The sequence below is a fragment of the Drosophila biarmipes genome, chromosome 3R (assembly GCF_025231255.1).
Source record: "Drosophila biarmipes strain raj3 chromosome 3R, RU_DBia_V1.1, whole genome shotgun sequence".
NCBI lineage: Eukaryota > Metazoa > Arthropoda > Insecta > Diptera > Drosophilidae > Drosophila > Drosophila biarmipes.
Genome location: NC_066616.1, coordinates 19,942,469 through 20,216,827, shown reverse-complemented (window position 1 = coordinate 20,216,827; position 274,359 = coordinate 19,942,469). Strand labels below are relative to the sequence as shown.

Here is a 274,359-nt window from a genome sequence, read left to right as displayed (position 1 = left end):
CGACTGTTTTGAAACGTGTGCTAAAAATGCTAACGATCCTCGTCACTTTGGGGACAATTCATTTTTTGAAGAATTTTCGAGTTTTTTGTAAGGGTGGGGGTCGTCATTTTTTTAAACTCAGATTTTGTCAAAAAATTATTATTTTTTAGTGGTTTTTTGTTTTTAGTTTAGTCAAATGAAGTCGTACAGCTAAAAGAACGACTGTTTTGAAATGTGTGCTGAAAATGCTAACGATCCTCGTCACTTTGAAGACAATTTATTTTTTGAAGAATTTTCGCATTTTTTGTAAGGGTGGGGGTCGTCATTTTTTTAAACTCAGATTTTGTCAAAAAATTATTATTTTTTAGTGGTTTTTTGTTTTTAGTTTAGTCAAATGAAGTCGTACAGCTAAAAGACCGACTGTTTTGAAATGTGTGCTGAAAATGCTAACGATCCTCGTCACTTTGAAGACAATTTATTTTTTGAAGAATTTTCGCATTTTTTGTAAGGGTGGGGGTCGTCATTTTTTTAAACTCAGATTTTGTCAAAAAATTCTAATTTTTTAGTGGTTTTTTGTTTGCAGTTTAGTCAAATGTAGTCGTACAGCTAAAAGACCGACTGTTTTGAAACGTGTGCTAAAAATGCTAACGATCCTCGTCACTTTGGGGACAATTCATTTTTTGAAGAATTTTCGAGTTTTTTGTAAGGGTGGGGGTCGTCATTTTTTTAAACTCAGATTTTGTCAAAAAATTATTATTTTTTAGTGGTTTTTTGTTTTTAGTTTAGTCAAATGAAGTCGTACAGCTAAAAGAACGACTGTTTTGAAATGTGTGCTGAAAATGCTAACGATCCTCGTCACTTTGAAGACAATTTATTTTTTGAAGAATTTTCGCATTTTTTGTAAGGGTGGGGGTCGTCATTTTTTTAAACTCAGATTTTGTCAAAAAATTATTATTTTTTAGTGGTTTTTTGTTTTTAGTTTAGTCAAATGAAGTCGTACAGCTAAAAGACCGACTGTTTTGAAATGTGTGCTGAAAATGCTAACGATCCTCGTCACTTTGAAGACAATTTATTTTTTGAAGAATTTTCGCATTTTTTGTAAGGGTGGGGGTCGTCATTTTTTTAAACTCAGATTTTGTCAAAAAATTCTAATTTTTTTGTGGTTTTTTGTTTGCAGTTTAGTCAAATGTAGTCGTACAGCTAAAAGACCGACTGTTTTGAAATGTGTGCTAAAAATGCTAACGATCCTCGTCACTTTGGGGACAATTCATTTTTTGAAGAATTTTCGAGTTTTTTGTAAGGGTGGGGGTCGTCATTTTTTTAAACTCAGATTTTGTCAAAAAATTATTTATTTTAGTGGTTTTTTGTTTTTAGTTTAGTCAAATGAAGTCGTACAGCTAAAAGAACGACTGTTTTGAAATGTGTGCTGAAAATGCTAACGATCCTCGTCACTTTGAAGACAATTTATTTTTTGAAGAATTTTCGCATTTTTTGTAAGGGTGGGGGTCGTCATTTTTTTAAACTCAGATTTTGTCAAAAAATTATTATTTTTTAGTGGTTTTTTGTTTGCAGTTTAGTCAAATGTAGTCGTACAGCTAAAAGACCGACTGTTTTGAAACGTGTGCTAAAAATGCTAACGATCCTCGTCACTTTGGGGACAGTTTATTTTTTGAAGAATTTTCGCATTTTTAGTAAGGGTGGGGGTCGTTATTTTTTTAAACTCAGATTTTGTAAAAAAATTATCATTTTTTAGTGGTTTTTTGTTTGCAGTTTAGTTAAATGAAGCCGTACAGCTAAAAGACCGACTGTTTTGAAACGTGTGCTAAAAATGCTAACGATCCTCGTCACTTTGGGGACAATTCATTTTTTGAAGAATTTTCGCATTTTTAGTAAGGGTGGGGGTCGTCATTTTTTTAAACTCAGATTTTGTAAAAAAATTATTATTTTTTAGTGGTTTTTTGTTTGCAGTTTAGTTAAATGAAGTCGTACAGATAAAAGAACGACTGTTTTGAAACGTGTGCTAAAAATGCTAACGATCCTCGTCACTTTGGAGACAATTTATTTTTTGAAGAATTTTCGCATTTTTAGTAAGGGTGGGCGTCGTCATTTTTTTAAACTCAGATTTTGTCAAAAAATTATTATTTTTTAGTGGTTTTCTGTTTTTAGTTTAGTCAAATGAAGTCGTACAGCTAAAAGACCGACTGTTTTGAAATGTGTGCTGATAATGCTAACGATCCTCGTCACTTTGGAGACAATTTATTTTTTGAAGAATTTTCGCATTTTTAGTAAGGGTGTGGGTCGTCATTTTTTTAAACTCAGATTTTGTCAAAAAATTCTAATTTTTTAGTGGTTTTTTGTTTGCAGTTTAGTCAAATGTAGTCGTACAGCTAAAAGACCGACCGTTTTGAAACGTGTGCTAAAAATGCTAACGATCCTCGTCGCTTTGGGGACAGTTTATTTTTTGAAGAATTTTCGCATTTTTAGTAAGGGTGGGGGTCGTCATTTTTTTAAACTCAGATTTTGTCAAAAAATTATTATTTTTTAGTGGTTTTTTGTTTGCAGTTTAGTTAAATGAAGTCGTACAGATAAAAGAACGACTGTTTTGAAATGTCTGCTGGAAATGCTAACGATCCTCGTCACTTTGAGGACAATTTATTTTTTGAAGAATTTTCGCTTTTTTTGTAAGGGTGGGGGTCGTCATTTTTTTAAACTCAGATTTTGTCAAAAAATTCTAATTTTTTAGTGGTTTTTGGTTTGCAGTTTAGTTAAATGAAGTCGTACAGCTAAAAGAACGACTGCTTTGAAATGTGTGCTGAAAATGCTAACGATCCTCGTCACTTTGAGGACAATTTATTTTTTGAAGAATTTTCGCATTTTTTGTAAGGGTGCGGGTCGTCATTTTTTTAAAGTCAGATTTTGTCAAAAAATTCTAATTTTTTAGTGGTTTTTGGTTTGCAGTTTAGTTAAATGAAGTCGTACAGCTAAAAGACCGACTGTTTTGAAATGTGTGCTAAAAATGCTAACGATACGCGTCACTTTGGGGCCATTTTTTTTTTTGAAGAATTTTCGCATTTTTAGTAAGGGTGGGGGTCGTTATTTTTTTAAACTCAGATTTTGTAAAAAAATTATTATTTTTTAGTGGTTTTTTGTTTGCAGTTTAGTTAAATGAAGTCGTACAGCTAAAAGACCGACTGTTTTGAAACGTGTGCTAAAAATGTTAACGATCCTCGTCACTTTGGAGACAATTTATTTTTTGAAGAATTTTCGCATTTTTAGTAAGGGTGGGGGTCGTCATTTTTTTAAACTCAGATTTTGTCAAAAAATTATTATTTTTTAGTGGTTTTTTGTTTGCAGTTTAGTCAAATGTAGTCGTACAGCTAAAAGACCGACTGTTTTGAAACGTGTGCTAAAAATGCTAACGATCCTCGTCACTTTGGGGACAATTCATTTTTTGAAGAATTTTCGAGTTTTTTGTAAGGGTGGGGGTCGTCATTTTTTTAAACTCAGATTTTGTCAAAAAATTCTAATTTTTTAGTGGTTTTTTGTTTGCAGTTTAGTCAAATGTAGTCGTACAGCTTAAAGACCGACTGTTTTGAAACGTGTGCTAAAAATGCTAACGATCCTCGTCACTTTGGGGACAGTTTATTTTTTGAAGAATTTTCGCATTTTTAGTGGGGGTCGTCATTTTTTTAAACTCAGATTTTGTCAAAAAATTATTATTTTTTAGTGGTTTTTTGTTTTTAGTTTAGTCAAATGTAGTCGTACAGCTAAAAGACCGACTGTTTTGAAACGTGTGCTAAAAATGCTAACGATCCTCGTCACTTTGGAGACAATTTATTTTTTGAAGAATTTTCGCATTTTTAGTAAGGGTGGGGGTCGTCATTTTTTTAAACTCAGATTTTGTCAAAAAATTATTATTTTTTAGTGGTTTTTTGTTTGCAGTTTAGTCAAATGTAGTCGTACAGCTAAAAGACCGACTGTTTTGAAACGTGTGCTAAAAATGCTAACGATCCTCGTCACTTTGGGGACAATTTATTTTTTGAAGAATTTTCGCATTTTTAGTAAGGGTGTGGGTCGTCATTTTTTTAAACTCAGATTTTGTCAAAAATTCTAATTTTTTAGTGGTTTTTTGTTTGCAGTTTAGTCAAATGTAGTCGTACAGCTAAAAGAACGACTGTTTTGAAATGTGTGCTGAAAATGCTAACGATCCTCGTCACTTTGAAGACAATTTATTTTTTGAAGAATTTTCGCATTTTTGGTAAGGGTGGGGGTCGTCATTTTTTTAAACTCAGATTTTGTCAAAAAATTATTATTTTTTAGTGGTTTTTTGTTTGCAGTTTAGTCAAATGTAGTCGTACAGCTAAAAGACCGACTGTTTTGAAACGTGTGCTAAAAATGCTAACGATCCTCGTCACTTTGGGGACAATTCATTTTTTGAAGAATTTTCGAGTTTTTTGTAAGGGTGGGGGTCGTCATTTTTTTAAACTCAGATTTTGTCAAAAAATTCTAATTTTTTAGTGGTTTTTTGTTTGCAGTTTAGTCAAATGTAGTCGTACAGCTAAAAGACCGACTGTTTTGAAATGTGTGCTAAAAATGCTAACGATCCTCGTCACTTTGGGGACAATTCATTTTTTGAAGAATTTTCGAGTTTTTTGAAAGGGTGGGGGTCGTCATTTTTTTAAACTCAGATTTTGTCAAAAAATTATTATTTTTTAGTGGTTTTTTGTTTTTTGTTTAGTCAAATGAAGTCGTACAGCTAAAAGACCGACTGTTTTGAAATGTGTGCTGAAAATGCTAACGATCCTCGTCACATTGAAGACAATTTATTTTTTGAAGAATTTTCGCATTTTTTGTAAGGGTGGGGGTCGTCATTTTTTTAAACTCAGATTTTGTCAAAAAATTATTATTTTTTAGTGGTTTTTTGTTTTTAGTTTAGTCAAATGAAGTCGTACAGCTAAAAGACCGACTGTTTTGAAATGTGTGCTGAAAATGCTAACGATCCTCGTCACTTTGAAGACAATTTATTTTTTGAAGAATTTTCGCATTTTTTGTAAGGGTGGGGGTCGTCATTTTTTTAAACTCAGATTTTGTCAAAAAATTCTAATTTTTTAGTGGTTTTTTGTTTGCAGTTCAGTCAAATGTAGTCGTACAGCTAAAAGACCGACTGTTTTGAAATGTGTGCTAAAAATGCTAACGATCCTCGTCACTTTGGGGACAATTCATTTTTTGAAGAATTTTCGAGTTTTTTGTAAGTGTGGGGGTCGTCATTTTTTTAAACTCAGATTTTGTCAAAAAATTATTATTTTTTAGTGGTAGTTTGTTTTTAGTTTAGTCAAATGAAGTCGTACAGCTAAAAGAACGACTGTTTTGAAATGTGTGCTGAAAATGCTAACGATCCGCGTCACTTTGGTGACAATTTATTTTTTGAAGAATTTTCGAGTTTTTTGTAAGGGTGGGGGTCGTCATTTTTTTAAACTCAGATTTTGTCAAAAAATTTTATTTTTTAGTGGTTTTTCGTTTACAGTTCAGTAAAATGAAGTCGTACAGCTAAAAGACCGACTGTTTTGAAACGTGTGCTAAAAATGCTAACGATCCTCGTCACTTTGGAGACAATTTATTTTTTGAAGAATTTTCGCATTTTTAGTAAGGGTGGGGGTCGTTATTTTTTTAAACTCAGATTTTGTCAAAAAATTATTATTTTTTAGTGGTTTTTTGTTTGCAGTTTAGTCAAATGTAGTCGTACAGCTAAAAGACCGACTGTTTTGAAACGTGTGCTAAAAATGCTAACGATCCTCGTCACTTTGGGGACAGTTTATTTTTTGAAGAATTTTCGCATTTTTAGTAAAGGTGGGGGTCGTTATTTTTTTAAACTCAGATTTTGTAAAAAAAATTATCATTTTTTAGTGGTTTTTTGTTTGCAGTTTAGTTAAATGAAGCCGTACAGCTAAAAGACCGACTGTTTTGAAATGTGTGCTAAAAATGGTAACGATCCTCGTCACTTTGGGGACAATTCATTTTTTGAAGAATTTTCGCATTTTTTGTAAGGGTGGGGGTCGTCATTTTTTTAAACTCAGATTTTGTAAAAAAATTATTATTTTTTAGTGGGTTTTTGTTTGCAGTTTAGTTAAATGAAGTCGTACAGATAAAAGAACGACTGTTTTGAAATGTGTGCTGAAAATGCTAACGATCCTCGTCACTTTGAGGACAATTTATTTTTTGAAGAATTTTCGAGTTTTTTGTAAGGGTGCGGGTCGTCATTTTTTTAAACTCAGATTTTGTAAAAAAATTATTATTTTTTAGTGGTTTTTTGTTTGCAGTTTAGTTAAATGAAGTCGTACAGATAAAAGAACGACTGTTTTGAAATGTGTGCTGAAAATGCTAACGATCCTCGTCACTTTGAGGACAATTTATTTTTTGAAGAATTTTCGCATTTTGTGTAAGGGTGGGGGTCGTCATTTTTTTAAACTCAGATTTTGTCAAAAAATTCTAATTTTTTAGTGGTTTTTTGTTTGCAGTTTAGTCAAATGTAGTCGTACAGCTAAAAGACCGACTGTTTTGAAACGTGTGCTAAAAATGCTAACGATCCTCGTCACTTTGGGGACAATTCATTTTTTGAAGAATTTTCGAGTTTTTTGTAAGGGTGGGGGTCGTCATTTTTTTAAACTCAGATTTTGTCAAAAAATTATTATTTTTTAGTGGTTTTTTGTTTTTAGTTTAGTCAAATGAAGTCGTACAGCTAAAAGAACGACTGTTTTGAAATGTGTGCTGAAAATGCTAACGATCCTCGTCACTTTGAAGACAATTTATTTTTTGAAGAATTTTCGCATTTTTTGTAAGGGTGGGGGTCGTCATTTTTTTAAACTCAGATTTTGTCAAAAAATTATTATTTTTTAGTGGTTTTTTGTTTTTAGTTTAGTCAAATGAAGTCGTACAGCTAAAAGACCGACTGTTTTGAAATGTGTGCTGAAAATGCTAACGATCCTCGTCACTTTGAGGACAATTTATTTTTTGAAGAATTTTCGCATTTTGTGTAAGGGTGGGGGTCGTCATTTTTTTAAACTCAGATTTTTTCAAAACATTCTAATTTTTTAGTGGTTTTTTGTTTGCAGTTTAGTCAAATGTAGTCGTACAGCTAAAAGACCGACTGTTTTGAAACGTGTGCTAAAAATGCTAACGATCCTCGTCACTTTGGGGACAATTCATTTTTTGAAGAATTTTCGCATTTTTTGTAAGGGTGGGGGTCGTCATTTTTTTAAACTCAGATTTTGTCAAAAAATTCTAATTTTTTAGTGGTTTTTTGTTTGCAGTTTAGTCAAATGTAGTCGTACAGCTAAAAGAACGACTGCTTTGAAATGTGTGCTAAAAATGCTAACGATACGCGTCACTTTGGGGCCATTTTTTTTTTTGAAGAATTTTCGAGTTTTTTGTAAGGGTGCGGGTCGTCATTTTTTTAAACTCAGATTTTGTAAAAAAATTATTATTTTTTAGTGGTTTTTTGTTTGCAGTTTAGTTAAATGAAGTCGTACAGATAAAAGAACGACTGTTTTGAAATGTGTGCTGAAAATGCTAACGATCCTCGTCACTTTGAGGACAATTTATTTTTTGAAGAATTTTCGCATTTTGTGTAAGGGTGGGGGTCGTCATTTTTTTAAACTCAGATTTTTTCAAAAAATTCTAATTTTTTAGTGGTTTTTTGTTTGCAGTTTAGTCAAATGTAGTCGTACAGCTAAAAGACCGACTGTTTTGAAACGTGTGCTAAAAATGCTAACGATCCTCGTCACTTTGGGGACAATTCATTTTTTGAAGAATTTTCGAGTTTTTTGTAAGGGTGGGGGTCGTCATTTTTTTAAACTCAGATTTTGTCAAAAAATTATTATTTTTTAGTGGTTTTTTGTTTTTAGTTTAGTCAAATGAAGTCGTACAGCTAAAAGAACGACTGTTTTGAAATGTGTGCTGAAAATGCTAACGATCCTCGTCACTTTGAAGACAATTTATTTTTTGAAGAATTTTCGCATTTTTTGTAAGGGTGGGGGTCGTCATTTTTTTAAACTCAGATTTTGTCAAAAAATTATTATTTTTTAGTGGTTTTTTGTTTTTAGTTTAGTCAAATGAAGTCGTACAGCTAAAAGACCGACTGTTTTGAAATGTGTGCTGAAAATGCTAACGATCCTCGTCACTTTGAAGACAATTTATTTTTTGAAGAATTTTCGCATTTTTTGTAAGGGTGGGGGTCGTCATTTTTTTAAACTCAGATTTTGTCAAAAAATTCTAATTTTTTAGTGGTTTTTTGTTTGCAGTTTAGTCAAATGTAGTCGTACAGCTAAAAGACCGACTGTTTTGAAATGTGTGCTAAAAATGCTAACGATCCTCGTCACTTTGGGGACAATTCATTTTTTGAAGAATTTTCGAGTTTTTTGAAAGGGTGGGGGTCGTCATTTTTTTAAACTCAGATTTTGTCAAAAAATTATTATTTTTTAGTGGTTTTTTGTTTTTTGTTTAGTCAAATGAAGTCGTACAGCTAAAAGAACGACTGTTTTGAAATGTGTGCTGAAAATGCTAACGATCCTCGTCACATTGAAGACAATTTATTTTTTGAAGAATTTTCGCATTTTTTGTAAGGGTGGGGGTCGTCATTTTTTTAAACTCAGATTTTGTCAAAAAATTATTATTTTTTAGTGGTTTTTTGTTTTTAGTTTAGTCAAATGAAGTCGTACAGCTAAAAGACCGACTGTTTTGAAATGTGTGCTGAAAATGCTAACGATCCTCGTCACTTTGAAGACAATTTATTTTTTGAAGAATTTTCGCATTTTTTGTAAGGGTGGGGGTCGTCATTTTTTTAAACTCAGATTTTGTCAAAAAATTCTAATTTTTTAGTGGTTTTTTGTTTGCAGTTCAGTCAAATGTAGTCGTACAGCTAAAAGACCGACTGTTTTGAAATGTGTGCTAAAAATGCTAACGATCCTCGTCACTTTGGGGACAATTCATTTTTTGAAGAATTTTCGAGTTTTTTGTAAGGGTGGGGGTCGTCATTTTTTTAAACTCAGATTTTGTCAAAAAATTATTATTTTTAGTGGTAGTTTGTTTTTAGTTTAGTCAAATGAAGTCGTACAGCTAAAAGAACGACTGTTTTGAAATGTGTGCTGAAAATGCTAACGATCCGCGTCACTTTGGTGACAATTTATTTTTTGAAGAATTTTCGCATTTTTTGTAAGGGTGGGGGTCGTCATTTTTTTAAACTCAGATTTTGTCAAAAAATTTTATTTTTTAGTGGTTTTTCGTTTACAGTTCAGTAAAATGAAGTCGTACAGCTAAAAGACCGACTGTTTTGAAACGTGTGCTAAAAATGCTAACGATACGCGTCACTTTGGGGCCATTTTTTTTTTGAAGAATTTTCGAGTTTTTTGTAAGGGTGCGGGTCGTCATTTTTTTAAACTCAGATTTTGTAAAAAAATTATTATTTTTTAGTGGTTTTTTGTTTGCAGTTTAGTTAAATGAAGTCGTACAGATAAAAGAACGACTGTTTTGAAATGTGTGCTGAAAATGCAAACGATCCTCGTCACTTTGAGGACAATTTATTTTTTGAAGAATTTTCGCATTTTGTGTAAGGGTGGGGGTCGTCATTTTTTTAAACTCAGATTTTTTCAAAAAATTCTAATTTTTTAGTGGTTTTTTGTTTGCAGTTTAGTCAAATGTAGTCGTACAGCTAAAAGACCGACTGTTTTGAAACGTGTGCTAAAAATGCTAACGATCCTCGTCACTTTGGGGACAATTCATTTTTTGAAGAATTTTCGAGTTTTTTGTAAGGGTGGGGGTCGTCATTTTTTTAAACTCAGATTTTGTCAAAAAATTATTATTTTTTAGTGGTTTTTTGTTTTTAGTTTAGTCAAATGAAGTCGTACAGCTAAAAGAACGACTGTTTTGAAATGTGTGCTGAAAATGCTAACGATCCTCGTCACTTTGAAGACAATTTATTTTTTGAAGAATTTTCGCATTTTTAGTAAGGGTGGGGGTCGTCATTTTTTAAACTCAGATTTTGTCAAAAAATTATTATTTTTTAGTGGTTTTTTGTTTTTAGTTTAGTCAAATGAAGTCGTACAGCTAAAAGACCGACTGTTTTGAAATGTGTGCTGAAAATGCTAACGATCCTCGTCACTTTGAGGACAATTTATTTTTTGAAGAATTTTCGCATTTTGTGTAAGGGTGGGGGTCGTCATTTTTTTAAACTCAGATTTTTTCAAAACATTCTAATTTTTTAGTGGTTTTTTGTTTGCAGTTTAGTCAAATGTAGTCGTACAGCTAAAAGACCGACTGTTTTGAAACGTGTGCTAAAAATGCTAACGATCCTCGTCACTTTGGGGACAATTCATTTTTTGAAGAATTTTCGAGTTTTTTGTAAGGGTGGGGGTCGTCATTTTTTTAAACTCAGATTTTGTCAAAAAATTATTATTTTTTAGTGGTTTTTTGTTTTTAGTTTAGTCAAATGAAGTCGTACAGCTAAAAGAACGACTGTTTTGAAATGTGTGCTGAAAATGCTAACGATCCTCGTCACTTTGAAGACAATTTATTTTTTGAAGAATTTTCGCATTTTTTGTAAGGGTGGGGGTCGTCATTTTTTTAAACTCAGATTTTGTCAAAAAATTATTATTTTTTAGTGGTTTTTTGTTTTTAGTTTAGTCAAATAAAGTCGTACAGCTAAAAGACCGACTGTTTTGAAATGTGTGCTGAAAATGCTAACGATCCTCGTCACTTTGAAGACAATTTATTTTTGGAAGAATTTTCGCATTTTTTGTAAGGGTGCGGGTCGTCATTTTTTTAAACTCAGATTTTGTCAAAAAATTCTAATTTTTTAGTGGTTTTTGGTTTGCAGTTTAGTTAAATGATGTCGTACAGCTAAAAGAACGACTGCTTTGAAATGTGTGCTAAAAATGCTAACGATACGCGTCACTTTGGGGCCATTTTTTTTTTTTGAAGAATTTTCGAGTTTTTTGTAAGGGTGCGGGTCGTTATTTTTTTAAACTCAGATTTTGTAAAAAAATTATTATTTTTTAGTGGTTTTTTGTTTGCAGTTTAGTTAACTGAAGTCGTACAGATAAAAGAACGACTGTTTTGAAATGTGTGCTGAAAATGCTAACGATCCTCGTCACTTTGAGGACAATTTATTTTTTGAAGAATTTTCGCATTTTGTGTAAGGGTGGGGGTCGTCATTTTTTTAAACTCAGATTTTTTCAAAAAATTCTAATTTTTTAGCGTTTTTTTGTTTGCAGTTTAGTCAAATGTAGTCGTACAGCTAAAAGACCGACTGTTTTGAAACGTGTGCTAAAAATGCTAACGATCCTCGTCACTTTGGGGACAATTCATTTTTTGAAGAATTTTCGAGTTTTTTGTAAGGGTGGGGGTCGTCATTTTTTTAAACTCAGATTTTGTCAAAAAATTATTATTTTTTAGTGGTTTTTTGTTTTTAGTTTAGTCAAATGAAGTCGTACAGCTAAAGAACGACTGTTTTGAAATGTGTGCTGAAAATGCAAACGATCCTCGTCACTTTGAAGACAATTTATTTTTTGAAGAATTTTCGCATTTTTTGTAAGGGTGGGGGTCGTCATTTTTTTAAACTCAGATTTTGTCAAAAAATTATTATTTTTTAGTGGTTTTTTGTTTTTAGTTTAGTCAAATGAAGTCGTACAGCTAAAAGACCGACTGTTTTGAAATGTGTGCTGAAAATGCTAACGATCCTCGTCACTTTGAAGACAATTTATTTTTGGAAGAATTTTCGCATTTTTTGTAAGGGTGCGGGTCGTCATTTTTTTAAAGTCAGATTTTGTCAAAAAATTCTAATTTTTTAGTGGTTTTTGGTTTGCAGTTTAGTTAAATGAAGTCGTACAGCTAAAAGACCGACTGTTTTGAAATGTGTGCTGAAAATGCTAACGATCCTCGTCACTTTGAGGACAATTTATTTTTTGAAGAATTTTCGCATTTTTTGTAAGGGTGGGGGTCGTCATTTTTTTAAACTCAGATTTTGTCAAAAAATTCTAATTTTTTAGTGGTTTTTGGTTTGCAGTTTAGTTAAATGATGTCGTACAGCTAAAAGAACGACTGCTTTGAAATGTGTGCTAAAAATGCTAACGATACGCGTCACTTTGGGGCCATTTTTTTTTTTGAAGAATTTTCGAGTTTTTTGTAAGGGTGCGGGTCGTTATTTTTTTAAACTCAGATTTTGTAAAAAAATTATTATTTTTTAGTGGTTTTTTGTTTGCAGTTTAGTTAACTGAAGTCGTACAGATAAAAGAACGACTGTTTTGAAATGTGTGCTGAAAATGCTAACGATCCTCGTCACTTTGAGGACAATTTATTTTTTGAAGAATTTTCGCATTTTGTGTAAGGGTGGGGGTCGTCATTTTTTTAAACTCAGATTTTTTCAAAAAATTCTAATTTTTTAGCGTTTTTTTGTTTGCAGTTTAGTCAAATGTAGTCGTACAGCTAAAAGACCGACTGTTTTGAAACGTGTGCTAAAAATGCTAACGATCCTCGTCACTTTGGGGACAATTCATTTTTTGAAGAATTTTCGAGTTTTTTGTAAGGGTGGGGGTCGTCATTTTTTTAAACTCAGATTTTGTCAAAAAATTATTATTTTTTAGTGGTTTTTTGTTTTTAGTTTAGTCAAATGAAGTCGTACAGCTAAAGAACGACTGTTTTGAAATGTGTGCTGAAAATGCAAACGATCCTCGTCACTTTGAAGACAATTTATTTTTTGAAGAATTTTCGCATTTTTTGTAAGGGTGGGGGTCGTCATTTTTTTAAACTCAGATTTTGTCAAAAAATTATTATTTTTTAGTGGTTTTTTGTTTTTAGTTTAGTCAAATGAAGTCGTACAGCTAAAAGACCGACTGTTTTGAAATGTGTGCTGAAAATGCTAACGATCCTCGTCACTTTGAAGACAATTTATTTTTGGAAGAATTTTCGCATTTTTTGTAAGGGTGCGGGTCGTCATTTTTTTAAAGTCAGATTTTGTCAAAAAATTCTAATTTTTTAGTGGTTTTTGGTTTGCAGTTTAGTTAAATGAAGTCGTACAGCTAAAAGACCGACTGTTTTGAAATGTGTGCTGAAAATGCTAACGATCCTCGTCACTTTGAGGACAATTTATTTTTTGAAGAATTTTCGCATTTTTTGTAAGGGTGGGGGTCGTCATTTTTTTAAACTCAGATTTTGTCAAAAAATTCTAATTTGTTAGTGGTTTTTTGTTTGCAGTTTAGTCAAATGTAGTCGTACAGCTAAAAGACCGACTGTTTTGAAACGTGTGCTAAAAATGCTAACGATCCTCGTCACTTTGGGGACAATTCATTTTTTGAAGAATTTTCGAGTTTTTTGTAAGGGTGGGGGTCGTCATTTTTTTAAACTCAGATTTTGTCAAAAAATTCTAATTTTTTAGTGGTTTTTTGTTTGCAGTTTAGTCAAATGAAGTCGTACAGCTAAAAGACCGACTGTTTTGAAATGTGTGCTGAAAATGCTAACGATCCTCGTCACTTTGGGGACAATTTATTTTTTGAAGAATTTTCGCATTTTTAGTAAGGGTGGGGGTCGTCATTTTTTTAAACTCAGATTTTGTCAAAAAATTATTATTTTTTAGTGGTTTTTTGTTTTTAGTTTAGTCAAATGAAGTCGTACAGCTAAAGAACGACTGTTTTGAAATGTGTGCTGAAAATGCAAACGATCCTCGTCACTTTGAAGACAATTTATTTTTTGAAGAATTTTCGCATTTTTTGTAAGGGTGGGGGTCGTCATTTTTTTAAACTCAGATTTTGTCAAAAAATTATTATTTTTTAGTGGTTTTTTGTTTTTAGTTTAGTCAAATGAAGTCGTACAGCTAAAAGACCGACTGTTTTGAAATGTGTGCTGAAAATGCTAACGATCCTCGTCACTTTGAAGACAATTTATTTTTGGAAGAATTTTCGCATTTTTTGTAAGGGTGCGGGTCGTCATTTTTTTAAAGTCAGATTTTGTCAAAAAATTCTAATTTTTTAGTGGTTTTTGGTTTGCAGTTTAGTTAAATGAAGTCGTACAGCTAAAAGACCGACTGTTTTGAAATGTGTGCTGAAAATGCTAACGATCCTCGTCACTTTGAGGACAATTTATTTTTTGAAGAATTTTCGCATTTTTTGTAAGGGTGGGGGTCGTCATTTTTTTAAACTCAGATTTTGTCAAAAAATTCTAATTTGTTAGTGGTTTTTTGTTTGCAGTTTAGTCAAATGTAGTCGTACAGCTAAAAGACCGACTGTTTTGAAACGTGTGCTAAAAATGCTAACGATCCTCGTCACTTTGGGGACAATTCATTTTTTGAAGAATTTTCGAGTTTTTTGTAAGGGTGGGGGTCGTCATTTTTTTAAACTCAGATTTTGTCAAAAAATTCTAATTTTTTAGTGGTTTTTTGTTTGCAGTTTAGTCAAATGAAGTCGTACAGCTAAAAGACCGACTGTTTTGAAATGTGTGCTGAAAATGCTAACGATCCTCGTCACTTTGGGGACAATTTATTTTTTGAAGAATTTTCGCATTTTTAGTAAGGGTGTGGGTCGTCATTTTTTTAAACTCAGATTTTGTCAAAAAATTCTAATTTTTTAGTGGTTTTTTGTTTGCAGTTTAGTCAAATGTAGTCGTACAGCTAAAAGACCGACTGTTTTGAAATGTGTGCTGAAAATGCTAACGATCCTCGTCACTTTGGGGACAATTTATTTTTTGAAGAATTTTCGCATTTTTAGTAAGGGTGTGGGTCGTCATTTTTTTAAACTCAGATTTTGTCAAAAAATTCTAATTTTTTAGTGGTTTTTTGTTTGCAGTTTAGTCAAATGTAGTCGTACAGCTAAAAGACCGACTGTTTTGAAACGTGTGCTAAAAATGCTAACGATCCTCGTCACTTTGGAGACAATTTATTTTTTGAAGAATTTTCGCATTTTTTGTAAGGGTGGGGGTCGTCATTTTTTTAAACTCCGATTTTGTCAAAAAATTCTAATTTTTTAGTGGTTTTTTGTTTGCAGTTTAGTCAAATGTAGTCGTACAGCTAAAAGAACGACTGTTTTGAAATGTGTGCTGAAAATGCTAACGATCCTCGTCACTTTGAAGACAATTTATTTTTTGAAGAATTTTCGCATTTTTTGTAAGGGTGGGGGTCGTCATTTTTTTAAACTCAGATTTTGTCAAAAAATTCTAATTTGTTAGTGGTTTTTTGTTTGCAGTTTAGTCAAATGTAGTCGTACAGCTAAAAGACCGACTGTTTTGAAACGTGTGCTAAAAATGCTAACGATCCTCGTCACTTTGGGGACAATTCATTTTTTGAAGAATTTTCGAGTTTTTTGTAAGGGTGGGGGTCGTCATTTTTTTAAACTCAGATTTTGTCAAAAAATTCTAATTTTTTAGTGGTTTTTTGTTTTTAGTTTAGTCAAATGAAGTCGTACAGCTAAAAGACCGACTGTTTTGAAATGTGTGCTGAAAATGCTAACGATCCTCGTCACTTTGGGGACAATTTATTTTTTGAAGAATTTTCGCATTTTTAGTCATTTTTTTAAACTCAGATTTTGTCAAAAAATCATTTTTTAGTGGTTTTTTGTTTACGATCCACGTCACTTTGGTGACAATAAGGTTTTTGAAAACTTAAACGATTATCGATTATTACACAGCGATTTCCACTCATGTGGTCTGGCAACTCTGCGTCGCGCCGTCACAGTTTATTCGCGGCCCGTGACCCCGCGACGCCGCAAACAAAATGGCTCTGATTTTTGCAGACTAGAAAAAGTTGTATTTTTTGCCATATTGCCGATGCCCCAGTAAGCCAAAAGCCGATGCAAACGGACCAAGTGAAGAGTGCGCGACTGCAGCGGCGGTGAAGATGGAAGCTGGTGTCCGGAATACCCGAGAAGAGACCCGCACAGTGAAAAACCAGCCAGTTGTCTTTTGGCCAATTGTGGCATAGGATACGAAAACTAGTTCTCACGCACACGCACTCACACTCTTAAGACGCGGTTGCAGACGCAAGCTGTCGCACAACAACCTCTTCGCTGGCCAAAAATGGAGGGCATGGATCTGTGGACGTCGATGTTCTCCACCGACTTCGAGGAGGGAGAGCCGGAGGCGGAACTGACGGACGGCGAGCAATTCAATGGCAATGATGATTTTCCTGGCGATTCGGAGATCCTAGCAGGCGATGCCATTGATGACCTGCTGGATGGCGAGGATGACGAACGGGAGGAGGAGGAGGAGCACTACGGGGATGCCGGCTCCAAGGGGCCTAAGCCACCCGATCCCGACGACGATGCCCTCTTTGACTTCGAAATGGCACCCAATGTGAGCCTGGCAGAGCCACAGCATCCGGTTTTGGCTCCAGCTGGACCAATGGCCCATCCATTGCGTCCCCCCATGCAGCGCCACTCGTTTCCCGGCCAAGTGGGTCGTCCCAGACTGGGTCCTGGACTCTCTGTGCGGCCCACGACCTCGCAGATTAATGCCACCGATGAGAACGGTGTACTCATCAACTACGAGCTGGGCGTGGTCTATATATGCCCCGCCTGCGGCGGTGAGTTTCGGCAACAGGACCACTGGAAGCGGCACATGAACCACATCCACAAGTACAACACCCTGCGCGGTCTGAACTTCACGCCGCTGGACAAGCTCTATCAGCGCTGCAGGGAGTGTAACAAGCGTATCGCCATGCACAGCCGGGAGAACCTGCTGAAGCACAAGTTCACGCACCTGCCCTTCAGGTGCACCAAGTGCTACCTCTGCAAGCGGGAGTACAAGTACAGGTAATGCTCAGAATCAGTCCAATTCAGGCAATCCTTTTAAATGTGATTCTCCATTAAAGGCAAGACCTAATGGTGCACCTGCGCATGGTTCATTGCGACGAAGTGGTGGCCATGATGCGGGAGGGCTACAATGCTGCGGGACGCAAGACACGGGTTCGCGAATCACGCACCGAGCAGTTGCAGCGGGAGAAGAGTTTCCGAGAGAATAATGACTTCGAGGAGGACCTAGATCACATCGAGGTGCGGAATGAGCTGCTCGAGCCGGATGGCGATGAGGTTGTGCCCCTGGAGCAGCCTTTGCCCGGGGAGGTTGCCAAGAAAAAATCGACTAGCAGTCGAGGAGCAGCCGAACTCTGCGAGGACTACATACACTACATGTGCCCTGACTGCGGCACCGAGTGCGACACCCACGCCCAGTGGAGCCAGCACATCGAGTTCGTTCACGACTATGTCAGCCGGCGGGGACTCAATTTCCGGAGCGTGGACATGCAGATGCAGTGCCTGGAGTGCAAAAAGGTAAGCTACCTTTTCCTTTTCTAACCCTATTATTAAACTAAACCTATTTTGATTCTTTTTACTCATCCCTTCTCTCATCTTGAAGATCGTGACCCCCAACACCATTAAATCGTTGCGCGCCCACAAATTCAGCCATTTGTCGCAGCCCCAGTGGGTGCGCTGTAAACTGTGCTACAAGGGCTACACGGATCATCAGGAAGTGATCAGACATCTGCTTTTGCATCATCATATGAACACGCTGATGACCGAGGATTCTGAGGAAGACGCTGAAGCTCCGTTGACCATAATGGCGGAGGACGAATGCGGCGAGGATGGAGGAAACGGCGAGGGAAATGGCGCTCTCTTGGACGAAGACTCACCCTACTTTGAGGACGCTCCCAGACGCGGCGGTCGCATCAGCAGCGACGACATTTTCGAGCCCCACATCGATTATCTCTGTCCGCAGTGCGGCAAGGAGTTCATTGAGAAGAAGCATTGGCGCGCCCATGTGGTTATGGCCCACAACATGAACGATCTGACCAAGCTGAATTTCGAGATGATCAACGAACGGCAGCTGAAGTGCACTGAGTGCGACAAAATCATTACCAATGCTTACGGCATCCAGAATGCCCAGCAGCACAGGATCACGCATCTTCCATTCAAGGCGTACGCTAGGTGTCGCAAGTGTCACAAGTCATACACAGACAGAAAGGGTCTCGTGAAGCATCTGGCCACCTATCATCGCGTTGGGTGCCCACAAAAGCCGGGAGGACCTGGACCACCAGCTCCGATTTTGACGCCCGCCAAGCAGCCGCGCAAGCAGATCGTGACTGTAGCCAATGAAACGTACGAGATAATCTACCTGGACGATGTTGAGCAAGGAAGCATGGAGGAGGAAAACGACTTTGGCGAACAGATGCAGGCGGAGGAGGAAGATTTTCCAATTGCTCAGCCTTCATCGCCACCATCACCAGCCCCACATAAAAATAAACATCGCTACAAGTGCATACACTGCTCCGCACTCTTTCCCACAACGGCAGCCGTCCGGAATCACCTCATCGATACCCGGTGCAGGAAGGCGGATCTGAAAAGGCGTCGACAGAAACTGCTGAACGCGCGAGCAACGGACCCAACTTCTTGTCCTACCGTGGAGCAAAGCTACATCTTCCTGTGCCCCTCTTGCGGCATGGAGTACAAGACCCAGTACGAGTGGCGTCGTCACATCAACGAGGTGCATAACTTTGACAAGCGACATTACCTAAACATGCGGCAGTTGGATAAGTTTAGATACCAGTGTACCCAGTGCAATGATATTGTGGCCAACTCCAAGCTGAAGGGCTTGCAGGACCATCACTTCCGCCACCTACCCTACCGGCTGTATCTAAAGTGCCTGATCTGCGGCACCTGCTACAATCACAAGCCGAACATAGCTGCACATTTGAGGGCCCGTCACGGCGTCTACGACAGGGAGACGCTGCCGATGATCACCAAACCGAAAAAGGAATATGGCCGCTACAGTCGGGAGAAGCCCAGACTGCCCACCCCACCACCGGCAGCGCCCTCTCCACCGGGTTGCTCCTCCTCTGTTGCGACCTTGGGGAGCAGTCGTTCCTTGAAACCACAGCCTGGTGGCTTGCCAACCCGACCGGCTGGTCTCAACACGCTGGAGGACAGCATCTCGTACCACAACGCCGTGGATTTGGACTTCATCACATACTTCTGTCCCAAGTGTAATCAGAACTTTGACTCCCATGCCTTCTGGCGCAAACACATCGTAGAGCAGCACAACTTTAACAGCCGCGAGGGCCTTAATTTCCGGCAGATCGATAACCATCACTACCTGTGCCTGGAGTGCTACAAGCGGGTGACTGTGACCCACACCAAGGGCGCCATTGGGCAGCTGCAGTCGCACAAGTTCCGCCACTTGCCGCACCGATCCTTCAAGTGCTTGACTTGCGACGGCGAGTTTGTGCGAAAGCAAATGTTCTTCAAGCACCTGAATCGTGACACCAATCGATGTGACAATCGACCGCACCGCGAATTGGATGACGATGACACGGAGCAGGAGCAGGAGACGCAGCTGCGGTCCATATACCACCTGGCGTGTCCGCAGTGCGGAGACAACTTTTCAACCACCAGCAAAAAGCTGTGGCGCGAACACATCAACGATTTCCACGGCCTCGGCAAGCTGGACATTTTGCACATGGACAAGGTGGGCAAGAACCTTTATCGATGCCAGGACTGTGACGAGGAGCTGCAGACAAACCGACCGTGGGTGCTGCAGTTCCATCGATTCCAGCACCTGCCCCACCCGGCCTACATCCGTTGCAAGCTGTGCAAAGAGAGCAGTGAGGCGGGTGCTGCAGCGGCGGGAGAGTTTCACAGCCTTCGTGAGCTGCAGCAGCACCTCCGTAAGCACCATCCTGTGGTGGGCGAAAACGAGATGATATTACTCCGTGAGCAAATAGCCATGGAAGAGAAAGAACAGGAGGGGGCCACGGAACTGGCCACGGGCGGGGAGAACCAAGCTACTCAAGATTCAGGACCGTATATGCCGTTGCCGCCGCATTTATTAGACGACGGAGACGACGTGGAATTCGAGGACCAGTATCTGCTGGGCTAGGATCACCTCATAAGAATGTTTCGATTTATTCGACGAAAGATCCTAAGGGCAGAATGTAATCTTTCGACGGTAGCAAGCAATTTCGTCTTTATTATTAACATTCAAAACAATCGTATTGGAAAAACTTCTACCGATTCTGTCAATTGTTCTAAACATTTTTGTTAATTTCTTAATAAGAGTACCCTACGCGTCATTTTTTTACCGTGTAATATTTCTGAATATTTTTATATTATTTTAAATCAAAATTCTAATTCTATGTCAGCAGTTAGGGCATGTTTGTAAATTTTAAATTAGTTTCCCGAATTCGATTAGAAATATTCAAAGTAGTCATAAGGCATTAATAAGTAAAGATACAAAATTATCACATTTGTCTACCGTTTTCCAGAAAAAAGTGCCAAAACTCAAATCGAATTCTGTTAAAATTTTGAAAATGACTTCCTAATGGTCTTGTCTTATTGCACTTCTGCCAAATCGTATACTGCATAATTTTGAATTGAATATTCAATATTTTAAAAAGTCCTTCAATATATCTCTTGATTCGTAAGTCGATAATTCTGCAAAATTGACAGATTACGTATTGCCCTTAGATAAGCCCATTTTTTTATAATACAAATCGAAATAACACCTGTACTTCCAATGGTAGACCGAGACAGATAGTCCCTCCTAAGGACTTCCCTTTCATGAGATTAAGAAAAGTATTCTTAAAATTTACCATAGCCACAGCCTATTTCCTTAATTACACTTTAGCTATAATTTATCCGTAGGCTATCGTTTTAATTACTAGCCGTAAGTACTCAAGCTATTTATTTAACAGCCTAATATTGATTAAATTTAACTGATATTATCAAAATTATAATAAAAAATTATAAATTTATTTGTATGATTGCAGTTGGAGTTAGTTTTTTTTTACCATCTTTGGGCTAATCAGGAATTAGTCATTAAAAGAGTTCGTTTCTGCACATGAGCAGCTACGCCTATGATTATTTAATGTTAATAAATAAGACATTTAATTCTTAAACAAATTCCAATATGTTTTCTTGGGCTGAGTTTTTGTGTATGCAAATGTTTAAAAGTATACTTTGAACTTGCAAAAGTCAAATGTGGTGAAAAAATAATGAAAACAATTGGAGAGGAATTTTTAAAAGTGTAATTATACCGTTATCCTCTTAAAATTTTTTTCTTATACCCGTTTTGGGCCGATAACTTTTTATCGGTCCGGAACGTTAGCGCGCGTGCTTATCGATTGGCAAATCGGTGTGACCAGTCGGCTTGTAGGTGGGCGCGCGTTTAAATGTGGATACAGATTGCCGAAAATTAATAAATAATAAAAATAAATTAATTTGATGTACTTGAAAATTTTTGAAAGAAAGTTTTCCTAGTTCAGATTGTCAAGGAACATTTAGTTGATTTATGTTCGGAAAAGAATTTCGAAAAACGTAGAAAATTAATGGTTGAGACTAGGATATGACCTATGTCCGGAAAGGGGGAGATCATTCAGATTCACATCGGTCAGGCCGGTGTGCAGATAGCCAACGCCTGTTGGGAGCTCTATTGCTTGGAGCATGGAATTCTGGCCAATGGAAGGCTTACGCAAACGCCCATGGACGATTCATTCCTGACATTCTTTGAGCTCACCAGCAATCAGCCATGCGTGCAGCCTCGACTTGTGATGATTGACACGGAACCCACCGTGATAGGTCTGTTTCTGTTACCCCTCGAATTATTAAAATAATGTACATATATCCCTTTCTACAGATGAAATCCGCACGGGCTCCTACCGCAATCTCTTTCATCCGGACACCTTGATCTCGGGCAAGGACGATAGTGGCAGTAACTTTGCCCGGGGCTATAATCTGATGGCCAGCGAGCTGCTGGATCGCTCCATGAATGCCATTCGTCGCGTGGCCGATCGCTGCAGGAACCTGAGGGGTTTTCTGGTCTTCCGGGCGATTGGCGGGGGTTCTGGTTCCGGGTTGGGTACTCGCATCATGGAAAGACTCGTGGACGACTTTGGCAAGAAGATGACCGTTGTAGAATTTCTGGTCTATCCCTCGCCTTCGTAAGTGGGGGAGCTCTTATTAGCTTTGGGGGATGGGGGAAATATTATGAAAACATTGAAACTAGAATGGTATTTTTCTAACAAGTGGGACCTTTCTTATCCCCAGGATCTCACCGGTTATTGTGGAGCCCTATAATGCCCTGCTGGCCGCCCATTTCTCAATGGACTGCACTGATGTCTCCTTTATTGTGGACAACGAGGCCCTATACGACATTTGTGCCAATACGCTGAATGTCCCGGCACCCACCTACACGAATCTGAATAGAATCATTGGACAGGTGGTTTCCAGCTTCACAGCCTCACAGCGTTTTGGCGGCGGATCCACCGTGAGTTTCCAGGAGCTGCAGACGAACCTTGTCCCCTATCCGCGCATCCACTATCCGCTGATCAACTACGCGCCCTTGGTTCCCATTACGCACTCGCAGTTTGTCAATATGTCGACGGCCCAGCTGACGGGTCAGTGCTTCCAGATGAGCAACCAAATGGTCAGGTGTAATCCCGGCCACGGCAAGTACATGGCCAGTGTACTGCTCTACCGCGGGGACATAGCCCCCAATGAGATCAATACGGCGCTGGAGAACATCAAGAGGAACAGGTCGTTCCGATTCGTCGACTGGTCGCCCACGGGCTTCAAGATCGGCGTGAGCCCCATGCCGCCGTACTATGTGCCTGGCGGGGATCTGGCGCCCACCAATCGCGCCTGCGTGGCCATCTCGAACAACACGAACATCCGGATCGCCTGGTGCCGCCTGGTCAATAAGTTCGACAAGCTGTACCAGCGGCGGGCCTTCGTCTATCACTATGTGGGCGAAGGGCTGGAGGAGGGCAACTTCAACGAGGCCTCCGAGAACATCTGCCAGCTGGTGCACGACTACCTGGAGGTGGATGCATCGGCTCCCACATCGCGGCGCGATTCCGATCCGGAAGAGGAGTGAAGGTCATTAGCAAAACTTACTACCTCCCATTTCTTGTATTCTGCTTTTTTAACCAAAATTATATTTGAGTAAATTCTGTGTGTGAAATTTGGTTCTTCCTTTTCTTGTATATTTCTCAGATGAAGATCCAGAAAAGTATAGTGAATGAAAATAAATAAAATTTTAACAAAACAGAAAAGAATCTGTTGCCAGAGAAAATAAAATTTACAAGTAAGGTATCATGCAGAAATCTTTTATAAAACCCCTGTTTTTTTTACGAATAAATAATAATTTTTAAAAAAATAATTAGCGAAATGTTTTAAAAAGTTGAAAAATATTAAATAAAGTTAAATTAGGATTTCTCTACCACTTAAAAATATATTTAGATTTCCTCAGAGTATGTTTCGATTCGTTCTTCAAGTCCACTCAGCCCATTCCCCTTACTTCCTTTCTTTTTTGAGCCTTTCGTCAGCTCGAAACCGTTGGCCAAATTAAGTATTTATGGTTGGCTTAAACAAACATTGACCCAGCCTGTAATTTGCGTTGCTTGACCCCAGCCCTAAAAGGAGGGGAGGGGGCTGTACCGGGCTGAGGGGCGTGGCCAGGCAAGCCGATATGGGGTATAATTAAAATGATCGCAGCCCAAAGGGTTTAGCACGTACCGAGGCAAAAGTCGCGCTTATCGCGATCGCACCCAGGGCAAGGTCTTTCCGATCCGGCATCTTGGATCATCTCGGGCCCGGGATGCGATGCCTGGAGGTGCCCCCAGCCCCTGGATAAGGGGCACCCAGCGATCTCAGTGTGACGTGACATACGCACGCTTAATGCGCGATTATCGATGAGGAGGGATCTCGGCCAGCACGCAGACCGCTCTTTTGGCCATCTTATCAGCGGGCTGGCCGGCTGACTGGCTGACTGGCTGACTTTTGGTGTGGTCCTTTCGCAGGATGACCGCTGTTATTAAAGGCATTATCATTATGAGATCCCGGTGCCCGTCCGCCAATTCCTTTGTGTGTTAACTGTTGCTAATCTTAAATTGAAGTCGAGCCCGTTGCTTTTGTCTTGCAGCGTGAGAACCGCTGCGTGTGGCTTCGCTCGAGAGGATGCCTTTCTTCCTTTACTTTTCGGGGGGTGTTAATGAGCTAAAGGAAATGCCACAGGACCACCTTGGCTCCGAATTGAGCTGTTATTTCGATCGACATGGGCTAATAAAGCAATTTGGTCAAATTGCCAAAAGGAAAGATGGTTGGGATGCCCAGAAAGGGGGTAGAAATAAAAGGGGGACTAGGAATGGCGGCGGACGGGGGCGATGACGACCCCTGTGCCACAACATTTGAAATATCTAGTTAACTCTGGGGCCGCTCTGACCTCCTTTATTTATGCACTAATCCGTGGGAAATGCTCGTCGAGACACCTGGGGCCGATTTATGCCACAAACGCAGCGAACAAAAGGAACAACAACCATTGCAGGCCCGCACCCGCAACAAAAAAGGAGACAGCAATAAAATAAATTGCAATTAAAGTCGATCAACTAATGCTCTATATGGTAATCAAAGAGATGCTATAGGTTACGTTTATTAAATAAATGTGAAATACATTTATGGCTCATTTATTTGAAATATTTACTCTGAGAATAAAAACCTCTCAAGAAGGACTTGTTCTTAATATTTTCAAACATTTAAATATATAAATTAAAAGTAGCCCAATCAAAAAAGGGGTACTGCTAAAATAACTAATTTTTCATTCATAGAATTTTCAAATCAATCAAATCAAGCTAAAGAACCGACTGTTCTGGGAAGCTTGCCTCTTATTCTTACGAACGCAATCATTTATAAGAAAATATATGTTCAATTTGTCTTAAAAATGCCAACAAAAGGTTTTCAAGTTTGAATGCCAATGAATAGGGAATTAAGCAATATCTTTTTAAGCGGGGTTTCACTGACTGCAGTGGTCATCATAGCCCCCTGAAATAGAGTATCTCGGAGAGGTAGAAATATTAAACAACCGTCGAGTGAATTAATAAAGCGCCTGGCGAGGCGGCCACGCATTAAACGACACACACCGCAGAAAACATTGCCACGAATCCAGGCAGGCCAAGGAGGCAGGAAGAGCTCTATTCCGAGGACCCAGGCCACATGTGTGCGGATTCGAATGGATGCCACATGACTGACCACTCCAATGCACTGCACTCCACTTTTGTTGTTGTGCGATTCTTTTATTTTCCTCATAGCCGAGGGCAAACATTTTGGAATTGCAATTTTCGACTTCATTTCCAGGCTTTGAACGCCTCGGCTGCATTTGTTTTTTTCCTCTGCGCCTGGCAAGGAGACTTTGAGTTCGAGGCACAAGGCAACACCTACCAAAGGCACCAAGCGCACCAAATGGGCAGAAAAACACAACAGCCTGCTGAGCCAACGGTGGGCGGTTGAATCTGAGGCAGGGAGCATAGGGGAGGGGACTTCACGCTAAAAAAAAACTATATATAATTTTAAAAAATATTTTAAAATAATTATTTTATTATATGGGTCTATATATATATATATGATTTTTTATACGTATAATGTGCTCCTAAAGGTTCGACAAAAATGTGAAGCGAAAATATATAAGTAGAACATGGATATTTAAAAAATTATGTATAATAATAATATATATGGATATAAATAAAAAACAGTACATTTTTAAGGCATGTTTCTAAGGCACATTTCCGCTCAGTGTGCGCCACGCAGCAAGTGTTTCGATTTATGTTTTTGCGCCTCGGCCGCCACAGCTAGCTACATGCCACATGCTCTGGCCGAGTCCACTGCGACTGCGGCATTTTCATTCAAAATGTTTAACCAGCCCGCCGCAAGACCACTTGTTGCTCTTTTATTCATTCAATTTGTCAGTTTTGCACTAGCACAAAACGAAGCCCAGTCCGAAGGAAACGATACGAACGATCTCGCACCCCCTTTCGGCCGCGGATCGGAGTCAAAAGGTTATCGCCACACTTGCCGCATTTATGCGGCCTCATCATGTGGCATGATCATCACGACGATGATAATGATGCCGATCGCGGTTGTGGGCATGCCGCCCATCCTCCTCCGCCGCTCCATGTTTACATGGCAAAATTATTAGTGGTAATATTTGTGAAATATTTGTTTTCTAATCTGTAAACACCAATCATATTAGCAATTTGAATATGACAGCGCCAGCTCCAAACAGTAACAGGCCTTGTTGTTGCTGTTAGTACGCTATAAGGGGGGTATACAGATCTTTAAATGGTATTTTACTCTCTGATATTTTAGAATTTCCAACTATTGATAGAATCTAGGATACAAAATACGGAACATTGATTTTAGGGATAATAAAAATGATTAGGAAAATGTATTTTTTATTGATATAGTATGGACAATGTCCCTCGGACATATATTATATTAGATATAACCCCTTTTCCAATTTCAGAAAGATGGTAAAATTCATTTAGTTATGAAATACGTAGAGTAAATCTGGAATAAAGTACATTACTTTTTTATAATATTTAAATATTAGCTTATAGGTTATAATAAACCTCCTGTTAGCTTATAGTTTTAGATATAGGAAATCACTAGATAGTAATAATAGAGCATTTAAATATTCGGAACCCAATACCCATCCCGTTTTTATAGGCGCTCTTTGTGGTCAACGGTCAGTGGCTTTCGGCTAGTATTTTGGTTATTACGTTGCTTTGCCCAGTTGGCTTCGATGGGTGGGTGGGTAGGTGGGGCGTGAGTTATTATCTATTCAATTGTTGCACTTTGCTGCTTCCTATTGCCCTGGGCCCTGGCCATGGACACCTCCCACCCCATCACTCCTCCCTTGGAAATTTGTGGCTGTGCAGTTATGAGGCGACTGCCATGAAATTTATGATAAATGCCAAGATCTCCGCGGCTTTGAATCCGACTCGGCTCGTTAGCCGTCGCCCGAGCATCGTTTACAACACTTTAAGAGGATTTTACTGCAGACTCCTCCATTGGCAGCCATTAGCAAGCCAATTGACATACTCCTTGACAGACAGTCTGAGGAGAGCTCTAAGTGCATGGAATTTATCATGGACGATGGATCGGCGGCGCAGAAGGGGGCGTTTGCCAAAAATGGCACAAATAACGACATAATTTGGCCACAGATCTGGCCAACATCGCAGATCAGCAGCAGGCCGAGTTTAAAGGCAAATGGCAGGCAACTTGCAACTTGCAACGTGCCACATGCAGCAAGCAACTTGCAACGACAATCGACATATGCAAATTGACTGTGAAACGCAGACGACGCACGCGGGATGGCAGCCAAAAATGGTGTGCAAATCGTTAGGCCACTTTGCAAATGCACTTAGCGAAAAAAATTTCAGAAAAAAATCAAATACTAAATTAGTTTTTACGATATTAATAGTCGCCTTATAGTCACTAAATTGTTTTAAAAATTTACATATTTTCTCTTTCTGCACAATATACTTAATGAAGACTATTCATTTGTTAGGCATATAAAAGAACGACTTTATAGTTTTAAAATTAAACATATATAATGTAAATTGTTTGAATTCTTTTTTAGATATATTGAAGAACTCGGAGATACCAACGAAATATCTTTGAAAAATCCTAAAAAAATACTATTCTAAATAAAAGTTTTGCATATTTTTTGTGATCTACTATTCAACTCTTTTAAAAAAATAAAAATTTTCAATGTTTTATTTTATAAAAAATTGTGGTATAAGAACCACAAATTTTAAGACATCTTCAATCTAAGGACCAACAAAATATTATTTTCTCCCAAAACTGATCCTTTTCCCACTCAAAACATATTAATTTCCCTGACTTTGATCCCCCACAATTTTTCCCCAGTGCCTTTCCAGTCGTGCCTGGCATAGCTCGCACATAAATAATTCAATTAGTTAAAGTAGAAATTAGCGGACAACAAAACATTTTGTGAAAAGATTTGCCAATCTGACAGTCTTTGATCTCTCGGGGGCCATTTGAGAGCCGGCAGATGACATCATTCGCCATCATTCAAGTCGACTGGAAAACGGCCAGATCAAATGGATTTTTGAGCGGCCTGGCTAAAAGGCTAAATGCTTTGGTGGCTATCGGCTAGCATGCGAAAAGCCTAGGCCATGTTTGAACTTGAAATTCCATATTAAGTGCATTTTGAAATAGAATCGAATGGGTGAAACCGAGTCGGAGTCTATTGTGGTTTTCGGTTTTCGTTTTTTTTTTTTGTGCTGGCATGGTAATTACTCTGGCTAAAAAGCCAGAGCAACGGGCTGAGCCCGCCGCAGCCTTGCAATTTGAGCAACAAAAAAGTCAAATTCTGCACTGAGCGCAATTAATCAAGCGCCTTGGGTCGTGCCTGGCCAAATGTTTTCCACTCCTAATGATGCCGTGGTCATATACTCCACACCAGCTGCCCCGCTCCTTTCCACAAATTGCTCAAATATGGCCTGGGTCGGAGTTCAAGCCGACTGCAAACTGTGCTTAATGTCTCACTTATGGCCAAAAGACCAGGCGACCAAGCCTCTCCAGTTGCCGTTGCGTGAGAATGTTTTTTTGGGGCCAAAAGCGTTTGTCAAGCTCTAATTTTCCGCGACTCGCAGTCACGTGTCTCGGAGCCAATATCTTGATGGATCGGCCAGCCGGATATCTCGATTGGGGAGCCGGGCATTATATGGCCTGATAATTTGGCTTAAATGCGTGGCCAACTCCACTCAACGGCCGTCAGTAATCACAGGGTAAATTAAAGTAATTGCAACTTGGTTGGCGATTTTTTGATACCCGATGTTCAGATATTTGAACTGAAAATATACAAAAATTCTTAAGTCCCATTTTAGATTAACATTTCTAACAGGCTTATGTTCAGATGGTATATACAAAATATTAAAGCTTTACTCACTAGTTTTAATGTTACCCTCAAAATTATTTTAAGTTTAAATATTTTTTTATATTAGAAATTGAATGGATATTGATGGAGAATATATATTTTTATTGGTATTAGATGAAAACCTAAATATAAAAATGTTTGTATATTTCAGCCAAACAATTATATCTTCATAAGGAGAGAACTTGTTAATTAGATTATATAAGATAATGTGTTATTATATTGAAATTATGGAAAAACCAAGTTAATATCCCAACTTCCGTAGCAAATGCATGGAAATACCCCGTATACCCATCGAGATCCATGCCTGCCTGGTTTAATAACCGTCCGGGGAAGTCGCTCCTAATCCTAATCAATTTTGAACGCCTCGCGAGGCGTCATAAATACGCTCATTCCCCAGATAAAGACCGAGGGGCTGGGAAAAGCGTTCGAGCTCCATCGCAAAAAGAGGTTGTAATTTTGCATTTTTAAAAATACATTGCCAAAGTGTTACAATTTCCATTAGTTACAGTTATTTGGCCGAAACAGAGAGTGAGGCAACCGGGCTCGGCCGGCACAATTATCAACTTTTTGCGTTGATTACGATGATGGATTATAACACTTTGTGGTGCAGTGGTCCAACCAGTGGCGGCTAGAAAAACTGGACCGGCCGACGGCGAAATTGGCTGGGCACTTGGGGGCAGGGCAGCAGCCGATTGCCTTTTTGTACATACATAACACATATGTATATGGTGCATGTGGTTAGTTAGGTACTAACGTCTGGTGTCCTGCACTCGGGGGCACAGAAATTAATTTAACAGCTTGACAGGATTACGCGAGAACAGGGTCAGCAAGGCAGAAGAAGCCCGCTGACAGGCGGCACGAAAACTGATTGGTCACAAGTCAAAATCGGGAGACAGCGCGGATCTCGAGGCCCTCGGGGCCATGGCGAATGCGGCCAGCAGTTGGAAACTGTGGCCAATTAGCGGATCACTTAACACGTGCTCCGCCAAGCTCCTCTGCCCTGGCCAAAGCCGGGGCGACTGACCCGCCGGAGCTGCGGCACAGGTGCATGCCACTCCATCTCGCTGTCTCCGGGTGTGCTAATTGAGCCGCGATCTATGACAAACACAAATGTATTCGGGGAGGTTCCAAAACATGCAGCAGTTTGGGCTATTAAACCGGGAAACCGATCAGGGGTATGCTCTAAAACAAAATTCTATAAACAATGGTTTTCAATTATGATCTGACAGACACTGAATCTCTTTCATACATCATCTTTATAATCTAATTTATATATTCTCCCCTTATAAATAGGATTATTGTTTAGCTGAAGTATTCAAAATTTGAGGCATTGCTTTTACAGCTGTGGATTTCCGGAGAAATAAGTAATAAAATATTAGAGAGCCTAAATAAATATAAATATTGATGAATTGATTTGGTGGTTTTATTTTCTTAATTTCGAATTTGATTGATTGGAAAAACAAACATTTGCAAATTATTCGTATTTCTTAGGTATCATAAAAATAATATTTAAAATGTTTTAAAAATTATTTAATCCTTTGATTCATATGAAAGCACCCCTTCAAAGGGTATAGCTAGTCAGAAGTCGGCTTAACGATCATTGACTAGGCCATTTGCTATATAAAGTGACATATGCAAATATGCCGACGATTAGGACTGGACTGCGACTGGTTACTGGATCGGACTCACTTCTGACTACTGGCTACTGGCATCTCCGACTGCCGACTGCCGACTACCGACCGCCGCCGGCCGATTAATCAATGATAAATCCGAAATAGATAAATGACCAGGCACATGGCAAATGTTGTGTGGTCCCCGGTGCAGAACTGATCACCTGCTGCTGCTCCTGTTGGCCAAACCCATTGGGCCACTCGATCCCTGCTCCGGCCTCCGCTCCTCCGACTTCAGTAGCGGGTGCAAGATAAATGCTGCGCTGATGATGCTGACAGAGGCCTGGAATCCAGAGCCAGCTCCCCTGGCATCATCTTGGCCTTCCCCATCAGCATCATCTGCATGGACTCTTTATGGGCATTGTCAATGTCCCGCGACGCATTTGCATCGTACGGTTAATTGTGACCGCTATTTGTTGACCAATTGTGGGTGGCAACCGCACCACAAAAGTACTGCACCACCACTGAACCACCGAACCACCGAACCACCGAATTCGGAAACTCGTGGCATTCTGCATGTGCCGAAAAAACAGGTTTAGGTTTCCATTCTTGTCTTCGACATTCCCTAGCTGAGGGTATTATAATTTCATCTAAAGTTTTAATGATTGGACATTTATACACTCTCTATTTTGAAAATATAATAAAATATTCCCTTGGAAACTGAATCACTTTATTTTAAATGTCTGAATCATGGTGCTATACAATACGAGTATTGAGTATTTTCTTCAAACGGCACGTATAATGGCAGAATTTTTGAGCTTATCAATGGCTCAAGTGCTGAAAAATGTTTCCGCTTGCATCATATTCAATGAATTGAAATATACTTATCATTGGGTATATTATATACTATAAAATAAAGCAAATAAAACTTTAATAATATAGAAGGAAACGTTAAACTGAGATCAAAGCTAAACATTGATTTGCACTATATATCATTGCATTTAATATATTGTTTATCTCTATATACGATTATAATTATCTCATATGGAAGACCATATACCTTTTGTATTTCCCTTCCTTTAAAAGGGTATTAGGATCTTCGATCCCCCATTCTAATGCCTCCCCTTTGGCATTTGCATGGATACCTTGAGCTCTCTGGCACTCTGGCCCGCTGATCCCGGTTCGCACAGGTGGCACTTGGAGTGGCGACACCGGAGCGCTCTCCAGTGGTACGAGTACACCTCCAAAGTGGCCGTGTCCTCCTGCGAGCTTTGCCCTCGTTAGCTCGGCACGTCGCCGCTGCAGCTAGCCGGATATCTATATATAGCCAACTGGTGTGATTTTGATTCATGGCGCGATTATATGTGCGCACGCAGTTTATCTTCTTTTCTTATTCCTCTGCAGCTTGCTTTTTGTTTTTCCCTGGGCAGCCACACAGTAGCCTGGGCCCAGCGTGAAGGCTCGAAATCCGAACACTTTCTGGAGGAGCGCCTCGCCGGGTCTCCGCTCCCCAGCAGCCGATCCGTCCCTGCCGCTTCCTTGTGGCACTTAACATTTTATTGTTAATAAAATATATTACAAGGCGCAATACAAAGGGCCAAGCAGGCTCTGTGGCTCGCATTTTAGGCCCAAATGCGTTAACGAAATCATCTACCACATCCTCCTCCGGCCCCTTGGCGATCTGCTCCAGGTGCAAGCGGACCCCCATCCCCGCCGCCCCTGGGAATGTCGCGTGAGTTCGTGTCGTACATTTAACGCGTGACTCCTTTTGAAAATTGTTCATAAATTTTGCGTTTAACAGTAGCAGAAAGGCAACGGCGAAAAAAGAAGGCCCAGACCCACAAAAGTCGGTCGTACAAGATCGTTGAAGGCTGCGGCCAGGGAATTGGGTAACTGAAATTATCGCAAGTCGGAAATTGAGTCTGCAGGTTGGCTTGGATGCTCTGCAAAGGATAGGAAATAAGATCACTTTATGAAGATTGGGTCAGTTAATAAAAATGGGATAAGCTGATAAAGATAAGATCAGTTGATAAAGATAAAATCAGTTAATAAAGAATGGATCAGTTTATAAAGATTGTATCACATACGCTAGGTATATCTTGGGGATCCAGTAGATAGACGTACATTATTATTTGTATTCCCAAGATATACAACTATCAAATGCACTCAAAAATCTGCGAAGGGTATTACCTTTTCGCCACGCACTGTTTGGGTCGTAATTTTGTGCAACTCAAGGAAAATGATTTCACAAATCCGACAGATGCAGCGGCCACGGACCATGGCGACAAATAAAATCAGGTATACCTTTCCATAGAGAGCTGAGAATATGAATTACTGGATCCCAACTCATCGTATCGCCTTGCCTCCGCCTTTCGCTCATTATAATGCAAATGCACAATATACGGACTCATAAATTTAAGCGAGCATTCGAGTATTTCTAATTAATAACACACAAAATGTAATCAGCAATGTTAATTAGGCACATCCGCTGCCCGGATCGGCTCATTCGGCGTTGTCACCTCCAATCCCATCCAAGCCACTCCACTCCACGCTCGCTTTCATTCATAAAAATCCGACAGAGACTCTGTCACAGTTTTCGACTCGGTTTCGACTGCTGCCCACATGGCAAAATGCTGGCTGGATTTGCATAGTTCGTAAGCCAAGTCAAGTGATCATGGCTGCTGCTGTAGTAAAAAGGCACAAAATCGTTAAAGATTTTGTGTGCTTGTTTTCGATCATTCAAAGTTTTGGCCGGAGAATTGCCGAACCGGTTTGCCGGTTATGAAACTGTTTCAGCTTTATCGTTTCTGTGAGTTTTGGTAAAGTTTTATGAATGAAAGAGCGTAAAATTTGCATTTGAAACACGTGAAGTACCACTCGAGATTACTCATACGCCCCGGTGAACCTAGGCAAAGAAATAGCAAATCAGTTCCTAGGGAAAAAGCTGATTCCAGTGTGAATCAACAGTCTGCTGACAGGTGCGCCAAACTGATTCATCTTCTGGCTTGCTATTCAAATAAACAAATTGAATTATTATTAATTTATTATTTCCGGTGCCGCTGAGATTAAATTGCTGCTTGAGGCTGCGAAAGATAAATAATGTGTCTATAGAAATGCTAAAACACCTAGTGCTTTGAGCACTTGTCAAACTTTGCCCTCTGTTTGTTCCGTACCGCCGAGGTTTACCCACAAAGGCGCCAATTATGTCGGTGGCGAAATGATACCTCAACTCGCCTGATCACCCTGATCTGCCTTCGGTCCGCCTTTCCAAACAAAAGCCCCAAGACGAGGTCAAACCCAAGCTGTGCAATCGACCAACTGACTGACTGACTTACTGACGGCCACGATCTGGACGATCGACGTTAGACAGGCAATTTGTAGACTTTTAAAATAGTTTCAAATGGAACCCGGCCAGTCCTCCAGTCCAGCAGCAGGCACTCGAATGGACAACCTGTGCGCTGTCCGATCGCCAAAAGCGATTGACCACAGCAAACACAACAATGAGGAGTCTGGTCTAGGCAGGTCGAGGTTTTTCATGCCCTATAAAAAGGATGCCTTCAATAAATAATATTTAAGACCGTTTTTCTTCATGCCAAAAAGATTAATACATCATTTGATCATATATAAGATATAAAAAATTACATTATATCTTCTTTTGATTGATTTTTTTATATTATATATGTATATTCCTATAAGGATTTAAGATCCTATATATTATAAAAAGAAACTCAAATTTAGGAAGGAGTACATACATATTATAAAATCTAGATAAAAAAGATTTTTAAACGAAATATTTTTGCTAAGCTGTACCTATAGTAATAAATTCTTATAAGGATCATGGATCCTTAAAAAAATATTGTGGATAGAAATCGTTTTTTCAGCAATACTATACTTAATACTAATAGCTCTTAGTAAAGATTATTATCATATTTTTTATGGATCGCATAACCTGATTCCCCCCTTGAAAGGGTATAAAAAGCGCATGCAAATTAATAGCCAACTTTGGCCAAAAATTAATTGATCACTCGGGACAGGCAACAGCGGCCACATTGCAGAGATTGCAGACCAGACTTATAGACCAGATTCACGGGCCAGACTTATAGACCCGACGACGATCGATCGATGGCCGGCTGATCGCCACGAATTATGTTGCCACTAGCAGCTAAGTGCCCGCATACTGGAGCTGATCATAGACTTCCTGAGGTAGCCGGCTCGATAAAGTTGGTGAAATGTTTTTCATGGCTCCACGAACAAAATTCAATTAACATATTCACGCAATAATTGCAGGGGTCTCCGCGGCCCACGTCGCTTGTGGTCAGTAAAAAAGCAGGCAACCCACGCCGCAATCCCCACCAGACACGTGTCAAACTTCCGATCATTAGGAGGAGACAGCCGCTCATCGCACCACGCCCACTCGCCCAGCTGGAGGGGCCCTAATTAATAAACAGACAAAACAATTTTAGGGCCCCTCGAAAGCCAGGAGAAAGACACATTCGAATTGATAAATTATCGAAAATGCAGTTTAGCGTGTGCCTCAGACAAAAAGATATTGAGATTAATCATTGGATCATAATATCAGATGCGTTGGCGATCCTCTACGGGTAATGCCGCCTAATTAATGATGGCCACGCTTGGAAAGCGATGAAAATGTCGTCGTCTAAGCCAGTGGGTCACTGGAAAATACAAAGTTGTAAAAACAAAAGGCAGCCCATGATGGAATAGGCGATGGAAAATATTTGACAATTTGATACGCTGGTGTTAGCTTCCAGAATTTATTAGGTGTCAGAACAATGAGCTCGCAGAATGCCCCTTTCAAAGCCTTTCAGAGTGGTTCATTACCAAGAGTGATGAAAATGTGTTGAGGAGATGATATCACAAGTGAGAAATAATAAAAATAAAAAATAATAATTTGAGTTTTATTTAACCGGAAAATGTATATAAAATATATAAGATTATCTATGCCCCCCCAACAGATAAATAAAAATATTATCAAAAAAAATGTGATATCACATATAAGAAAGAAATAACTACTAAATATTATGTTCATAAGGAGATTGTCTTAAAATACACGCATCTTAATGTCAAGTAGTTAAAAAATATTAAAAATTAAACATACATATGCTTGTTCGTGCCCCACAACAGGTTAGGCGATGAATAAGTACGCCAGCCAGTATCAATTTGGACTTCTGTTGGCTTCCACACCCACATTAAGTCATGGCAATTACCGCTGATCCCTGGCTTAGACCGGCTCATAATCAAGACACAAGTTTTAATTTAAATTTGCCCCAGTGCTCATATATCTCGCGAGTATCACACACAATGTTGCAAGATCGCTGGGACCACGACGGCCCACAGATCTAAGTGGGCCAGCATTTGGCCCCTGGCCGGACTCCGAATACCCCTGGAACCCCCCCAAAAATCGGACACTCCACAAATCTCCCGCAATTACAATACTTTATAAACTTATTTTTCTTCTCCCAACGCGGGCCTTGTACTATCGTCTAATTGCATCGCCGACGCTCTTGGCATTTAGCGCGTCAACAAACGAGCCGCCAACGCCGCCGCGACCCCAACCCCACCTTAATCCCCTCACACCTCGCCGGCGGTTCGGTAAAATAAAAAATCGAGAAAAACATAGGAATACCTATGTTTAAGAGGAAGAAAAAACAACAGAGTGGACCGCAGGCCGTTCCATTCATCATTTTTCGTTTAGTGACGCGCGTGCCTCGTGCGCCTCAAATCGAGTGTTATTTTTTTCACAGATTTTCAAATTGAGACGTCATGATCTCTCGTCGTCGTCGTCGGCGGCGACTCTCTTCGTATCTACCCATGGTTATGGCTATGTTTACGATTGCATTTTCGAATACAAGTTGGGGGTACAACATTTATTGTTTCATAAGGCACTGCGGGCATGCAACTAACGCTAGGATAGAACATTGTTGTGCTTAGGGGCTACGAGTATAATTTAGCGAGTATAAAACTGCGAATACTACAAAGATCAGTACAATCAGAAATACAACAGAAATACAACCGACTCTTAACCATAGCTTATTAGTAGTCTTACTTCTTTCTAATGTATCTCCTATAGTATATCTAAAGTAACAGCTAAAGTGGGTTTAAATTCGAGCTGCTGCTAGTTTTTGGTTTACGCCTTTGGTGCAATTTTGGTGAAGTGTTCAGAAGATGTACAGACTTATATCAGAGCTATATACATAAATTCGAAAGTAGATAGTTTTTTCGAAGGACAATTCCTGGGATTTTACGATACTTTTTCGTAGTAAACTTAGATCTTTTAAAGATTATTAGGATTCCTCCTATATAGGCAAGTAGACACTTGAACCCTTTTCAAATAATCTCCTATTGACAATTTGATCTCTTTCCGGTATTCCTTGGTAAGTTTCGCTTAGTAATTACACCACTTCTGCAGGTTGTCCGTCTCCTCCTCCTCCTCGTCACTCGTCGAGGGCGGCGTGTCCAGATTGGCTATGTCCACGTCCAGATAGTCCTCCTTGGTCTGCAGCAGCTTGTCCATATACTCGACGATCTCCGTGAAGGGGGGCCGATCGTCGGCGTTGAAGTGCCAGCACTGTCGCATCAGTATGTAGATGTTCATGGAGCACTTGGCCGGCTTCTCCATCCGCTGCCCCGACATCAGGTAGGTGTAGAGCTCCTCCGCGGACATGATGGTGGGATACGGCTGCTGGCCGTAGGTCATGATCTCCCACAGCAGAATGCCGTAGGACCAGACATCGCTCTTCGAATCGTAGAACTTCTCCTGCAGCGATTCGGGGGCCATCCATTTAATGGGTAGCCTGCCATTGGTGTTCTTCCTGTAGTACTCCGTGCTCTGGATATCCCTGGCCAGGCCAAAGTCAGCTATCTTCAGCACATAATCATCGCTGACCAGGACATTGCGGGCTGCCAAGTCCCGATGGATGCATCGTCGCGACGCCAGGTAATCCATGCCCCTGGCAATTTGGTGGGCAAATTTGATCAGATCCTTCTCGGTGATCACATGGGCCGGCGGCGATGGAGGCGGCTGAGAACCATCCCTGTCCATGTCCCTGCCAAAGGGTCGGTTCTTGTAGAGGAAGTCCTTCAGATTGCCATGGGGAGCATACTCCACGATCACATAGAGAGGTCCACTCTGACTGCAGCAGCCCAAGAGGTTGATGATATTGATGTGGCGTCCTATGATCTTCATCACCTCCATTTCCCGCACCAAACTGGCAATGTCGTCGTCCGTGTGCCCCTCCTTCACCATTTTCACCGCCACAATGGCATTGTTGACCTCCGCCATGACCACTCGTCCAAATGCTCCCTCGCCCAAGGTGGCGCCCAGAACGAGTTGATTCCTGGGCAGCTCCCAGTTCGAGTCCAGTGGGAACTCGTACTCATTGAAGGGAGCCGGTTCGTTGCCACTCTGAAGAACTGTGGTGCGCTGCTTCTGTATTCTCACCACCGGCATGATCATGGTGTCCATGGAACCGCTGGAATCTCCTCCCCCCTCCGGCTTAAAGATGATCACCTTTTTGGTCCACTGATGCACAGTCTCTATGCGCTGTTTCAGCACCTTTTCATGCTTCATTTTTCGTATGGCATAGTAGATGAAGAGGACGGTCATCAAGATGACAGTGCATATGCAAAAGGCCAGGACTATGAAGTTGGTCGAGTTCAGAGTGGCACTGACCACGCCGGTCTCCATGTCCGTGCGACTGCGCACCACCTGCAGATAGGCAGTGCTATTGGATTGGCCCAGACTGTTGCTCTCCACGCACGTGTACCAGCCCTCATCCTCCATGGTCACATTCTCGAACCTCAGCCTATCCAGATCCTCGCCCACAATAGATCGATTGTTGGAACAGTTGTTCACGCCCTTGCAGGGCACGAAGATCCAGGCCTTCTTGCTGGTCAGATCCGAGAGATACTTGCAGTCCATGCCGCCGCTCTCGTTGATTTCCAGCGTGAGATTCACGGGACCGGTTATCAGGATGGGTTTGTGATTCACCCGATCGCTGACTATCAGCTGGGAGGTGTACCGAATGCAGTTCAGGGAATTGCACACCTTGCACGTGTAGTTGCCCCCGTCGCCCGGCACCAGATCCTCCATGGTCAGGGTCCAGCGATTCCGCTTGATGGTGCCGTAGGCGCGGGTGAAGGGCTCCACGGTGCCGTTGCGATACCAGGTGATGTTGGGCTCCGGACTGCCCAGCGCATGGCAGTTGAAGGTGACCAGGGAGCCGGAGGGTCGCAGGTGCAGCTTGCTCATCTTCTTGGGATTGCGCCAGTAGGGCATCGAAGTGCCACTTTCCGGGAGATCCGCCTTGACATCATCGTCGTCCGCATTGCCATCGTCCAGATCCGTTACGGTTTGATTGGTTATATTATTGGTAATACCATTCGGTAGAGTTCTGTTCTGCCTGGCTGCCAAGCTATCCTTGGGCAGCTCCTGACTGCTGGCCACATGACGACGACCTTCTACTTGCCACGAAGGCTGCAAAATTAGAGGCACCAGCAGCAGTATTCCCAGCGAACCGCTCTTCATTGTGACTCTCGACGGACTGACTCGCCAACTCCAGGCAGCATCCATTTTTAGGATATTTATTTTTGTAACTCTTGCCGGAGGAAAGGAAAAAAGGGCAGGCAGCACCCTCAAAAGTGAAACGGCAACTGCAACTGCAACTGCAACTCCCTTGCCGGAGTTTGTCGCATGTGCTGCTGGTTTTTTATTCACCGGAAATCCACTTTAGAGTACTCCGCTCTGTGCGGACCGCTCGCCCTTGTTCGCCTGCGCCGGAAGAAGATCGCTGATCTTCTAGTTTCTAATTTATAATGGAAACAACTACAGTTGCCTCTTCAGTGCAACATGTGTGCGCCTTTGAAGTGATCCACTCCGCCACTCCGCCACTCCTCCACTTCTCCAACGATTGCAATCGGATGCCGATGATGATGATGATCCCCTGATGATCACTATATCTTGTGGGTGTAACGGAAATACTTTCCCCCAAAAACAATGCCGCCGGTGGGGCTGTGGTGTGCGCGATATACTCAGTGAGTTGATGGATTTATGGCAGCCATCTTGTCACCAGAAGAGCTCCACTCGTGGGCGAGGATGATCGCGGATTCCATAGATCATTCGGCAGCTTGGATGGGGTGCGGACTGTCTGGAGCGTGTTTGATGTGACTGCAACACCTGGAAGAATGCATACGATTAGATTTATGATCACATCCGTGGGGTGTATTAATCGAAGGCGATCCTAAATCTTAAAAACAAGTGCGAAAACTAATTTTGCTATGGGAAGTATACACGATGCATCCGTTTCTTTGACTCCACGAATTTCCTTTCCACTTTGTTTATAGGCACTCTTGGGGTATAAACTTTCCAGACATTTTGCAGAGATTCTTTTTGGTCTTGACTCGATTAAAGGCCATTTCCATTTGGCGAGCTCAATTAAAATGTCGCGCACATTTCCGGTAACTTCTTCAACATTTCTCGTATACCCGGTTTGTGATTTTTGTCCAGCGCGTGCCATAAATTAAAAATGGTCCAGAGGAATGAGCTCAGAATGTGTTTTGTTGCGGCGAACACAGCGAGAAACACTGAGGTTTTTCATCTTTTACGCGTTGCATGTTTTATCGGTTTTGAAAATAGCTTTATGGCCGTGGGCACATAAAGATTTTTCGGCTGGCACTCTTTTAAGATCGCCATAAAATTACGACCTGTCCTGACGTTTACCTTTTTGGCCAGAGGCAACTCTTTTCAACTTGTTGTCGGGTTGTGTATATGCTGCATAAGAAGAGCGCCCTCAAATGTCGTTCTGTTTAGTGTTCCATTCTATTTTTTGCACAACTCTTTCACGTTTCTCCGTTTCCCTAGAGGGGTCGAGAAAATACCTCCCGACTTTTAGCGATTTGTGAATTTTCACGGAGCTGAACGAAAAGTGTTCCTAGTGGGTCTGGGTAGTCCGGTGTACTGAATGTGCCCAATGCCAATTCCGATTCCCAGTGATCGCAATGATCTCCCTCTCTCTTATTTCTCCGGCACTCTCTCTGTCTCTCCCCCGATCGCCCTTCTCTCGGACTATCTCAATTCTCCCACATAAAAGTCCTACCCAATGCGCCGGCGTCGGGGAAGAACGACTCAATTTAGTAGACCCTCGAGTCGCTTCCACTTTGCCGTTATACTTCCAATGTCTAATACCCTGTACTTGTAGCAGAGAAAGGTATGCTTGGTCAACTATAGAAGGGGAAAGAGTCCTATGAAGAGTATGAAATATTAAGTCATAGTCGTCCAGTCCTAACAGTTTTTGTCTCTTTATTTTTTCTATCCTAAATATTTAGAAGAAAATTATTACTTGTCACATTAATTTTCCTGTCTTAAATATTTAAGAAAAAAAGAGTAAATATTAAAAATTAAATAATATTTTTAAAAATGGCGGATATTTTGTTTATATTTTTAAACAAATATTTTTCTTTTGGAAAAAGTATTATCAATTTTGCATAGTTCAAAAACTGTAGGAATGATTATGCTATAGTCGTGCTATGTGAAAGTCGCATTTCCATTCTCAGTGTGGTTCTGTTTTGTTGGTCGTTGCCTTTAGCGTCCCGCATCTTTTCGCTTTCAACGGCAGCCTTAATTTTTCACATATGCTCGCCCCATCGCCCGCTGTATCTTTGTATCTCTGCGCTTCTGTAGCTCTCGTTTTCCCCGAGCATTTCTCTCATCTTCAATTAAAACAGACACAGTTTCTCTCGCCGTTCTGCTGATCTTTCCAGTCACATTCAGCCCACATCTGGCGGACAAAAAATTAAAGGAATTAAAAGACTACTGAGCTGTGTTGTCTCTGTTCTCCCGCCCCCGGGCCACGCCTCCAGCCAGAGTCGCGGAGACAAGGGCAAATATTGTTTCGGTTTGCATTGGCTGCTCTATTGTTGACTGCAACATGTGGGCACACCATCAGCCGCAGCCATATACACATCTACCTAAGATCGTGTGCCACATGTGTTGCACAGACATTGTCGTCGGCCCTCGAGGGGAAGTCGAGCCGACGAAGGGTTATCCAAAATTCTGACTTCCAGGAAGCCATCCGCCAAATCGGAAACTGCCAAAAATAAAATGGAATAGATTTTCCTATCCCCCACGGCGAGCTGACCTTCACCTCCATCGAAAACGACCGCCCATTCTAGTATATTTCCTGTGCAGTCCGAAATTCGTGGCGAAAATAAACAAACAGGGTGCGGAAAAGTGTTTGCAAAGTACACAAACAGCACACACCTCCTGTCGAACTGAATCGCCGGCCACTCGGGCTCCATTACACTCGCACGGGTTCACCCCAAGTGACGCACTTGGTGACCCCGCCACCTCGCGGTACCGCCTATTCTTCGACGCCAAGTGGAGACCGGCACGAGTCTGTTATTTCGCACGGCTCGTCGGCAGGTTCCAGCCACCCAATCCATCCATCCATCCATCCGTTCATCCATCTATCCACCAGATGCCTCTCAGTACGTGACAGCGAGAAGGTTGCATCGCTTGGGGGAAGCGAGAAGAAGCAGACGGAGCAGAGGTCGGGTGTACGGAACCGACTTTGTCGAAAGGCAAAGCCAAAGATTATCCAATTTCAGAAGAAAATGTTTCTAAGGCACAATCACGACTCCTTATCTGTCTTTCCAATCCAATTTAAATGAGTTGGAATACCCAAATCGACATTTAAAATTTTGAAACTCCAAAGAACCGATCAAAAACTATAGTCATTTTTGAGTCATGTCTCCCAAGTTAAGGAAGTGTCATTTCCTTTTTCGAACTCCAATGAGTAACTCCAGAACTGTCGATTTGTGTGTATTTCACAAATATTGAATCATTCTTAATAAGTAAAAGTGTTATATAGTAAAAAAATTCGATTTTCATTAATAAAGTTTATGCCTCGAAGAAAATAAATTAAAGCAAAGATTCCACCACTTGTGATCAATCCTTAAAAAATGTACTCTTTGTTTACTCTATAGTAATGAAGACAAACATTTGGAATGACTTAAGAGCTAAACCATTCAATTAGAAACCGATAAACAAAAATTGTATAATCGAATCTTAAGAAAACGGAAATAATAATAATAAAATGGAAGCGTTTTAATGGTAAACAAAAGTTATAAATTCCCATCTTATAGAAACTGAGAATATTGCAAACCATTAAACTGCAGCAAAGTGTTCTTAGAATTTTGTTTAATTCCATGTTTTTGGCAATATTTCACTTGATTATCACTAGAGATCAAAAGGCCATTCCGATGCTGTTGGATTCCCCCACCTGGCACGAGATAATAGCAGGAAAGCTAAACAAACCTAGTCCTAATTATCATTCATAAATAAGATTACCAGAGAGCAGAAAAGTAGGGACCGAAGATCGTCAGGGAGCAAGTTGAGTGATGGCCAAAGGCGGCGGAACCGAACCCGAGACACTGAGAAGAGGGCAGCGTAAAGCTCCCCGACCGACAGAACAGATACCCGATAAATATATACAAATAGCTATAGCCTTATACACACCGATGGGGAGCAAGTCGGACAAAGAGCAGACAAGTTGAAATGTTTGTTTACGCGGCTAGAAAATATTGCATGTTCCCCCGAGAGTCTAGATGCTGCTGGTTAATAAACAAAATCAAGCTGGGAACAAAAAAAAAAAAAAATAAAGGCATAACAGAAAACTAAATTATGAATTTGAAATATTTTCTCAGCTCTGCCGCATCGGCTGGGCTGTAAAAGCAAATAAATAAATATAAATTAGAATGGGAACCCAGTGGAAAAGTGCTTTCAATTTGAGCATGAACCATGGCAGAGCCGAACCAAATAAAAAACGTATTCTATGGGGCTGTCGAGCACCGAACTGGCCATATTCAGTGTGTTAGGGGGTGGTCAGAGAACAGATAATTGAACGATTGACCACATACACAGCGAGATAAACGACACAAATTGCTCTGGGGACCACGGCACTCTTTACACATTTTGGCCTTTGGGTGAAAAGTCAAATTGCTGCTCATGCGGTCAATCAAAAAGTAGACCAAACAAGTGATTTGCGCAATTACGCAAAAAGCGAAAAAACAACCTCTAGTAAACCAAAGCGAGGCGAAGGCATATATATTTTTAAAGACTTACCTCACAATGTGCGTTGCTCCAAGACAAAAAGCTTCCTGCCAAATATCCAAAGTGTCTCTGCCTCTGCGTTGGAATTTCTCTCGCCTTCGACCAAATTGTAAATGTTTCACCAAAAACACAATTGAGAAAGTTCACGGAATTCGAGAGTGTTTCCACTTAAAATTCTTGAAATGTTTTAGTACGTATTTAGATGGCACTTGGGCACTTAAACAGAAGTAGAAACTGTTGCACACTTGACTCTGCCGTCGTTCTCCGTTCCCAATGTGTTTCTACAGCCCACTGCACGGCTGCATTAATTATTAAACACAATTATTGATGATATATTCGATCGATCGCTGTCGATTTTCCTCCGATTTTCCAACTGTAACGGCACGCAGTCCGATCGCAACTGAACAGAACGCCGAGCAGAAGCGCGCCAGCTCTGCAAAATAAATCTCTTCAATTAAATGAGGGAACAAATGAAACGAATTCATGTTCCCCCATCACAACATTCGGCCTGGAGAACACATCGCCGCAATGTATTTTCGCGGCGGCCGCATAAACAAATACAGAAAACACACAAAATTGTACGGAACGCCAGCCACACATTGTATAATCCCGGGCGGAAAAGGAGAGGAAGGGTCGAGGAACGGGGATTCGTGTGGATGGTATGGATGGATTGGGCACGGCATAGGGGCTAGGGGACTCACATGTGTGTATCTGAGTGGCGGTGCCGGTGGCGGCCTTCCCTTGGAAAGTGAAATGTAATTGAGTGCGGCGACCGCGCTCGTTCTAAATTCGTTCAATTGAGTCGAAAAAGTATCTCAACGAGGGTCGACCGCCAGAAAGTGTTGCATATTTTCCAGCGCCATGAATAATTTCATGAATATCATTATGAGGGTTCAGAACACTCCGGAACTATTCCAACGATACCTTATAAAATTATTAACGATCAGTGAGAAATCTTATATGAGAGCTTGTCCTAATGAAAATATCTTAAAAAAGCTATAGTAATGAGAACATTGAAATCTAATTTTAAAAGAAATCATAGGTTAATTATAATTATAAAAAAATGTTTATTAACTTAATTTACTAAAAACATTTTAAGAATCGTTAGTATTTATCAAACATCAACAAATAGTTATCAATTTAAAACCAATCTCTAGCCACCTTAGGCATTTCTTCACGCTTCGCCAGAGGTGGAAAATCCGGAATGGGATTCATTAGGCGGGACAATAGCGCGCTAAGTAAGTTAGCAGTTATTAATTATGGGCTACTTATGGCGAATACCGAAAGGCCAGGGGCCCAACCAGTAGCCGCGATGGAAGAAAGCCCCTCTAATGAATGACACTCGAGTAGAAAAAGCCATCAAAGAACACATGCTGTGCGCTGCAAAGACAATGGGGCATCGTTTAGCGTTTGTCTCTATGGCGACCCCGAAAAGGGTTAGCCAAACAATGGACATCGAGGGGATTTTGGCCGAAAATCGAAAACAATTAACGATTATTGACCATCAATTGCGGCCGAGGGAGACCCGCTCTGTGCCAAATGGCGTTGCGCCTGACTGATTAATTGATGTTGCTGCCCGGAATGGGAGGATCCCCATGAGTGGTTAGCATAGTTTCAGCAGTTAACAACCTCGTAAAGCCGGGGACCAGGGAAGCTCGGGTTTAAGACGGCCTCGGCCACCGCCAGGCAGTGTATGGTCATAATACTTAAATTTTATGCACTCCTGGGCAATCCTCCTGGCCACCGAGTGCCAAACTCCTCGGGCCGCCGATTCTCAGCTTCCGTATGGCTTTTCAATTTGGCCAGAACGGAACGCAAGTTGTTAGCGTTTCGAACATAGAAATAAATATTGGAAAATTGGCTCAAAGTCTGGAGCTCTCGCAACTCGCGACTCGCATCTCGGAGCCTTCGGGGCCATTGGCTCTGGGAATCTGGGAAATGGGAAATGGGGACCGGCTCTTGGAGACACGATCTGGCGGGCCGAGCTGGGCGACACGATCTGCAACCATCTCGCAGAGATCTCGTGCAGAGCAGCCAAACAGCATAAAGTTAATTGCTAATATGATTAATTGCACATTAACATGAATTTTTATAGCCAATTATAAGCGAAATATGCCAATGAGAAACTTTTTCGACCAGCAAATTAAACAACCAAAAAAAGGAGAGATAACTGAAGTGCAATTGTGGCTGACATTGGAAAATGGATTAGTTGATATTTATTGAATGCAGAAAAATATTATTAAAAAATAAAAAATAACAAATAATTAAAATACATATTTTATTTGGATTTTTTAGTCAATGTTTTTTATTTTGGGAAGGAACTACTTGGCACGAGGATTGGAGAAGAGTTGGCACAAATGTATTTGATCTGGAGGGGATTATTTTAAAGGATATGGAATCAATTGAGAAGAATAAACAAATTCGCCTTACTTTTTGGCCCACAATAGTATTTCTTAATCAGATATTTCAGTCAAGGCAACTATATATTTCTTATGTAGCCATATGATCCAAATCTAGCCTGCTCTTGGCGCACACCAAATGGCTTCACCTCTGCCAATAGATCCGAAAACCCGCTTCCAAACCAGACCAATTCCATAGATGAAGTCGATAATTTATGCATAAACTATGCGTGGCAAGTCGGCATCATCCCATTGCGAGTGGGCTGCTGCCAGGCGAAATTATGCGGGTGTGTTTGCATTTGCCACAAGAGCGGGCGAATGGCAAAAATAAATAAATGAATGAGAATGCAATAACCCTCGAGACAGATGGAAAACAGAGAGCCGAAAGCGCAGACCCCGAATCACATTTCCAATCACTCAAAAACTATTGGAGATTCGAATTTGAATTATTGGCTCCACCTTGCCTGCACGTCATTTCCGGCCTTAAATCTCTAAGCGCGTGAGCTAATCATAACTTACAATGTGGTCCGGCAATTTGACAGGCGGTTGCTGGTCCCTGGTCCCTGGTCTCTGGCTGTTGGCTTTTTCTCTTTTCTGGTTGGCCAGTCGGCCTGCCAAGCCGAGGATCATGGATCATGTGGGGCTGGAAATTGTTACCAACGGGACAGCGGAGCTGGGCTTGGGGCACGGCAAGCTGTGCGAGCTGTCAATGAACTTGTAGGCTCTTGATTGATTTATATTGTGCCGGGCGGATGATGTATCTTTGTATCTATGGTGGATCAGCTTAGGCTTCGAGGCCGTTGATATCTTGCTTTTAACACGGGGCCCCAAAACGAAACAACCCGATTCGAGTCGGCGAATCTAATGAAAGGTGTATTAATTGTATTAGATATCCCTCCTATGCCGGGCAACACGATCTTCGCTGTTCTCTGGCTACTGTTCACAAAGCTGGCCCTAAAGTGGTTTTATCTGCCAGTTTTTTTCTTACCAAAGGCCCTTAGCCTCCGTCGCGGTCTAGGCCATAATTTAAAGCTGGCTTTTTGGCGAGGAGGATGGCAAAATGGGTTGAGGCGGCTAAAACTGGCGCTTAAAAGTGCGTTTAAACAGACCTTTCGGCCGGATTGGGCTTGGCGTGCGGGCGTGTCCTCTTTATATATTCCCTGGTTTTATTTTTCCATCTTAGCCCAGCCTGGTCCCCATAATCCCTAATAATAATCATGTGCTGTAATTGACGATTTATGCTAAGCCCGATATAATTTACGCCGTTGGAAACACTGGGGCCTCACCTCAAAGCGCTGAGCAGTTGGCCAGGAGGCGGAGAAGGAGTATCGCATAAATCATAACTGCACCTGGGATAGCTGAAGGGGCAGCTGGAGGAGCTGGGACCCTGGGACTCAGAATCGGAGGTGCCTGCTGCTACTGGCCATGGGCCGATGGACCGATGGCTCGATGGCTCGATGGTTCAACAAATATTTCCCACACACGCCGGCGTCGCTTACATGGACCAAAAGCATGGCAGTACACGGACATACAAGTATGTCGGGCAGGTTACACACAATGCAAATGCGTTCGCATAAGTCAGTTAAGGTAATGGCCAGCCAATTGGGATGCGAAGAGTCCATACTCTTAAAGAGACATTTATAGGGGAATATGACAAAAAATGTATTTACATTTTCACCCAGTTTTATTACTGATATTATTAAATATTTTGATTACTGAAACCAATCTAAACCAATCACTAGGTTGAGATAAGGCATCTTACTTTTGCATAAATTCTTCCAAAATACCAGATCATATTCATGATCTTTAAATACTTTAGAATAAACTTAGATTATTTATTTTCCCCCATTACTAGATATCTTTAACAAGTGGTATAGTACATATATTAGTATGTTCTTATATTCTCTCCTCAAATTCAAGATCTCCCTGATCGCAAATCTTTTATGCCCCTCTCGACACAAAGTGTACTCAAAAGTGTTGGCACGCAAATTTATTGTTGTCGGTTGTCGGTCGAACCGCCGATTTGCGATCCATTCCGCAAAAGGCTACCGTATTTGATCTTGGCCTCCCTGACTCCCCTGACTCTCCTGACCCCTTGTCTGCCGTGGACCCCCTCGAAACCCCGCAATTACCCGCCTCTGTCAAAAAGGAAAATAAACTGCCGGGGTAGAAACTGGGAAATCTTTTGGAGCTGGAGCTGGGGCTGGGGCTGCGTGCCAGTGCCAGTTTGTCTGGCATTTGGGCAGGCCTTCCAAAAACGTCGCTGACATAACTGTACCAACCGCCGAGCGGTGGTTGCGTGGTGTGTGGCTGGTGGCTTTGGTGGTTTTCGCGGTGGTATTCAAGAACCACCGCTCCGGCAGCCCCAGATTTCGGCGAACGTCGCTGTTTTTGGCATCAAACACATGTCGAGGCACATGAAAGGATCGCTGGCTGGCTGGCTGGCTGGCGGGGACCTGGAATCCGAATCTGAATCGGAATCTGGCGGCTATATGGTCGTGGTGGTGCCGGTGGATCGAGATCGGGTCTTAGGCCTTGCATGTTTGGCGTTTCAATGCGCATTAATTTTGCATAGCCGGCCGTTGTTGTCGACACGAATGGCTATGAAAGGTTAATAAATCAAATGCATATGCATGAGACAGCCTCTGCACCTGAGATCCTGGCATGCGACTCCTTTTTTCTCTTTTTCTGGATTTTTCCGCGCCGGTTTATGCGTTTATAATTTCCTCAATGCCCCTTTATGGCCATTCCATTCCAGGGGCAATCAAAATCAGCGCCTTTTGTGACCGAGCCGCATTAACACCAAATTAAGTTTGATTTTATGGCCCAGCCAAAGGAAATTGGGTCATCTTCATGGGCCGCAGGAGGAATATGGTTTACGATTCCCCTGGATTCTGGCGTCTTGAATGAGTTAAAAGCCGCGCCACTTGGCTGCACTTAATCTGCGTTTTACGACCCAGTTGCCCAGTTTGCCCGGGCTGCCGGCTTTGTTACGCCGATCACGTACTGGGATTAATCACTAAATTAATTGAAACAATTTTCCAGCATGGCCGTAAACAAGAGGCAGGGGCCAGCCGGGACAGCTGAGACAGCCGGGCCAGCGCCACAAATTAATCAGGCGATCTGCGATCTGTGGGAGATGCTGATCAAGTCGATCATGATCGGCGATTACCGATCATCGTTCTCCACGGTGTTGATCGCCATGTTCGAGGCGCGTACGTGTCTGGCATTTGCAATGGCCCAAACGGCCAAATGAGTTGTCCAACCATCTAACACATGTCGCTCAGCTCATCAGCCGGCGATCGGCTGGTGATCAATAAGGTCCGCCGATCATGGCAGCGCCAATTACCCCCGAAAAAGTGGTGATCGCAAGAGGCCTTGCCACATATCTATGGCCTATTGCCAGCCACTAAAGCGATCATTAATGGTCGTTTGGCGGGGGACAAAGGCACCCCTCTTCGAGAAAACCCCACTGGCTGCCTGCTAATAACTTTTAATTAAATTAAAACTCCGCCTATTTGCGTTCAGCACCCCCGGGATCGTGATCATTTCGGTATCATCATCATTAACATCATCATCGGCGTTAGCGGCGGCCGCGCAACAAATGCCTTTTCACACCACCGATCTGCGATCCCCGATCCCCGATCTCCGATCAGCGATCAGTGATCATAAGGCGACCCTCACCGAAAGGCAGCCAAGGTGCAACAGGTGCAGGCACGATCTTGGACCGCTTCTAGCCTTATTTCCCGATCCCGCGGTGGTGCTTGTTTTGGCATTAACCGTTGGCTTTCGGGTCTAGCCAGACGGAGACTGCGGCTACACCCACTTCACGGCCCCACACACTGGAAAAAATGTGTTGAAATGGGGTAAATGTTGTAGAAATTGGAATATAAACTGATCTTCATATTTGTGATATATTTACAATTAATTAAATTCGTTTTGAGTTGCTCTAAATTGAAATATTTAATATAATATTTTTATAGATACAATCTAAAGATGTATTACTTTCTGAATCATTTAAAAACAGAATTTCACATTCACTTTATTATTAAAAATAGAATAAATCATCACAAAAGTGGTACCTTGGGGTTTTTATAAAAAGTAACCTTCATAAAACCTAATACCTTAAGGTATTTTAAAAATTGTAGATCCCAAGAGTGAATGATACAGAGTGAAATTTTTAATGACACATATTACTCTTTTCAATTTTAAGAAACAAGGTCCAAAGAGTGGTACTTCCTAGATCTAAGAGGACGTTTTTTCTCCCAGTGCGCCGCACTCCACCCCAATCCGCAATCCGCGAGTCTGGAATGGCAATCACTTAAATCGTTGCGATTATGATCAGCAACAGGCATCGTTCGGCGCTATGTTTTCCTTGAGCTGTACCACTTTGGCCCACAGTTGCTGGTTGTATGTTGCTGCGGTTTCCTACTACTGCCGCGGTTATTACTGCTTATTGGCGGCTGCACTTGTTGTTGTTACCGCAAAACATAATTGATCAATTAAAAATTAATACCAACTCTGTTTAGCTTTGGGGTGATCGAAATAAGCTTCCTCATCGAGCCGGCGAGTTTGTCGTACGAAATTAAAATAAAGATCTGCCAAGATAACGAGGAATTCGATCAATATCCATTGGTAGTCGCAATTTTGTCATCAAATCGTAATTAATCACTGTGGAGTTTAACGAATCTATTTTATTTGTGCGCAAGGCAGCAGGTAGTTTTGCCAACAAGTTAAAGTTAATAATGTAAGTAAGGATTTCAAATATCATATATTTAAAAATAGATTTATGCCATAAAATGTATACCAAAAGTTTTTAGATATTTGTAGAACAAAACCCGAAACGGAACCTTTTGATGCTCAAATGTCTCTATTGTAAGCCAACCGTCAAAGCCCTGGAAATTTCACCTCTTTGGGTGGTCCCTGGGACCCCACACGTCTGGAGCGACTAAAGTATTGTCATAACACCGCTATGGCCGGCTACTTAAATCAAATGAGTTAATGCCACCAAAACGTCTGTGGCGCACAATGTGTAAACAATGGAGCGGAGCTTTCGGCTCTTTGATTTATATAGTAGATCGGGCGAGAGAACGAGCCCCAGCCGTCTATATAGACCCTAATCCTCCCGTCGTCATGCACCGACTTTGTTGTGCTAATCAGCGTTCAAGTTTATGTGACATTTTAAAGTATGCCACACACATGGCCGGCGATCTGATCTGATCCGCCGGTGGATCCCACCGCCAGTGATTGGATGTGGTTCCATGGTGGTGCGGCGCTGTCGAGGTGTCGCTGCCAACGGTCGTTACAACCTGGAGGCCAGGCGACCACTTTCCTTGTCGCATTGATAATTCAATTTCTTCTAACGTTTCCCTCTGTTTATTATCTTGACTTAATTTTCCCGGGGACCACCGGCGATCTGTTACTCGGATTGGCCCGGGGGACAGCAGCCGATCATAACAATCGTCACCGAATGCTGCGGGCTGCGTGTGGCCTTTGTCCGCTTTATGATTCAATTTTATTGTTAATTGAATCTCAACTAGTTTAGTGTGTCGCCATCGATCGTTGGTGATCTCTGGGTGCGGTCCCAGCCTCTTTTTTCTCCGTTTGTTTTGACCCCTTGGCTTGTTTTGGTTTTGTTTTGATCACTGTTAACTGTCAGCCCAATTGACCTGGTGTCCCCCACCCCCAACTGCGATTCGATCATAGGGCGGTGATCCTGATTTATGATCATCACCATCATTGCTGCTTTATTGCTGCTCGGGGTGGGCGTTGTTCGAAACAGTAGTCTGGCCATAAATCCGATAATGGGCTTATGACTCCTTTTACATCTCTCGACTTTCACTGCGGCGTCAATTGAAAAGTAGCTCCCTCTAGTCGCCGGTAATCAAGCGGCTAATGCCGCGCAGAGCAGACGCCATTATAAGGGTCCGAGACTGTCCAAGTTAATAGAGAGTCCAAGGCGGAATCTGGGGTCCCAGGAGGAGGAGGAGCTCGGCACGGAGTACATGCAACGATTTCCTGATTAACACTTTGAGCATAATTCTACCGCCGGCGACAGAGTGCACATAACAAACAGCCGGCCCAGCTGAATGGATGTGGCTGCCAGCATCTCATGCAATGCACTTTGGGAATGGGAGCAAGTTGGATGGCGTGCTAGAGGTAATCGACTGCGAAAGTACCCGGTACTTATATTTGAGTTTAGCACTTAGAGGAACTGGAATAATATTGGGAATACTACTATTGGGTTTGTAAGATCTCCAAGGTATTCTTATACGTGAATTACGAGTAATATGTAAAAATATAGGAACCTTTTTTAAGATTTTAAGACGAAGCACTTTTTACATCTATATATTTACATCAATATATTTATATATAATAAGAAAAAAGTATTTTCCAAATATATTAAACTCTTTTGAATGGTTTGTATAAAATATTCTTAAAAGACAAAGTCAAGTTTTCTTTAAAGGGCTTAAAAAACCCTTAAACACTACTTTTAATACAAAAACTATATACTTTATTAGAATATTTGATTACATAAATAACTTTTTTAATAAATAACTCTATTGCCTCTAGTTGTTGATACATTAAATAATATATCACTTATTTTGTTGCAAAAAAAATCATAAAAAATAGAAAAAAGCCGTACATTTTTTTTCCAATCCCATACACTCCCTTACGTTCAAACTACCCATTAGATTTTGCCATTCCCGCTTCAGTTTCAGTTACAGTTCCCGATCCCAAACCCAATCCGCGACCATGGCGCGTGCGCAAAGCCGCCGGCAGCCGCAGAGACAAATTCTAATGCTGGATAACAGCGGAGGAATTATGGCTGCTGCCGGGACTCGGGAACTGGGGATCTCGGGGTCTCCGGCCTCGTGCTGATTGTCTGTAAGTAGCTGAGGGCAAAACTTCTTCAAAAACCAAAGACTGCACATTAAACAAAGTGAATTGCAGTCGCCGCTGCTGCTGCAGTTGCATTCACGTTTCGTATTTACCACTTGAAACTAGTTGCTGGTCGCTGACTCTCCGGACTCGGACTTGGATTTTCCGCATTCCTTGGCTAATTTAATGGCGTGAAAATACATGTTCTACGCTAGGGTTAGTCACTGATTAGGCTTGATTATCCGCGATCATATTTCGCAGACAGATCCATTGACAAACGGCGCCGGCGCCGTTGCGAGTTGCTTTAAATGAAAGTGAATTGCTGACTCGGGGACATTACTCACTGAATTTGCGAAGAAAAGGGTCAATGATTTACTACTTATTATCATAAAATAATATTTCATTGAGGAACGTATAAATAATATAAAATAAATATAATGGACTTATAAAATATACTCATAAAGATCTGTTTTGTTTTCGTAGTAAGTTCACATATACCTTATATCTTAAAGATTTAATAATTTTTTTATTATATACGATCATATCAGTTGAATTATCTATAAAACTGAATATTCTGTAGAATGAACCAATTTGATTAATCCCCAACGAATACAATTTGATGAATTCCCAACCAGAATCCCATTGAAACTGGGTTTCGAGTAGGATTCGAGTTCGACTTGCGATCAGCCAATTGTTCGATCGGTGCTCTTCACCACGCCAGCTTGAGAACTCCCCACACCATCTGGAGCGCTCTCTCTGCGGGGACTTTCCCCTACTTTTCCAGACTATCTTTCGAATTTCGAAGTGCAACTCGTTTGCCGCTCCGACTTTCTGGGTTTCCCCTGACAAACCGGAGATGTGAGATACTCTTGCTCGTGAGCCCAAGCCCTCCAGTCAGTCATCTGCGAGCGGTGACTTTTGACTGGCAGTGGATGGATGTTTTGAGTGACCAAGCACCACCAGTAGCCATAAAAGTCAGAGAGCTCCGAACGGCCGCTTTTGTCTAAGCCATAAACTGGGAAAAGACCAAAAAGGCTAGGAAACAATTTATTTACGAGGCGGGCTCTTTCGCTCGCAGCAGGCGGAACAGACAACTATTGATTTTGGCCCCAAACGCGGACAACAATTAAACGGAGCTCCCAGCTGTAAAGCACTGTTAATGGCTCACTCACTAGCCGGGGTCTTTACCCGTGCTCCGTGGCGATCTGTGGGTCTGCGGCTCTGCAGCTCTGCACCACTGGTAGCATGCAAATGATGTCATTTGGTGGAAGGCTCTACCCCCAAAAGATCCCGGCCCGAGTTGACAGCTTGCGGAGATCGGTCTTGGACGGCATTTGGCAGCTCGGCGAGACATTTATGGTCGGCCAGTCAGGTTTGAACGTTTGCTTGGGGTGTACGCTGTTATAAAGTTGTAAAATTGCCTCCATCAATCGCGTTTATGATGGCGTTTTCGTTTTCGACTCGGTCTCGGGACTCGGACTCGGAGGAAGCTTTCCGATGCTCCGTGGAGCCAGGTTAAGCTGTCCAGCTTAACCTTTGGCTGCTCTCTGCGCGTGCCAAAAGGCAACAAACGAGCTTTTTACGAGACGCGGACCTCCTGCCTCCAACTCTCCTCGTGGGCCACACCAACAAACCCAGCATGGATCCCCCGGACCATGTTGAACTCGGCTCACAGATTTATAACAAAGATATCGGCCCGCAAAAGCCGACACGCTGCGTCGTCTCCTCGGAGTCTCAGGGTACTGGAAAAAACTTGGCTCTCTGGGGAATAGGATTCTAAAAATCTATATATTATAGGTATACCTATAGGTACCTTAGAAAACATTTTTAGGATGGTGTATACATTTGTGTTTTTAATGGTCATTTATTATTATCCCTTGGAGGTTATAAAATCATTATAAATAAAATTCTTTTAAAATACGATCATAACATTATGATATCATAAGATATTCCTTTTTTCCATTTAGCAATAAGTTTATTTTTTAATGAATAGTAGAATTTGGAGTTGAGATTTCAATAGGAAAGAACAGTAGGTCAGATTAGAAATATTATATGAAGAATCCCTCATTATAAATAGTAAATTTTTCCAGTGCAGGGACTCCATCTAGCTTTACCTCATGCTATGAGCTATTAGAGTTCAGCGAAACCAAGTCAGGGCCCGAAGAACCCAAACCAAAACCCAAACCCAAACCCGAACCCGCTGCAGTCCAGGCAATCCATTAGCAACTGCGTTGTTTTCTTGGCTGCTTTTCTTTGAGGTTTTCTCGGTGCGTTTTCTGATTTTTCTTTTTTTTGCATCGTCGGCATCTAACAAATCGTTCTGTAATTTGATAGCTCAGATGTTTATGACTTTGGCCAGGCAGTTTTTAATGTGCCGGCTTACGGTCCTACAGAGCAACTCACTCGGGAATCGCGATTTGCAAATCGGGACCTGGTACTATGTTGCCCAAAAAAAGAGGAGAAAAAATAACAAAATCAATGCGACTAAGACAACAACTCTTTTACGCCCCGGAAAAACTGGACCTCAAACGACTCGATGGCTTGGGCCATGGTAATGGGGCTGCCGGTGCGTTGATCGCCTGCCAAATCGCACAAAATATGCTAAAAGGTTTCGCTAGATCAATTTAAAGATTTTTTGTTTAGATAAGGCCTCGTTTATTGGCTAACCAAATGGTTTAGAGCCGGTGCCTCTCTCGCGGACGGACCCCGAAACATGTTACTTAATCTCGAATGGCGCTGGCCCCGTCGATACGGATACCCTCCCGAAAATCAAGAGGGGCAGCCGCCGGACTGGGGGCCAACATATGTTTCTGCCTCGTATCAGATCCGAGCCAACGGCAATGACAAAGCAAAGCCTGGCCAAGCCGCGCCGAGATGGAGGCCCAGATGGAGCTGCAGATTTCGATGCAGCTCGAGATGGAGACGGAGATGGAGTGGCCAACTCCGAGACTCAGGTGCAGCAGGAGGCCCAGACTTCCGGAGGCCACTATCAAACCACTGAGAAAAGTTTAACAGACATTTTCTAATTTAATAATTTATTTACCAATATGCAATTATATATTTTTTCTTTCGATACAATTGTTCTTTGAAAAATCATCATACAGCGTTTTGTGTTTTGTTGTTCCTAAAAATGTGTTAGATATATATTTGTGCGCTTTTAAATTCCTCATCTAAGCTACTACATTTTGTAAGAATGGCATTCCAAAGGCATAAAACACGTTGTTATGATTTATGACCCAACAGTTGCCAAATTTGGTAGCTGTTCCGTACTTTTCTCCGCGTGGAGGTGTGTGTCAGTGCCTTATGACTGGATGAAATTGACATAAAAGGCCAAACCCATTGCAGATTGCATAACCAGTTGACCAGAGGTGCCACCGCCCACCCCTTGACCGCATCAGCAACCCATTTCCATGTTGATTAATGAGCGGGTTGTGTTTTAGCCGCCAGACTTTTGCCATGTTGCGACAGGGGCACGTCAGTTTAAGCTGGAAGAGATCTCGCGCTCTCCTCGAGCAGCGAGGATGATGATGATGATGTGGTGTCAGGTCAGCATCAAGAGCTGTCCGTCGCCCTGAAACGCCGGATAACTGGATATACGGACAGGCGGACAGCCGGACGCAGGGGCAGCAGTTTAAATGTTTACATTTCCCCGTCGCCAGTCGGTGTCACAAAAGATGAAAACGAGAAGGAAAAGGAAAAACTAGGTGCGAAAAACGAAGGCTAGAGTTCCCTAACAAGGGTTCATAGCCCAGGGATCTGGAAACTTTATTGAAACATGTTTTATAAAACAAAGTTAAAGGGTCAAAGGGATCATGAAACTTTTTTTAAACAAATATTTGAACGAACAATTTTTGGAAATATAAAACACATTTTAAGTCTGTCTCTATATCTTTGTTGATGAACTATATTATGTACATACAATTTTATGGGACTTAAGAAATAAAATGATTTTACCCCTTATGATTATAACTATTTTATATCAATCGTCAAAACTCTCCCAAACGAAGTGCCCCCATCTAGGGTATAAAAAAAGAGAGTCGCACTTGGAAATAAAATCACAAAAAATTGCCAACTTAATTAAATGAAAATGTATACTTTTCCGCGGCGATCTTGTTGTGGTCCTCGCCTCATGTCGCATCATCCCCACCCCGCCACTGCCTCCTCCTTCTGCTCCTGTCGCCTTGCGTGTCAAGTGAACATCATGCGTAGCGCAGTGTCCCCCCTTTTGGGGGATTCCCCTCCCCTGACAGCCACAAAAAAATTAAAAGGTATAAAATAAAACCCAACCCCTTCTCGGACACAGCCTCCTCCGCCGGCAACCGCTTACATGTTACACCAATTTCAGTCTGGAAATCCTTGTCTGGTCTTAATATGATTTAGTAGCCGCATGCATGGCTTGACAAGTGTCCATTTGAATACTCATTGGCTCAACAAGCAGCTAGTCCGCAGACTGGCTCCTGGGATCTAAGTCGCCCCCCCCTCGAGACGGACGCCACTGGCCCCTGGCCCCAGCCCCATTGATTTGTGTGTAATTTAATGAAATTTACATAATATTTTGTTTTTAATGAGGCCTAAGGTGATGTTTAAATGCTTTGACTTGGCTTGGTCGGTAGTCTTGGTCGGTAGCTGGTAGCAGGAGAGTCCGGTTGGTGGTGCATGTGGCAAGTGGTGCCGAGTGGTGCTCGCTGGACTACCAGTTTTGCATTATTTTTGGACTTTGTGCCCCGACCTGCCGCAAGAAAGGAGCTAAAAGCACACAAATCTCTCAAACCAAAGCCAGAAAAATCCCTTAATTGTCTGACAAATTGGCCGCAACTTAATTAAGGGGCGATAAGTGGTGGCCCAATCCGCTCGGCTTTCCCCAGCTAATTAAGTCACTTTGGCACCGCTATCTGCGGCTGCTGGCACACACATATTTCATGACGAATCGCAGTCAGAATCGGAGTCGCAGTCGCAGTCGGAGTCGGAGTCGGAGTCATCCTGTACAGGTTGCACTCCCTGTTGCCACTCGGGAGCGTGTCGTCGCCAGGGGCCAATCAAAACAGACAAACACCTTTGCAAAATGCACTCGAGCACTGATAACTCGCTTCCCGTTCCCTTTGGGACCCCGTTAATAAGCGTAGATTATTTATGTTTATTAACCCTTAACATGTTTACATTTTGTAAAACGAGACTCTTAATGTGAACTTTATCAGACCGGGCGCTTGCAATTGCCCTGGGTTGGGCTCTACCACTTGGCCAAGTGCGGTACGCCACAGGAGTCGGGAAAGTATTAGGGATATAATGCAACTCAAAAATATATTAATAAGAGAAAGCCCATTCAAAACAGGTACCAAAAATCCGAAATATTATTATAAATACTTAATACTTACTTTTTCTGGCACAGATATGGTATGATATGATATAATATGATTTGATATGATATTATGTAATATGATATAATATAATATGATATATTATGATATAATGTGATATAATGATACGATACAATATGCTATAATATATGATTTGATATGATATGATAGGACTAGGATGGTTAGTTTTAAATATGGTACTACTACTGCTAGATCCAGCTTTTCAATAGAGTCATAACATTGTTAGCTTTTTCCTGCAGGGCATTTGGGGACCGGAAGAACCCAACCCTAGCCCGGCGATAAGTGGCAATCGCAGCGCTGCCTTTTCCTGTCAACCACTGGCGAACCGCTCCTCCAACCCAAATACTATATGGGTATACCGAGAAGAACCTAACCCGATGCCATTGATTTGACGGCGGCGCTCCTCTGCAGATTTTTTTAATGACGCTCGTCTCCGAGGGGGAATCTTCGGGGCTGGGACTGGGGATTGGGATGCTCCGCTGGCGCCCGATTCGAGGATGGTCGGTTAATGCACTTTTTTTACATGATCATACGCGTTTATCTTTTTGTCCCTCGATGGCGGCCGGTTATCGGCCGGCTTTTGGTGCTTTGGCACTCATTTAATAAGTTTGTTCTGGCTAAGAGATTACATGAACCTGCAGTGTTCAATCGCAATCATATTTTTACCAGGACGGTGCAGGTTGCCATGTCGCTCCGCCCAGCTCCTCAGGAGTCCCAATCTCAGGTATGCCGCGGTCCTTCCTTCTGCCATATCTGTCGCAGGGCTTTCCCCCTCCCATTTTCCAGTTCTGAACTTTTGAGTTGGGTTGAGTTTCGCGGTTTCGTGTTTTGCGTTCTTCACTCGGAGTCGTGGCGTAGAGTGTCGGCCGGCGAGTATCGTGTGACATATCGAGTGTGAAGTGTCAATTTGAATTTATTGATAACGCTCTGAGGTCATCTCGCACGGCTGCCCCAACTGCAGCCACATTTTATTCGCGGTCTAAGGAGGCAGCCCAATTACAGGCGCATAAATTGCGGGGCCAAGTGCTTGGTCATTTGCGGCCGGAATTTATGAAACGCTGATTTGGCCATCGCCATTGCAATCAGCTCTGAAGAGCAGAAAAGCAGCAGGCTCCGGGGGAGAGATATCCGAGCGGACTTGGCCATAAAAGTGTCCTCGTCCGCTCATCATCAGCGCTCTTTTCCTGCCCGCAAATTGTTATTTATCACGGGGGGCTCTATAAATTGCCGCATGCAGCCATTTCATATTTCGCTCGGTGGGTGGGGGCTGGCCTCGCATCTAATCAATTTTCGTATGTCTAAATCAATGATTAAGAATGTCCGAGTTCTTGAAATGGCGAAATCTCGAAGGAATAAGAGGGGGACCTTGTGTCTCTGCTGAGGCTTGTCTTTGCTGGGCTTTATTTCTACCATTCGGTATGCACTGGGGAAAATTTATAATCCTATACAGGTAAGATTTATCGGAATCTAACTAAATCTAACTATTTTAAAATAATAAAAAGTGCCGTATAAATCATATAATATAAATTATCCTGTTACTAATTATCCTAGTACTTTCATGAGGTTATTTATGTTTTAATATATATTTTTATCATTTACTAAGCCATATATTGTAACGAAAAGTATTAGTATTTGCAATATAATAAGGTAAATATTTAAATTTTAATTTATTTTATGTTTAGATAGAGTTGTAGGAGAAGATGGACTTTTGGAGCATACTGAATACTTTTCCTACCTTTGCTCCCATCCTTTTCCCAGTGCATATTGACAACAATTCGATGCGGCTGCGACGACAGGAAACATCTTGTAAAACTAGCTAAAGGTACATGTTGTGAACATGAAAGGGCTCGGTCTGGGCCTGAGTCTGATCTGGCCCGAACCTCGGCGCTGCGGACATGGCTCTTATCGTCGCGCCAACAATGAGAGCAACAACATTATAATGGACAGGCCAAAACCGATCCAAAAGCGAGCCAAAACCAAAACCAAAACTAAATCCAAAAACAAAAACGCCACACGCGCGACGATCGCGCGATCGATGATCCCTTTTCGCAGCTCCATCTCCATCTCCAGCTCCATCTGCAGCTCCATCTCCGGCTCCTGCGACCTCCACTTTGGACACGCCGGTGCACCGGCCCCGATAAATAAAAGCCGGCGCTGACTCGGAGCCCCAGAGCCCAGGGACCAGAAGATCAGGCCCAGATGCCCGCGTCGGGTCCAACTTAAGCTACGGCTCCGAGTGCCAGGCGACAATGAAACGTCTATTTTCCCCACATATCCAGACCGGGCGACTGGGCGACTGGGGGACGGACCGCCGCGCGACGGGCTAATGTACACACGAATGTGTTGCAATTGTCACGCCAAGTGAAGTTACAAATTTATGAATGCCAAAAAGGCGGCGGCCCTCCTCCCTTTTTCCCATTCCATCCGCGAGACTCGCTGGGCGTCTGTGGCTGAATCTTTGTTTTCCTCTTTTTTTTGCCATCTCTCGCATGCACGAGTATCTGTGAGGTTGACTTGGCATACGGCACGAGGCAATACCAAAACCCATAAATATGTTAAGAGTCAAAGTCAAAAGTTGCTGGTGCTGTGCGGTCTGGAGCAGAAAAAAAGACGTATCCAACTTTCTCATTAAGGAGAAGAGTTCAATTCGATTCGATGGGCAGGTCAGGGTCCTCATGATGTGGAGGTAAGCCCATGGAGGTGAACCCGTTCAGTGTGTAAGGGAACTGATATTCACGGTTCCTAGATTATAAAATATGGTATTATATACTTAAACACATTTAAAATGTTTAAAATATATTAGGATCATCAAATAGTATCATCATACTATTTCAGTTACATTTTTTAATATCCATAGTGTATGTATCTTATCTTGGTAATCCTCAAACCTTTCACTTTATTTACGCATCTTCATTTTCTACCGTCTTCTAAGAACCTTCTAAGCCATAATTTAGATCAAGCTTCCCCCTCCACCCAACTTAATAGCCAATTTAAATGAGATAATGTCCCGGGCAAAGGCTCATCGAAGCGAATGCCCCCCAACTGTAATTAAATGGCAGTAAGCCACATGGCAGGCAACCTTTTTATCCCGCTCCAGAGCCAAAGACCAACTCCCAGATTAAGGTATCCAATCCTCTGGCTCTGTCGAAAGCACACTCACACTCCCAAGAGAACCAAGAGGCCTTTTTAACCCATCAATGGGTCGCAGCTCGGCTGGGACAGCGCTTGCAATGATTTATTGAATTTAAATCACTTGTATTGGCAAAAGTCCCGCTGTGAATTTGTGACATTTTCGTAAACGAAAAATGTCAGTTACGATTTTTTATTGACTCCAAGCCCAGTCAAACCTTTCAAGAGGCCCACAGACGCAGGGCCTAGGATCGCGATGATCCCCAACGACTCTATGGTAATCTCGGTAATGGCGTTACGGTACACGGCGACCATAAAACCAGCTTAAACTACTGTAAAATATAGTTCAGACTCATTTGGAGTTATAAATTCCAGCGCGGCCATTAAGCTGCAGCACGCAACACGACCAAAAAGGCATCAACGGAGCCTTGGCCGCTAATAAAGTTATTAACTGGCATCAAACTTTGGCTTGTTAAACTCCCATAAAAATTCAAAATATATCAGCAGACGCGGCAAGAGAGCAAATCAATAAAGGCGTATAAATGCAGTACATGTGATGGGCCAGAAGACGATGACGACAACCTCGTTCATTAATTAGAAAGCTGGCCTGGAGACCAGAGCTCCTAATTAGAAATCGACCAGAATGACTTCATTAGAAAACTATAACAGCCTTGTTAACATTGTCCCCAAAACATGCGGGTTGCAGCTCTAAACTCACGAAAAACCCAGAGCCCTAATGATCCAAAAGCCTCGGTCGTGTTTTGAGTAGTATTTAATTATTTTATGGAAGGTACAATTTTGGGTCTGTCATAAAGTTTTACCTCCCGGCCGCTCTGTGCCTCATTATCGGAGCTAAGCATTCGATGGACATTCCCAAAAGAGACCTCATAAATTTCCGAGACTCGGGAAATCAAACATATTTATATGACAAGCAAATCACTTAGCCATCGGCTGCATTCGAGGCCCCGGGGAGTTTCAAACCAACACCTTCTAGCCGGGCGATCTAACCACCAGGCAATTGAATTCAATTGGCTTCGTCGCCGGAGCACGACTTGAGCTAAGAGAAAATCAATTTTTATGATCAATCTCACTTGGCGTGCCTCGAAATTGGCAAATTAGCCCGCAAAATTGCCGCAAACAATCTCCAAAGGTTTTCATTTTTCGCCGATTGCTCCTCACCCCCCACACACACACACACCCATAATATATTAGATGGCAATTTATTTTAGTTTAAGCCGCTTGCCCTGCTTTGGCCAAAAATGCAAATTGGAATAAAAATTAAAAGCTGGGGAAAAAATGCTGGGGGAACTGCTGCTTTTCGATCAGATTTTATCGCATTTTTATTTGGGCCTTTATCTCTTTATCTCGATCGCAGTGTCGGCATCTGCGGGCGACAAAGTGAAAAATTTCTACCAAAACAGAAAAAACAGAGGCATACGAATACCTAATTAATTGAACCAGAGTTCCAGTTCCCCGAAAAACTTCGACCTAATGACTTGCTTTGACACTTTGGCTTTGTCTTAGAGAAGAAACCCTTATAACTAGCACGGCAGCCATAAATTCACCGGCAATTATGTCAGTTTATTTGGAGCAAAGCGTATGTTAATTTATGTCTGGCCAGAGATACATATGGTGTATTGTATCCAAGGGATGGATGCAAGAGGCGGAATATGGGCAGTTCACAATTAGATGCTGATTTCGGTATGTAAACAGCAGGTGTTAACAGAGCCAAACAAGAGCCGGCCCCAAGTTGCTTCATAAATGTTTTGTTAATAATGCATAGACACATCCATTTTACAAGAGCGCTGCAACTATTTAAGATGCGTGCATTTAAATGGGACACAGCATGTTCCCAAGCACAACCTGGTTAGGATGGAAGAAAGTAGCTGATTGGGAGAAAGAATTCGGGAGGACGGAGCCAAGTTACCAGTGATATCTATAAGTTGAAATGTAGTACGATACCCTTTCTAAAAATACGAAATACCAACCCTAAACTATGCGAGTTATGGCGAGTATTTCTTTGAGAGGGGGTCTCCAGGCTCCGAACCGCCTCCTATGCTTAATTTCAGTGCTCATTAATTCACCCTAGGCCTGCTAATGATGTACCCTCAATCATTTACACGATTTACAAGCCATAAACATGCGCGAAATTGTGGGGGACCACCCTTGCCCCGTGGCATGTGCCTTTGTTGCCACCCAGGCACTTGTCAGCAATGGCGCCAAGTGGCACATGATGGGGATTGGTTGGCGAAGAGTCACCCTCAATGACGAGTGCCACAAGCGGGTGACTTATTAGCAATCTAATTAAGTTGTTCCAAATGAAATGTGACGTATGTACAACATGTCACTTGTTTGCCACGATTAAATGGGATTTAAGTGGGGTTTTTTTAAAATACAAACATTTTATTGGTTAAGCTTCTTTTTTATTTAATTGTGGAACAAATTCAATTAATTTTTCCCCACTTTTTCTGTATTCTGTCGACAGGTTTGCCAGAGTTGTCTCGCTCGTCCTTCGCACTCGGCCATCATAAATTATCCTCGTAATGAGACTGAGCAGGCGCCGCCGATGCCCCTTGCTACCCATTGCCGCATTCGAATTGCATTTAAAATACATTTAAAAAAGCACTGGCCCATTTATCATTTTGGTTTATTTATTGCAAGCCAATCCGTTCGGGCCGATGAATAATTGCCAGCACCTAGGCGGAATGTTATCAGCGGCATAATTAAATAACGCCAGGAGGGCTACGGGACCCCTCGAAAAAAAGAACCCCACATAACACCTCCGGTCAACTGTGATCGCCGATCGTGTTCTTCTAATTGCCATGAACAGGCAATTTCCATACTTACTACACTTTTCGACAAGTCATGGCACCTATCCGTATGAATAACCAAATTCATAGGCGAGTCAAAACAAAAATCAATTAAATCGAACGCAACAATCGATCAATTGCAGTTGCCGGAGCGGGAGAGAGTGGCTCGGAGCTGAGATAGCGATCGCCGGGCCAAGATCGTTCCGTTTTGGCCCCCTGAGCACCTGATCTCGCAGGGAGTGAAAAACGAGTCGAGTCGGGCGAAAGATCGAGCAACTTCCAATTAAACGTCACGCTAAATGAAGCGTAAAATTGCCCGCTGCTGCCGGTCTTGAGTGCGGTTTCCTTAAAACACACACACACGATCCACAGGGGGAGCCAGAGCCGCAGATCGAGAGGAATGTGCGATCGTCTTCTGCAAATGTGACAGTGTAATAAAAAATCAATTTCACAATAAATATCTCCTCTTTCCGCAGCGATCGGCGATCGCATCGGCGAAGGAGCGAAGAAACCAGAATATCTTATCACGGCCAGGCATCGCGGAGCGCGAAGTGGTACTTAGGTTGGGGATCGGGGAATCGGGAATTGGGAATCGGGAATCTCGAGATTGGGGGGACAACTGAAAAGTGTGGTAGCCCAACTGTCAGCGATTGATGTAGCAACCCTTTATCATTATCACATCTGGCCCGAGGGCAGGTACCAGACATTGACAGAGCCAGGAGGAGGGAGCAGGGTTTCAGGAGTCGCCGCGTGTCCCGCTCAGGACAAATGCCTAAGCAGCCCGTCAGCGTCGGGGAGTCTGGCCCAGATCCGTAATGCGGATTCGCCGTACACTTGGAGAAATTCCACCCAACCTTTACCTGGTACTCTAGCATTCTTCTTACCCAAGTACATGGGTTTTCTCTTAAAAACATATATACCTTGGTATTTTATAAAATTCCTATAAATATTTGTATCCAATTTCGAACATTATATGTTTTATAACATGTTATTACCCATAAAACTTTCATTTTATCCCTATTATCAGGAATGTATCTCAAATAACCATGAATGTATCATAACAACCATACTATAGGTTGTCTAGTTTTAGCTTTAGCTTGAATTGGATCTATAACTAACTCGACCTTCTTGAAGTATAAGTATATCAGTATTTTACAAATATCCTTGTAGATTATATCCTTTCGGTATTTGATCTTTTTTCTGTTTAAGGTTTTCTTAAGGACTGATAGTAGTTAAACTAAAACAAAGATATTTTCCCAGTGTTCGCATACCGAAAATAAATACCCTGTAGCATGTCGTTGTCTCTGCCTGCTGTCTGTTATCTTAAAAACCTTGTTGTCGTCTTAATTATTGCGTTAATGAGTTTTCTGTTTGCTCTCCTTCCCTGCAGCCAACCCGTTCTGGCGTACTGTGGCCATCCAGCATCAGCATCTCGTGCTATTATCAATCAATCGGCGATTGGTCGATCGTCGATCGTCCGTCGATCGTGGCCCGGATCGGATCGAGAGTCCGCGGCAGGGATATGGATACTCGGCTGATCATATGCGCCGATAAGCGGCCAATCTACAATATGTTTGTATAATAAATAGTGTGAGTGCTATCGCCTTGCACTGATATTTATTAAGAACCGGCGATAAGCGATCTTACGTAGCATGCCGCTTACAAAGGAAAAGGAGAGGGAATGCGATCTTAAGGACCGACAGGATACGAGCCTCCAGTAGTGGGGGTCACCTGCAGCTCACGGACTTCCCTGACGAAAGATTCCCCTCCAGAGGTCCCACATTTAATTAGCATGTTCAATTATTCCCGAATATATACCAACAACTCAACACAACGGATCAATAAACAAATTATCTGGGTGTGCGTGTTCCATTTCATTGCCTTTGCCTCAGCTCCGAATTCAACTTTGATTAATTGTGGGAGCCAAGATTTCCCACTGCGAAAGGTTCTCATTTCTCCCCCTGTCGCTGTGGTTTTCCAGCTCGGACAGAAAGAAATTGTTTAGGTACTCAGGCGTGTAGTTTCCACGGAGGAGTGAAAAATTAATGATTTGTTGATTTATGAATTGGATCGGGGGGTCAAGTCAAGTGTACAATGATAAACGAGGGCGAGATCGTAGAAGAACCAGAGTGAGTGGGACAGGGGGTTGTCCGCTGTCTGTGGGGTCTCTAGGGAAACTCCTGAGTGAGTAATTGAAACCGATCTTCCAGAACTGTAGGGGAATAGCACATGGATTGTGTGTGATAGGGAATGGTCAGAAATATAAGAAATACTTCAATAAACTTAGTATATTCCCTATCTTTTCCATTTCCAACTTTTAAGATCGAGCCCCAAAATAAGTGACCAAATGAACGCCGCGACTTGAAAAGACCACTTAAGAAGCTGTCTATATAACGAGCCGAAATGGATCCCATAGTTAAGACATTCAGAAGCGAAAACAATCAAAGCGGCATAGAATTGATATCCCAGATCGATAGTTTGGACATTCAGAAGCAAAACAATTTGCAGTAAAAGAGCAGTAAAATAAACTTCATCTCATCGCTGGATCGCTCCAAAAAGCAGACAATAGATATCCGCTCTTTGGAGACAACAACACAATACTCCTCATCTGGGGACAACATCAAGTGTTGGAGATATAATTTCGGTTGCATTTCCCCCGGTCTAAGGGGACGGCACTACTCCACTCTTTATGACCGAGGAGCATTTGTGACTAAATGCAGGTGAAAAAGTGGAGCTACCAGCGCAGGTTGGTTGCATTCATATGCAAATCGCCTCTGGTCGTGGAGTGAGGTGCCAACAAAAGGAGACCATGATCATAGGCCGAGTTTGTGATTGTTAGCCGCTTATTGTTCGGCCGGTTTATGGATCGCCAATTTACGACTGCTGAGAAGGAAGCGTGTGTCGAATGACACAAAGTGCTACCAAACATTAAGGTATTCCAAGGTATAAACCTTAAATCCACAGCTGAGAACATGTTAATTTCTCGATTGTTTGGCCCCTGCCCCTGCCACTGCGCCATTCCCCTCAATTAGTTTTCACTTTTATGCAGAATGCCACGGCGACAGGCCGAACATAATTGCAACAACTTAAGAAATCACAACAAACAGGCAGCAAAACAAACTCGAGACTCGAATTCAGCCAAAGAAAAGCCCCAAGGCATTCAAATTGATTACAACACATGTGTATGCAGTATAGTGTACTCTCTGAGCCCCGAGGATGAGTCCTGTCCGGAGTTCTTCTGATAAACATGACTGGCGAAAAGTTCTGTTCAGTTTGTTTGGACTGATGCTTGTTTTTATTGTTTAGCTCGTTATCAAGTCAAAATAATCAGCAGCCGGCCGAGGAGGCTGTGGCCTGTGGACTGTGGCACTAACAATTGTCATTGTTAAGGGCGAGCCGAGCTCACGGGAGCCAAGTTCAAGTCCGCATCATGGCAAATGTGCCCCATCATGCCGCGGCCATCCAGGTTGCCGGCTTCCAGGGGCTGGGTCTCCCAGCTACCAGCTACCAGGGGCCCCATAAAAGTGAAGCTCCTCATCATCGCCACCGAAACAGAAACAGAATCACCCAGAGGCTGAAGCTCCACCAGACGCCCGAACAATGCAACATGATTCGCGAATTATAAACACCACGCGCTGATACAAATGGAAAAGGGGGTTTTATCAACGAACTTTCTATACTCTTGGATCATATTTCTAATTCAAATTCAAATATGAAAGTGTACGATCTATATTTTAGACTATAACAGACAATTCATTTGGTATATTATTATTAAAAGAAAAGTGGGTGTTTTACAGTTCCTTATGATATAACTATAAATATCTTAATATAATGTATCACATACATATGTTATGCTATGTAAATACATAAATATTGTATAAGATATGACATATTTTTTTGTTTAGAACTTGACAAAACAACTATTTAATATTTCTAAAAAATAAACTAGATTTATTATAGAATATAATTATCTTTCTTTTTCTGAGAGAAATTCTTAACCAAAGCCTTTCCAAACCGTATTAAATATTATAATAGATTCTGTTATTTTAGGACATATTGCTATTTCCCTATACCCCTTCGAAAGCGTAACTCAACCATCATTTTCGTATATTTCTAGAGCAATATAATCGCAGGCTGTCTGGAAATTAAGCAGCCGCCGCAGACAGACCCCGGCGAATCGCTGCAGCTCCCGTCCCGGTAATTGTGGCAAGTGGTGCGCCTCTTGTGGCTGCCGTTGCAGCTACTGCTTTCCATTGCCACCGCGGCAAACTAACAACACAGAAGCCAAAACGTGTCGTCCTTTTGAGCCACTTGAAGTGTTGCCCCTTCAGCTGAAGAGTGTGTCTTGATGTTGCAGTTGCCAGTGTTGCAGTTGCTGCCGCAGTTGTTGTCATCATCGTGGTACGTGTTGCAACTTCCCCAGCAGCAACAGCAGCAGCAGCGGCAGCAACAACAGCCTCGTTTTTAATTAAACAATGTAAGCAGATGGCGAAAAAAGTAAAAAATAAAGGCAGCCAAGTTCAAGTTGGCCTGTGTGAGTTATGAGTTGCGCAATCACGACTTCTTGTCTCTGCCCAAAAACGCAGTCTTCCTCTTTTCGCGGCGGCTGATTAAGTTTTAGAACAAATGAATTAAAAAACGTGCACTTACCTTTTTTCGCTGGCGGCTACCGATCGTGTTGGCTTGTCGGCTCGGAGGTGTGAAGTAATTTGGCCAAAAGGCTTTACCTGATTTACCACCGGCAGCTGCTGTTTTCGCGCCTGATCCTTTTGTGTTTGCCCGGTTTTTATGGCCATTGGAATTTCAGGCAGCTGCTTGGAAAGTTCCTTTACCTGTAAGTAACCTGGGAGAGAGAGAGTCAACATTTTAAGCTCCAACGATCTCTGTGTAAAGATAAAATATTGTAATTCATTTAAATGAACAAATCAGGCGGAGATCGAGATCGAGGCTAAAAGAACTGTCCACTTGGGAGCCAGAGCCATACAAAGTCAAAAGGCCAAGAGACTCCAAGTCCACGGTAGATTGTTGTGATGTGATTACGTCAAAATTATTAAAACAGTCTCGAGTCCCTCCCCAAAGACATACTCATACTCCGTATGTCATGTTTCACAATTCGTCTGCTGCCTTGATCGACACTGATCTCAGATAAGACAGTCAAATAACAACCAAAAAAATATTATAGCCGAAAAAACGGAGACAAGTGCATTTGCATCAGAGATACATATGCCCCGAACCCCAACTCGTTTTTCCCTCAAGTCTCGTGTGAAGCAACGTTTTCCCAAATCAAAGAGGCTGAGAATTTATGAATATACAAGGCTTTGAGGTGTACCAAACAACTTGTTGAAAAATATGAACAAACGAAAATATTTTCACCAGCCAGGCCAAAACATAAATGTGCATTATATAAACATTAAGTTGCCTTTGCCGCCCCGGTCAAGATTGTCAGCATTGTGAGTTCCTGGGTTTAATGCTTTGACAGGCCATAGGCACACACAGGGCTGACAACAATGCCATTAGTCCCTGACAATGGGCATCGCCACGACAATTGACAACAACGGGGTATCCGAGAGTTATCAATGAGAAGCGGAGGAAACTGTACGAGTTTGGCCAAGAAACGGTGTGAACCTTCTGGGGCACTCAAAGAAATTACTTAGGAGCTTTGCTTGAAAGCTTAAAAATTCCGTTGAAATGTGGGGTATATGTATCTTACAATTCGTTTCTAAAGTTACAGTGGAGGAGACATTGATTCACGTTATAAGAAAATTGTTAAATGTGATAATATTTAAAGTCCTCATTAGATTATATGTTTTTGAAATCTTTTACAAATACACCCTCGTATATCTAGTTATCCCACCTAGATATTATATTTTCCAGTGTATTCCCCATCGCTCTGAACCCAATTGTGATGCCTCTAATCGCTCGCTAAGCTGCCAGACAAAAACACACTGCTTTGATTATTAGATCGTTGAAGCTCACAGAACCCAGCGGAGTCCCCAAGAATCCATGGGACTGTTCTTTTCTACTATTGCTGTGCGAGAGTTGTGTTAGCATTTCCTAGAAGCCGAGACGAGCCAAATGCTCGCCACGTTTTGTCCAACGCATCCGGCAAAGATTCGCCACCGGAGGCAGGGAGTCGAGGAGGTGGCTTGGGGAACACGTCTGTGCTCGTGTAATATGCAAACTAGCGACTCGCTCTGCGATAACTGTACAGATAGGGTTTTCCTGCAACACAGGCTTACAAATTGCAGTCGCTATACATACGAGGGGCGATTTATGAGGACCGGCAAATCACGGCACGATCCTCCAGATCAGGTACTACTAACTACAGGTAACCACCAACGAAAGCTGAGGTCGCAGCTGCTGCAAAGGATTAGCCTGCGGTGGAAACCGTTTCGCAACTATCGGTGGGCCAGAGATAAGGATAAGCACAGGTAATCCCGCTGCACTACCTATCACTCCTTAATCAACTACCTAAATTTGCATAAAAACCTAGGTGCTTCACACCAAGAGCACATTCAACCAAAGGCAGCCTTCAAGGAAGCATCACATCTTAAAGAGCTAAAAATTATTAACCAAATACAAGCATGTCTCAAATGCATAATACCGAGTTCTACAAGGAGGCTTTGGAACAAAAGCAGCAAGATACCTGTCAGCCCATGGAGGAATTGGAGCCCAACTACATAGACAACCTGCACATCATATTCTTCGAGCAGATCTTCGAGGAGATCGAGAACCTGAGCGATCAGGTTAGGATGGCCCGGGCCTATCCGCAGTTCATGCCCCAGATCCTCAAGTTCTGGCAGCGACGACTGCACCTTGTAGTGGGACCTAACACCCCCTTCCTGGGACTCCTAGACATCGAGGACTATGTGTTCTTCATGGAACACATGGCCGGCAGCTTCACCGATCTGCATGTGCACGATGGCGTTGGCCCCTTTTCCGAATTCTACGATTACATCACGCATCTGTGCGACATCAACATCACCAGGTTTCCCAAGGTGGACACTTGCATTCTGGCGGGGAATCCCAATACAGTGGTCGATGAGGATATTCGGGATTTGACAGTGATGCTGCCCAATCTCAAGCGACTGATGACCTGCATGAACCTATCTGGCTTGTACATGCGTGGCTTCAGGAAGCTGGAGGAGCTGATCTTCAACTCGCTGTACCACTCGGTGCCCCTGGATAGCCGCTGGATGCAGGAGATCTGCCTGAATATGACCCAACTAAGGGTCCTGGACATCACCGATCAGTTTGACAGTTGCGTCAGGCTGACAGAGATTAAATTGCCCAATCTGGAAGTGCTGAAAATCAACCTGAGCACCGTGGAGGGCATGTTATCGGAGGTTCTGCAGCTGCCCAAGCTGCAGAAACTATCCGTGCGATTCGACGACTCGCGGCAATTGAATGCCGATAAGGAGACCATCTTCCAGCAGATTGTGGTGGCCAAGAGCGACAGGATCACCCGGATAGCCCTCAACAATGAGGTGGTGCAACTGCCAGCCCGTTGGCAGCATAGTCTGCTCCTGGAGCTGCCCAAGCTGAGGAAGGTGATCTGCGAGAACTGGTGCCACAACGACTTCTTCCTGGATCGCCAGCACTTGCCCTGCCGCCAGATGGAGGTGCTCAGCTTCAGTGGCTGGGAGATTGTGAGGGAGAATCAGCTCTTGGAACTGGTCACCGAGTGTGTGAATCTCGAGCACTTGGCCCTGAACAGCTACCACAGCAACTGGGAGAAGCTGAACAAGCTGGTGAACATTCGAAATCAGGAGCGGAACCCCAGACCCCTGCAGGTCTTCAGCGATATGATGTGGGGCAACTTCACACCCGAGGAGTACTACCACTGGCAGTGCAACAAGTACGTCCAGGTCACCTGCGACAGCACTGAATACGAGTACCAGGAGGATGGCTTCGAGTTCGATTTCGAGTAGAGCACTGCTGGAATATCAAATTGTATATATAAAACATTTTTTTAATATTTTTTTTATATTGTAAATAAACAAGACGCACTGAAGCCCAACGCAAATTTTCATTCTCAAACACTCCCCGTTCGCAGGCAATTTTCCAAGAGGCCTCCTCTACGCCAAACATTTATTTATTTCGCATTGCAGCGCTTTAGGGTCTGGCAAATGGAAAAATCAACACACTTTATGGCCGGCCAAGAGATTTAACTGTGCTCTGGGCCCCGAGACTCCGACTTCTTGGTCTCTCCTCACATGTGGCATGACCTCCACTCACTTGGCCAGTTAATTTCGCGAGGCATAAATTATTTGATTTGATTGAGTCGGAAAATGAGTTCGCAAAGTGCCCAAAGCTCTTTGCCGACGAGTGCCCAGCTCAGGTCCCCCGATCTCCGATCGCCGAACTTCCTAACTATTGGCAAACTGGCAGAAAACGTGCTGAAGTTTGACTGTGGCTCATGATTTGGCTTGGGTTTTGGCCATCTGACTTCAGGGCTGGCACGTTAAAAGTGCTTTTGGGTATGTTAAATAAAAAATATAAAACATTTCAAGAGCTAAGTGGGATTGTTACATTCATCTCCATCTTATATCCACCTCTAATTCATTTTCTTCCCCGAATTTCTGTTTTGTTTATTTTCTCATTCTAATATTCTTTAAAATTCGGGTCCTTTAAAATTCTTAATTAAAATAATGTAAAACGTGAATCTTATGGATACATAAATATATATCTGCTCCGTCCACATCCTTATATTCTTCTACTCTCTTCTTTTTTTATTCTATTATATATATATTCAGTCTTCTTTATAAAGCCATTCCAATGTCCTTTATATCTCGTAGACTAGCCATCCCTCGATTTTCTGGCCCATGCGTACTTGCACGCGAAGGAAATTAAGCAATTTTGAAAAATGTGCAGCCATGCGCATGATTCACATAACTTTTCTCCCCGAAAAAATATATGGCTGGGTGGAAAAAAGGCGTACTTTTGCTTTCGTTTTCCGAGCATTACGTGAGCCGATCGCTTCGGTCGCTCTAAATTATTGGCCGCACTGGCAAGTCAACACAAAGTCGGGTCTGGACTAATTTGTGGCCCCCATCGCCTCATCGGGAGATTAAAATGCAAACGAGGGCAGTCGGTTGGCTCTGGGCGACTCGGCGACGACAGTTTGAAGTGGACAAAAATTTAGAAATAATGGACTATTAATTTATGGCCAGCGGAGACCAGAGATCGACCAGCTGACCAACTGACCGTTGCAGTTGCCATTTCGGACCTTTTTTCTTTTGGCTATCGACGAATGTTGGCCGCATATTTATGGGTTTTTCATTAATTGACTAATTGCAGGGGCCGCCGCACACGGGGGCATCTCAGCCCCGCTGACAAATGCACCACTTAAGGCCCCAAACTAATGCGACCCAATTAAGAGGCGGCTCCGCACTCCAAGACACACCAGCTTTTTGCCTAATTTCTCTATCAATTTTATTTAACATGACACTGGGCCAAACAATTCGTCATGCTATCCAAAAGAGCTCTACAACCTGTGCCAAGTGTATCGAATTTCCCGGTGAAATTGGAACACGATCCGTAGGATTTTTCGACTTTTAGACCCAATTCGTTCGGAGCCATAACTATGTGGATTTGCGGAGTTACGTGGAGAACAGGCGTTGTTAATGAAATCGAATCGAATCAAATTAAACGAAAGGCAGCGGACGGTCACCCAATGATTTTACCATAATTAAATTAAACATAAAAGGTCCCAAAACGCCGTGGACCCTTAAGTGGTGTACTGTGTCGGATAAGTCGGATCGCCCGGAACATAAATACGGCGATAAGACGGTGCGGCCTGCGTTTGATATGGTCTTTGGCTGGTTAAAATGCAGTGGCTGTTGCTCCACGGTTAAGGTGAAATTAGAGCTTGTAATGATCGGTGATCAATTATGGGATCTACTATGAAAATTAATTAAAAGGTTAAGCTCTCTTAAATAATATAGATTTTTGAAGAATATATATTGATAAAAAAGTATCATAACTAGTAAGTATTTTATTCATGTCAATATCAACCACTTTTAGCTTTATTAACAAAGACCATTAAGTGTTGACATTATTTCTAGTAAATTTATTATTTCCTGCCATAGAATACCCAATCGATTGCTATTCTTCCACGAAGCTCCAGCCATGAACTGGCTTTCCAGGTGGTCTGCCCAGTTGATTTGCATCGCCAGCGAGCCAAGAAAAAATACAAACGAAAATAACACAAAACATTAACACGAGTGTCAACAAATCTTAACGAGCTAACAAAATGTTTGGATCCGGTGCCAGTGTCTCCCCTTTGGCGCATAACTAGCTAAACGTTGACAAATCGTTCGGTAACTCTATACTTTTGTAATGCAAAAAGAGAAAAGTAAGTCCCTATTTTGGGTCTACGCACAATACAAAGACCCCGGAGACACTGGCGAACAACGACGCCAACGAACTACAAGATAAATGCTTACAATTTTATTGCCAAACCGAAAACTTGACATCTTGTCGGCTGGTTCGTTGAATGCTTGTTCGAACCTGTCATTTGTTTTCAGCCAAAAAATGGTCACAAAAAAGAAGGTAACGAAACTAGAAACATATATATAGTAAAATTGCATCCTCGTGTTGCAGTTGAATTGACATCTCATTGATTAATGCCAGGCGGACCGGACCCAGACGGTCATTGCGGCAATTGCCGCGGTTCGATTAATTTGTCACTTGGCAAAAACTTAATTACCCCGAAGATTGTCATAGCTGGCTCAGTTGGAGGCCACTCTGATGGCTGGTGTCTTTCGAAAATCGCGTGACGTATCATAAATTCCAAATGATTTAATAATGTGAGCGACTCAACCCCAAGCCAACGTCTCTCCCATGAAAGCAGCATTTGCACGAAACAAAAATATTAGCAATAGGAATATCATAAAAAAAAGATTATTTAAAAATAACAAGCAATTAGACTTATTACACGAGTTTTAAGGTATAAAAATGGACCATTCTATGCTCGTAAAAGTATATTGATATTGTTATCATAAGCAAATGTATTATTTTTAAGTTTTAAAAATTGTTAAAAAAATCTTTGAACTAAACTATTGAATACATAAAAACACACTTCATTGGAAATGTCATCTATTTAAATTTTCCAGAGTGTAATGAAGCAGCTGAACGGCGGATCGATCGACAAATGATCGCCTGCTTTATGATGTGCTATCAATGGCCTATCAATGGCGGCGATTTTTGTTCTGTCCGCTCATTTGTAGAGCCATCAAAATGCTAATTGAAATCGCTTTTCCCTGCCGCTTTTCCCCCGGCAGGCCGCCTTTCATCTGCTGCCGTCGCTGCACCAGAAAATCAAACACGCGGCTGATAATGCTCCAAATCGAAGTAATTTAGTAGCCGCGGCGGTCCGGCATCAAAGCCATCGCCAACTGTAAACTGTCAAATTTAATAACTGCGTCTAACAATGCTTAAGAAGCAGCAAAGTGCCCAAATTGAATATCTTCAGGGGACCAAACGATCCGATGCACTCACAGGCAGCTCAGATTTGCATTTAAATCGCCTGGCTACCGCCGATGAGTTTCTGTGACAAAAGGCTTTGCCTCTGCCACTCAATTAATTAAAAGCCTTCGCCCGGGTTATTAAAAACAAATTCCAGCATTAAACACGCTTATCGCTGGACGTCGCTAATGAAGACATCAACGCAGGCGCTGCGAAACAAAAGACTTAGGTGACGAACTTGACGAACTCTCCTCGAGGCTCGAATGAGCCGCCGTTTCTAATCAGGCATAGGAAATTTTATATATTTAAAGTCTTCTACTTAAAAAGAAAGTTAAATAAGGCTTTTAACAATCGTATAGATATTCGATATAAAACTATATATTTTTTTACAATTATTTCTGAAGTATAGATCAGATCTATGCTATAAGCTCAACTCCTAAGCAAAAATCTCTGGCATACAATTTTCCGATTTCAATTCCACCAAAGTTCTTCATCTGCACAGACTTCGGCAGCCAAAACGGCGAAGAGTGCAACATTTTATAGCTCGAGGGCACGTGCATGCAATTTTCATTCATACATTATTCATTCATAATGCGCTTGGGCTTTTCACGGGGCTGAAGGCAAAGTCAGAGGCTCAAAGGGGGCGCACATGTGGACGTTTGTCTGGGGCCTCTCTATTTACCATTTAACTTTTTGCCTGTCTCCGAAACAGACAAAAAATAATTGCCAATTTCAAGTCAATTGCCTATTTACCCTGGTTATGGCTAATAGAGAAATCGTAGGGGCAATCATCCATACAAAGACATGGGATAACCGCAGAACTATGGCATAAATGCCGGGGGAATAGCCATTTGCATAGAACCAACAATTGAGGTAATGGTGAAATTTTCGTAATTGGCCCCCAACTGGCAATTACTTTTACACCACAGACCAAAAGCCAGGCTCAACTTGTTGACAAGCGCATTTCGAGGTGGTAACTCAATTTATTTATTTAAATTTTCGCATTTTTTTCGAGATTTTTTGTGGTCCACAGGAAGTGAGCTGAGCAAGTTGACGCCAGGCGCAAAGACTGAGATCCGTGTTGGTTATGATTTATGTGGCATAGTTCCCTAGCGAAGCTGGAATGATATTAAGGGCGTTGCACTAATTGAAATTGCAAATTTTGGTTGCCCTGAAAAATTGATAGAAATTTTTTACAGCTCTCGACTCTGTCAGCTTGGAGATTTATGTGGCCAAGGCACGGCAGTGTCACATTTATTAATTGAAGAATTATAAGCTGTTAATCCAAGATGCCTGGCTTATGATTATTATGAGAGATGCTCGACGATGGCAGAGATATAGGCCGCCGGGTTAGAAGAGGTAACCCTAGACACTCAACCTGTGTGGCGGGCCCAATAAAACAATATAAATTCAGAAAATGCCCAGAAAATATGACCACCAAAGAAACGAAACATATTTCTAATAAATTTTCAACCAATGAAATTTGCATAAAATGAATGGAACGCGTTATCGTAAATCAACATGAATGCAAGCAAATCCGATCGAAATAAAAGTGTCACCTTATATATCCACTTATTGGATGCATACGTATCTAGACCCAAAAGATGTTGACGATATTGATGATGATGAAAACAAATGCCGCAGAGCCACACACAGACCGCAGTCCAATTGAAATGTTTTTCGAAAATTTACGACTTGGAAAAGGAAATTTTCTGGGCTATTAAATTATCGGGGACCACCAGCATGATTTGGTAAGTGGATACCACGAATGCAGATGAGACTTTTGGGAGTGACTTTGCTTTTACCCAAGAAAAATATAATTATAAGGCTTCCAAATTTATTTTGGCAGAAGAAAACTTAGTACTAAATATTTAAATATTAGTACGTTCTTTTAAGACCCCAGCAAAATTATTATTATTACCTTTCCAAATTCATTTTGGTAAGATTTTTTCCAAATTCCAAGCAAATTATGGTTGAAAGGCCCTTACAAGTATAGAAAAAGCAAGGAAAGCACATCCGTGGGCGTTTGTGACTAATTTTAAACGCAATTCAATTAAAACTAAACACTTTGTTAACAGCGCCTGGTCAAAACTAACTAAATACAAGTGAGAAATGCAGTCAAAGGAGTTGTCCAGGGTAGCCATCAGGTAAGCAACAGCTACGACTACAACTGCGAATGCTAATGAATGGAACGCGTTTTGTAAATTGTCTGCCAGGCGAATGAATGAATGAATAAGTGAATGACTGAATGAGTGACTGACAGCCAAATGGCAGAGGAGTTGCCTTTTAATGAGCAGCCCCTTCTCAGCCATCCAATCCAGTCGACAACGGCAGTCACAGACGGCGATGTCGTTGTCTGCATGGCCCTAAGGTATTCCTTCAATTCGCGGGGTCTGTGGATCTGAAGAGTCTGTCATTAATTCATTAAATGGTGTTAAAAACGGAAGCCAGCGTCAGTTGCTGCGAAGGACTTAACATGGTCAATCAAGCGCCAATGAAGATGATGTTGATGGGAATTCAAGAAGTTATTAAATGATAATCAATCAATTAAACTTGAAGAAAATTATTAAGACAGTAAAAGCTTAAACTTCAGTTATGTAAGTCTGTTTACAAGTCTCTTTGAAGTTAAGATGTATTTTGGGATTACTTTTATTTCTTTCTTTTTAAAATATAAACGTTAAGGGATTTTAGCCAGATCTTATTACTGTAATATTGGTCTTAAAAGTATTAACCAGCAATATTTCGTTCTAATACAAATTTTTTTGGTAATCTCCTTATGCCATTTTGGTATTTTGGCAGTATTTGGGTCACCATTGTTCTCCTCATATAATGCTATTTCTTAAATTTATTTCCCCTGACAAAGTATAAGCTCTATAAGGTGCCAGCTAATTGTGCTGGCTTTGTTATTGCCGTTCTGTGTGTCTCGTTCTGAATGAGCAATAACAGTTAATAAGAGTACAAATGTCAAATGGCCATGTGGGCGAATCGGCTAAGTATAATTAATTTGACGGGGGGGCTTGGGTTTCGCTCAGTGTAAGACACTTGAACTAATTGCCAAGTTTCCATATATAAACATTTTGTGAATGAATGAAGTCGGGTTTCGAATGGGGCCGGGGGTAAAATATGAATATGATTAGAAGTCAAAGTATTCAAATGTGATTGTGTGAGTGGAGCTTAGTGGGCGTTTTCAACTGGGTGCTCTGTCTCTTTCGCGGCGCGATTCGCTGTCTCTTTTTGGGCTTTCATTCACAATCTAATGCCGAGCTTGATCCACACCCACATCATTTAAAGTGGAGCAGTGCAAAGAGGCGCTGTCCCCGTCTCTTTCTCGCCCCCTAGCTCCGTCTCTCTCTCGTACCCTTTCTCCACCTGCACACCCTTTCTATGCTGCTGTCTCTGTCTGCTCGCACAGCTGCAGTGTTTTGCAATTCAATTTGCAGTCAGCCGCAAGAGCGAGAGGTGAAGACACGAATTTATCAATGAAACCACCCACGCGACCCCCCGGTGCTGGCATCTGTGTGGGTGTGTATCTATGTGGGTGCCCTGTATTGGCAGAGCTTTTCCTAAGGGGAGCCAAGCTTTTTTTCGGCAGGCTAGCTTTCGTTGGCGTTATTTTTAGCCGCCCAGCTTTCCAGCACAAGCTTTCAGGACTGATAACTAAATTTTGATAGCCCCCGATTCCGGGAAAACCCTCGCAAATCACTGCATCTGCAGAAATGCGTGACGAAATGATGTTTGCACAAGTGCAACGAATGACGCAAGTGCCACAAGTATCCTGCAGAAAGGGTTTTTCGCAGGAAAAGGCTGCGAGGTGTCGCCATCTCCGGAGAGGGTTGAGATCAGCAGTCTTGCTCTTAACTGGGTGTGTGGGCTTTTCGACTGAGGAAAAGCCCACACAACCACTCACACTACTAGAACTTGGCACGCTCTCATACACACAGAAAAATTTTAGGTTTTTGGTGTATAATATTCCAATATGGAAATTTTACATTACAAAGTATGAGTTCATCAGTATATTCAAATAAAGTATTTTAGAATGAAAGTGCCACAAGTGTAACAAGGGTACAATGTACATATTGCAGTAAAAAGGGATTATTTTTTAAATACAGCTTTTTAAACATCAACTAAATAAACTCATCATAAAACCCTTCAGGGAAACGAAAATTACTAGGAAAAACGTACAGCATTGCAGCATTTTTTGGCTATGAAAATTCTCAAGAAATCATAAAATGACGCAAATGTCCAGGGATTTCTATTGAAAGGCAAAAAACTGGTAAGGGTAAACTGCATTTTAAAAACTGTTGACTAACTACATTTATAACCAGATATTAAACTCAACATCTTTGAGTGTTGGTGTTTGTTCTTGATGTTTCCAGCCTTACAATCCAAGGACTTTAGTTGCCAAATTTCTTTCAAGTGTAGGAAAACGGCTTAAGAGCAGTCCAAAGGTGTTAGAGCCTTATGGGCGATAGAAGCTCGGCGAGAGCGAAAAGCACTTTGTGAGGCGTTGCGGGGGTTGCGTGTGTGGCTTGTGGTGTTTGCTGTTTGTTGTTCGGTGTTGGTTGTTCGTTGTTCGTTGTGCGCTGTTTGTTGCTGGCTTGCCCCACCGGCAATCCTCCGGCCGTGTGTGCGACGGGGACGGCTATCTTTGCCCGCTCGCATGTACAGTTCTGCCCACACACGGCAGTGACAACAACAGCACTAAGACGAGGCGTCTCGACTGGGCGACAGATCTCTAAGTAAGGCGATGATCGGCCCACGACTGCCGCACTCACACTCTGCAGTGCCAAAGATACATTCACGGATACAGATACATCATACGGATACAGTGGAGCCGAGGCAAGACAGTCAAGGCAGCGCTGCAAAGCGAAGCAAACCGTATTTTTCCACACCGCTGACAGTCGGACGACGAGTGGAATCGCAAAGAACGGATCGCAACCGGAAGGAAATTATCGTCTAATAAGTTGGCACAGTAAATCCGAAACCGAAAGGGAGAGGGCATCGAGTGGCACCGATTTACGCGCCCTGTGCATGAGATCGTTAAGCGAATTAAGCCGAAAGATAGCCCATAGCCGGGCCAATATCTTGGCCAGCCCATCAAATTGCGTGTTTCAAATCAAAATTGCATAATCTGCGCAGAAGAAGCCGGGAACGAGTTTCGCCAGAGCCCGAAAAGATCGCGATTACACCGCCAGTGGATATATCTTTCGCGTAATCGCAGTAGCTCGGTCGCTTTCTTTGACTTGGCCACGTTCTCTAGCCGGATCTTATCGCTCCTCGGCCATCTGAAGTTGCAGTTGCAGTTGCAGTTTGCAGTGCTGCTGGTTGCAAGTCGCGCGTGCGTTCGCCTTTTGGCCCGCCTCGTAATTAATTACAAACGCAGTCGCGATACCCGCCTCCCCCCGGCTACCCTTTTCCGACCGGCAAACTCCTGAGGAAAGAGCAGATCCAGCGATCCAGCGATCCTGCCTATTTACGCGCCCAAATCTTGATTCCTTGGACTAGCTTTGTGACTGGCTTGCGTGCTCTGTTGTCGCCGGCTCGGTTCTGAATCGACGACATCTGATTGCCTTTTTATGGCTGGTAAGTAGCCGGGCTTCCACCATCGACATCTAAACAAGTATATTAATGGTCACGGATGGGCGGGGAGTGCTCCGCTCGAAGAAGCTCGTTGGTTATGGCCTCTAATGGCCTTTAATTGGGGCGAAAATTAAGCTTTCTCGTATACGAATGCCGGGGAAATTGGACCCCGCTCAAATTTATAGCTACCATATTGTCTTTATTTCTTATATATCTATAAATTCCTGGTGCTGATATTTGTAAAACATAATAATTTTATTGGTATACCAGTAAAGACCATATAATGTCTTAAAAGCGAATTGTTAATTCTTGGTATTTGGTATTTTCTCCGTTGAATCTTTATCAAAAGAATGAGATCACTTAGGAGGAAAAACATCCACTCAACCTTTAAAATCTTTATAGCACTTCTTGCCAAAAACCATTCGCAGATATACTCCATTTGGAATTCGGAACAAACCGGGTTTTTTTTCAGCGAAACCATAGAATCTTCCAGATAAAAAATTTAACTTTTTTCAAACTAAGAGAAAATTAAATAAAATAGATTAAGACAATTTTTAAACAACAGAGTGTGTTGAATATGAATGAAAAACAAAGCAGACATATCTTTTTATTTCCTTATGAACGTAGAACCTTTCTTGCTTATTGCCATTATTTAGCTGAAAGATATATGTTTCCTGGAACAACCTCATAACATATCCTTTGTTAAGGCCTTTTGACTTGATTGATATTCCTGTTTGGTTACTTTTGAAAGTTAGAAACAAAAGACTTTAGCATGCGAGACCCACGCGATGTGGCTCCTCTCTCCTGGAGCGCGACACGTGCCTGAAACAAATCAATTAGCGCTGCCACATTAAAAGGTTAAAAGCCGCGCACACATGCTCCTGCAAATGGGCGAAAACATATGTGCGGGCGGGGGTCATGTTTGCTTAAGGTCAACCGGCAATAGGCAGCCGCAAATTTGCTGCAACAAGTTAAAACTGCCTGGCTAATTAAACACTGCGACTTAACGGTTCCAGCCAAAGCTCCCAGCGAAATGGTGCGGGCGAAATGGAAACGCAGCTGACATTTGGAGTGAACCCGAAAAGTGGGAGCCAAGGGAAGCAGGACGACTCCTCAAATACCAAGGTTCAATCGGATAACTAGGGAGCTTCCATAGTTGCTCCTTCCTGTTCCTGTGGCAGAACTCGGGAAGTTTCATGAATGAATTTCGAGCTGAGACCCCGCGGCACGGGAGCTTTTTTCATTGATAAGCTCAATTCGTTTTCCACTCATTCATATAATATCCGAATATGGCCGGGAACTTTTCGTCGGAGGCAACAAGGAGCAAAAGGAGCAACAGGAGCAACAGCAACAGGACAACCCACACACGAGGCAGGCATTTGGCAAAAGGGCAAAGTACCAGCATCCTGTAGCTACGCTCCCGATGCTCTTGTCAGGTGGAAAGTTCGAGTGGCTTCTAGCTTTCCATGCACAGTGGGGCGAATTAGTAAAATCCTGTAAATGGAAAATATAATCGCCTTCTATGTATTCCAAATTTATGAGTATTATTAATTATCTAAATAATTTAGATACACCTAAAAATAGCCACCAAAACAACCCTTTTCTATAATTAAGGGACTTGTTAAAAATATTTGAAATGAAGCTTAGAATTAGAATTTAGATTTTATTTTTTTTTATCTTTATACATATATTGGGAAATATTTTTTTTATAAATTTCCATGATTAATATTTTCAAGGATTGACAGAAGGCTAAAGGTTCTATAGAAAGTCTTGCTAATCACAGCCCAATGTATTTGGATATTTTTTCTCTAATATATAAAACTTATAAACGTGGCCCACAGTGCCGCTACTGCTCTTTAGCTAGGCTCCTGCCCTCCGCTTCATCATCATCTCCCAGTCAATAGTATCTGACAATGTGGGCGTTTAATCGCATCTATTAGCATCCTGGTCGAGCATTTTCTTACACGCCCACGCCAGAAATTATTTCCACTAGGAAATTGAAGTACAAGTGGAGCATTTTGACGAAATAAAGGCGGGCAATCAACAGGTCCGGCTTGGATAACCTTAATGTGCTAAGCCCCCCAGCCTCCTGTTTTCCACCTGCCACTCGCTGCTGTCCTCTCATTGTGATTATTAATATTATTGCTCTTTTCCTTTTGTTTCCACCTAGAGCAAACGGAGTGGGAAGGACCCCTTGTTTTCGTAGCTGCTTTTTTGATTGATGCTAGCCACCTTTAACCTTTAAATGTCATCGCAGGGACGAAGCTTCCCCTGTGCAACTCTAATTGCCATTTTGCGGGGATACGGGGGCGTTTTAGCATTTTGCATGTTGTCTGTTTTTTTGGCCTTCCAAAGTTTTCGGGTGTTTTGGCCCTTCGAGTGTTTGGATTTCAGGGAATTCCACAGCATTTTGGCCAAATGTCAGTTGGTAAGTGATAGGTTGCTAGCGGAGGCTTGCTTTTCGGTAAACAAATGAAGTTCACTAAGTTAAAGAGCCATCTGATAAGTTCACATGCTTCAGATTTATTTCTAGGAAGGAAAACGATTAGGTAATGCTCAGAGCAATAATTCTTAATTTGATGGTGAGTTGCTATAGAATATTTTGATTTATTAGATACTAATAATTGATGATAAGTAAACATTTTGATTTAAACGTAGTATCCCAAATTAAATTTTCTTAGCAATTAAAATAAACTTTCTTGAATAAGACGTGTTCTGACTGTTTTGAATTCATTATATAACACTGTTAAGTTATTTAAATCATCTTATCAATCTGGGCATATTGGCTTATACAATAAATTTTGATCTTGAAACAATTTCTAATACTATTTTTAAAGAACAAACATAGTAAAGGGTCCACATATAATCTCCATTGAAGCGGCAGAGACAACTAGGCGTATGAATAATTACCATAAATTACTCATACGCCCTGTGATGACGTTAATGGCCATGGAAAGTGAAAGCCGAAAATCGAATCGCTTATCACCGCCGATAAGCGAATTACGTTTGCGAAATACACACATGCAATGATGCACAACTATTACGTAGATTTTGGCAAGTTCAGTGGCACATTTTCCTGCCTCCTCCCCCGCGATTGCTTGGGCATTTTCATTTTCCCCACTTCCCAAACCATCTCTTCGACGCTCAGTGTTGCTCGCACTCGCTCCCAGCCACTCGCCACCCACAATTGTTGACATTTGCTCCGCTCGGAATCGGAAATGCCGCTTTCCACTCTCGCACAGCTACCCACACACACACTCGTAGCCGGGGAAATTGGGCGAGAAAATGAGAGAGAGAAAAGCGTGTGGGGGCCAGGAGAGTGCGGCCAACAGATGCTTCAGCGCAAATAGGAATCAAAGTTACACGCAGACAGAGGCACAACAGCGTTCGGGCGGCAAATAGATGATGGCCAAAAGCTAAACACACATTTTCAGGCATTTTCCGATGCTTCCGACGCCGACGCAGCCGATTTGCCGCCGTTTTCATGATTTCTTTCACCGCTGGCCCGAGTTTCCCATTTTCATTTTCAATTTTCACCGCTCGCGCCAGTAGCGTTTCGACGGCTCAACGGCTCGTCTCGCAAACTTTTTGGCAAAAATAAATCGAACACAAAAAGGGAAAACGACGCCGAAATAACTACAACGCGCGCGTCTGGCCAAAACAAATTAATCAAAATCATTTTCGAAATCAAAAATAATTATTAAAATTAAGCAAAAACCCAAAAAGCAGTGTGAAAAATGACTTTGTAAAGCCAACAAAAATAAAAGCATCGAATATTAAATAATTAAATTGCCGACGGCAAAGTGAAAATATATGGGGCATATTTTTGGTCAACATTTATCAGATCTATATAAATGTGTATTTTTGACGGTCAATTTTGACTAAATATTGATATCTTTTTAAATTATTGATCTGAGTGTCATATTGTGATTATTAAAATCTGAGTGTTTATCTACTGTAGTGCATATTTACTCTAAACATTTTTATGAATGTTTTTTGGTGTAAAACTTATACAAATAGAATTAAGCAAAAAGGGTGAAACAAAGATTTACAAAGCCAACTAAATACATTTAAATAAGGTAAAATAAAGTTTTATATTTAACAATAAGTTTATCTCTTTAATGATACCCAAAATAATTCAAATATTTTTACTTACATTACAGCTTTTGCGAAACTTCAATCAACTGAAAATACAATCAAAGTGAATTGGCAAAGACTGATTTGATCTTTTTAAAGAAAACACAGTGCAAATCAATCAAGCTAACCGCAGCAAAAACGTGAACAAAGTACGACAAAATGTGTCAATAAATTGAAAATTAACCAAAAAGTGATTGCTTACCAAACAAATGGAGTCTCGGTTAATAAGCTTGTGTTTCAACTTTTTGTTTTCCAAATATTTTGTTTTATTTTCGAATCGATCGACGTGCTCAGCGCTAAACCACAAAAATGTTGCTGACAATGCGGCGTCAGAATGAACTGATTGTAGGCAGCCAACAACAGCATCCATCGGCGAGTTCCGCAGCATCATCGGTAGCAGCAGGTGCCACAAACGCATCTGGAGGATTACCTGGCCAAAATCTCAGTCTAGTGCCTCCGTCGACGGCAAATTCCACGGCAGCAGCATCGCAGGACTCCCTGAATACGCCCACAACACCTCTACTGGGTCTTAGCAGGAATCCCCTGCAGTTTGCCCCTCCACCCGCACCACCCATTGCGGTGCCAAGTGCTCAGGCCTCTGGGCCCACATTCGGCTATTATCAGACTGCTGCAAGTGCTGCGCCACCGGCAGCAACCACTGAGGCAACCACTTCGGCGCAACAGCAACAACCCTCCGTGGAATTGGATGAGTACGTAGACATACTGCAGGTTCAACAATTGCTACTGGATTCATCGGCAGCAGCAGCCGCGGCTGCAAATAATCCCCCGCCAACTGAACAACCCATACAACAAGTTCCACAGCAAAATTCTGGGGTGCCACCGCAGCAGCAGCAGCAGCAGCAAATTCTTGCCAAGCCGCGACCGCGAATTAATCTGCAGAAGGCCACCGAATACGCTGCTCAATTAGCTCAGGGTAAGAACGCAGAAACACAGCCACTCTATAACCCATCAGCCATTACTACTCCTATACCATTCGACCCCTCCAGCCGAGTCCTCGTCGCCCGGCTCGCGCCGTGTCCTGCTCGACTATCCGAGTCCCTATCTCTACGGCAATCCCTACCACCACCATACGCCGCCGAGTGAGGACCTAGTCGCCCTCTGGTTCGGCAGCAATGGCACAGGTGAGTCACCCCTCATATGGTCATTAAAACATGGTTGTCCAGTTCACATTGAGCAGATATACATATAGATAGATAAATTAAACATAAAAAGGGTTGTCCCAAAGATAAAATTGTTGTATTGGGTTATACAAAAGATACGAAATCAATATACACACAATCCTAATCCAAAATCCCATCCAAAAATCCTAAAAGATTAAAACTAAAGTGGTATTATAATAGAACACTTATACGTCTAGTAACTCGCGTATAAAAATTGAGTATATTTTATATAGGGCATGAGGTTATTGGATATATTTTTTAATTTATGTACTTACATTAATAACTATCTATGGATCTTTAATTTGATTTCACAATACTTTTAGTGAAAAATATTAATAAATATTTTTTAATGACAATCCAAAATATTTCGTAAAAGAAATAGGAAACCATGAAGTACTTCAATTTTAACTATCGAAAACCGTAATTAAATCGTCCACTTAAATGTAAAAGTCCCTCCATGTTTGGCGTCAATCAGCTACTTAAGCTATTGCACTACCCGAAATATTTTTAATGGCTAAAAATCTAGCATGATCCCCCATCCACCCCCCCTAACCAATCAATAACTCACGCTGGACGGCTCATTTTCCCAGGGTATCGTGACATTTCTGTTAGTCTGTCGCCAACAGGGGAGTCAAATTGGCGATCGCCTCCCCATTGCCCTCCCCGCTCGTTACATAACTCACGGCCGGCGCACTCCATGCTGCAAATATGTCCATGATGCAGTTACTCAAAAACTATCTCGCCGGCTATAAATTGCCAAAATTAATCTGTGAATGAGCCGACAGCCAAACTCCTGCGCCCCTCTCTAATGGCTCAATAAATAAAATAGAAATAAAATGAGATTTTCGCGCACTTTAATGCCGTTCGCCTGGCAAATTTTTAGCTGGCGCCTTGGCGCCCGCCGTCTACTTGAGTTTCGACGACCGACCGAAGTCAGCCGCTCTTTTGAAATGCTGCCAAAAGGCTGAAATTGAAATTTCAGCTGCAAATGATGCAGTGCGTCGTCCGGAGGCGGAGACGGAGGTCCAAAGACTGCGCCCTTTCAACAGGTGGCATGCATGCACCTCGTACCCTGGGCTGCCATCGCACGTCTCATCGATTACTCGCCTCGAATCGGACGTGAGTGCGGTTGGACTTTTGGTTCATTCCCTCGGATTTGGTTTCTTTTATTTTTTGGCTTGGTTTCTCCCTCGCCGGCTTGCCAAAATTAAGTCAGCGCGCCAAGACCACCCAAAGTGTGTCAATGTTGGCGATGTTGGGAAGCGCGCCGCAGTGCGTACAAATTAAATTGCATGTCTTGTGGCTCCGATCGAGGCCTAACGGTGCTATTTCCGCTTCGAATTCAATTAAATTTTTGGCTGCGCGTCGGTTAAGTGTCAACCGTGAAGCGGAAGGGATTGCATTTGGGAAATCTGCGCAGCTTTTTAGACACCCTAACTAGGCAATCCGTAGTAGCCTATGTGCAACAAAGATCTGATTTGCCAAACATTACAACTTAAGTGATTGGACAACGATTAAGAAGTGGCATACCTCTATGAATAAGTTGTCAAATTCTCTAACAATCTAAATTAAAATATTATGCTTTAGGCAGGATCGAAATTTTGACCCATTTTCATGTTCGAATTTTCCGTAAACCCAGTTGCTTTTAGAATGGGGTCCCAAAACTGCACTTCTAACTTCCATAACTCGGGTAATCGGAATCCGATTTAGAAGTGGCATACCTTTTTGAGCTCGTTGTTGAATTCTCCCATAATCTACATTAAAATATTACGCTTTAGGGACGGTCGAAATTTTGACCCATTTTCATGTTCGAATTTTCCGTAAACCCAGTTGCTTTTAGAATGGGGTCCCAAAACTGCACTTCTAACTTCCATAACTCGGGTAATCGGAATCCGATTTAGAAGTGGCATACCTTTCTAAGCTCGGAATCGTATTCTCTAATAATCTACATTTAAATATTACGCTTTAGGGACGGTCGAAATTTTGACCCATTTTCATGTTCGAATTTTTTGTAAACCCAGTTGCTTTTAGAATGGGTCCCAAAATTGCACTTCTAACTTTCATAACTCGGGTAATCGGCCTCCGATTTAGAAGTGGCATATATTTCTAAGCTCGGAATCGCATTCTCTAATAATCTACATTTAAATATTACGCTTTAGGGACGGTCGAAATTTTGACCCATTTTCATGTTCGAATTTTCCGTAAACCCAGTTGCTTTTAGAATGGGTCCCAAAATTGCACTTCTAACTTTCATAACTCGGGTAATCGGCCTCCGATTTAGAAGTGGCATACCTTTCTAAGCTCGGAATCGCATTCTCTAATAATCTACATTTAAATATTTCGCTTTGGGGAGGATCGAAATTTTGACCCATTTTCATGTTCGAATTTTCCGTAAACCCAGTTGCTTTTAGAATGGGGTCCCAAAACTGCACTTCTAACTTCCATAACTCGGGTAATCGGAATCCGATTTAGAAGTGGCATACCTTTTTGAGCTCGTTGTTGAATTCTCCCATAATCTACATTAAAATATTACGCTTTAGGGACGGTCGAAATTTTGACCCATTTTCATGTTCGAATTTTCCGTAAACCCAGTTGCTTTTAGAATGGGGTCCCAAAATTGCACTTCTAACTTCCATAACTCGGGTAATCGGAATCCGATTTAGAAGTGGCATACCTTTTTGAGCTTGGGATTGAATTCTCTAATAATCTACATTAAAATATTTCGCTTTGGGGAGGATCGAAATTTTGACCCATTTTCATGTTCGAATTTTCCGATTTCCAGTTGCTTTTAGAATGGGGTCCCAAAACTGCACTTCTAACTTCCATAACTCGGGTAATCGGAATCCGATTTAGAAGTGGCATACCTTTTTGAGCTCGTTGTTGAATTCTCCCATAATCTACATTAAAATATTACGCTTTAGGGACGGTCGAAATTTTGACCCATTTTCATGTTCGAATTTTCCGTAAACCCAGTTGCTTTTAGAATGGGTCCCAAAATTGCACTTCTAACTTTCATAACTCGGGTAATCGGCCTCCGATTTAGAAGTGGCATACCTTTCTAAGCTCGGAATCGCATTCTCTAATAATCTACATTTAAATATTACGCTTTAGGGACGGTCGAAATTTTGACCCATTTTCATGTTCGAATTTTCCGTAAACCCAGTTGCTTTTAGAATGGGGTCCCAAAATTGCACTTCTAACTTCCATAACTCGGGTAATCGGAATCCGATTTAGAAGTGGCATACCTTTCTAAGCTCGGAATCGTATTCTCTAATAATCTACATTTAAATATTACGCTTTAGGGACGGTCGAAATTTTGACCCATTTTCATGACTCGGGTAATCGGCCTCCGATTTAGAAGTGGCATACCTTTCTAAGCTCGGAATCGCATTCTCTAATAATCTACATTTAAATATTACGCTTTAGGGACGGTCGAAATTTTGACCCATTTTCATGTTCGAATTTTCCGTAAACCCAGTTGCTTTTAGAATGGGGTCCCAAAATTGCACTTCTAACTTCCATAACTCGGGTAATCGGAATCCGATTTAGAAGTGGCATACCTTTCTAAGCTCGGAATCGCATTCTCTAATAATCTACATTTAAATATTACGCTTTAGGGACGGTCGAAATTTTGACCCATTTTCATGTTCGAATTTTCCGTAAACCCAGTTGCTTTTAGAATGGGGTCCCAAAATTGCACTTCTAACTTCCATAACTCGGGTAATCGGAATCCGATTTAGAAGTGGCATACCTTTCTAAGCTCGGAATCGCATTCTCTAATAATCTACATTTAAATATTACGCTTTAGGGACGGTCGAAATTTTGACCCATTTTCATGTTCGAATTTTCCGTAAATCCAGTTGCTTTTAGAATGGGTCCCAAAATTGCACTTCTAACTTTCATAACTCGGGTAATCGGCCTCCGATTTAGAAGTGGCATACCTTTCTAAGCTCGGAATCGCATTCTCTAATAATCTACATTTAAATATTACGCTTTAGGGACGGTCGAAATTTTGACCCATTTTCATGTTCGAATTTTCCGTAAACCCAGTTGCTTTTAGAATGGGTCCCAAAATTGCACTTCTAACTTTCATAACTCGGGTAATCGGAATCCGATTTAGAAGTGGCATACCTTTTTGAGCTCGTTGTTGAATTCTCCCATAATCTACATTAAAATATTACGCTTTAGGGACGGTCGAAATTTTGACCCATTTTCATGTTCGAATTTTCCGTAAACCCAGTTGCTTTTAGAATGGGGTCCCAAAACTGCACTTTTAACTTCCATAACTCGGGTAATCGGAATCCGATTTAGAAGTGGCATACCTTTCTAAGCTCGGAATCGCATTCTCTAATAATCTACATTAAAATATTACGCTTTAGGGACGGTCGAAATTTTGACCCATTTTCATGTTCGAATTTTCCGTAAACCCAGTTGCTTTTAGAATGGGGTCCCAAAATTGCACTTCTAACTTCCATAACTCGGGTAATCGGAATCCGATTTAGAAGTGGCATACCTTTTTGAGCTCGTTGTTGAATTCTCCCATAATCTACATTAAAATATTACGCTTTAGGGACGGTCGAAATTTTGACCCATTTTCATGTTCGAATTTTCCGTAAACCCAGTTGCTTTTAGAATGGGGTCCCAAAACTGCATTTCTAACTTCCATAACTCGGGTAATCGGAATCCGATTTAGAAGTGGCATACCTTTCTAAGCTCGGAATCGCATTCTCTAATAATCTACATTAAAATATTACGCTTTAGGGACGGTCGAAATTTTGACCCATTTTCATGTTCGAATTTTCCGTAAACCCAGTTGCTTTTAGAATGGGGTCCCAAAATTGCACTTCTAACTTCCATAACTCGGGTAATCGGAATCCGATTTAGAAGTGGCATACCTTTCTAAGCTCGGAATCGTATTCTCTAATAATCTAGATTAAAATATTACACTTTAGGGAGGTTCGAAATTTTGACCCATTTTCATGTTCGAATTTTCCGTAAACCCAGTTGCTTTTAGAATGGGGTCCCAAAATTGCACTTCTAACTTTCATAACTCGGGTAATCGGCCTCCGATTTAGAAGTGGCATAACTTTTTGAGTTTGTGGGTTAATTTTCTTATACTCTTCATTAAAGTATTACATTTTAGCGATGGTCGAAATTGTAACCTTTTTTCATGATCAAATTTTACGTTTTAGTAATAACTTATTTTATAGCTGAACTCAAAAATAAACAAAGCATTGAACATTTTGGTAAACACTCTTAAAGCTTCGATTATAATTAATTCTATTTAAATGACAAGCATTTACAACTATTTTCGAAACTTGTTCTGCCTCAGTGATTTCGAACGGAACGAAGTTCCTATGCAAAGTCAGATCGCTCACAATGCCGTTCTCCAGGGATCCAATGCCATTTATGGCAAATTAAAGACAAGCCCAACGCAGTTCTCGTATTTCCCCCAGATAAAGACACGCCACACAAATGGTCTTAATTAATTAATATCATAAATACGCGACGGAGCTTAATTGCCGATGGAGAGCAGGCCGCCAAACAAAAAATACAGAAGGCAAGGGAAAAACAAATCTCTCATGGCAACTAATTAGCCAGGAAATGACCCCGGCTGACCGAGGGGCAGGGCATTCGGCATTCAGTCTTGAGTTGGCTCTTGTGACCCTAATCGACAGGAAGCTGACTCAATCTGGGAGCGATTCGCCGGCCCAGGGCCAAATGCAGCTGCCACTTTTTGCGATTGCTGCTGCACTTCACTTGCAATCAATATTCATAAATCTCTTGGCAAGGGTTAACCAATTAATAACGTGACCCGTTTATTTTATTTCACTCCGCTTTTCGCCTCCTTTTGTCAAATCAACCTGGGTGATCGTTCCACGTTTTCCAATGAAAATCGCAGACAGACTCGCACACAAAGCCTTTCAGCATTTGTCAACGAGAGGCGACGTTGACACCGCCGACAACAAACACGAACGAATGAAAGCCAACAGCCAAGAAAACTGCAAGAAAATTAAGGCAACCATCCGGGCTCAATGCACACGGGGCACAGTGGTTCCTAGTATGCTTGACATTCTTTAGAAGGAATGTAGAATTGGATCTTTAAGTTTGCAAACAGAATGGTTGGCACATATATTACAGTAGCTGTCTCTGGGTTTTTGGTGTTCAGATACTCGTTCTGCTCGCAAAAAGATGAATGCCCTGAATATTACAAAGTTGCAGTCAATGGAGATTGTAGGAAACGGAGTGTAGGATCCTTTTTTCCCGGAAATGAATAATGATGAACTAAAGGTATTGGAAGCTGATGAACAAAAATGTATCCTTCCAAAACGTGTTTGCCATTGATCAAAAGTATAATTTTAATCAGATATTGTGTTGTAATTGATTAACTTTTATTATAATTAATATTCTTTTAACGGTGCATTTTTATTTTGGCCTTCTTAAAGTGAATGATTCTATTATATTGAAAAATCTCTTCTTAGCTTGCGAGATGCTTCTTACAAATTAGAAAACCTTTTTAAAAAGGAAAAATAGTTGAGGATCGTTTATTTCCCAGCCACCCCTTTCTTATCAAGGCCAGGACCACTGTGCGGCACAACCTTTGTTACCCTGTGCCGAACGGAAATCGCTGACATGGACCACACCACAGCAGTCAAGCCAAGCCGAGGCAAGAAAACCAAGCCGAGCACAAACACAATCTCCAGAAGCTTGGCACTCAGCGAGGCTTGCCTAATGTTTAATTAAGGTGATTGCTGTGCGGTCACCTGGCGATGTTGCTGCTGCTGCTGCTGCAGCGCTTGGTGTTGCAGTTGCGGTTTCGGCCAACGACAACAACACCTCACGATCGCCAAATTGGTTTGTAAGGATAAGCTCTTGGGAGGGGCAGGGATAAGGGGGACAAGTAAAAGACCTGTGTCAAATGCCTGGGCCAAAGGACACTCCAAAGAAACGGGCAGCAGCAGCAGCAGAATCTGCAGCCATGGCCTTAATGAAGATTAATTGCAATCAGCGAGCCACTTGAGCCGCGATTAATTGCAGGAACCACTGGACATGGAAATGGAACCGAACTTCCTCCTAGACGCGCAGACCCGCAGTCCCGCAGTCCCGCGGACCTGATGATGCTGATGATGATGATGCCTCTCGGAATGGAATGGTTCACAAGTTCACGACTGCGACGACGGCAACTTAATTGCCATTTACATGGGAGGCAAGATTGTGATTGCTCCCGGCCAGGCTTTGTTGGTGGCACAATGCAGTTGATGGATTGCACGGGGCCCTCCATTTCCCCCCCCGTATTTGCATAATGGCCCGATGCCTTCGGAGATTCGTCACAGCCACCAACCTAATCGAGCCGAACTGGTCCAAAATCAAAAGTTGCGTTAAGTCCAGCCATTAGCATAAGACGTGTGTGGGTCGAAAAAGTGTGCCACAAATGGCTTCGTATAGGTCAACTTGATTATTATTATTTTATTTATCTGTATACATTTTCTTTGCTTTTTGCATTGTCACCTGTGGTCTGGAAGTTGGCGCCAAGTCTGCGCCGCTGGCGAAATCAAATCAAATAAAATCGATTCGGAACTCTAAAATGTATGAATCGAAAGCCACAGCGTGTGGGCTGACTTTTGGTTTCTGCGGTTTGCATTCGAGTTAAGTTATAATTTGTGTAAACTTTTTGACAACTTTCAAGTTGGAATAAATTGCCATCACGGGTCTAAAAATATAAGCTTAACTCAGAAGCCAAAGGCCGGGGTAGAACGTGGGATTTATGGGATCTTAAGCGTGGCTTAAATGGCATTAAGGGAATGAGCCGGTTCCGCCGACGATTGTAACATGTCAATTAGGTAAATTGTAGTTGGTAAATGTAGTTGGTTATTATCTTATAAGGGATGTAAGTCTGTAAATATTATTATATATTATATTTTCAATAATCTAAAAAAAACCTATCAAGACAAGTTCTTTTCATGGGACTGATAAATTATTTAAATACTTTAATATTGTTTTTATCCAATATTAATAAAACAATTTTATGCAACTTGCAGATTTTAATTTTTATTGGTCAATTTTTTATCACTGAGTGGATTAAACATATTTTGTTGATCATACATCTGAGCTTCTTGCTATTTTTCTTAATGCGTCATTTATCTTGTATTGCCATCTTTCGAACACATTAATAAAAGGTAAACTCCTTCAGAGATCCTAATCTTCTCTATCGCTTAAGTGGACTTCTTGATCTTTGTAGAATAACGCCCAACCTGTCGGCGCCTTCTGGTGGAACTCGGTGGCAACCCACGCATATTGCGATAAAAAAAACCCTCAACAAACCCAAATCGAAAACCACAATCATTTAAATACAGCAAAATCAAACGAGTGCTAGAAAAGCAAAAAAAAGATAATATAAGCAGAGTTCAGTTGAAATTGCTTGGATTTTCGATGAAAAACCGCAAAACGCGTTTTTCATTTGCATAAAAAATTGTTGTCTGTGCCAGGCAATCGAACATGCGGCAGCCAGAAGACAGAGGAGTCGAGGGGTCCAAGACCGAGACCAAGCCCCAGAGTTGATTTCATTCATGAGCTAGAGCTCCATTCATAAGCCGAGCATTTCTAGTTTAAGGTAAGCCACACTGGACACCTACGATCCGCTGGATACAGCATACAGCGTACAGCATGGAGCATACTGCATATAGCAAAAGTGCAAAACTGCAACTGCAACTGCAACTGCACATTATTTATAACATTTTGCCGTTTTGGGGTCACATGTTGGCGTGTGTTGCAAATTAAATTTGCAAATTATAGGCTGTCGCTGGGGGTTTCCGGTTAACGACCAAAGTCAGACCTTCTCCTTCGCCTGCTCCAAGTGATGCTTCAGATGTGTTGCAGCACAAATAAACTTCATCTCCAGAGCTCCCCAAAAGTATATATATATATATGTGTGTATCTTGAGTCGTAGCTTTTTCGGCTCAGCTGCACTTCATCACGCTCTTTTTTTCGGCGCGGGGGTCCTCTCATGACAACCTCAATGGATATTCACACACAGCTGGGCCCAAATATGGCGCATTCGGCACAAAATGGTCTCGTCTGAGGCGAGACCGTGTTTTGGCCACATTTGAACTGTCATGCCGGGGCCAGCAGGCTGGATCACTCGTACTTGGCCAGCACCAGCACCAGGCCATCTGACATTTTGAAGCGAAATGTCAGTCACAGCTCAACATCCCGCCATCGTCGGTCCGTCTGTTCTGTCTTTTGTTTTTTTTTCTTAATTTTTTACTTTCTGTCCAGCGCTTGAGCGCTGATGGTGGTTTACTGGGGATTCGGTTAGCGGTTAGCGGCCATTACCACCGTGGGTTGCCCAAGATGGCTTAGACCTAATGCTCGAGGAAAGTGTCGGCGGTGGGTTAGGATACATTCTTTTCTAAATACGAATAAATTGTTTTTTAATTTTAAAAATTGTATTCAAGATCAGTGGGACATTCTTTTCTGATTATGAATTGAAGACACCATTAAAAAATAGAGTATTTAAGAAAAAATAGTGTTTCTTGAATACAAAAACTACTTACTCTTCATTAAGATACAATAATGAAAATTATATCACATGGTAAAACAAAAATCCCATTTCCCCCTTATAATGCCCCCAATTACCATCTCCTCAGCGCGTTTTACGTAAATCAATTCACAATGGAGCTTTCCAAAAAATCCCCTCTCCCTCGCTGAGATCTCTCGTGTCCGTCATACCCTTTAGCCGCATTTCAAGGGTACTCCACTCGAGAAACAGGGGCAGCCATCACCATCGTCATCGCCGCCAGAGATCACAGATCATACAAGATTTCCAACTAAATATGGTAGCCAAATAATTTACATCAAGTCTTGTGCTCTTTATTGTTCTGTTTGCTGTTGTCGCTATATCTTTTATACTGCCACAGTTGTTGTTGCTGTAGTTTTGCGTGATTTGAAATCTTATGTTATTGCTCCTCTAGTTGTTTCTCGAAATTTTTGTGGGCGTAGCGCGCGCCTGACTGCCCACTCTTGGATTGCCTTTTTCAGTGCCGCTTTTTGTTTGGTTTGTTTTGGATTTTTGTTTTTTATTTTCTTCTATTTTTTTGACTGCGAGCAATTCGATTGGTGGTCAAAGTCTGGTAGCCAAGTTTCAAGTGCGCCCTCCCCTTTCCCATTCCCATAAAAAGAAATCATCAAGGGGCTTTGGCTGCTCACGCCACTTGACACATTTCAATGGAGGGAGGCAGACAAATCAGAAAATAGCTGTTCCCCGGTCCATTTTCAGAGTCCGAAACTCACAAATTACGCGCATATTTTCTAATGAGCTCAACCATGCCGCCTATCGCCATGGTTCGAAACGGAACGCCGGAAAATTCAGTAAAGACGACAGTTTTTCCGAGAGAAAAGAAAAGTCTTTTTGCTTTCGGTGGCACCAAGATTTATGCGTCTCCATCCCAACCCCTTGGCACCAGCACCAGCACCACCACCTCATCCTTGGCAATTGGTGCCAACTGATGGCTTGGACAGACACATATCGTTAGCACAAAAGCCGAAAACTGTCCGCTGGCATTTTCGGTTCCATGTCAAACGCCGAAAGATGCGACAATTTGTGGCCCATCCCAGAAAGTGGACAGGAGGGCTAATTAGTGGGAGGACGGGGATGGGCAGAAAACACATCGTGGTCGTTTATCTGTCAATGGGTTAAATGGCGACTTCAGTTGGGCAGAAAGTTGTTGAAAAATTGTACCTAAATAGCAGAAAACTTTTATTGAGATATCAGAAAATTATAATAGATCAATGCATTAAAAAAAATATTTTTCAGCTATGTATTTTAAACGACAATTCGATTTTTTGTAAAATCTTATATACATTTTTTTAAACATATTTATTGTATGCCTACTGTTGAACAAAAAGCTTAAAAATATTTAATAAATACTTGAAAAGATAATATTATATAGTATCTTATACTATACAATACATTTTTGTTTATTAGGTATACCTATGTTAATATTTTAAAGTTGAAACATTATATATTTAAGTTAAGTTTTTAAGTTATTATGCCAACATACTGTGCGAAGTAGTCAAAAGTAACCACTTAACTACTTACATTAAGCAAGATTAAACTTAAAGTAACCCTCAAAAGGTCGCAACCTTACATAACATATGCGAATGCAATCGCAGTCTTTCCTGCCTATCTCTGTCTTCCTTTCCTTGGCCAGACCCAGCAAAACTGTAACCAAAGTTACTAACTTTGCCAACGGGCCCCCGCAGAAAAAGACTAATATAAAATAAATAAAACTAAAAGAAGTCAAGCCCGAAAAAAAGCAACGCCAGCAGCAAGTTTTCCCAAATGCGACACGCGTTGACTTTGGGCCACTGCAGAGACTTGGGATCTCTTTTTTTGGTTTGTTTTTTCTTTTTTTTTATTTTTTCCGTCTGTCGCTTGGGCCGTCGCTGAGTTTCTGGTGGAAGCTGTTGCCACTTCCTCGAACCTCTCGCTCGCACAAAGGCGACATTGCATTTGAACAGTGGAACAAATTTGCAGCTGATTTATGTAAATCGCCGACGAGTTTTATTTAGCTTTTTGTGGCTGGTTCCCAATCAGCGTATTGAATGCTCCCGCTCAGCCGCTCAGCCGCCCACCACTCCCTAATCCTCTGGTGCACTACTTGCTGGCTTTCTTCCGTCTTATCCCCCCCCCGCACTCGGTCGATCGAGGCCCGTTAGTTGGCCCAAGATTGTTGGTGGCGTGTGTATCCGAGAGATACAAAACTGCAACTCATTCAGCGAAAATTTTCGGTCGTTATGAATGGAGCAACCCACGCGACGAACTAAAGTGGCTCTTGTTGCGGCCGTTGTTCTTGTTGCTGTTGCACTTACTGCTGCCGTTGTCAACTGCAGTTGGCCATGATGCGACTGTATCTATGAGATACAAAATTACTTTTTATACAATTTTAATTATAAGAAGAAAATAAACATTTTTTTTTTAAAAGGCATTCTCATTTATGCATAACATTTTTAAAACTGGTATGCCAAATCTTTAAAATACAAATTAAGAAGTATATAAAGATAATTATCCTCATTATAATTATAATTATTATCTTACAGATACAATTTAAAAAATTTTAGAGTATGCACTAAAAATTAAATATTTTTTATCTGTATAATTGAATTAGTTTTCTAAATATTTGTTGTTCAGCCTTCTCCATTTCGCATTGGATTTTCTTAAATCTGAAATTTCAATTGTGTTCCAACAAGTCCCAACCTTGCCTTATTTTCCAACTCCTTTCGACCATTACAGGCAATTTCAAATATATAATAATTTATCAAGTGGCAAACAAAACACACTTCCCCGTGCAGGCCAAAAAATCGAGTAACAGGGGAAAAAATCGATCAATGCCCCAGAGCTGTCAGACATCGTGACAAGCGGCAAAACCAAAGCTCAACCTAAACTCCGGGGTTATGCCTGCTTTTTTTTCACTCGCTTTTGGCCAATATTCAAATGCAATTTATGTCATCGCCGCTTGCATTTATGCATTTATGACGTCAGCCTGGCCATGGGAAGTGGTTAGCAGTGGTTGTTGTTACTGCTATGGCAGCTGTAGCAAGTCGTAAAATTGTAATGGCCGCAAAAAAAAAGAAAATATCTGCCTGGCGGAGGAGTGGAAAATAAGCCATTCACGGATAAGATTTTGAGAACCATAATGAATAGCGCTAAAGTGCAAATTAATTACGAAAAACCTTTAGCCAAGATTTTTACTAGTTGCAGATACATTTTATGGTCGCAGATACGTTCAGATAATCCCCGCATTTAATGGGCATTTTCTCACATATTTAACAACCGCTTTCCTGGGAAAGGCGAACGACAAACGACTAGAGAAAATGATTCTAGTCCGAATAAAAAATGCAATAATACCAACAATAGAAGCCGTTGACAAACGCCTGAAATATGATAGTTCCGATCGCAACGGTTCTCCAGACGATTAGTCCGCTTCCTACCCACTGAGCTTTTGAACAAACATTTCATTGATGGGCCAGAGATTTCTTTCGAAATGATTTCTTCTATTGAATGCACCTCGAATGGTCGACAGCCATTTGACAGTTAATTTGTTTGCATTGACAAAGCGGCGGGGAGGAGCAGTAAAGTTTCGGCATTTTCCGGTCCCCCGATTTTCATCATTTCGGAACTCGTATCTCGGACATGCTAATGCGGTTCCGGTGTGCCCGGCTAATGGCCCAAAAGGGCAGCATCTTACCAACGCAGCATCTTAGCCAGCCCATGGCCATCAATTTGCATTTGCTGCCCACACTCACGACTCGCGTGCCCTTTTGGCACCTGGGGTTTCTGCTCTTCGGGCACAAAGTTTTGTCTTGAACCTCGTTTCATTCATGATTTCATCATCGAGCGCATGTGGGCGCAGTTTACTACGTTGCGTTTGTTCATTCATAAAAAAGTGGTAGGAAAAAGAAACCAACTTCATTAGGAAACGCGTGCCCAGCCCTCAGCCATTCCCTATAGCTCTTTCACTTCTCGGCCAGTTAGTAACCCAATACTCGCTTTTATTTGGTTAGGCTTGAAATCTCGGGGAATGGGTGGCCAGTATTTTCCATATCTTGATTTGCTTCTGGTTGCATCTGCTATTGCTCCTTGGCTGCGACTGCGTGCCTCGCTTAATTTTAGCAACATTTAACCCAGTTTTTGGCCACTTCGCCGCTGCTGCTTCTTCGTTCGCTTAATTTTTTGTTTGCTAATGAAGTGTCAACAACAAATTGAATGTCTAACATTTGTTGCATGTCGCCAGTGCAACACAAACAACAGCGGTCACAAGCAACGTTGAACACATGTCTGTGTCTTTGTTTAATGCTTTAAATAAATAAAATGAGCATGCAATTGCAGAAAAAAACGAAAGGAGATTAGGTGTGAGACGACCAGTGGTTGGCAAATACCCTTTTTGCGAAAATTCAATATTAGATTCTATAAAAAAGAACATATTTAAAGTATCGTTATAATGACAATAACACATGATATTTTATATATGTATAGTTTATTTATATATATATTATATGAAAGGTCAAGGTTGGAGTAAAAATATGTTTTGAGATTATACATTTAATAATCGTTTTGAATCCAATTCATTAACATTTTAATATCCATTATTACAATATTTATTTATTGAACCATTAAATAGAAAAGTTGGAAATAAAATTTAAAGAATCGATTTTTAAAATAAACCTAAATATAAATCATCGAAAATTATAGTGATTTTTAAATTTGAAAACCATGTTAAGACATTAGTACAAATCGTATCTAAAGCCTACTCGTTAGAGGCAGTTTATATATTATCAGATCCTGAGTAGCTCCCATCTTCCGTAAGCCACTTCGAATCCATCGAGTAACCATTCAAAGAGCATTAATAGATAATTTATGCCAACACGTAGCCGCCACGTAGGCAGAGGCGAAACGGCGACGCGAACGGCAAACATGCCCTGGCCCAAGGCGCAGGCAAAATACAAACCCAATTCATTCATTTGGTTGTTGTGGCTGTTTCCTCTGTGTTGCTGTTGCTGTTGCAATCATCGAACATCGCTTGCCAAGTGTGTCGACTGCGCAGCTACTGCAAGAGCCAAACTAAAGTTAACATCGACAACAACAACGATCAATTTGCATACAACGGCGGCCGTTTTGTGAATGAAAATATACATTTTTTTTGGTTTTGTTTTTGGCCAAGTAACAACAACAAATTAAAGCAACAAATGCAATAAATTGTTAAATTTTATTATTCTGCGCCGCAGATACAGGGTGCTGCCGTCTTGTACGACCTACGCACAGTGGACACCGCCAGTGGCAACCCACACAACAAACGCGACAAGTATCTATGTATCTGCGAGATACGCAAGACAAACTACGGACGACGAGCTGCGACTGTTGTTGCGGCTAATTTGATTTCTGCATTGGCAAACGCTTTGCCAACTAAGTTAAAAGCTGCCGATCGTTGTTCCTGCGGTTTCGGACGCCAACACAAAAGATACGGCCTCAGATACAGATACAAGATACATATAGATATTGCCTTTGGATGGGGCTACAACTTGGTTTTGTTCATTGATCACTTGATTTTTTTCCCCGCTCGCTGTTCGTGGCTGTTGATTCATTCATTTAATTTTCTATTTTCTGTTTCTGTGTCTGTTTCCACCATTTACTTTTCATATTAATTGCTGGCGATGCCAAGACGTAAATGTGATAATAAATTATTACAGCAAAAGACATTTACTGGGTGGGCGTCCATTACAACAACCATAACAGCCAGCGACAGACACTCGAGTCAAGTTGAAGCCGATGTTGTTCGGATCGGCTTGTTTTGTTGCCTCAGACGACTGACTGTTTGCTTTATTCGTTTTCATTGCGATTTAATTATATTCATATGAAATATAGTTACACAAACCGTTTCCTGTCGCCGCCAAGTGAAAGAGCCCACTAAACAGAACCAATTAAAAAGGCTGGAAAAGAAATTAATCAACATATTGGCAAGGTTAGCCGGCCAATAAAACGTATGCCTTAGTTGTTCTAGGGAAATGAAATGGTAATTTGATAATGCATTTATTGTTGTAAACATAGTTTGTCTACTTTGTAATCAGTACTCCGAATTTAAGAGCTGGGCTTAGTTCGTTTGTTTTGTAGGCGTCGGTGGTGTAGTGGTTAGCATAGTTGCCTTCCAAGCAGTTGATCCGGGTTCGATTCCCGGCCGACGCAGTTGGAACTTTTTTTGTGTAGTATTTATTTTGTATATTATATTATATTTGTGTAGTTTATATTTTTGGAACTGTTATTATGTCATTGAAATACAGTTTTTAAACACCAAAAAAGAAAATATAACCTCAATGTTAGCAGTTGGTCCGGGTTCGATTCCCGGACAACGCAGTTTGACTTTTTTATTATCTTATTTATTTATTGTTATTTTAAGCTTTAATTTTTTTGATTATTTTTAAACAGGTTTTATAAACATTCAATTAACAAAAGCTTACATTTTTCACATTAATTTTTAAGCAGCAGAAAATTTTTTTATTTTATAAAAACAAATATTTTTGTACGCCAAAAAAGTATAAATGTGCTTGGTGGTGTGTGTTGACCCGGGTTCGATACCTGTACTTACATTGTAAAATCAATGAAATTAAACATTCTAATCAAGGAATTAGACCAATGATTTGACATATTTTCAAAAGATAATAAGAAATATTTAAGACACTTGTTGTCCATTTCAAGATCTCTATAGAAAACTGACCACACAACCCATGGCAAAGAGCAATAAATGCCCCAATTTTAGTGTCAAGTTCAATTGCCCGAGCTGACCACTTGCAACCCCCGAAACTGATCGGCTGAGATGCACATAATTTGCCCAAGCGCTCACCAACTCGAAACCAAATCCCGTGCACTTAACGCATCAGTTGCCCTGCCGCTCGAGAACCAAATCGGGGGGAAAAAACGATGACAGGCGAAATGAGAATTTATATGGGAAGCCATAAAGAAGGCGACGCATAAATAACAAGGCGTTCCAAGCGAAGCATGGAACCTGGCAATGGCAACCGGCGGCGGCAACCGGCAGCTCGGAGATCCCACAAAATCGGGAGAGAAGCCGCCGCACGCGCAACTAATTAAATTAAAGGCGATCTCGCCCAGGTCTCTGGGGTTCCGCATCGCATCGGTTCGGTTTTTGGGTCCGTTATGTTGGGTGGGCGGTTGCAGTTTAGTCTACTTTGTGTGTGAAATTTATGTGCAATAATTTATAAACAACAGAAAAAAATGGGGAGAAAACATACATAGGCAGCAGGCGGCGGTGCGCCAAAAAGTTCCCACACCCCCACTAGACGAAAATTGATCGCGCCTAAGCGAAGTGTGCATATTAAGTGCACCCACTTTCCAAGCCAAATTGGCAAACGCCTCCATTCTCTGGCAGATCGGTTACGTTTTTTCCTCACTTCTTTTTTATTTTTGTAGCTGCCTTCTTTTTATGGAGCAAGTTCAGTTCGAGTGAGTGACCCATGTGTGCTGGCTTTTTTCGCTTTTTGTGTAGGACAATGTGGCACGCGACTCGGCCACAGATCGCGGATCACGTGGGGCCGACTCCTCCTCCACCTCCACACAAAAGCGAAAATTCTGCGTGCGAACTTGGCATCGACAAGTGTAGGAAATGACGTCGTAATGTCTGCTGGCAAAAGTGTTTGTGGCCGGTTTTTGAGGCTTTTTTTGTGCGGGGGTTGCTTTGTGTGAATTCTCCACCCACCTGAGGCGAGCGATCTGCCAAATGTCGGTCAGTCATGAGCGGAAATTCACACAATATGCGCCGAGTTCAAGGGCGGTGCAAACCTTTTGGTACACGCCACGGGCCACGGGCCGCGGGCTGCAAGGAAAAAGTATCTGAAAACGGAGGCGTTTTTGGCACGCTTCGATCTGGAACGCCTCTTCGCCATTTTGGCCCCCACGTCTTGTGGCCGGCCAGCAACTTTGCACCATGGCAACTTGCACTTTTTTCCACTCTAGATGCGTATGTCATTGTCGTCTGGTCGTGTGCCGACTCAAATAAATCAACATGTTGCTGCCTATCTTAGGCATCCGGTTCGCCCAGGCTCAATGCATATTTCTACACAGTATTTTCTAGACGTATTGCTTTTTGTTTTTAGCGCATTATGCAAAAGGCGACTCAATCAAGGCATTTTATTAAGCATTTTCAGGGGTTTTAATTTGCACTGGTTGAGTCGCATTGTTGTTGGCCGCCTGGCTTTTTGGCCTTCTTGTATCTTTTTTCTGCTTCGGCCATGTCAGTGTGAGGCTGCAGCCACAAACATGGCAGTCAACAAATTTACGACATAATAATTTACATTTATCTGCTGCAACGAGGCAGTCACACTGCCGCGGCAACAAAAACAACTGGATCGCGGCATAAGTGCGTGTGTGTATTAATAACAAGAAAGGAAAAGTCCCTAACCCAGAGGCCGAAGTGAAAATGTCCTTGCAAGGCCATCAAACTAGAACAGAAAAATTACAAGATAATAAAAATTAATAAAAATTGGTTTAAAACTATTTTTAACTATTTTGATCTGTTAAGATATTAGAAAAGTTATCTTTAAGATAACTAGAAGGTTCCTAACTTAATACTAGAATATAATATACTAATAAAATCGGGATACAATAAAACAAAAGTTGTATTTTTTTCAATACTGTACTTTTATGTTTATTGTGTTTAGTTTAAGAACTGAATGATGTATTATAAAATATTCCCTTGCCAACCCGACCTTAGAGATGAACCTCACCCGTTCTCAGGTATCTTCAGGTGAGGGTATCAAAAGCCAGCGCCATGTTGTTTAATAAGTTACCTTCTTGCGATATGTCGACGTCAGACGCCGACGTCGCCTCTTTATCAGTTTATTACTTGGCAAACTTTTCATTTTAATATCATTCGCATTTGCGCAATGCATTTTGTTGTTGTTTTTTTTTTTCATTTTGTTTCTTTTTTATGCCGCAGTTGAGCGACTTTTAATTTTGAACGCCTTCTTGGCAAGGCCTTTGCAAAGGAATCGGGTTGGCTGAGCGACGACGACGACGACGGCAAAGATGATAAATGCTTACCGGTTTTGCCTGTCAACCGGTGAGCAAAAATATAATACAAAATAAAAGAAACTACAAGCACAAAGCCTGGGACACGGCCTGGTGCACTTTGAACCCAGCGCCACGTGTGGAAAGCTTATCTTAGTTCAAAGTCAAGGAGCATTTACCCATATCCCACTCTCTCGATTGCCGAGGAAACCTCGAAAATCGATAGAGCTAAAAATTGCCGGCAACGTTCTCCTGCAATTTCCCCAACTCTCTCTCTCTCTCTTAGTTTTCTTCGCTTTTCCTGCTTGCGTAAACTTTTTGTGGGCCCGGTGAATTTTCATGAATGAAAGCGGCAATTTATAGCATACTTAACAGGGCGCCTGCGTTGCCACTTCGATGGGTGTGCGTGTGTGAGTGTGTGCGAGCGTATCTGTGTGTTTGCGGAAGTTTGCTATGACGAAAGCAAGGCCTACAATGTCCTTGACTGCGGAAAGTTTCACACAACAGGTGGAATTTTAAAGATGTCTGTGTCTGCGCCTGTTCTTTCCCCATTTTCACTTTCCCTCGATTCCGTTTGACGTAGTTGGGCAGCAAACAAAGTTGCGCGACTCGTAAATTTTCATTAGACGATTGTACAGTCGACACATTGGGCGGTAAAAATAGTTCCAGTAATTAAAAGGCCAACAAGCGTCGAGAGCTCTGTTATTGGATAATCCAATTTCATTAAGGGGTTTCACAAAAATAGCACGAATTTAAATTAGGGTTCTATTTTATGAAATTTTGTTCCTAACAAGAAAGAAACCCAACCCTAAATAAAAATAACACAAAATTAAAAAAAAACAGATAAGACAAAGAAATAAAAATAAATATATAAATATTATTACTGCATTAAACAAAAAAATTAAATACAAATTTTTCTAAGCCCTCAAAAGTTTTAATTCACCATGAAATTATAATATACTTAAGATTAAATATTCTCAGTTATTTTTGCAGCTGCAAAATCTTCTAAAATTGATATGCTTTAAATGTCTAGCTAAAGTTCAGCTGGTAATTCACAAGTCTGAGAGCAAATTCGATGGCAGAAGCTCCCCGCAAAGAGTCGCAACACGTTTCCATGGTGAAATGTTTTGTTAAAAATAGTCGGCTCAGAAGCCTGACGTGGCTAACGATGATTAAGCCAGCCATGAAATTATTAACTTGTTTTCGCGACTCTCGACACAAATGTTACCATAAATGGTGTGCTGAGAGGGAGAGAAGCGAAACCGCAATTAAGCACAAATCACAAAGTTTGCCCAAACTTGGTTAAGACCAGTCAAAGGGAGCCAAAGAAAACAACCGAAACAGCCGAAACGACGAGATGATGGTTGAAAAAAAGCAGACACTAAATTTGTGGTGCCTACTTTTGACCAAATTTGGCCGAGGTCTCTTTTATGAATTGTATAATATGCTCATACATTGTCTGAGCATTAAAATCACTTTGTTACTTGACCTGTTTTTCGGCTTTGGCTTAAAGAGTGCCAAAATAAAATGTAATTTTTAAGTGTCTGACATTTCATTAAAGAGCTTTTGGGTTTTTTTTTTTGCATCTTCTTTGACTGGAAACTCTTGAATGGGAAGGCATGCGATGTGAGATCTTGAGACACATTTTTATGGGCTGTCCTCACCGCTAGGTGCAGCCAACAGTTCGCTGTTAATTAAGAATAACACTCGCAATGATTCATACTGATGCATGTTAAGACTTTTCCACTTCGTGTTCAGCATTAATTTGCCGTGAGATTATCAACATTAGACAAGGAGCGAACAGATTACTGTCCGAAATCAAATCTAAATCAGCAAGGAGACGTCTTCGAAACCGTCTTAGGCCGAGAGTTGTATGCTCTGTAAATGGAGAAAGAAAGAAAGAAAGATAGAAAGACAGAAAGAAAGAAAGATAGAAAAATAAAAAGATAGAAAAATAAAAAAGATAGAAAGATAGAAACAAAGTTAATACTAACCTGATAGGTATACATAATAAAAATATGGATAGATAGATAGATAGATAGATAGATAGATAGATAGATAGATAGAGGATAGATAGATAGATAGATAGATAGATAGATAGATAGATAGATAGATAGATGGATAGATAGATGGATAGATAGATAGATAGATAGATAGATAGATAGATAGATAGATAGATAGATAGATAGACAGATAGATAGATAGACAGATAGATAGATAGATAGATTCTGAACTGATAGGTACATAGGTGATGAATACATAGTTCGATAGATACCTATAGGTTGATAGATAAATAAATAGAAAGATAGATACAAAAATTTGGTAAAAACCTAAAGCTCCTAGGTGATTTACCCTATTGCAGGGCATTATAAAAACCATTTTAAAAAGATGTCAGCCGGCAAAAAGAAATTTCATGTACTGCTCGGAGGAAAGAGAAAATACTTCAGGGGTGAGAGAGGGAAAAGTGCAGCGCACTGAGATCCAAAAAAGTATTTGAAGTTATTTTCGCACAACTTGGCCTGACACTCGTCTGTGTCATTGTTGTGTTGGTGTTGTATCTGCTGTTTTGTTGTTACTCTTTGCGCTGCTAAAGCGTGCCTGTAAAGTGTTTGCATGCCAGAGCGAAGACAACAACAACAACGTCAGAGATACAACTACAAAAAATAAGGCGAACAATGTAGGCGTATTTTGATTATGATAAACTGGCGAATTATGTTGTCACTTTGCATTTTTCTTATAGAATGAAATTATATTTTATAAGCGCGCTGCGCAAGTCAAGAGAGTTGTTCGGCTTGTCGCCGTTGCTCTTTTGCAGCCATAAGACTCGGAAAATATTTACATGTCATGGCATTTGAAGGGATTTATGTGGCCCCAATGAGACCTGCCTGACTTGTAGACGACGACACATCCACCCCGGACTTTCCGCCATGAAAAATGACGAAAGCGAACCGAGGAAACCAAAACAGAAAATACTTAAGAATTGTATTAGCCATCGGAGGAGTAAAAGTAGCTGGAGGAGAATCACCTATCCACAAAAACAAATATCTCTTTGCGCATTTCTCTTCTTCCGCTTTTTTTCCGCCCAATTTGTTTGGCTTAGCAAAGAGATCAAAACTATATAGACAATCGTTTTATGGTCCCAATTCGCTGTGTATCCGTATCTGTGGCTAAATATAAACACGCGCAAACTATTTATATCGCTCCACGTAACGAGTATTAGCTGCTGATTATTATTGAACAACAAGCGAAAATGCTTTCAGCTAATTATTTGCCGACGTCAAGTTCATGAGAATTTGAAAGTCTCGAGGAAAACACAACTATGACGTCGCTATCATCTAAACAAATCCAAAAGCCCACCGAAAAGTGTGGGGGAGCAAAGTAAACAAGGCCTATCTATATGTCGGTGCTCTATAGATTTTTGGGCTAAATATAGGCTTGCAATTTCTGGTTCGTCATGGAGAGGCAAGGGGCTCTAAAAATACCCCGAAAAGAGGAAACAAGGAAATGGGCCACTAAATCAATAAAAACCCCCAGCACCAACGACGTGACACACTTCAGTTTGGATCAAAAATTCCACTCGACAACACTGCGAACATTAAAAATTACAAGATATATCAAGAATGCCTAGGACCCCCTCCTCCCCTCGCTTAAGGGATATATCTATATAAATATAAAATTAATGGCAATCTGGCAGCGTAAACACGACAAAATTTGTTCTTGCCTCTAGCCGTGTGCCTTGGCCCATTGTCCCACAAGCAGATAGTTTTGTGTCATTAGTCCAAGATGCGAGGGGCTGCCGTTCCATCCATATGGCTGAGAGGGCTGAGATGGAAAAGCCGAAACGAAAACTGAAAACTGAAAATTAATGATGCAACTGCGAAGTGTGTCACGGATGCCCCGGCCGAAAAGCCAAGAGATCCAAGAACCCAAAAGATATTTCCTCACAGATATTTCTCCTGCTAGCACTCACAGGGCGAGGAATCTGCTCATTAGCAGCTGACAATATTGGAAATTGGTTCGCATTCGACTGGCCCGGTTGCCAGGCCCCCCTTTGTGCCTTTAATCAAACGGATATATATTCCCCGATATCGCCAGCTATAGGGTATACTACATGCTCTCAGCCCAGGGACTATATTTAGCCGTGTGACATCTATATATCCGTGTATATTATGCTGATTGACGCACAATGCTTTTGAGAGCGGGCTCTGTGACGCTGCTCGACTTATCTCTATGGAGTTACACGTACGCCACTTTATCTATCCTATCGCTTATCCTCAGTCTGTGACGTTCATGCCAATTGATAAGGGAAGTATTCGCAAATTAATACGGAAAATTTGGGTCAGAAGAGTCCCAAAAAAGTAGTTTATTCCTTATTCCTTGATTATTTAATTTACACTGCTTTCTAGGACTTACAAGACATAATCAAAGAAAACAAAAAATTCTCCAGCATTACAGAACAGTTTTCTTTCTAAAAAGCTGTTTTTCAGAGCTATATAATGCCTAAAGTAAGCACCAAGAACCCACTGATATACTCCCCCGGAAAAATAGCCCACTAAGGAAAAACAATGAAAATCAATCATAAAACAGAGACTCGGATCACTCGGCATATGCAGCCGTAAAAAGTTGCGCATTTGTCACAATTCTAAAATTAAAATGCCCCAATATCTTTCATTTTGCCCAGCACAACAAATCGTAATATAAACTATCAACGGCATTTAGTGGGATTAACTTTTTGTGGCCGAGACGGCAGTGTCATAAATATCCAAAGGCGGCGAAAAAAGCGCGCTGCCCATGCACGCCCCATAAATAAAGCCATTAAAATGGAATTCAACGAATTTTCAGCGAGCGGCAAACTGCATCCACCCAATCCATCAAAACAAGAAAGAGATCTACGGGTAGTAAAAGCAAAAGGCCAAAAAATGCAGCGGAATCTATTTATTCCGCCCATGTGATTTGCCAATCATTGTTGGGCTATTTTTAAATTTCGCCCAACGCCAGGGAATTGAACGTCATTAGATAAGTGCGAGTAGTGTATTGAGTGCGATCCTAAAATTACCTTGACCGAGCGAGGAAAAAATAACACAAAGCTCTATAAATAGAGGGAAAATCTACGTGAGCATCTGAGGAGAGCGAGGCTGATTAAGCGCCGCAGTGTTTATGAACTTGACGTGGAAAATTTATATTGTAATTACTTGGCTATTTGCACGCGGCGCTTTTCACGTCATCTCTCCGCAAGATCGATGGGGATTTGCCATTCGTATCTCAAAATCGCTCTCTGCAGTTAATTGTTTACTGACGTATCCAGCGGATCGAGAGATCGCCGGCAGACCGCCTGCTGACTTTGGCCAATTTAGGTCTTGTTTCTTGGGCCGGCACACGTTTTTCCTCGTGTTCTCTCTATTTTCAGCCAGCTGATTGGGCATTTCAGCCAATTTTCCTCCCATCACCTCACCTCACTTGCTGTCATTCCTGCCCCTCACTGAAATAATAATAAAATAAAGATGAACGAACGAAATTTTGATTTGTTTTGGTTGTGTTTTGGCTAAATATGTTCATCGACGAGAGCTTTTAAAATTAGTTCGTGTGAGCCACGCGTTTTATAATTAGATGATTGCCATGTTTTTTGGTGTGAGCGCCAAAAAACCAGGAGGAGATCAACATAAATAGAGCATGAGTACTTATCAGGCACATTCGCGCAATCTATTTCCGATGCCATTTTAATTTGACCCACTTTCACCGGGCGAAACAGGCTGAATCGAGCGGCTTATTCCTAATTGGGATGGCGGCGAGTTATTATTTATGAATATTCATGTAGTTGCCAAAACCCATAGAGGCTGCAATTAGACAAAAGCGATGGGGCAGTGGGCAGCTGCTGAACAATTGCCAGACAGTTGGATTTTCGCTTTCCAAAATCGGGGCTGACAAAGAGACAGCGCAGAGAAAGTGCTAACTAAGTGTTTGTTTACTACTGAAAATCCTACAAAATATTCCATGATAAATTGAGACAGTTTTAAATATTAATTTATTTAAGCTAAATTTTTAGGGAACAAAGCCAGTTATTTTAAAGTAAAATGGTTTTTAAATCACTATATAAAAGTGGAATATTTTTAGAATTTTTCTAAAATAAATTAAATAAATAAGAAAAGATACGGTATAAATTTGCCGCACTTATCGTACATAAATTGACACCCTCCAATCAAGTTAAGACTTTTCCAAAGAACACTCTGCCATATATATAATACCACTAATTATCTTACTAATTTTCCAAGTTTTATGCACTTGTTTTGGAATACTGACAAGTAATAAAAAACCGAAAATCAAATTAAATTCTCACCTCATTTTTTGCCAGAGACAGGGGGAAAATGGCGCTTGGTTTGGTTTCTCTGATTCTCGGATTCTCCGTGTCCCCCAGTGATTCTCCGCCCACTCCTTCACTCTTGCTCTATTTCAGCCAATGGAATATTTTTCGGGGTCCCAAAATGTTTAAATTTCCAATTTGTGTCTCTAAACAACAATATTCCCCCCTTTTTCCTGTTGACTGCAGCAATTTACGGCAACATGCCAAGATCATAAAGCATATTATGATGCTCATAAATTAAATGAAATAAAATATAAAACAAAAAATCAAAAATTTTGTTTATGAATTTTACAAAGAACATAAGTCAGACGTATGAAAAATAAAATTGAACTTTAGCTCTGGTCCTAACAATTTACAAGGAGCGGAATTTAAGCACCATCAAAACGGCTGCTAATAAATATATGTAAAATCTATATGTTATGTATGGCAAAGGTGGTATATAAATTTATTCACACCTCGACTCTAAAGACGACGCCCACTTGGCGATTGGTTTATGGCACTCACCTATGTGGCCCCAAAGCCAAAATGAAGTTGGCTTGCGTAATGCGCAGCAATCAAGTGCGTTTTGAAACGGAGTGAAAACTACACAGAGTCCCCCCATTGGCAGCTGGTAGGGCTGAAAAAAAAAACAAAGCAATTCAAGTACTGAATTGCCAACCAATAACAAGTGAATAGAAAGAGCACTAACTCAAGTGTATCCCATAGATACATGTATCCGGCGGTTCGAGTGGAAGCGGGATGGCAGCAAACGAGTTGCATTGCCAGTCAGTCGAGTCAATACGCTTTTAATTACGGCCTACGCGATTCGAGCTGTAACTCAAAAGTTGCCCTAACAAAACTTTTCACCATTTACAGCAAAACGCGGACCTTGGCTAAAACGACAGAGAGACAGACTCAAGCCAGGCTTGGCATTGATGCCAATGTTTGTTTGTTTGTTTGTCAAGTTAGGTTTTGTTTTGTATGCCGTGTATCTCCCTGTCGTGTATCTGTATCTGTGTCTGCGCTGGGCGCGTGCCATGTGTCATCTGGCTTGCGACTGCGACTCGCGACTTGCGACTATCTAACGCCTCTGCCTCATCAGCCGTCTCCCCAATTGACCCACGCACGTTCAGCAACGTTCTCAATGAGATAACACGGCTGAGGAAACCCACACATCCGCGAAATTGGCATATAGACAGATATAGATATCAGTGCGATGTTGGATACTCAGATAGGCAAGGCAGCAAGCCACAAAAAGGGTGAATAAATTACCCGATCAAGCTGATTTTGAAGCCAGCAATACCATAACTTTAGAAAATTCGGGTTTCTTAATTTCAAAAAAATATATAAATAAATAAAAGATCTTAGAAAAGTCTTTTGTATACTAATATAATTTAATGCTTCTGATTAATTTCTATCATTTTCTTCTTCAAAATATCTCTTTTTTAGCTAGAATTGCATCAACAACTTACCATTTGACATTAAATACCAGCAAAACATTATATTACCCATGTTACCCAGAGGCCTACCTCAACGCCGAACTCCGAAAAACATTAATTAGTTTGTTAAAACCAAAAAAAGCCAACAATGAGTGTAAGCAAATTTATTTGTTTGTCTGTGCCAGGCAGCTTTATTGGAGACCCGACCTGTCCTGGGAGTGCTGATGCTTGAGCCAGTGAGCTACCAAATTGAGGAAAAGGTGCAGCGGAGCTGCTACCAGTCATCACCTGGCAGCTCAGCTGGTCTTAAAACCGAAGAACGCCACTCACATTCGAGTGCCAAGCATGTCCATCTTTGGATGAACGGCAATCAAAATCAAACTGGCAGCCAGCAGGCAGCCAATAATTTACAATGGCCACAAAAGTGTATTTTTAGATTGTGCAAACTATTTTCGTGGGTGTTTTGTCAGGGGCTGGGCACCAAAGCACCTCTCGCGCTTTTCCCCCAAACGCAAAGCAAAACAACACAATAATAACAATTCCCGAAAACAGCGTCACTAGAAATTTACGTTGAATATTATAGAAAATTTCTGAATAGATTGTCCTATATTTAGCGTAATGAGTTTTCATTTTCTTCGCTACTGACTTGATGAAAATCGCACAAGTACGTTGGCCTACAGGTGGCCGACGGCCCCCACTTTCGGTCCCTTTCCATCGCCCTATTTTAACCATATCCACACAGTTCCCATCTCTTACAATCCTCGATCGGTCAGCATTATGTGAAGGTTAAAAATAATCGGGAGCGTATGCGATTTGTATTTATTTTGTTTGGCAAAACTTTCACAAATGAGGCAAAGTTCTATTTTTGGGTGGGGGCGCAAGTATCTGCATCTGTATCTGTGGCCGTATCCCTTGTGTATCTGCCAGATATCTGACGTACTCTGTTGTTGTCTGGTGCTGAACTTTTTGCCGGCAAAAAACGAAAAGAAAAACACTTCCCCAGGTGTTTATTTTTAGGTCATGGCGTGTGCTCCAATCAACACACGAAAAGGTGTCTGGTTTGGGGATGTGTTTGTAATTTTATCACCTGAGGTTGGCTTAACTTACCGAAACCCTTTTCTTATTATGAAACCCAAGGCATTGAGTGAGCATTGTGGTTTCCTATCCCAGCATCAATGTAATTAAATTTCCGTAATATTTCTGGCTGCAATTTTGTTTATGTTTCCCCGTAAAAACAGTGCGGTATAAATTCCTCTGCACATTGCACATCTGACGTACAACCTTGTCCTTAGCACATGAAAACTGTTGTTTCATTTACAATGTGAACGAATGATAAACATATGAACCGAAATTCCAAAGGCTGTCAATGGAATTTCGGAAAACAGACAGAGTCAGAACAGCAAAACACGGAAGCAGTGCGAATATTACCAAAAGAATATTTAAAATTTCGAAAAAATGTTTAAGTTTAGTGATTTAAATATTATATGTATAATACTTTTACCAAGTAGCTTTTTAATAGCCTTTTATAAGTTCAGTCAAGCAGTCAAATAAATCAATCATCCTAAAAACTCTTTAATATTTTACGTTTCACACGAAAATCATTCACCAGAACTTATGGTCGTGCCCTTCCTTACCCATTCCAATTATGCATATAAATGAACTGCTTTTCATTAAGTGCCTGAAACTTTGTTTCGGATTCCATGGGAAACCTACGTTCCTGACCTTTTCTATATGCAAAAAGCTTTTCAAAGACTCAATTGTCCAAACTGACTAGCCTAACTTAATAAAACTGCCCCAATTACCCGGGAATTGCCCAAACAATTCCCTCAATAGAAACACCTCAGCTGTGAAGTATTTCAGACACTTGCCAAAACATTTACCCAACTATTTATCAAACAATTTGCTCCCTGACCTTTGCTGGCTACCGGAAAAAGTATCTCGCAGATACAATGCCCAGACATAGCCCCGGCAAACTGTCCATAAATGGTCAAGTGAATCATTTGTTTAGAAATTGGTACATTTTTGGCGGCCGGCTCATGCAAACAATTCGGATGGTATCTCAGAGTGTTTACGTCGATGCGAAAATTTCAATGGCTAATGGGCCGCAATTTTCGCGCACACTGATGACGTATTTCGGGAAATCATAACATTTGCCAGCCGCTAAAAGTCTCACACAAGCGTACCAAATCGATGGATACCGAGATACTTTTTTGGGGGGTGGGGGGTCTATGGCTTCGTAGTACCTGTTGTATTATTTTTACCTCAAGCGAGACGGGAGAGAAGTCGAGTTCGAATTTGAGAGAGGGAGAGGGAGAGAGAGAGAGAGGCAGCGAAACTCACCACAGCGGAAAGGCCTGGCAAACTGTTGATTGGCTGGAGTGCGCGTGCGCGATGAAAATGGCTGCAGCGTAGGAGGCAACGGGACCTACGATTGGATCGACATCAGGCCCCAAAACCGGCCGGCTGTGCCAAGCACACACACACATGGCCGTGCTAGAGGCATGTGACGTCGGTGAGCGCCACAATTTCCCCGCCAGAGAGCGGCTTTTTCGAACTCGACACTCTGAGGCGCGTGCCGCCCGACCAAGGGGCACGCATATAGTGAACTGGCGCCCAAACAGGGGCACTACCCGGTGCAGCGGTGTGTGTGAGCGGGCCGCGATGTTGAGTTTCATTCATAAAAACCGAAAGAGGGCGCATCTCGTGCCTCAGTTGTGTTCGGACAAGCAAACGCGACGGTTGGAATAGAAGAAACTAAAAAGCAAGCAAGCAAGCTAGCAAGAAATCAAGCAAGCAAGTCCAAAGCCAAACATTTATATAGATATTCAAACGGTTGATATCTATTGGGAAATTCTAAAAAAATAATACAAGAAAATAACAAATCGTTTTGTGCAGTGATACACAGAAAGAGCAGTGCCAATAAAAACAAATACTAATAAGAAATGCTCCATTAATTAACTAAAACTCGAGTAAAAGTGAAAGGATACTTGGGCACTTGGCGACGGCATGAATGAAAAAAGCCCACAGCCCCATAAGATGATTACACGAGCAGTGCTTTATTGATTTTTGCCCCGCAGTGCGAACGAACGAGACTCTCGTGCAGCTGACAGTGAAAATTCTTTAGACCGTCTTAGAGCGACGAAAAGCCGAGAAGGCTTCTCAAAAAAAAAGCCAAAGGAAAACCCTTTGAATTCTTCTGCAAGTGCCATTGCGATCCAGGTGGGTGTTTGTTTAGCAGTGAAACTGATTTCGTGATGTGTTCTCTCTAGACTGATGTATTATAAAATGTATCCCATACTTACTTTTATTCAATTTTGGGTTAGGATGACATATGTAGGTTGTGAACTTGCCTGAATTATGGGCCAACAAATTTAATTTATAAAAACGCTAAGAGAACATAAATTCGGAAGCTGATTTATGTGTGTCGCGTCGATTTGGAAACTTAGAGAAAAAAAAAAATTTTCACAATTCTTATTGGCATTTTATTGTGAACTAAGCTGTCTTTTAAATTAATTTTAAAAAGGTGTTGAATTGTTGTCCAGTGTTCGTTGAAATAAATTTTAAATATTGTAAAGAATATCTATAAATAAATTTACTCAAAGATTTCGTTTTAATAAAATTCTTATTAGATTCCCATTGTTAAAAATATGCTAGTTCGTTGATTTTATTTTTCTTTGAACTACAAACTTGTTGCAATAATAGTACCAAAAATATAAAGAAAAATCCTCAACCCTTGCCTCCCCTCTCGCCCAGTCGGTTTATTTTCTTCTCCCAGATTTAGTTGAAAGATATAAAAATTCATTTAACGCATAATAAAAATTTCTGCACGTTATTTAGATAGCACCTGTGAGCAGGCACAGCCAAGCGGCAAAATTTACGACTGCAACTATGTATTCCCGAATTTATGTAGCCCCAAGCAGCAGTCTATCTGTATCTGCATTAGCCATTTGCACTTTTTGTAATTAAATTATTGTCATACACTTAGCGCTCAATTAAAATAGCAATCTGCTCAGCTCAGATGTTTACAATTTGATGGCACATTTTTTTGGTCCGTCTGCATTCCCCGAAATTTACATAAACCCATATCCCCAGAGGTCCGCCCCCGAAACGCCCAACAACTTTTCCCGCTAATGCACTTCCTAGTGGCGCTTTTTAGTGCCACAGCCGCAGTGCATACGAAATGGAAAAACAATTAGCAAAATGATTTACATGCAACCTCCCATAACGAAAACGCGCCGTGTGGAAAAGCCAAGGATCATTTATCAGTTTTTAAAGCTTTTCCATCACTTTTCGTCAATTTTCGTATTTGGGAAATTAATTATGAGATCAAAACAAAAGGTGCCGACATGCGTTGCGGGGTCGTAGAGTTCGTTTAACACTTGCCGCAGTTGCCAAATGGCACTTTGACATAGCCCCCATCCAGGGGATCTACCATTTTAAGTGGCCAAAAGCATGAAGTTGCCGTCGGGAGTTTTTTTTCTGTTATGTGCTTTTGTCTGCCAAGTCAAACAAGAAAATTTTCATTTAAGTGCCCACTAAAATGATTTCGAACAAAACAAAAAAAAATCTTTATAAAAATATACATATTCGGTGTGGTGTGGTGCGGTGTTGTTGTTGTCTGGCCCGCGGCTGTTTATTTTCATTAATTGTTCTCATGAGGAGGGAAAAACAGGCAACCAGAGCTGTTGGCATGAAAAGTGTGACAAAGTGTTACGCATGCAAAAGACGGCGGCAAAAGATACATTTTCATGTTGTCCATGTTAACTTGTTGGACACTCCTGGTGAAGGGAGGCTGATGGAGGATGGGGCTGTGGACATGGTTGGGGATATGGATGGGTGGGGTTCCCACTGCTCCCGCTGTGTGAATGATGGACTTTGTTGCCGCCCGGCCATTCCATCATCGTTTCGTTTTGGCTCCGTGTCGCATGCAACTTGCATGTTTTCTATCTATGTATCTGCAAGATACTTTTACTCCTCGCACACTCGCACACACTTGACTAATGATCGCCATCCCTTCTCCTTTAAACGTTTCTCCAATTTCTTTTCATATTAATAACCAAAGATAACAAAACCAAAAAGAAACCCGAATTATTATTGTTATTATTAATTGAGATGCCAAGGTTGGGAATGCAAATCCGGCGATACTTGAGCACCGGATAGTATTGCACAAGATCCCCCAAGACAACAAACTTGTAGTTTATTTTTGGAGCCGTTAAGTAGCCAAAGGTCGCTTAGCACGTCTCAACATTTAATCCTCAATGAGGTCTTCACAATGCTGCCAATGAAAACAAATGGTCAAAACCCAGGGTCTGGGGGTCAGCCTACCATGGCCTGGCCATCCGCATCCCCTCCTCATTTGCCAAAGCAAACAAATTGGCGCCCATCTATCGAATTGTTAACACTCTCGACTGGGGCGAGATACAAAAAAATAAGAAAAGATAAAAGAGCACATAGAACCCCAAGAGGAACTATGTATGGGAATGGCTAGAGCCGCGACAGCTGCAACCGGTTTGGCAAAACTTAATTAAAATAATATCAACATAACAATTTTTTCATGCTCGACGCTTTTTTCTCTCCGCCTTACCTCTGCCGCAGCGAGCCGTTAAATGTATCTTTCGGATATCCATCTCACTCTGGCGCACAGCCACTGCCAATATTCATTCATGGCAAAGAGATCTTGACGTGTGTTGTCTGTCCTACTACACTAAAAACAAAATCAGGAAAAATGCTATGCAAAAATATGCAGAGTGAAAGAAGTCAGGGGATCCGAACCGGAGACAAGATTTACAATATACACACGCGGAACAGTGGCGATTGGCTAAGGTGGACGTAGAGTGGAAAAGCCTTTAAAGAAACATATAAGTCATTGGAGATTTTTATTAAGATTGTAGTTGCTATTGGTAATGTTTCCTACCAAGCTTTTCTTTAAGCAGCAGTAATCTTCTTAGCCAGTTGCCACTGTAGATAAGCAACAGCTTTGGCCGGCCGTTGTTTGCTTTTCTTGATTTTTTCTTTTTTTTAAGGGAGTGTCAATTGTTAGCCAAGTTATTAAGAACCACAGGGGAAGACAAAGACCGGGCCAAGAAGTCCAAGGCGGTGGAAGTGGCTCCGATGCTCTGCAACCAGTTTTCAGACTCTGAGAGCTTCGATCCGAGCTATTGGATTTTATACACACATTTCGGCCGCCCGTGGATGATTCATGGGGCAAGAGCAGAAAAAGATACAAATCTTTGATCGACTGTAAAAATTATTGACTCGGGCGCATAATTTTATGAATGAACGAAACACAAAAGGCCCAGGCACAGGCACAGCACGCGCTGGCCCAGCACACAGCTAAGCGTGGAGATACATGCTGTGTGTGTATCGCCGTATCTGAATCTGAAACCGAGCATGAATCTACGATTCAGTCGGCGGGCCCACAGTTTTGAATGTAATTTCACTCGCCGAACGTCGCGTCGAGTGCACTTTGCCATGGAAATTATGCGTGAAATCAAATGTAAATAAAAAAGCAAAAGTGCCAAAAGCGGCGAGCTGTGGATGCCTCTCGGTAAGATGTCGGATACGCCGTGGCACGGTAGTTATTTTGGCGCATAGCTGCCTGTCAACACAAGTGCACTTGTAATGCAAATCAACGCGGTCAAGCCTTCGCCACAGAGAAAAAAAAGCACAGGAAAAACTGAAAAAATAATAATAAAATAAAACAACACTCGAGAGCTTGTGGATGACGCCACATCGAGCAGATCGAATGAGTGTGGTGGGGGAAGACCCAGACCCAGTGCCGAAACTCGTTGCAGATGGCAATCGGCAATTTCGGTTAGTTTATCCGTGATAAACATACAGGCGAAACTGCAGAAACTACAAAATAAATAATAAGCCAAGTTTATGGGACATTTGTTTAGAAAAATTAGCCGGACAGGCTCTAATTGAGAGACTTGCATAAGTTTGCGGCGGTGGCGATTGCGTAAGGTCACCGCCTGACCCACTTCCCCAAACCTGGGCCACACTTGCACTTCCATGGGAAAGAGGCCAGTTCTACTTCTCAGGGCTCGGGCCAAGTGCTTAATCGATCTTAATTTAATTGCCTGCGATCGTGGGCGCAGGAGGCGAAAGTCTGCGACAGTTTCCGCAGACGGCGGCTCGGTGGCAAATTAAATTGTTAAGTAATTTCACCACTTGATGACCCCAAAGCACTCACTCACCCATCGATGGATTGCCATGGCTGGTTATGCAATCGAACAGCTGTCGTGGCAAATCAATTGAAAGCCAAAGTGCGCAGCATTCGCATTATGGTTTTGCATGAGTTTGGGCTGCGTCTGCGGTTACCAACTGTGATTACACTTGACATTTCCTCTTCAATTTACCATAAAATACGAAGTATCATTTTCTACGGAAAAATGACTTGAGAATTATAAGAGTAAGACTTGGAAAAATACTGAAATATTTCGAGGATATGATCTTATGGTTGAACTAAATCTAAAAATGTTCTTAAAATCTCAAAATTTTCTTTACGTTTTCCAATCTTTTGTAAGATCACTTAACCATGATCTGTTTATAACATTTGTTGATCCGTGTTTCCCAAGTTATAACCTATTTTCCATCTATTTTTTGCAGGCGGCGTAGCCCCTGGAACTCCATCAGCGGCCATGATCATGGAAGGGCTTGAAACCCTGGTGGCGCCAACGCATCACGCATTCCTGCTCACCGAGACGGCCGCGGCCGCCCACTTCAATGTGCTGAGCTTCGACACCTGTCTGTTCAAGACGAGCACGGCGGCCCAGAGCAGCGGCGGCAGTCCCTCGACGGCCACCTACCTGAGTCCCGCCCAGTTCGGTGGCAACCACGGCGGCGCCAGCACCAGCAGCGGCTCCCTCAACTCCTCCGCCGCCTCCTCGTCGTCCTCCTCCTCGCTGCTGCACTACACCACCGCCTCGGCAGCCGCTGCCGCCGCAGCAGCCGCAGCCGCATCTGCTTCCGCATCCGTCAACAACTCGGTGCTCCGTGCCCGCAACCAGACGGCCACGCCCACCCAGGGCGGCAGTCCGGGCCACGTGGCCGTTCAGCCCAGCGCCACCGCCAGCAGCGGCCGCAGCTCGGCCTCCCATCTCAGCCTGCTGAACACCAGTGGCCAGCACAGTCCCGCCTCCTCGGCCGTCGAGCAGGTGGAGGCCCACAAGCAGCTGATCGAGGCGCTGCCGGGCGACCTCAACACGCCGGTGACCACGTCCAGCGACATACCCTCGTTCTTCGGGCCCACCACCGTGGTGGAACCGCCGCCCATTACTGGTAAGTTCATCTAACAACAAATTAAAAAATAAATATATATTTATTTTATTTTAATAACAAATAAAATTAGTTAAAATTAAATATTATACATTTTATGAAATGATAATGAATCAAATATTACAAGCGATGTTACATTTTCATTAGAAATGTATAAGTGATTAGTTGATCTTTAGAAGATCTTACAGAATAATTTCGCTTTTTTCAAAAAAGGTTATTTATCTTAAAGATTTAAAATTTTATTTAAAATATATATCTTAGATTATTAAATAAACTCCTTTTTAAACAAAATCATAGGTACATTATAAACCAAAGGATAGAGAATATATTTGCTTTCAAATCTCCTTAAAAATACTGCGATCCCCAAATCAATATAACTTAAAATGAGGCGAAAGTATATGCATTCCTGCCGCGATAGTTCAATATTATAATACACCCTATAAATCGTGGGCACAAAAGCCTCGGCAAACATTTATAGAGTTTTGCCAGCGGCCGGGAGAAACTCGGGCCGTGAGGTTTCTTTATCTGCTGCTAATGGATGCAGCTTGCAGCTGCCACATGCTGCACCGGTGGCAAGCAATGCCAGTTGCACGGTCCGCATGGAGCGTGGAGTATGGCGTATGGAGTCCGCAACTAATCCGTTGTCAGTCTTAAGTCTCAACATAAATCAGCCTCAGCGGAGAGCGCAGAAGACTGTCGTTATGCTGGGCCATATCTTGACTTACTTCTGCGCCACTGCCACTCCAGCGAACACACATAACTCGGCTTTGTCTTTCACCGGACTTCCCTTGCAGCAACCTTTTCTCCCTGGGCCCGGCCCGAATAACAAGTTCAAAATCAAAAGCAAACATTCGAAAACGCTCAAGTACCAATTTTTTCTGTATTTGCACGTCCACTGATTTGTTGATCTTGTTTTTTCTCTTATTTACTTTGTGATTTCTCGTCTGTCTGTGTCTTAATAATTTCGTTTTGAATGTATTATTAAGTTATGGGGCCTTTATGGGGCGGCCTCCATTCAAGAGTTTTTATTATATATTATGTATACCCACTTTTCGTCTTTGGTCACATAAATATAAATTAATAAAAACGCTGACATCCCAATGGCTAAATCACCTTATAGACTTCATAAAATTTATGTCATAAAAAATTGTATTTTTATTTTTGCGCTCACTTTTCATTAATGTCAAATAGAATTGAATTTTGCCACACTCACGACGCGCAGCGTTCTCATATTTCTAAGAGTGCATAATAGAAATAATAAATACAAAAAGGCAACAACGTCGCTTAATTAATCTGGAGGCAACAACAACGGCGCATGTATTAAACATTTCCGTTCAGTGTCAATGTTTCGAGCGCAATTTTCTCACTGGCAACTGTCTCAAGATACGCGGACCCACAGAAAGGCAGCAAAAAAACACCATATCGGACTTGGGCATATATATCTACAGACATATGGAGCTGCATTTCTAATTGAATTAAGGCAAAGCAAACAAAGTATACTAGATTTGCTGCTGCTATCAAAAACAATTGAGTTTAATTGCTCTCTTTACCCCGAAGAATTAAAACATTTTCGAGCGCGAGAGTGCGAGCAGAGATCCATTGAAAATGCATAAAAAGAATATACTAACGTATAGCTGGGCTAAAATATGTTTCAGCCACATATATTGTTAGCCAGAAGCCAACAAAATGTCACTCATAAATTCTGGCCACTGCCCACGCAGCTTGGACTTTTTGGCCAAAGGCGAAAGAGAAAGAACGGCTAAAATCATAGACATGGGCAATTTTCAAATGAAAATCCATTAAAACAATTTGCATGACAATGATGGAGCGGCTTTTAATCGCCAAACTTGGCAAGCGGGCGAACAACTCGCATTCGAGGGCTCGGACGAGTTGGTTGGCCAAAAAGAGGATGGCCGGGCCGAAAGGCTCCATATTGGCCAGACTAGAGTGCGTCTGTCAGAAATGAAACATAATTTGTTGTCGTACTTTTTCTATTTCTTTTTTGGGGGGGTAGGAGAGGGACATAATTTGCCCTGACAGCATTAATGGGGCTTGCAAATATATGTGTGTTTGAACAATAGAAACGCTATCGCGTATATTTCTATGAATCCCAGCGCATGACTGCCCTCGCTCCCCGCCAAAACCAGATTGATGTCGCAGCACATTAGGCGCATTGCAACTCAATCAATATCCAGGCTAAAGCTCAAGTCCGGGCGGCATTAATGACGACAATCGTGAGCAGTACAGAAAAAAACAGAAGGGAAAAAGAATAAGAGCGCTGGAGAAGATTCCCTCGGCCTGGTAGCCGCGTAATTAGTCTTCTCGCCGACACTTTTGCCTGGCCCCCAAGTCCCCCAAGCCCCCCAAGTCCCCAATCCCTGCTGGTCTTCTGCCGCCGGCAGCTTCTGCACTTCTGGTCTTGGCCTGCTGGCACGATGAGCGATGATTCCGACCTCCCGTGTCGTTCGATTTCCGCGAAATCAAAGCGCGCCCAGCTGCAGCAGCCCAGTGCCACAGTGCCAATGCCGTTCAAGCGAACTGTGATTGATATCGTTGCAACAGCAACATCAGCAGCACCAGCAGCCACTCTACCAGCACCAGCAATCAAGACATTCAGGGCAATGATTTACTTGACTATACAACCAAAATATATTACCCAGTGTGGCAAACACTCCCAAGAGAACTCATCTTCCTGCTTTATTTCTCTTTTAAATTTCCTTGAAATCACAAAACGAAATTATTGTTATTATAAGTACAGATTCATTGGAAAAAGACAAATATATTTTATTGTTGAGCCACACAAATGGAATTTTAGACAAACACATTTTTCTATGTAATTGCTTATATTAATGATTACTTTTTATTTATAGTTATAAAGTTATATTCACTTGTAATTCGTAAATTAACAAAATATCCATCGTCTTTCAATTCCAGGTTCCATCGAATCCGAGGACCTCTCCTTGGAACCCCAGGTGATATCTGTGGCCAGTCCCGTGCTGTCGCATTGCAGTCCGTTGAAAGAGGAACGCAGCACTCCGCCAGCTTTGGCCATTGTCAAGGAAGAATCAAGTAATAATAGTTGTAATATGTACCCACAACACAACAACAACAACACCACATCATCATCAACAACTACAACAACAACCAAACAGACAACCAGCGAAAGCATCAACAACAACAACAACAACACTGAATGCGTTGGCTCGCCGGGCAACCACACACAATCACACCAACAGCAACAACAACAGCTGCATCACAACAACAACAACAACACGACCAGCAACAACAGCAATTGCCACCACAGTCACCAACAACACCAGCAGCAGCAACAACAACACATGAGCTCCCCGCAACATCAATACCAACAACACCAAATATTACACCAACAACAACAATTGCCAAATCATCACCATCATCATCATCACCACCACCACCATCACAGTCAGCTACAACTCCAACAACAACAGCAACAACAACAACAACAGCAGCAACACCAACAGCCGCTACACCAACAACAGCAATTGCAACACCAGCAGCAGCAACAACAACAACACCAACAACACTATCAGCAACATGCCATCCAACAACAGGCTAGCAAAATCTCATATCGTGGCATTTTCACCACCACAGGCAACGCAATGAATGCAGCAGCAGCCGCCGCAGCAGCGGCCCAGCAGCAACAGCAGCAGCAGCAACATCAGCACCAGCAGCAACTTCCCTCCCCGCAACTGGGCGTTCTGGCCGGGCCAATGTCACCGCCCTCGAACAGTTTGGGCAACAGTTGGGGTCTACCCAGTCCGGACAAGACCATGTTCCAGCCACCCCTGTTCAGCCTGCCCGCTCACTATGCCACCATGCAACAGCAGCAGCAGCAACAGCAGCAGCAGCAACAACAGCAGCAGCAACAGCAGGCGACAGGAGCGGCTCCTTCGCCCTACGACGATGGCAGAGCTGCAGCAGCAGCGGCGGCACAACATGCTGAGTTACTCGGCCTCACCATGGATTGCACACCCCTCTTGCTGAAGCAACCACCGCCAACATACGCCGGAGCCACCTCCGGATTCGCCGGCCTGGCTGACCTCCACACCAGCCACGAGCAGCAGTTGCAGCAGCAGTATGTGCGATCGCAGCCAAAGTACCAGTGGCTGGACTCCCCGGCGGACTATGCCCAGCAGCAGGTGCAGCAGCAAGTGCAGCAACAGGTGCAACAGCAGCAGCAACAGCAGCAGACCTTGGTGCTGCCAGGACCCACTTCATCCGCCAGTTCCAGCAATGCCGCCCTGGGCGTTCTGATACCCAAGCAGGAGAGCTATCCGGACATGCAGCCCAGCTCGAACGGCACGGGCTATTCCGCTGGTTCCGGCGGCAGCTCGTCGGCTGCGGCTGCGGCCGCCGCTGCAGCAGCAGCAGCAGTGCAACTGGCCGAGTACAGTCCTTCGACCAGCAAGGGACACGAGATCCTCTCCCAGGTCTACCAGCAGAGCAGTGTGCCCTTGAAACTGGTGCCCGTCAAGCCGCGCAAGTATCCCAATCGCCCCAGCAAGACGCCCGTGCATGAGCGACCGTACGCCTGTCCGGTGGAGAACTGCGATCGCAGGTTCTCCCGCTCCGACGAGCTCACCCGCCATATACGCATCCACACGGGGCAGAAGCCCTTCCAGTGCCGCATCTGCATGCGCAGCTTCAGCCGCAGCGACCACCTCACCACCCACATTCGCACCCACACCGGAGAGAAGCCCTTCAGCTGCGACATTTGTGGCAGGAAGTTTGCGCGCTCCGATGAGAAGAAGCGACATGCCAAGGTGCACCTGAAGCAGCGCATCAAGAAGGAGAAGGTGCGTGGCGAGCAGCAGCAACAGCAGCAGCAGCAGCAACAACAGCAGCAGCAACAGCAACTACAGCAGCAGCAACAGGAGCAACATCACCTGAGCCTGCAGCAGCACCAGCAGTACCAGCAACACCACCTGCTGCACTCCGCCGACCTGGCCATAGTCACCTCGAGCGCGAGCATGTAGAGACTACAGAACTCGGAATCCAGCGGCGAGAAGGCCAAGACTCCCCGGCACAAGGTTAGTCTGGCCCTGGCCCTGGATCTCGACGAGAACGCCTTTCCCTTCGAGCTCACATCGGACTACGGAACCCTGTCGCCGCTCACCAGTCCCAGGCAGTCGAACTACGTGTGGTTCGGCCAGGATTCCAGCCAGCCCTTCTTCTACAAGGACAGCCACGTCCTGGAGAAGATGGCCTAAGTCCCGGGCGATCCCGTTCCCGTTCCAGTGGAATCAATCGCTGATGCTGAATAATCACTTAATGTATACTGAGTTGTAGTAGTCGTAAAATCGGGGTTGTGCTATCAGCAAAATCTATGCAAGACATTAAATCGTAATGAACAATACAATATGCTACAGTTAGCCTAGATAATATCACACAATGGTCAGGATAGGAGGGTCGAGCAGCGCGAAACAGAGTTACTAACCAATACAAAGCCTAACTAAAGCAAATTGACGATTACTAATTATATTCGATGTAATTGAAAATGGGAAAAATATTTAACTTATGTCTCTAATACTGTGATCTCATGTGTAATAATTATTAATTTTAATTTCCTTACATTTACATTTACATAACTGCAAATAACCAGAAATAATTTTAAAAATTATAATCCTTTCGCCTTTGCCTAGCTAATGTTCATTTTTTAAAAATGCTAACACAAACCACACACAAACCAACACTAATTTATTGCATTTTAAAGTAATTATATATATACTATAATTATTAACTTATTGTCTTAAAGGTTTAGATTTAGGTTTTAACCTACAGAATACACAATTGAACACACAAATCTTAGCATATCATTTTTTCCTCTAAGCATTATAAATTGCATAAGTTGAAAACAAAAATTACTTTTAAATCGAATAATGCAACTTTCGTGTGCTGATTGTAAACGAAGAGAAACTTGTTTAACAAATCGAAAACTTAAATTTGAAAAATGCCCCAGTGTACTTCCTTAATTGATTCGAAATCAAAATGGCAGATGAAAATTAAATTTTATTATATTATACTTTAAATAATTATAGATGTTCACTCTACTGTAGAAAACAATTTCTTCTTATGTTATTAGGGTTTATATTAAGTTTGATTAATTTTTATATTATTAGTTTACTTTACCTTTGAAAATATATAACAATTTTTTAAAAAACATATATTATTTTGTATTTATTTCTTTTCGTTTTTTCATTTTGAAATACCTTAAAGAAAAGAAAAAATAATGGTGCATGCTAAATATATAGATGGTTTTGGTTCGCAGTATCTGGCAATAAGGACCGAAGAAAAAGTACAGAGTTTCGTAGGTGTTAGACAATAGAAATATTGAGTATCCTTCAGTACAAGAAACGCTTTCAGTCCTTGTTCGAACCTTTCCCACAACCTTTTCCATGGCTATATATATTTTCGTATGGCTATGAATCACGCAGTATACCTATAAATAGGAATAAGAATACATTTAATAAGATATTCGATGTTCAGCTTATTCTGAATGAGTCTGGCGCCTCAAAAACTACAGCCTAACGAACTTGAATCGAAGTAGAAAGTGTAGGGAAAACACGAAAAACAGAAACCTAATGGAACTCTTGTGCCACTCGACAAATATATTTGTTGATGTATACATAGATATTTGTAGAGAGCAACGATAGCTGAAATACGAACGTAACGAATGGTTTGAGAATGTTTTAAATTCGGATCTATTTTATAGCAAAAATAATGGTGAACACACATATATTTTGCATAGCCGCTAAAATCAGACACAAATTAGAGGTAAAATCTTACAATAGATAGAAGATATAGTAGGTAAAGGGCAGTGCCAAAAATGAAAAGGAAATAAAACACACACCCTTCCCAGAGGAGCATAATATTAATCTATATATTTGTATTGAAAGTTTGTCATTTCTTAGCCTAGCGTAATGTTCAGAGTAAGTGAATAAGTCACAAAGTATCCAAAATACAAATGAATGTGTGAAACTTATGTGCCATCAAGAAAATAATGAAGCTTATAAAACACAGAGAAAAATAGTTATATTTAAAGGATCGATTTTGACATTTTAAACGTTGTGATTCATATTGTTCATTCGATGCATGGTTCAGTGTTGATACTTACTAATAATATTATTCAGTCATCTATCCAAATGGGCAAAGCTTATGCAGAATATATCCCTAGGTGTATTTACTGTGTACATATGTAGACGTGTTTATAACTCAAGTTGCTTATGGACAGTTTTTCTTCCATATATAAATTACATGAACGTGAAATTCACTTGGATAAATGTGTTTTATTGATGCATTCTTAGCTAGACAACAATTATTCGTAGCTAAGCAAACAGATTCAAAAACATTTAGTGCTCAAATGGTGAAGCTTGGAAATGGTTTTTGTAGATTTCGCATTGCAGTTCAAATATAATTTGTTTGTGCGTTAAATACATAGGCATGTAAGTGTTTCTTAATGTTTTTTGTGTGCACTTTGAGTACTTAATTACCATCTAAATGAATATACACTAAGAGACTCTCAATTCGTAAACTCTAATTTCCAAGACTGTCTTTGTGTTTAGATCGTTAAGTCGTCTATCGAATCGGTTCTATCATCCAGAAAAAAAAAACAAAACAAAATGGGAAGCCCCATCTTGCCAACTATATCAGTTCTTTCCTATAAATTCATCACCTAATATACCTATATCCCTAAGCATAAGTTGATATTTTATGTCAAAGTAAACCTACAATATTCGAATTATATATTAAACACAAGAAAAATATGCAAATTTGGCGAGAACACTTTTTGAGGAAATTAAAGAAACAAAATTTAAAATTAAACCAGGCCCAGTGTTTTACTTTAGCTTTATCATCTGGCACGTTCGGCGAATGGATTCCGTTCTGGTCATATAAATTAGTTAGGCATTCGTTTCAATAAGCCATATCGTGGCCATATATAGCGAAATGCAGCCCCAATAAAAAGCGCAATAAAATTGAAAATAATAGCCGAAGCGGGCCAGAAGACGACGACACGGACGATATATGCCAGCACTCAAAACTAATGAAATGTTCCAAACTCCAAAGCGATTGCAGCCACCAGGCAAAGTCGACTGACCAGCAAGCTCTGCCTATGGGAGGCTGGTGGTGCTGAGCCTCCTCGTGGACCTGGTCCTGGTCCTCCTCCACTCACCTGTTGCCACCGATCAGCGGCGGAGCAGGCCGGCTGGGCTGCCAGCAGCGACAGGCGCATGTCGGGCCTGGAATTCTTCAGTTCTCCTGGCTGCCAAAGACGAGCAGCCAATGTCGGGGAAGCGGCAAAAGTTATGAGCGCAATTCTCTCGTAAAAATGCAAAAAGGAAAGCCAAATTCAGTTCGAAGAAGCAAAGACGCTCTTACAAGGAGGGAAAATAACAAATACTATACATTTTTATCAAACAGCAATAGAATTTTTAAAATATTTTAAACTATTTTAATTTAAAGTTAAGAATTGACGTAAACAAGTTTATATTTAAATTTAAGTATTTATTCACAATCTATCCCAAATATTTAAAAGTCGTTTATCAACTTCTTCAATTTTTGTTGGTGTTTTTTTAATGTATTTTATAGACCTAACATGTGTATCGTATTACAACAAGTTCTGTTCTCTAATTCATTTAAAATCAGCTTCCGAACAAAATTATAGTTTCGCTAAAAGTGATAAATTAAAAGTGTAGCGCCCTAAGTTTCTGTGATTATGGTATCTTTAAATGCATGGAATTCCTTTCTTTTTTTATAACATTTTACTATTTTATTAAGGTACTTACCAGAATATTCTACATTATTTACTTTTTTCAAATCATGATATGACAATTTAAATATTATATCCTAATATCTAGATGATACAAAAATGGAATTATCATAGACTCGAAAGTATCTTTGAGATGATGCATATCTTATACAAATTCTGATGGGTTTTTAGTATTTCTTTACAAGAAACTTCAAAGATGATAATGAATGCCTCACAAAATGATCAGTAAATTCGGAGTCCCCTCTCGACCAGGGCATGGAAATGCAAAATGCTTTCACGGCCGCGGCTTCCACGTCTTCGGCCTCTCGACTGCCACAGTTAAGGTTCTGCGGCGGCTTTCTGCCTTCCTGACCGAAACTAGAAATTCTTGTCTGCGCAGCAATCATCATCGAACGAGAGCAGCCTCATCTGGCGAGGAGGAGAGCAGGGGATCCGGAGGAGATGGGGCTCGGTGCTGGAGCTGGAGATTCGCCAGGTGATTTGTGGGCTTGCGGTACAATTTGAGCCGCGAGCTGTGGCTACCAATGGCCAGTAGTTACCCGGCCCCGGTTTTGGCTTATGACAGGCGCAAACAAAATTATTCCGAATATATATATACATGAATAGCCGCGGCAGCCGGCAGTAATCCCCATTCTGGAGTCCAGTTCTTGGGCAGCATCGAATCCTTGGACAGGTGATGAACTGTCGGCAGTCTGGGGAGGCACACACATGTGTAGTTGTCGTCTTAAGTGCGCCTATTTGACATGTTTAGGTGTTTAGATGGCATGCCCGATATGCGCCAAATTGATTCCGATTTGATAAGCTGCCACATTTCATCCTGGCCATTCGGTAGCTTCAATATATGGACACCAATGCGGCTTATCGCTGGCCCGGCATAAAGAAGATATCGGCACGGCGAGTCAGGCGATTCGGAGGTGGATGAGGATGTGGCAGCTGGATGTGGACCAGCTATATCTGCCGGCGAGGTGTCGCTGGACAGTCACTCAGCCGAAAGAGCGACAACAACCGGCCGCAAACTATCGCAAACCGGACTTTTATTTTAGAAAACCACAACGAAACAAGGACCGGAGGAATGTCATGCAGGCAATCTCCATGTTGCCTCGGCTTAATATCTTTGCTTAACTGCTAATGAGTTGCCGTTAGTGATTTATTTCGTAAATAAATAGAATTGCCAGCAGTTAAGCCAAGTTCAACTTTGCATGCCGCATGCAACACACGAGCCTCGACACGAGCTCCTGACACACTGATCGGTTCGGAGCTGAAGTTTAGGAATGGCAGACGGCCAGTCTCCTGGAGATTTGGAACTGGGGTGGGGTCCTGGCTCTGTAATTTTCTATAAATATATGTTATAATTATATATATTATAATTGCTACGGGTGACTCCGAAATATATTGAACAATCCTACATCTTAGATATCATCCATACCTACCTAAGGCTCTGTAATATGGAATAGATATTATCTTTTTTATATTTCTAAATATTTTAAAGTTGAAAATATACCGCTTATAGTTGGGTTTTAATAAAAACTAAACTTTTATTCAACTAAAACGAATGCTTATGATGTCTTTTCTTGATGTTACATTACTCAAATACAATCTTCTAACATTTGTTATTACATTAGCTCAATAAAAGTACTGCAACCTTAACTTCTAATACCTCTGGAGAAGCCGCATTCCCAGACTCTTGATCACAGGGCGTGCCCGTAATGATATGCCAACCCCGGGTTCGGGACCTCAGTGGTCAGTAGCGTAGTGCTATTAATAAGCCCGGCCATATCGCAATGTCTGCGACATTTGACTAATTGAAAAGCCCTGATATATTGTGCTCAGATCAGCGAAAGTTGGCAGAGCCAGGAGACTCCCAGGGGCACAGGCACTGTGGCTCAGACACACTGCATCTGCATCTGGCCTAATCAAAACTAATTCATCATGGGTGCTGCCGATGCATTAGCAGCCGCTCGCTAAGGGCACCGGCCACTGGCGGCTAGGCCATCACCATGTGAGAAGCCCAGGTAGCCGCCTGGCTACCTTGCCCCAAAGAATTCCCCGGTTTGCGTATCTATGGCCACATATTTCATCGTCGCCGTTGTCATCGGTCGTTGTCTTCTCTTCCGCAAGAGCCCAGAGAAGAGTCCAAAGAGCTCTATGCAGCACTGGCTCCACGATGCACAGAAGCTTTCCTGGCCATAAAGAAACTAGATCAATTTAATTTCTTTTCGGTTTTTTCCTTTTCTCGCCACTCCACTCCACTCCACTCCGCTGCCACCATGCATTTTTGAGGCAAGTTGCGCGGAGAACTCGACTGAGCTCGATCCACTTTGGAGACACTTTGCGGAAGCGTGCCACTTTGTCACAGAGCATTGTGCCGCGGGCGTTTCGCATTTGGCCAAAGGCGCCGCTGGACACTCGATACTGGACCCAAGGACCACTGGACGGGGGACCTGGGGATGCTCCTGCAGAGATGCCAGTTGGTCAAGCCAAAAGGCTAGCTGGCTAATAAATGAAATAAAAGGAAAATTAGCAAAATAATTCAAAATATTATATTCTATTAAATAAATGATATAAAATAATGAAATTTTCTCTTTCTTTTGGGTGGTTAATTGCATACTGTGCGTGTGGCGGCAGAGCACGGGCAGAGCTTTGTAATATGCCTGCTGAATGTAAAGCTGCGATCATAAGTTTTTAAAAGAATTTAAACATTTCGAATTACTTTCCTTAATATTAGTTTAATTTTTAACTTTAATCGAAATACCTTTTTAAAATCAAAATAAAAAGCTGGCCAAAAGCTAAACCGCCAGCACTGAGCTTTTGGCCAGCGATCGCTGGAATTCCTAATTAATGCACCGGCCGAGCCCCCAAGTCCCGCCTGCCTTATCAGTGTTTGTAATTAGCGCATTTGCATTAAAAATAGCAATAATTTCCCATAAAAGAAATGCCCAACAGAGCCATACATATATATTAGTGCACTCCCCTCCCTCTTTCGCTTTTGGGGCCTGGAGTAGCGCCGGTGCTGGCTGCCCCTTTGGGTAATTATGGCGAAGTGACAGGAAGTGGCACAGAATTAAAATCGAAGCATTAAATAGATAGCTGACATATCGCAAGTCGCGCTGCAGACATCAATTAAATTTGTCTATCGTTTCAGCCCCCTGCTAGCTGCCCCAGAACGTCATTGGTGCCCCGACTTTTCACTCCATCACTATCGCCTCGCTCCCCGGTAATTAACAATACCTGCCCGGTGATTTCCCAGAGCTAGAGATGGCCTAGTGGGGATACTATATAGGGAAACAGTCTCCTAAGTTAGGGTCTTCAAAGATTTTTTGTCCTTTGGAATTTCGGTTGTATCATTAATATAGTAAAATGATGAAGATATTTAATAAAATATTTAAAAGAATATAAATCCTTATAAATAATGGATTCCGAAAAATAAATAAAATAAGAACAAAATTTTTTTTATTTTAAAACCCTAATTATAAAATCCCAATTATAAAATTTAAAAATAACTTTTATTAGAACGATTCTAATATTTTTCTCAAATGAAAATTTTTGGGACTCTAATTCATCTTAATATTCGTAGGCTATTTTGTGATTTGATTTGGATAATAACTATTCCCCCCAACTAACTCACGTTGCTATTCCCATATTATATTATAGGATATAGGAGGTGCTTCTAGTTTACGACTCTGCCAATGATTGTCAAAGGGAAATCGCTTGGCCATATCTTCATATTCCAATTAATCTCAAATCTGGCCGCGGCAATTATGCTCGCTAATTAATGGTTTTTTAAACAAACTTGGCAACGCGTTCTGCTCACGTTTGCGCCAATTATGAAAGTCGGGGCCACGCCCCCACCGCCCCTGTTTTGGCCAAGGCAAGGCGTGCATTTATTGATTCACAATTAATGTTGATTATCGTGATTGCATGGACCCAACTCCCCGGCCGATCGAATGACACGCCCCAAACTCACAGATATAACCGAACATTGGCGGTTCGAGCTCATCTACAGGTGCTTCCTCAATCGCTCAAATATCGATGATGAGTCGCCTTACCGGGCGATTTATATTTTCGGCCCGCTCGCCGATCGCAAATCCAGTAGCCGTTTCGACTGCCTAATGATGGCCCCCGTTGCAGGAGCCGATGAATTATTACGCTAACCACAAGCCATGTTAGCACAACTGGTCCAGGAGTCTATTATTATTTATGCGAAGGCCTGCCAACGGTTGATCGCTCTGATCGCCTGGATCGCAGCGCTTCGATCTGTGGTCTGTGGTCTGAGATCTGCGATCCTCTATCCCCGATCGACGATCAACGGCAGCCGTTAACCGAACTACGCGGCCATCAATCATGAAATTATTGCCGCTCGATTTGGATTTGCATACGGGAGCGCAAAGGAAACCAACCGAACTGTAAGAAGTAATAGTATTTAAGTGATCACACCCTTTAAGCAGTGGGGGAAAAGGGGGGAGATTGGAAAAATTTCGAGTGTTTTCGAGTTTTTAAAAATTGTGTATCTACTTGAAAGCGAAATTTTAAATATTTTCAGGGGACCTATCACCTTGAAAGTCCAAAGGGATCCCTGAGCTCCACTTCCTACTCTTGATCCCTTGCGTTAAAATTAATTAATGGCTGGTTCAATTAAAATCGCAACATGCCGTTGAACAGCGGACTGGGAATGTGGCTGGTGGCCGCTCGGAGCGGAATCCAATCCTTGTCCCTGTCCCTTTGGCTTGGCGGCTACCATGTCCAACTTGTAGCTACATCTTGCGTGCGTCGTTCCTTGATGAGCAGCAGCAGCAGCAGCAGCAGCGGCAAATGCAGCAGCAGCACATGCAGCAGCAACGAAAGCAGCAGCAACATGTGTTGGTCACTGCTAATCTGGCCTGACTTTAACTCGAGCCACTCTCGGTGTGTGTCCTTAGGCAAGCGTGGATTCCAGAGCCCATGCACTCGAAAAAATTGGGTATTTCACATCCAAGAGGATAGAAGTATTCTTCACACATATTTATGCGTTACATTTTGATCAAAAAAATGGGTAAAGGGTTTCTTAAAATGTAAATAAATTCCCGTATTCTTCGAGAGATACCCTTGAGATATAGCATTTCATAAAAAAGATATAACTTAAATTCCTACAAAAACAGTACAAATATATTTAATAAATATTTTAAATACATTTTTTTTCAAATAAAAATTTTTAATAAATAAGTATATAAATATATAATAATGTATATATATTACAATAGACTTCGGTAAAATTTAAATACTAACAACTTCCTATATTATTTTAATATTGCAACTGAAAAATCATTCATTTTAATAAGCGTAAATTAAAAAAATTGTAATCAAATATCACCTGCTTTCTCCCAGTGCACACACACTCAGACAATGCTCAAGTGTAAAAATCAATTTAGTTCCTCCACCTGCTCCCCGCCCCCGCCCCCTCCACGGCGGGCCTCACGTCCTTGGCAATTTGTGGCGAAAATGGAAAATTGCTGTTCAATTATTGGTTGCCATGTAAATTTGTTCCTGGGCCAGGTGACAAGAATTCTAATAACTTGCTTAGGACTGGCCTCTTGGCCGGCTCTTCCTCACCCGCCTCCCAAGAGGCCACCTAGTTTCAGCTGCTCGTTTGGCGGCTCCGGAGCTACTTACACTTATCTGCCATTTAGGAAGAAATTTATTTTCGGGCCTGGTCCTCCACTTTTTTTCTCGATTCGTCGAAACCAATTAGTTGGCGACCACACACGCGTCGGGGAAATTAGCATTTCTTTACAAATTCCCCCAGCGGTATTTAATGTAAAAGCTCGTAGATAACAAAACTCGCTCGCCCGCCCCGCTGGAGAAATACTATCTAGAGAAATATAAATAAAAATAACTCGGGGTAATTATCACAACATATCCAAACAAAACGAAGTTCCCTCATTGGGAAATTACCATTTAAATTGCCGAGAGCTGAGGAGCTGCGACTTGATGTTTGAGCTGAGTTTTCCCATTTCTGGGGGTTCGCTTGCATATCTTGTGTCTGCGCTGATAAGAAGCCGAAAATGGTGCACTTATTGACAACTTTAACGAGTTGTCGACAAAACAACCACCACGAACCGAAATCAAAGCGATTTCTAGGCTGCATATCTAAATTTTTGGGTCAAACTTGGGCTACTACCAGCATAAAGCATCGCAGCCAAAGCGACTAAGCCCTTTTCCTAGTTCAAATATGGGGGCGATCTTCATATAAACGTCAAATTGCTGGCCACAGAATGACGCAAATTGATGGACATTTTAAAGAGCCCGAAACAAAGGCATCGCAGACCACCTACTCACAGACTTTGATTAACTGCCCTTCGCTTGGGACAAATTTCAAATTAAACGCTTCACTGGCCACTGGGAAAAAGGCGAAGAAACAAATGCCACTTGTTGCAAGAAGCCAGAATTTATGATGCCATTGTCTTCGAGAATGATTTCTCTGAATGCCCGTGTATATTTTTATACATTTAACGGTTCAATTGAGTTGTGCCAGGGGTAAGTACCATCTTCGACCTGCGCTGGCCCAGCGACAGCCGTCGTCTTAACTTGGCTGACAACATAAAAACTTTTATGCGCATTCCTTGACTTCAAGTTCAACTCCAACTCCATCGATTCGGGCCTCGGCAAGAGGGCAAAAAAAAAAATAAAATCGAAAACAACCCAGTCCCGAGGAGAGGTAAAATAAGAAAAGATCAAAACATGACAATAAAAATCAGGACTCTGAAACGGGTCGGACTTTTCTGGCCAGTCGTGTGCCTGTTTTAACGCCAAAAGTGTGACATATAATTTCGAAAATGACACGCGGCAACAAAAGCAACAGGAACAGCGAAAAGCCATAACAACAATTCAACAACCAGAATGTCACCAAAGCGAGACAGGCAAAAGGGTCCAAGATTTTCGGTCTTATAGGTGAGGGGCATACCCACAAGGTATGCCCTCGGTGGAGCCCAGTCCCTCGGCTCGAACTGATCATTTACTTTACGACTGCCGTGCGCCGATTTTTATTTTTCCCCGTCTTGTTCCTTTAATTTTATGCCCGTTTTAGGCTCTCATTTACAAATTTTTGGCTTAGCACGAGCAAAAACAAAGATGGGGATAGAAAAATATCCTAAGGATGCATTTATTGAGAGCATTCTTCGATGGCAATTTGTTATATATTTTTATCTGGCGAGAACTGGAAATATGGCAGTTACAAGACGGTATATGTATAATATCTCAAACCTATATCTATGTTAACCTTTATAAAATATTATTAAAAAAAACAAAATTTTAATGATACTTTATAATACCAGATCTGTCTAGTCAGAACTTTTATATCTAGCTATTTCCTTTACATTTTCCATAACTCAGAAACTCCCATGTGCCAGTGCTCAGATAATAAAAGATTTTCATCTCTGACTTCCTTTCCACTGAGCTCGAAAACTCCGTTCTGGCCAAATCTCTTGTGTTTTCGATTACAACACGCAGATAAGAAGGCTCACTGCCAGCTCTTGGGATAGCAAAAAGCAGCGAGCGGAAATAGAAAAAGGGTTTGTCCCAGGCCCAGAGATCCAGTCATCTTGAGATGGGTGCTGCTGTTGCAACTGCTGTTGATGTTGATGCTGATGTTGATGTTGATGCTGGAGCTGATGTCGTTCCTTCCGCTGATCCCCAAAAGGAGTGACGCCTTGGGGCAATAACTGGCGACTGGCAACATCCCGACACGTCACCAAAGCGGGTAACAAAATGGCTAAAATGCATTTGCAACGCTCCAATGCGTCTGTTTGTCTCGTGTTGTTGTGTTGTTGTGTTGTTTGCCATTCTGAAGCAGTCTACCTTTTTGCCTTTGTTAGCCAGGCTAAGTTCATTACTAGCGCAACGAAAGTTGGTAACTTGTGGGAGACATGGTGCCAAGTTAATGGCCAAGACTTGACACGCATTAAATGGTCTCTGCTCAGTCCTTTATTATTTTTATTATGACACTGACTGATTTTTTGTTCTCTTTCCATTAAAAAACTATACTAGATTTTAGGATTGTTTCTGAAAGGCTTTAACACATATTAAACAAGCCCAAAATCATTAGGTATTCAACGGTTTACTCGAACCCTTTATTTTACTGTTAAAAATTAATGTATGGAAGATTTTTACTGTATAAAAATCAAAATTATAAAACTATAAAAATGTAAAACCAAAGATCCAAATGATAATTCTGCATCTTAGGAGATATCTAAAGACAAAAATTAATTCCAAACTTCCGATCGTTGGTAAAAGACAAATTCCTTAGTGATTTGGCTGTTCATAATAACAGTTGTAAAGATTTTTTACAGCTTTAATAAAACGATATCAATTTTTGTGTAAAAATCTAACATTATCAAATTATGAAAATGTAAAACCAAAGATCCAAATGATATTTCTGCACGGATCTCTCAAGACAAAAATCAATTCCCAACCCAAGATCGATGGTTAAAGATTATACCTTTAAGAAATAAACATTAGTAAAATACCAAATGAAAATTAATTAAAAATGCGACATTTTATGGCTGACAGACAGACTCGGGCCCTCATGTGGAGCAGTCTAGTGCAGTGTCAACGTGGCCGAGATTATTTACATTTACACCTGGTCAGGCGTCGATATCGACGGCGGAGGAGGAGGGGTAGGAGGCGACTCTGCTCCACACTTGCCACGCTAATGAGGCCTCGAGAGCGAAGAAGTTTGACATTTTTGGCCTGGTCAAAACAAGAAGAGGAGGGACCACCAGCCGAGTGCGATCATCTGTTGATTTCTTTTCCCGATGTTTTTTCCCTCGACCGGCGATGCTTATCAGCGATTTTGTTGCCGCAGCAGCCTCACCCGAGAGATTTGATCAGTTTGCTGTACCGTTTCCCCAGCCTCAATTAATGAAAATCTCGGACTCGACTCCACTCTCAAGCCGATGCTTATCGCAAAAATGCCGAAAAATCGATTAATGCAAATGCAACCCGCTTAACGGCGGTGCGGCCAAATAACTTACAATTATGCTAAAGTGTTGAAAACGATTTGATTGTTTGATTGGTCTGCGGTTGTGCGGGGCAGATGGGTCAGGGGATGGCCCATGATAAGCCAAATATTAATTTCTTTACACTTGACATGGAAAACTGAATAAATTAGCTGCGCCGAGGCGGAGATCTCATCAGTGCGGCTTGTTAGCCGGAAATGAAGCATTAATCGTCGGGCTCAAGTCAGCTCAGTTCACGATTTGTCAGGCCAAGAGCATCCGAATCCATGTGCTCACCATTCATTCATACGGCGGCCCATCGATTGTCTCCAAGTTCTGAATGAAAATTGAAAATTTTCCTGAGTCGGGGGAGGGGCAAAAGCCCTCGAAACATACAAAACCTTTGTCCGGCTGGCTTGTTTATAAATAGAAGTAAATTAATAACATAAGTACCTAATCCAATCAATCAAACTGCTAAATCACACAGCCAGTCTATGGAAACCAAATGCCAAAAGCCCGGCCAAAGGTAACTCTGAAAACATCGGATTCGGCATCGGCATCGGCATCGGGGGAACACAACAACCACGACAACAACAACTGTGACTGACTGACTACAAGATAAAAACATCAACGGCAACAGCCACAACAATCACAACAGCAACGACGGCTCAGTCCGTCCGTAAAGTTTGAGCTGTAACAAAAAATCGGATATGCCCATCCCTAAAAAGGCAACAGAAACAAATATGAAAGGGAAAAGTCGCATTTGTCAGAGTCTTGGATACCCTCAAAGGGTACTTCGTCTTAGGGAGCTTTAACAAGGGGCTTACCAACTAAAACTAAAAAAGTAGGTAAATGATACTGAAATGTATGATAGATTTCAGTTTTAAGATTAGTCAAAAGCTAGAATGGATAATGCGATCATACGTTTATCAAGAGAACTATAGTTATATCATAGTTGAGAAACATATCATTATACAAATATTATATTTTATTATAATATATCATTACATAACTGATATAAGTATTATATAAGGCTATATTTTCAGATAGACAAAAACATGTATAACAAAGGCTTTCTGAAATGATATATTGTTTTAATAATCCCTACACTTCCCAGGATGGTATGTCAAAATATAATATTATAAAGATCCAAGTAATAGAGTCTCTATATGTAAAATTAATCAGAAACTATAAAAGATAATTGGATCATACATGTATCAAGATAACTATAGTTATATCATAGTTAAGAAACTGAACGTGATACTTTCTTTTGCATATACTAATTAGATCTTAATCCTAATCCTTCTGCAAATATTATACTATATTATAAAATATCAATATACCACTACTACAAGAATGTTTTTAATATAGGGCTATATTTTAGGATAGATAAAAATATGTATAATAATAAGATTTCACAAATGATATATGGTTTTAATAATCCCTACACTTCACAGGATGGTATGTCAAAATATAATATTATATAGATCCAAGTAGAAGACCCTCCATATACCCTTTCTTCCCCCCTTTCTGTTTTCTCCTGGGCCGTGAGTTGCTTTCTAAGGCATAAAGTATTGGAGGCATGTTGACTTGATGCTGATGCTGTCGCCCGGCGACATTGCGGAACTGTAGCCGACATTCAGTCTTTGGGTCTTCGGTCGCAGGCCTCTCGTACTCCCCTCTTGAACCCGCCAATCTCCCAGTGACTGTCTGTCTCCCGAGGTCCGTTTGCTTTCGTTGGGTTCTTCAGTCCAGTTTTTTGCCCCATCCGAAGCCGCTGCTGCTGGCTCGGATTCCCAACCTCACCCACCCGCCGTCCAGGTCTGGCCAATCCTTTTTTATATTTCGCTTTTTTACTTTTTACCATTTTTTTTAGCTTGGCTTGAGCTGGCTCTGGGGTCTCGCGCTGGGGCTCTTTTTATGAATATGAATGGCTTAGCACGCGCCTTTTAAGCCACCAGCTGAGATGACTTGTGGCTTTTCAATTTCTCGTTGTTGCGTTTTGCTCTTTTACTTGTCGATCCCTCTTGGCCGGGGCCCCGCTCGTATTGATCGTTTTATTTCCAACGCTGGGGTTTTTTCATATATCTGTATTTTTTTGTGAATTATTGAGTACTTGACGGTCTCTGGGTCTCCGTCTGTCTGTGGCTCCGAATCAGGTCTCTCCGCGGCTTAATGACGGAGCGCAATTTCTTTTTTTCCACTTCAATACTCGAGATTCCTTTGTCTTAGAAACCAACTATAGTATCTAACGGATAAATGCACTGAATAAAGTTTAAGTGGCAAGAATTAATCAGGATCTTATGGGTAGGGTATACACAAGTTCACCTCGAGGCCCCCAGCCCCTTGCAATTGCCTTTGACAATACTGTTTTGAGATGAGCGCCGGAAATGAGTAATCAAGATTATGCGATATTAGCAAAAATAGATTTTCGATTTCGGTTTACGAGCATTGATTGATGAGGTGAGACAGCAGCCAGAAATCTGGGAACATGACGAGCGATCGAATATTCCCCCGTTGAATTGATGTTCGCTGGAAACCCAATAACTCCTTCTGTATAAGTCGAATAATTTTTGGAATGCAATTAAGTGGTAAGTTATGAAGCATTTCGGGCAGGTGAAATGCTAGACACCATAAGCTCGGGATTTATGCAGCTTTGCTGGCTTTGGTAACTGCAACTTGTCACACACAGGCCTTGCATTATTGGGTAGAGGAAAAATCGGTGGGTATCGCTTACCCATATCGGTTTTCCACAACAACAGTACCGAACTGGGCCGCAAAATGAACTTAATCAAGTAATGACCGGGTTGATGAGGAGCGGCCACATTTCTTATGCCGTCCGTTCCTCGACGGTAACATGAGTAATACAGCAGATACAGATACAGATCAGTAGCTAGACAATAAAACCAAAGCCCAGACATGGCTTGGCCCATTGCCATTAAAACCGAGTCCCAGACCAAGTCCAAGCCCTTCTAATTGGCGCGTCCAGTAAAAAGAGAGTGGAGAAAAAATGCCCGACTCCCAGAGTGGGGCATAAAACTCAACATTTTATGTAATGTGTTCATTAGAGTCGATGGCCATTCTCATCTTCCTCGACCGAATAATTGATCCAATAACACAGCGTGCCGTTGATTTTTTACAATCCAGCGATAAAGTTTACTATCGCCGATCGATATTATCGCCAAATAGTTATTAATTGAGGCGTCTGCTCCAGAATTTCCTTTGTCTCATGCGAATTACCTTAATTTCTTCATTTGCATATTAAAAATCGGAATTTTTATAGATCTACACCGAAACGTTTTTCTGGTATTTTGTCTGGTGCGGAGATCCCCAGAAAAAATAAACAGGGAGAAATTAACGAGCCATTCGTATTGAAACCCTTTGAACAAGGCCCATAAAAAATGTTGGAACCATCAAAATGGTAAAGGCTACACAATGGAGTTTTGGAAAGGCAGATCGGCCATTTGACGAAGTCTTTATTTTATAAGTTGGGGTATGAAGAGGGTATTTTAAAATTCGAAATATATATAATTTGGATCTTTTAAAATAAAATTCTAGCTCAATATTTGTTAGAGAATTTTAAATAAAAAAAAATACTGTAACAACATTTTTTTTTAGATACCCAGTGAATTTTCAAATCTAACCCACACCATCTTATAACATTATTCCAGGGTAGCATGCGTACTTTATTGTCCAACATAAATTTCCAATCCTCCCGCATTTCTCATCCAAATTAGTATAGAAATTGATGTCAGTTTGATTGCTGTTTTAGGTGTAAATGGCAATTAGCGTGAAGAGAGTGGACCAACCCGGAGAACATGTGAAGGGGACTGTCGTCTAGGGCAACATTGTCACTAGACTTTAGGCCTGTCTTCCCGGCCTGACAGTTCGACATAAATGCCACACGCACGCTCCCAGCCAATCCCAATTGCCCGCTGTGGCAAGGAAAATCAGGTCCGGTTTTCGGCCCTGTCCTCTGCCAGTACTTTTGGCCATAAAATCACAGAGCGATGCGCTTACAGTTGCTATCATTATTATTACTATTACTATTATTGAATGTTGTTCGGGGCTGGCGCATGGCATAAACTAAGCAAGTCAACGACTGGTCATTAAGCCGCAAACAAAATGTTTGTCCGTTCGCATTTTCCAATTGAATTCCCGCCCATAATCGGGGATAACATTCCGTAAGCCTCTCTTAAGATCCCACCGCATAAATACGTGTTTTATATAACGCAAATTGCGCGCATAAATCAAAACCAACAAGTGGCGGGAGGATGAAGACATTTGCAAGGAGTGCGAGAGGAAGTTGGGCCCACATAGTTCCGAGCCAAATGCCCGCAGATTCAACGTGATTGATAAAACGTGTACTTCTGCAGCAGCGAGCTTGAGATACTTTTGTTAACTTTGCAGCAGAAGTGCAGGTTGACTGACCAGAAAGGGGTCAAAGTACCGAAAGTCCTGCCAGTGGGTATTTTACAAATGCAAAAATGTCGGGAAGCTCTTTTTAGAAACTCGGAGTATGAATTGTTTTTTTGAGTATACATAAGATATGTTCTTCAAATGATACGTTATTTTAAAAAAATATGAAATATCAGAAATATGATGTATTAGCTGCAGGCAGATAGTTATTAAACATTAAAGTAATCTCTTTCCTTTTTTTCCAATCTTGGAAACAAGCCAAATAGTCCCTTTACGGTATAGTAAATAGCGTCTTCAGCAATTTAAATCTTCAGTTTTGGAAGTAATTATACAAAATCATCTAAAAATATTCATCATACCTTGAATATTTTTAGACAGAAATAAGAAAACAAATACCACTATACTTAATTACATTTTGTGGATAGCTAGCATTGGAATAAATACCTGCATGCCCAATATAAAAAGTATCTTTTTTGGGATACAATGAGGCAAACGAAAATGTGGCCACTTTTTGCTGCGATATTTAGCAGAACGTTGAGTGCCATTTAACGGAGTTCGGGCCACCAATTGCATGCCCCGAACATCAAAGACCTCCCAGAGCGGCCCGCCGACTGCCGAGGAACCCCTCATATTAGCCGACACATCGGCGGACAGTAGCTCAACCTGAAGACCGAGATGAATGCAGGTGGTAGCCCTGGGGGCCGTCAAATTACCTTCCTCGGCAGAGAGGCACCGAGCGATCCAGCGATGGGCCAGCTAATAAAGCCGTAAAATTAAACGCCAACAGGCCTGGAAAATGGCAAGACGTCGGACCGAGAGGCAGTGATAAACGCCCAGAGATGTTTGGAATTGTTTATTCGCGTGCAGGTAATTGCAGCTCACCTGGTTAGCCGGCCATCGGATTGGCTGCGCATTGTGATCAGTAATCAGCTGGCCAGGCCTTAATAACGAGCTTCCCGTGTTGCGCGATTTGGCGGCGGGGCGTCGAGGGCGTCAATTGGCCAAGCTAATGAGCCGCTAATGAGAAAGCAACGCAGCAGCAGGTCCCTTCGATCAAATGGTGATGGAGATATATGTTTAAGCACCTGAACCTCTGCAAATCCGCTCACAGATCTTAGATACGAGCGAATCTAGTTCGCTGGGCGTTTACATGTGAACAAAAATAATTAAAATATTTACCCAAAACCCAACCGAATTTCCGAGACTTTTAAACGGGTTGCGGGCCAAAGCCAAATGTAAACGCCCCAAATGCGGGCAGGCACAAATTGTATCTGTGTATCCACATGTGTATCTTGCAGTTGTATCTGGCTCTAAGGCCCACCCGACAAGGCCATAAACGTTATTTTTTTCCTCCGCTCGAGACGGCCCAAAGCCAGTAAATGAACAGAGAAATAAAATGTTAAGCACTTGTTGATTGCGCTAGGGAGAGGCTTTGGCCAGAAACGTCTTGACTAGATGCGCTGATTGAAAAATGTGGAAAATGGACAGGTTTTAATAGTCTAATGACCAATTTATAAATATTGAAAATGCATCTAATGAACACATTATATTATTTATTTATTAGAATTGCCAAAGTCAATTGAAAGCTAAACTTTATGATGCCAAGAAATTTGTAAGAAACAAATTGTTATAAACTGATTTTAGATATAATAGAGTTTCTTTTTATTATATTTTTATGGGAGAAGTAGATGCGACTTATATAAAAAGTATATTTGTATTGCGTTAGTTAAGTGCAGCTTAAGTTAACTACTTTATGGGTTTACTTTTAACTTCATTAAAATGAGTAGAATATTAGACTTCATATATAAGTATCTTATAGATACATAGTATCTTTGGTTATATAAGCTATGAAAAAATGTCAAAAATACCCTGTAATTTTATTTTAAAATTGTTATACATTGGAAGCGGACAATTTGGTAGCCTGGCTGTTCCTGCCTTTCGCAAATCTAATCACATCCACATCTGGGGTGGAGTTTGCATTGCCACCCAACGGCAAGCTATTTCTTATTCGCCTCCTCGAATGTGTCTAGGCTGTCAGAAATAGCGAGAATTGCAACGGTTGTCGACAAGAGCAATAAACAGCAGTCGAGGCACCGAAACATTTATTTAATTAACTTGCATCAGAAGTTGTTGAAGTACATTAATAAAACATTTCAATTTTCATATTTTCCAGCAGCCCAGAAACACACGCGGCACACACACAATTTTAACGAGCTAGTCGTTTCCCCTTAGTTTCCATTGTGAAACTTGTTTTTATGGCAAGTCTAGCGTCTATCGCTTAATTGATGCCACAGCAAAATGTTTTGGAAACAAAAGCCGAGATATGAGCAGGCAGGTGTCATAAATAAGAGCCCAAACCGAACCACTCGTCAGCTCATTAGCGGAGAGTTTTGGAAAACCACGCGACGGTTCGGCATCGGCGGAGAGCTTCAAGAAGAGCCGCCCGAGATGGGATTGGAAAAGTCCAACTGGATCGCTACGAGTGTCCCCGTCGATCAGGTCGGGCCCCATGCCTGGGTCCATAAAACAAAATCAGTTTGAAATGAAAACATATCCATGCCTCGTTAGCATCCCGTCTCAGCAGGGAGGTAGCAGTGCCACAAGTGTCAGATGGAAAGTAGTGCATGAGGAGATTTTCACGAAAATAGATCGATAAAGTATAGTGGGATAGAAAATTATTCGACTCAATCCTACAGTCATCCTAAGTTGCGAAAGAAGTGCAATTAAATCTGAATATTATCCAACATCTTTATAGAATTATAGAACAATATTTATAAATACTTTAATATTATGTGTGTATTATATCTAGAGCAACAGATACTTATCCTACAGATACTAATATATCAAATAAATATGTATAAGAAGCTAATATATATAGTTTGAACTATCACAGCAGGCAACGATTTTCCCTTATTCACACAGAACACTTGATAATATTTTAAACTTTCCACAAATTCTTCAACATTGATATACAAAAATGCCTCCGAACACCAAGGAGGATAGGACTAGGAAGTTCATGGTGGGTAGCAGTGACTCAGAGACCGAAAATGAGGATCTGGCCCTGATAAACATGGTTCTCAGGAAGCTGAGTATCAAGGATCAAACTCTGCTCCATAGGCACTTTAAAAATGTACCCGAGGCATTCAATACCCTGTGGAAGGATCAGCACCAACGTTTAGATTTGGGTCAAATGCAGTGGAAACTGCACGGATCGAATCTCAATTTATTTCTTCAAGATATGTATTCGGATTTTCGTAGCATCCATTTTCGCAGTGAACAGCTGCAGGAGGAGTTGAACATATTGGAACAGGCGGGCATTGAACGACTGGTCCATGTGGAATCCTGTGAAATTTCGTGGGGTAATTCGGTGAACAAGAATATTACAAATGTGCCACAATGGCCTTTTCATGCCTTGCCAAAACTCTTGAGCAACCTGCTTCACCTGGAGATACATGCTCCTATACAGGCCTGTTTTATAGAACAGTTTCGAAGACTGGAAACCTTAAAGATGCATCAGGAGATTTCCAACTCAGCTTTGGAGGAAATTTTGAGTAGTGAGGCGCCTTTGATGCAATTACATTTTCCAGGGGACTTTACCTACCCACTTTTGGGAATCTCAAAGTGTAAACACCTTAAGAGTCTATTGATAAATCTTCAGAGCTTTCTATCCAGTCCAAATGAAATCCTAAGATTGTCGAAACTCTTGGTTTTGAAGATCACTAAGCTCACAAAAAGTGGGGACTCTCTAAAGGCTTTATCCAAAGTGATTGCGGAGAAAGGAAGTCACCTTAAGAGTCTTCAGCTCAACTGCAGTTTCATGGACCATGGAAAGTATTTATCAGAACTGGGTCTTAATCGCTGTTTAAGCTTGGAAAAGCTAGAGCTGGTGGATTTCAAATTTAAAGATCAGGACATGACCAAGCTCTGTCTTCCAGTAACCCAAAGGTATGCCATCTTTGGCAATTGCCCCGAACTTTTCGATGATCAACTTTTGGACTTTATCAAGGCCAGTCCCAGACTTATAGAACTTGTGCTTATAGAGTGCCCAAAGCTGACAGAAGCTCTACTCCATGATGTTGTAAAAGTGCGGAACAGCGGTGAAGAACTAGAGCCCTTGTTGATCAGAGTTAAGAATTGCCAGGATATTTGGGATTCCTATCAGAAGAATGTAAGAATTATCTGGGATTTAGTATACATATATGAATTATACATTAATGGATTCCGTTTTCAGTTCCTTATCTATTGGGAACGTAAACAATCCTTAGTCAAGTTGGAGTGCAAAACAGAGGAAATCAAGCCTATTGATAATGTCCAGTTAATCTTTCACGAACCTTTGGAGGGTCCTAGTATAATCCAAGTGAGAGTTTAACTGGGCTTATACAATTTTTCAAACGATTTCTTTACAAATTAAAAGGTATATAAAAAATAAACAAGGTTTTTAAAAACGTTAACCCACTTTTCAAGATTGTCTTAGTATTTTTAGGATATTTTTTGAAAGTTAACCATATTTTTTTCTAATGTCAAAGGGTTTTAGAAACAAAATTTAATAAAATATATATTTTTTTATGGTTTTTTTTATTTCTAAATAAATTTCCTAATGATATATGGGTATTAGGTTCGATCGCTAAGCCCATCCATATATTCCACACATAGAGGAGCTTAGCCCGGCTCTTAGCCGTAATTAATCTTGGGTCTATCAGGTGGCATCAAACCAGTCTGCATGGACTTCTCCTCTTGCTAATTGGCCGCCTGCCATGTGGCGATTTGTCATAGTCACCGACTCCACCACGCATGCGCCACGCATGTGGCAGCCGCCTGCCCACCGCCCACCTCCCACCGCCCCTGCCCCGCAACGCCCCCTTGCCCCGCTGGGTTCTTCGATTGGCAAAAGCCACACGCAACAGCTACACGATTTTCAACAACAAAATTTGTCATATGTGACGATGGCTTGGTTTATTCGCTTCTCGATTTTTTCCTCGCATTTTTTGCAGCATTTTGTGCGTTTTTTGCGTTTCGGTGCTTTGGGCTCTGAGCATTTTGTCATTCGGCGGCGACCACCGTTGCGGAATGCAGCAAACAAATTTGTGAACACGACGCAGTTTACAGCTCCAGTGTCCACAACTCGGCGACTGCCGCGCTGGCCACCCATTGTTATAATTATTGGGCGCCCGTGTGCAAGTGACAATTTAGCTCTGCTCTCCGGCCTTCTGGTTATCCGTTTGTGGAGCAAACAGCAAACCAGCGACATGTGTTGAAAGTCGTCCGAGGACAGCTGTTTTCAAAGGAGTTGTGCCCAAAGAGCAGCCATAAATTCCAGGATATTGCATTTTTGGTATTTTTCGATCATACTTAGACCAGAAATTGGTTTGAGAAGGGAATTACAAATCCGTTTTGATATTTTATGGACTTATGAATGTGATATTCTTCATAAACTAAATGTATTTAAAAGATTATTTAAGAGATGTGTTATTATTTTTTATTGTTACTAAAAATAATAAAAAAAAATTAAATAATATATATTTGTTCAAAGTATGTATAAAAAAATCAGTGTTTTGGAAGAAACAAGAAAAGTAATGCTTCAAAAATGGAACGTAATAAAATTTACTATCAAGTGGCATTAGGACCTTTATTTTTGACCAGTTTTTGAAAAAAAAATTACAATTGTAAAATAGTCTAAATTTAGCAAATTTTGTAGTTTTAGGAATCACCCTGAAATGACTGCGATCAATTATGTTAATTATAAGCTGTTGAACACAGTGCGTCTTTTAGCTTTCGGCACGTTTTTGACCAAGTTACACCCAAATTTTTAAAAGATAAATATCAGTTTTTCGCCAACGACTGAGGGTATAATTTTTCACCTTAAAAATCTCAGTATTTTGATCAAAACAAAAAAAGTAATGGTCCAAAAATGAAATGTCATACCTTGCTGAACTCGTAATAAAATTTCCTATCAACTGGCATTAACACCTAAAATATTTTATTTTAGACCATTTTTCGCAAAAAATTACGATGCTACCCCTTGTAAAATAGCCAAAAATTTTGAAAAAATTTTTTGTTTTTAGAAACAACCTGAAAATTACTGCTATCAATTATGTAGCTGGTTAGAAGTCCAAAACAGTGCGTCTTTTAGGTTTCGGACCTTTTTTGACCAAGTTACACCAAAAAAGGGCAAAGAAAATTATCAGTTTTTCGCCAAAAACTGGGGTCATAATTTTTTACCTTAAAAATCTCAGTATTTTGATCAAAACAAAAAAAGTAATGGTCCAAAAATGGAATGTCATACCTTGCTAAACTCGTAATCAAATTTCCTATCAACTGGCATTCACACCTAAAATATTTTATTTTAGACCATTTTTCGCAAAAAATTACGATGCACCCCTTGTAAAATAGTAAAAATTTTGAAAAAATTTTTAGTTTTTAGAAACAGCCTGAAAATTACTGCGATCAATTGTCTAGCTTGTTAGATTTCCAAAACAGTGCGTCTTTTAGTTTTCGGACCTTTTTTGACCAAGTTACACCCAAAATTGTAAAAGAAAAGTACCAGTTTTTCGCCAAAAACTGGGGTCATAATTTTTCACCCAAAAAATCTCAGTATTTTGAGCAAAACAAAAAAAGTAATGGTCCAAAAATGGAATGTCATACCCTGCTGAACTCGTAATAGAATTTCCTATCAATGGGCATTCACACCTAAAATATTTTATTTTAGACCGATTTTCGCAAAAAAATGACGATGAGAAAAATACCAGTTCTTCGCAAAAAACTGAGGTTTTTATTTTTCACCCCAAAATTCTCAGTATTTTGGGCGAAACAAGAAAATTAATGGTTCAAAAATGGAATGTCATACCTTACTGAACTCGTTATAAAATTTCCTATCAATTGGCATTCACAGCTATAATATTTTATTTTAGACCAATTTTCGCAAAAAATTACGATGCTACCCCTTAAAAAAAGTCAAAAATTACGAAATTTTTTATTTTTTTGAATAAACCAGAAAATTACTGAATTCAATTATGTAGATTGTTAGCTATCCAAAACAACCCGTCTTATAGGTTTCGGATCAGTTTTGAACAACTTGGGCCAAGAAAAGTCACAACAAAATATCGGTTCTTCGCCAAAAAGCGGAGGTCTCAATTTTTCAGTCCAAAAATATCAATTAGGATTTACATTAACTTACAAAAATTGGTGTGAAATACCCATTCACTAGAACTTTTTCATATGTTAGGTCAAACTTTACTGCCGACCTTATCTCTAACCCATATTCGATTTCACCTTTCGGACTCGCTTAGACATCACGAGTGGAAAGACCTTAATAACTTTTGCGACCTCTGTCTGCCCTCGGCCCTCATTCCTTCAGTCAGTCATACCCTGAGCCAGTTTCGGAATCCCTGAGCTCGGCCACTAATTCGTTTTCACACTTTTCATGCATCGGACAGGTCGAAATGGCTGGCGGCGCATTGGCAGCGCCTAATTTCATACGCCAGTCTTAGATCGCGTCCCCTTCTGCCACACTGAAACAAAATTTAATGAATAAAATATCGAAATCATGTTCTTATTACCCGTTTCCAAAACTCGACCACCTGTATTCCAGAAAAGTCCTATTTGGCATGTTTCAAGGATAGGAAAATATAATACAATTAAATAATACAAACATTTTGTAAAATAATCATATAGAGCTGCGTTTTCTTCAGTGCATGTGACACCCGTTTCCAGCCGACTAATATTTATATTTGCCCTGCATTTCTCACTCTGCCGATTGCAAGCGATTTGATAAGCAAATGGAAATGCAGTTCGCCGGAGAAAGAGAATATTGGAGGGGGATGGGGAGCAGGAGGGATGGAGGCCAGTCCAAGTCAGACGATGGCGGCGAAAGGTGCAAATAAATAATTTGCAGTAGCCGGGCGGCGACCACTCGACGACCCACTGTTGGCCTGCCAGCCGCGAAAACCCCACTCCGATCCACTGAAAGCGACGGCCAGACAAATATTTTATTGCAAATTTGCTGATATTGGACGACAGGCGGCCACTGGAGCAGTTTGTAATGCTGCTGCAAGAGCCGCAGTCCGGCTGTTTTGCATATTAAATTTATTTTATTGAATATAGGCAAAGATTTAGTTGGATAAGCGAAGGTGGATTGTGTAGTTCTTAAATTTCATTGCTTATTTGTTTATTTTAAAATTTCGTTTTCCCTCTATCAATATTTTTATTAAGATTCTTTAAATAATTATATTCCATCTTGTTTATTCTAAAATTAATATATTTAAAATTTTAAATGCCATACTGATTTTAGTAACTAATTATATTTGAGGGTAACTGATCTTTAAAATATTAAAACCTTTTAAATGCACTGAAAAAATTAAACATTCTGGAGTACATTTTTAAGACCTAAAGAAAGGAGAACTTGGTTTATTTAAAATTTACTTTTAAAGAGGGATCCTTTACCAAACCTATAGTATTTTTTGGGATTTAAAAAAGATTTTGAGAAAATGTTATAGTTTTTAGACTCAAATTATGCTTTATAGAGAGTGTTTTAAGAGATAACGTCTAAAAAACAGTTTAAGAGTTAACGTTTAGAACTCAGTATTCATAAAAGGTTTTTCCCTAAAACCTCTGCATTTGTCCCCAAAAACCCAGCAGTGTGAAAGTTTTCCGAACCACCCTCTGGGTACCCAGCACAGGCGCTTTTCCAGCTCATTGTGCTGCTCTTTCCTATGGAAACCGCAGCCCCCGCCGGCGGGGAGGCGCATAATTGCCATCGGATTCGGACGCCGTGGATGGGGGAGGCCCAGCGGGCGATGAATTATTAATTGCCGTTGATTTGCATTGAGATTTGAACGGTCCGGGATCATTACCGGGACCGGCAATCTCGGCCACCGGCGACCGCAGACCGCGCATAGTGTAAACATAATAATCAACGGGCATTATATGCCGATATATGGGCGATCAGTAGAATGCGCTTTTGCAAAATGGCCGGCGGTCAGCGCGGCCCCCAATTGACACCTGAGCGGCCGAGTTGCCTATTATTGCTGCTATTATTATTATTGTTGCTGCCGCTGCCGCTGCCGCAGCTGTAATTGTTATTTATGCACTCGCATTTAGCCGCTGTAATGGCATGTGGACCGCCGCCATGCCCCCTGGGAGGGGCGTAACGCCAGCAATTTGCAGTACGGAACGCTTACGTAACAGCCCGAGCCGCCTAATTGTGGGGCGATGTAGGGGCACAATGATGCTCGAAATTAAATTGTATTGGGTCATTATCTGCCTAAGGCAAAGGAATGTATCGTATGGTCCTCACATTGTGTTTAGTTTGAAATTAAATTTCTTATAAGATGATGATTTGAAATATAATAAAATATCAAACTAAAGTAATGAATCTAAGAGATACGTTTTTGGAATATTGTCTTCAAATTATATTATAAATATCCAAGCAACAAAACCAATAAAACCACCAACATAAAATGTTTTTAAAAAAGGTTGTTTGTAGCTTTGTTCTAAAACCGTCGTGTAATATTAACTTTGATCTTAAATATTTTTTAATCAATTTTGAAATTGCTAAAATACTCATTTAAAGGAAGTCAACGTTCCAGCTAACTACAAGAACGCATAAAATCGGATATGTAAATAAATCTCGCAGCTTCCTTTTTTCTGGGCAGGGCACACGCGCTTAAGATCAACTCGAAAAAGTCGCAGATCCCTGGAATCCCAAGGAATAACCAGAAAGTAAAAAAACAACTCAAAGAGCTGCCGTCCTTTGTTGTTGCACTTAAAGTCGCTAAAAACGCGGTGTGTTCGCTTGTCAAAATTGCAGCGGCTTCCAGGTTTTTTTATGTTAAGAAGCCACAAAGAGATGACGCAGTCGAAATGGCTAAATGAATTAACCCTTTTACTTTGCAGCCGGTAACACAGTGGCAGCAACAACAATAGCAGCCACTGATTTTTCTTACTTTTCAGACTGTTCTTGTAGTTTTTGGTCAACACACAGATTAACCCACACCTCAGCAAAAATATTTTGCAAGAAAATTATGAAGGGTCTTTAATATGCATTACTATACATACATAATATAAACAACAATCTAAATTGTTCAAACACCAAACCAACCAAAAACATTTTTAATGATAACCAACATATTTTTTGTATATAAATTGTACAATATATTTTTGTTAGAATTTCAAAGATATTAAAAAAAATAATCTTCAAAACTTGTTTTTTTAATTCATTTTTTTTAATGAGAAAAAAATGATTTTACCTACAGAATGGGAAAAAACATTCAAAAATCATTCTTACATAAAAATATTTTAAAAAGTTTTTTTTTGTAAGTTAGCACACATTTGGTATCTTTGAGGTCGCCTTTAAGGTGTGCTAACATTTTGCCGTTTTGCTGGGTCTCGTGGGTACACACATTTATTTAAATGCTTACCTCGCCGCTTGGACTACCTCTCGGCACTTGAGATGAAGCTGAAGCCCAGGCTGAGGCTGGAGAAGCTGAAGCACGGTGGAGAATTGCGCGTAAATTCGTTGCGGTCTCCGCGTCATCAACGTAATCGCCGTCAACAGCAGTCAACAGCATCAAACTGGCAGGCAAACGTTGCTACTGTTTCCAGACGCAGTCCGTCCGGCCAACAGAAGCCGCAGAAGCACCAGCAGCCAAAGTGAAGTGGTTTTTTTATGATGAGGCGAGATGAGCCGAGCCCAAAGAGCAGCACTTTCCAACCGAGCGGACGGGCCCGCAACAAAAGCGTGTCTGTGGAGGTCGGTAATGGGATGTATCCATACCTCCGTATAGACTACAAGGTGTAGAACCTTTTCAAAATAACAAATAAATAATAAAACAAACTCATAAACTAATATTTGAAGAGACTAAGCCTCGCAACTATTCGAACCCAAGTAAGAACATTAAAAGATGTGTATCTAATTAATATATGTTCACTTTAAAAAACTATACAAAATTAATAATTATTCTACAATTTAATACAAACCTTAGTTTTTGAAAATATAATATTTGTCGCAAAAACAAAGCATTGGGTTACTCTTTATTATTTTAGGAATGGTATTCCTGGTTTTCAAAATATATTTTTTATTTATATTATTTTTTTATTATTATTAAATTAATCAGAATTTAAACATAAATGTACAATTTTATTTAATATAATTAATATATATCTATTATCTTTTCCTCAAAACGGTAATCATCTCTAAATTATTTTTTTTTGGTAACATAAAGAGTAACAGTCTAAGTTTTAGCGAAATTTATTTTAGAAAATTGTTTATAGAACGTAATATTCAACATATTAAACGTATTGTCTTAAAGGTTTCCGATCTAAATATTTTATATTTTATACATCAGGGAATTGTGTCAAATAATTCGGGCAACTTTTATCAATCGTCAGCCAGTTTCTGCGAAAATGAGGGTCTACCTGTATCAGATGCGCCCGGTGCTGTTCCTCTTCTACATCGTGGAGACCGCGGCCAACATGGTTCTGATCCACTTCTACCTGAAGACCTTCGTGTTCGTCAACTTGGCCCTGATGGGCTGGGTCGACCTCTTGACCCAATACATGTATATGGTTTGCTTTTACATTTTCACGGTGCTGACGACCTTTGCCAGCATAAATCTGTGCACCGGCAACCACTGCTCGATTGTTCAGGAGGTGGTGCGTCCACTGCTCGGTTTCCTAACCTACACGATCTGCTCCTTGATGGTCCTCGGCGATGCCAAGTCGGACATCTATGTTCTGTACTCCGATGCCAAACCGGGTGATCTACTGAGGCCGGAGAAGCCAATGCATCCGTATTTCGATAATATTAGGATCCAGGCAACGATCTCCTTGGTGACCAGTGTGATTTTCCTGCTGCACTGCCTCATCGCCTTGGATGTGCTGCTCTCCAACGAGGACTCGGACGATGAACACTCCTCGGAGAACTCCAAGCCCTCGGATCCCTCTGATGATATTGTCGACGAGCTGGACTACGTCCCGGTGCGGCTCTACGTGCTGGGAGGAGTGGTGCAACGCTGGCTTGAGCAGTACCAGTGGTTCCAGGACTTTACCCGCAATGGGGTCTCATATATCTGATTTATTCTTAAGCTGCAAATTTCGTAAAGCTTGGAAATAAAAGGTTCAACAATGTGTAGTACATTTTTTTTTGGAATAGAATGGGTTCAGAAAATTTCCTAAAAAGGTTTATTTTAATTTTTTAAAATGCAATATTCAAGATAACCTAATATTCCCATGGTAAATCTGTAATATATTATTTTCACCATTGAAAAATGTTAGATTGACAATAAGAAATGTAATAAAATAAACCCCTTAAACCCTGGAGAGTTTGAGTAAAATTTGTTACCAAGCAAAATCTGTTTAATCGGAACGTATCATATTGTATCTTGTGAATACCAGATATTGGCTCACTGAAACGTAATACCTGTTATCCTGTCCCCTGGCAATTATGCAGCGTTTAGTTCCCCCCACATGCAATGTAATGGACCCTGCCCATAGCCATGCTTATGACGTCAGCGGGAAGCAACAGTTACGCGCTGCATCATCCAAAGCTCATTGTCGTCAATGTGTCAACGATAAGCAGCTGGGGTCTTGTGCTCGCACATACATCTCTGTCCGTAAATGTATCTATCTGTAAATGTATCTGTATCTGGCCGGGGATGGTGCGCATGTCCCGCGTCGGAGGAGGAATCGATAAATTATGGGGCCGAGCGGCAGTCAAGAGCAAGGTAAAGCATTGCCCCGGTGCTGCTGGGTGTGGTGCTTTCATTCATGAAAAAGCGCTGTACATGCGAGCCGTGTGGTGTGTCCCTGGCCCTCACCCCGTGCGACTCACTCAAGGCTATTTTTAACGCAGGCCAAGGGCTGCCGGCCGGATGCCGAGGCTTTTCAAGGAAGTTTTCCTCTTTGTTCCCACACAACTATGCAATGCAATTACGAAGTCAGTCTGTCAGTCGGCCAGTCTGCATTGTTTATTTACATAATTTTAAGGAAGAAATGCTCAAGATTTCATAATAGCTAGGGAAAGCAAATAAAAAAGAGGGTTTGAGTTAGAGATTGAGTTTAAGATGTCAAGTTAGAGATATTAAAGAGATATTAAAGTCAAGATCCCTCTGTATTAATCGGTTATGCGATTTTTGTGGCCTACTTTTCGGGGTTTTCTATCCACAGACTGTTTCCTGATGAAGAAAATCATTAAGTTGCAATATTATTAATAATTAATTAACAACATATGTTATATTTATAGCTTACAAAACATACATTTTATAAATTAGCAAACTGTTTTTGAGTATCTTAACTTTTCAGCAAACTTTAAGGCTGCATTAAGAATTTAGAAAATGCAATACTAAAACTCATTTAAAATTAAACATAAAGCAACACATTTGCCAATATTACATCTCAGAAATAACCCTGTAAAATTTGCATACGGAAACACCAAGGAAAAATCAAGAAAGGCAATTCCCTAAAGACCTAACTTTAAGTCAAGGGTCAAAAAATCACGAATAAATCTCAGCAAATTTCATTTAACAAGGAGGAAAAACGACTTTGCTCCCACGCTGAAAGCGAATGTGAAAAGTACATGAATGCGAAAGGGAAAATCGATAGGGACGCCATTCCGCAGGAGCGTGGTGTCCTTGAAATCGCGAAGGGAAAGGGCCATTCATGAAATTGGCCGAAGTTTTCATGAATGAAAATGGCAAGCGAGGAGCTAGGAGAATTTTCCTCGGGCTTTGGTGAGTTTGCGCAGGACAGTTTGGATATTTTGTTTGGGGTTCGGACTTCGAAAGGTTCCCCTCTTCGGGCCACTGACGCAACCACATTGCGCTGTTCCAAGGTCAGCGTAAAATTTCATTCATAAAACTGATACGCCCCATGGCGTATATATATGTGTGTACAGCCATGGCGCGTGTAAGTTCCCGGGGGGTGGCTATGGATTCGGGGGGTTGGGACTTTGGAGCCACGGATCCGCTGCGGATATGGGCTAAGCGAGCACTCCATTTTCGGCTTGTTGATTTTCCTACGCGTGCAAACACAAACAGAGCGGGAAACCTTTTCATTCATGAAACCAACTCGGGGGGTCTCCAAACTTCTGGCTTTCTAATCCCGCCACCCCCCGGCGAAATGCTCGAGGCCCAAAACAATTTTTGGAACGAATCCAGAAAACAATTTCGCGCTAAGCTGAAAGCAATTTTTGCCCCTAGGAATTTGTGGTAAAAACGTAGTCATTTGATTTTCGCTTAGATGGGGGCCAAATGTGGATGACTGTCATCTTGCTGACTGCAAAATGCTAAAGGTTATGGAGGAAATGCTGCGTGTGGGAACAATAAATGATATACAAATCTAATATATTTTATGTGCAATAAAATCGGTTAAAAATTAAAGGAGGAAAAAAGCGAACACGTCGTATGAGTAATATTTGGAATATGCCTCCCATCAAAACATTCTTCAAGAAATTTCAGAAGCTAAAGTTGCAAAAATTATACAATAAAATGGGCTTAAGATTGTATATATCTTGGATACTTTACAATGTTTTATTATTTGCTTTGTATAGGAATCTCTGCGAAATATATTATATATACAAACTAAACAAAAATCCTTCAACTTTTTTTTAAAAACAAATAAAAAGGTTTCTTAAAGTTTTATTTATAGTTTTCCTCTGCGAACTTAATAAATGTAATCTTTTACAACTATTCAGTTCCTCTCCATTAAGCTGCACACCTTTTAACATTAATAAATATATTGGACAAAATCTGTCATATTAAATTTATTTTTAAAGTGCTTGGTAACAGCCAATTTGGTAGTTTTAAATGTGCAATCGTCACACCCTCTAATTGATTTTGAGGCACAGTTTGATACTCTAGACAGAACATATTTTCAGCTACAACCTAAAATACATTCTTAAATCCATGCTCACTTAGCGTTACAAGAGAGCCATTAAGCGATACACAAAAGATCGAAAACGTAACTACGTACAAAGTAAAATGAAAAATAATAATAAGTTAGCATCGATTTATGGCTACAGCTGAGTCGTTTGGTTGCCGCCCGCGAGTACGGAATTCGCTCCCTTCTCCGCCATGCTGGGCATGCCCGGTTCCGATTCGGATCGCTTGTGCGTTCGCTTCGGCAGCCGCTGGGTGGCCTGCTTGGCCTTGGGGCTCGCCTCTCCGCCGCCGGAATGGTTGAGCAGCATCAGATCCGGCTGGCTGCGCACCAGGTCCTGCTCCTGGTAGACCTCCTGGACGGCTGAACTGGCATTGGTATTGGTCACCTGCTCGTTGAGGCACACATCATCCAAATCCACATCGCTGTTGGAGAAGAGAGCTGTTGCGCCCAGTTCCAGGGAGTTGGTCACATCCAGCTCTTGCTCACTGACCGCTTTCTTTGGCGTGGACGTTGAGGCTATCGAGACACGGGAGAAATTCTTGCTCACATCGAGATTTGCGGCACTGGGCGGGGTCAACAGCGTGGTCACTTGTGCTGGCTTCGAGCCAATACTATTGTTATTATTATTATTGTGATTCTGGCCGCCCATCGAAGTCGTTGGTACAGAGGCAGCTGGACCTCCTATAACAGGCACATTGGTCATGCTACTCGGCGTTGAACTATTCCGCTCAGTCTGATGCTCCTTCATTAGCTTGCAGGCCTTGCCCAGGGCACATATGGTCAGGCAAATCCTCAGGCCCATGGCAAACAGATAGGCGAGAAGGAAGAGTAGCCAGGCAGCCAGGTTTTCGAAAGACACCGCCGTGTAGATGGCTTTTATCAAAACCACTGCCAGGGGAAAGGGTATGAAGCCCATGCGTCTGGCCACCAAATCCGAGTGGTCCGAGAAGGCGTGCTTTTGTCGCGTTTGGGTCATATCGTAGGCCAAACTGGTGGTGTACTCTCTGTAGATGCTCTCCGGCAGCTCGTTGAATCTCGTGATGAACGCATGCTTCACCCAGTCAATGAGGATTTCCGTAAACAGCACGGCAAAGCAGTCGGGCAACATGACACAGAACTGGGTGATGCTCCAGTCGAACTCCTTCATGGTCTGGATGACCACAATGAACAGCAGCACTGAAAGGTGGAAGCGCTCCCTCACGTCGCTGCAGGTCAGCTGGAACAGGTTGTTCTTGTCGAACTTTTTGAACACAGACCCCTTGAGCTCCACGAAGTTGTTCGATATCATGATGGTCAGCAGTCCCTTGTTGTTTGAGTTCACTGCCACATTCAAACAGGTGGCCTGAAAGTATAAAAGTAAAGTAATACGTTCTAGCTAAGTTGATTTTCTATAGCCCACCTGGAACATAATCAGTCCGCTGTGCAAAAACACATAGATTAGAGTGAAAAGAACGTGCGTGAGTACTCCAAAATGCTCCCTCTTTGATGTCTTTGGTTCGGTGGCTGTCCAGAAGAGAGCATCTATGGTGTCCTGACCAAAAGCGGACAACAGTCGGTCGCCCACCTCCAGCATGTTGTAGAATATATACAGCTTGATGATTGACTGCGACTTGATGATGTGGTACACACGATTCGTGTCCACCAAGAGCATAATCAGCGTCACCGTCATCCAGATGAAGCCCTTGAGCAGATCGCAGATTTCCGCCGGCGACAGCAGCCTTTGTCCGCTGCTGCGAAGGCGAAAGATGCGCGCCACCGTTCTGGAGACCAGGGCCCAAATGGCCATCAGGAATCGGACAGGCAGAAAGGTGTGGATGTACAGGAAGGAGTCGGCACACTGCATGATGCCGTACACCATGAACCGCTCCAGATCTCGTGGTATGCGCATGAAGCTGTAGATCTTCTGCCGGCGCGCCGAATAGCGCTCCTCGTCGTGCTCCAGCATGTAGCCGCGTGTCATCTCCACCTTGAAGAAGTCGAAGAATGTGTTGGTGCAGGTCTCTGTGGTTCCTAAAAAGGATAACAAAAACGGTTTGTGTTTCATTGTGTAAAAGGAAAATTAATTAAGAACACAGGTTTCTGAAAAACTTGTGTTTTATGGGAGTTACTGGAATTGTATGATTTTACAAACCTTTTTATATATTTAATATTTATATAGGACCAGAAATCCCAAGTATTATGTAGTTACCCAAATTATAATATTATAATATATAAGCAAGGTTTTTGAGATTATTAAAAAACCGGCATTTAAACCGAGATTTAAAAACCACTAAAGAAAAGTTGTGAAAAAACGGAACCTTATAAAATATTTAATAAAAATAACCATCCTTTAAACTGTTTTTAAGGACCCTGAAGCTAAGGATATTAAAAAAGTCCCCTAAAAGGTTCTTCCCCCAATATTTACCGCTCTGCAGTCGCTGCTGCGCCGCTGCCGCTGCCGGCGTCGCAGTCGACGCCGCTGCAACGTCATCCTGGGCGAGCGGCGCCTTCTGCTTGATCTCCTCCTGCTGATGGTGCAGTTCCTCCACGCGGCTGCTGGTCATGTCTCCGCGGAAGCGCAGCTGGCGCTTGCCGGCCGCCGAATTGAGTGAGGTGTTCATTAAGTACGGTATGTGGAATCCATAAAATAATAACAACGAGACGAGCTAGAAATGTCTGGGTGAAACAGCAGCTATTGGAAATGTACTAATGCCTTGGTAATATACCAAAACACAAACACAGTATATACCGCAAACGGTCACACTGGGATAGCGGAGGCATGCTCCTCACCTAGCGGAGACACCCACCTGGCGTAGGGCTGACCAGGAAAAACAACAGCTTGCCTATCGAAAAATCAATCGCTGGAGTGCCGCCACTAAAGAAAAGTGTAGAAATTTTTTAACTTAGTTTATATTCAGAAAATATGACCACATCCGTGGAATTGAGCTCGTACCGCGATCAGCACTTCAAGGTGAGTATGCTTGGAAGTCTGGCTACCGATTTCTAACACAATATCCCCGTTGCAGGGCTCTCGCTCGGAGCAAGAGCGATCGCTTCGCGACTCGTGTACACTTTATGTGGGCAATCTTAGCTTCTACACGACGGAGGAGCAGATCCACGAGCTCTTCTCCCGCTGCGGTGATGTCCGCGTGATAGTAATGGGCCTGGACAAGTACAAGAAGACGCCCTGCGGCTTCTGCTTCGTGGAGTACTACATAAGATCGGAGGCGGAAGCTGCCATGAGGTGAGACATCTGTTCGCGGGGGAACGCCACATTGTTCCCGGCGTCTGGGGAGTTTTCTAGATCTCTTAATATTAAGAAGCAGCAGCTCCTTGAAAAGAGGAAATGAATAACCAATGTTTGAGTTTCAGATTTTTGAGAACCAATTGGTTCCTCTAAATGCTAAATCTTCGAAAACTCCAGTAGAAAAACTTGGAAATAAATGATTTTAGGGTATAATTATTGTTATTAGGCGTGTTATTTGGTGTTTTGGAAAGGAATTCATCCTTTTTTAAAGTATTATAATGAAAGTAACTGCTAAAGCTCCTTAAAGGTATAAAAAAAACTGTAAAACTGACTACCAGCAGGATATAGACTCTCAAATTTATATCATTCGTTGCAGCATTTTATAGATATAATCCCATCTTTTGAATTTTGTTGTTTTTGGTGAAATACAAGGTAGTTTTTAAAGAAAAGATAGAATCTTCTCAACACCCCTTTTCCTTCTCTCTCCCTCCATAAAGATTTGTGAATGGCACGCGCCTGGATGATCGACTGATTCGTGTGGACTGGGACGCCGGCTTCATCGAGGGCAGGCAATACGGACGCGGCAAAACCGGCGGCCAGGTGCGCGACGAGTACCGCACGGACTACGACGCCGGACGGGGAGGCTACGGCAAGCTGCTATCCCAGAAGATCGCCCCCAACACCGATAACCGCTAGCCCTACGATAAGATTAAAGACTAAGCCTCCATAACTAGATATTAAAGCCAACACCTAGACATAACATCTCTAATCGCATTTATTTATTGTACGTGCTACATAAATCTTTTGAAGACGTAATTGATATCATTGCGGCCTAGCATTACTGTGTGAGTTTCTGGAATCCATTTACTTCTTGCCAATGTTGTTGGCCAGCGAGCAGCTGAGTCCGGTGCCATCGGGCTCCACGTTCAGCTCGGTCACCTTGCCGTTCTCCACCACCAGGGAGTAGCGCTTGGAGCGCACGCCGCCCAGTGGGGGCAGATCGATGGTCACGTCTAGGGCCTTGGTGAAGCCACCGGCGGGATCGGCCAGGAGACGCACCTTGCCAGCGGCTCCGTGCTCCTTGCCCCAGGCGGACATCACGAAGGGATCGTTGACCGACACGCAGACGATCTCATCCACGCCCTGCTTGGACTTCAGCTCGTCGGCGGAGCTCACATAGCCGGGCAAATGGGTCTGCGGGTTAGAGAAATTTGTTATTCATTTGTTACGTGCTGTTTAGATTACACCGCAAGGCAAAACTTAAACTATTATATGGAAAAGGTAAATTCTTACAGAGACTTGGAAATTGAGAAGTGTTAAATATATAGCATTGAGGTATTTTAATTTGTTTTAAAAACCCCATTAATTTATGTAGAAACATTTTATAGGGAATTTTTGTAATTTGTATATTATTTAGGTTATGGTATATATTTTGTTAATATATATTAATATTAATTATACTTGAGGGACCATAAACTTTAAGGAAAAATTAGTTTTTCAAGATTTTAAACTTTTTGAAGAAATTAAATTACATTTCAATAATCTACAATATTTTTTCCCGTGTAGGAGCTGAACCACAATAGAGGGCATAATGTTACGTACCTTGGAGCAGCCGGGAGTGAAGGCGCCGGGAACGCCGAAGATGATCACCTTCTTGCCGTTGACCAGGTCGCCGGTGTTGATCTTGTTGGCCGGGGAGTCCTCGAAGAGGTCCACCGCGGGCAGGGAGTCTCCAACCTGGAAATTGGGCAAAGCACACACACACACAGAGAGTTAGAAAAGAGAGAGGAGGTGGTAACCTTGAAGCGTTGCAATTTCCTCAGGGCGCTGCAATCAATATTTATGCCATTCCCCCACCGGCTTATGTAACGGACCCCGGGCGCTACGCCAGCCGGAAGCGGGAGTTCTCCGGCCACCTCCACTTACTTTCACCATGACTGCTGGGGTTCTGGATAAGGATCGCTGCGAAATAATTTGTTGGGGCAGCGCGGAGTTCACAACTCGGCCAAGAAATTTGCACGACAGCACACGCATTTCTCCTCTCTTTCTTCTTCTCACACACACACACGGACTGGCACGCACACGGCCAAAGACTGCATCTGGGCGAACTGCAGCGTTGCCACACCGCCGCCAAAAAACAATATGGTCTTGTACTCTTCTTCAGTCAAGTCTTAATTTTTACTACCCCATTCTTTTGGGGGGAAATAAAAACAATAGGTTGGGGAAGGACTTTCGTCATGCATGGAGGGCTGGGGATTTGTTTAGTTTCTAGTGGGGCTATGTGGCCGTCCTGCTGACTATACTGTCCGCCAGGCGCTCCAAGTCATCCAGGCTCTGTTCGTTGATTTTCTTCTCGAAGTCGGCCATAAACTCGTTGGTCAGACGTTCCGCCTGCTGTTCCGGATAGTGCTTGCGGAATCCGCGCAGTATGCTGTCCCTCAGGCACGGTTTCATTACCACCAGATTGAGTTTGGTGCCCTCCTTGATATTGGGATAGGATGCAATGGTCTGGTCATTGTTAAGGGGACGTCCTAGAAGCAATAACTTCTGATTGGCCGCCGCTATTTGTAGTTCCACTTCTATCTGTTGTTTCAGCTCCAGAATCGTGGACGTCGGCGCGACCTGCGTGGAAAAGAGCTCCATGAATGACTGCTCCTCATTCACTGCAATAAGGTTAGCACTTACATCGATTGTGCAGTCCTGGCCCTTGAGCACTTTGATTGTGATCTGCATTGCAAATGCCGAAAAAGTTAATATAAAATATGAAATATGGCTCGCTAGGAATATAAACAATCTGGCTTTGGCGTTGCCAGCTGATTGGGCGCTGCCACAATTTGCGAACAGGCAGCCCTGGTTTATCAAAAGTAAATAAAACTTGAATATTAATGAGTATTCAGAAAGTTTTAAGTGATTAAAAGAAATTTGTGAATAATATTTGAAAAACTATCGGACGCTATTACTGTGTAAAAATTGAATTATTGTTCTAAATAAGATAGCTAATTTAATGTTATAATAAATTGTAAGAAATGAAGTAATTATTTATTATACTTGCGTACTTGCCCTGGTGTTTTTAATAATAATAAATGGGTTTTAAGATAAAAAATAAGGTTTAGCATAACAAATAATAGCTACTAACCTGTAAAAACATAAAACTAGTTACTACTATAAAAACTATCGAAAGCCTTCAAAGTCCGGCAACGCCGCCACACGCCTGCATCCCTGGCCTGGCAACTCTATTTTCTATTGGGCACCGACAACGTTGCGTGAATAAAACAGTTTACATAAATTATTATTTACAACTGCACTGGCCGTTGATGTTGTGCGTTCGCAGCTAAAAGGTGAACTTGACCCCGGTGCCGATTGTCCGCCGAGCAATTAGGTGTGAAATTCGCGAGCGAGCCTTGTGAAATTCGCACGCGAAAATCGAAGCGAATCGCAGCGATCGAAGAAATTGCAGCGCAAATAATTCGCAGCCTCGGCTGAGTCTCAACGCGAGAGCGGTGTGCGTGTGTGTGAGCCAGTGTGAGTGCGCTGTGCGAGATTCTGTGATTCTCTGTGTGCGTGCGCCAGCGTTTTTGTTAGAACTCGCATTTTACGTAAAGAACAAGCTTTTATCAGCAGTGAATTTGATGTTGGCGAACCTATACCGCAGCAGGGGCAATTTGAAACAGTTCTTGCAGCTTCTGGCGGTAAATTGGCACTTTTGCCCCCCATTATCAACACCCAAACCTCTAAACCCCCTCTAAAAAACAGAATAACCCAAGAACCAACCTCGCCCCTTGACATTCAAAGTTATATTCGTTTCCCCCTCACATGCATATATATATTTATATCTATCTATATAATTATTGTGTGTTTGGGTCTTGGAAGTGCAACTATTAATCGTGCCTAGTACACATTTTATTTTTACGCTCTCTCTCTCCCTCTGTGGCTGTGCTGTCTACTTCTCTCTGTTGCACCCCTTTTGAAAGCACACATTTGCTCAGTGCTTGAACAATATTTGTGTTGAAGAATGCCCATCCTGCACCTCCAAAAGAAATGCGAAAAGAAAATAGTAGGAAAAAATCACCAACACCACCCAAAAGCGCTCTTCTTCCCCCATTTTCCGCGGCATGTCTGGCAACCCTGGCAATTGGTCGACAGCCATTGCTTCGCAACTTGTTGCTCGTCCCTCGCATCGCTCGCTCTCTCTTCTCTCTCCTTCTCTCGCGAGTGTTTTGGCATTTTTGTTATTTATTTCCGTTTTCCGTAAGTTTTATGCGAATCGAAAACAATGAAATGCCTGTACAAAGTGTTAATGCGCTAGTTTTATTCGGTTCGCCTCGAAATTGAAATTCGAAGATTCCTAAATGTCCAGCACCTGTCCAATTGGAAGTTACAGCATTAATCGGGGGAACGTGTTCGGTACCGTTTAGAACCGGATTTGCTAGGCTAGAGAATAAGACTATAAGAATATGATCGCGCTGGCCGTGGGGACTTCTTGTGACAACTTTGGATCTCCAACTCGAAGCGGTTTTCCGCCATTAAGGCAACTCCAATTGGAAAGCGCGCAGCAAGAGATTCTGAAAGGTTGCTCCGTTTCCCATTGGCAATGTGTTTACAGTGGCGGTTAGGAGAATAGGCACTGAAAAGTATTAAGTATCAAAAAATTAAGGAAGAAACGCTTTTGGAATTTCAATTTAATTAATTTGCTAATGAAATAATAAAAATCATAAAGAACTTCAGTGAACCCCTGGCCTGCTTTGAACCCAGTTGTACGGGAATGCGTGTGTGCGTTGATTGTGTTTTTGTGGCTTTAATTGCATGGTGTGTGTTCTTGCTGTTGTTATTTTCCTTTTAGTTATTGCTACGTTAATTTCTTTCTTTCGACACTCCACAGTGCAAATATAATTTTCAGATAGCAATCAATTGAGAGCGGTCCAGTCCGGCTGTTGTATTTGTTTGTTTGTCCGGTTGTTTACGTTTTTTTTCGTTTATCGCTGGTTTTCATTTTGAATTTTTTTTTGTTTGTTGTAAAAAAAAAAACGAGAAGATAAAGGAAGAGCACATCCAAAGAGCCCAAAAAGAACCGATTGCGTATTATGGATAACGAGGCGTTAGAACCAACAACAAAGAGCAGTACGTCGGCAGCGACGCCAGCAGCAGCAGCAGAAACATCAACAGCAGCAATAGGAACAACAACTACAGCGGCAGAATCCAAAAACGAAACGGCCACAAACAACAACACAAGCAGCAGCAGCAACAACATAGTCATACCGGCATCGGCCACTAACGGTATCAAAGAGAGTAACAGTAACTTAAGTACAACAACAGCGGCAGCATCAGCAGCAGCAACCACAATACCACCAGTTGGAACAGCAGCGGCAGCAACAACAACCACAACGGCTACCATACCAATTGTGGTGACCAGCGGCGGTGTTCCAATCAGCAGTGAGGTGAGTAGCTGTCCCCCCAAAGAACACCACCCAACACCCACCACACACTCCCCCACTCACTCACTCTCTCTGTCTGTCTCTCTCTCTCTATCTTTCACCTGTCGCCCTATATGCATGCCCACCGTTATTTTGGCTTTGGACGTAAACCTTAGAATAATGCTTACTCGTACTTTGTGTATGTGTATGTGTGTAATTGGCACTCCATGGAGCACAACACTTCCTTAACTTTATCTTATCTTATCTGTACAAATGATGTGTGTTATTATCCCCCCTCCGCCCTGCTTGATTCCAGTTAGATTGACCAACACCAATTAGATTCGCATTGTTGTTTGTGTCGTTTGGATAACAAATCGAATCAGAAATCTATCACAAGTGCTTGACAAGCCAATCAGCAATTGCCCTTGTACCCCACTTCCAATTCGCCTGCTTTTTGGTGGGAAATCGATTAGCGGGTATCATTTTATTTGATTTCATGATTTTGATTTAAGTTTTAAGAAGAAAATCAAATATAATAGAAGAACTTACTTTTGTATGCGTAAAACACATTTTAAATATAATTTTTTAACTACTACAATTTTACATCATCTTATCTTAATAGTGGTAAAGATGATATTCGAATTACTTCAAGTACTACTGTGAGATTGTGGAAATGATTTAAGCAATCTAGTAATCTAGCTGTAGAATCAGTTTAGAAATCCTTATCTTTTAGTTTTTAATATTAACTTTTGAAAGCCATTTATACTTTTTTGGCTCCATAATATAGAATCCATATTTCAAAATTTTTTCAAATCCTCATGCCTGTTTTCAAACATAATTTTATAAAACCAAGGCAAGCACTTTGCTTTTTGAAACTGCCAGCAAGAATACCTGTACGTTAGTGCCTGGAAATGATATGTACCTAAGTGCAAAACCTGAGATTGCAACACCACCTGATACCTGGTAGATGCCAGCAATACAAACCAATATGTGTGTGGAAAGCCCTCCGACCTTCGAATTCCGACCTCCAAGCCTGCCCCTGACCCAGTGCACATCTCAATGTTCGGCATTACTAAACTCAGACTAAAACACACCCACAGGCAGCTCGTCTTAGGCGCCAAGGATTCGCCCAGTCCAAGGTAAACGCGATCGCCGCAATGGCAGCGAAGGACCCCATCTGCTTTGCTCTGATTTTGCAAGTGCTACGCTTTGAGTATGCTTTCTTTACGACCGTATCTATGCATATTGCTTTGCATTCGTTGTTCCAGCTTTGTTTTTCATTTACTAACTATAAGCCATAGCATTGACATGGACAAGATAACAAGAAACGTGGTAATTGTGCGCACTTGCAGGCTAACAAAGACAAGGACAGCACTCCGCCGCGGGATGCACCGCCGCCCACGCCGATCACCAAGGGTCTGAACCTCACCGGCACCCCGCTCGTCCGCAAGGAGAAGCGCCAGGCCAGCGCCCGCTACAATGCGTCCAAGAACTGCGAACTGACGGCGCTCAGTCCCCTGAACGAGAGTGAGTAAGCCCAGGGGATATGTTACTCTGTAATATATGTATTTCTAAGGACTTAGTTGGCTGTCTCTAAAATTGGCAGATCGGTGGTAAAGGATTTTTAGGTATCTGCTTAGCATACTTTTTGGGGCAGGGTTCCCTACTGAGTGATATGAGAAATCCCAACTCTATTTGAGTTTCTGTAATGCGTTATAAGTTATTTTTTCTTATTATATATCTTCGTTTTTTAAAATACCTTTCCAAGAAGAAATAATTTAAAATATTATTTTACTTGTTTTTTCATTTAATTTAGGGTTATTCAAAGTTTTAGTTCAAGCGAACCACCTAAACCACCAACAATAACTCAGTAAATTTCCGTTGTTATAAGCTCAGCTTTAGTACCTACAAAAGGCCCTTACTAAATATATGTATCTATAGAATCCGATCTGCCGATCTGCCAGTTTGCTGAGAAGAGTCGTCGGCGAGCCGATCTCGGAAGCTTTTGTTAGCGCCGCTTGATTAATTTCGCTCAGCTGTTGCAATTTGTTTATTATTTGTTAATCACGTACGCGAAAGTCAAAGGTCAAGGGAGTGTCGTCTGATTAGGTGGGTGGCAACACTGACGCACGGCCCACCCACACACCCGCACATCCTCGGCCGCATCATTTACACCTCTCGCAGTCTCTCTTTCTCCATCTGCGAAGCCTCAACACATGCGCTCTCTTCGCAGCCTCTCATAGACCGGAAAAATAAATATTGTAATTATTTTACACATCGTTTTCAGCCACACAAACCGAAACTTTCATAATACATGACAAAAACATATGTTAAAACATACAATCATGACCATTTAATATGCACATAACAAATTAATATTTATCAAAAAGAAAGAAATCAAAAAAAAGTTCCCATTAGCGGTTGTATTTGAACCCAGACTTTTCTTGATTTTAAGAGGGATTCTATCTTCAGTGAAGAAAACCCGAATCACTGATCTATTAAATCATCTATTCCTTTCATGTTACATAAAAAGTGGGAAAACTATTTTTACTAATGTTCATAGCGTTCATATCGACCTGATATTTTTCCCTGTGTAGTGCTAATGTCATCGAATTGTTATTCGCTTACCTTTCCGCTAATTGATTGGGCGGTTTCGACCCACGAACCGAGTAAACAATTTTGCTTGTTCAATATTATTGGTTTATTAGGTTTAATTGTTGTTACGGCTCTCCCATTCTACCGCTCTCCCAACTAGACCACCCATCCACCCACTCACTTTCTCTCCCACTCTCTCTGCCATTTCTCTCCTTTCCGCTCTCTCGATATCGATTTTTCCGATTGGCGCAGCAGTCGAAGCAACAAAAAGGAACCGTTTCGAGACCGTGCAACATCGAGAGCCCCGAAAACTTAAATATTAGTTGAAAATATTCGTTCCCCTAGTTAATTGCTCTCCTCTTCTTTCCCCCCGATTTTCCCCCTTCAAATCGTAAGTTTTTATGGATTATTCGGAGTCCCCTCTAGGGGGAAATACGAAAGTTTTACCCAGAGGCGTTGTCGTTCATTTCCATTTTCATTTCCATAGCATATCATTTCGTTTTATGTTCCCATCAGCGCATAATCGCATTTGGCATTAATCTAAAACCATTATCTATATTGCAATTCCATTACAGATTCTATAGTTTCATGTGTAGCGTGCCCCAATTGAGTTTCTAGTGTAGTGTTTCTCATGCGTTGTTGTTGGTCGGCGGGGGCGGCTGAAGAAAAAACGTAAGGAAAAAGGCGTTTCGAGGCGAGATTGAAGATTACAGTCCGAGTGCCGATTTGTACCAAGTGCCGGCACTAATGAGATGGTCTTCGGTGCTATGCTGCTGACGGGCAACGGGCTCAAAGGTCCCAAACAGCAGCAACATCCGCAGGAGCAGCAGAATCAGCAGGAGCCGCAGCCTACCCAGCAACAGGAGCACACCAAGACGGCTGCCATTAGATCCGCCAGCAAGGAGCAGGATCCCCAGCCCATTGCAGCCGGGTATTATGCCCTCGGCATACGCATACCCAAGTCGCCATCGTTCCACAGTGGCCTAGATCAGCTGGCCGACGACGAGTTGGAGGATCAGGATCAGGACCAGCAGCAGCAGCAGGCCGGCAGCAGATTCAAGTTCAGCAGCGTGGAGGAGCTGAAGGCCAAGTTCGAGGGGCGGAAAACGCCCCTCTCGCCGCCAGAGTCAGCAGCCGGAGCATCGGGAGCAGGATCAGGAGGGCCCACCTCCTCGCCCTCGTCCTCGTCCACCAGCTCCAATTCCTCGGCCTCGGCCCTCTCCTCGCTCTCGCAGGCGGCCTCATCCTCGCTAGCCTCAGCAGCGGCCAACTCCTCGGCCTCATCCTCGGCAGCCACCTACGGTGGTGGAGCCAATTCGGCCGCAGCGGCTCTGATAGCCTCCTCGCCCTTTGGATCGCAGTCCTCCACCTCCTCGTTGTCGCTCTCCTCGAATGCCGGCATGTCGAAGAACGCGGCAGGAGCAGGATCCTCGGGGTCGGGTTCAGGAGTGGGTACCTCGACGACAGCGGGCCCCACGAGTAGTGGCAACTCGCTAGTGTCCACTCTGGCACAACACTTCTCGGCGGCCACCTCCGCCGCCGCATCGGCGGCAGCCGCAGCAGCATCCTCCGCCTCGGCGGCGTCCTCCTCGTCATCAGCTTCCTCATCCACCGCCACCAACAACGCAGCCAGCTCCATCGCCGCCAGCAAGGTTTGCAGCTTGCTTTTGTCCACACACACACCCAGCGAACCCAACACCGAACACCCAACGAATCCACAAAACGCCACACGTAACCACTTTCGCACCACAGAAATCACAGATATGACACTTTCTTCGAAGCTTTCACTGACTGAGTTAGCTTTTGGGTTGCCGTTTATTAGAATATAATAAAATCTTTCAAGAAGAAATCAGATACAAATACAAGTTCATTTTATTGCTGTCTTTCGTTGAAAATGTAAATATTTAGGTTTCAAAGAAACTGTGTTTAGAGATAAAAGCTTTAACTTTGCCTTATAAACTATATTGGTTAGATCTAATTTTTTGTACTCTAACGTTCTATAAGTCTACCAAGAATCCCATCAAAGCTAATCCAGTCAGTCGGTTGCATTTCATAAAACCCCACACTATCTGCCCCCCAATTGAACGAACCGAATGTTGATAAACCAAAAAACTACTCTGCTCTCATTTCATCGCTACCTCATCCTCCAGTCACCTGTGAGCGCGGCCGCGGCCATTAAGAACATACTGAATGCCACCAAGAGTGTGGGCACCAGTGCGGCGGCGGCGGCAGCAGCGGCGGCCACCTCCTCCTCCCTATCATCCTCATCCTCCGCCGCGCCGGTGTTGCCGTCGTCGTCCTCCGCCGCCGCCGCTGCCATTTCCACCATCAGCGATATGCCCGCAGAGGAGCTGCGTCCGACGGTGGCCCAGAATCTGGTGGGCGGCATTAGCATCTCGTTGGGAATCGGCCAGCGCAATGGCGGGGCCGCACCCGTATCCGCGTCATCGGCAGTTTTGGCGCCATCGAACGCCGGCATGGTGGTGACCACGTCAGGCCTGAGCATCCGGCAGAACGGTGACATACTCCCGGCACATCCAGGAGGTCATCCGGCGGGTCTGCAGGCTTCGCCACAGACGCTGCAACAGCTGACGGGCAGTCCAGGAAGGGCTCGCGACCGGAATCTGTTCTACTCGCCACCCACCGCTTCGGTTGCCCTGGCGCTGCCTGCACTGCGAGGTGGCTATCCCAAGTGGCTCCGGGTCAAAGGCTATGGTGGAGTGGTTGCTCCCTTCCCATTGCCCTTGGGCCTTGAGGCCCGATCTTGAACTACTTGAACTGATTTTTTCTGATCTTCATTACGTTCGTTTTGAGTTTCGCTTGCCTGCTTTTGTTGGTCGTTTAGTAGTAGAGTTGTACGTTTTATATCTTTACTTTGTCATAAGATTATGTTTTTATGCTTTATGAGATATGATATCCCATGGGATGGCCTGTAAACTAATGATGTTTTTTATTGTATTTCCTTAGAAACGCCCGCCAGCGAACGAGAGGATCTGTTCATAAAGAAGATCCGACAATGCTGCACACTCTTCGACTTCTCCGAGCCGCTGAGCGACCTCAAATGGAAGGAAGTGAAGCGTGCGGCTCTGCACGAAATGGTCGATTTCCTCACCAACCAGAGTGGCGTAATCACCGAAACTATTTACCCGGAGGCGATCAACATGGTTAGCTCACGTTTCTACTACTTCTCGAATCAGAAAACATACTTATACATATTTTTTATTTGCTTTTACCAGTTTTCTGTCAATCTTTTCCGCACGCTGCCGCCATCCTCTAATCCGAATGGCGCCGAGTTCGATCCGGAGGAGGATGAGCCCACGCTGGAGTCCTCGTGGCCGCACCTGCAACTTGTCTACGAGCTGTTCTTGCGCTTCTTGGAGTCACCGGATTTCCAACCCAACATGGCTAAGCGTTTTATCGACCATCAATTTGTATTACAACTATTGGATTTATTCGATTCGGAGGATCCACGTGAACGTGATTTCCTAAAGACTGTTTTACATCGCATCTATGGAAAATTTTTGGGCTTGAGAGCATTTATTAGGAAGCAGATCAACAATGTCTTTTACAGGTGGGCTGGCTTCTCTTAAAAGCTAATCATATTTAGTTTTTAAATGAACCGCTTTGTTTTCACAGATTTATTTATGAAACGGAGCATCATAATGGCATAGCCGAACTGTTGGAGATCCTGGGCAGCATTATTAATGGCTTTGCTCTGCCACTGAAAGAGGAGCATAAACAATTTTTACTTAAGGTATTGCTGCCATTGCACAAAGCCAAGAGCCTCTCGGTCTATCATCCGCAGCTCACCTACTGTGTGGTGCAGTTCCTGGAGAAGGATCCTAGTTTATCCGAGGCGGTCATCAAGTGAGTAGAGGATTTTGATAAAACAAATAAAATTTCTTAATATATTCGTCATATTGCCTGCAGAAGCTTGCTTAAATTCTGGCCGAAGACGCATAGTCCCAAGGAGGTGATGTTTTTGAACGAGCTGGAGGAGCTGCTGGACGTGATCGAGCCGGCCGAGTTCCAGAAGGTGATGGTGCCGCTCTTCCGCCAGATAGCCAAGTGCGTCTCCTCGCCGCATTTCCAGGTGGCCGAGCGGGCGCTGTACTACTGGAACAACGAGTACATTATGTCGCTGATAGCGGACAACTCGGCGGTGATATTACCCATCATGTTTCCGGCGCTCAACCGCAACTCAAAGACGCACTGGAACAAGACCATCCACGGTCTGATCTACAATGCGCTGAAGCTGTTCATGGAGATGGACCAGCGGCTGTTCGACGAGTGCAGCAAGAACTACAAACAGGAGAAGCAAATGTAGGTTTTGGGCTATAGGTAGTTTCTTATCTTTATAACAAACTAATGGGTTTTTTTCTCTGCAGGGAGCGTGAGAAGCTGTCGCAGAGGGAGGAGCTTTGGCAGCAGGTGGAGAGCCTGGCCAAAACCAACCCGGAGTGGACGAAGTCGGGCCGCTTCAACGACTGCCTGCCGCTCAGCGACAACCGGGCCCTGTACGACCAATACAGCGAGAACAGCGATCTGGCCTACGACCAGAGCGAGCAGAAGGCGCGCCAGCCGCCGCCTCCGCTGCCGCCCCAGAAACAGGCGCTCCAGGAGCCCCGAGAGGTGAGACAGGCACTTGCCACACTAACCACACTAAACAACTACTAATCCGCCACCATCCGTGTGATCTTGGCCTGGTCTGCTGTGAGCCGAGAGCTGTGCCCGGCCAAGGCCCGCTCTGGCTCAACTCTAATTCTAATCGAACGAATGTCTGTTAAAATAATCACACTCATGTCATTTAAAAAAATACATATTTGTATATCTTTAACTTTGTCTATTTATTTATTTACAACTTATTTGGTTTCCTCACCGTCTGCCAACCCAAACGCATCCACGAATCCACCCGCGACACAAAAGCTCTGAACTAAACGTGTGTCTAACATCTGGCTTGCACTTTCGGTTGAATGCAGTGGTTCACCTCATACGAACTCGGGCGGAAACCATTATTAATAGTACTTATATGTTGATTGGTTGTTACACTGATAATTTGCATCATCCACCAGCTCATTTGTGATCTTTCCTGATGTGAGAATGTGTCCCTCTTGTAACACTCATCTCAATAGATTTATTTTAACTCTACAAAGTTGAACCTTTTGTTTAAAATACTTGCCATTTTCGAGCATGTCTCTAGAAATCTCTAAGAATTTTCTTAGTTACCTCCATATTTCTATCCTTTTTAATGTGTTTCGGGGTTGAAATACCTTAATCTTACAATCTGTACTGTAAATATATAACAAAATTGACCAATGGGAATAATTTTAACAACTTCTTAATTCAGTTACTTGAAAGTAGTCTTAACTCCTTAACATTTTGTTCACAACTCAAGACCTAAAGCAAAAAACACCTACCCGCACTCGATCTCTAACGGACTTTGTACTATAAAAATAACTCAACATTGGGGTTAGTTGATGTACAAAACGTAGTAATATTGTCCTAGTGGTGGTCACATAGGGATCCACCAAACCCAGTCCAATTTCGGGTTCCATCAAGCACCCGCACTCGATATCGTAACGAAAATCACTCGCACCACCGTGTAACCTCACCTGTCCAGTGTGTTGAGATCCCATAATCCAGCTAGTGGGTCCATTCTCTATAGCCAAACCCCTTCCCGTTCCACACAGATTCGGGGCGAGCGGAACAAGGACAAGCCGCTGCTGCGCCGGAAATCGGACCTGCCCTCGGACAGCGGGACCGTGAGGGCGCTCATCGAGCACAAGCGGACGGATGAGTACCTCACCACGCCGCCGCCGGACGGAAACAACTGCTAGGAGGCCACCAATGCTATATCTTTAGAGCCCGAGGCCTGAGCCTTTGGGCACATAGTCCAGAAGGCAAACCCAAGCACACACACTCCAAACCTAGGCCAGAAAGCATATATACACGCGCCCAGAGCGGAAGGATATATCCTATAGGATGTACACCACATTTAGAACAAACAATTTTGAACAAAGCATTTGCATTTTGGGGCTTAGTGGGGGCGTGGCAGCCGGAATGCAGCACAATTTCTTTCTATAAACATGCAAAATACCTATCTATAACGAAAACGCATAGTACCAATAAAGATCTAAAATCCCAAACGAGATCGATTATGCTATTATTTATCTCTGCGAATGTATTTTGAGTTCATTTTCCTTCGCTCGCATGCCAGAGTTAAGCTTTCTTTTCATTTCCCCTTGCATTTGCATGCTGCTGCTAGCTTTGCTTACGAACTAGAGCTCTTTAGACTCGATCAGATATATGCAATAATTTTTGGTATCCCAATTATGCTCTTACCATTTCAGTAAAAACGTGAATATATAATTGTACAGTTGAATTTGAATTCTCTAACTTAAAGCGTAGGCGTTTACCACCTTGATTGACTATATGTCCCTCGATATATACATACTTCTGCCACATACTTCGACATAGCTATACGACATCCAAGCCACTCGACATGCATACACAACCTACTAAAATTTACAATATTATATGCTATTTAGCCTAGCAGTTAGCAGCTTACCTATAAATATTTATAGAAACCCAAAAACAAATTAACCAGAACAGATAGATTGTGGTGTGTATGTACATGAGTGTATTTTTGTATGTATTACATATTATGTATGGAAATATATGTGGGAAACCGTATTCCTAGAGACCTAAAAACGTTTCTTGGAGGATGATGAAGGCCTAAAGAATGTGCCAATGCCCGGCCCCCAACCACAGTTGATAACCAGCAGGATATATGTTATAAGCATCCTTTTACCTTCGTCAACCCCCACTCATTCATTCGCCCCAACAGACTGGGACTTTGCTGGTCGTAGCATCTACTTCTATGTGTTAACCTAAAGATATACCTATTTAGTGTGGGATCCGTGTCAGCCACTCGCTTGGTTCTATAGTCATAAACGGGTCCGTTAGACAGAAGTGCAGATACTCGCAACCTTAATTCTGGATAAAGGCGACGAAGCAGATCAAAAGTTTTGCTACCACTACCAAGTGATGTACACGCCAGGAAAACGAAAGGCTTCAGTTTAGCTATAGACACAAATATATATTATATAAAGAGATGTATTTACATATTTTTGGCATTATAGATACATACACAGTGTGGAAATTGCAAAACAATAATAATGCGGAAAGGCAAAGGGAAAGTAATTCTTAGAAAGGCAGATTTTTTCATACAGGAAACGGTGAAAATCAAACTTTTCAATATAAGAATTATATTATACATAAATAATAAAAAAAACTATAATATTTACTAAAAGTGAAAACAATAAATAAACCGAGTTGTACACCCTTTAATAAAATATATGTGAAAATTGTAAATGGAGCATGTAATTTTGTAAAATTATAAATAAAAGTTTATCGAGTCGAGAGCGCTATTGAACCTATGCCTGGCGGCGAAACTTAGGAAGAACATTTACAGAGCTGCCTAATTACAAATAAAATAAACTAGATCTGAATTTGGGTGATGGGAGAATGTCACGTTGCCATTTTATTGCAATCATTTGCTTTACTGAAACTTTTCAGTGAGTCCTCGTGTTTTTATAGCCATCTCAGACAGATGCTGCTGCAGCAACCGTTTGTTCACCTTTTCCCTGTGAAGTGAAAAGCACAATCTTTAAAGAAGAGATCCAGGGAGAAGAAAGGTTCTCACTCACTTCACAATTAGAGCCGTGTACCGCGACTTGTCCGCGTCCGTTATAAGCTGTGTGGGAAAGTTTGGAGTAGCCATCAGCGTTTTCATCCAAACGGCCATCTCAGCTGGGTACTTCTTGTTCATGGCCAGGAGAATATCAGCAAATTTGTCCACCTGCGACCTCGGCGTGAGATAACCCACGCACATCATCGCCGTGTATAGGGTCTGCTCGCCCGTGGCGAGAACCACCTCGGTGACGTGGGGATGGTTGCGAGATTGCATGACGAAGTGGGCAAGAAACTGAATGCTGTTGCGGATGGCTCCGCTCTCCGGCAAGGTCATACCCCGCTGGGCGTAGAATACCAGTCTGTCGTAAGCCAGCGTCTTGTCCTCCAGCACTTGGGGGATTTTCTTGACTATCTGCGAGAGACAGCCAAAGAAGGTCTCCATCGTGTCGGAGATGTTCGAGAAGTTTTGCTCGGGAGTGCTCTCAAACAGCTTGAAGCTGTGCTGAATAAACTCCCTCAGAAGCTGCTGCATCAGCGGCTTGCAGCCCTCGTCCTTGAAGAACATGACTATGGCCTGGAACAAAAAGGTAGATGTGTTAACTTTCTCACTTGATACGAAATCTCACCGTTTTGGATATCTCTAAGGTGGGTGCGCAGCATCGAGTCTGGAAACTGGCCACAATGAACAAGCAAAGATCCTGGAGCATAGGCTGGAAGCTGCTCCTCAAGTTCATTATTGCATGCTTCATGGCACTGCAGGCGGCCTCGAGCACATCGATTTCCTCTACCCACATCTCGGCGATGCGCTTAAAAATGGGCATCGTGCGCTGCATGACAAGGAGAACGGGTTGGACGATCGGTTGGGGCTTGGTTTCATCGTCCACATCCGTGTTCAACGACGAGAACAGAGTAGAGATCATGTTCAGCCGGAAGATGGTTCGAATCCGAGCAGCAGGAGTTTTCTGTAGGAGATAAAAAGCGGTTAGAGCCATTCTATAGTTTTAATTCATATACTATTTTCTTACCGACTCTGCTTGGCAAATGGCCTGCAACTCCTCGAAGCATGGACTCACAATGATGTCCAAATACTTGGGTATCTCCTCCGGCTGCAATAAGCTCATTAGCTTGCCGATGCTGAACATGAGCCGCACCGAATCCGAGTTCTTCATGCGTCCCGTGTTGAGGGAGGCATGGCAGGCATTCAAGAGCGGATCAGCGTACGGTTTAAGCTGTAGCTGACAGTCGCGGCACAACTCCTTCAGGCCAAGCGTAGCCTGGGCGGACATTGACGAGTTCAGGCCGCGCACCAACAGGTTGATGGCTGGCGGTATGTAGGCGGGATTCTCCTTCAGCCAATTGCAATAAGAGCCAATGGTCTCCAGAGCAGTGCCCAGTAGCTTCACGTTGAGCTTCTCGTACGGGATCTCGGCCAGAACTCTCATAAGTCTCGGTATCTGACGCGACTCCTCGCCGCCAAAGTGCTCGGCCACCGACTGGAAGGAATAGATGCAGGCCTCCAGCTTTGTCCAGTGAGTCGGGTGTCTCTGAAGGTCGGCAATGGCCTCGTCTAGCATGGCTGCTAGGATCTCTAGTATGTAGTCATTTAAAACGTCGTAGCAGTACATCTGAAGAAATTGAATTTATTAAAAAGAGTGCCACAAAATAACGACAACAGCCGCTCACAAAGGTGTCTGATATGTCCTGCCTGTAGCATCTGAAGCACTCCAAATCATCAGAGTTCCACTTGGCGAGAGACTTCTCGTCCGGCTGTTCCGATTTCCTCACCAGAATTCTGGTAAGGTGGGCGTACAGCGGTTTTATGTATTCCCAACACTTGTGCTTCTGCTCGTCGTTCTGCATGGCGAACACCTCATCCTGCAGCATGTACCAGAAGGCCAGGGCCATGGTGCTGCAAGACTCTTCCACCGGGTAGATGCCCGGCTTGTCGGTGCAGTGCAGAATCTCCTGCACTATGCGATGAACGAGCACAGATAGTTCGGGATCCGATGACGTGATGCCGCTAAGCAGCAGCGTGGAGTGCCTCTCCACGGAGGACACGAATAGCATGTAGATGTGGACGATGATGTCCTCGTTGTCGTTCTCCCTCTTCCATTCAGTTTTTGTTATTTCAGCTAACGAGTCCAGAAACATTTTGATGAGAACGAACGCAGTCTTCGGGTAATTGTGGCAATCTGGCTGGATGATGATGTTGACCAGCGTCTTCAGACAAGACTCGGCCAGCTCGTTCTCATCGGCAGTCATGCAACCGTCGCCCGCATGTATGCAAGGCCAGTAGCACTTGTGGACCACCTCGAGCAACACGGCTGTGATAGTGACGCAGCCCTCAATGGAATAGCCGATGTTCCTGGGGGAGATGCAAGATCAATTAGCTGAAATACAATGCTTTTACGATTTCAAACTTACTTAATCCAGGTTCCTACGCACTTTACAGCCCGGTTCATGTTGCTGTACGTCTCTGCGTCCCAAACACGGTTCATCTGGAGCTTCAAATACCTCTCGGCGGTCTGTAGAACGAGTGGCACTCGCTTGCCGATCTCGGCGCGCAGCGTGGCCCGCTTGACGGATGTGTGGATGACCTGGGCCTCCTCGGGTATGGCCTGTAGCACCTCTAGCATGATCCATAGTTGCACATCAGCACTGACATTTGGCATCCGTTGGTTTTGGAACGTGTTGATCACCTCCTCGATGGCTCCCGGCCATTCGCCCAGCATGTGGACTATGTAGGCGCCCAGCGAGATGCACAGGCGGTTGAGCACGATCTTCGGTCCGCCGGCGAAGCGAACGATGGACTCGAGGATCTTCTGCTTGAGCTCCTCGCGATTCTCGGGCGGCACCTCGTGCCAGTGCTTCATCAGCTTGGAGTGCAGTGTGATGGCGCCGAAGAACTGCACCTCCTGGCTCTGTGTGGGTGGTCGGCGGGGTGGTGCAGGTGGCAGGTGGGAGTTGGCAGTGGGAGGTAGGTGCATGAGTATACATATCCGGGGCTATCGATGCATTGATGCGCAGGTCCTGCCTGGGTACTGGGTACTCACCTTGCCGAGCTGCATTAGCTGCCAGGAAAACTGCCATGCCTGCGGGCTGGCCTCCGCATCGGTCAGCCACTCGTGGGTGATGGCCTGGTTTTGCGAGTTGGAGCGATAAAAAGAGACCACCGCCTCCTCCAGACGGACGATGTCGATGGGCTCCATGGGTGCTAGAGATGCTTGTTGCTGTTGCGTTTGCTGCCGCGGGGCAGGCTCCTGTCCGTCGATGTTAATCCTCGGGTCGTGGTGGTGGTTTTCTTCGCTGGCGCTGGGCGAGTGTTACCGTTCGTGCGCCGTCACGAATTACCGCTTACATACTGTGAAAGCCAAGCGTCTATGGTCACTCTGCAAAGCTGGGCGGGAAATTTGATTACTCACCATTGCCTCTGGTGCATCCGATTCGGGCGAAGTGCTAGCACTCGAAGTTGACCTTCAGGTGCCAGCAGAAGTAGACAATCTTCGAGCACTGCTGGGTGATCAGGTCTTTGCTGTCCTCGTCAATAAAAAGCTCGATCAACTCGTTGGGACACAGGTCGGTAACGAGATCTCCATTATCATCACAGGGGTCGAGAGGTGTGCGGTTCACTACGCTCCATTTGTCCGTGACCAAATCGGGATTTTGCTTCTCCATTAGCGAGAAAATGCTGCAAAGTGGCTCCCCGGGACGGACTAGGGGCAGTACAAAGGTGCAGCGCATGAGGTCAAAGAACTTAATAAACGGCATGCACGAGTGGGGCGGACACAAGGTGTCCACCGCGTTTACAACCCATTCTGCAGTCTCGTCGTCCACACAAACGATCAGCAGGTTCGAGCAGAACTTCGCCATCGAAATGCAATCACTAAAGTGAAGGGCTTTTATGCTGCACGATTCGAATAGTTCGAAAATATGGGACATCAAGGCCTCCGAATCGACTTCCTCGCAGGAGTCGAGATTGCTGACGACCAAGCCGTAGCGGCGGTTCTCGGGCATGGTCCGCGCGTAGGGTGGACGGTTGTCTGGCTTGCCGCAGTTCTGCTGCTGGCAACAGTCCTTGGTCCTGTCGATGCACTGCGGGGCGGCCATGCCCGTGCTGCACGAGGGTTGCTCCTCCTCCATGCTGGAGGACGATTCGCATTTGAAGCCATCGCCTTCATCGGTCCCAAGTCGATCCGTTTGCGAAAACACAGGCATTGTGCTAGGGAAATAATAATTTAATAATATATTTGGGAATCCCAGTAAATTCCACTGGCTTACCTGTCACCGGCAGCTGGGTTTTCTAGCTCTAAAGCCCTCTTTTTGGGCAACCCAGAGACGGCGCTGCTGCTGGAGGAGCGCGAATCCGGAGTCACGTAGTACAGCGAATCCACAGCTTTGCCATTCTGGAGCACCTGGCGATGGAACCGCACGAAACCTACGAAAGTCTTGTTGTCAAACACATTGAATGCCGCATCTGCTCTCGGATCCTTCAACGACATCTCACGCAAAATGTCTGAGATCACCTCCTTGTCTGTAACGCTCTTATCGGATGTAAAGATTTTAATCTGGTAGAGGGGTATGGCTGTTATTGGTTCCAGTTTTTGTTTAAGTTCCAATATTTTGGCATATTCAGAAATTTCAAAAAGTGTGGGTTTCTGTAGACAAAAGAACGGGGAAAAATAGTATTAAATTATTGTTATTATTATTACTATTATAACCAATAATATTTTTGCTTAACGAATTTAAATTTAGATTTTAATCTAAGTAGCGCTCAATAATTTATAATATTTTACAAAATTGGTAGCAATAAAAAAATTGGTTTTGGAATGTAGTAAGGGAGTAAACCTGGACCGATGCAATTTTTTTACAATACATGAAACTCCCGAATTTTCGTATCAACCGCGTAAAATATATTATTTCACTTACAATATTCTGGTTATTTGCTGAACTTGTAAAAACTTGTACGAGTAGCATCTTGCTTGAGTAAAATAGCGCAAAACTACGTGAAATTTCAGTTTTTGTTAACGTGAGAATGAGCACCTAAAAATTTGTAATATTTTACAAAAGTTGTTTTAGAAAACTTGGTGTGTTAACTGTTAGGAAAGCAGTACAGAAGTGAACCCTATAGACATGGGCACCCCCAAGTTCGAGTGGATGGAAAGTCACGGCACTCTACAACACTGGATTTGACGCACTTTGTTTACGAATCGAGGGGGAGGCGAAACTGAGTGTTTGTCGGATGAAAACTACTGAATTTGGCTGCTGAGATGGTGGGCAAACGCATTCTGGTGATCGACAATGGGTCCTACGAGTGCCGCGTGGGCTGGAGCGACTCCAAGGAGCCGGAGCTGCGCTTCCGCAACGTGCTGACCAAGCCGCGCAAGGATCGCAAGAAGGAGGCAAGTCAGCAGGTCTCCGCCGAAGGTTCTTCCGCGGCGGCGGCTGTGGAGGCACCGGCCGAAATCCAGGTGGGCAACGACATTACCAACATCGAGGCGGTGCGTGCCCATCTGAAGAGCCCCTTCGAGCGGAACGTGATAACCAACTGGAACCATCAGGAGCAGATCTTTGACTACATCTTCACCAAGATGGGCTTCGAGGGGCAGGACAGGATAGATCACCCGATCGTGCTCACCGAGGCGCTGGCCAATCCCAACTTTTGCCGCCAGCAGATGAGCGAGCTGCTCTTCGAGTGCTACGGGGTGCCGGCTGTATCCTACGGCATCGATGCTCTCTACAGCTGGGAGCACCATCAGCAGAAGCAGAAAAAGGTTACTCGTAGGTCCTCCTATGGCTAAGCTCCTACTAACACTATTTTTTCCTCCACAGATAGCGGATGCCCTCATTATCTCCTTTGGCTACAGCACCACCCATGTGATTCCCGTGCTCAATGGCAAACTGCAGCTGGAGCATGTGCGTCGCCTCAATGTGGGCGGCTATCACATCATCACCTACCTCTTCCGGCTCATGCAAATGAAGTATCCCGTGCATCTGAATGCCATCACCATCAGTCGAATGGAGAAACTGGTCCACGAGCACTGCCACATTGCCGTGGATTACAAGGAAGAGCTGGTCAAGTGGGCCCAGATGGACTACTACGACGAGCACATCATGAAGATTCAACTGCCCTACAATGCGGTGACTGCCAACAATGCCCTGCTCACCGCCGAGCAGAAGCAGGAGAAGCGACGCGAGCTGGCCCATCGCCTGCTGGAGATCAAGAATCGTCGCGAGCGGGAGAAACTGCGCGAGGATGAGCAGCAATTGTTTGTCTACAACAAGCTGAGGCAATTGTACGAGCAGAAGAAGCTGGACAAGTTTGAGCGGGCTCTGCAGCAGCAGCAGATCGGTACGTTGGAGGACTTGGACACCCTTATCGCCACCATAAACTCGCGCGTTAAGCGTGCCCAGGAGAGGGCTCAGAGTGCCCCGCGTCCCAGCAAGCAGCAGGAGAAGCTGGACAAGATGCCCAAGCCCCCAGAGGGCGTGTCCCAGGCGGATTGGTTGGCCGATTTGCACAGGAAGAGGGAGCAGCTACTCAATCGCAAGCAAGCCCGCCAGCAGCAGCGTTCCGAGCAGGCCAAGAGGCATACGCACGCCGCTCAGGAACGAATGCGCATTATCTCGTCGCTGGCCAAGAGCGAGAAGCGCCGCAAGGCCAATGGTGAGGAGGAGGACGATGGTTTTGGAATGAACGACAATGACTGGGACGTATACAAGCGAATCAATCGTTACAATGATGACAGCGACTCGGATGCGGACAACGAGCAGTTGCTGGAGTTCGAGAAGATCCTAAATCACTATGACGCCAACTTTGACGATGGCAACTCCAATGCCCAGACCCAAAGTGCCGCCGAGAACTACCAGTTGCACTTTGGAGTGGAGGACATACGCGTGCCGGAGATCCTGTTCCAGCCCAGCATGATTGGCTGCTCAGAGGCAGGTCTGGCGGAACTGATAGCGTTCGTGCTGAAGCTCTTTCCCGCCGAGGAGCAGCAGCGTCTGGTGGATCACGTCTATCTGACCGGTGGATGTGCCCAGTTTAGGGGTCTCAAGGAGCGACTGACCAAGGAACTGCTGGAAATGCGTCCGTTCCAGTCCACGTTCGCCATCTACGAATCGGATGAGCCCACTCTGAGTGCTTGGCTAGGAGCTTGTGTGCTTTCAAGGGAGTCCGGTTTTGGCAAGACGTTGACCACGCGCCAGGACCACCAAGAACATGGCAGCGAGTTCTTCCGGGAGCACAGGGCCAGTAATCTCTTTTATCCTACACCAAAAGATTAACATTTATTTGAAACCACCGGAAAATATATATAGAGGACTAAAACAAGAGTTCCGTGACATCGTTGCCGAAGAGCAGGTTCCAGGACTTGGGCACCGTGAGCTTAAAGCTGCCATCGCCGCCGTTGCGCAGCTGGAGGAAGTCCTCGCAGAGTTCGTTCAGTTCCCGGACGATCAGAGAAGCATCCGTGGAGTTGTCGCCCTCGAGGAGGTAGCGGAATAGCAGCATGACGGGCACCTTTTGCTCATCGAAAGTCTTGAAGAGTTGCAGGGCATTGCCGCCGCCGTAGATGGCCTCGCCCTTGTGCTCCTTCCACTTGATCAGCTCCTGGTTGCCCAGCTGGGCGGCATGGGCCTCCTTGAAGTTGTCGCTGGCGCGGTAAGCCCACGGTGACTCCTCGATCACGCGCTTTTCGAAACCAAAGCTGCCGCTCAGGATAACCACGCGGCGGGCGCCCTTAAACAGCTCCACCAGTTCCCGCTGAAAGTGGCCGGTGTGGCGGGCAACCCACGGCGCCCGGAACTGGACCACCAGCAGCTTGTCCTCGGCGCCCTCGTAGAGTTCGCAGGAGGAGACCTTCTCCTTGGGCTCGTGCTGGTAGGCGGAAGGTCCGTAGACCGGGATCAGGGCAGGATGTGTGAGGGATCCGATGCGCCGGAGTTCCTTGGACGCGATCAACAGGTCGCAAGCCAGCTGCGCCGCATTTCCCACGCAGATGCTGGGGATGATCACCGTGTGCTCGGCCAAGTCCAGTTTGGGACGCTTGTCCTTTAGAAACAACATAATTCAGGGAGTTTCTTGGAATCCGGAATGAGTTGGGAAGTTAATTCAAGTCAAAAATATGAAAGTAATGTTTTGGCGTTGCTGTATTGAACGAAACCCGAAAGGTGGCAACGCTGAAAACGGGTTCATAGGAAGTAATTATTTTTTGGATGTTCCATTTTAATTTTAAAAGACTGCCAACTTTATACGTTTACTTACATATTTTCAAAAGTATTTCCCTGCCAGACTGCTGTTTGTGAAAATTTCAGAGAAGTAGCTAATTATTTCTAAGTAATTTTAAAATTGGGCTTTCGTCACTAAGTTAGAGGTTGCCAAATTTTAATTTTGACTTCGTCACTATGCTAGATACATGTATCGGCTTCTTCCCCCTACATCTTTTTTATCGATAGCCGGGCGCATACGTTTTCCAACACTGCGTATTTGCGTTTTATTTTTGCTTGCCAAATGTTTTGTTTCCCGGCACAAAAATGTCCAATTCCGTGAATATATCGGTGGAAACGACCTGCGAGAACCAGATCCGTGAGATTGGCTACGATGGCACCGAGTTGTATCAGCCGTAAGTGTTCCTCGGAGCCAGCAAGCGCCCTTCTCAACAAGTTGTTGGTTTTTGCATTTACAGGCCGCCCACCTTGTCCGAGAGTCTGGCGAAGTGCGCGGCACGCATTGACTTCAGCAAGACGTCGCTGGACGACCTGAAGAAGGAGGAGAAGACGGCGGCGGCGGCTACAGAGGAGGACAAGGACGCCACCCAGTTCCAGGAGAGCCTGTGGCCCTGGGACGCGGTGCGCAACAAGCTGAAGGATGCCCTCACCGAGATCTGTGTGCTGTCCGATGTTATATCCATTGCCAAGGATAAGCGCTACCTGGTGCTGGATCCTCTGCTGGAGGAGGCCGACGACACCAAGCCCATTGTGCAGGTGTACAGCCGCAAGAAGGCTATCTCGCAGGCGGCACAGGTGCTCCTCGGCGGAGCTGAACGCTTGAGGAATGCCCACAGTGAGCAGCGTAGCAGAAATGTCTCTGACTTCCACATAGAACTTCTGCGTCTGCGGCAGAATTGGCGCCTGAAAAAGGTGTCCAACGCCATTATCGGAGATCTTAGCTATCGCACAGCGGGCTCAAAGTTTGGCATGAGCGGCACCTTTGAGGTGACCAAGGCGGAGGAGGCCGGCGATGAGGACACCCCCAGCTCCTCCAACAACAGCAACAGTAGCACTTCCGGCAACAACGGCATGCAACTGAAAGCCAGCTCCGCTCTGAGGGTGATTGTACCAGCAGAGCTACAAGGTGTGGCGTACATCAAAGTGATTACTCAGAAGGATCAAGAGGACCTTTGCACCGCCCAGGTGAATCTAATGGGCCACGGACCCAACATAACCGCCCAGGTGGGCGTTTGGCAAAAAACCCTGGAGTTCGCCCAAAATGTGCTCTTCTGCAAGGAGCTGTTCGCCCAGTTGGCTCGCGAAGCCATCCAGTTGCAGGCACCCATTCCACATGTGGTGATAGGCAACCAGATCCGAGCCACCCTGCTGCCCAATATCCAGCTGATCATCTCGTTGTGCCACTCGACCACCTTTGATTCCAGCCAGCCGGCGCCTATCAACGATCATGACCATGTGCTGGAACACTCGCTGCATCAGCTGCTGCGCGAGGTGCACTACAAGAACTCCCATCATCCGTTCCCCCATCCGGCCAGTGCTCCATTGGGACCAACGAAGAAGCGCATGCTGGCCGGTCCAATGGCGGCGGACCGTGAGACTCTCTTGGATATGACCAAGTCGCAGACCATACTCGAACAGATCATCGCCCAGGCGCAGCACATCTTTATGCGCAAGCGGACGCAATATGTGCTCGACACACTGGCCAGGGACGTCAAGGACCCGCAGATTGTGTCGCATTGGAACGCCATGAACAGCCCGACCATGTCGTGCGTGAAGATCAACATTGTGACGCACGGGTACGACGCCATTGGACGCACCTCGCTGGTGATCCACGTCAAGGAGCGCTCTCTGAAGTGCATCTGTCGAGATGGACGCGTTATGCGGCTCTCCTACGAACCGCAGGAATTGCGTGATCTTATCCTCTGCCAGATCAACTCACACCAGATTTCCTGCCTAATCAGCTTGGCCAGATGCATGGCCTGGACAGTGCTCTCGAATAGCAACCACTTGGGCATCGGAAAGGTGGAGCCGCTGGGCAATGCCAGCTCTTGCCTGCTGGCCTCACCCAACAGCGATCGCATGATTGCCGTTCAGATCCGATGCGATCCACAGATAGATGTTAAGGTCTACATAGCGAGGAGTCCGCGCCAGGACTTCTTCCCCAGTCCGCTGGTGCCGGAAAAGTTGTGGGAGAATCTGGGCGGCAACTTCAAAGAGGTGTGTTCATAAAGATTACTATGAAAGTCAAAGAATTACTATAATTTGAAATTTCTCTTCAGGTGCGATTCGACAAAATAGAGGGCAAGAGCTTCCTGAATAAAATGGAATTTCTAATGGCTTCACTGACCAGCAACTCAGCTTAGAAAGCTCCATGCACATCCATTAGCAAATAAATCGATTTATAACTCTGTCTTAGGGATTATTTAAAGTAAAAATAGTTTTAATTAGCTTTACACACAGATTGTTTGTCCATCGGTCTACGGCAATTGTATTGTTTAGGATTAGTATCTTGAGGTGCTTTCAGTTCAGTGCATCAGACTGTAGCTGACGTTGTTCTTCCACAGGCGTGGCTGATAGTTCAGGGATTCCGGCGACTTATTGCGCTGCTGCATGATGGTGAAGGTGTCCTCCAGGCTAACGACATTGGCCCGATTGGTGCTCTATGAGGAGAGGATCAGTGACTTGAGGACAACTGCGGACAACACCCCAGACTCACCCATCGCTCCAGATCGCAGAAGCTGATGTTGTAGTTCTGTCCGCGTGGCTGCAGGGTCAGCACCTCCATCTGCTCGCCCATTGGCTGCGCGAGGCGCAGATAGAGTCCTCGATTGGTGGAGAAGAGGACGGGCACCCGCTTGGCTGGCGCCGAGCCTGCGCCCGTTCCGGCGCCGGGAACCTGCCTGTAGGTCGGCAAATGGTTCAGCGTGGACACCGACTCCTCCGGCAAAGGGGCATCGCTTCCGGCACCAACCCCGAGTCCCACAGTCCGCATCAGCCCCATGCAAGTGTAGAAGCAGGACGCCACCTTGCCACATTTACGGAATTAGTGGTCCTACTCGATTTCCTTATCCCTCAGGCGGACCACGTATGAAGTTCGGCGGAGAATATGCATTGCTGGCACCACACACTCCTCTTAGACTATCGATTTTGTGCAGCGACGAGCGCAACGTCAACACACGGTCCGAGTGTTCAGCGAGTGTGTATAGTGTGTATTAGCCCCCTCACTTTGTATGGGCCACAATCGAGCGGCCGGTTGCCCCGACGACCAGTCCCAATGGCCTGCCGGTGGTGTCCATTCATTAGCCATGTGCGTGTGCCGGACCAATTGTCTCGGCCAGAACGAGATAGCCCGCTGGCCACACGCATTTTCTGCAAAATTGTTCAATTAGTGCCAGCGGGAACAGAAATCTGTTCGATGTATGCAAGCAATCAGGAGATCGAGTCCAACTGATGGTGCTGCAATTGCAATTAACAAGACTGCCGTTGACCAGGTTCTACAGATACCCTGTGAAAACATTTATGATCCCTAACCAATCTTCATTAAAATATAAATAACACTTTAAGGACAGCACTTCTCTTCTTTACTTTTTACAAATATTGTTTTAAAACTTTATTTCATTTTATATTATATTGTTGTTGTTTTTGTTTGTGTTGTGTACTTGTAAATTGTATAATTAACACTAAAATACTTATTTAAACATATTTCCATATTCAATCGGTTTTTTTTGTATTCCCTTCATTATTTTTTCGATTTTCTGTGTTACATTTTGCAATTTTTTTGTTTTTGTTATTTGTGGGTTTGGGCGACGACTTATACTTTTGTTTACTTAATTCCGCTCCATTATACATTAGATTTTGTTTTGTGGTTTATATAGATCCAGCAATTGAAACGCTCCAACCTTAAGCGTTAGTAAATAAACTTAACTTAGTCACTATTTAAGTTGTTTCGCTTGTCGCATCATGGATGCGGCGTTCCATACTATCCATACTATAATTTAGATATAATTCATGCAGCACATACTATAAAGTTCTCCACTCCGCGCGCTCGTACATATTTTAAATTCCGACACATTAAACATATACAATATTTAAAATAGATTTCTTCCATTTTTCTTCTTGTTTTTTAATTATTTTATCAATTGATTTGTGTGGTGTGTGGGGGTGTTAATGTGTGTGTGTGTTTTTGCTATAAAGAAATTTTATTCGCTTCTTTATAGGTATTCCTTTTGATTTGTTTATGTTGCTGGGCTTACAAGTTAGCTTCGAATCTAATGCTACTATACGGGTTGCTTGGTTTCTCCTATGAATGCAAAACGCGCTGTATCGCCAGAAGGATGCAAGCACAGACAGCTTTATTTATATATATATTTTATGCACTTTAAGACTTTTGTTTGTACAGCATTCGTGTTAAGTGTGTTTGATATTCTGAAGTAAACTTTGCATTAGGTTATGTTTCTACAATTGTTGCTGCTCACGCTGCTGCCTTTACGAAATATATAATATATACTTTATATGCATATTAAACAGCTAAATCTTATAGTAATGCGCGTAGCTATCTGCAATAAATTAGTGCATACAATAGGCTACATCTGTATCCGTTTCTGTTTCGGTTTCTGTCTATATATAATGTTTACATATAGCTTTCTATATCATTTTTTCTTTCGCTGCCCTAATGCACACACAATGCCGTGAGGAAATCGAAACGAGTGCAAACTGTTGCCGCTCTCCAAAGTGAGGGGAATCGCAAAGATCGTGTCATATCTCATACAACTGGTATTGCTCGCCGTTGGAAGGAACTTAAATAACGATTTTCATTTCAGTTGTTTGGTTAAAATATAAATACATACATTACACATACGACAAATGAGAAAAAAAGACACTAAGCAATACAACAGATACGCGTTTTGAACAAACAAACATACAAGCACAGACGGGGCAGACAGAATAGAAGTGCCAAGTTTACAATTTGTACAATACGAATTAAAAATAATAATAAAATTTGGGCCAAGCAAAACTAGCGATCTAGACATTACCCATTCTGCAAAATGGGGCAGTTCAAGAAGGGCGCACATGTGTATGAGTGAGGGCTGCAGACTATCCATATACAAGTCCAATAATGCTAACTATGTACTCCACTAGGTATTATGCATATCATTATAAATATTCCATTCGTATGCCTGCTGCTTGCTTAACAAACACAATTGATCTGCGATTATGATTTCGATTTTCTACACAAGCAAGTGAATGGGTATAAATACGGGGATAGGATCTGGAGAGTTTGGTGTGGGGTGAGGTGATTGTTCGCAACAACTAAACTAAACACAAGGCTCACTAAACTTGTTGCATACATGTTTTATATTACTTTAGTGCAGTCGAATATCTGTGAGTCGAATCAAAAAGAGAACTTCAAGTTTCTTTACAGATTTTGCTCGTATTTCTAGTTCTAGTTTGACATACAGAAGTTCGACTGTGCTCGTTTGTTCATTACAATTACTATTTTTGCCTGCTTGGTTTTGTTTTCTTTACTTTTCGGTAGTATCTCGAGTTCTGCTGGGGAACACTTCGATTCTGTCCTCCACTGCCCTGTCCACTTCACCTTGTAGTGCCTTTTGCGAGTTGAATTTTTGACCGAAAACTAAAATTAAGCATAGAATACAACAACGAAACGAACTTATCTAAAATCAACAGCGAGAAATCCAGGACGAAGGACAGTGGCAGTGGCAACAGAACGCTTCTACGTCCGCATGATCCTTTCACAATTTTACATTTGCTGCGTTAGTCTATTATATTTAAGGGTTCTTTTCCTTTTTGCTTCGCTTTTCTCTATTTCTCATACATGCGTTAAATGTTAATTACTTTATGCTTATGTATCAAGGATTTCTACTACCGCGTTCTTATTTGCTGTGTGGTGTTGTGTGTGGGTCTCGCCTTCAGAAGTTGTTGTTGCCATTGCTGAGCAGATTGGAGGCGGCGGCCCCAAGAGCAGCAGCCGCAATGGAAGCGGCCGAGGAGCTGCCCGCCGATCCGTTGGACGCCGCAGCCGCCACCACAGCTGCCACAGCGGCTGCCACCGTGTTGAGATGCTGCTGATGCTGCTGCTGTTGCTGCTGCTGTTGTTGGTGATGTTGTTATGGCATGAAGTAGTCCGGATGATCTGTATCTTTCTCGAACCGCTTGGCCTCCTCGTGCATGCTCTCCTTTATCTTCAGAATGGCCGCCGATTCCGTTTGATCGTTCTCGCCGGGTCCGCCGAATCCGCCCAGATTGTAGTCGCCCATGCCGCTGCCGGAGTCCTCGCGCGGCGTTCCTGGTCCTCCGTTAGCCGGCGAGTTCTTCATGCCGTCCAGGCCGGAGCCGTCGGGTCCGCCGCCGCCATTAAGTACAGGGCCCATTGAATTCGGCCCGCCGCCCATCGGACCCATGCCGCCGGGCCCGCCTCCTCCACCGCCGCCATCCGGCCCGCCACCCATCGGGAATTCGGGCTTCATCAGGGCGTACATGCTGTCACCCGGTCCTCCGACTGGTCCGCCTTGCGTGTTATCCTGCGGCGACGGCATGATGGGCGTTCCCGGTCCCGGCGGTCCATTCGAACCCGGCCCGGGTCCATAGTTTCCTGGCGATGATGACGAGTACGCGTTCAGTGGCGCCGAAGCATTTGGCTGCCATTGGGGCGGTCTACCGCCCGCACCGCCCATGCCCATGGGCGGCATTCCGCCGGGTCCGGGTGCAGGGCCTCGCATTCCGCCCGGACCGCCATAGCCCATCGGGCCCATGCCGCCGGGACCGCGTGGCGGGTTCATGCGCGGATTCATCGGCCCCATCCCGCCGCCTGGCCGGGTGGGATCCATGCTGTTGGGCATCATGGGCTGACCAGGAGGGCCATTGAACTCATTGCCCATGCCCTGCATACGCACGCCGGGCCGCGGTCCGCCCGGATATCGGGGTCCGCCCATGAACGGCGGCTGGCCGGGCATCATCTGCGACGGCGGCGGCTGTGGACTGGAGGCGTGCGTCGGTGGCGACGGCCGCATCGTCGAGTTTGGGAAGAAGTTCGGTCCCATTGGTCCGCCGGGTCCCATTGGACCTCCATCGCCGCCGGGCGGCATCTGTCCCAGTGGGCTGGGCGCCGGTCCGCCGGCATTGTGCGGGCCACCCGGTCCAATTCCGTTCACTCCGTAGCCGGAGCTGACGAAGCCATAGTCGTGGAAGGCCTTGGCCTCCGAGCTGTGATCGCACTGATCCCGGCGCTCGGGTGCCGCACAGTAGAGGTCCCAGAAGACGCACCACCAGGTGTGCAGGAATCCCGGTGGCTCGCCGAGCGTTATGTTCTTCTCCCATCGGATCTCCGAGAGGAATGTCTGTGCCGCCTTCTGGGCGCCAACGTGCAGCAGATATTCGTACACGTACAGGGCCAACTTTTCGCGGGCCTGGGCGTCCGATGGAACCGCCGATGTCTTTGATTTGCCGTACATGTTGTGTGATGTTGCTGCTGGATGTTGAATGTTGCTTGTTGGCTGCGTTCCTAGTTGCTATTGCTGTTGCGTTGGTTAGGTGGTTTTCTGTTTTCGGAGCTTGGGTTTTCTCGCCTCTCCTTTTCGTCGCTAGTTCGCTTTCTGTCTACCGACAACTTCCACCGTATTTAAATTTTTTATACTTTTTTTATGTACTTTTCGAGGCTCTTGCTGTTTCTTCCTCCTCTTCGGTTGCTTCAGCTTCTTCGTCGTCGTCTTCTTCTTCTTCTTCCTCTTCAGCGGCTGCTGTTACTGCTGTGTGCTGTTGTTGTTTTTTAATTGGCCGCGCTTTGGGCTCACGCAGCCGTTCTCCGCCGCTCTATTACTTCCACCATTTTTAATAAAAATATATATTTTGACTGTGCCCTTTTGGCTGGTTAAATTGAATGTGGCTTGGAACGCACTGTGTGCCTTTTGCTTTTGGTTATTTACTTAATAAACTTTTTAGCGCGCTCTCCGCCGTTTGTGTGTGTGTGTCGCCACTTCTTCGTTTTACCGTTTATTTTTTTTCAGGTATTTTTTTGCCTGATTGTTGCTGCTTCTTCTTGCACAACCACTAAAAACAGAAAAAAAGAGCAGAGAGAAAAAGAGAGCATGAGTGAGAGAGCAGCAGAGTTGGTGTGTATGTGTGTTGCAAATTTTCGTGTCTTGTGTGAAGTGCGACCGTGTGTGTGTGAGCGTACTTGCGTGAGTCGAGAGAGGAAAGGGAGCGCGCGCATTGTCGACAAAACGGCACAAGTGCCACACTGACCGTCAAAACTTTTGTACCATCCTAAATATGGTTATCAAAAAAAAAAAAATTATAAATTATCTATTTTATAATTTTTTTTTAAATCAGTAAGAACGTTTATCGACACAGTAACAAAAAGAACCGAATTATGATAAAAAGAAAAAATTATAATGTTTTTCTCTAACATTTATTAGGGTAATGTCGAATTGGTAAGTAATATCAAGTCGGAAATATAATAATTATAAAGCGTCTTAAATATATTGTACTTTACAAGAAACTCATCCCTATTCGAAAAGGGACTTTAAAATTTATTTTAGTTTAACGTTGTATGCGCAAGCAAGTGCAAAAAAGATTTTCTCGTAGTCAGCTTGCTAGGGCTAGCAAGACAAGACAATTTAAAGGAAAACTTTTCGGATCGACTTTGTTGCGTCGCCCGTTCCGCACAGGTGAGTGAGTGATGCTCTTGGCCTCTCGGCTTAGTACATATGTGTAGTACACAGGTAGGTAGCAAAAGGCCAACGGGCAGCATAGACCGTCTGTCCGTCACTCAAACGGACAATCAAATCACAGTTCGTCTCTGGAGTCAGCGAAATGCGGCCCCAAATATTGGTGGCACTGTGTGTGGGAGAGTGGGCGGTGGGTGGCTGAGTGACAGCCCGGAGAGACAGGGCGCGTGGCGATAAGGCCAATTGGTTCTACGGACAGGTGCATCAGTTACTAGGCACTATCGACTATATCCAATGGCTGGGAAAACTGTACGACCGATTTGAATACGGCCTCTGGGGGAACTAGGCGAACTGGCAAATGTACACAGAGAGCGAAACTATGGGCTGTCAGCTGTTATCATTTCAAACAGAAGGTGTTATCGGAATCTATTATGAAACCAGGTGGGGAAACTATACAAATTCCGAACCAATGATCACTAAAAAAGGGTTAAGAGTACTTTAACTTGCAGTGACTTCGAAATACCGGTCCATCTCTCTCTCTCTCTCTCTCTATCTCTCCTCTGCGCTGCCCAGCATCTGCTGGCGTCGCTGTCGGCACACACGGCAATGCAACAACAAAAAATAAGTAAAATCTACATTATTTCTTCATTGTTGTTGTCTTAGTTGGAGACGTCATCAAATTGGGTACGCGGGTTTTCTCTCGCACGTTCTACTTTTTTTGCCACATACTCTCGCACACACGCACTAACACTTGAAGGCACAGCTTCACAGATGGCCGTTTGTTGTTATTGTTGCTGCTGTTGCATACGCACCTTTAGCCGATTACTGTTGGTTTATCTGCTTTATTTTGTCGATCGCCCTGCTAATACTTTGAAATACTAATATTTTGGCGAGTGTCGTGTGCTGCTGATTGCAATTTTATCACAAAATCAACAAGAAACACAAACACACGTCGAGAGGCTGCTGCTGCTGCGCTCGCGAAAGAGAGGAGAAGAGAGTGAGAGAGGAGAGAGCGGGAGCGAGTTCGGTGCGAGAGAGGGAGGAGCGATAGCGAGAATACGGAATTTTATTACAATCTTCATTGATTTTTCGTATTCGTATTTGTATTAGCGGCTCCCCGGCTCCTCACATGTTTTGCGCGCATACATATAATTATTTATTATTAAACCGCGCGCTATTTTACTTCGTTTTTTTGTTGTTCTTTTAATTTGCCTTTTGCACCAATTCTCTTAGCTTCGATTTGAATTGTGTGAGCGAGTGTATGTTTATCGTACGCTTGAGTGTGTGTATGTATATGTTCGTGTGTTTTTAATTTCTTTTCTAAACACACTTTTTCGCCTGCCGCCGCTGTGTTGTTGGTGTAATTTTTGCAAGTTTTCTCTTCACACGCCTTTCATTCGCCGTGCGCTTTGTCCGTGTATTCGACGATTGCTTTTACTGCCTGTTCGGCTGCTGCTGCTGCTTCTTCTTCTTCCACTAAAAATCGGCTCTTTTTCGCCTGTACGAAATTTTCACAGCGAGCTATTGCGTTGAAATGCATTTTAAACGGATGTCATTTCGAAAGCAAACACAACGTTCACATTTTCACTTTAATTTCTATAGATTATTACATTGGTTAATTCGGTTAAACACGGCAAAATCTTATAAATATTTTTACTGCTACAAGTTGCGTCGTCGTCGTCTTCGTCTCGTTCGAGTATGACCGTTCGCCGGCCGTTTAAATATGCCGCTGGCCTGCGGAAAAGGTACTAAAATTCACTAAAAGCACGCCATTTGTAGTGCTTTTAATTATGGTTTGGGCATTTTGATGTTCTATTAAGTAACTTTGAGGTGTATTGCTACTAAATTAAATAGAAAAGTTATAGAATAAGGAAAGGATATGAACGATTAGCTGTAGGTTTTCAAAAAATCGATTAATTAATGCACGGTTGCCAGACTGACGGAAAAAGCTTTAGCTAGAGTTGCCAGATCGATGACAGGTCTGGCAGCACAGCACAGCTCTTATTTCATATGGTTAATTACAGTCGCAGGGAAGTGCTTAAAAAGTTCGTGGAAAGAAGTTTCTTTCGTTTTCGTTGAACAAGCCAAGAGAATGGCAGTTCATTGTTAGCTCAGGTGCCAATGGGTAAGTTTAGAGTCTTAAGATAAAGTTTTCTACCAAAGTTATGGGCGGGGACTTACAAGAGCCGGTGTAATTTTCATGTGTATGCACTTACATTGTTGTTGGCCCGCTACTGCAGTGCTGTTAAGTTAACATTTGCAGAGTGGCCAGGCGCCGCTTTGTTTATGTTTGGTGCTCCCCCGAAAATAACGGTGTTTGTCCGAAACGCATTCAGTGCGCAAGAGCCTCTGCTTGCCGCCAAATGGAAACCGTTAGCGAGGCGATTTCCGTGGCATAAACACTGCGGAAGTTTAGTGCAACTGCAACTGTTCGCGATTGTTCATCGTGTGCGGCGGCTTGTTTTTTTCCTCTTGCTTCGAGCTGCCTGCAATTCGCGCGATTTCGACGCCATGAAGTTGGGGCAAATTGACTGTTGATTGAACACCCCTCGCAAGGAAAGAGGATTAAACGGCTTTAACAGTTAAGTTCGAAAATAGTTTAAAAAAGTCACGGCAAATGGTTGATGGGTTCTTTTTTTATCCTTACCCAACGAGCACGTGATGGCCGAATTTTAAGCGTTCCCCACTTCTACCCACTTAAACCCTTTTGTATCCCATAGTTTAAGGGCTTCGCTTATTTTGCATATGCCCTCCTCGCAAGTGTTGAGCCCATCACTGGGCATTCGAATGGAACAAGTGGAAAGCCCTCTTTTTTCTGCGCCCCCTGGTTGGCAATCGTTTACCAAATGAATAATGTCGCTTGGGGGGCTCCCAATTTTTGGCCCCTTTGTCAATTTTTATTTGACACATTTTATTGGGCAAATCGCTGGCCCGGTAATCCTTTTGCATTTCTAATTCTGTCAAAATCGAGGGCGACATTTCCCAGGGGTCGCATTTTTCTCCCATCACTCTAAATTGGAATCGAAATCAGATTTTGTGCTGATGTCTGTTTGTTTGCGGCTGGGGCTCTGTTGACTTTCGTTTACAAACATTAGTTTTTTGCAATGCTGGCGAATTTTCGCCCCCATCCCCCTAGGAGAGCACACACAAACTCTCGCCCATTTGCTGGGCCATTCAATTAGAAACATTTCACATTGGAAACACTGAATTGCAGGGCTTTCGAAAAGTCAGCCGTGCAGCATCTGCAGCTGTCGCCATTAGTGGAAAAGTTTGCTCCCCAGTTGGTCCCCACAAATCTGTATTAATTTACATTTCATGTGCAGCCCTACAGTCCCACGGACGCATAACTCTCTGTAATTGAATTAAGCTTTAATTAATGGCATTATCTTGTTATTTTTATTCTCCCATAACTAATTGCTTGACAATTTAATGCTTTCTGCACATTGATTAACTCGCACACACACATGCTGCAACAATTACGGCAGAGAAAAGGTGAAGAACACGAGAATTAAATGGGAACCTGATGGTGGTGCGAGTGCTTTTTCACCGTGTCATTTACAGTGGGGCTTCTTTAAGGGAAATCCTTTAATCTTTACCTGGCATTTAGTTTGGGTTTACTAGTGTAGTTTTTAATGTACTAAATTAAGTCTATTTTTATAGAAATATTTTTATTTTTAAGATGGTAATTTTTCATCAAATCCTACCTTTTCCAAATGCTTGCCCTTTCTTATAAGCAGTCGGTCCTTTATTGTTATTCCATTAAGTTGGACTTGCTGAAAATTCGCTTTTGAGGACTTTGACTATAGTATTTTTGCGGATTAAGCGCATGAGAGTGAATAATTTGTGTAAGGGAAGGGCAGGGCTAAGTACTTATCGTCGTTGGACCTTCACTCGTACCGCCTGTTTCGTTTTGTGGAGCAGCTGCAGCTGGATTTTGGCATCGCACTGACGCAAGCATATTTCAGTGGATTGGGATTGGGATCGCAGGCAGGAGTGGGAGTGGGAGGATGTGGATTGTCGGGTGCTGCGGTCGTTGCCAGCCAGGATTTATGAAGCCCCAAGTCCCGCACTCTCCGATGGCAGGCGTTTCCGCTTCCGCTCTGCCTCTTCCTCGCTCCTTCCGCCTCTTGTCGTCTTGCAGCACAAGTGCTGGCAGTGTTTTCAGGTTGCTGCACTTGTAATTCAATTGCCTTGAAAAGCGGCAACGGGCCAAAGGTTGAATTACAATCTCCACCCCTTCTCCATGTCTTTGAAAAGGGATCTAGCAAATCATTGTCTTAAATGGTCAACGTCTAGGTATTTTATTTAATTCATATCTATAAGAAGCCTTAAAAAATGGTAGATTCTTAGAAATTTAAATTTTGGTATATGGTATTGTAAAAAAAATTTTGTGCAACATGAAGGTATTAAATTAAGTTAAAAGGCTCATAGCAGCAATTTTCTTCGATTTTATAAACCCCTGTCCCTTTGACCCATAAAAGTAGACTACATTTTTTCTATCCCCTGCCAATATCTTATTTTCAGCTTTCACTCTCTAAGATAACTTGCTTTATCTCAATATCTCATCGGGGACATCCCCCGAGTACTATCTGCATATATTCTGAATGGCCTAATTAAAGCATCGCCGCCACAGTTAATTAACTTAATTTTGATTAACGCGCCAAAATTACATTTAAATATTTCATTAGCCACGGCAAACTGGGGGAACTTTTGGCACACACAACTTATTTATTCACACATTCACACTTCGGCCACCGCAGGCGAGCGTCCAAAGCGAGGGGAGGAAATGGAAAATGTTAAATGGAAAGTGGAAAGTGGAAAAGGGAAAAGGGGAAGTCCCGTCATATTTTTACAATTTTCATAAACGCATGAGCAGGGGAAAACGAAAAAGTTTCACACGCATACAGCCTCTCTGCAGATTGTGTATAGTTTAAAACAATGGAGAAGGTCCCACGGGACCTGCTGTCCGGCTGTCCGGGATGTCCAGGTTGTCCGGGATGTCCAAGTCCGCTGAGGCCGAGTGGAGCTGAATTGGCGGCCAGAAAAGCCAGAACGTAAGCCCAAGGAAATGCGAGATGAATTGAAAGAGCGAAATGGAGGAGGAGGAGCAGGAGTAACAGGGAAGCCAGAAGCATCCATGCGTGAAACGCAACCTGCGGACAAGGGAGTGGGTAACTGTGGCGATCCAAAAGGATTACATGAAAGGAAGAGCCACAGTCCGGTAATTCAGGCGCAATTCGATTTACTCAATCGTATGAGCATAATATATGCGTACTATAAACACACACAGTTTACAAAGTATAGAGAATCTATTTATATTAAGCTATCCACTTCAAACTAAGAATAAATGAACATCAAAAGCATCAAAGTAAAAATAGTTTTTAAATATTTTATAATTATAATTTTATAAAAAATCCAATGTCCAAGGACTATTTTTAAACGTATATCGTATATTTCCATTTAGAGATAATTATTTAGTCCTACAACGTCGAAAAACAAAATCAATCCATATTAAGCTCCACTTAGGGATCACATATCTTCAAATGATTCAGCTTTTCCTATTTTTGGCTTGTACTCAAGTGCTGGTAAATACTTGAATTTCGCATTCCCTGTGGGCCCACCATTTGTTGGCTCACTGTGGCCAGTTGTTTGGCGGTCATGCAGGCATCCTGTGTGCTTCATTTAAAAGTTATTTAGACCTCTGCCGACGACATCGCATGGGGACATGTCCTGCGGATTGCCGAGGAGTCGCGTCGGGACAGGGAATTTGCCAGGGAAAGCGCTGTGCGTGTGCTCCGATTATATTTGCATGAGTGCGTATTGAAGTCAGGACTTGGCCTGCGGGAGGAGGTAAATGCAGAGTGGATCAGTGGGGGCAGGGGAGGGTGGAGCAGGAGCAGGAGCAGGAGCAGGCGCTGCGGGTATTTGGGCAGACGGTGACAAGCAAAACGAAAACATTGCGAGTGTAAACAGCCAGGACGTGCAGCAGGATGCGCAGGATGAGCCAGTTGCGGAGGATGCGGAGGATAAGGGACACGCCTCTACGTGCAACATGCAACAATAGCATTAAGCTCGCAGCGGAATCTCATTTGGAAGCATTGCAGAATACGCCACATTTCTCGCATGCAAAGTGGAATGGGTCTCCGAACGGGACGGGATGGGAAAAGCGGTGTAGGATGAGGATGAGGGCCACCAGCGGAACTGGCACCAGTTGGCAGGAGTCGGGCGGACCGCAGACAAAAGTTTCCTAGGCTCATTTCGTGCCCCCAACGGAGCAGCCCTGCTCCAATTTGCATAGTTATAGTTGCAACTTTGTCGGGGGCATAAGAGCTTCGTTAGTTGGTTTTAGGGACGCAGTCAAGGAGCTCAATTCCACGCGGGATATCATTCGTTTACGGGGAGTAATACCATATCGAATAAATAAAAATTTGATATTACTGAGAATTTTAAGGATTGTTTACCATACTATTTAAATGGCTAAGAAATACTCTAACAGGACTTAGTAGGCGAGTATTTTTACGAACTGGGAATTTCTGTGATCATATTTTCCTATTTAAAGAATTTAATTTGAAATTTTGTTCAACAAAAAATTAGTTTTTTAATAACTAATTATCTATAGATTTAGTAATTTAGGAAGAAAACTTTTTTAGTGCAATAGGTGACACTTAAATAGTATTTAGATTTTATAGCAAAAGTTTTCTTTACCTTTGAATTTATAAAATTGAATTCAGAAGACCTATGCATTTTTTCAGGGTATTCTGTATTTTTTAAATGTCTGTTTAAATGTTTTATAACGTTTAATAGTTTATTCTGAACATGTTAAATCGTTGGCATTCATACAGAGCCTTTAAATATATTTTTATCGTGCGTCTAAATGGTTTTAAAGTTTAATGACTAGCATTTAATACGGCATTCACACCAAATCGCACAGCAATAAATTGTCCATTAGCATTCACTTTTATTTACACAAATTTAAAAAGCCCGGGGCGAGCTTCGTGTTTGCTTCTGATGCAAATTAAAATCTAAATGCAGCGTGTTGCGGCTTCGTAGTGTCGAAATAAAAAGCCCTTCGGTCTGTTTGTTGCCGCTTTTGATGCTCACACAGTTTGCATTTCCATTTGAATTTACATTTACAGGATGCCGAACGAAAAACGTGGGTGGAGCCGGGGGGCCGGTGGGTATTTGCTGGTGCACTTAATGCATTTGAATTGTTATAATTTGCATGGTAATTCTCTCGCTTTGGCCCGAAATGAAATTAGTGAAAATATTTTAATTGCTGCAGACGGCAAGAGTTATGCAAATATGCGGCCAAAGGCGGCAGGAGGAAATGCTGCTGGGAAAATATGAAAATGGAAAATGCTCCGCCCCCTTGCTTTGTTTGTCTAAACTTAAATGGGGTTTCGTGGTGCGACACGGGGGGGGGGGGGGGGTCGATAGAATGGCTCAGGAAGAGTTAAATTTGACTTTGGCTTTGGCTTTGGCCCACTTCCGACAGCTAATCTCCTACTTTGCCGCTCCTGACTTTCCCAGCTGCCTTGGCTTAATTAATTTTTAAGACACTTTGCCAGGAGCGGGCCAAGGGTGGATGGGGGGCGGAGGAGGTATACTATATATAAGTATAGGTTTTAGAAGTCTGCGGGTGACAGCTCGAGCGGAGTTGCGCATACGCCGTGTTGTCTGACATTGCACCGCCGGCTGACACTGATTAATTGGCCAGCGTCCCGGGGAGCTTCTGCTGCAGGACTGCAAGACAAATTAGGAAATGCGGTCGTCTGTCCCTTAGTTAATCGTATATGCAGCCCCCTAAGCCAGGGCCAGCTCTTCCAAATTCAATCACCTCGAAAGTCACTGCGAAATTGGCCAAGAAGTTCGGCTCACTTCGTTGATCTTGGCTAATGCCCAAAGCCATGGCCAAAAGGCAGCCATCTAAACAACTGACCAAAAGTTGGACCAAAGTGTTTGACATGTCCTGGTTACCCCTTGCCCCCTAACCCCTAACCCCTTACCCTTTGGCAGGGAATTCATCCCAAAGCCCAATGTGCATGCGGAATGTTCGCCAAAGTTTGCATTGTGTGGGCGTGAAGAAGGGGGCCTGCAGTAAACTTAAAACACCTAAAGTTTCCACCTCGCTCTTTGGGGGAACTTTGTAGACTTTTCAATTGATGTGCAACTTAATCCAAATGCGACACTAACTTGCAGCCATTCTATTTAAACTGTCGGTTATGGTCATGTCCTCCGAAGAGCTCTGCTTGCATTTATAATCGGCTTGATGTATATCGGTATTAAGTGCAGCTGCATTTTAAAAGCTGTTTTGTCTGTACGAGAGATAGTGTTGTTTCGATGGAAAGCATCTTGAACTTTATATTGATTTTAAAGTTACTTCAATCTTTGATTTTACGGTAGCGTTCATAAGAAAAAACTTAAGTTGCAAACCAGGAATCATAGCTATTTTCCTCTTAAGAGACATAATTGGTCTCCATTAAGTTGATTTTAAGCTTAAAGGGGACTTGAGAACTCTCAAGTTTCAATCTTGTTGGAATAATTGTATCAGTTACACTTAAGCTCGTCCCGGAGCTGGAACTTTTTAATCTGGCACTGCGACAATGTGAGCTCAAATTGCAGCTTCCCAGGCATCCATCAACTCGTCGGGGATTGAAAGCGGATGGAGTTGAGATGAGTTGAGCTGCTCTCCGTGCAGTTACTTAATAATTCATAAACATCAATCAGGGCCTGGGTTCCGCTCGTTCGAGGGTCCTGGGAGCCCCGGAGTGCATTCCATCAGCTCTGTCACAGCAGCTGCCTTGTTAGAAGCCCCTCCATGTGCTCATCCACTCCGCTCCACTCCGATGCCAACCCACCCCATCGACAATCCCCAAATGTGGGCCAACACTTTGCCGTCTCGGCTTTGGGCCTGCATTAGTAAACATTTTGTTGTCGTCGCTCGTCATTTGCTGTCATCAGTCGACAAGTCAACATTGCAGCAGGCGATGCATTCAGCACCCAGGATCAGCCTAGTCTGCACTTCACTTCATTCCCAACCAGAGAATTTAATGGCTTTTACGGGAATTAAAAGGCGACCAAAGTTGGCTTTTTCCCCTAGCACAAACAATGCTGCAAACGGCCAAATGAACAAATGCACACAAACACACAGTCAGACCTCCATTTGCATTGCGTTGACATTCGGAATTAATGATGCAGAATGTTTGTATGGTCACGGTTGCATTCTTATCGCTAAATAAATATCACCCATACGCAGCGGACTTTTGGCTTTCATAACTTTGGTAAACGGATTCCGATTAAGACATGGGATACCTCTATGAGATGAATTCTCTTATATTCTACATTAAAATATTACATTCTTTCGAGGGTCACAATTTTAACCCATTTTTATGTTTTAATTTTTCGTATGAATGGGGTCCCAAAACTGCACTTCTGACTTCCATAACTCGGGTAATCGAACTCCGATTTAGAAGTGGTATACCTTTTTGAGCTTGGGATTGAATTCTCTAATAATCTACATTAAAATATTATGCTTTAGGGATGGTCGAAATTTTGACCCATTTTCATGTTCGAATTTTCCGTAAACCCAGTTGCTTTTAGAATGGGGTCCCAAAACTGCACTTCTAACTTTCATAACTCGGGTAATCGAACTCCGATTTAGAAGTGGCATACCTTTTTGAGCTTGGGATTGAATTCTCTAATAATCTACATTAAAATATTATGCTTTAGGGATGGTCGAAATTTTGACCCATTTTCATGTTCGAATTTTCCGTAAACCCAGTTGCTTTTAGAATGGGGTCCCAAAACTGCACTTCTAACTTCCATAACTCGGATAATCGGAATCCGATTTAGAAGTGACATACCTTTCTAAGCTCGGAATCGCATTCTCTAATAATCTACATTAAAATATTATGCTTTAGGGAGGTTCGAAATTTTGACCCATTTTCATGTTCGAATTTTCCGTAAACCCAGTTGCTTTTAGAATGGGGTCCCAAAATTTCACTTCTAACTTCCATAACTCGGGTAATCGAACTCCGATTTAGAAGTGGTATACCTTTTTGAGCTTGGGATTGAATTCTCTAATAATCTACATTAAAATATTATGCTTTAGGGAGGTTCGAAATTTTGACCCATTTTCATGTTCGAATTTTCCGTAAACCCAGTTGCTTTTAGAATGGGGTCCCAAAACTTCACTTCTAACTTCCATAACTCGGGTAATCGAACTCCGATTTAGAAGTGGTATACCTTTTTGAGCTTGGGATTGAATTCTCTAATAATCTACATTAAAATATTATGCTTTAGGGAGGTTCGAAATTTTGACCCATTTTCATGTTCGAATTTTCCGTAAACCCAGTTGCTTTTAGGATGGGGTCCCAAAACTTCACTTCTAACTTCCATAACTCGGGTAATCGGAATCCGATTTAGAAGTGGCATACCTTTTTGAGCTTGGAATCGAATTCTCTAATAATCTACATAAAAATATTATGCTTTAGGGATGGTCGAAATTTTGACCCATTTTCATGTTCGAATTTTCCGTAAACCCAGTTGCTTTTAGAATGGGGTCCCAAAACTTCACTTCTAACTTCCATAACTCGGGTAATCGGAATCCGATTTAGAAGTGGCATACCTTTTTGAGCTTGGAATCGAATTCTCTAATAATCTACTTTAAAATATTATGCTTTAGGGATGGTCGAAAATTTGACCCATTTTCATGTTCGAGTTTTCCGTAAACCCAGTTGCTTTTAGAATGGGGTCCCAAAACTTCACTTCTAACTTCCATAACTCGGGTAATCGGAATCCGATTTAGAAGTGGCATACCTTTTTGAGCTTGGAATGGAATTCTCTAATAATCTACTTTAAAATATTATGCTTTAGGGATGGTCGAAAATTTGACCCATTTTCATGTTCGAATTTTCCGTAAACCCAGTTGCTTTTAGAATGGGGTCCCAAAACTTCACTTCTAACTTCCATAACTCGGGTAATCGGAATCCGATTTAGAAGTGGCATACCTTTTTGAGCTTGGAATCGAATTCTCTAATAATCTACTTTAAAATATTATGCTTTAGGGATGGTCGAAAATTTGACCCATTTTCATGTTCGAGTTTTCGGTAAACCCAGTTGCTTTTAGAATGGGATCCCAAAACTTCACTTCTAACTTCCATAACTCGGGTAATCGGAATCCGATTTAGAAGTGGCATACCTTTTTGAGCTTGGAATCGAATTCTCTAATAATCTACTTTAAAATATTATGCTTTAGGGATGGTCGAAAATTTGACCCATTTTCATGTTCGAATTTTCCGTAAACCCAGTTGCTTTTAGACTGGTGTCCCAAAACAGCACTTCTAACTTCCATAACTCGGGTAATCGGAATCCGATTTAGAAGTGGCATACCTTTTTGAGCTTGGGATTGAATTCTCTAATAATCTACATTAAAATATTATGCTTTAGGGATGGTCGAAATTTTGACCCATTTTCATGTTCGAATTTTCCGTAAACCCAGTTGCTTTTAGAATGGGGTCCCAAAACTGCACTTCTGACTTCCATAACTTGGGTAATTTATAACCGATTTTGAAGTGGCATATCTCTATTAATTTGTGGTTGAATTCTCTAATATTCTAAATTAAAATGTTTTCTTTTAACGAGGGTCAACATTTAAGTCCATTTACATGGTCAAATTGAATCACAATTTATAAGTGTCAAAATTGCGTGGCCCCAGTTTATATACTTTAAAAAGCAACACAGACCTTATTGACAAGGAATATATTATACGCGTGGAGGCCATAAATGGAGAAAATATTTTATTTAATTTAAATTTTCTACGGCAGTAGACAGTTCACTAGATAAAGCATTGGAAATTGCCAATTAAACCAACGCTTTAATTTTATCTGCACATCATGGCAGAACATTTATTTAAATGCATTTACTAAATGCCTTTTAAACAAAGTGAATTACAAATTTGGTGCAGAAAAGCTTAGTCTTATTTATGGCTCTCGTTTTTATTGGATTGTATTCATTTTACTACAGTGTTTTTTAAATGCCTTGGTTTTAAAATTTCATAACGAACTTTATTATCGCCTGAAACCTAACTTTTCATGCCCACATTGTCGTCCCAAAGAGGAAAATTAATCAAGAGACGAGTTCATTTTGCCTGGCCTTCCTTTCCTTGCAGTCCAATTTATCTGTCTCCCAGAGAAGACTCATAAATCACTGTAAAGCCCATAATGCAATTGAAATCGATGGAGCATATGTGCCTGGCAGTGAAGGATATGGGATGTGGGTTATAAGGATGCAGGATGTGCTGTGTAAATTCTGATTGAATTCTGTGTTGCAAAGACAGTGTCACTGTGAATGCCTCGGGCGCATCGCACCCAATAACAAACAATGCTGACCACACACGGCAATCTATGTACCCAGCCCTCTCATATATGTCCTGGTGCTATGTATCTCGCAGGACTATCTAGAAATCAGTAAGGCAACCTGCAAACAAAATGGCCCAACACGTTTCCCCATTCAATCACCCGCCTTTGCCACGTCCGCTATCTCTGCTCTGTCACCCGTTTTGTTAGCAGTAAAATGCAGCAAAAAATCATTTCAAATTATAAACACGGCGCCGCCGAGGGTCCCTTTTTGAGGCGGGACACTAGCTACGTGTCCTTGCCGTGATTTCTCCTCACCCATTGGTAGCCTGGCATATTCGGCTTTAGGGATGGCTCAACAAAACCGAAGAAACTTGATTTAAAGTTGTTTATTTTTGTATACCATTAGTTTGCATTTTTCACTTTCACTCTAACATTATTTAATGGTAAACATGTCAGGTCCACATGTCTGAAAACTTCTTATGGGTTTCTGAGGGGGAAGCTTTACACGATTTTTCTTTTATAGTGTCACATGGTCGAGGCATTCAAATGTGACATTTTTTATGGATTCAGTTTCTTGCTCGCGCTGCAGCTGTTGCTGTCACCAGTTTTGCTTTTTTGCGTTTGCTTTTGCTTTTTGCTGCTTAGCAGCGCTTTCGAGCGGACAAACTGAGTGTTGCATAGTTATGGACGCTCTGTTCTAAAACCCCCTCCAATTCCCGCCTTCCTCATATTTTTTCTACCCCTGTGCTGGTCTCCTTTTTTCGCTCTAAACTTTTGCAGTTATAATCTACTTATGAAGTAGGTAACAACGTTTTTATTAAGACTGGACCCTAGAATGCAGACAATGTTCGAAGCTCTGCAAAGTTTTTGCTTCTGCACGGCAAGTTTGTTAGTTAAGCGATGGCATGGGATGGCAGAAAATGACTGGCAATCCGGGGTACTAGTTCATCAGAGTATTTTCATTACAGCTGGCGAAAAGTTTCGTTACTTTTTTGTTTGTTCTCATTTTCATTCACAGTCGGTCTGCTTTGCCAATTATTATTGCCAGACTGCGGGGGCAGGAGAATGTGCGGGTTTGGTGATATATTTGCATACATTTGATTGCCAATTTTCGTGCCATTCTGTTGCCAACAAAACAGCAGGGCTCATGGTGGAATTAAAGTGCTTTACGACATTGCATTTCTGCATGCTAGTTTATAAGCAGAGCGTTCGATATTTATATGCTCCGGGTGGGATCTCCGGGCTATTTATTTCCCAGCTCAAGCTATTTCTCTCGATTTCCCTGATACATTTCAACTGGAAAATCCCCTGCAATCCCATAAAGCAATTGAGCAGGCTGCATTCTAGCCTTTTCTCCACACCATTTCCAATTATTCTCCCCAGTGGCAAGTGCTGCACTCTTCCGAGCTGGCGGAATTTATTTGAGTGGCCGTTGAGGCATCTTGAGTCCGCCCGAGAGAGCAGCCAAAAAGGGGAAAGATTGATGTTATCTTGGGGGATGCCGGGCCCACGGATCATCGTCCATTAGTGGCCGCCTGCTAATGGATGTTAATAAGGCGTTAAATGGCCTAATTGCCGATTATGGCCCTCCGACCAAGCCGATAAGGTACCGCAGGGAGAGGCTAGCACAATATTTTGCAAGACCAAGTGCTCAGCCCAAGTACCAAGTCTGCTTTCAACACGTTGTGCACTCAAAGAATATTTCTGAATCAATCTAAATATACACAGATAAATTTAAATAATATATTACTATTTTATAAGTGTTTCCACTAAATTAATTTTAGTAGAATTTTTCCATTATTTTAATACATACCATAAAAATATTAGCTTTTGCATTAAATAGTAATAAGGTCACACTGCAAAGCGGTATTTTTAGTATTAACTATAAAGCGTCTCTTTGGAACGAGACTTTAGAACATACCTTTTAGTTTATGTTTTGTGGAAATGTACATACATCAAAGAGAAAGTAGTATCTTGATATTTATAATAGGAGTGTCAGTGAAATTTCTTTCAAAAATAAGTTTAGAGTTCGGAAAAGTAGTTAAAAAAAGTAGATAGGAAAACCAACGAGATTGCCAAGGACATCGATGGCTAACTCAAAACGCACCTTTGCAGACGAGTCTTCCAGGGATTTCGGTCCTCCCAAAAAGCGTTTTAAGAACATGCACCTCAATGAAGACAACGTCACCCATTCCCTATTGGACAGCGACGAATCTCAGGAACCAGGCGACTTTGACCCTAGATACTTACCGGAGCTAGGACCTGAAGAGAACCTTTATTACTTAGAAAACAAGATGCTATTCGATTTGCATCTCGAGCGTGTCAAGCGCAGGAATGCAGAAAATATGTAAAAAATGCCTTGAAAAAATACTATAATAATGATATTTGGGTCCCAAAATCAATTAAAAAATCATTTAATACTCAAAAAGGTTTAAATCCCACTTAGAAATGCGTGGATTTCCGGAGATGACAGAAACTTTATTTGTTGTAAATCTTGGCCCTGGTCAGTGTGATTTTTCTTCGTGTAGATTTCTCTTGGGGGCCGCAAAAGTGAGCTATGGCCTGACCGGCAGCTTTATCCTTAAAGCCAAGTTAAGGCAGCTCTTGCCCTGGCTTTCTGCCACCCCCTTTTGTATTGCAGGAGCAGGCAAATTTTATGCTGCTCAAAATGCAATGCAGGGCATGCAATATAAGCGGTGCGAGAGCCACTGAATGGAAAAGCCAGAGAAACAAGTGCCGGTCTAAGGAAAATACCCAAGTTACCTGGAGTTTCATAATGTGTTAAAACTTTACCGGATTTAGGGATCCCGGGCTAGAATTTAAAGCTTTGGGGTATTTAATAATTTAAAAAGCCATTATTCTGTCTGCCAGTCTGAGTAGTTTAAAATATTTATTTTATAAAAACTTTAAAGATTTCCGTGTGTTGTAGATAATGTACTGCCTGCTTATTATAAATTTAATTCAAATAAGCTTCCGAAATGGAAATTATTTCAGTGAAATCTATTAAATTCATTGATTTTAAAGCGTTGTGCTCGAAATATGTACGAGTTTATTGTACGCCCGTTAAGCACTGCGAATGCAGGCCTCATAAACAGCGCTCGAGTGCATTTCAGAGGCCCGCTTTAAGGACTTTTCATGTTTCATTTTTTGGGTGTGCTTTCCTTTTTGGCTGTTTTTGAAAATACTTCAGTTTCGTTTTTATTTTTGTGGCAAACTGCCAAACTGTGCGGCGGGCGGACACTTCGCTGCTATTTCTAGCACTGCTCGCCATTCAATGAGTGGGTGGCGCTGGGGGTGGAGGTCACAGGCGGGCAGGAAATGGACGCAATGGCCAGGGACGCCGTGAATTGCGACTGCAAATTGGCCTGTCGGTTTTGCGGTGCAATTACATTTAATTTCGGAAACAGGCGACCCCCCTCGAACTATTTTCAGTTCTGCTCTGCCCGACGAGCCGAATGCAATTAGCACCGATCCATTCTCCTGTCGGGACCGTGTCTTGTCAGGATCTGTCGATGGCAACCGAGAAAAATGAAAGTGTTAATTGTGTGCACTGGGAAAAATATCTAGTTGGTATCTGGAGTACAAAAAATGATGTTTAGCTTTATATCTCTTATTTTAGGGACCATTTCTCGACCCCGTTTTAAACTAAAAATAGGTTATAAACCTTGAAAATAGGCATATGGTATTTTAAAGTTTAAAGCCTACTTTTAATTTAACCTGGGGTTAGGATAGGTAATGTAATGAAGTATCGTAAGCAATAAGAAAGAGCACTTGCACCTATTATCCTTCGCGTTAGGTACCTTTTCTCAACAAAAGTTAAAGTAAAAGTAGGTTATGAAGGTTTAGTTTCAAGTTTAAAACCTACCTTTAGTTTAACCTCCGGTCGATAAAACGGAACTAAAAATTGAATTTTGAAATATTTATAAATCTATTTATGTCTCTAGACAAAGATTTTTGCAAATATGTATAGTGATATATCACTTCCTAATTTTTCTTCTTTTTTTTTTAACCTTTTTAAAAAAATCCGATTAACCTCAACAAATTCTGAGTGTAAGGGGTTTCTTTTTCTGGCTCATATTACCACACACCCGGCAAGCATCACACATCCCCCAAAAACCCCCTTCGGGCGCCTCTGTTTGCTTAGTTTGCTTTGCCTGTTTTTGCATCCTTGGCGAGAACTTTGCCAACAAAGCGTTTGAAAAAGGAGAACAACCATTCAAAGTGGTTGTTGTGGCTGCGATATATAGAGATACCTCAGAGAAGCTCACACGATTTCTAGGCCATTTTGGATGCCCCAGGAAAAATGTTTTCGAGTGTACGGTTTTGGCAACAACAGGCGTTGCAAAGTCAAGTCAGGCGAGAGCGAAATAATGTGGAAATGCAAATGTGGATTAAGCCAAATGGGTCAGCAATCGAATTTGGATTGGCTGCTAACCAAATGCAGAATTGATGACGACAAATAGCTGTTGAATTGCTGAAACGATGCGGCTTGTGATGTGGGCTTCCAATTAAAACCGAAGTGTGCAGGTGGAATTGATATCATTTTTAACTATTCGGTTTGGAATTCAATAGTATTTTGTGAGTGATTGAAGTGCAATTATAGTTTGCACTACAAATATTTGGAAATATATTTTTGATGTGGGCTTTCAATCAGAATTAAATATGTCAATTTAGAAATCAATAACATTTTGAATGATTAGGGTTGGAATTAATTCATGAGTGAATGAAGTACAATTAAAATTTAAATTACAAATATTTGGGGAGGTATGTTTTTGTTTGATTAGAATAAATATGTAATATATTTTACCATAAAAGAATGATTTTATGAAATCAAAAATCAATAAATATTTGGAGTTGTATTATTAAGGGCACTGGGGATATATATATAAAATATTTTACTATGATAAACCAGCAATAACCATTTCCTCTTACATTGCACTTTATTTGCCCCTGAAGATATTATATCTTCCCGCTCTGCAACTATTTGACCTACCCATTACTAAGGATGGCAAACTTCTCATTAAATCACCTTTTAGGTGGTCACGCCGCTGATGCCCACGAACCACTCCACTCAGCCGACTAACAAGTGTCCACAAAGACTGGAAACTGTTCCGCGTTTGTCTCCGCTGGCAGTTGGAAACCCCTGACCCCCCCTCCCAGGCCATGAACGATGTACCACCAACCACGAACCGAGTGAGAAGTGGCCTAAACGGCGCTCTGGCAGCCATCCGCCACCCACTGGCAGCCCAGCGAAAACTCAATTCAATTTCCGTCAGCCAGACAGCTGCACATTTCCACTTGAGCACTTGCATTTATCGCCCGTCGATGTTGCTGGCTTCTGGCTGCCATCCTGCCATGCCACCATCCTATTATCCCGCCATCCTGCCATCCTGCAGGTCCTGAATAGCGCCTTTTATCCGCCTATTTGTGCGATATCCCCACCTATGCGAAGCCAGCGGCTTTTATGACTCCTGCAGAGACTCATTTAAATAAGCAGCCAGTTGTGTCTATTTAACCGAGTGCGGGCAAACTATCGGGCAAGCCATTAAATCCAGGAGGCAGACAGCTTTCCCTTTCACTTTCCATCAATACACTGATGAGATAAATATATCATATGTAATGAATGTGGAATAAAATAATATATCCAATTAACAAATATTCTTTTCAACTAAGGTTTAAAATTTTAATTTGAAAAACTGCAATGTTATTTAAAAAACGTATTTCCTGAATTTTATACATTTTTTAAATGTATGATTACATTTCTTGCCTTTTTTTGTTTTATAACCTTAACATAAGGAAGTACTCTATTACTGAGTCCCTTTTGATATCTTAAACTTATAAAATGATATATCTTATACGCTATCAAATGCAGATACAGTAATAAAATACGAATTTTAGATAGTAAGGATACGGGAAGCTCCTTCTCCTTCTTGTAATGCTAAAATGATACACTGCTACAAGTTATAAAAACAATATATCTAGTTTTTTGGCCACTTTTATAGTCATTTTAAGTTGATACCCTGCTGCAGAGCCGCAGGAGCTGGGCAAACACAAAGGCATGGGCCAGGACCCACAAGGAGCGCAAGAACAACAATGGAAACGGCCCTTAACTCAACCTCAATGGGCTCCTCCGCCCGTTTCGGTGGCGTATGAGTAACGTGCGGCTGGTGGCGCCGGTTGTGGGTGGAAGTGCAGTAGATGGATTTTATATAACACACATAACTCCGGGGGCTACTTGTTGGATCTTCAAATATTTATGAAAAGTGATGCAAGTTTTTACTCTGCAGCAATGCAGTGGCTTACTTTTCATAAACTTACACTGAAGGAAAATGTATATCTTTAATTGGAAATAAAATGTTATCATCAGTTTAAAGCTACAATAAATTCAGGCTATATTAGTACCATTTATTTTGTAAAACTAAAATATTTATACTTGAATTTATTATAGTAATATCCAACTAAAACCCTTTTTTCTCTCTGCAGATGCACTCAAATCTGTGGATATTTATTTGGCGCCGGAAACTTTCCTTCCTGCTCGTCGTGTCTGGCCTGGTGCTGCTCGGCCTCTGGACATGGGCCATACTAATCGATACGACAGCCGCCACACAGCCTCCAGCTCTGGGCGCCTCCTCCACATCTGAGCGCCAGCAGCAGCAGCAGTCCGCCGGCTACCAGCAGGTGCACATCATCCAGAAGCTGATTGCCCAGGCCAACCGGGTGCTGAGAGCCGACCGTCTGAGGGACAGCGCCGCAGAGAAGTCGCCCTCACCGGTACAGCGTTTGGGCAACGTGCGATTCCTGCGGCCCACGCAGGCCAAAAAGGCGCCGCTGCCCATGTCCGAGAGCTTTCTGTTCGAGCAGGAGCGCCTCAAGATCCTGGAGCAGCAGCAGCGGCAGAGAAACGCCGGCATGGAGGAGCTGAATGCCAATGCCGAGGATGAGCGAATGCTCAGTTCGGCAGAGCGACAGACGCAGTACGAGCACGAGCTCCAGCGGATGGGGGTGCCAGTGGTGGCAGGGATCGGTCCGGATGGTCCTAGGGCTCCAGCCGAGCGTCTCGTGCATCTGGACCTCAAGGGCGCCCCGCCCAAACTGAGTTTTCTCAAGCAACTGCTGCCCATGCTGCGGGCCCTGGGAGCCACGGGTCTGCTCATCGAGTACGAGGACATGTTCCCCTACAGCGGAGTTCTCCAGCCACTGGCGGCGCACAATGCCTACAAGGAGGATGAACTGAGGGTGGGTACAGGAAGCATGTTTCAAGCATGTGGAGAATTCGCTTTTTGCTTTTTAATTCCTTATTGCTTTTTAATTCCTTTACATTTGTAGGACTTCCTGGAGAGCGCTGCCCTACATGGTCTGAGTGTGATGCCCCTTGTCCAAACCTTCGGGCACATGGAATACGTCCTCAAACTGTCCGGCTTCGAGCAATTGCGAGAGCTGGCGCAGAGCCCACAGTCGATCTGTCCCAGCCAACCGCAGAGCATGGCGCTCCTGGAGCAGATGCTCACCCAAGTGATCGAGCTGCACTCGCAGTGTTTGGGCCAGGCAACGCCAGCGTCCGCTGTTCCTGCAGCCCCCATAAAATTCACCCACATCCACATTGGCTGCGATGAGGTGCAGCGCATGGGCGAGTGCTCCACCTGCCGCCAGAGAATGCGCAGTGAGCTTTTCCTCTCGCACGTGGTCAGCCTGGCACACTTCATTCGCCGCCAGTGGCCACATTTGGGTGTCATCATCTGGGACGACCAGTTGCGATCGATGTCGCTCAGCGAACTACAGCACTCGCAGGTGGGCAGCTACGTGGAGCCCATGGTGTGGGTGTATGCCAGCGACATCTACCGCTTCATACAGCCCCAGTTGTGGGATACCTACGCCAAGGTCTTCCCCAGCGCCTGGACGGCGTCCGCTTTCAAGGGAGCCTTTGGCGAGAGCTTGCTGGTGCCGCCGCTGCAGCATCATCTGGAGAATAATATCCGCTGGCTGGCGGTGATTGCCAAGGAGGGCGGACGATTCTCCAAGGGATTGAGAGGCATTGCTCTGACCGGGTGGCAGCGTTACGATCACTTCGCTGTGCTTTGTGAACTCTTGCCCGTGGGCATTCCCAGTCTGATGACTTCGCTTTCTACCGTTTCCAAGGGCTACTTCAGCACAAACCCGCGGGACAATGAATTGCTGCGCGTGCTGCAGTGCGTTTTCCAGCCGGACAGCCGACGATCTGGGCGTCCATGGCTAGAACTGCATCCGAATGCCCATCACAGCCAGCTATTTGCCGTCTGCAACTATCCGGGTCACATGGTCTTCAAGTATGCCCTGCGCCTGTTCGACAAGCTGGCAGAGATTGGTCTTTACCTGCAGCAGACCCGCGACCAGAGCGCCTGGCTCTCCGACTACAATGTGCGGCACAACTTCAGTTCGCCGCTGAGGGTGCGGGAGCTGACCGCCAGAACGCCAATGATCATTGAGGAGCTGCGTGCCATGGCGCGGGAGGCACAGCAGCTGCTGTGGGAAGTGTACGATGAGTACACGGTGACGGAGTTCGTGGAGCAGCACATTTATCCCACCATCGAGGCACTGCAGCGGCAGTTGGCCAGGGCGGAGATGCTGCTCCAAAGGCGCACATGGCCACAGAGACCACTGCCGCTGCAACTAAAGGTGCAGGAGGACATGGGACTGGTGACGCATCAGCAGCAACCTTAAAATGGACAGGTGTGATAATTGTAAATAAGTAGATAATAAAATATTACTCTTATTCCCCTTTAACTTTTAGACAAGTTAGGCCAAATTGGCCTGGGCCCAGATATGATTTTATTTGCTTTGATGGACTGATCCCAATTCAGCTGGCATACCTGGCTCTGGAATCTTAATCTACTCGCATAGTGATGGCGTTCGAAACGCCCAAGCCCGGCACGGCTTATAGGCCAGGATAATTCGAATGTTAACAGCAGCAGCGGCACTTCCCCAAATACACACATAATGGTAGCATTAGCCACTTGTAATACTAATAACATCAAATGTTCATTTTTTCTAGACTACTTGGTAAGCCGTAACTCAATTATACAAATATACAATTTAATCGTACTGTAATAATAAATCAAAAAACTTTAATTATCGTCTTCCAATAGAACGCATTTTTTATTTTAAAAGTGAACAATTCTTCTAATTTGTACTGAACTCAATTGGGAACTATCCAAAATTGGTATATAGATAGAATTACATTTTTTGGTTTAACACAATTTAGTCTTTAAACGAAAATGTAATTTTTTTAGTGGTTAGATAGTGATTTCATTCCTGTTCACAAAATTCGTTCTCAAAAGTGCTTCCTCCACTTTTCACTTATGTATGGATGGAAAGCACTAGTACCCGCGAAGGCGAATTTCTCCAGGTAGAAGTCGCAGCTCGCGTGGTGGCCGTTGAGACTTTCGATTGTCGCGCATAGATATCCGCAGGGACACCCAAGAGTGTACATTTCCGGACGACAAGTAGCCTGGTGGGGGGCCAGGCCGCAACTCATCAACCGGCGACAGGTGGGGCACTGGCCCTTCTTTACCGGCTTCAAGTCGTACTGTCCTCTCTTGATATTCCGAGCAATATGCATCCACAACCCCATCATAGTTTCCTTTTTTCCTTTATCGAAAGCCACAAGAATCCCTTTCGGGTCCTTTTTTTTGGAGACTTTCTTCTCCTGGACTTTTCCGTTTCGTTTGCTTTGTGTCGGTTCAACTTGATGGCGCATCGGTTCGGACTTTATGGCCAAATTCTGCTGTCTTTGGTATATTTCATTAAAGTCCCGCTTTTCCGGTGGTTGGGATCCTGGTGGGGACACTTTATAGGCGTTTTTGGCACGTGCTTTAGTTACATCATCCTGAATCTGAGACACCTGTCCCTTCCGTTTACGATTAGTCGATTCAACTTGATAACGCATCGGTGTAGACTTGATTGCCAAATTCTGTTGTTGTTGATATATTTCATAAAAATTCCACTTCTCCCGCGGTTGAGATACTTCTTTTTTAATGATAGGAGAATCTAGAATGCTCGATCTGGTGTGCTCTTGGAATAGCTCCCCCTGACGTGGTGCAACAGGAATCACTTCTAGGAGAGTAGAAAAGTTCACTCGCCGTCCTAGTGCCGCCCTCTGACATGGTGCAACAGGAGCTATTTGTTGGGGAATCGGTGGAGCAACTTGCCGAGGTGATCGCTGCTTTTTTGGCTGGGAATTCGAAGGACCCACTCTCTGATCTGGTGGAACAGCTACAACTCTTGGTTTATTATGTTGTTGGGGTGCTTTTTCGTGAGCTGGTGCCATGAGAGCCACTTGGTGGGGATCGGATGGGTCAGTAGGTGCCACATGCTGCTGCGGTGTAGGAACATATCTGGGATTACCGGGTCCCGAGCTCGCCTCTTGCTGGTGTGGGGCAGTCGGTGGAACCGACTCTTGGTTAGTCGAAGGAGCATTGGGCTCACGAGCAGTCGAAGGATCGACTTGATGGTTTCGCTGAGAGGTTGCACTTCGAGCTACTTGCTCTTGTGCCGGAGTAGCCTGTCGAGGAGCCACGTGCTGCCAAAGTATTGAAAATGATGTCTTATTGGGTAGGACCACATTATCCGCGAGGAAGAGCAACTTAGGACTCACCTGGGAATGTCTTCCAAACTGGCGAGCTGCCCTTTCCTGCAGCAGCATATGATAGCAATGCGAAATACAATTAAGTAAAGACATTCTTAGATACCAAAAACGGAAAAAGATTTGAGCAAAAGCGTGCGTACGGCGCTGCACTTGTGAAAAAGAAAGCCTTCATAAATTCTGTCATAAATTCTGTGCATGGCCACACTATATTGTTCCTATCGATAACATAACCAACAATTAAATTTAGCTATTTTTTAACGAAAAGAATTTTTTAATTTATTATCCTAACATATTTTATATATATTAATTTGCATGCTATCTTAGTTTTGTACTCAAAACCTTGGTTTTATGCCTTCAAGTTTCCAATTCCCTGATCTTCTGTTTAAAATTGGATCTACAGGCACTGCTGGCGAATGGCAGCCAAGCGTCAAAGCCCGACAGCACAGGTCTATTCATGAGGGCCCACAAGAAAGGGAAACAAGGGCTGGGCGACGGACCTAAGGCCACCATCTGTGGAGATGCATGTTTCCCATACAGATGATTTTCAATTTCCATCTGCTTTAACATTTGAAATTTTTCCGGATTTCGAGGAGGAAATATAGTTCTCCGACAGAGTTTTTTTTCAGTCTCAACCAGGTGTTTTGTAATTAAATATAATTTTTCGTCTATTGTAAGGCACTTAAAGAGAAGAGTTGGATTTTTATGATATTAATTTCAATAAATTATACGCAGTGTTGTAATGAATGAATGTGTCATTCAACGGAAAGGCCATTGCCGAATTTGAATGCAAGAAAGGGTGGCAGCACTGTCTTAGTTGTCATTGCTGTCACGTTGATAACGTAAGAAAGCATTACTTAACGTCATCCCAGGGCTGAAAGCGTAAAGGACAACGCAACGAAAGTTTTGGAATTTAAAATTATGATCAGAAAGAAAATTAATATAACTATATACAGAGAGCTAACTAATTATAACCAAATAAAAATAATAAATAAAAATTAAATACAACAAAATTGCGGCTTATTAGGTGTGGCAAGTTTAAAATTTATATCGTGAGAGCAAATATCACGAAAAGCACGAACAGGATACGGCGACGACGGAAGAAGAAGCACAAAGCAGAGTGAAAAGGAACACATGTTCGCGCAAAATCGATTACTAAACTTAACTGAAAAACTGAAAAAAACGGAAAACGAAAAAGTACAGCGCTCTCGGCAATTAGTTGAAAGCACACTGCTCCCGGAAAAATAGGAGAAAAGGGTTTCCTGTAAGAGCCAGGACTCCTTGGAAAATGGGTATTACGGAAACGGCAGGCACAACCACAACAACAACCGGAATGGGAGCGGCGAACGCCGTGGAGGGCAAACAAATCCTGTCGCTGGAGGCGTTCCAGGATATCTTCAAGCGCGTGGAACCGGAAGTGCAGATTGATGCCTTTGAGGTGAGCACTTTGGCGGGGGCGGCTAACCTGCGGTTAACTTTCGGTTATGACATCATCTGCCCCCATCTCCCATTCCAGCTGACCCAGGGCTCCGACCGGGGAGACAACTATACGGCCGCCCTGTATCGCATAAAGCTCACGGGAAAACGACGGGACCTCAAGTGGGAACAGAACGTCATCTGCAAGGTGATGCCGGAGAGCGTGGTCGCCCGAGAGGCCTACAAGAGCGACAGGCTCTTTCGGTTAGTAATCCTTCTTCCATGTCTTTTCTTTGATCTTCAATTGTATCCCCAAAATTTCTCTTTTATAGCAATGAGGTGGAGTTCTACACCACCATCATGCCGGAGCTGCTCAAGTTCCAGGCCAGCAAAACTGACCAGGACACGCCTGTGTTCAATGCCATCCCAAAGTGCTATTCGGCCAGGCATGATCTGCTTATAATGGGTAAGTACCACTCCTAGTTATTATTTAAAATTACACAATTTACCATCATTGTTTTTTTATTTTTAAGACTATTATTAAGTTGTAATCCACTTATTAGGTTTTTATTAAATGTTGCAACAAATCTCCTTAATCTTCCCCAGAGGATCTCCGCGAACGGGGCTTCCAGATGTCCGACCGCCACAAAGGCCTCAGTCTGGAGGAGACGCAGTCCGTCCTGCTGCAGGTGGCCCAGCTGCACGCCCTCAGTCTGGCCTACAAGTTCGAGAATCCGCTGGCCTTCAGCAAGCTGTGCAGCGTGATCAGCGAGGGCATCTTCTGCACGGACAACACGAGTTGGTATCGCAACTACTACGAGCGCCTCACCAAGAACGCCATCCAGATGGTGTCCGAGGTGCTGCCCGCGGACTCCAAATATGTCCTGGCCATCAGCAAATTTGCCGAGAGCTCCTCCTTCTTTGGCCGAATGGTACAGCTGGCCAGCGCCGAGTCGCCACTATCGGCCATTTGCCACGGCGACTGTTGGGTCAACAATTTCTTATATCACTATGATCCGGAGGATACGCAGCATGTGCTGGAGGTGGCTCTGCTCGACTTCCAGCTGATACGCTACAGCTCCATTGCCCTGGACATTGCCAATCTGCTGTACTGCTGCACCACCAAGGAGATGCGGGACGCTCAGCTGCAGAATCTGCTCAGGACCTACACGGAAGAGCTGTTTCGATGGCTCCAAATCCTGTGCACAACCTTGCCCGACCACTGCGACACATTAGAGAAGCTCCAGGATCTGTAAGGATATGATAAGGATAGAGAGATGAGTTCATTGATGTAATCCTTCTTTCAGTTTTGCCGAGGAGCTGAAGACTTACGGACGCTTTGCTCTGGGCCTGGCCATGGACATCCTTCCCATCAGCACTTGCTCCTCGGAGGATGCCCCGGATATGTACTTGAAACGAAGCGACGAAAACGAGGAGGATGTGGGCGCGCCTACGCTCAACTTTCCACCCAACGACCTGTGCCGCCAGAAAATGTCCGAGATAGTCATCGACATGGTGGATCGGGACATGCTCTAGGCCCCACTGCAGCGGAAATGGAACGCCTGCTGTCTGCCCCAAAAAACACCAATTACCAATAATATTCCAGCTCAGATAGCGTGCTCCAGTTGATTCTCACTTAATCCCTTAGTTATATGCGAGTTAGTGAATATTACCAGTAGCCTAGCAGGACTTTGTACGTTTAGGGTACTAACCACCGCTAAAGTTTATGTTACGATTCCAAGGCAGCCAATTCCTTGGCCCTGCGTCCCAGATAGAACTTTGTGTAGTCAGAGTTAACACTTTCCCGTATGATTAACTTATTTTAACCCTAGTTTTTAGTTGTGTGCAAACCAATCGATGCCAAAATAGTTTATGATTAGAGTTTTTGTACTTTTTGCTTCGCATATAATACCCTTTTCTCAAATAAGAATCGAAATATAATACTATGGAAATGGACGCGGGCACAGGGCCCTGAAATACAATAGGAATTGTGAGAGCGCAGTATTTGATCTAGCCGTAGCTGAAATGAACAATACATTTGTTTAAATTAGCTCAAAAACCCAGACAATAGAAAAGGCATGCCTAGGCGTATTGTGTTTTTCTAAAGTATTCTTTACAGAAAGTAATAAACTTTAAATGAAGGGTAACAAGCCTTGCCTTAAGTTAGTAGTCCGCCTTGGCCGTCCACGTGGCTTTGTTGCCCATGACGCCCTTGTCGCAGTTCTCGCGCAGGAACTTCAGGCCAGCCTCGATGGATCGCTCGAGTTCGGCCTGGGATTTGGCCCGTTTAGCTGCAGGCGGTGGGGAAGAAAGGTGCAGTCCAGGAGGTGGAGGTATTGCAGCACCCTGGCCGTGAACGGATGTGCCGGGCTCTTCATCGTAGTTATCTTCCTGGTAGGTGGTGTAGTTGCGCCGCTGAAACTTCTTCTCCTGTTTGGTGCTGTGAAAGTTGTGAAACTCAGGCTCCTGGCCGCTGTGCCACGACTGAGATGGGGGCGGTGGCATGCTGCTAAAGTTGCTGCGCTTGAGGGGAACCTGCTCCGGCATGGGTGCAAACTCTTTCTGCCGCTGGGCCCGCTGCTTCTCGTTCCACTCCTCCTGAGACATGGGCAGACGTTCGGCCCTGTAGTTCCACTCCTCCTCGGGTGATTCGTCGCCATCTGAGTCACGTCGCTTGCGCACACCAGGCTTATCTTTGTCCCAATCACGGACATGATCCTTTCGTAGTTCCTCCAGTTCAGCCTCCTTCTTGGCCTTCGCTTTCTCAATGGCAGCCTTCTTTTCCTGCTCCTCCCGCTCTCGCTCTGCGGCTTCGGCCGCTGATTCGGCCTTCTTTTGCTGCTCCTCCCGCTCGTACTGCTCCTTGCTGATGGGTGGCAAACCGTTGCGCGCTCGAATCCTGTTTTTGGCGGCAAGCACGCGATCGGCTACGAGGCTGTCCCGCTTGGCGCGCATCTCGTCCCGCCGCGTCTGCTCCGCAGTTGTTTCCTTGCGCGCCGTTTCAAGGTCCAGCTGTTGCTTTCTGCGCTCCTCTTCGTCCGTGGAAAAAGCATAGTAGCCAGCGCCGTGGGTGCGTGCCTCGTCGAAGAATACGTCCTGGTAATGGACATCGGGTTTGTCGACATTTTCCATTTCCTTGCGCTCCCAGTTCAGGCGCTGCTCATCGTGCTTGGTCATTGTGGACAGGGCATCGCTGAAGACGCTCTCCGAGGGTCGTGGCCCAAAACAGGAATCGGCATCGTCGTCACTGTCGCTTTTGTGGGCATCGTCCTGATTGCGACTGCCTTTCGTATCTATCATCCAGTTGGCCTTGGTCTGATCTATGCGCTCTGGCATGCTCTCCGCCAGTTGTCGGTCGCGTTTCTGGGCCTCCTTCAGGTCCTTTCTAAGGCACTTTCTGGTGCGGCCTAGGCAATCAGTGTACTCCACCTCGTCATCGTCCTGGACTTGGTCGTCATCGCTGGAACTGCTGCTACTGCTGCTGCTCAGCCTCTGGCGTTGATAACTCCTTGGTGGGGGCTGCTCTTGGCCCGCCTCCTGCTTTTTGCGGTTGAACATCACGAGGCAGTTGTCATCGGAGTTGAGGGTGCCGCCAGAGCGGCTCATCCGGTCGTAGAACTTGCTCTTGGCCTCCAGGACACGCCTCGACTTGTCCAGCTGGGCATGGTCCTCCGCCTCGTACACCTTGGCGCCATCGTTGCTGCTCCCGACCTTTTTGTAGCCCCGATCCTGGGACTCTCCTTTGTCGCTGCTGCTTTTGCTGGGCCGGAAATCGGTGGTGGACGCCTGCGTGGCCTTGGCCACCCTGACCTCATGCTGCTTCCGCAGGAGTTCCGCCTTCAGGCTGAGCAGCGAGGATAAGTTTACACTGATGGCTTTGTTTGGATCGTTCATTTCATAGCAAAGTGTAAACTAAAATGAAAACAGCTGTAGAATAAGAAGAAGAAACAGCAGCTGATACACTAAAAGAAAATCCCATTTACAAATTGCTTAAATTATAGTTATTTTAACGTTATTATTACATTTCATTTTATAACTTACACATCGCAGTTTTCTTCATAAAATATTACTAGAATTTAGTTAAAGTTGTATTAATAACAATTAAGCAACAGTTACAACAGGATATTTGTTTTTATCTGTGTAACTATTCCCCCCATACGAACGGTCACACTAAACGAAGTGCCAAGAAGAAGAAACGTGTTTATTTACCTTTTGGAATGTCGAATTCTGGAGAGGATTTCCAGGTGGTAACGCGCAAGAAATGGATGGCCCGCAAGTGCCTGAGGCGGCGGGATCGCCACAAATCCGAGAGCGATTATTTAATCGACTGTCCGGACGTGAATGTGGACAAATTTCAGCCGTGAGCAATGCTCACTGAGCATACAAAGATTATCCAAGGAACTGTTCCTAAATATAAAAACACTTTCAGACGCCTCGAGAACTTGTGCGCGGAGATGCGCCAAAGCGACTACTTCCTGGTGGCCATGGAAGCACTGCAGCAGCAACTGGATGGGATTAAAAATGGGCCGCTGGAACGCATTGTCTGCCTGGGTCTGGGACCCTTTTCCCGCACCTACCATGCCCTGCACCAGGCTGCCTTTGTGATAGAACTGCAGCGCCACCACAAGATCAAAGAGGCCCTCTTCTTTGACCCCGTATTTAGGGACAGCGAGAAGGAGCTGATCCGCATGTTCGATGGATGTTTAATGAGCGAAGACTGTGCGGGCAAACACGAGGCGACGGTGCCCACGCTCTATTATCTGCCACACTGCCCCTACGCCCTGATGCACAACATCTTGTGGTCCAACTGGAAGCTGGATACACTGCCCAACGTCTTCCTCATCTCGAACAGCTTCGAAATGCTAACGATGACGCCAAGAAGTCAGGATGACCACATAACAAGGATTGTCGGACATTGTAAAGAGACGCCACTGGAAGACGACTATGAACACCACAACGTATTTAATGACCTATCGCTGCACTCTTTCCCACCAAAAACCCTGCCAGCCAGAGATGACCAAGCTTTTTGGACACAGTGCGCTCCCTTGAAGGTGAACGAAGATGAGCTAATCACAGAAACTGAAACGACCTTTGCCGCCCTTAAGTTGGAATCGGAATAATTTAGGTTTTTGCTATTTAGTTTTCGTAAGGGTATTGCAATGAAAGATTTCTTTATTTTTAAATTTTAAATGGGAATTTCATTGTTGCAAAAGCTAATAACAAACTATTTACAATTCTAGTGACAGAGGCCTATAAATGCTGCATGATCAGCTTATCGGCAGGCTTTACTCCATATTTGTAGACCTTGTTGAGGCTTTCGGGGAAGTCGGGCAGTAGATTGTTGAAGTTCTCCACGTGATGTGTGTGTTGCTCCGTCCAGATGCCGTCGCCGGTGAAGTGAAACTCAGACTCGATCAGGTAGAGGATGAGAGTAAGGATCTCGTTGTTGCTCAGTGAACTGAAATTTGCCACTGGCAGCTGAAGTTCTACTTGGGCATCTGGTGATTGCAAAAGCATTATCTTTTCCTCAATGCGTTTGCTATGAAGATATGGTAAAGCATCACAAGAAATTCGGTTTGAGAATTTGATAGTACTCACATGGGATACAGGAGCAAGTGTATGTTGGCAAAAATCTCCGACAGCTTAAACTTTTTGCTGCGAAGGAACTCCAGACACTGCTTCACATGCAGCAGAGGTATGTGGCACCAGTTGGGATGGCGGGAGAGCAGATTGCGCAGCGTTTGCTTATCCTTGGAGAAAACATTACCCAAGTAGACCACTATGTCGCGACCTTTAGTACGATCTGAGCCATCTCTGGCAAATCTATAATAAACAATAGGGGTTAGTTGAAGGTTCGATATTAACAGAATTTAGTTACTAACTTGGCAAAAGCCTCTGAGCCGCAGGATAGGATGTGCAAGGAAGCACAACGAACCCTCAGCTGATTAAGGTAATCCAGACGCAGTCGCGCCTTGTTTTGGTAGTGCACCAGTCTCAGCACTCGTGGATTGGTGCCCAACACCTGGAACTCCTCGATCTCATGCAGATCCCTGAGTCGTTCCAGCACCGTTTCCGGTCCAAGGGTGAGCACCTCTAGGCAGCGCAGGATGGCGTCCTCACTAATGCCGAAGGCATTGACGTATTGCAGGGTTTGCTTCAAACTATCGCAGGAGGACATGAGAATCTTGGGCCGCCGGAAGCCGATTTCGCGAATATCCTGCGAGTCAATCGTGGGTATCTCCCGCAGGATGCGCCGCACATTATCAGCCTCCGAATATAGCAGAAAGATGTTCTTCCTCAGCCGCTCGGCGGGAAACTTGAGCTCGTTGGTCAGGAGCTCCACAGTATCCTGCACGGCGCGAAAGCTCTTGTGTCGGATGCGAGAGTAGACGCGCCACAGCTTCTGCAGATCACTGTCGTCCATTTGAAGGCGTTCACGCAGGTAGGCATTCAGTAGGGATTGACGCAGGCTTTTAAGCGTAATGCTTTCGTTGTCCAGCTCCCGCAAATCCACCGGTAGGTTGATGTCGGTGAAATATCCCGCCAGACGCTCCGCCACCTTCACGTCGAAGGGAATGAAGCTATGAGCTTTGAGGACTTCTATCGGCTTGTTGACCACCGTGACATATTTCGCCAGCGTTTGGACAGTCACGTTCTGGAACCCGCACTCCTGCAGCACGCTGTGGCGATTGGCCAGCGTGGTGGCTCCATAGTAGATGATCATGGGCTTGGCTATGATGTCATCCACGCTGTACTCCAGGGATTTCAGCGTGTCGTAGGAGTTTAGCAGGTCCTTGCGCTTTAATGTCTTCAGTTCGGGGTGCTTCTCCAAGGCGGCCACCCAAGCCCGGTAGTTGCTACCTAATAATGCAATGTAGTTGCTGTTTAGATAAAGTTTAAAGAGCTGACCTACCCAGATTTTTGGTCAAATAATGTGCATTTAGGGGCTCCTCCGGCGGCATCTCAATAATCGAGGGTTTCGGCAGCTTTGGCTTCTCCGGCTTACTGGATGTCTTTTTTGAACTGGCCATTCCCCGCGCCAACTGCCCCAGGCTCCGGGCCAGGAGCTGCGCTTGATTCTGGCCGCTGCGCAGCATACTTAAAGCATTTCCCGAGGTTTTATTTACAACAGACGGGGAAACGTACCAACGAACATGTAACTGACATTCGGGGCGAATGGCAACTCTCTTCTGGGTGAATAGTTAGCAACTAGTAATGACATTTGGAATTACCAATTAATTTATATAAACAAATATTTATTTATTTAAAAAATACTAAAATGAGAATCCAAAAACAGCAATAAACGCCTTTAATTTCTTATTATTTTATTTTTATAAAATACATTTAATAACAACAAACTAACATATATCGATACAAATATTTCCTTTAATCGATATTGCCACCAATGTTTTCACATCCCTAGCATACTTACACGTGCGTGCTTGCATTTTAGTTTTTGTTTCGCCTAGGTTTTAATTAAGAAAACATTTAAATATGTCGCTTTTACGCATCAGGTAAGCAGTATAACTCAAACAACCGAAACACAATCAAATGCAACCAATTTTGCTTCCAGGAAACCCAAAACCCGCAAGGGAAAAAAGGTGCTGCTGGCCAGGGAGCCGCAACTCATTGAATCCGCCCGCACAATGCTCTTTTTGGACGGACGCAAGTGCGGTGGCAACGTAAAGCTGTGCATGAAGGATCTGCAGACGCTGAAGAAGCCGCTGGTGAAGGTCCTAAACCGCAAGAACGACATAACTCCCTTTGACGATCCTTCCTCACTGGAGTTGTAAGTTCACCTAGAATCCATATCCAAGTTATGATACTTCATAGTAAACATCACTCTAATCCCCAGCTTGACCATGAAAAACAATGCAGCCCTATTCTCGTTCGGTTCCACATCGAAGAAACGTCCCGACAACATCATCCTGGGCAGGATCTTCGAGAACGAGGTGCTGGACATGTTTGAACTGGGCATCAAGCGGTATCAGGCCATTTCCGAGTTCAAGAACGAAAAGATTGGAGCCTGCGTGAAGCCCTGCCTGGTGTTTAATGGACCCAAGTGGGCTCAGACGGAGGAACTGCGGCGCCTACGAAACCTGTTCATCGACACTTTCCAGCGCGAGAAAGTAGAGTCGATTCGCCTGCAGGGAATCGAACACGTCCTCAGCTTCACGGTGACCGATGACATGAACATCCTGATGCGATCCTACCGCATTCTGTTGAAGAAGTCCGGCCAGAGGACGCCGCGCATCGAGCTGGAGGAGATTGGACCCTCAGTTGACTTTGCCATTCGTCGCACCAAGATCGCCAGCGAGGACCTCTACAAGCAGGCGCGCAAACAGCCCAAGCAGCTGAAGGTGGGTAAGAAGAAGAACATCAGCACGGACGCCCTGGGCAACACCAAGGGCCGCGTCCATCTGGGCAAGCAGCAGACGGGCTCCATCCAGACCCGTCGCGTCAAGGCGCTGCGCAAGACGCCCGAGGAAAAGAAGGAGACCCGGCAACGCAAGAAGGTTGCCCTCAAGGCAGCCGCCGCAGAAGCCCTTGCGAACTCGAAAGGAAATCCCTTTTCTAGTTAGATTTAGTTGTAATAAATTGGTCCTGATTAAATTAGCTTTAACAAGTGTATGAGTACTGGAATCGTATCTCAGTGTATGCCATCGACTATGTTGCGGATGCGCCGCGTCTTGGACTCGGCCAGGGCGTCCTCCAGCGTTTTGATCATGTGCACCAGGCTGCTGACATCGGTCTGTACTATCATATCCTTGCGATGTAGCCGCTCGTCCTCTTGCATGGCCTTCAGCTCCTCTTCACTGCGTCCGGACAGATCCACCGCCAGCAGTTCGCGGTTCTCGTTCTTCGGCTCGGTGTGCAAATATAACTTCATGGTCACCACCACCTGGCACTTCTTCAGCAGACTCCTCGAAGCTGTGCGCACCTCCAGTCGCCAGTCCAGGTTTACCAGCCGGTAGGCACGTATGTTGGCCGACTTGATGGAGCCCTCCACAAAGTTTCGCTTGCTGGTGACAAACTGTTCGAGGACATCCAGCACATCCTCGCCGAGATCGGGGAAGGTCTGGCGCAGGATGGCTTGCATGTTGACGCTACTACTTCCAACTCTTGTGGTCACGCTGATCAACAGGGATATCAGCGCTTCCACTGCTTGCTGGACGGCCTCCGGACTCTGCGAATCCGAGAACTTCTTGGCCAGCGCCTCGTAGCGGCCGGGATTGGGTCCATTTATCAGGTAATCGAAGGCGGATTTGCACAGCTCCACCACATCGCTGGCGGGTCTTTGGAGCAGGCTCAAGTGGTCGCGCTGTTGTTGGCTAAGCCGCAGAGATGACATCTTTGTGATTCTGTTTTGGTGTTAACTGATGGTAAATAAACTATTGTTACTGGGGAATTAATGAAGGAATTATGGTACGAAGGCTTACCTTCAATAGTTTTATTTGTGGACTACTTGAAACTCGTGTTTCATAACCGGAACATCACTGTAAATGCCTTATTTTTGTTAATTAATAAACATAAACAATCAGAGGGGGTAAGGTGATCACCTCTTCAAATTTTTATCTATTTAGAACTTCACTTTAAGGATGACACGCCACTTACTAGTTCATTGACTTTTGATTATATTCCTCAGTATCAATAGTTTAAGACGGTTAAAATAAACATTTATAGGGAAAACAAAAGTAAATAAATGTCTGCGGCTCAATTAAGTAGGGTGTTTGCAACCAAGCTGGCAACTCCCTCCGATTATCCTATTGATTGTTATCGATAAATGCAAATTCAAATTTTTGAATTGCTTCGATTTTTTTAAACTTGAAAAGCTTAGAATGAATATTAAAATAAAATGATAATATTATGAAGAATAATTACCGATCCTTTAATAAACATATACATTTTAAGTAAATAAACTAAGCAGATAAAAGCTTTTCTTTTATCAAAAGCTTTCTAGTAAAAGCAACCCTGTTCGCCCCCGCCACCGCGCTACAGCAAAAACAACAATTCGCAAATCTGTTTCATTGGTCTGTGGGATTTTGCTGGCAGAGCTGCTCTCGTTTAATTGTTTTACCAAATACATTTCGTACCAAATAACACTGCAAATATGCTGAAGCAAGTGACGAAGCAATTGGCCCTGCAGGGAGTGCGCACCTTCTCGGTTGGCCAGCAGGTGAGACAATGATATCCAATAAAATCCCGGCTAGAATCGGGCCCCTTCCACTGCAACTGTTTACGTAACAGGCGGATGATACAGTGCATCTCGCAGCAATAATTATAAGAACCTGACATAACACCATGGTTCCATGTACTATATGGCTTTTGTGTTTTCTATTACCGAAATAGAACAACTACAAGGTGACCGTGTGCGGCGCCGCTGGAGGCATTGGCCAGCCGCTGTCGCTGCTCCTCAAGCAGAATCCCCTGGTCACCGATCTGTCGCTCTACGACATCGTCCACACGCCCGGAGTGGCCGCCGATCTGTCGCACATCGACACCAAGAGCAAGACCACCGGATTCATCGGTGCCGACCAGCTGGGTGACTCCCTGAAGGGTGAGTAGAGGGCAGGGGCCACGAGTGAGGTTATGTGATAAGGGGATACGAGTGGAAAATTTGCGGGGATCCGCTGGGATCCGCAGGGGGAGGGTGGTCTACGAGGGGGATAAACCCACTTCATAAAGTCATGATATGATATGCCCTATACTTGAAGTATTCGTAAGGTTTTCTTGGTTCCTATAGAAGTCTTCCTAAGTCCTGTGATTTTATAATCCCTATAACCATAGCCAGGATGTTATAGTGGATAGTAGGAAAAACTATTTTAATATAAATAAGCTCATGTTTCTTTTTTACAAATTAATAACGATAAGGGTCATTAAATATTAAAAAGAATAAGTATATCAAGCAAATATAGATATGATATAATCTTCTTTACCAAAATATTTTTAAATTTATTATTAAAGAAACGCAATTTAAATATTAAGGTCTTACAAATTCAGATAAAAAATACCTTCTTAATAAAATAGGCCCTTTTCATGTGATTTGCATGAGGCACATTTTATGCTCTGATAAGATAAGCACTAGAGAATATATGTACCCCCTGATAGCACCCTCTGTGAATCTGTAGAAAGGTTATTGGTATTTTTATAGCAACGTAATCAGAACGGGCCACTTATCACTGCAGTAGCCACGGGGATTGAACCCATAAAAGATCAAAGCTCAAAAAGTCTTCTATCAACTAATCATAAATATACACGTACCTCTTGCAGGATCCGATGTGGTCGTCATTCCCGCTGGCGTGCCCCGCAAGCCCGGCATGACCCGCGATGACCTGTTCAACGTGAACGCCGGCATCATCAAGGACATCTCCAACTCCATTGCCAAGAACTGCCCCAAGGCCCTGGTGGCCATCATCACCAACCCGGTGAACACCTGCGTGCCCATCGCTGCCGAGATCCTCAAGAAGGTGGGATAACATTGGATATGGGTTACCAGAGCCTTAATACTTAAGAAATCTATGTTGCCAGGCTGGTGTCTACGATCCCAAGCGTCTGTTCGGTGTCTCCACCTTGGATGTGGTGCGTGCCCGCGCCTTCATCGGCCATGCCCTGGGCGTGGATCCCCAGAGCGTGGAGATCCCCGTGATCGGCGGCCACTCCGGCGTCACCATCCTGCCCGTGCTGTCCCAGAGCCAGCCCAAGTTCAAGGGCGACCAGGCCACCATCGAGAAGCTGACCGTGCGCATCCAGGAGGCCGGTACCGAGGTGGTCAAGGCTAAGGCCGGAGCCGGTTCCGCCACCCTGTCGATGGCCTACGCTGGCGCCCGTTTCGCCGGCTCCCTGCTGAAGGGTCTCAACGGCGACAAGAACGTGGTCGAGTGCTCCTATGTGCAGTCCACCGTCACCGAGGCCACCTTCTTCTCCACTCCCCTGGTACTGGGCAAGAACGGCGTTCAGGAGAACCTCGGCCTGCCCAAGCTCAACGACTACGAGCAGAAGCTGCTGGCTGCCGCCATTCCCGAGCTGAAGAAGAACATCCAGAAGGGCATTGACTTTGCCAACGCCTAAGCGACGCTAGAAAACCCAATCCATCCCCAAAAACCGTGTACTTCATTAGCGCCCATTGTGAATTGGCATACTTCCCTTAGCAAATCTTTCGTCTTAAGTCCAAAGATTAAACAGATCTACGCTCAGTGTGTGGTTAGCAATGAAACCAGTTGATGTCTGAAATAAAGAAATTACAAACTTGGATATGATGTGGCAGTGATTCTTTGCGTTTAATAAATAGCACTCGAAAAGGGATTTTGGTTCAGAAACACTAGTTACTGAAGAGATTTTTGTAGATTTATATAGTACCCTAAAAATATCACAGAATTTTAAAGCTGGGCGAAGATCTCAACGCAAAAACTGTTTCTGCTGTATTTTGTAATACCATCAGAGTAAAAACTGCTGTACATTTTACACTGCTCGAAGGAGTGGAGTTCTTGGCTAACTTGATTCAGATGGATGGTAATTCCATTTCGAAAATTTTGCCAAGTGTAGACAACACTGTCGCAAACAAACACAGTGCTCACACGCACAGTCCCACACAGTCACAATCAATTAAGCTTCGTTAAGATCAATTTAAACTTGCCCGCATGTCACGACGGCCCCCTCCCGACGCCCATGACCAACCCCTCCGGCATCCCTCCCGTGACTTTGGCTCTGAATCCAGTGCGTATGCGTTTCGGAATTTCTTTTTCAACTATATATCCAATATTTTTTTAGTCTTATGGCATTCTTATTTTTGTCTACATAAAGCAATATGCGAATTCAATGGAATTTTTCGCCTTCAGACATTTTAATTTGTTTTGATAGTAGATCGCACGCTCTTATTGTTAGGCAATTTCTAAGCAATTCTCACCTTTTTGCGAACAAATATTACCTTCTTTGAATTATGATATCTAAAGAATATTAAATTATACCGAAATAAACATATCGGGCAATAGATTTATCACAGTTTAGTGTTAAATTAATTTGGAAGGGTTTATGATAGTTAAGACTGTAAATGGTGACCCCTAAAGTAAGTTTTAAATGGCATTATCAATATATGATAAATATGGTAAAGGATATTTTCAAATTATATTATATTATATTAAAGAATTTTTTTTAAATGTTGGTAATATTCAATATATCTTAATATTATGTTAAAAAAATTTTGACAAATTATGATAATATACAATATTATTTTATATTATATTTGCAGTTGAATTTTTTAGCCTCACTAAAAATTAGCTAACTTCGTATTACATATGTTATTTAAAACTTTAGAACGATAAAACAAAAATCTTTTCTAGTTTGTCTTGAATCAATTGTTCTTCTTCATAACTCAACATTGATTTGCACTTGTTTTACCAATTAAAGTGCTTGGCACCAGCTCGAATCAACTAAATTGGATTACTATTAGACAATTTGATTTGTTCATTAAACCGGAGACGATGCAGAGCCACAGCTTCAATAATTCTAACCTATTTAGCCGTCGAGAGGGGATGGGATGGGCGAACACACCCCCGACTTAATTATCGACGATCGAAAGGCAACGATAACAAGACCAAAACAATCAATTGATACAATTCCATTCATAAAATCAAATCGAACTGCAAGCGAAAATCACGGAGCGCGGGAGACAATTTGATAGGCCAGTCGATTCGAATTCTTGGGGTTCCGCCAATTGGCAGAACGCTTTTAATGAAATAATGAGCAGGAATCAATTTTCCAACGCCGGCGCACGTACTATATGCGATACAAAATTAAATTGCCGGCCGGCGTTTTATATTAAAACAAATTGGTTACCATGGATTTACCAGACCCGACTCTCTGTTTTTGTAATCGACCTTGTACAATTTTATTTAATTACAAACAATTAAGTCGCCGCACAGGCAGCACAGCGCCAAAAACGATAAGCGACGCCCACCAGAAAGACAGTGTCAAGTGCAGCAGCATTTATTAATTAATTAATTAATTATTATCGCACAACGCAATCAAGTTGTTCATTCATCATTTTCAAAGTGCCGAATTTGAATTTAAGCTTGCGCCTATCGATAGACATTCGTAACGGAATAGATAAAGTGCCGTTTACACCAACGCACTTAAGCTAGTCGCACTGATGCAAAATAGTGTAAATAAAGCATTTCGAATGTTCTGCTTTTTAAAACCGCGTTTTCTGACAAACTCAAAGCAATTTGCATTGCCCGAGCATCGATTTCAATTACATAACACCACAAATTGCTCTGGGACAACGATCGTGCCGCTTAAGTTATCAGCCGCAGATGCAGTGCGCTCAGCTGGCCCATTAAATGGCGCCTTCGCCATAAATAAGTAACAATTGTCGGCAATTAATTTGAATTGCGCACACTGTGTTGCGATTTTTCGTGCATCGACAGGCCCCGAAGAACCCCCAAAGCCAATTACACCAACCGGGCCCAGCGGTTGACATCTTCAGTTATCTTCTTTTTACAATATGCCCCATATATACCATATATAGTGTCTGATACGCGCTAGCAATTGTGATTGCCTTTAATTTATTGGCGTCCTCTCTCACTTTCCCTTTGATTGCATTAAGCTTTTAGTGGGACTTGTGGGTGGGTGCGAAGATTTTCAGACTTCAAAGGGTTATTTAACGAGTGTCTTGGGAGATCTTCATTTTAAGATTAGGAAAATTGCGATTATTATTTCAATTACCTAAAAATGTTAAAAATGCGATTGCTTTTTAAATATTTACTTTGGTATGCATTCTGTTACCCTTTTATTAACTCTCATTCTCTAAAAATCAACCCAAGACCCTCACAGATTTTAAGAAAGGAATGCGATAGAATTTTGAACTCTCTCCTTAACTCTTGAACTCCGATCTTTGGTACAGTCGTGCCCGAAAAAATCTCATGTAAATGATGGCAAATTCATAAGGCAGCTGAAAGCAAAATGAATAAACCAATTTGAGTGGACGTTTGTGATCATGGGTCAGATGTCAGATACGAAAAGCGAATACGTCTCGCATCCGTCCCCCGGACGAGTGGGTATCATGTAAAGGGGGTAGCTGGCAAGAAGAAGAACAGTAAGTACCAGGCAAGTGTGGAACCCAAAGTGCCATGGAGAATTAACGAAACGAAAATGGGGAAAAAACTATACATCTTTGTCAGGGCAGATACGCAGATACTGGACTGAATGGATGGCTGGGGGAAAGGCCCGGCTCCGGGTACCGGGTTACGGTTACGACTGCGGCTACGGGTCGACTTGCAGACTTTGTCTCGTGGGCAGTTGATTTCGAAATGTGCACTGAGATCATAGTGGTTGATTAAGCAGAAAAAAGTCTTAAAAATTCTAAACCAAACACACCAAGTTATAAAGAAAAATCCCCAATGAAATGTTGAAAATTTTGAAATATAAAAAGTCAAAAGCATAAGATACTTTATTACCAATCCGCTTACCTTTTCGAAAATGGTTTTTGTACTGTTGTCGCCCAGTGCATTCGCGTTTATAAGTCGAGGTTTTCCTTCTTTCATGCTTTTTTTTTTGTTTCTACTGAACGCTGAGAGCGAGAACGAATAGCGACAGCCGAGTCAGAAGTGGAACTAAAATACAAAAACTATTTGATATTTTATGCGGGATTTAAATTGATCTTAACGAAGCTTAATTGGCAGCCTCTGTATGGGTGAGCGGTGCTCTGGACTCTGACACGAGTGCTCTGTTCTGTTCGGATCTGAGTTGGGCCTGTCCGTGTGAGCGGGACTTGAGCCCGCCATATTGGAATTTCGTTGTGCGAACTGATCACAATCGCAGAACCAAGTAAGCCCGAATGGGAATGGGCGAAACAAGTACTATACATGTGCATGATTCTGTTCTGAATCGTTGCCACATCACATATACGTATAGAAGATAGAAAGGCACAACAAAATGTCGCCGCTGATATCGTAATACAATGTGATAATGCCGCCGCGACGGAGGGTGAGCGAACGTCGGTGATGTTACTGCACCGAAAGAAGTTGCCACCTTATAATACAATATGAAAACTCTAAAATGCATAACTAATTTCATTGTAATAATACCAATTATTAGAAGTTATGATGGAGATGGGTGTATTGAATATTAATGATGTTACATATCATTTTGCATACCTTTTGTTTCTGGAACTAGTTTCTTAATATCTGATAATAATGTAATCAGATTATAAGACCAGTTTTTAATAAAAAGTAATAAATAAACTGATAATATCATAAGATCAGTTTTTAATATCAATTGATCTTGAGCTGATCTCATAAGATCAGTTTTCAATATCAAGTGATCTAGAGCTGATCTCATAAGATCAGTTCTAATATCAAGTGATCTTGAGCTGATCTTATGATATTATCAGTTTATTGGATCAGTTCCTAGTATCAAGTGTGTATTTTTCATATATTTTAGACTTTATTTCAGCGTTTTACTGCTTTTCGGTTTGATTTAAAATGCATAATTTTTCCCAGTATTGCTGTTGTTACTATGGATATTGCTACCGAGGATGGACTGTCATCTCGGTGGGACAAGTGTGGATGCGATGTGATGATGATGATGATGGTGGCGATGGGCTTGAGTATCTGTCTACCCCTCAGTCTGTGTATCTGTCTGTCGGCCTGCCAGTGTGTGTATCTTAATGGTTATGGAAAAAATATGAAAAAATATTCAACAAAAGCTTAGGCGCTCACTTTGCCTGCCAGCGACAACTGTACCAAGTATTTTCCTTAATGTTGGGCTAAACAAGTTTAAGAATACGAGAAAAATTATAAGTCCCTATATAGGTTTGTTATTTCGCAGTTAATGAATGTTAAAATTGAAATTTTGTAATATTTTAAGATGTCTTTCAAAACACAATAAAAAAACATGTTTTTAAAAAATATTTTAAACCACTTTTAAAGAAACCTACCCGCAGTTCACCAATTCTCTTCGGGGTTAATTAAGATGGCATCAGCCGTCTGATCATCTATCTTATACCATTATATCATTTGGGATTCTTCTGATTACCTTTATCATAGTATAACCTCCTTAAGTTCAAGGATCAATCGTAATTAACTTTTGATCTTACACGAGATGCTATCACCACTACTTGATTTTCCTCCCTGAGAGTGTCCTTATGCCGATTTCCCCCTTTTCGGATCCTCGAACCCGAACCCAGGCCCACATAATTGGCGCATTGGCCAATGCAAAATATTGTCTGATTATTCACACGCAACAAGGCCCGGACTCCTGGCCCTCGGAGACCATCCCTCCCATACTGGGTCGCGACCCAGAACCCACAGTACGGGGTGTATTTATGTGTTTTCATCTTCCGCCTCTGATCGCGTGCCCCGCGTCCATTCTCAGAGACCTCGACTTCGATTCCGTTTGCCCGCATTTCGGAACCTGCAAAGCCGAAAAGTATCGAATTGTCCGCTCCAGTCTGTGTGAACGAGATTTTGATGTAGTTTCCGTGTGGAATTCGATGGGTTTTCTTCTTCTGGCCTCTGTTTACGATGGGAAAATTGTCGATCCTTTGTGGGTTCCTGGGAAGCTGAAGTTTCTTTGCTATTTTCACTCGACACGATCGATGCGGGTTCCGTTCGATTGGGAGACACTTTTAACTTTATACAAGAAGTTTCTTTTGTTATTTAGCCTGATTTATAATTCTAACTTCTTTAAATCTTTAAATTTTATAAATCAAAATGTTTGCAATTCGCAATTTTGTCAGATTCTTAATATATTATATGATACCCCTTAGGAATTTATATTTTAAATATATATATATAAGAAACTTTATCTAAGCATATTTTAAATGCATAATTTAAATTTTCAAAATTTCTAATAGATCCTAACTTTCCTGATACCAGCTTTTATAAAATGTATCACTTCACCAACTTTCACCCTCCTTGACTTAAATGGCCCACATGATCCTGCATCCTCCTTTCCTCCCCTTTTGAATACCCCGTGAAATCTTCGGATCTATCCAAATGATCCATAACTTAGCCCCTGACTAAGTGCCCACCTCTTGCGATCGAAGTACCAGCATCTGGCCAAAAGGTCACACGCAATCCCAGAACGGAATACGGATATGCCAATCCTTCAGAGGGTGACACGCGCTGTGGGAAGAAGGCGAGAGGGGAGAGGGAACAGCCCGAAGCGGAAGACGAAGGTCGCAAGCGTGCCAAGTCGATCCCGGATAGGGGTGGAAATTTCAGTTCGAATCACCCTCATAAGTCCAATTGGAACCCAGGCACTATCGGTATTCCTCTGCGTTTCAAAAGTTAATTGTCGGTCCAACATGTGTGACGATAAAGGTGGATTGTTAGGGATGACGCTGACCATAAGCTGATGAGGTGGTCAGGGAATAGGGGGGCACACTCAACTTTAAAGCGGAAATGATCTGTTACAATGCCGTGCTGACAAGGACCTCTAATTTGGAATTTGAATATATCATTTTTGGGATGGTGATTTTTCCTAGCCTTGGTAAAGAAATTTTTTCTTTTTGTATTTTAAAAACAGCGGATATACCTAGGGTTTGTAATATTCCCTCTAATTGATAATATTAAAAGTGCGAGATATAAATAAAATTTGTTTATGTTTAACTGGGTTTTTATATAATTGACTCTGCATTTACTACCTTTTAGTAGTAATCGAGAGATAAGCAAGGACAGCAAAAAACTCTATTTTCAGGCAGAAAAACCGTGCAAATTCCATAAGAAATTTTGACTATAACTTTTTTCAAGCAGATTCAAACGAAAAGAAACACCCAATACTGTATCTTCTGTATCTTCTGAGTTTGTACTTTTATAGAATGTCTTTTTACAAAGCACAGGCTGTATAAAAATCGGTCAATTTATCCAGTAATTTACTTGTATTAATATTTAAAATTAATTAATATTTATAGGTCTATAGATCTTAAATACAATCCTAGACCGTAAAATCAGTGAGATATAAATATTATTCATAATACATAGGTCAAGATAATTTAGAATTGTAAGCTTTAAATATTATATTGGCTTGGACCTTGGACCTTGGACCTTTCCCCACCCCATAAGGATCCTAAGATATAACACCAATAAAATGGTATTTATAAATCCTTTAAAAAGTACATAAAATTCAATAGTGAATTGGAATCTCTTCATATTATATTAGACTGAACCTGGTTTCCTCTCCCCTCCCCATAAGGATCCTTAAATTTGATCTTACAACCCGGAACCAGTAGAAGTGAAAGTCCCGTTCCCAGGACCTCTTTTTCCGTTCCCAGAGCACCAGATCTGCTGGTACCTTCGAAGCACCGTCCAAAAACTGGACTCAGGCAGCTAGACCCAGTCGATAGGGCTGAGGAGCTGTGGGGGAGACCACACCCCGAATCGCGAGGGAAGCGGAAAAGTCACACGCGCCAGCATGAAATGCACTGGGCGGTACAGCGGGCCGTCGCGCCGTCCCGCTCGCACAGCGGTAATGGCCGCCGGAGGAGGGCTGCGATTGGTCGCTGCCACCGCTGCCGCGGCGCTGCCTCCTGCGCCGGTATAAAAGGGCAATCATCGCCAGTAGCCGAGTCAATTAAGGCCACAGACTCGAGCGGTGAGCAGGCTGTCCACATCCTATCCCACACTATACCACATTCTATTTGATAAACAACCCAGCCAAACTAAGTGCGAAAATAATATTAGTAAATGATTTCCCGGGTGAAACAAGAAACCAAATCTAATTAAATACAAGCGATCAATGGATTAAGAAAGGCTCGGGCCAAAAGTTAGCTAGTGTTTGAGTGCTTAGTGCCTTGTGCTTTAAGGATAAAGATCTGTATAGAGAGAATGGAGCACGATAGCTTCGACGATCCCATTTTCGGGGAGTTCGGTGGCGGTCCTTTGAACCCATTGGGCGCCAAACCCCTGATGCCCACCTCGACGGCCATGCATCCCGTGATGCTGGGCAGTGTGCACGAATTGTGCAGCCAGCAGCAGCAGCAGCGACTGCCCGACTGCAACACCATCCTGCCAAACGGAGGAGGAGCGGGATCCGCAGCTGGAGGATCACCCAACTACGGGAGCAAGCTGGATTTTGTGAACAAGATCGGTTGCTACTCACCCAGCCAGAAGTACGAGTACATCAGTGCCCCTCAAAAGCTGGTGGAGCAGCAGCAGCATCACCAGCACCATCAGCACTACACGGCCACTCCTCCGCCCAGTCACAATGGCATCCTGCTGCACAAGCAATCCTCGCAGCAGCAGCAGCAGCAGCTGGTGGGCATCCTGGACTATCATCCACTCAATGGCAAGCTGGACTACTCCTCGTCGCCCAAGGATCAGTACGAACCGCAGCAGCAGCAGCAACAGCAATTGCAGCATCTCTACGGCGGCAGTCCGCATCATCTGGATCACCTCGATCATGGCAGCGATGGTCTGCTGCAGGACTCCTCGCCCGTGATGATCAATGGTGGATCCACTGGCGGCAAGCTGAAGAAACCCGATGAGATGTGCTCGCAGATGGAGGCGGGTGGCGGCGCAGGCGTTACTCCGCCCACTCCCACGGTGGTCAATGGTATAGCAGGAGGAACCACGAATGGCACATCCACCAACTCGTCCTCCTCCGCCTCTTCGGTGGGCGGCCAGGGGGCGGCCGGCACAGCGGGAGGCGTGGCAGCTCCTGCTCCCAAAAAGGACGGCAGCAGCAGCAAGAAGAAGGGCGATCCCAATGGCATCAAGAAGAAGAAAACGAGGTAAGCATATTGTTTATCCACTGCCAATTAATTTAACGACGGGAAATCAATGGAATTATGTGGCGCAAGATGATAATTCCAGCTATTTATGGCGGTGACCACGGGGCGTATGTGTAATTTCAAACGCTAGGGGGAATCCCAAGGAATCTGGGGGGTTAATTATCGGTTTAGGAGTCTTAGAAGCCGAGGTGGATGATAAGGACCTGTAAAACAAAATTCTTTTATGGAAATTTATATTTTATAGATCTTAAGAATAAGCCATTCTGATTTACTAAAAAAAATTAAAATTACTTCTTTGTTCAAAAATATCTATTTTAATTTTCTATAGAAGTTTTACTCTGCAAAGATTTTTAAAACATTTTTTTAATTTTTTGTGCAAGATTTTGAATTTTTTTTAGAACTGAAAATAGTTTTAAACTCTTATATAAGCTGTAACCATAGAAAGTCGTCTAATCCTTGCTATGTGCTCTATTAATTTCAGAACCACCTTTACGGCTTACCAGTTGGAGGAGTTGGAACGCGCCTTCGAAAGAGCACCTTATCCAGATGTCTTCGCCCGCGAGGAGCTGGCCATCAAGCTGAATCTCAGCGAGTCCCGGGTGCAGGTGTGGTTCCAGAATCGACGGGCCAAGTGGCGCAAGCACGAGCCGCCCCGCAAGACGGGCTACATCAAGACGAGCACTCCGCCGACGGCCACGCTCAATCCCGGCACCCTAGCACCACCGTTCACCAGCTATCCGCAGACGACGACGGTCACGCCGCCGGGCAGCATGGACAGCTGGACCAGCTACCAGACGCCCTACGAGCTGACGCCCCAGTTCAGCCTGCTCTCGCCGGCGGCCAGTCCATACGGCACCTACTCCGGCCAGTATGGCGCCTATGTCCACGAAAGCCAGCTCTTCCCGATGCGGCACTACGAATACGGCAGTCCCACGCGCATGGAAATGGGGACCACATCCAGTTCAGTGGCCGGCAACGGCGAGGAGGCGGTGGCCAATGGCGGCAGCTACCAACCGGCGGAGCTGCAGACGGCCCAGCAGCAGCAGTTGACCGACGGCACTTTGGTCACCGTCCATGCCCACCAGCAGCAGCAGCAGGCGCAGCAGCAGCAGCAACTCAATGGCAAGTACCTGACTGCCGAGGAGGCAAAGTACGTGCACCTGCAGTGCCATCAAAGTGGAGCCGGCCTGGAGCTGAGTCCCGGCGCCAGCTGTCACCTGGTGGAGGCGCAGGGTCAGCACTACGTGACCACGGCGACGGGAGGAGCTGCATCTGGCGGGGGCACGAGCAGCGACGACAACGACAGCGGCGGCATGCAGACTGTGATCAAGAGCGAGGAGGCTGCCCAGCAACAGCAGCAGGCACAGAGCTACGTCCTGCCGCCTTTTTTGCACTGAGAGAAATGCTCACACACCGGCGACAGCAGCAACATCAGCGACGCTGGGCCACGCCCCCAAGCATGCCGAGCGCCCGCTTCCGGCGGCCATTTTAAAACCGAAGGGGCGTGGGCTGTGCAGCATTTCCAACAGTGCTTCTCCGACTGAAAGTGGGGCTCCAGAAGAGCAGATAGGCCTCAAAATTAGTAGAATTCCACATCAGCAGCTTACTTAAGTGTAGTCCGTTTCCAACAAGATTCCTATAAAAGATATAAGGAAAGTAGAGATGTTTAAAAACAAGTTAGATCAAGAAAACTTTAAAATCCATAATACATTAGAATCTCTGGCCAGTCCCACTCAGTCCCTGGCCACCATTTTCATATTGCCATAGGTTCCTTTTAGGTTTAAGTCAGCAAGTTGCAACAACAACAGAATCAACAAGTCTTGCCAAAACTTAACACGGTTTTTGTTCGGTATAAGTCTAGGTTAATCAAGGGGTCAGGGGCTTAGAAATGATGGTCCCCACTCCCCCAGAATGCATTCCAAATGTGCCTTACCAAATGGTTGACGAATGGATTCCCAGCTTGGGCCCTCGTCATCCAACAAATCTAGTTGTAGCTACCCCTAAGTCTAAATTAAACCCCCTTTACTGTTGTGTGTTAGACAATAAAATGCTTTTTATATTGTATATTAGCTCATTTGGCTTTACAAAGTTATTACTTACTAATTTATCCATACCTTTTTGTATGACGGTTTGAAAATTATGTTGTACCTACATTTAATCTAGTTTAAATTTTTAATTGTAAGCAATACTCTAGGACATTTCGCAAATGTATATAATAGACGTTTAAATAAATCGTATTTTGTACCAATAATTGATCAAGTGACAAGGAATCAAACAAGGAATAACATAAAAAGATGCTTATTAACAAAAACAATGGTGATTCTAAAGAAGATCCTTCGATACTAGGTTGTCAAGCATAGAATCTCGAAGATATAATGAAGATTCGCAACAAAAAAGGAACTAAAATCATAAATAATCAATGTAAGATTCGTTTAAGGAATTCTAAATCAACACCAATTCAGGACAAAGAAATGATCACAAATCACCTAAATACCTCTGTCAGGTACGAGATTAACAAAACATTTTGGATAGCGAAGCAAATAATTAGCTAAACGCCCTCCAAGCCAAAGCCAAAAAGAGTCCACTCTCACGTGGACACAGTTCCCTGTTCCAAAACGGCCTGCCAATCCATTCCTTTGAAGAAGGCATGTGCCTGTAATTGATCGTAGTCCAAGCGAAGCTCGGGAGTCAGCTGCAGCAGTTGCTCCAGCAGGTCCTTGGCATGATCCGAGATCTCCAGTGACTCACTGGGATACTGGACACAACCATAGAGTTCCAGCTGCCCCGGATGAGTAACTTTGTAGGGCTGGAATAAAAAAAAAAAAAAATCTTTGTAATACAAATAACACTCTCTAGAAGAGTTTTAAACTCACCACACCTAGCAGAAGCTGATAGAGCACCACGCCATAGCTCCACCAGTCTGAACGGAAGCTCAGCGGTCTCTCCGGGGCCACAAAGTGATTGGCCAATGCCTCCAAGCTCAGAGCCTTGTGCACGTAGTTGTCGTCCGAGCTGAGACCCTCGTTCTGGTAGAAATAGGTCAGCAGAAGCTGACCCTTGGCGCCCAGCAATATGTTGGCCATGTGCAGATCTCGCAGTATAACGCCCTTGCCGTGTAGACTGTGTATGGCGATAGCCAGCTCGCAGGCCCACTGGCGCAGGCACTGCTCCGGAATGGGTTTGCTGCGAATGCGATTAACATCCGCCCTTTGTTTTTTGGGCGTGACGACTCCAGCTTGCAGGTTGCTCAGCGTGTTCGTTACAGACTTCAACAGCTGCTGGGAGCTGCGGACCAAATCGCCGACTTCGCTGTCAGCGGTAAGAGGTTTCTCCTCCACTTCCTTCTCCTGCTGCTGCTCCTGATCCGAGGGAAAAAGCTCGCCATAATTGAAAGACTTGCTGGCCGTGGGCGTGTAACTCTGCAGGTAATCGTACAGTCTGCCGCCCTCTGCCTGTCGCAGCAGCAGGAAGATTTTCTGCTCCGACTGAAAGTAGGCCAGCAGCTGGACCATGTAAGGCACCTGTTGGGGCAGAAAGATGCTTTGGGTGAGCGAGTGACTCGCTGGCTTCTCAATGCCCTTCATAATCGCCGCCGGCTGCTGGGATTTCGTCACACACTGCACCTGCATCACCCGCTCTTGGAGCACTTGCAACACCTTGTAGCGGGCCAACTGGTTCCAAGGGCACTCCAAATGCGTCACACTTCCGCCGTCTGTCGTGTCCAATGAGAGCTGGAACTGTAACTTCTTTGTGGGACAGTCGTTGGCCAGAAAATTGGCGTGAATCTCCTCGGCACGGGCCAAATACTTGGCTATCTTGGCCTTGGCTATGAATCTGCGCTCTTCGTTGGCATCTTGTTTGGCTCCATGGAGCAGCAGGTCCACACCATGCTTATAACGTTCATGGGCCTCGGCGTACTCCAGATTGACCTCTGCCTGGACGGCGTGGCTGAACTCCAGGGCCGCTTCATAGATGTAATCGCTGTCGTCGCTTTCGATGGAGGCCATGGGCGTCAGAAGACGCAAATAGTCCCGCTTGGCAGGGGCCTCATCCGGCTTGGGTTCCGGTTTCGTTTCCATTTTGTTACTAGTTTCTTTGGCCTGGGGTTCTTCGTTGTTCGTCTGCTCCTTATCACAGCGCGGATCTAGCGGCGTAATGCCCCCCGCGTCGTGGTGGTCATAGGGCAAGTCGAGTTTATCGCAAATGTCCGCAATGGCTCCAGCGGCCGTTCCTGTCCCCGATCCACCTCCACCTCCGCCTCCACTGCAGCCACTCTCCGCGGTTTGCAGCCGCAAGGATCGCTCCACATAGAGCTTTTTGAGCGGGGAACCATTTGGCGAGGGAGTCTCCTGGAAGAACTGCGTGAAGGTGGCACACTTGTAAAGAGCTGGATGTTGGGCGGCGAAGTACAGCAACTGCAGTATGTATTCCTTGCGTCGCTGGATGACCGCTGCATCGAAACGCTTGAAATATGAGCTATCCGTGGGCACGGGCAACTTGCCGGGCAGCTGAAGGCTCTTATGGCGCCGGCTGAGCTCGCGATGCAGTCGCTTCACATCGTGGAATCGCTTCCACACCACAAGGCAGGTGAGAGCCTGGGGTACCGACCTCGGGAAGACCTAGAAGTGGGTGTTACTAAGTACTTGGCACAGTTTCTCTGCCCCCAAAAACCGACTTACGATCGAGGTGATTTTGTAGATGGTGTAGCCGCCCTTGTGCTCCTGCGTGTCCGTCACGGTGAAGCTGTGGATCCACCCTCCCAGGTTGAGGCTCATTGTGGCAGCTGCTTCTCTCCCGGCGTGTTAATTGGGAAACATATTTTCCATCATAAATTTCGCGTTTCCCCAATTTTTTTTCGCCATTAAAGCAGTGTGACCAGAACTTTTCAGAAAACGTTTGCCAAATGGCGCTCTGTTTAGGTTTAAAAAATGAATGAATAAAATTTAGTTTAAAATAAGAATAATCTTATTGGCAAGTTAATTAACTACAAAATTTGCTATTTTGAATTTTACAAAAATAATTAAAACGGTCACATTCTAAAATTTAAAATTCAATTTTTTATCGAAATCGGAGAACGGTGTATGTTACAGCTTAGGAGTAAGCAAAGATCGAAACCCATTCGGAACTCCAAGCTAAGGGTGTGTGTTTCTTTCAAAATGATATATTTGTGAGAACGTTTAAAGTTTTTCTAACATCCTGACTAACTTTTCAGATTAAAAACTGCTAAAATAAATGCAGTTTGTTACGAAATATATTCAAGCAAGCTTTAGTCTCAACGGAGTTACCAGTCCATGTTCACAACCATCGCCCGCGCCTGCGCACCGCACGCGCCATGCCTTTTTTAGCCCCTCTTCGGGCCATCGCCCATCAATTTTAGTGTTTTACCCGCCGCCCGACACGGTCACACCGCTCGAGAAGTAGAGAAAAAAAGAAGGCGACGAATCAAAAGCAGCAAGCAGCAAGCAAAATCGACGCCGCACGTACCGGGAGCATTTAAATAATTTTTTCTGTGGATTAATTTAACCGAAAAGGCTTCAACACAATGACTGAGCGCGAGAACAATGTGTACAAGGCAAAGCTGGCCGAACAGGCCGAGCGCTACGACGGTGAGTAGAGTACCCAGAATTGACAAGAAAAAAATGGTAGAAAAAACGAGTAGAGTAGGGGAAAATTTTCTCGACAGAGGAGCGCCAACGTTTTGGGGAGGGGTCGTCCGAGATTTTTATTCTTCTTTTTCTGTAATCCGTTGCGTCGTCGCGTGGTTGCGGAAAAGCCTCTAGCGCCGCTTTTCCAACGAATTTGCCAATTGAAATGTGTGGCAAAGCTTCGGGAAGAGGGAAAATGATGGAAATTTTCAATTTTCACTGGTATAGGTGCAGCCGAAGCGACGCAGCGTCGCGATGAGTAGTATTTCTTGCGAAAAAGAAAGACGAGAGGAGGAGGAACTCGAAGAGGAGGAAGAAGAAGAAGCAGAGCGTCGGAAGAACGAAGAGGCGAAGGAAAAGAGATGAAAAGAGTGTAAAACCTGATTTTTACCGGCAAAAATTCGCGTGGTTTTCGCAAAAAGAGAAAGAAACGGAACTGCGTATTATAATTTACAGCAAATAGTTGGGTTTTTTTTGGAAATAGTATTAGTGCTTTTAGAGGGGGGAAATTTTGTGTATTTAGCATTGCGAGCGAGGGCTGCGCGGCAGCCAACATTTCATTTTCCTTGGTTGCTAAGGGCTGTTTGTAGTTGTTTCCAGCTATATTTTTCTCTCTAGTGGCAGTTGTCAAGGCGTAACTTTCTAGAAGCGACACAGTTTTTCTTTTATTAAATATATTTATTACACGCCCAAAATCGATGCGAAAGTGGAAGGGAGATGTCCGTCCCCCACCCCTCTTTCGGCTCCCCTTTTTCACGAAATGTGCTTTTCATGCGCAGCAGCGGCGGCGTCGTCATCATCATACCGTTGCTGCGAAAAATCGATGAATGAATCGATTGTGTCGCAGAGTTGTCGCCGGCCGCCTTCTCGCTCTTTCCTCCGCCCCCCTTCCTCTCCTGTCTCTGTCTACCAGCTATTGCTTAATTCTTTATTTATGCAAATTAGTTGCGGCTAGTTGCAAGCGGAGTTCTCCAGCCACTTGGCAACCCTGTCTGATAGTGCAAAAAAAATATAATCTTTTTTCCTTTCTGTTGCTCTCGCATTACTCATGCTTTTGCGCATGTATGAATTTGTGTGTGTGTGTAGGAGAGAATGCGTGTGCGGATGAGTGTTCGCCGGGCGGTTTTTTGATTGTTGCTGTAGCGCTTTTGCGTATATATTTAATTAAAAATACTCCAATTAATTAAAAGGAAGCTCAAAATGCAAAGATAGACGTGGTGGGAGGGGGATGGCCAATTCGGCATTTGCAAAAAGCGCGCGCTTAACCAATTTCCATAGGCGCTGCATGCGTGGAAACGAGATAGCTAGTGTGGCTGTGTGTCGGCGACGCTTACTGCCCAGCACAGTGGCTGTAAAAAGTTAACAAACATTTGTTATTTCCCTCTTGGCTGCTGTTGTTGTTGCAGCTGCTGCTGCTAATGGTACAGCAACAATAATTGCAACAGTACTCTGCCACTAATTGCCTGCAAAACTGACAACATTAACGGGCGGCGGCGTCGGCGGCGGCAAAGAAGTCAATCAACTATTAGCACACACAAACGCGTACACTTGGGATATTTTTGTGTCTGTATCACATGTTTGTCTTCTTATTTTCGCCTGCGTGTGACTCTCCGTCTGCCAGTGTATTGGTCTTTTTGGAGCACTTGGCGTTGGCCTTGTCGCACTTGGACATTTTGGACGGTGGGGCTCATGCTGGAGCACTAATACTAGTGCCCTCGAAGAGCGGAGAGCAGAGTCAGGCAGAGCCGCCAGCCGGCAATGTCTGCGCCCCCAATCTGAACTTGCCTCGCCCTCCGCCCCCTGCCCCCTTTTCCGGCAGCCCCTGCGCCTGACCGTCCTCCCTCCATCCCCTTTTCCACACACATTAACGTCAGCCTTTAAGTGTGCTTTCTCAGGTGCTGCCCCCTCTCCGCGAGCTCTCTCTTTCGCCCCCTCTCTCCGTGTTCTATCTACATTTTTTTCGAGGTCGCGCGCTGCTTTTTCCGTTGATGTTCGTTCTTGTCAATGTCGTCAATATGCGAAAAAACAAAAAAGCATACATAAAGTTGATTGATGGGCGGTGGGTGGTGGGGGAGGCGAGGTAGGCAGAAGAGGTGTGTTTTGTTTGTTGCTCGCCTTTTTTGTTCAAATTGCACCATTTAGGCGGTCCTCTGTTGTTGGTATTTCCTTTGTCTAATTACACATTCTCTGCCCGCTGTAACGGTATGTGCGCATGTTTTTTCAGCTGCTGCGCCCTTATGTCACACACACAGGCGCACGACACACCCACGGGCGGCTGATAAGGGAGAGGGGTTGGATCGCTGGGGATGGGGTAGTGTGGTGGTGCTGAGAGGGAGCCAGCTCCTGCCGTTTCCTTTTTCGTCCCTCTTTTGTCCTAATCTCTTATTCCAGCTCGCGTGACTATTTTTTATTTTTGGGTTTTTGGGGTGGTGCGTCGGTGGGTGGTGGTGGGTGGCACGTTACGGCGCCTAACAGGGTTGTCGCATATTCATGTATTCAAATTCCCAGGAATATTATTTGGAACTTTATTTCAGCCAGAGAATAAAGTAAAATATAACAAATAATATATTATTCATCAAGTAAATACAAATATTGGCAGATGTTACTTATTCTAAACAGTTCAACTTTCATAAATCAATATACAGCCTACTAAAAACTACAATTAGGCTTACATAAATTACTTGTCTGAATTTCTACTCCGACAATAAAAGTCATTCAACCTATTCTGTCTCTTGCATTTACTATAATTTTTTAAGAATTCTTAGTTTAAACACTTTTTTTTGTATTAGAGTTCATAGTTATTTCCAGCTTCCCATTTCAATGCATTGCTTAGGAATCTTTCTAGCCAAAGATTATTGCTCCACTCCTGATACGAAAGATGCTTCTAGAAGGCTCAATTGTGCGCCCATTTGACTACGCTAATGATTTATCATGCTCGTGGGACATGGTCTTTATTTTTGGGACGCATTTATTGATTTTCGCCTGGCTATATGTATAATATTTAGTGACTGGGCTGACGCGCATGCCTCATAATTGGTAGTGGATTACTACTAAGCAACATGTGCTGTATACTTTTGAAGCTGGGAGGATCCCAGCCCCCTTTCCTCCAGCCCCATCTCCTCTCCTCTCCTCATCCTCGTCCAAGTTCAGTTGTCTTGTTTTATTTGCTTTTTTATGCGTAACGCAACCTTGTCAGTGCTGCAAAATGCTTATGCACATGCAATTTGAAATTGTCCGCCAATGCAAACAGCAATTTTTGAAGTTCAACCGAAACCACAAAAATTCGTGAATCATGCAAGTTTATTGGCAAAATTTCACAAATACGTGCTACAACAACGGGCAGACAGTCGGGTGAGTGTGTTTGTGGGCACGGTGCGGGTGTCTGAGTGCGAACTACGTCAGCGGCTGACTGGGGAAGCGGGTGCAAATCGGCCAAGGAAGCAAACAGCTAAAATCAGCGCCTCAGTTACAATATTTTTTAGTAACTGCTCTATATTGTTGTCAACTAACTATAAACTGCACATGCTTTTCACCAGACAGCACACGAAAAAAAAAGTTTCGATTTGACGATGCTATGGATAATATTGGATCATGTACTTGGGAAGATGTTCTCAGCAAATATTACAAGAATTTATTACGCCTAGAGAATAAACCATTAAAACTGTGGACTTTGTTTAGCTTAAAAATATAGAATATATTTTAATCAAACATTTCTTCAAATATATATTCCATTTGATACCGATCTCTTTATTTTTCTTTGTGGAGCCCGGAGCATGTGATTCATGACGCAGTTCTGGGATGGTGATGCAAAAGATGATAAAGATGCCCTCAGGGGCCGGTAGGAAGGCGGTGCAACAATGTGGCGGAAACCCTTATCGCCCACCGGCTGATTGCATGGGCCAGTAGTGGTATGACAGAATCGGTTAAATCGGGCGTAGACGCAATGCCAGGTTATGCATAAATATATATATGTGCATGACTTATATATCACTATGGATTGGGCGTGTCGCTGATAATAGAAAACAGGTAGACCAGTCGCGCGGGGGCCAAGGACAAAGGGAAATCCCAGATATCATGCCTGTGCAGACCTTGGATAAACTTATCTACTTATCTACTGCTACTGTGGAAGTTTTATTTTAGAATGTACTAAAGTGGGTACGATTATCTAACTATAATATTTCAAAAATCTCGAATTACCAATTAATCTTAACGTTATAAAAGAGTGATATACAAATACCTCGAAATTTGTGTTTGTTTTGCAAAGTTTTATGATGAATCATTAAAAACTTTATATTCTAAATAAATGTTGACAAATAGGGACTGATAACTGTTTTTTTCTTTTTTTTATTAAAAGAGAATGGAAAATTTTGTTTTGTAACTAAATTACTCATTAAAAGTATACGTTAAGAGAATGGCTCACAAAATACCTTAATTGAAAGAATTTAAAACTATTGAAATAACCCAAGATTTATAGAAGGTTCATTTATGCATGGGGAAAATTGGTGTTGCATAGTTAAACTTATATACTAAAGAACCTTTTTCGTACCTTCTTTGTTTGCCTTTGTAGAAATGGTGGAGGCCATGAAGAAGGTCGCCTCCATGGACGTCGAGCTGACCGTCGAGGAGCGAAACCTGCTGTCGGTGGCGTACAAGAATGTGATCGGAGCACGCCGTGCCTCGTGGCGCATCATCACCTCGATCGAACAGAAGGAGGAGAACAAGGGAGCCGAGGAGAAGCTGGAGATGATCAAAACCTACCGGGGACAGGTTGAGAAGGAGCTGCGCGACATCTGCTCGGATATACTGAACGTGCTCGAGAAGCACCTCATTCCATGCGCCACATCCGGCGAAAGCAAAGTATTCTACTATAAGATGAAGGGCGACTACCATCGCTACCTGGCCGAATTCGCCACCGGTTCGGACCGCAAGGACGCGGCGGAGAACTCACTGATTGCCTACAAGGCGGCCAGCGACATTGCCATGAACGATCTGCCACCAACACACCCCATCCGCTTGGGCTTGGCATTGAACTTCTCGGTGAGATTTGGAATCGATGTTTCTCCTAGGTCATTGTACTCACCCCTTGGTTTGTTTGGAATCGTTTCAGGTGTTCTACTATGAGATACTCAACTCGCCGGACCGCGCTTGCCGATTGGCGAAAGCCGCTTTCGATGATGCCATTGCCGAGTTGGATACGCTGAGTGAAGAGAGCTACAAAGACTCGACACTCATCATGCAGCTGCTGCGGGACAACCTCACATTATGGACGTCCGATATGCAGGCAGAAGGTAAGCTATCCACATAACCCACTTGTTCAGCTCCGTTATTAAGACCTAAATATTATACTAAGAAGTAGACCCCAACGCAGGTGATGGCGAGCCCAAAGCAGAAATCCAGGATGTTGAGGATCAGGATGTGTCGTAATTTAAGTAAACCCCCGCCCTTCCATTTAAAACACATTATATACCTTCTAAAGTAAATATAATACCATATAATATATATGCATACAACAACAACAAAAACAACACGACAGCAACATCAACAACATGGAACCAACACACGGCAACCACAACCACAACAACAACATCCGCAATCAACGAACGACAACAATAGCAGACGAGAGTATATAGTAGCAACAGCAGCAGCGGCATCAGCAACAACATAAGCAACAACAAGCAAACCAGCAAGCAACAATATGTCATCAACAATAAACAACATGGAAAACAACAGCACAAAAACAGAAAAAACCAAACAAAATGTTTGAAAATTGGGCGGCCTGGTGGGCGTGGCGGCGCGGCTGTTGCTGCGGCATGGAATCGCAGCCTAAAGAATTCGCGGCACTATTTTCTGTCGTCGTTTGGCGATGCGTGTGGCTCCTCCACGTTAGAAAGAAACTGCAACATCAACTCTACTACATTTGAAATTTTTGCATTCGAGAAACCAAGCATTATATTATATTTAAATAAATATTATATTTAATTATGAGAAGCAAAAAACAAAACAAATAAACTTCATTTAAACCTAAACCACAAGAAAGTAACGAAAGTCAAGCGAACACTTAACGAAAATTGAGTAACAATCACACCAAGCAAATTTCATCGAGTTGGCATGCATTAATTTTTAAACTTTAAAAACAACAACAGCAACACGTAAAATACAACTTTAATTTTAAGCCAATAAAAAAACGTGAGAACGAGGAAATAAAAACGAAAAACGATTTAATAAGCGCAAACGTAAAAGTAAAACAAAGTCGAAAATGTAAGGAAAAAAAAATACAGCAATTAATTTAAATTTAATACAAGAATAAAACGTAAAAGGAGTAAACGAAACGAAGTGAGCAAACAGAATGAAAGACGCAAAATAAAGCTAAAAACTATATTAAATGAGAAAAAGGAATGTTAGTTAAGCGAAATTCAAAACGAATTCTTAAGCTTAAATTTGTATGTATGTAAGTGTACTGTTCAAACACTGACACACCCACTCGCATACAGTCGCACACTCACTCACACACACACCGCCCACTCGCACACACACAGACGCCCACAATACGCATACGAACCGTTTGTTTTCTCTTAACGTTTCCTTGCTCTCTTTCGCTGTAACACTCACACTCCCACACACACACACACCCACACGCCGGTCGAATTTAAACAAATCGAACGGGAATTCGGTTGATTTCTGTTTTTCGCTTTTCGTTTTGTGTTCTCCATCGCAATCGCAGCAATTTTTCTCATCATCTCTTACCTTGCGCAACAAAGAAAACATATTAATAATATAGAAAAGTATTTGTAGTTGCTAAATACAAGAAACAAAAAGAATACAAAAACGAAAAACAACGGTACATATATATATTGTATACATATATACTTGTATATTTTCTATGCCTACCACTTATGTAATTTGTAGAGATTTCGAACTTTTTCCCCGCCCCCCCGAAAAAACTAACCCCTCCAGCAGCCCGTCCCCTGACAAATTCCAGAATCCTCTCAGCATTTAAAACCCCATCCCCCGGACAGAATCCAAGCCCCAGAACAGACGAGAAATATCATTTGATTAGCTAAAAATCGACTAAAACGAAATCCCCTACAAGAACAACACCAACGGCAGCATTATCTGTAGCGTGTTTGCGTGATTAGCGAAAAAGAAAATAGAATGACATGATGATGATGTGAGCAGCTACAGGAGAATTTTCGCACGAGCTTTTTCACGGCTCTCCGTTTTCTTTTTTGATAAATGAGGCGCGCCAATAAGTGGGCAGACTAATAATTCGCAGTCGCTAGAGAGAAAAGGCCCGTGCAGAAAGTTAATTAAGCATAAATCAGCCGCAGCAACAACAACCGCAACATTCTTGAACGGAACAACAACAACAGCAATACAAGAAACCAGCAGCTAAAACTGACATTCGTATTCATTTCAAATAAAAATCATAAAAAAACAACAATTGGGCGTCACAATTTATTGTTAATTGAGTTTCGGACTCGTGTGTTTATGGGGTTACGAAATTGCCAATCGGCGGGAGACATTCAATAAAATAGAAGCGGAAGTTTTGCTTTTTCGGACGAGGCAAAAGTCCTCAATAGATAGTTTAATATTTTGTAGAGGGTCGCCTATTAATACTAATGAAAAATGTCGATCGACTTTAGGAAAACTTATGTATTTTTTATTTATTTTAATAGAATTTTTTCTCTTCAGAAACCACTTTCAGGAAATTTTAAAAATAAAACATTTTTATTTATTGCGACAGGGAATCCATCTCTTGATTTACGAATTTCAGTACATGACAGCTATTTTATGTTTCAGAATCCGTGTTTTTGTAAAGGCAGTTAGGGATAACTTCATATTTAATTAATAATAACACTTTCCTTATCACTTTTTTTTATAGTATCTACAAGATACTATCCTCCAACTATTAATTAGCTCACTGTAAGAAGAGACTACTCAGATAAGTAAAAGTTGTACCAAAGGATGTGAGCTCAGTGAGCTAACTATACATACTTGCCAAACTGAACCGGCAGTCTGTGGCTCAGGCACAATATGCAGGGAGGCAAGAAAATGACAACGCTTCTGCGTCAAATCAGAAGTGTCCACTTAAGCTCAATGTCACTTGGCCAGCACTTGCGCTGGGCCAGAGGCAACCCGAAAAGTGGGTCTAGTGGCTATTGTTTTCTGCATGCTGAAGCGCACAATGGAAAAGCCATATACATATACTTAGATATCTATATTTGAAAATCTGGACAGCAACAGAAAGAGGCAATGGTAAAGGTAGAGGCAAAGCAAAGGGCACAACTGCGGTTTAGTTGCAAAACACAGCTCGAGTCCCGGAGATGGCACTGCAGCTGCAAATCGAGAAGCTCAAAGGGCTGGACAACTACAAGGCCTGGTCGATGACGGTGCGGGCGTATCTGGAGTCCGAGGAACTCTGGTCGGTGGTGGAGAATGGTCCCGAGAATAACGAGGAGGTGAGTGGTGGTGGACAGCACACATATGCGTGTACATCAAACCCCTGCCTCGTTGCAGTCCCTGCTGAAGGACAAGCGCGCCAAGTTCTTGATCCTCTGCCTGATCGAGACCAAGTTGTGCCAATTCATGGTTAGCATCCGCACGGCCCGGGATCTGTGGAACTACTTGCGCACCCAGCACTCGTTGCGCTAAAATCAAATAGATCAGTTCCAGTCGATTGTATTGGAAAAATATATGTATTACAGTTTTTATGAGTAGTGCTGTTCCCTTAGGGCTCCGGAAGTTCGATAACCACGGGCTGATCCTCGGGGTCCTCGTCCAGCAGGCCCTCGAAGACCCATCCCAGCTTTTTCTCCAGTCGCTTGGTCAGCCTCTCGGCACTGACACTTAAGCCGCCGGCATGCAGATTTACCAGCAGTTCCCGTACATCTTTGTACACCGTATTGTGCGGACTGGGCACCATCAGCTCCTCGGGCAAATGGGGCAGTTGATGGGCCAATACCTCGCTGTACTTCATGTACACCAACTTGTGTTTCGTTACTGCCGTTTCTGAGTGGGCCAGCAAGCCCAAAAGCTTACGCCAGTGGGCCAGGGATTCCACGGAGTAACCCACTAGGAAGAAAACGTAGGCCAGCTGCAGTTCCTCAATTAGTCCATCGGCGGTGTCGAAGCCTTCGAGCAACTTGTCCACAGCTTCGATGCAGTCCATAGCGTGGCGAGAGACATCTGCGGGCGGAGCATCTTGAGGTACACGCTGGGGTACGGAACTAAAGCGTGGTGCTGTTCCCTCCACTGGTTTTAAGTTGGGCAGAAGCTCGCTCTCATCCAACAGAATCCGGGCCGCGGCATTCCGCCGGCTAATGCTGCTCGATCCCGCTGTTCCCCTGGGACGCTCGGCGTCCGGGCAGGATTGCAGCTCGATGTTCGTGCGGATGGTTCCCTCGGTCGGTCGACAGCGATCCACACATTGCTCTGTCACACTACCGGTGAGCTCTTTCCACTGGACCACGTAGCGGTAGTCGTACGGCGCCAGCATCCGCTCCAGTTGGGCTAGGTTCTTCCGGATTCGGTCGCGCTCCACCTCCGGTTCGGCAATCCGCCGTGGACGCAGTTCCTCCAGCTCGTGATCCCACTCGCGCACCACAATCTCGTTGGGATGGAAGAAGTGCACGAAGCCAACGCGAGGAGCTGCATCGCCGTAGGGACCACGAGAGGAGCACCACACGTAATGGACACCCGGCGGAATCATCTTGACGCCACGGAATTCCGGACCAATGGTGTAGGCGCACAGATCTATGCCGAATTCCGTGCCCTCGGGCACACCCGCAATGACCAGGACTCCGCCGTCGGCCAGCAGGCGCAGGGCCAACTGGGGATCCATCTGCATGCTGGAATTGTCCTTGTTCATCTTTAATAATTGTTTATTTGAAATGAATGGATAAAAAGAAAACAATTGCAAGCGCGGCTCTTTCAGATGGTTGCCAGAATTTGCGAGATATCGATAAGTTTTGTGTTCTTCAACTTCAATGGTCCGGCAGCCCTGTCCAAAAAAGAATCGTTTCTTAAAAGGGGTTTATTCAATTTTTCCAACTACAATTTGAAATTTTAATGCAAAGATTTTAAATAATATGTTCTGTCCGGCTTAAAGTATTTAAACTAAAAAAACTACCTTCAGTTTACGGTGGTTTTAAAGAAATGTATAATCCTAAGATTTATTTGTTAATAGCAATATATATTGAATTAAAATTCTTCCGATTTCTTGATTGTATTTATCCAAACCTTTAAACTTATGCTAATATTTATACGTAGTGATTAGTATTGCAAGCTGCGCTTAGTGCCGATATCGTCCAGTATTTGGCGCAGCTCCTCGTCCTCGAAACGACCCTCCAGCGAGGGAATCAGTGCCTTGGCCTCCTCGGGCGCCTCTGGACACAGATTACCCAGGGCGGCGAGCTCGAATTTGTGCAGCTTTTTTTGCATCAGCAAGCTGTCAAGTTACCAAAGAAATAAGTAATAATATCGAAAGGGAAATAGGTTGACAGATGTCAAGTACCTTCGCACAGACATGATGGTCTCCTTGTTCTTAAACTTCCGAAAACTATCCGTGTAGGCGTAAGTCTTCATAAAGACCTCCGAGAACTCCTGCTCCTCGTCGGCGGATTCGTTTTGTCGTTTTCGATGATCGAGCAGCATGTGCACCTCGGATATCAACAGCGTCTCGGCATTTTCGAACTCTGAAACGGACACCAAAACAAAAGAAGTTCGTTAGCAGCTGGCAGTGAAGAAAATGATAGCAAATTACAAGTGAAACATTGGAGAAAGAGTAAGTGCTAGCTGTAGGATGGGGGCCTGCTAATATGGCCGTGTTCCAGCAGGAAATCGTATATCTGACGCGTTTTGTTCACATCTATCTTGATGAGACGCCGCGCATCGGCCAGTCGAAGATATCCTAGCTTTGAGTGCTCCGAAACTAGCTGGTTTTTGTAGTCCAGATAGGATTCTGGAAGCAGACGAGCCACACTGCACAGCTTGCGCTCGCCATCGTCCAGTTTGGAGTAGCCAGGCAGATCTGGAATATAAGAAAATCAATTTTTAGTTGGTTTCCTACGAAGATTTGTGGCTTTCTTACCTCCAATCTCAATGGGACTCGCCTTGCGGCGGGTGTTCATGGCAAAGAACTTCGAGGTGATGCCCAGTGGCAGCTGCTCTCCGCCCCGGTTGCTCTCGTAGTGCTGCACTACTTGCTGCCAGTCGTAGCCGTCCATTTGCTTCTGCCTGGCGTAGTCCCGGTGAGCCTGCTGACGCTCCTTGTACAGGCGGGCATAGAGTTTGCCGCCAGAAAGTGTGCGAACGCCGTGCTGTCGCAGGTCGTAAAGCTTATGCAGGTAGGTGTGCAGCTCCCGGCAATAACGCAGCGACTCTAAAAGCATGTCGAACTGAATGGGATCGGGACAGATCTGCATGAAGCCGATGAAACGCATGCAACTAGCATCGCTGCTGAAGGCATGCATGTACTTGGAAATCCAGCTGACTGTGCGATTGGGCATTATCAGGCCGTGCTGCTGCATGATCTTGTAACGACGTTGGCGCTCTCTGTGGGTTATATTTGGTCATTACCTGACATGTAAGCTTCACTATTTAGTTTTCTTACTTCAGACGATTATTGTATGCCCGCACCAGACCCAGCTGAAGTTCCTCAGTCACCTCGCGCTCTGCCTCGCACTCCGCTGTCTCCTGATCCTCATCCCTGCCCCTGTGATCCACCATAATGGACAGCAGACTCTCCGCGGAGGTGTCATAGGGAGTGTCGAAGTCGCCCCTGGCACAGCGATAGCCTGCACTGAGCTTAAACTGCATGGAGGCAATGTCATCATGTCGCGGTGGATCCAGGCTGCGCATTTTGAAGACATACGGCATCCGCTCGGGAAGGTAGCTGTGCCTGGCGTGCTGCAATCTCAACAGCCGTTCAAAGATGCCGCCAAAGTAGCAGTCATGGTAGTGGCGTCGCACTTCCGAGGGATCGTGCCGCTGGTCCAGAGCCTGGGATACAGCTTCCCAGTTGCCGTAGCCCTGGGTGCGAAGAGTCTTTAGCAAGATGCGCTCATCCCGAGCCGTCCAATGCGGTTCCTCGGCAAAAACCTGGATGCTGTCGCGGACTATGATGTAGGCATGGTTGTTGCGGTGTGAGGAGACCTCCCTTCCCCGTGCGAAGCACTGCAGGCACAGCACGATGTCCAGGCACTCGGCGCACTTTATGTAGGGTTCTGCTAGACTGCAGCGACACGTGGCGCAACGACTGGAGTCATTTGGAGCCACTGGGACAGCACTATTCTCATCCCGCGCCAGTTCCTCCAGCTGCTCCAGTTGCCTGTGCAACGAGTGCGGTCTGTACACCACCGTGGAGCTCCTGGTGTTCCAATCTGGGCGGGCATAAGCAAACCGCTTAAAACCCAGGCGCTCTGCTGCAAAGAGGCAATTCAATGTGGTAAGCATGTGGAGGAGCGCCGCTTTCGGGGCACTCGAAGCCAAAGATCTTCAGCCAGTTTCACTTGTAAGTTGGGTTTTGGTTATGGGGGGCGACGTCGGTTACCTTTGGGGAACTGCAGGTCAGCGGCATCCTCGTCCACCATATCCACGGGGTTCATAAAAGACATGGTTAAGGGTTTTTAGACCACTTTTAATTAAGAAAATATAAATTTTATGCTTTGTACAAAAAAATGCCGCTGTTTTTAGTGATGGGCAAAGTAAACCGATAGGCAGGTACAAACTATCGATAGATCAGCCACATTGCGCTAAGAAAGATGGTCACTCTAGCCGGCACGCATTGTTTTGTTTTGGGTGTTTTAATTTTATTGCGACTTCCTAGGCTTTTTACAAGAAAGTTATGAACCAGGAGCCTGTAGCAGCTGCCCCCGAGTACTGCCACTTCTTCAAGACCCTGTTGGTGGAGGAGCTCGAGTTGGAGACGGACTTTCAGAGACTACACTACGGCCAATGCGCAATAGTTGGACGACTGGTGCTCGAGTCGAAATTCTATCGCTTGGAAAACGTGCGCGTCAAGAGCCTGCCGAAGTGAGTAAAGCTAAACTATAGATCACTCAGATCATAGCCAGTAACTTACAACCTTGCAGTAACCTATCCTTGCCTGAGGGCACCATATCTCTGCTCCTTTTGGGACTCACCTTCGACAAGGCCGCCGAGCAGAGCGTGGCCAGCGGTTCCTACTGCATTGTGCGCGGCGAAGTGGTCCTCTGCAATGTGGTGCAACCCAACAGTCGCATGCTGACCTCCCGCGGAGTCCACGACAAGTTTACCAGCCTGTCCCACAATCCGGCGGCACAGAAGGAATACCTTAGCCGGCTGCGTCTCACCCACAAACCGGCCCTCGATTTGTGGTTCATCCAGTCCATCGACAGAGCCGAAGAACTGCTAAGAAGCAGGCTGGAGATCAGGGGCCTTACTGTGAGATGAACACACACTACCTCACCACTTCGCGTACCAACCCCCAGTTCTACATATTCAGCCAGCTCTTTGGCGACGATCTCGATTGGAGCCACCAGCAGTGCGATTGGGAGGGGATTCAAAACGTTGCCTGGCAGGAGTTCTGGCAGCGTGAGGGGCACGAGCTGCTGGAGCAGAAGTGGCACAAGCGCTTTCCCGAGTACAAGGACCTTTTTGAGGCTGTGACGCCTGAGGAGCAAGCCCTATGGAAGGAGCTGTGGGAGAAACACGCCATTGATTCGAGTGCCAAGTTCTGGCACATTTTCAACTGCGCCTTCGAGAACTACCAAAACGAATTGGCCAAATCATTTGGCGTTAGCTTAAATGCAATACCAGAGGAAATTGAACAGAATTTAGAAACTTTGAGCCTTAACAATAAGCCGAGAAAGTCAAAACATCGAAAACCCATCGAAAGCGAGGAGGACGAATTCTACCTAACAGCCAACGACGATGCCGAAGATCTTGACGAGGAACAGCAGCTGGTGCTCCTAGGATTGCCCACATCCTTTGCCTCCAAGGGAGTTCAGAAGAGCCGAAAGCCGAGAAAACCACTTGTTGAATCTTCTAGCAGCGACAGCGAGGATAGTGACGAGCTGTTAATCATGGAAAAAAACGAGGACAGTGCTCTCCATGTCGTGCAAAATGGTGGCGTCAAAAAGAACAAACGGCGGCAAAGGCAGGCCAACAAGCTCAGGGCCAGGATGCCCGAGTTTATGCTGGATGAGAACAGTCGGATGACGAAGTACTGGTTCAAGCGTTTCTCCCTGTTCTCCCGCTTCGATCAGGGCATCCGGCTGGACCGCGAGAGCTGGTTCTCGGTGACGCCCGAGAAGATTGCCAAACAGACGGCCCGACGTCTGGCCTGTGACATTATCGTGGATGCTTTTTGTGGCTGCGGGGGCAATGCCATTCAGTTTGCCAACACCTGCGGTCGCGTCATCGCCATCGACATCGATGCGGAGAAGCTAGCGATGGCGAAGCACAATGCTGGCATTTATGGTGTGGCTCACAAGATCGAGTTTGTTCAAGCCGATTTCCTGCAGTTTGCGGCCAGCACCAGGATTCGCCCGAATGTAGTCTTCCTCAGTCCGCCTTGGGGTGGTCCTGACTACCAGAAGCAGGCAGTCTTCGATATAGAGGAGAGTTTGTTGCCCGTGGGCGCTAGTCAACTAATGCAGCTTTCGCGTCGACTGGCTGACGATGTTGCGTTCTTCCTGCCGCGCAATGCAAACATGAGGCAAGTGATCGCCTTGAGTGGAGCGGGGCAGCAGTGCGAGGTGGAGCACAATTACCTGGACACCAGAATGGTGGCTCTGACTAGCTATTACGGCAGTGGAATTATAAAGGGTTCATAAGCCGAATTAAGAGTTAAGAGAGAGATAATATCCAAAGTAATTTGTACTTTCATGCTGGACTATCCAGGTCCATTAGGGACATTAGTAGAATTAACAGTTAAAAGGGAGATAATATGCAAACTAACTTGTACTTATAAAAGTTAAGACAGTATGCATTAAGAAAATATTCAGGCAATAGTTAGTTAAGCAGAAAAAGTTAATTTGTAGAGCATTTGAAAAGGAAACTGAATTCATTTATTTAAAAAGAAAAACTTGTTCGTCAGCCTCTAATTTGCTTTTTAATGAAAAAAACATGTAGCCGAAGAAGCTTCTTATTTATGATGTTTAGAAAAGAACCAATCACAAATTCGTACAATATGAAACTATAAAATTCTTTGAGTTATGTTGAAGAATACGTATAACACTTTTATAGTACATATACCTTTTGTTATAACCACTAGATGTAAGTAAATAGAAGTCACAAATCCGTTTAATTAAGCATCAAAGAAACATGTTATTGTTTTTAATACCTTTTTTGTTCATCGTTTATCCCCTTAAGTTTTTGTCTCCGTTTGCCACATCGTGAAAAGTTGGCTAATGAATAAAGTCGCCTCACATGTAACACAAGCAGAGTCTTTTTAACCCATCCCGCCATTCCTGCTGACCTGGCTGTCCAGCGATTGTTGCCAAGTGACCAGCAATGCCAAAGAGTCCGAGCTCTTTAGCCAATTTAGACAGCTTAACAAAGCTCAACTGGCCAGTGGTCAATGGCCATAACCATAACGTTGCCAAATCCCTTCTTGCAACTCGCTCCGGACTTTTAATTAAAACGCAAAGGAAGCAAAGCGTGCGTCAATTTTTAAGAACTCAGTGGAACAAGTTCTGACTTTGGCTTGTGGCCGGAAAGGGATGCGAGTCCTGGTCGGGGGCAATTAACATGTTCGTGACACAGCAGAGGCAGCAGCTTCTCCGGCATTCCAAAGCAGCCAACGAGCCACCAGAAGCAACAACCCTTTTCCATGGCTTACGGCATACTTAGGGCGGCTTTTTGGAGGAGGTGGGTTCGGTTGAAGGGGTTGCGGTGGGGGCGGGGCATGTGCGGAATTTATAGCTGCCAACTGGCAACAGAGATATTTCCCCCTTCCTGCCGCAAGTGGGAATAGCCCTCCTCCCCAGCAATTAGTTTGATTAACTTATTAGTGTGCGTTGGACCAACTTGGGCGAAATTTAGAGCGCGCTTTTCGGCGCTGATTTGTGGCTGTATCTTAAGATCTATTGTTATTTACACCGTTTTACGGCTGAGGAATGTTTCAAGCGATTAAAGTATCTCGGTGGTAAACAATTCTTAGGATTAACGTTAAACAAGGAGTTAAACTCTCAAGTAGGAGAAAAAAAAGAAATTCAATGTATGTGATAGAAATCAAATATAAAATGAAAGAAATGTACAAAATATCTATGTAGAATAGACTTCTAAGCTTATAATATAAGGGTGTTTAAGAAAATACTTTTTAAAAAAGAGAAAAACCAAATTTTTGCTATTTAATTTCGAGACCAATAAAGTTTATAATGACAAAAAAGTAATATATAATTTAAGAAACAGTCATGTACTTCTGTAATACACCCCTTCAGATACAGATAAAGCTAAGCTTTGTTATTACCGATTAAGAGCTGACTTTTATTGTTCAAATTGTTATTAAAATAGCGTGGAATTGCCCGTCACGCGTCAACCTCGGCATTATCAGCTACTTAAATCTAAGCTCCCCTTCCGGATCTTGGGTTCCGCTTCCGGGTTTCGAGACCGTACCTCCGCCATCCTTTATTAGATACACGTAATTGTCGTTTTAACGCGGGGTTGACAATGCCAACAATTTCAATATCCTGGCCGGGCGGCCTATAAAAGCCTGGTCCTCTCTCTAAATATATAGAAAATTATTTTATTGAAAGGCAAACACGTGTTCACAGCTCATCTCATCGTGCGGCAAGTGGCTGCGTCCGCCGCTTCGGGAAAAAACAAATTAAGTCACCCTTTTATTACGCTATTTAATTTGCAGCGTAATGTTGTCATCCTTCTTGACAAATGGTCACCCAAAACAACGAGGTCCCTGCTTTCCTGCTTCCCTGCCATCCACTTTCACCCCCCGACCGACCGACTGCCTGTTTGATCTGTAATTTGCGCCACTTGATGATGGTTTTAGGCGGGGAATCCGTACTCGAATCCGGAATCAGGAGTCGCTAAGCGGCGGGGTGGTTTATTTGTGCCGCAAGTTGCGACAATGCCGTGATGCGATTACGGCGTGCAGTGCCTGGGAGCTGTGGAAAATGCGATTGTTCGGCTCCGGTGCAGGTGCAGATGCCTCTTCAGGGGCGCATCTAATTAAGCTGGAGGGGGTTGCTAGTAATTGCCCACTGATTTATGTCCTTAGACCTGCTTTCGTAAATATTGATTCGTAGCAGATTGATAGCGCTGAGGTTGGATTTTCAGAGCATACTGATTTTCGAAGGTTGTACTTCAAGTTTTTTATAAGATGCCCAAAATCATCCAGTTCTAACTTAAGAACCGCGCTATAAGCTATTTTAAAACAAGGAAAAAGTAATTTAAAAATGTTATTTTCAATACATTTATATATATTGCAGTTATGTCCTCAGACCTGAAACATTATGATAGCTTTCAGGTTCGATTTTTAGACACCAAAGTTTTATAAGAAACTAAAAAAAATTAAATTTGGAATTCAAAATTCAAACTTAGTGACTTTAATATGAAAGTACAGTTAAAGTTTTCTTTTTGTACATTTTTTGGATTTTTTTTGACCAATAGAACCCTTTTTAAGAAATCCGTCTTCGAACTTAAAAACTTTAAAAAATGGTATACATTTTTTTGTATTTATTTCGAAAATCGTGTTTTTTTTGTTGTTTAGTTGAGGAGCAAATAAATTTTATAAAAAATACATAATAAAATAAATGTAAAAGTCTAACAATAATTTTTAAAACTTATTATATATACAATGCCATTTGTTCCACCAAAGAAATGTTAAATACATTTTCATAGCACTTTCCTCGTAAACTTACTTCCTGAGATTTCAACAAAATGGTGGCCTGCCTCTTATTGATTAACCGTTATTCATTTGGTGGCAGCCATTAAAATTAATAAACGCTACAAGGGCAGCCACAACCACAGGACCAGCAGCAATTACATACATACATACATACCGTACCTATATAAACCAGCATCATAAAGATGAAGAAAAAGTGCGCGGGGAGGAAAGAAAGGGGAAGGGAGCCAGAACAGTTATCCGCCCACTTGCCATTGATGGGCAATAAAAAAAAGTCAAGTAGAGCGCAAAACAAGAGCAATAATATTTAATAAATGTGCACAGGGCCTGGCAATATTTATATGTGCGTATATGGATGGAATTTCGCCTGTTGTTGTTGGTGGTTGAATGCGAAAAAACCATAAATAAATAAACGAGCTTACGCACACAAGTACATGTAAGATTATACCGTGTTCCCCCACTAAAACACTGAAGAAAATAAAGCTAAATATAAATTTAGTTTTTACAGGAAAATAATAATTTGTGGAAAATAATAAAAAGTGGTTTAAAACTGATATTTTTATTTCATATTTTTTAATTAATTATTTTTGAAACTACAAACTTTTTTATGCTTTTTTGGGTTATTATTTATTTCAAGTAAGAAAAACTTGATTTTCAATTTTCTAAAAATACTACATTTAAGTATTTATCATATTCACCTAAAATTGTTTACAGTGTACTTATCCACTTCCCCTCTCTCCTCCTCTCCTCTCCCTTCGTATAGGTAGGCTGACTCCATGTAAGGTGCATGCGAGTGTGTGTGCGTGGGCCATGCATTTTTGGTTGAATACTTGAGAGCAGCAGAGGCAGAGCAGCAGCAACGACAACAACAACACGGCAGTGAGAGAGCGGCTCACTTACAGGCATCCACCCGTCCCACCTCCCCTCCCCCCTCTCGCCTTCATCCCACGCAACATCATTCTTCATGGCATTTCGGTGAAAAAGAATGCTTTTGATCTTCACAAGCGAATGATTTTTAATATGACTTTTTTTGTTGTTGCTCGTGGCAGGGGGTGGTTTTCCAGCGGGAGAGAGGGGCGAAGGGCAACGTCTGTGGGCGGCGGAAATATGTTTGAGCCATGGGAAATGGGAAAGTAAAGTGCGCCGGCAGTCAATCAAAAGCATACGTTTTTTTTGTTGTGTCCATGCACATAATGACTGTGATAATTAATTAGCTTAATTAAATACCAATGCAAGTGCAGCTCACTCACGCACACAAGCACACACTCACACATACAAGGCTGGTCAACCGCAGCGCCTAAAATTAGGCAACGTTTGCATTTGGCAAAGTTTAACGGAAGAAAGGAGGAGAAATGGGGAGAAAGGGAGCTCGGGCGTTCGCATAATGATGGTAATTTGTTGGTTTCGGCAAAAGAGCAAACGGCATCCTTGGAATTTCAATTAATTTCCATAATTTCCAACGCTTTATGAGCGAGGCGGCGAACCCCCAGCGGGACAGACAGAGATGGCGATTGAGCAAGCGAGCGCGCGATTCCCCATCGAAGGGGATGATTTTTCCTGCCCTCGAGTACAATTGTGTGTGTGAGTCCTTTGTCTGTGGGTGGTTTTCCCCGCCCCCTCAGCGCCCCGCTTTGTAAGTAGGCCCGGCAGCCCATCGCTCAACGTTAAATGCCTGGAAAAGTGTGCCGGAGTCGCGAAATGGGCCAGGTGAAAAGGTCCTCCAAGCCAAATTTCTGCTGGATTATCTGCTGGGAAAATCAAAAGAATACTTTTATTAATCCCGAACTTTAATCACTTGCTGAAATACTTAAGAGCTCCAGGCTTGCATGCTGTTATTATATATCTATATCTTTTTAACGTAGGTTAGACAAGACAATTTGAAAGTATCGATGAGCTTTCCATTTTGTCCCACAAAACACAAGTCGTTTGAAAGACTAAAAATACAAATGTTTTCATTTAGTGAACATATAGTTTAATGAATAGTGAACAAAATAGAATAGAATGCAAATACCGAAGTGGACTTTAAGTTTAGGTTGCTAGTAAGCTTTCTCATTTGAACTAGCATTGAATCATACTCATTCATTGGCATTGCGGAGTGATTCTTGTAAATATAACAATTTTTACTTTTGTTACAGTTCCCTTTAAAATTTATTAATGCCTTTGGTGGCTGAAACTATTTCCATGAATAATTTGGCATCGTAACTAATACTTTCATTAGCAAGTTATGATCTCATGGTTCCTCGAAATCCGCATTACCATGGCAGCTGGGCTGTGATTTTAATTAAAATCCAACAACCCAGCGCCCCCAGGGTCCAACAATATGCAATTAAAAACGCAGTTATTAGTGCTGCGAGCATAACCAAATAAATTTCCAATTAAAACAATGACAGGCCACCGTAAAATCTGTTTAGGTTTTGCATTATTTTTGGCATAGCGAAAGGGAAGCAGAAAAATTGAAATTAATTTTTGGCGGACCCGGGCCGAAAATATTTGTTTCGAGTGGCTCGCCATCAGCGCGGAGAGCAGCCTTTTTGGCCAAAAACCAAACCAGGACCAAAACTCATTTTGAATATGGCCAAGAGCGGGTTTGGCATACACACTCAAGTGGCAAATGCGGCGGAAGAGCCACCGGAATAGCCACCGGAAAGCCGGATTTAATTAAAATCGCAAAATGGCTGCCCTTTCACCTGATTTGCTGGCCGTTTGTTGCCTGATTTTTGAGGGCAATCGAAAAATTTCTAATTTGCCGCTCATTATAAGTTTTGATTTTGTAATTAGTTTTTGAATGGGCTTTGATTTAGCGATTTGAGAGTGCTCTGCAATTCAATAGCCATAAACGCTGAACAAAATCAAGTATTTCCCAATGCGAGGCCATAAAAAAGAGATTAACATTTCGTTTATTTCGACCCATAAAAGGAATTCTGTGCAAATACATCAAAAAGAAATGTATGTGGGGCCGTGGGGGAGTGCGGAAAAAAATACGATGAAATAAAATCGAGGAAAAATCAACATTATAAACAACATTATTAAAAACATGCCGCAAATGTTTTGCTCCTCTCGCATTTTTGAGTCCATTTTGTTGTGAGCCAGTGGCCAAGAAAAAGGGGCGTCGTGTGCTGGGATCGGAGACAGAGGGGGCTGAATGCCCAACCTCATGATGATGTTCGCTCCGGCAAATGAATGTTGCCCAGTCGAGGGGTGAAAGAAGAGTCAAGGAAGAGGGCTAATAAAATTAAGCTCTGCCAGGAGATACGGCCAAGAAAGGGCAGGAAGTGGGCAGCACAGGATTAAGTTGGTGGAGCAGCTTAGGCACTTTGTTCCTGTTCTGGGGTCCGGGTTCTTGTGCTCCTCTTTGTGCCACAACGTCATGCGGCTCCATAATAATAAAAATATTTTCATTAGAGGGGAAAGAATAGCAGGCAGCACGGAAAAAGCGCAAAAAGTGTTCTTTACAGCTTGTTTTAGGGATTTCGAGAAATATGTGAATTCCACATTTGAGTTTTAGATTGAGAAATCAACGAGGTGTAGTGTTCTACATTTATACTAAGTTTTAACAACTCAAAGTCTGTTCAAAATGTATCAACTGCAAATAAATTAATGTGTTTATTTTTCATTTCATATAATCTAAACCTAATATTTTGTGTTAATTGTTAGATTGTAAATTGTAAATCAATCACGAAATAATCTTAACAGGATATCGGGTTTATTCTGTTTTTTATAACATCCATGTTTTAGCAATGCCAAGACAAGAATGTTTTACAAATTTGTAAAAAACTTGGTTTGTTTTTTTAGATGATCATTTGGTATTGGGTTATAAACATTATCATAGTGCTTATATAAATATATTCGAATTAATATAACTCATTCGCAGTGTTGTCCCACAATTCTACAGGTTGAAACCGCACACCCCGAAAAGTAGGCAACCCTGTTGCCTTAATTAATCCCGCGATGCAGCCCTGTGCTAGGACTAACGGTAATTTCATTTGGCAGTTTGCCGAGCCTGTCCTTTCCCTCTCTCCTCCTTTCCTCATCCCATATTTCCCTTTTCCTACTTCCTGGCACTTTCGCCGTAATAATTCATAATGAAAAAAGTTTTCCTGCCGCTTGTTTGTGTTTTATTTATTAGATAACATTATAACGTTTGTGTGCGGGTGGCTTTTTATTTAATAAAAATAAATAAATGTTATGGTTATGGCAACGCTCTTGCCCTCTCTTGGTTCCCCTCCCCTCTCTCCGCGCCAAAAAGGGACATTATCATCATTACGCCCCTCATCTCATTTTATCTCTTTTATCAGGGCAGCAACAACAACAACGACGATGAAGAAGTTTATCAAAAGGCCAAAAGCACAACAACAATGGCGACTGCGGCAGAGGACCCTCTTCTTTCCCCCCACCCCTCTCTTCTACTGATTTTAGAGCATGCGCAGTGCATACTAGTGCAGCACAAAGTATGGGTGTGTGTCTATAGCGGGGTTTCGCATTGGTTTTGTTGTTTTGCACCTCAAAAAATATTAAAATTGTGGTAAATAAATGAAAATAAAATATGTGGGTATATAAAAAGTATGTATACACAGGCAGCTTGAAAGAGGTTTCCTGTGGAGCCGTTACCCTCTCTGTCTCTCCCTCTCTTTCTCTAGCTCTTAGCCCCATTCTCTTTCACTCCGCTGCGGCCGCCATTGCTAAACGCCAGCGCCGACGCCAATGCCTGCGTCGACGCCAATGCCTGCGTCGACGCCGACGTCGGCGCCAAGTGGCTGGCCAATTCTTGTGGGTACATTAGCACTAATGATGATTGAAACGACAAACGTGACGCCGAAGCACCCGAAAGGATCCTCTCCAGCCCCACGGCCCCACGGCCCTCCCCATCCACATCTCTCTCCCCTTTTCCGTTTCCCTTTTCGGCTGCAAATTCCTGGCTCTGATTTTTGAATTTGTCTCTCTTTGTTTTTTGTTGGACATGACGAGGAGATACATCGAGAGAACTAGACCACTATAAGCCACATATAAGCGTAGTTCAGACGTTTTTAAAAAGAAAAAAGTTTTTGTTATTATTGTAAAGCAATATGTTGTGGTGGTTTAAATTAAATGTTTTGTATAATTACTTTACACATTGTTCTCTAAGCTCTAAATGAACAATAAGTAAGTATACTAACCTGATAATTAATTGTCTTGAACCAGTTGTCTTATGATATAATACCTTAAAATTTCAGTATATTTAAAAAGCGATTTATATACCAAAAGGATTTCTTCTTTAGAAAAGAAAATCCCTAGATCCTTTACTTTAGGTTGGTTTTAAACATTTATCCATGTGTAGACTGGCCATCAACCATTTGCTTTGTTCTTTTTGGGATTCTCCTTTTCGCTCGTCCCACGCTCTCTTGCATTGATTTACTTTGATGGGCCACTAATTGGGGCCTCCTTCGTCTTCCTGTTTCCGCCGATTCCGCTGGCTCGTAATGATCGTTGGCATTCCGTGTAGTTTATCAAACGGTAAATTGAAGACCCGTTAGGTCGGAAAGGGGGTGCGGAAGAGGCTCGGCTAATTGGGGTTGAGGTTGGAGTTGACCTGCGGCTGCGGATAGTTTCCATTGCCAACTTAGTTGGGCCAAGAATCAGCAGTTTTTAACCAATTTAAATTGGTGTACTTTGATTTATAAACACCATCCATCATTCTTTTAAAATGTTTATAGATGTTTCAAAATGTATAGATGTTTCTATCTTTCTTTTTTTTTATTATCTTAAACATAATGGAACTTAATGATTTTTTTAATGCAGATTAATTTAAATACGTTAACCATCATTAATTTTAGAGAAATAATAAAAATAAATCTGCTTTGTCAATTTTTCCTTTTTATTGCCATAATTTCTCCTTCTTTTTGTATATTTCTGGATCTTTACTTACTTAATATGTATCCTCAATGATATTTCACAGCTTATTGCTTCATTAATTATGTCTGTCCCCACAGTGACAACCGCCAGTGACTTTTTCGCTTTTTCACAGAATATTATTAATCCAGCGTCGCCATATTGTTTCGCATTTATTTTCCGGCTGCTCTTGGTACCGCCCATTTACCAAAAGCGAGGGAGACGGAGTAAGCCAATTATCCATTTATATCATAATTTCAATAACTTTTCAAACACTCGCCCTCGAAACGGGGGTTCCACCGCATTGGAGTGGGCAAGGTTGCTCTGATGGGTGGGTGGTTCGAGTGGTGGGTGGTGGGTTGGTCTGTGGGTTAGCCATCAAAGGGTGGGTGATTCCTTTTTATGTAACTGCCTGGTGGTTGCTGCTGACGACGATGTGGGTATGATGATGATGGGGCTTCGGTTGACGATGTTGTTATGCCTTCTTCTTCTCTTCCTTGCCCTCTTTCAGAGGCTTGGATCTAAGTTGAAGGCAGGGTTGTCAGATGTGGCGAAAAAATTACACTGATTTTAGGGTTATTATCTTGAAATTTGTTCAACCATAAATACAAAAATACTTATTTTAAACTAAACTATCTCTATGGTTTTGCTAAAAGGTCTTATAAAATATTGGTCTCAAATTAAACTAAATCCCTTATAGAATCGCTAAATGAGCGAAATAAGGTACAATCAGTTCTGTCAAACAGATTTTTAATATTAATTAAATGAGTTTTAAAAAAAAAATTTGTGTATGATTTGAATAAAGTACAAATTTAAAACAAAATAATTCCTTGCTTTATAAAATCTAACAAGTAAATCGAATACATTTGACAACCCTAGAGGGGAGCAAAAATCGCAGAAGGAAAAGCGGCTAGAAAAATCACAACGGCAACTCTCGCACACCCACAAAAAGAATCACTTGCTCACGCACACAAACTCACACAGTCTCGACAGAGCAGCGCTGCTGGCGTCGCCGCCAGCGTCGGCTGCCAATAATGTAAAAATTTTACGGCCACGAACTTTTGAGTTCAGTTCAGTTTGCAACACGTTTGCGTTCGCATGTGTTTCCGGTTGTAAAAGTTTAGCCCGACTTTCACTTCGATTTCCTGTGCGAATTCCGTTATAGCCGAAAGAAAGGCGCCGAACTTTAGGCAACACAATTTGCAGTGCCGTCGGAAGGACTTCATTTACGGATCCCAACTTTGTTTTGTGGAAATAAAAGTGAAAATTGAAACGTTTTTGGATTATATTTGTGAGAAATAACAGCGAAAATTGAATTCGATGCAATTGGCACTTGATTGATAGATAAGGTTAGTGCACGTTTATATAGAAATGCATTGTCTGTGCTAACACAAAACCGACGGCTTTTTAATCAAGATATTTAAAGGAGTAAATAAAGTATTATTGAGGATATAAAAAGAGTTTTGTAAGACTATATCTATAGTAAATATAATATATATATTATAATAAATATAATATATATACTAAAAATAAATAACAATATTTTTAAATTTGTTTTCAATAAAAATAAACTACTGGTTTTAGATATTCAATAAAAAAATTCATTACATTTTTTAATAAAAAGTTTTTATACATTAAAAAATTATAGATTTTTAAAGAAATATAAAATAGTTATAATTTCGTGATAATTTCCGTTTCTTATTTTAAAATTGTATGTAAAGCGCTAAACTGAATGTCCGTTTATTTGATCCAAAGTTGGTTTGGTAAAATGTAAATTCTATAAATAATAGTGTTAAAAAATATAAACATAATATATTTTCAATATTTACATTATAGTTTTTATGTTTCAGTTTTTGAGTATAAACAAGTGGAACCATTTACCTCATCTATTATATATCGCTTTGAATTTTGCTCATTATAATAATGCCTAATAAGGCATTAATAAAATTTAAAAAATTTCAATGTTTTACCTTTTTATGTTCCATAAACTTCTTGTCAGAAGTCAAAGATTCCCATATGAAATAAGTGGGTGTGGTGAATCAGGAGAAAGGGGAAATTTCTTAGCGTTTGTTTCGGACAAGAGCTGCAGAGTTAATGCAGTTAGCTTGTGTCCCTTGCAATTCCCAGGCGGAATGTGTGCGAAATCCACTTGTTACACCCGATTTGCATTCGCCTAATGAAGCTCATTTGGCTCATTTCGCACACGACGTTAGTGAGTTTCAGCTGTTTAGTTAAATCAGCTTAAATGCAGCCCGAGGCACTCGCATATTTGGCCAGCAGCACAAACAATGGAGACAACCGAGCTGATGGCTTTTACTTGCTACCTGGGATGCTTCACGCGCCTGGGAGAGCAACTCCATGGGCAACGAAAGGAGCAGCTCTTGCGGCTGCCACAATGAGGCAGCAAGCTGTGACAAAGTCTCAATTAGGCTATCACATTGCCACAAAACGATTCGGGTTCAGCTGGGGAGTGGAGTGCGTGCGAGCGAGAGAAGCTGCAATTAAGCAAATGAATGCACCGCCAAGAGGCCGATTTGCCACACTAATCAAAAATATTACATATTTTACTTCTAATGGCAATATTACCTATAGTATGTCATTTCGTAAAGGGTTTCTTTTCATAAAATATTGTTTTAAATAACATTTGTCTAGTTTTTGACCAGAATATACCAAAACGAGTAAAGCAAAGTATTGATTTTTGACTAAAAAAATAAGTCTTCATTATCCACAAAAAAAGACAGTAATTTGGTCGAAACAACAAAAGTAATAGTCCAAAAATTTAATTTTTGACTAATTTTCGCAAAAAATGACGATACTACCCCTTGCAAAAAAATTAAAATATTGCCAATTTTTTAAGTTTTTAAAATCAGACAGAAAATAGCTGCGATAAATTATTTGATTTTTTAGCTGACCAAAACAGTGCGTCTTTTTAAATTCGAATCATTTTTGACCAAGTTACGCCAAAAAAGGTCAAAAAAAAAATATCAGTTTTTGGCTAAAAACAAAAATATTCATTTTCCACCAAAAAAAACAGTATTTTGGCCGAAACAACAAAAGTTTTGGTCGAACAATGGAATGTAATACCTTGTTGAGCTCATAATTAAATTTTCAATCAGTTGCCATTCAGACCTAAAAATTTTTATTTTTGACCAATTTTAGCAAAAAATGATGATGCTGCCTTGTAAAAAAAATCAAAATTGGTAAAAAATTTTAATTTTTAGCATAAACCAGAAAATAACTGTTATCAATTATCATGCTTGTTAGCTGCCCAAAACAGTGCGAATTTTAGGTTTCTGACCATTTTTGACCGAGTTACATCCAAAAAGGTCAAAGAAAAATATCGTTTTTTGGTCAAAATCAAAAGTGATTATAACATTTTTTCACCGAGAAGTAGTTCCTTTAAATTTAAAAATAATCTATTTTGGTTTAAAAATATGAATCACTTAAACTTAGAATTTACTTTGATATTTATTTGACAATATTATCCCAATGTCTTATCTCAAACCAACACTAATTTAGTCAGCTTTCTTGCCGTGTTTAGGGAAACTAGATAAGGGAGGGGACAGTCCTAACCAGTTGTGGCTGCATTGTCCCATCTCAGACCACTGCTGACCAAGCACTTCATGGTCGGGCAATTTCACCAAGCGGGGATCGCATTTCACTTAATTGTGTCTTTAATCGGGGAGTCGTTGACACCTGGCAGCCTGCAACTCAGAAACAATTAAACCAAGGCATTTCTCCCATTCGCAGAGACCGAATCCCTGGGGCCAGAGCGCCGGACGACGACAACTTGGAGACAGTGGCAAATACCTAAGCATGCTGCAGAATCCTTCCAAATATCACGCAAATCCCTTGTCGCACTTCCTGGCATTGCATAACACACAGGCCAGTGGCGGGGCGGCGGGGGTGGGCGGGCTGGCCAGCCTGGGCGGGGGCATCCCGGCACATGGTCAACCGCATCATCATCATGCGCTGGCAGCGGCTGCAGCAGCGGCGGCCGCCGTCTCGGCGGGTCAGAGTTCATACCAAATGGAGCAGCAGCAGCAGCAGCAACATAATCATCAGCTGCAACAGCAGCAACATCATCATCAGCAGCAGCTCCACCCCAGCCACCACCACCACCACCCACCGACAACAGGGAGCAGCAGCAGCAGCAACAACAGCAACAACAACGGCAGCAACACCACCGGCAACAACAGCAACAGCAGCAGCAACAACAGCTGCCACAGCAGCAGCAACAGCAACCACCGGGAGCAGTTGGCGGCGGCCGCCACTGCGACGTCGCACGCGCAGCTCATCGAGGCGGCAGCGGCGCATTCCTCCCTCGACGTGGGCAAGTCCTTCACCATCGCCGCCATTTTGGGCCTGCAGAGCCAGCGCAAGGACTACAACAATGCCATCAATCTCTCCCTGCACGACAACAACAACATTGGCGACGACAACAACAAGTGCTACACGAGCAACACGGGCGGCAGCAGCAGCAACAGCACCAACAACAACAGCCAGAGTGTAAACAACTTTAATTGTGATAACGTGGCCGGCAGTGGACGCTACCTGCACGGTGGCCATCCACATCCGCATCCCCACCAGTCGGGCTTCGCCGCTGTGGCCGCCGCCGTGGGAGCAGCTCCCTCTGCCCTCCAGAGCCTGCAGCAGCTGCACCAGCAACACCACGCCCAGCAACAGGCCTCGCTGAACTTCCAGCGCGAGAAACTCAAGTCGGGTAAGCTACTGTTGACTAGGGCCAAAGCACTCTATACCTCTTTCTAAGAGAGGTTTTATTTACCGTCTATAAATTATTATCTATTACTACTATTAAACATTTGCTACGCCCACCAAACTTTTCATATGCATAGTATTTTCTAACAGAAAACTAATAATACAACCAAAATATTTATAAGAGCACTTGTATTCTCAATTATTTGAGAACAAATCATCTTGAATTCAAGTGAAGTTCAATAACATAGTTCCTTATATTGTTAAATATAGTTATTTTCATATACTCATATATGAAATATATATTAAGGAAAAAGACTAGATCTGAATTTGAGAAATTGTGCTCTTACTTATTCGACAAGAAACGTTCTTGAAATCAAGAAAAAAAAAGTGCTCTCCAATTTGTTTTTCGAGATGAAAGTAGTTTTGTTTTTTATTTCTTGACTCTTTAAGAACGATTGAATTGTATATCCTTAACATAAAAATTTCATGCTAGAAATATTATATCTCCAAAGTCTCTGAATAAATAAATTTTAACCTTATAATCCTTTCTGATTTTCCATAGACTCTCACAAGAAAAGTGCGCTGAAGAACAAGCGCGTCCGGACCATTTTTACCCCAGAGCAGTTGGAATGCCTGGAGGCGGAATTCGAGCGCCAGCAGTACATGGTTGGACCGGAGAGGCTCTACCTCGCCCACACACTCAAGCTGACGGAGGCCCAGGTGAAGGTTTGGTTCCAGAACAGGCGGATCAAGTGGCGCAAGCACCACCTCGAACTCACGCAGCAAAGGCTGGCCCTGATACGGCAGACTCAGCTGCCGGGCACGTCTATCCTGGGCAACCAGGTGTCCGTGGCTGCCAATACGGCCCACTCGGCGTCCACGGATGTCACAACCGGATGCAGTGCAGCCTCGCCCAGTCTGCAGGAGGAGGACAACGAGGACAGCAAGCACTCACTGTCGCTTTCCGGCGTCATGCCGCCGCTGAGTCGGGCGCAATCCGAGTCGGATCTGTCCATCTGCAATGACTCCCTGGACGGCGACAGCCTCATGGATGGCAGCGAAGAGGCCTAAAGACCAGTGGCGTGTGATGGCAAAGCAAGTTTTGTGTAAATATAGCCAAATAAATATGTACAATATGGGTTTTCTTTAGCTCTGAGAGTCTTTTATCAGGAGTATAGCTTAAGCTTT

The 274,359-nt window shown here is 43.0% G+C and overlaps 38 protein-coding genes, 1 long non-coding RNA gene and 1 other non-coding gene across 60 annotated transcripts in view; 22 read left to right on the top strand and 18 right to left on the bottom strand.

Annotated features, from left to right (window-relative positions):
• Positions 1-15,697: 15,697 nt before the first annotated feature.
• Positions 15,698-20,769, top strand: LOC108024968 (zinc finger protein Xfin). Its single transcript, XM_017095211.3, has 3 exons — positions 15,698-16,763; positions 16,823-17,279; positions 17,365-20,769. The coding sequence occupies exons 1-3, from the start codon at positions 16,030-16,032 to the stop codon at positions 19,879-19,881; spliced, it is 3,708 nt and encodes a 1,235-aa protein (XP_016950700.3). The 5' UTR covers positions 15,698-16,029; the 3' UTR covers positions 19,882-20,769.
• Positions 20,770-21,262: 493 nt separating this feature from the next.
• Positions 21,263-22,966, top strand: LOC108023593 (tubulin alpha-3 chain). The gene is made up of 3 exons (XM_017093201.3): positions 21,263-21,578; positions 21,637-21,940; positions 22,047-22,966. The coding sequence occupies exons 1-3, from the start codon at positions 21,353-21,355 to the stop codon at positions 22,873-22,875; spliced, it is 1,359 nt and encodes a 452-aa protein (XP_016948690.1). The 5' UTR covers positions 21,263-21,352; the 3' UTR covers positions 22,876-22,966.
• A 13,245-nt stretch (positions 22,967-36,211) lies between these two features.
• Positions 36,212-43,862, bottom strand: LOC108025237 (fibroblast growth factor receptor homolog 1). 2 transcript variants are annotated; one of them, XM_044095636.2, is made up of 2 exons: positions 43,486-43,862; positions 36,212-39,540 (listed from the first exon to the last, which is right to left on the bottom strand). In XM_044095636.2, exon 2 carries the CDS (start codon positions 38,935-38,937, stop codon positions 36,751-36,753), a length of 2,187 nt encoding a protein of 728 aa, XP_043951571.1. In that variant the 5' UTR covers positions 38,938-39,540; positions 43,486-43,862; the 3' UTR covers positions 36,212-36,750. The 2 variants fall into 2 exon arrangements, with proteins under 2 accessions (XP_043951571.1, XP_016951076.1); XM_017095587.3 differs by lacking the exon at positions 43,486-43,862 and adding an exon at positions 40,084-40,312.
• A 1,904-nt stretch (positions 43,863-45,766) lies between these two features.
• Positions 45,767-47,065, bottom strand: LOC127011545 (uncharacterized). Its single transcript, XR_007764566.1, has 3 exons — positions 46,861-47,065; positions 45,904-46,733; positions 45,767-45,841 (listed from the first exon to the last, which is right to left on the bottom strand). It is a non-coding gene; the product is annotated as an uncharacterized LOC127011545 (long non-coding RNA).
• Positions 47,066-70,594: 23,529 nt separating this feature from the next.
• On the top strand, positions 70,595-72,070 carry LOC108023521 (uncharacterized). Its single transcript, XM_017093078.3, has one exon. It carries the CDS (start codon positions 70,653-70,655, stop codon positions 71,997-71,999), a length of 1,347 nt encoding a protein of 448 aa, XP_016948567.1. The 5' UTR covers positions 70,595-70,652; the 3' UTR covers positions 72,000-72,070.
• A 13,059-nt stretch (positions 72,071-85,129) lies between these two features.
• On the top strand, positions 85,130-127,271 carry LOC108024793 (AF4/FMR2 family member lilli). 2 transcript variants are annotated; one of them, XM_050888765.1, is made up of 5 exons: positions 85,130-85,196; positions 85,281-86,188; positions 120,400-121,071; positions 124,003-124,137; positions 124,699-127,271. In XM_050888765.1, exons 2-5 carry the CDS (start codon positions 85,564-85,566, stop codon positions 126,081-126,083), a joined length of 2,817 nt encoding a protein of 938 aa, XP_050744722.1. In that variant the 5' UTR covers positions 85,130-85,196; positions 85,281-85,563; the 3' UTR covers positions 126,084-127,271. The 2 variants fall into 2 exon arrangements, with proteins under 2 accessions (XP_050744722.1, XP_016950413.1); XM_017094924.2 differs by lacking the exons at positions 85,130-85,196; positions 85,281-86,188 and adding an exon at positions 115,515-116,007 and having other exon boundaries at positions 124,003-127,271.
• On the top strand, positions 102,103-102,174 carry Trnag-ucc (transfer RNA glycine (anticodon UCC)). Its single transcript has one exon. It is a non-coding gene; the product is annotated as a tRNA-Gly (tRNA).
• Positions 127,272-146,156: 18,885 nt separating the features above from the next.
• Positions 146,157-147,713, top strand: LOC108023603 (uncharacterized). Its single transcript, XM_050889100.1, has 2 exons — positions 146,157-147,430; positions 147,494-147,713. The coding sequence occupies exons 1-2, from the start codon at positions 146,240-146,242 to the stop codon at positions 147,629-147,631; spliced, it is 1,329 nt and encodes a 442-aa protein (XP_050745057.1). The 5' UTR covers positions 146,157-146,239; the 3' UTR covers positions 147,632-147,713.
• A 6,872-nt stretch (positions 147,714-154,585) lies between these two features.
• Positions 154,586-155,389, top strand: LOC108023740 (uncharacterized). The gene has a single exon (XM_017093381.2). It carries the CDS (start codon positions 154,663-154,665, stop codon positions 155,329-155,331), a length of 669 nt encoding a protein of 222 aa, XP_016948870.1. The 5' UTR covers positions 154,586-154,662; the 3' UTR covers positions 155,332-155,389.
• A 2,613-nt stretch (positions 155,390-158,002) lies between these two features.
• LOC108024889 (protein TAPT1 homolog) lies at positions 158,003-160,824 on the bottom strand. The gene is made up of 3 exons (XM_017095033.3): positions 160,541-160,824; positions 159,536-160,146; positions 158,003-159,478 (listed from the first exon to the last, which is right to left on the bottom strand). Exons 1-3 carry the CDS (start codon positions 160,734-160,736, stop codon positions 158,270-158,272), a joined length of 2,016 nt encoding a protein of 671 aa, XP_016950522.1. The 5' UTR covers positions 160,737-160,824; the 3' UTR covers positions 158,003-158,269.
• A 110-nt stretch (positions 160,825-160,934) lies between these two features.
• Positions 160,935-162,124, top strand: LOC108024868 (nuclear cap-binding protein subunit 2). The gene is made up of 3 exons (XM_017095015.3): positions 160,935-161,086; positions 161,142-161,359; positions 161,860-162,124. Exons 1-3 carry the CDS (start codon positions 161,039-161,041, stop codon positions 162,056-162,058), a joined length of 465 nt encoding a protein of 154 aa, XP_016950504.1. The 5' UTR covers positions 160,935-161,038; the 3' UTR covers positions 162,059-162,124.
• LOC108024858 (peroxiredoxin-5, mitochondrial) lies at positions 162,120-163,455 on the bottom strand. Its single transcript, XM_017095003.2, has 3 exons — positions 163,289-163,455; positions 162,965-163,099; positions 162,120-162,556 (listed from the first exon to the last, which is right to left on the bottom strand). Exons 1-3 carry the CDS (start codon positions 163,394-163,396, stop codon positions 162,227-162,229), a joined length of 573 nt encoding a protein of 190 aa, XP_016950492.1. The 5' UTR covers positions 163,397-163,455; the 3' UTR covers positions 162,120-162,226.
• A 63-nt stretch (positions 163,456-163,518) lies between these two features.
• LOC108024877 (uncharacterized) lies at positions 163,519-164,202 on the bottom strand. Its single transcript, XM_017095025.3, has 2 exons — positions 164,048-164,202; positions 163,519-163,984 (listed from the first exon to the last, which is right to left on the bottom strand). The coding sequence occupies exons 1-2, from the start codon at positions 164,093-164,095 to the stop codon at positions 163,640-163,642; spliced, it is 393 nt and encodes a 130-aa protein (XP_016950514.1). The 5' UTR covers positions 164,096-164,202; the 3' UTR covers positions 163,519-163,639.
• Positions 164,203-164,586: 384 nt separating this feature from the next.
• LOC108023926 (serine/threonine-protein phosphatase 2A 56 kDa regulatory subunit gamma isoform) lies at positions 164,587-176,790 on the top strand. 6 transcript variants are annotated; one of them, XM_017093661.3, is made up of 9 exons: positions 164,587-164,700; positions 166,395-166,797; positions 168,126-168,300; positions 172,336-172,532; positions 172,605-172,939; positions 173,005-173,235; positions 173,299-173,691; positions 173,757-174,000; positions 175,059-175,519. In XM_017093661.3, exons 2-9 carry the CDS (start codon positions 166,444-166,446, stop codon positions 175,203-175,205), a joined length of 2,076 nt encoding a protein of 691 aa, XP_016949150.1. In that variant the 5' UTR covers positions 164,587-164,700; positions 166,395-166,443; the 3' UTR covers positions 175,206-175,519. The 6 variants fall into 6 exon arrangements, with proteins under 6 accessions (XP_016949150.1, XP_016949133.1, XP_016949159.1 ...); XM_017093644.3 differs by having other exon boundaries at positions 164,589-164,700; positions 166,242-166,797; XM_017093670.3 differs by lacking the exon at positions 164,587-164,700 and adding an exon at positions 164,906-165,051.
• Positions 176,791-176,879: 89 nt separating this feature from the next.
• On the bottom strand, positions 176,880-180,282 carry LOC108023968 (importin-13). The gene is made up of 7 exons (XM_017093692.3): positions 180,117-180,282; positions 179,488-179,984; positions 178,747-179,428; positions 178,089-178,688; positions 177,690-178,025; positions 177,078-177,637; positions 176,880-177,014 (listed from the first exon to the last, which is right to left on the bottom strand). The coding sequence occupies exons 1-7, from the start codon at positions 180,270-180,272 to the stop codon at positions 176,930-176,932; spliced, it is 2,916 nt and encodes a 971-aa protein (XP_016949181.1). The 5' UTR covers positions 180,273-180,282; the 3' UTR covers positions 176,880-176,929.
• LOC108023976 (uncharacterized) lies at positions 180,276-182,186 on the bottom strand. Its single transcript, XM_017093705.3, has 4 exons — positions 181,990-182,186; positions 181,342-181,718; positions 180,486-181,282; positions 180,276-180,424 (listed from the first exon to the last, which is right to left on the bottom strand). Exons 1-3 carry the CDS (start codon positions 182,035-182,037, stop codon positions 180,520-180,522), a joined length of 1,188 nt encoding a protein of 395 aa, XP_016949194.1. The 5' UTR covers positions 182,038-182,186; the 3' UTR covers positions 180,276-180,424; positions 180,486-180,519.
• A 65-nt stretch (positions 182,187-182,251) lies between these two features.
• On the top strand, positions 182,252-184,395 carry LOC108023904 (actin-related protein 5). Its single transcript, XM_017093592.2, has 2 exons — positions 182,252-182,834; positions 182,893-184,395. The coding sequence occupies exons 1-2, from the start codon at positions 182,331-182,333 to the stop codon at positions 184,345-184,347; spliced, it is 1,959 nt and encodes a 652-aa protein (XP_016949081.1). The 5' UTR covers positions 182,252-182,330; the 3' UTR covers positions 184,348-184,395.
• On the bottom strand, positions 184,319-185,285 carry LOC108023915 (proteasome assembly chaperone 2). Its single transcript, XM_017093603.3, has one exon. It carries the CDS (start codon positions 185,126-185,128, stop codon positions 184,385-184,387), a length of 744 nt encoding a protein of 247 aa, XP_016949092.1. The 5' UTR covers positions 185,129-185,285; the 3' UTR covers positions 184,319-184,384.
• A 247-nt stretch (positions 185,286-185,532) lies between these two features.
• Positions 185,533-187,742, top strand: LOC108025387 (mediator of RNA polymerase II transcription subunit 17). Its single transcript, XM_017095864.2, has 3 exons — positions 185,533-185,684; positions 185,748-187,506; positions 187,569-187,742. The coding sequence occupies exons 1-3, from the start codon at positions 185,596-185,598 to the stop codon at positions 187,650-187,652; spliced, it is 1,932 nt and encodes a 643-aa protein (XP_016951353.1). The 5' UTR covers positions 185,533-185,595; the 3' UTR covers positions 187,653-187,742.
• Positions 187,743-187,800: 58 nt separating this feature from the next.
• LOC108025396 (uncharacterized) lies at positions 187,801-188,431 on the bottom strand. Its single transcript, XM_017095876.3, has 2 exons — positions 188,006-188,431; positions 187,801-187,949 (listed from the first exon to the last, which is right to left on the bottom strand). Exons 1-2 carry the CDS (start codon positions 188,288-188,290, stop codon positions 187,815-187,817), a joined length of 420 nt encoding a protein of 139 aa, XP_016951365.1. The 5' UTR covers positions 188,291-188,431; the 3' UTR covers positions 187,801-187,814.
• A 435-nt stretch (positions 188,432-188,866) lies between these two features.
• Positions 188,867-195,685, bottom strand: LOC108024743 (single-stranded DNA-binding protein 2). The gene is made up of 2 exons (XM_017094846.2): positions 194,789-195,685; positions 188,867-193,356 (listed from the first exon to the last, which is right to left on the bottom strand). The coding sequence occupies exon 2, from the start codon at positions 192,759-192,761 to the stop codon at positions 191,418-191,420; it is 1,344 nt and encodes a 447-aa protein (XP_016950335.1). The 5' UTR covers positions 192,762-193,356; positions 194,789-195,685; the 3' UTR covers positions 188,867-191,417.
• Positions 195,686-195,973: 288 nt separating this feature from the next.
• Positions 195,974-215,410, top strand: LOC108025246 (hexosaminidase D). Of its 2 annotated transcripts, none has more exons than XM_017095600.3 (4): positions 195,974-196,101; positions 212,819-213,571; positions 213,662-215,041; positions 215,103-215,410. In XM_017095600.3, exons 2-3 carry the CDS (start codon positions 212,819-212,821, stop codon positions 215,030-215,032), a joined length of 2,124 nt encoding a protein of 707 aa, XP_016951089.1. In that variant the 5' UTR covers positions 195,974-196,101; the 3' UTR covers positions 215,033-215,041; positions 215,103-215,410. The 2 variants fall into 2 exon arrangements, with proteins under 2 accessions (XP_016951089.1, XP_043951555.1); XM_044095620.2 differs by lacking the exon at positions 195,974-196,101 and adding an exon at positions 196,335-196,557.
• Positions 215,411-215,435: 25 nt separating this feature from the next.
• On the bottom strand, positions 215,436-217,122 carry LOC122817798 (sporozoite surface protein 2-like). The gene is made up of 2 exons (XM_044091097.2): positions 216,966-217,122; positions 215,436-216,890 (listed from the first exon to the last, which is right to left on the bottom strand). Exons 1-2 carry the CDS (start codon positions 217,047-217,049, stop codon positions 215,643-215,645), a joined length of 1,332 nt encoding a protein of 443 aa, XP_043947032.1. The 5' UTR covers positions 217,050-217,122; the 3' UTR covers positions 215,436-215,642.
• Positions 217,123-218,027: 905 nt separating this feature from the next.
• Positions 218,028-220,356, top strand: LOC108025197 (uncharacterized). The gene is made up of 5 exons (XM_017095509.3): positions 218,028-218,391; positions 218,470-218,633; positions 218,702-218,835; positions 218,976-219,621; positions 219,677-220,356. Exons 1-5 carry the CDS (start codon positions 218,242-218,244, stop codon positions 219,903-219,905), a joined length of 1,323 nt encoding a protein of 440 aa, XP_016950998.1. The 5' UTR covers positions 218,028-218,241; the 3' UTR covers positions 219,906-220,356.
• A 104-nt stretch (positions 220,357-220,460) lies between these two features.
• Positions 220,461-222,691, bottom strand: LOC108025188 (coiled-coil domain-containing protein 174). Its single transcript, XM_017095499.3, has 2 exons — positions 222,579-222,691; positions 220,461-222,281 (listed from the first exon to the last, which is right to left on the bottom strand). Exon 2 carries the CDS (start codon positions 222,261-222,263, stop codon positions 220,533-220,535), a length of 1,731 nt encoding a protein of 576 aa, XP_016950988.1. The 5' UTR covers positions 222,264-222,281; positions 222,579-222,691; the 3' UTR covers positions 220,461-220,532.
• Positions 222,555-223,555, top strand: LOC108023569 (SRR1-like protein). Its single transcript, XM_017093164.3, has 2 exons — positions 222,555-222,729; positions 222,799-223,555. Exons 1-2 carry the CDS (start codon positions 222,587-222,589, stop codon positions 223,487-223,489), a joined length of 834 nt encoding a protein of 277 aa, XP_016948653.1. The 5' UTR covers positions 222,555-222,586; the 3' UTR covers positions 223,490-223,555.
• On the bottom strand, positions 223,505-225,544 carry LOC108025602 (transcription termination factor 5, mitochondrial). Its single transcript, XM_017096140.3, has 4 exons — positions 225,283-225,544; positions 224,252-225,230; positions 223,968-224,192; positions 223,505-223,908 (listed from the first exon to the last, which is right to left on the bottom strand). The coding sequence occupies exons 1-4, from the start codon at positions 225,464-225,466 to the stop codon at positions 223,620-223,622; spliced, it is 1,677 nt and encodes a 558-aa protein (XP_016951629.1). The 5' UTR covers positions 225,467-225,544; the 3' UTR covers positions 223,505-223,619.
• Positions 225,545-225,777: 233 nt separating this feature from the next.
• LOC108025415 (ribosome production factor 2 homolog) lies at positions 225,778-226,985 on the top strand. Its single transcript, XM_017095900.3, has 3 exons — positions 225,778-225,883; positions 225,943-226,158; positions 226,225-226,985. Exons 1-3 carry the CDS (start codon positions 225,864-225,866, stop codon positions 226,949-226,951), a joined length of 963 nt encoding a protein of 320 aa, XP_016951389.1. The 5' UTR covers positions 225,778-225,863; the 3' UTR covers positions 226,952-226,985.
• LOC108025425 (uncharacterized) lies at positions 226,940-228,120 on the bottom strand. 4 transcript variants are annotated; one of them, XM_044094701.2, is made up of 3 exons: positions 227,930-228,120; positions 227,810-227,876; positions 226,940-227,746 (listed from the first exon to the last, which is right to left on the bottom strand). In XM_044094701.2, exon 3 carries the CDS (start codon positions 227,719-227,721, stop codon positions 227,020-227,022), a length of 702 nt encoding a protein of 233 aa, XP_043950636.1. In that variant the 5' UTR covers positions 227,722-227,746; positions 227,810-227,876; positions 227,930-228,120; the 3' UTR covers positions 226,940-227,019. The 4 variants fall into 4 exon arrangements, with proteins under 4 accessions (XP_043950636.1, XP_043950640.1, XP_043950639.1 ...); XM_044094705.2 differs by having other exon boundaries at positions 227,810-227,866; XM_044094704.2 differs by having other exon boundaries at positions 227,985-228,120.
• A 255-nt stretch (positions 228,121-228,375) lies between these two features.
• On the top strand, positions 228,376-230,621 carry LOC108025484 (malate dehydrogenase, mitochondrial). The gene is made up of 4 exons (XM_017096002.2): positions 228,376-228,546; positions 228,720-228,927; positions 229,641-229,837; positions 229,899-230,621. Exons 1-4 carry the CDS (start codon positions 228,481-228,483, stop codon positions 230,436-230,438), a joined length of 1,011 nt encoding a protein of 336 aa, XP_016951491.1. The 5' UTR covers positions 228,376-228,480; the 3' UTR covers positions 230,439-230,621.
• Positions 230,622-237,951: 7,330 nt separating this feature from the next.
• On the top strand, positions 237,952-241,136 carry LOC108024216 (retinal homeobox protein Rx). Its single transcript, XM_017094084.3, has 2 exons — positions 237,952-239,097; positions 239,579-241,136. The coding sequence occupies exons 1-2, from the start codon at positions 238,193-238,195 to the stop codon at positions 240,492-240,494; spliced, it is 1,821 nt and encodes a 606-aa protein (XP_016949573.1). The 5' UTR covers positions 237,952-238,192; the 3' UTR covers positions 240,495-241,136.
• A 9-nt stretch (positions 241,137-241,145) lies between these two features.
• On the bottom strand, positions 241,146-243,985 carry LOC108024251 (ribosomal protein S6 kinase delta-1). The gene is made up of 3 exons (XM_017094137.3): positions 243,777-243,985; positions 241,971-243,716; positions 241,146-241,903 (listed from the first exon to the last, which is right to left on the bottom strand). Exons 1-3 carry the CDS (start codon positions 243,870-243,872, stop codon positions 241,685-241,687), a joined length of 2,061 nt encoding a protein of 686 aa, XP_016949626.1. The 5' UTR covers positions 243,873-243,985; the 3' UTR covers positions 241,146-241,684.
• A 491-nt stretch (positions 243,986-244,476) lies between these two features.
• Positions 244,477-252,183, top strand: LOC108024223 (14-3-3 protein epsilon). Of its 8 annotated transcripts, none has more exons than XR_007764687.1 (5): positions 244,477-244,703; positions 249,310-249,779; positions 249,850-250,030; positions 250,111-250,217; positions 250,276-252,183. XR_007764687.1 is itself a non-coding variant. In XM_017094126.3 (4 exons), exons 1-4 carry the CDS (start codon positions 244,640-244,642, stop codon positions 250,164-250,166), a joined length of 771 nt encoding a protein of 256 aa, XP_016949615.1. In that variant the 5' UTR covers positions 244,477-244,639; the 3' UTR covers positions 250,167-250,768. The 8 variants fall into 8 exon arrangements, 4 of the variants coding, with proteins under 4 accessions (XP_016949615.1, XP_016949607.1, XP_016949597.1 ...); XR_007764686.1 differs by having other exon boundaries at positions 250,099-250,217; XR_007764685.1 differs by having other exon boundaries at positions 250,096-250,217.
• Positions 252,184-252,547: 364 nt separating this feature from the next.
• On the bottom strand, positions 252,548-254,699 carry LOC108025633 (protein AAR2 homolog). Its single transcript, XM_017096172.3, has 2 exons — positions 253,446-254,699; positions 252,548-253,390 (listed from the first exon to the last, which is right to left on the bottom strand). The coding sequence occupies exon 1, from the start codon at positions 254,608-254,610 to the stop codon at positions 253,471-253,473; it is 1,140 nt and encodes a 379-aa protein (XP_016951661.1). The 5' UTR covers positions 254,611-254,699; the 3' UTR covers positions 252,548-253,390; positions 253,446-253,470.
• On the top strand, positions 253,066-253,453 carry LOC108025644 (uncharacterized). Its single transcript, XM_017096184.3, has 2 exons — positions 253,066-253,201; positions 253,260-253,453. The coding sequence occupies exons 1-2, from the start codon at positions 253,067-253,069 to the stop codon at positions 253,392-253,394; spliced, it is 270 nt and encodes an 89-aa protein (XP_016951673.1). The 5' UTR covers position 253,066; the 3' UTR covers positions 253,395-253,453.
• A 178-nt stretch (positions 254,700-254,877) lies between the features above and the next one.
• Positions 254,878-257,471, bottom strand: LOC108025076 (DNA-directed RNA polymerase II subunit Rpb4). 3 transcript variants are annotated; one of them, XM_050889169.1, is made up of 5 exons: positions 257,293-257,471; positions 256,354-257,209; positions 255,832-256,295; positions 255,505-255,771; positions 255,296-255,436 (listed from the first exon to the last, which is right to left on the bottom strand). In XM_050889169.1, the coding sequence occupies exons 1-4, from the start codon at positions 257,354-257,356 to the stop codon at positions 255,533-255,535; spliced, it is 1,623 nt and encodes a 540-aa protein (XP_050745126.1). In that variant the 5' UTR covers positions 257,357-257,471; the 3' UTR covers positions 255,296-255,436; positions 255,505-255,532. The 3 variants fall into 3 exon arrangements, with proteins under 3 accessions (XP_016950842.1, XP_050745126.1, XP_016950826.3); XM_017095337.3 differs by lacking the exon at positions 257,293-257,471 and having other exon boundaries at positions 256,354-257,276; XM_017095353.3 differs by lacking the exons at positions 255,505-255,771; positions 255,832-256,295; positions 256,354-257,209 and adding an exon at positions 254,878-255,189 and having other exon boundaries at positions 255,256-255,436; positions 257,293-257,457.
• Positions 257,472-257,502: 31 nt separating this feature from the next.
• Positions 257,503-258,173, top strand: LOC108025115 (uncharacterized). The gene is made up of 2 exons (XM_017095384.3): positions 257,503-257,774; positions 257,834-258,173. Exons 1-2 carry the CDS (start codon positions 257,587-257,589, stop codon positions 258,171-258,173), a joined length of 528 nt encoding a protein of 175 aa, XP_016950873.1. The 5' UTR covers positions 257,503-257,586.
• On the top strand, positions 258,170-260,164 carry LOC108025106 (trimethylguanosine synthase). The gene has a single exon (XM_017095373.3). It carries the CDS (start codon positions 258,170-258,172, stop codon positions 259,556-259,558), a length of 1,389 nt encoding a protein of 462 aa, XP_016950862.1. The 3' UTR covers positions 259,559-260,164.
• Positions 260,165-269,563: 9,399 nt separating this feature from the next.
• On the top strand, positions 269,564-274,242 carry LOC108023729 (GATA zinc finger domain-containing protein 10). The gene is made up of 3 exons (XM_017093370.3): positions 269,564-269,801; positions 272,203-273,175; positions 273,734-274,242. The coding sequence occupies exons 2-3, from the start codon at positions 272,269-272,271 to the stop codon at positions 274,240-274,242; spliced, it is 1,416 nt and encodes a 471-aa protein (XP_016948859.1). The 5' UTR covers positions 269,564-269,801; positions 272,203-272,268.
• Positions 274,243-274,311: 69 nt separating this feature from the next.
• The window catches only part of LOC108025377 (vam6/Vps39-like protein), a 3,299-nt gene continuing 3,251 nt past the window's right edge, over positions 274,312-274,359 (bottom strand). The window contains exon 7 of the mRNA XM_017095852.3: positions 274,312-274,359. This exon is cut by the window's right edge and continues 490 nt beyond it. The gene's annotated coding sequence lies outside the window, so the exon portion shown is untranslated.

What these genes read in the sequence shown, in the direction of transcription:
- LOC108024968 (XM_017095211.3), top strand. Translation starts at nt 16,030, where the DNA reads ATGGAGGGCATGGATCTGTGGACGTCGATGTTCTCCACCGACTTCGAG. An exon ending in AAGCGGGAGTACAAGTACAG is followed by an intron (nt 16,764 to 16,822) that starts GTAATGCTCAGA and finishes TCTCCATTAAAG; the next exon opens with GCAAGACCTAATGGTGCACC. An exon ending in AGTGCCTGGAGTGCAAAAAG is followed by an intron (nt 17,280 to 17,364) that starts GTAAGCTACCTT and finishes CTCATCTTGAAG; the next exon opens with ATCGTGACCCCCAACACCAT.
- LOC108023593 (XM_017093201.3), top strand. Translation starts at nt 21,353, where the DNA reads ATGTCCGGAAAGGGGGAGATCATTCAGATTCACATCGGTCAGGCCGGT. An exon ending in CACGGAACCCACCGTGATAG is followed by an intron (nt 21,579 to 21,636) that starts GTCTGTTTCTGT and finishes CCCTTTCTACAG; the next exon opens with ATGAAATCCGCACGGGCTCC. An exon ending in CTGGTCTATCCCTCGCCTTC is followed by an intron (nt 21,941 to 22,046) that starts GTAAGTGGGGGA and finishes TCTTATCCCCAG; the next exon opens with GATCTCACCGGTTATTGTGG.
- LOC108025237 (XM_044095636.2), bottom strand. Translation starts at nt 38,937, where the DNA reads ATGGATGCTGCCTGGAGTTGGCGAGTCAGTCCGTCGAGAGTCACAATG.
- LOC108023521 (XM_017093078.3), top strand. Translation starts at nt 70,653, where the DNA reads ATGTCTCAAATGCATAATACCGAGTTCTACAAGGAGGCTTTGGAACAA.
- LOC108024793 (XM_050888765.1), top strand. Translation starts at nt 85,564, where the DNA reads ATGTTGCTGACAATGCGGCGTCAGAATGAACTGATTGTAGGCAGCCAA. An exon ending in CGCTGCTCAATTAGCTCAGG is followed by an intron (nt 86,189 to 120,399) that starts GTAAGAACGCAG and finishes TATTTTTTGCAG; the next exon opens with GCGGCGTAGCCCCTGGAACT. An exon ending in GGAACCGCCGCCCATTACTG is followed by an intron (nt 121,072 to 124,002) that starts GTAAGTTCATCT and finishes TTTCAATTCCAG; the next exon opens with GTTCCATCGAATCCGAGGAC.
- LOC108023603 (XM_050889100.1), top strand. Translation starts at nt 146,240, where the DNA reads ATGCCTCCGAACACCAAGGAGGATAGGACTAGGAAGTTCATGGTGGGT. An exon ending in GGGATTCCTATCAGAAGAAT is followed by an intron (nt 147,431 to 147,493) that starts GTAAGAATTATC and finishes TTCCGTTTTCAG; the next exon opens with TTCCTTATCTATTGGGAACG.
- LOC108023740 (XM_017093381.2), top strand. Translation starts at nt 154,663, where the DNA reads ATGAGGGTCTACCTGTATCAGATGCGCCCGGTGCTGTTCCTCTTCTAC.
- LOC108024889 (XM_017095033.3), bottom strand. Translation starts at nt 160,736, where the DNA reads ATGAACACCTCACTCAATTCGGCGGCCGGCAAGCGCCAGCTGCGCTTC. An exon ending in GCAGCAGCGACTGCAGAGCG is followed by an intron (nt 160,147 to 160,540) that starts GTAAATATTGGG and finishes TATCCTTTTTAG; the next exon opens with GAACCACAGAGACCTGCACC. An exon ending in GCGGACTGATTATGTTCCAG is followed by an intron (nt 159,479 to 159,535) that starts GTGGGCTATAGA and finishes TTATACTTTCAG; the next exon opens with GCCACCTGTTTGAATGTGGC.
- LOC108024868 (XM_017095015.3), top strand. Translation starts at nt 161,039, where the DNA reads ATGACCACATCCGTGGAATTGAGCTCGTACCGCGATCAGCACTTCAAG. An exon ending in ACCGCGATCAGCACTTCAAG is followed by an intron (nt 161,087 to 161,141) that starts GTGAGTATGCTT and finishes TCCCCGTTGCAG; the next exon opens with GGCTCTCGCTCGGAGCAAGA. An exon ending in GAGGCGGAAGCTGCCATGAG is followed by an intron (nt 161,360 to 161,859) that starts GTGAGACATCTG and finishes CCCTCCATAAAG; the next exon opens with ATTTGTGAATGGCACGCGCC.
- LOC108024858 (XM_017095003.2), bottom strand. Translation starts at nt 163,396, where the DNA reads ATGCGTGTGCTGTCGTGCAAATTTCTTGGCCGAGTTGTGAACTCCGCG. An exon ending in CCCCAGCAGTCATGGTGAAA is followed by an intron (nt 163,100 to 163,288) that starts GTAAGTGGAGGT and finishes CCCAATTTCCAG; the next exon opens with GTTGGAGACTCCCTGCCCGC. An exon ending in TCACTCCCGGCTGCTCCAAG is followed by an intron (nt 162,557 to 162,964) that starts GTACGTAACATT and finishes TCTAACCCGCAG; the next exon opens with ACCCATTTGCCCGGCTATGT.
- LOC108024877 (XM_017095025.3), bottom strand. Translation starts at nt 164,095, where the DNA reads ATGCAGATCACAATCAAAGTGCTCAAGGGCCAGGACTGCACAATCGAT. An exon ending in GCCAGGACTGCACAATCGAT is followed by an intron (nt 163,985 to 164,047) that starts GTAAGTGCTAAC and finishes TTTTCCACGCAG; the next exon opens with GTCGCGCCGACGTCCACGAT.
- LOC108023926 (XM_017093614.3), top strand. Translation starts at nt 170,121, where the DNA reads ATGGTCTTCGGTGCTATGCTGCTGACGGGCAACGGGCTCAAAGGTCCC. An exon ending in GCTCCATCGCCGCCAGCAAG is followed by an intron (nt 171,021 to 171,518) that starts GTTTGCAGCTTG and finishes CTCATCCTCCAG; the next exon opens with TCACCTGTGAGCGCGGCCGC. An exon ending in ACCCGGAGGCGATCAACATG is followed by an intron (nt 172,533 to 172,604) that starts GTTAGCTCACGT and finishes TGCTTTTACCAG; the next exon opens with TTTTCTGTCAATCTTTTCCG.
- LOC108023968 (XM_017093692.3), bottom strand. Translation starts at nt 180,272, where the DNA reads ATGGAGCCCATCGACATCGTCCGTCTGGAGGAGGCGGTGGTCTCTTTT. An exon ending in AGCTAATGCAGCTCGGCAAG is followed by an intron (nt 179,985 to 180,116) that starts GTGAGTACCCAG and finishes CCACCCACACAG; the next exon opens with AGCCAGGAGGTGCAGTTCTT. An exon ending in CCTTAGAGATATCCAAAACG is followed by an intron (nt 177,638 to 177,689) that starts GTGAGATTTCGT and finishes TTTTTGTTCCAG; the next exon opens with GCCATAGTCATGTTCTTCAA.
- LOC108023976 (XM_017093705.3), bottom strand. Translation starts at nt 182,037, where the DNA reads ATGCTACTCGTACAAGTTTTTACAAGTTCAGCAAATAACCAGAATATT. An exon ending in CAGCAAATAACCAGAATATT is followed by an intron (nt 181,719 to 181,989) that starts GTAAGTGAAATA and finishes TTTTGTCTACAG; the next exon opens with AAACCCACACTTTTTGAAAT. An exon ending in AACCCAGCTGCCGGTGACAG is followed by an intron (nt 181,283 to 181,341) that starts GTAAGCCAGTGG and finishes TTATTTCCCTAG; the next exon opens with CACAATGCCTGTGTTTTCGC.
- LOC108023904 (XM_017093592.2), top strand. Translation starts at nt 182,331, where the DNA reads ATGGTGGGCAAACGCATTCTGGTGATCGACAATGGGTCCTACGAGTGC. An exon ending in ATCAGCAGAAGCAGAAAAAG is followed by an intron (nt 182,835 to 182,892) that starts GTTACTCGTAGG and finishes TTTCCTCCACAG; the next exon opens with ATAGCGGATGCCCTCATTAT.
- LOC108023915 (XM_017093603.3), bottom strand. Translation starts at nt 185,128, where the DNA reads ATGTTGTTTCTAAAGGACAAGCGTCCCAAACTGGACTTGGCCGAGCAC.
- LOC108025387 (XM_017095864.2), top strand. Translation starts at nt 185,596, where the DNA reads ATGTCCAATTCCGTGAATATATCGGTGGAAACGACCTGCGAGAACCAG. An exon ending in GGCACCGAGTTGTATCAGCC is followed by an intron (nt 185,685 to 185,747) that starts GTAAGTGTTCCT and finishes TTGCATTTACAG; the next exon opens with GCCGCCCACCTTGTCCGAGA. An exon ending in TGGGCGGCAACTTCAAAGAG is followed by an intron (nt 187,507 to 187,568) that starts GTGTGTTCATAA and finishes ATTTCTCTTCAG; the next exon opens with GTGCGATTCGACAAAATAGA.
- LOC108025396 (XM_017095876.3), bottom strand. Translation starts at nt 188,290, where the DNA reads ATGGGGCTGATGCGGACTGTGGGACTCGGGGTTGGTGCCGGAAGCGAT. An exon ending in TCTGCGATCTGGAGCGATGG is followed by an intron (nt 187,950 to 188,005) that starts GTGAGTCTGGGG and finishes CTCTCCTCATAG; the next exon opens with AGCACCAATCGGGCCAATGT.
- LOC108024743 (XM_017094846.2), bottom strand. Translation starts at nt 192,761, where the DNA reads ATGTACGGCAAATCAAAGACATCGGCGGTTCCATCGGACGCCCAGGCC.
- LOC108025246 (XM_017095600.3), top strand. Translation starts at nt 212,819, where the DNA reads ATGCACTCAAATCTGTGGATATTTATTTGGCGCCGGAAACTTTCCTTC. An exon ending in ACAAGGAGGATGAACTGAGG is followed by an intron (nt 213,572 to 213,661) that starts GTGGGTACAGGA and finishes TTACATTTGTAG; the next exon opens with GACTTCCTGGAGAGCGCTGC.
- LOC122817798 (XM_044091097.2), bottom strand. Translation starts at nt 217,049, where the DNA reads ATGTCTTTACTTAATTGTATTTCGCATTGCTATCATATGCTGCTGCAG. An exon ending in AGTTTGGAAGACATTCCCAG is followed by an intron (nt 216,891 to 216,965) that starts GTGAGTCCTAAG and finishes ATACTTTGGCAG; the next exon opens with CACGTGGCTCCTCGACAGGC.
- LOC108025197 (XM_017095509.3), top strand. Translation starts at nt 218,242, where the DNA reads ATGGGTATTACGGAAACGGCAGGCACAACCACAACAACAACCGGAATG. An exon ending in AAGAGCGACAGGCTCTTTCG is followed by an intron (nt 218,634 to 218,701) that starts GTTAGTAATCCT and finishes TCTCTTTTATAG; the next exon opens with CAATGAGGTGGAGTTCTACA. An exon ending in GCATGATCTGCTTATAATGG is followed by an intron (nt 218,836 to 218,975) that starts GTAAGTACCACT and finishes AATCTTCCCCAG; the next exon opens with AGGATCTCCGCGAACGGGGC.
- LOC108025188 (XM_017095499.3), bottom strand. Translation starts at nt 222,263, where the DNA reads ATGAACGATCCAAACAAAGCCATCAGTGTAAACTTATCCTCGCTGCTC.
- LOC108023569 (XM_017093164.3), top strand. Translation starts at nt 222,587, where the DNA reads ATGTCGAATTCTGGAGAGGATTTCCAGGTGGTAACGCGCAAGAAATGG. An exon ending in AATGTGGACAAATTTCAGCC is followed by an intron (nt 222,730 to 222,798) that starts GTGAGCAATGCT and finishes AAACACTTTCAG; the next exon opens with ACGCCTCGAGAACTTGTGCG.
- LOC108025602 (XM_017096140.3), bottom strand. Translation starts at nt 225,466, where the DNA reads ATGCTGCGCAGCGGCCAGAATCAAGCGCAGCTCCTGGCCCGGAGCCTG. An exon ending in TTATTTGACCAAAAATCTGG is followed by an intron (nt 225,231 to 225,282) that starts GTAGGTCAGCTC and finishes TTGCATTATTAG; the next exon opens with GTAGCAACTACCGGGCTTGG. An exon ending in GGCTCAGAGGCTTTTGCCAA is followed by an intron (nt 224,193 to 224,251) that starts GTTAGTAACTAA and finishes TGTTTATTATAG; the next exon opens with ATTTGCCAGAGATGGCTCAG.
- LOC108025415 (XM_017095900.3), top strand. Translation starts at nt 225,864, where the DNA reads ATGTCGCTTTTACGCATCAG. An exon ending in ATGTCGCTTTTACGCATCAG is followed by an intron (nt 225,884 to 225,942) that starts GTAAGCAGTATA and finishes TTTTGCTTCCAG; the next exon opens with GAAACCCAAAACCCGCAAGG. An exon ending in GATCCTTCCTCACTGGAGTT is followed by an intron (nt 226,159 to 226,224) that starts GTAAGTTCACCT and finishes TCTAATCCCCAG; the next exon opens with CTTGACCATGAAAAACAATG.
- LOC108025425 (XM_044094701.2), bottom strand. Translation starts at nt 227,721, where the DNA reads ATGTCATCTCTGCGGCTTAGCCAACAACAGCGCGACCACTTGAGCCTG.
- LOC108025484 (XM_017096002.2), top strand. Translation starts at nt 228,481, where the DNA reads ATGCTGAAGCAAGTGACGAAGCAATTGGCCCTGCAGGGAGTGCGCACC. An exon ending in CCTTCTCGGTTGGCCAGCAG is followed by an intron (nt 228,547 to 228,719) that starts GTGAGACAATGA and finishes TTACCGAAATAG; the next exon opens with AACAACTACAAGGTGACCGT. An exon ending in CTGCCGAGATCCTCAAGAAG is followed by an intron (nt 229,838 to 229,898) that starts GTGGGATAACAT and finishes CTATGTTGCCAG; the next exon opens with GCTGGTGTCTACGATCCCAA.
- LOC108024216 (XM_017094084.3), top strand. Translation starts at nt 238,193, where the DNA reads ATGGAGCACGATAGCTTCGACGATCCCATTTTCGGGGAGTTCGGTGGC. An exon ending in ATCAAGAAGAAGAAAACGAG is followed by an intron (nt 239,098 to 239,578) that starts GTAAGCATATTG and finishes TATTAATTTCAG; the next exon opens with AACCACCTTTACGGCTTACC.
- LOC108024251 (XM_017094137.3), bottom strand. Translation starts at nt 243,872, where the DNA reads ATGAGCCTCAACCTGGGAGGGTGGATCCACAGCTTCACCGTGACGGAC. An exon ending in TCTACAAAATCACCTCGATC is followed by an intron (nt 243,717 to 243,776) that starts GTAAGTCGGTTT and finishes ACCCACTTCTAG; the next exon opens with GTCTTCCCGAGGTCGGTACC. An exon ending in ATCAGCTTCTGCTAGGTGTG is followed by an intron (nt 241,904 to 241,970) that starts GTGAGTTTAAAA and finishes TTTTTATTCCAG; the next exon opens with CCCTACAAAGTTACTCATCC.
- LOC108024223 (XM_017094097.3), top strand. Translation starts at nt 244,640, where the DNA reads ATGACTGAGCGCGAGAACAATGTGTACAAGGCAAAGCTGGCCGAACAG. An exon ending in GCTTGGCATTGAACTTCTCG is followed by an intron (nt 249,780 to 249,849) that starts GTGAGATTTGGA and finishes GAATCGTTTCAG; the next exon opens with GTGTTCTACTATGAGATACT. An exon ending in GTCCGATATGCAGGCAGAAG is followed by an intron (nt 250,031 to 250,092) that starts GTAAGCTATCCA and finishes TATTATACTAAG; the next exon opens with AAGTAGACCCCAACGCAGGT.
- LOC108025644 (XM_017096184.3), top strand. Translation starts at nt 253,067, where the DNA reads ATGGCACTGCAGCTGCAAATCGAGAAGCTCAAAGGGCTGGACAACTAC. An exon ending in GTCCCGAGAATAACGAGGAG is followed by an intron (nt 253,202 to 253,259) that starts GTGAGTGGTGGT and finishes GCCTCGTTGCAG; the next exon opens with TCCCTGCTGAAGGACAAGCG.
- LOC108025633 (XM_017096172.3), bottom strand. Translation starts at nt 254,610, where the DNA reads ATGAACAAGGACAATTCCAGCATGCAGATGGATCCCCAGTTGGCCCTG.
- LOC108025076 (XM_050889169.1), bottom strand. Translation starts at nt 257,356, where the DNA reads ATGTCTTTTATGAACCCCGTGGATATGGTGGACGAGGATGCCGCTGAC. An exon ending in TGACCTGCAGTTCCCCAAAG is followed by an intron (nt 257,210 to 257,292) that starts GTAACCGACGTC and finishes GTGCCCCGAAAG; the next exon opens with CGGCGCTCCTCCACATGCTT. An exon ending in GAGTCCCATTGAGATTGGAG is followed by an intron (nt 255,772 to 255,831) that starts GTAAGAAAGCCA and finishes CTTATATTCCAG; the next exon opens with ATCTGCCTGGCTACTCCAAA.
- LOC108025115 (XM_017095384.3), top strand. Translation starts at nt 257,587, where the DNA reads ATGAACCAGGAGCCTGTAGCAGCTGCCCCCGAGTACTGCCACTTCTTC. An exon ending in CGCGTCAAGAGCCTGCCGAA is followed by an intron (nt 257,775 to 257,833) that starts GTGAGTAAAGCT and finishes ACAACCTTGCAG; the next exon opens with TAACCTATCCTTGCCTGAGG.
- LOC108025106 (XM_017095373.3), top strand. Translation starts at nt 258,170, where the DNA reads ATGAACACACACTACCTCACCACTTCGCGTACCAACCCCCAGTTCTAC.
- LOC108023729 (XM_017093370.3), top strand. Translation starts at nt 272,269, where the DNA reads ATGCTGCAGAATCCTTCCAAATATCACGCAAATCCCTTGTCGCACTTC. An exon ending in GCGCGAGAAACTCAAGTCGG is followed by an intron (nt 273,176 to 273,733) that starts GTAAGCTACTGT and finishes GATTTTCCATAG; the next exon opens with ACTCTCACAAGAAAAGTGCG.